Source organism: Magallana gigas, chromosome 9 (assembly GCF_963853765.1).
Source record: "Magallana gigas chromosome 9, xbMagGiga1.1, whole genome shotgun sequence".
NCBI lineage: Eukaryota > Metazoa > Mollusca > Bivalvia > Ostreida > Ostreidae > Magallana > Magallana gigas.
Window position 1 is genome coordinate 38,274,333 of NC_088861.1, and position 288,358 is coordinate 38,562,690.

At 33.1% G+C, this 288,358-nt stretch overlaps 14 protein-coding genes and 4 long non-coding RNA genes across 24 annotated transcripts; 9 read left to right on the forward strand and 9 right to left on the reverse strand.

The window, feature by feature from the left end:
• Positions 1-23,031: 23,031 nt before the first annotated feature.
• LOC105320267 (vitelline membrane outer layer protein 1) lies at positions 23,032-24,660 on the forward strand. Its single transcript, XM_011418134.4, has 4 exons — positions 23,032-23,141; positions 23,222-23,370; positions 23,668-23,868; positions 24,377-24,660. Exons 1-4 carry the CDS (start codon positions 23,135-23,137, stop codon positions 24,623-24,625), a joined length of 606 nt encoding a protein of 201 aa, XP_011416436.3. The 5' UTR covers positions 23,032-23,134; the 3' UTR covers positions 24,626-24,660.
• Positions 24,661-26,768: 2,108 nt separating this feature from the next.
• Positions 26,769-69,037, reverse strand: LOC105320268 (diacylglycerol lipase-alpha). Of its 4 annotated transcripts, none has more exons than XM_011418135.4 (19): positions 68,771-69,037; positions 56,892-57,112; positions 51,826-51,927; positions 50,849-51,017; positions 47,589-47,651; positions 46,058-46,102; positions 43,583-43,667; positions 40,533-40,667; positions 37,921-38,123; positions 36,961-37,093; positions 36,452-36,535; positions 36,228-36,305; positions 34,204-34,278; positions 33,746-33,888; positions 33,431-33,499; positions 31,685-31,757; positions 30,738-30,934; positions 29,674-29,815; positions 26,769-29,008 (listed from the first exon to the last, which is right to left on the reverse strand). In XM_011418135.4, exons 1-19 carry the CDS (start codon positions 68,863-68,865, stop codon positions 27,806-27,808), a joined length of 3,315 nt encoding a protein of 1,104 aa, XP_011416437.4. In that variant the 5' UTR covers positions 68,866-69,037; the 3' UTR covers positions 26,769-27,805. The 4 variants fall into 4 exon arrangements, with proteins under 4 accessions (XP_011416437.4, XP_034332238.2, XP_011416439.4 ...); XM_034476347.2 differs by lacking the exon at positions 47,589-47,651 and adding an exon at positions 49,488-49,520; XM_011418137.4 differs by lacking the exon at positions 47,589-47,651 and having other exon boundaries at positions 26,770-29,008.
• A 5,186-nt stretch (positions 69,038-74,223) lies between these two features.
• On the forward strand, positions 74,224-84,246 carry LOC105320807 (general transcription and DNA repair factor IIH helicase/translocase subunit XPB). Its single transcript, XM_066070861.1, has 21 exons — positions 74,224-74,309; positions 74,511-74,588; positions 74,905-75,029; positions 75,529-75,609; positions 75,826-75,981; positions 76,273-76,347; positions 77,095-77,202; positions 77,398-77,588; positions 77,766-77,837; positions 78,155-78,261; positions 78,992-79,095; positions 79,585-79,657; positions 80,133-80,252; positions 80,939-81,141; positions 81,453-81,518; positions 81,681-81,817; positions 81,901-81,997; positions 82,377-82,494; positions 82,830-82,978; positions 83,464-83,577; positions 83,812-84,246. The coding sequence occupies exons 1-21, from the start codon at positions 74,273-74,275 to the stop codon at positions 83,944-83,946; spliced, it is 2,346 nt and encodes a 781-aa protein (XP_065926933.1). The 5' UTR covers positions 74,224-74,272; the 3' UTR covers positions 83,947-84,246.
• Positions 84,247-85,343: 1,097 nt separating this feature from the next.
• LOC105320795 (uncharacterized) lies at positions 85,344-90,545 on the reverse strand. Its single transcript, XM_011418867.4, has 2 exons — positions 88,469-90,545; positions 85,344-88,205 (listed from the first exon to the last, which is right to left on the reverse strand). The coding sequence occupies exon 1, from the start codon at positions 90,322-90,324 to the stop codon at positions 88,504-88,506; it is 1,821 nt and encodes a 606-aa protein (XP_011417169.3). The 5' UTR covers positions 90,325-90,545; the 3' UTR covers positions 85,344-88,205; positions 88,469-88,503.
• Positions 90,546-90,911: 366 nt separating this feature from the next.
• Positions 90,912-106,547, forward strand: LOC105320796 (CCR4-NOT transcription complex subunit 2). 3 transcript variants are annotated; one of them, XM_066070893.1, is made up of 18 exons: positions 90,918-91,051; positions 91,501-91,644; positions 92,524-92,559; positions 94,700-94,793; positions 95,329-95,421; positions 95,850-95,910; positions 96,092-96,272; positions 96,497-96,580; positions 96,798-96,904; positions 97,144-97,263; positions 97,584-97,670; positions 98,082-98,122; positions 98,234-98,342; positions 98,802-98,961; positions 99,384-99,445; positions 104,733-104,782; positions 105,255-105,355; positions 105,861-106,547. In XM_066070893.1, exons 2-18 carry the CDS (start codon positions 91,571-91,573, stop codon positions 106,084-106,086), a joined length of 1,686 nt encoding a protein of 561 aa, XP_065926965.1. In that variant the 5' UTR covers positions 90,918-91,051; positions 91,501-91,570; the 3' UTR covers positions 106,087-106,547. The 3 variants fall into 3 exon arrangements, with proteins under 3 accessions (XP_065926967.1, XP_065926965.1, XP_065926966.1); XM_066070894.1 differs by having other exon boundaries at positions 97,144-97,248; XM_066070895.1 differs by lacking the exon at positions 92,524-92,559 and having other exon boundaries at positions 90,912-91,051.
• A 5,132-nt stretch (positions 106,548-111,679) lies between these two features.
• Positions 111,680-114,875, reverse strand: LOC105320808 (cholecystokinin receptor type A-like). Its single transcript, XM_066071751.1, has one exon. The coding sequence runs from the start codon at positions 114,643-114,645 to the stop codon at positions 113,419-113,421; it is 1,227 nt and encodes a 408-aa protein (XP_065927823.1). The 5' UTR covers positions 114,646-114,875; the 3' UTR covers positions 111,680-113,418.
• A 4,803-nt stretch (positions 114,876-119,678) lies between these two features.
• LOC117691466 (uncharacterized) lies at positions 119,679-121,774 on the reverse strand. Its single transcript, XR_010709493.1, has 3 exons — positions 121,598-121,774; positions 120,130-120,262; positions 119,679-119,921 (listed from the first exon to the last, which is right to left on the reverse strand). It is a non-coding gene; the product is annotated as an uncharacterized lncRNA (long non-coding RNA).
• A 2,317-nt stretch (positions 121,775-124,091) lies between these two features.
• LOC105320798 (trichohyalin) lies at positions 124,092-139,628 on the forward strand. Of its 2 annotated transcripts, XM_011418873.4 has the most exons (10): positions 124,092-124,244; positions 124,787-125,828; positions 129,532-129,543; positions 130,879-131,101; positions 133,765-134,160; positions 134,377-135,183; positions 135,481-135,750; positions 136,013-136,202; positions 136,591-136,930; positions 137,361-139,628. In XM_011418873.4, the coding sequence occupies exons 2-10, from the start codon at positions 124,836-124,838 to the stop codon at positions 137,583-137,585; spliced, it is 3,456 nt and encodes a 1,151-aa protein (XP_011417175.3). In that variant the 5' UTR covers positions 124,092-124,244; positions 124,787-124,835; the 3' UTR covers positions 137,586-139,628. The 2 variants fall into 2 exon arrangements, with proteins under 2 accessions (XP_011417175.3, XP_011417176.3); XM_011418874.4 differs by lacking the exon at positions 129,532-129,543.
• A 515-nt stretch (positions 139,629-140,143) lies between these two features.
• Positions 140,144-149,684, reverse strand: LOC105320809 (hypothetical protein). The gene is made up of 7 exons (XM_011418886.4): positions 149,564-149,684; positions 148,718-148,889; positions 148,407-148,508; positions 146,579-146,727; positions 146,004-146,305; positions 144,946-145,086; positions 140,144-144,236 (listed from the first exon to the last, which is right to left on the reverse strand). Exons 2-7 carry the CDS (start codon positions 148,856-148,858, stop codon positions 142,381-142,383), a joined length of 2,691 nt encoding a protein of 896 aa, XP_011417188.4. The 5' UTR covers positions 148,859-148,889; positions 149,564-149,684; the 3' UTR covers positions 140,144-142,380.
• Positions 149,646-155,071, forward strand: LOC105320800 (tryptophan--tRNA ligase, mitochondrial). The gene is made up of 7 exons (XM_066071017.1): positions 149,646-149,778; positions 149,999-150,180; positions 151,937-152,018; positions 152,207-152,287; positions 153,035-153,114; positions 153,462-153,580; positions 153,807-155,071. The coding sequence occupies exons 1-7, from the start codon at positions 149,677-149,679 to the stop codon at positions 154,253-154,255; spliced, it is 1,095 nt and encodes a 364-aa protein (XP_065927089.1). The 5' UTR covers positions 149,646-149,676; the 3' UTR covers positions 154,256-155,071.
• A 1,071-nt stretch (positions 155,072-156,142) lies between these two features.
• On the reverse strand, positions 156,143-157,938 carry LOC117691465 (uncharacterized). The gene is made up of 5 exons (XM_066071748.1): positions 157,807-157,938; positions 157,567-157,663; positions 157,271-157,402; positions 157,071-157,135; positions 156,143-156,564 (listed from the first exon to the last, which is right to left on the reverse strand). The coding sequence occupies exons 1-5, from the start codon at positions 157,891-157,893 to the stop codon at positions 156,355-156,357; spliced, it is 591 nt and encodes a 196-aa protein (XP_065927820.1). The 5' UTR covers positions 157,894-157,938; the 3' UTR covers positions 156,143-156,354.
• Positions 157,939-160,937: 2,999 nt separating this feature from the next.
• LOC136271541 (uncharacterized) lies at positions 160,938-163,925 on the reverse strand. Its single transcript, XM_066071754.1, has 2 exons — positions 163,761-163,925; positions 160,938-163,254 (listed from the first exon to the last, which is right to left on the reverse strand). Exons 1-2 carry the CDS (start codon positions 163,773-163,775, stop codon positions 161,434-161,436), a joined length of 1,836 nt encoding a protein of 611 aa, XP_065927826.1. The 5' UTR covers positions 163,776-163,925; the 3' UTR covers positions 160,938-161,433.
• Positions 163,926-169,214: 5,289 nt separating this feature from the next.
• LOC117691464 (uncharacterized) lies at positions 169,215-171,662 on the forward strand. Its single transcript, XM_034477588.2, has 5 exons — positions 169,215-169,374; positions 169,518-169,614; positions 169,730-169,861; positions 170,774-170,838; positions 171,209-171,662. The coding sequence occupies exons 1-5, from the start codon at positions 169,288-169,290 to the stop codon at positions 171,428-171,430; spliced, it is 603 nt and encodes a 200-aa protein (XP_034333479.2). The 5' UTR covers positions 169,215-169,287; the 3' UTR covers positions 171,431-171,662.
• Positions 171,663-172,664: 1,002 nt separating this feature from the next.
• On the reverse strand, positions 172,665-178,326 carry LOC105320801 (ficolin-2-like). The gene is made up of 6 exons (XM_034476361.2): positions 177,888-178,326; positions 176,727-176,811; positions 176,231-176,349; positions 175,060-175,156; positions 174,676-174,840; positions 172,665-174,264 (listed from the first exon to the last, which is right to left on the reverse strand). Exons 1-6 carry the CDS (start codon positions 178,224-178,226, stop codon positions 174,035-174,037), a joined length of 1,035 nt encoding a protein of 344 aa, XP_034332252.2. The 5' UTR covers positions 178,227-178,326; the 3' UTR covers positions 172,665-174,034.
• Positions 178,327-195,485: 17,159 nt separating this feature from the next.
• On the forward strand, positions 195,486-198,242 carry LOC117692013 (uncharacterized). The gene is made up of 4 exons (XR_010709863.1): positions 195,486-195,851; positions 196,515-196,594; positions 196,905-196,989; positions 197,895-198,242. It is a non-coding gene; the product is annotated as an uncharacterized lncRNA (long non-coding RNA).
• Positions 198,243-218,974: 20,732 nt separating this feature from the next.
• LOC136271905 (uncharacterized) lies at positions 218,975-220,104 on the reverse strand. The gene is made up of 3 exons (XM_066072485.1): positions 219,919-220,104; positions 219,333-219,455; positions 218,975-219,172 (listed from the first exon to the last, which is right to left on the reverse strand). Exons 1-3 carry the CDS (start codon positions 220,102-220,104, stop codon positions 218,975-218,977), a joined length of 507 nt encoding a protein of 168 aa, XP_065928557.1.
• Positions 220,105-260,194: 40,090 nt separating this feature from the next.
• On the forward strand, positions 260,195-266,031 carry LOC136271305 (uncharacterized). The gene is made up of 4 exons (XR_010709220.1): positions 260,195-260,291; positions 262,044-262,272; positions 262,755-262,874; positions 265,909-266,031. It is a non-coding gene; the product is annotated as an uncharacterized lncRNA (long non-coding RNA).
• Positions 266,032-266,310: 279 nt separating this feature from the next.
• On the forward strand, positions 266,311-267,309 carry LOC136271363 (uncharacterized). Its single transcript, XR_010709297.1, has 3 exons — positions 266,311-266,444; positions 266,808-266,847; positions 266,942-267,309. It is a non-coding gene; the product is annotated as an uncharacterized lncRNA (long non-coding RNA).
• Positions 267,310-288,358: the final 21,049 nt, after the last annotated feature.

The window sequence follows — 288,358 nt, forward strand, 5'->3', positions numbered from 1 at the left end:
AAGCTGAAGTTAGTAGGCACTGACAGCAGCCATTACGCCAGTAGATATTAATTCTCCTTTAAATCCATTCATTACTTTCCAAATGAAAGCTGAATACTATGGTACTATAGTAAATGACAAACACATTATGTGGAATTAGCAACGACACGCTGCAGCTATTTAATATTTGGCATGATAAATGTACACATACATATATATGGAATAAAGATTTATTCATCTTAATATAACAATTCAGAAAATTTAAACTTTCCGCTGTACGTGTCGTCCTAAACTGGTATTTAACACCTGAGCAATTCTTTATATAGCCTTGCTGATAAACCGGTTCTTAAAAACTAGATGACACAAACAGGTATTCGAATGAAAACCTTATATTTCCAGATAATTAATTTATTATTATACCAAGTAGAATTGATTTCTGTCTAATTCGTCCCTCATGGATGGAATTTAAAGTTTGTTTCACTTCTCTATATTAATTGTCATAGCGGGGCCCTTCCTGACTCGTCAGTTTTCTAGTTTGTTGAGTTATAAGCGAGTTACAGAGCTAACAGTTCTTCGCTATGTAAACAAAGCTTTTGTTTACATTTTGAATGTTGACGTGAAAATTCCAGTTTTAGACATCAAATGAATGTGTTAATCGTTAGGAACTGTTTATTTATGCTTAAAATTAATAAGAAGATAGACAAATCAGTGAGCCCTGTATCTTGCTTAAAACTCATCGACTGGCACCCAAATTTCATTTGATCTTAATAAATCATTCCAAAAGCACTGTAAATAATAAAAACAGAAAAAAAATTTGATCAAAATCGTGACCATGCACTTTATTTACTGTAGATATGTTACTCTATTTAAAAAATCGAGGTAGAAATTACGACATGTTAACTCGAATTTTTCCATAGGACAGACTACAAATCGCTAGATCTTAAGCTACGTTTCAAATTCATTATGAAAATGCGTAATGTATGTCATTGAATAAAGAGAGTATTATTAAAGTTAAAAACATTTATGGTGTGTTTTGTTTTCGCTAGTTATGGGAGGAAGTGTACAATCACGTAAATGTAAACATCCTCCCATGGATACACCCTAGAGCGTGCATGGGGATAGGATTTACAAAATATTTTAATACAAAGAGGTTTTACGAAGATAACTATTTGGTCCCTTAAATTACTTGTATATTCTAAAAAATGCATTTTCCCCATAGCATTTTATTTCGCAAGGGGATTCTACGCTCTGCGGTGCTCTTGTTTAGACATGTACCGAAAAAAATCTGCCGTAAGCAAGTGATTACTGATACGCAAAGATCTTGAAGAAAAAGTAGAGTAATATTCTGTATTTGCTACTATAGTGATTTTACTAGTTACACTAGGCAAAACAAATGAATAATGTTTATGAACAGAACCTGTCTTTCGTATAATTGATACCATATTAAACGTTTCTTTAAAATCTCTAAAATCAATAAGAAATTCTGCGCGAAAATGTTATCGAATTAATGATCAAATGATTTTTTTCTGGCCAATGTTACATCTTCCAATGCTGATATATACATGTATTCGATACCTATTTGTTGGCCGTCGTCGAAGCACTAACGATACTTTTAGTCGAAAGTAAAAATCAAATTACTTTGCATTGACAAATGTTATTATTTAAAGAGCAACACCATTTACACTTTTTTTAATTAAAAAAACAATGTCTTAAAACTCTGTTCTAGTATTCTCGTTTCGTTCTCATTATTTAAGCAATTTTAAAACGTTTAGTGGTCTTAAGCGATGATAATAAATATATTTAAAATGCAGCAGGTACAACTAAAGATAATACTCATGAAAATTACAAGTATCATACTTATAGGGTTGTTTATTTAAAAACTGTATGCATATTTTTGTACATGTGCAGATAGTTGTGGTTAAAAATATGGTTCTGTGACTATATATCATTTGTTTTCTCTTCTTTCAGAAAAGCTATTTTAATACAATCCTTTCTTTGAACGCTTGCACGTCAACGTGCAGCGGATTCTTATTCCTTTTCTCTGTTACCTACTTTATTATGTAGTTCCTTCTTCACCCCTGCGAATGTGTTAGGAATGTTTACTTCATCGTTGCTAAGTATGTAATAAATCCAGAGGTGCTCGAATGAAAGTTCACGAGACTTCCCCGAGATTTGTTCAGTTCCTGTGAAATTTCGATCGGAAGTATAAGTATTCGAATAACAGTCTCAAATTACGTAAGTACTGGTCGTTTTTCATATTATATCCTACTTTAATTTATGTTAAAGTATGAAAATCTTTTAAGATATATGCCTCATTTCATCATCTAGCGGTTATTTAAACTAAGCGATGATATTCAGAAAAGAGTTGTTGATCGTGTTCAACCACTTTACACGTGTTTGAAAATGTAAACATTATGTTGCTTAATAAAATCATAGCCATGTGTAATGTTTTTGACATTCAATTCCATGATTTAAAAAAAAGAACAGGTGTCTGTTTTTTATCTAAACTAGTGTACCTTTTTCAAAAAACATTCTGCATAAAATAGTATAGTCTGTTTCACTATTACTATGTCAGGCGCGGATTGAAAATTAATCCTTAGAGGGTATCGCTGTTAACTGTTGCAACAGCAGAAAAAAAAACCTATACTTTCTGTTATCGCATTTGTTTCTTGTACTCATGTTATCCACCAATGAATGAATATTAAGTTTAAAATCAATAAACGTCTAAATTTTATGTGTGACCACAAGTACCTAGACTGTACGAAATAGACTATAAACAGGCGGCACTGTTTTTACTACGAAACTGAAAGGGTTAAATAATAACATGTGGTCTCGACAATAACATTTGCATGTGTGTTGCTGTTCTGTTGTTCTTTGCCTTCCACTTTGTTGTCAAAAAGAACGTATTAAAGCTTATTTGTTTTGTTTTTGTAGAAAAGAATTACTAGAAGAGTTGATTTAATTTCAAAGAAACTTTTCTTTAAAACGTTTCCTTATTTATATTTGTGAAACGCATTCTATGTTCAGTTTTAATGAAATATTATACTCGAATTAAAAACAAATCTATGCTACTAGTAGGCTTATATAATAAATATTTGTTGATCTCAACTTTTTTGAATGACATTTTTACGATCAATAGGTATTTGCTTTTCTTTTCTCCTGTGTAAACAATTTAACGATAACTCATAATAATGTAAGGTTCTTTAAAAATCGATCAGGGTTTTCTGCAAATCCTATAAAAACGATACAATATTTTAAACACGTACATGAACATCATTTTTAGCCGGGCTCTGGCATAAGCAGAGTCCTGGCTGTAGGCAGACAAATGGCCAATGTTACTATAAATACACAAGTAAACAAAAAACCAAACAGCGTCAAAGTAAAAGCTTCCGCTATACCAGAAAGTTACACAAATAGCCACGTTTTGTCAAAAATGTTGGCATTTTGTTTCTTTCTTCTTTTTTTTTTTTTTTGAGAGAATAGTCTTTTTTAGTTTTCTTATTAATAACATGTTTTAAGGTATACCTTTACTCTGAATGACAAAAAATTCCACCGATGATTATGAAAAACCATCTATTGTATGTTAAAGACCTATCATGGTAGTGCTATTTTTCACTTTCAAAAAAGCAGGCCAATGACCTACTTTTTGAGATAATGGCCATGGAATTTTTTTTGAAATTTTAAGAAAAGTCCCTGAAAATTTTACAGGATGTTTGAAGTTTTCTTAATTGTGAAAATAAGACAAACTGCTGATTTTTTTTAAAAATGAAATACAGTGAATGAATGGCAGTGACACTAAACAGACTCAAAGCATTAAGTTTTCATTCACAATTTTTATGAATATTCCGGTTTGGATTTTCTCTATCAGTTTTCAAATTCCTACCCTTTTTTGATTCAATTTTACAAAATAAATGAATGATGATGATACTAAAACATTTACAGCAATAAAATAGGTATATTGACCTTACTCTGCAAGCATAAAAGTTATATGAGGTCAATGATCAAAATTTTGAGATATGGTGTCTATTATCGTTTTAAAGCATTTTTCAATATTTTTGTAGTGTGTTGCCATTCGAATATCTAAACAAAAAGTGAGATAAAACCAACAGAAATACGCAAAATTTTGTTGACTAACAGATAAAATCTTAACTTTGAATAATACAGTACTACCAAATATATTTTAATGAAAAACAAAATCTGAAAATTTAAGTCCGAATTTCCTCTGTTTTGCTGAAAGTCCAACTTTGTTTGAGCCTAATTCCATAATATAGTAGAAATATCGAATTGTTTGTCAATAATAATTCATTTTATGAATACATTTAGTGTTTAGAACAAATTTTATGACATTTAACTTTATAACAATCCGAATTTGAGAACTCAAACCCGCAGTAAACAAAATCCTGAAAAACAAGACTATGCATTTTGGACACATACAATGCGCATGAATTTCCATGAACTACTTTGCTGCGCGTAGAAGAAATGGGGATTGAGTATATAAGGTTTGTTGCAAAATTCAACTTTCAAGGTAGCAAATGTTGAACTTTTTTCTACTAGACAGACATATTTTTGTTTATAGCCGCTTACAAAATTTGGTCGCTAATTGACGCTTTGCGACATTAAAAGCATGAGAGAGAGAGTGTGAGAGATTTTAAGTATTTACTACTTAAAAGCATGAGAGATAGAGAGAGAGAGAGTGAGAGAATTTAAGTATTTACTACACAATATGCATTAAGACAAACCGAAAGAGCCTGGCTTTCAGTACCTCAGTACTTTGATTACATAATTGTTAAGTAAGTTTGTCATTTATCAGGTAAAACAAATTAATACCGAGGAAATGGTTATATTTTCTCTTGGCATTGATTAAATAAAGGATATATGGATTTACAGAAAACTTACTTCGTGCAAAAAATGTCACCTGTCATATGTATACGGCACGTGTCTAATAAGGCTTAAAAAGCAGAATTTATGAATTATCCGAAAAATTGTATTTTATCTGTCCGCGTTGAGTTCTCTAATGCATATTGGTTTACAACACGTATATTAACATGATTCATATTCCTATCAAAGAAAACAATATCTTCAGGAAACAGCAGTTATTTACCTACAAACATAAATAATCCCCGTCTTTCGCATTAATCCTTGAAGCCTAGGTCTATTGACAAGTGTCTTAAGTTCAAGGTTTCCATTCTATTCCATTTTTATCGAGCAGTAACCTTGAGCTCTATCGCCATTCTTATTTAATAGCAAGACAATGTCCTGATGCCATTTCGTGCATATTTTCTTCAGTGAGACTATATATGCGCCAATAAGTAAAAAAAATATCACCGCATACAGTGACTGGTTAAATATCATAAAACTAGTGCAAAGGTACTAACGCCCTCGGAAGGTCGACTGACTAGCGAGTTTCCGCCAACCCCCTGACAGTTTTTACATAACTTTCCCCCATAAAACATGGTTAGTGTAAACAACTTCTCCCACGCATCGTGTTTTCTCCGAGCCGGCAGATATTCCCCTGATTTGTGACATATCTGTACATCTTCATCTAAAACGAGTTACGTGTCTTGCATACCCCTTGCATTTCATTCATATAAATAACATTTCTTTCATTTTCAAACTCCGCAATAGAGTAACTTCCTTAAGTTTGTTTAGCTATCAAATGTAAATCCTACGTTTAACGTCTTCATCAAAATGCACATCATTTGAGGGAAGACGAGCAGATTTCAAGAATTATGTTAAAATAAAGCCATAACCGTAAGCCGTTTTATGATATCCTCCGTCTTATATAAAGGCTTGGTAATTGAGTTTAAGATTTAAAATTCTGTTTATGTCTCAGATATAATCCAGTTTAAAAAAGAGTGCAAGTTTAATTGACGAAAAACGTGGAATAAACCTTGACACGATCATTTTCAAAACGGAATTTAAACTTTTTACAGCCATCTTTAACATTCAAGTCAGAATAACTGTAAGTGCTTTTTATTACCATATAATGAATATTTATTTAAAGCAACACGAGCTGAATTTTTAACGTCGAAGATTTTGTTGCAAAACTGTTAATTTTCATTACAACAATAACATTATTTGGTTCAAAATTACGATTAAAGTTGATTTTTGCATTAGAATAATAATTTAAGAAATAACCGCAGCTTAGATTGTTTTCAATATTGATATTCTTGTACATGTTTATGTATATTTATCATGCAGTGACCTGAGTAGTGTGTAATATACACACATATTCTATCAGAAAAGACATTCTTCCTCAATGGATGTTTTATAAAATTGAATAACAATTTAATTGTGGTTTACGTCTTTTTGAATACGCGTTTAAAAAGACTTAGATCAGTTATTTTGAGCATGGACATACTCTAAAGAACATGGCATGGTTAAGATAGAAATAGAGATAGAAAGTGTTAAGATTATTTTTAGTGTGTTTAAAGATGTACAATATTTCCAAATAACCTCTCCCTACAAAAAAACAACATTGCTATCAAAAACGCTTAAATTAAAGTGTAAATGAGGACAAATTCTGTGGGCTGCAATAGATGATATGAAAGGTATGTCAATTGTCCAGGTTTTGGGAGAGCAATTATATTTATGAATAGACTCGTCTCCTAAGAACCTAAAGCCAAACATATTTGTGTAATGATTAGAACCTTATTAATTATACGCCCACAATTGTCTAATGGGAACTTGGACGTGCCTGTTTAGGGATTCAAATTCTAGCTTGATAAAAACCATAAAAATCAAGTACCACATGCACAATTTCGAAATGCCGAAGAAGTAGTGGACAAAATAAAAAAAAATCAAGTTGTTTATATTCAGGGTTTAAAACCGGTTAACTTAAATTTAATGCTGATATGGTAAAACTCACTGAAATCCTACCAATATTTACACCTAAACATTTCACGTTATGCTTTATCAATAAATAAAAACAAACGACTGTGAGATATGAGTTTTTTTTCTTAACATTGAGCTAAAGAGCATTTAATGTCAAAAGAGAACAGTTTATTGAACTTCGTTACAAGTGCGTAAAGGTTATGTGATATAAACCTACCTAGGAGATCAAAAGTAACTCGGGCAACTCAATATTTCGGTTTTAAAAATCTGAACATGCATACTTCAAACAAATCAAATAAATTTGAATTTATATGTACACTTTTTAGACCACAGGAAAAGTGTTTTAATACAATGGTTTTAGCAGAACTATTCATTTAGATCACCTGAGTCACTCAGGTAATCTATCGCAACTGGTCTTTGTCCGTCGTCGTGCGTCTGCACGTCGTCTGTTGTAATAATTTTATATGTTTAACTTTTTCTTTAAAATTACAAATCTAATTTATGACTATTTTTTGTCATCTGAAGCATCTCTAGGATAAGAGGAATCTATATTATGACATTTGTGACCTTATCAAACCCGGGGTCTTATAGGCTGGGCCAAATGTCGCAAAAGAGGCCAAACTATGTAAATCGTTCTATCCTCCCACATATGTGAAACCAAAATGCAAGGTATTGATGTCGATGACACCCTCTACCAAAATTATGAAATGCATTGCTTCTAGACCCTAGGGCGGGACCATATACATTGAGAAAAACAAAATGGGATATGATTCTTTTGTTTAAGCTCCTGATTATGTAATAAACGGTAAATACATGACACTCAGAGATGTTACTTCGACTTCTTTTAATGCACTTCGCTCCTCTGGCGTCGCATATATGAGCGTGATTTATTTACGATAAAAGGCATCGGATCTATAAAGTATTTACCTATACCTTACATTGTGAAATGCTTACTACTAAATTTGTATATCATGTTTAAATCAAAGACAAAATATATTGAACTTCTACTAATTTTTCATTTTTTATCAGTATTGAGGTTGTAAGTATGACATTGTTGAAGACATATTTATGTTTAAAACAAGTTAACGCTTGTTTATTTCGTACTACGCGTCACTAAATTAAAACTTTAAAGTGTCCATTGATACTCTTTAAATGATAAACGTTAAATTCTTAAAGAACATATGAGAATATTTGCAAAATGTAAATAATATTACACAAAGTACATGTATCTTTGCTACTTTTCTTATTTGAAAAAAAGTTTGTATATTAATTCTGTGAAAAACGTGCTTAGGAACATTTTAATTTGATATGAAGCTTATATTGGGAAAGCAAAAATAACAGATTCCTGCTGTAATTTGTTGAGGCATAAACAAAATGTCCACTAGAAGTTTTCAAACTTGTAGGAGACCTGAGGACTGAGCAATGAAGGATCATCGACTATAATCATATACACACATAATGAAAGAAACTAATTACCATGGTATTTACTCATTAACAAATGCTCTCATAATTTAAAAAACGCATTTAGCCGATAGTATTAATGTATTAATGACAAAGATTCATTTCCAGTACATTTATTTTATATCAAAAAACTTTGCAACAACAAAGAAAGTGTTGTAATGTAATTTTTTTAAACATACTTAAAATGAATATTCTCTTTTAATTACTTTGTATCTAAGTTTTCTCCAGTTAAGCTAGTCTAGTAAGCAATATGTTTTTCCATTCCTATTTAAATCCAGGGGGTCGTAACGAAAATATTCATAACTTGTTAGCCAACAGCAAAACTGTTTGTGTGTTTTGAATACAAATTTTAATTATGAGTCATATTTTCAAGAAATCTGCATTAAGATTCATTTCCAGCCAGGTTTAAAAGCATAATCATTTTCAAATTTTCAAGCTCATTAACATTATAGAAAAATCGTGTTCATTTGTCTGTTTAATTCAGAAGTAAAGCATCATATATGGATTATTCCTCTGTTTGTTCAAGAAACTACAAGTAAGTTACGTCTTTACTTAACCTTTAAATTTCAAATATAACCCCTTTAGATTTTTTAAATAAAAATGAAATTGTAAATTAGTTCCCTCTATCATTAACTGGATGTATTGTTTATGGTTTTTGAAGGTTGTAGGGTATTGTTTGTTATTGTAGGAGACAAAAATGTCCAAGAAATTAAATTAGAAGGAACGTAAACAAATATTATCGTATTATTTTTAAATTGAAACGATAACTTCTTGCTAAAAAGGACAAGTTCTTTTAAAAGTGATCAATGAAAATATTTAACACGAATTAAAGAACCACAAATAGATTAAAATAATCTGTTATTGAATTAAAAATTTGTCTATATTGTTATGAGATACTAAAATTCTAGGATGATATTGAATAAATATCATTAAAAAAATGTGATAGGGGAACATGTTTACGTACATGTGTATAATTTGTTTTGTTTGTTTATTTTTAGAAAACACTGACCAATATAACTATACAAAGAATATTTAACACTAAAACAGTTACTAGTGAAACTCGACACGAAAGATATATCCACCGGCATACAGTTGATTTATGTAGATTGTACAGAACTTCTAGAATTTGTATATTTTTAATTTAATTACTAAATACATATAATTGTGCATACGAATAATGTTTTTGACATGAAAAACTACATCAATGTAAATCATAACACTAAATAAACACAGTGTGTATAGATACGTTTGATGTGATTTTTCGATTTGTTTGGTGTTTATGTTGCTATTTTTTTTAAATATAGAGTGTAGTAGCGCTTTTAGAATGTTCATAGTGAATTTTCCTTTTTATTTAAGATTTTTCTCTTCTTTTAGTATAACAAAAGCCTTATTAATATTTCAATTAAAAGTGTTCAGAAAATGATGACTTACTTTTGTTGTGTTTTATGTGTTTAATATTGTATTGAATCTTTCAAATATTTCTTCAATGATCCATATTATCTCTAAAATATTTCTATGATACCTTTTCTGTAATACGTTTTTTTTAAGATACGTTGATACGTTATTTTTTAATTAATATTCTCCATGTCCGTAAAAGATATTTATCACTTTTGTTGATAAATTTAAACCCTCATTTTGGTATGTTTCCATCCCTCTATATTATAGATATATATATTTACTGTTGTGTTCTTTTTGTTATCTTCCGTCTTTAATGTATTTTACAGTTGATCTATATCATATAAATTCATCTTCCTAAAAAATTTTTACGGTTGATGAAATCCGTATCTTCGAATAAAAAATTTATAATGGCAAAATTGTGTGAACTAAAAGATATTTTTCCTAGTTTTTTTAATTATCAAGTTTTCTCTTGCATTAAGCGATTTTGTGAAAAAAATATAATTCAACTTGTAACACAATGACTTTGGATTTAAATCATTTTTAAAAATGGACGTAATTTTTATCTTAAAACAGGCGAAAGCGACATGATCACTTACTATTTTAGTTATCCTTTAACCAATATAACGGTTGAATTCTAGTGGATAAAAATCTTAATGAAACGTTGTGGGCTGTACCTTTTTTTTGACTGACAGGGCAGATAATGTAAGCACCACGTGACCGTTACATGTAACAGGTAAGTGTCACAAATCGTCATTACCTGGATTTCTTACCTGACAGAATATACTCTCCTCTGGTCAAGAAAGTGCACACACTCTCATAACTCTTGCACATCAAAGTGAAATAAAACAGTAGTGTGTCAATGTAATATTTATCTTACGTGAGAATGGAATATTTAACATAAATGTTGTTTATATACGTTGTGGTAATTTGAGTCTACTTTGATTCGACGGTAATTATTACTAAAACTAAATCATATCTTAACTTTTACTGCGAATGTTCCTTCATATGAATATTTTCATACCTCTTTCAAACTAAAATGCCCCTGAATTGAAATCTATTAAGAAGCTGTTTTGGATAAAATTGGATCCAACAACTGATATATTTGATTGCACCAAAATTGCAATAGTATCGTCAAAATGCATTCTATGATTTATCATGTTATATGCACGTTTTATGAATATTAATTATTCAATGACAATTTTTAATATTGATATTCTTAAGGATAAATTACAACATGATAAAACAAACACTACACGTAAAAGCATTTGTCAAGGTTCAGACTTTTTCCTCCTTTTGATAATTTATTTAACGTTATACTTAATCTTTTATTAAATTTTATTAGCTTACCAATATACTTTATTATATTATTAATTACCAACTTTTTTCTGCATAAAACTCTTATCAACGATTTCGTTATTAAAATTGTTGTCACATTTGATAAAATCGTGATCGAAATAATTTGATTCGTAATAAATTAAATTCTTTGTTAATAGTTTTGACATCTTATTTGTCATTAAGTGTTGAAAGACAATATTTCATTGCTACACGTACAGTCGTGACTGATTAAACCCTGACCCCGGTAATAATTGTCTCTGAAATATAAGGTATAGTAGATATAACACAGTAATCACACGCTGCTAACAAATTAATGAACAAAATGGTTTTCTTAAGCAATTTAACTAGTTTTGAAATCACGATAAAAATAGATACGACAATTTGTCTTTTAAAAAGTCACATTTTTTTCAAGAATCATTTAAATGCAACTTTTTTTGTTCTTATATTTCACCTATCTAAATTGGACAGTTATTGCTATTGTATTATTAAATACCCTCAGTCGAACGACTATGTAAATCATTATTACTTTCATTAGTTGCAAATTAAAGGGTGTTTGGTCAAAAATATCCTGAATCAATGTTCAATTATAACATTATGTGCAGTTTTGATTATTAAAATGTTACCGTAATTTCGTTGTTCGGAGACATGGAGTCTATAGATTAATGATATTCGTTTCTCATTGAGTTTTTGTATTTCGATTATTTATCTATCAAACTTGTACGCATTTCGAGATCACTGCTCTGTATAGTTGTATATATGTGTTGTTTGTTTTGTCTCGAGACAAAAACAAACTTGTGGTTTTCCTTATGGAAGAAATATATCGTTTTCTTTATATCATGTTATCTAGAATTCTATTCCCGAGACGGAAATCGACCCTTAGTCTGACCGGTCCTCTGCCAGTCTGTTTTCTTTTTTCAGAAACAACCTAAATAAATCATGTAACTTGTTTACAGAATATTTTGCATTCCATAGTATGCTTCATTTGAAAACTGATAAACATCGTTTGTTGTGGTAGCTTTGTTTTGTAACTGTTTTGGACCTCTAACCCCTGTTTTGATAAGTCTGGTTACGTTTGACAAAACAAGTTGAAATATTCACGTTTACTTCAAGATGTATTCTTATCCATGGACACACTGCTGAAAACTCTTTGTATAGGAATATCTCTATATATATATGTATTGTTTGTTTGGTTTGAAGACAAAAACAAATACAAGATTTTCCATATCAAAGGAAGACATCGTTTCCTGTGTATTGTGTCATAATTAGTTTTAATTAACAATTGGCAATCAATTACTTTTTTTCAAAAACATAAAAAAAATGAAAAATCAATAAAAAAAAAAGATTAAATGATTAAATAAGAGCTAGAAAGTAAGTGCGGGCGCATGCATGGTCCATTGAATCGCTTCTTACTTTGTGGGCAGGGCATAGGTAGTCTAGCGTCGTATAAGTATTCTACAACATTTGTTTAGCAGTTCTTGGTTCACAATGTTCTCTGACAAATCATCTCGACAGTATGTGTTGTCCTGTGTCTTTCTTTTAATTTGTGTTCAGCATGGATTTTCGTGTGAAGACTCTGTTTTTATGAACTCTTTGAGCATTATATCGGAATGCAGAAGTCAGATGCATGATATTTTGCATATAATGTGCCGGCTACCAAGTATGTTGGATGTTTTCGGCCTACGTAAGTTTTTAATACATGTTTATTTTCAAATAACAGAATTAAAACAATTAGAACAGAAAGATACTTTTCTCCTTTTATGCATATATGTAACATAGTTTGAAATATTTTAACCCGTTTCAGTTTAAAGGTGAATTGTTAAACTTCAAAATGTTTGTTTCTTGAAATGTCTAATGCAACGATCAAGTTTTTTTCTTGTTGGGCAAGTCTCTTTTGCAATTCATATGCTTTTGTTAGTGTTTACAATTTTTGTAAATGAATTTTTAAAAATGTTTAAAAACCTCTGAAGTTAAAAGGAAATCACCAACTGTTACTTTTATTTGAACTTCATCTTATGTGATTGCTGGAATTGTGTTCATAATGTAATGCTAAAATAAATAAATAAATTGCTGAATTTTCATTCTCCGTTTTACACGATCGTTTAACTCTTTTCAATATTAAATGACATATTTGATTTATAAATACGCGCTTTGATAAAAAAGAAATATGCAATGGATTAAATTTAGAATATTTGTCTTTAAAACCGTAAAGGATGAAAACAGTTATTCGTTAATATATATGGAAATTAATCTTTGTAAATTATTCATTGAATGTTTTACACGCTGCATATTTTTTTTAAGAGTAATCAATAACGGTAATTCCTTAATGTCTTCAAATCTAAATTCAACTTCTAAAATTTTGTTTTCTATAACTATATAAAAATACAGAAGACAATTATGAAATAGAAAAATATAGCCTTCTAAATAAAAACCATATCATTTTGATTGATTATTATTTGGGTTATTATTCTTTTCCAAAATGAAAACATATAGTTAAAAATGGCAAATTCCTTTTTTTCACCGTTTTGATATTTTGCGTAAGCAAGCGTAACATTTAAATCAATAGAAAGAAAGAGACGTCAATGGCTTTCCATTAAATTGAAACTTTTTAATTTTACAACCATGATATATGATCATAAATCAATATTTATATACGTAGACTATATTCTTATCTTGTCTACCTCCCTTATACGGGTTTTTAAACTGTTTTGTGGACCGTTTTTTATGTGCAACTTACATGCTACATATTTATACGTAATTACCTTTTAGTTATACTCGATTTCTGCAAAATTACTCACTTAATTACTTTCTTTTTTAGTGTAAAAACAAATAGAAACATCAATTTAAAACAGCATCGCGTTAGCCAAAATAAACTTTCGAAATTAATCATGCATATATCGTCCTATTCTTTCATTAAAAATGTGTCTCCTATATCTTGAATTCAAGAGAAGACTTTATACATATAATTACGGCAATGAACTTTAAAAATCGTATTTTTTACTGATCAATGGTCATTAACTAATGATGAGCCAAAATGTTCAAATACTGCCAGTTGCGTAGAGCAAATGTGCTATTAACAACTCCCACTTTTTTCTCATTTGAATCCTAGGATGAAACTTGAAAATTAGGTCCTTTTCGTTGCACTTCTTAAAGGACCCTCTTCTCAATCAGGGGACGATTATTAACAATATATCATTCAAAAACGTCTAAATTATTATTTTAATTAACGATCATTTTACTCTTCAGAAGACTTTCAGTTACAGAGCATCATGAATACTGATAACGAATTTAAGAATTGGACCAAAATGTGTATCAAAATACATTTAATCAATGAAAACAAATAAAGTAAAAAAGTATATTACATGTTTCAAATGTTAAATTACTTATAATTCTTTAAAAATATATGAAAATAAAACCACGTTCTGCATGTTTTATATTAAAGACCAACTACATGTAACTACACGTCCCAAAGAGAAAATAACAATATATTGCAAGTTAGTTCGCAATAATAGCCAGTTTAAAAGCAAAACTTGCTGAGGTGACTTTTTGTTAACTGTTATACTTTGAGTAACAGTAACAATACATAAATTCACATTTCCGATTATATTCTTTCTTTCGAATATATAGATATATTTCATAACAGTTATTAAGTTGCATAATAGATAAGTAGGATATTCTTTTTTAATGTATTTTTATATTTTAATGCTTATATAATCAATGCAAAAAAATTGCAGACGAAGGCATATTTTAATATTCAATTCTCATATTTTATATGAGTTTCAGATGATGATACATACAAGTCATGTTTGATCTACTTGTATTTTTGACACAATTAAGAGGCAACGTTTTGTATAGACTACGAATTACAATGTTTATGACATGACCCACAATTTATTACAGCGACAATGTTTATTACTTGAAATGATTAATGATACACTTCGTAGTTTATTAGATGGCCTTGACTTAAAATAGGTAGAATACGTCTTATTTAAATTCTAATCAATACACCTTTAAGGAAGAGCCCTGTATTAGGCCAGGCCTAGTTAATACTTTGACGGAAAAGGGGACTTTAAAAAACTCATGCGAATAATATATTGCCATCAAATATTGTATTTTGTTATCAAGATATCAGATTTATAAAGACCAAGAGTTTATTTTATCCTTCTTGTATCCAAGATTAAAGTGTGTCGATATAAACGATAACATATTTCTAAAAGTGAAATTATTGATGTATTTGTCTAACATTTCTTAGGCTTGTCATTTAATGTCGTCTAAAAACCATTACACATGAGCAAGCTATATCACTCGTTCTTTGATTTTTTTTTTTAATAAATACAACGTTGCTATTATGCTGTTAAAAAATTAAGACAACTCGAGGGATAAAAAATGACACGTGTGTTAAAGTCGATTTCTTCAGTTGTATTCTATATATATCTAAATGTTTACATTGTACTGGACAAGGTCATCTTGATTTAGGCTCAACTGTTTGTTCTGCCTACCAAAACGTTTCACCATCATCAGTTTCTTACCATAAATGTATAAGTGTCACTGTTAATGAACCACATTGTTAAATTTAGATGTTATGAAGTTCCTATTCAAGATAAGTAATTGTAACAAGCAATAGCTCACGACTGACACTACTGTTGTTCTTACGTTGCCTTTCTCCTATATGTCATATTTCATTTACGAGTCATTTATGTAAACAACTCCAATGGAAGGTGATGTTTCCTAAGAAAACGCACGTCCTTTATTTTCCCATATGTATGGTTTCTATTTTCCAAGTGAAAAAAGTTTAAAATCCGCTTGGTATATTCTTCTTCTCAAAAAAGGGATTAAAAATTACTTTCATATTTATTAAAATTCAAACCTTTGATTTTTACTATTAATTAGGAAAGGCTTGTAAATTTAAATGGTGTTTCTTGACCTTTGCTATTTATACCATAGAAAAATAGATATAAATCGATGTGTGAGAAAAAATATAAATAAATCTAGTAAACCCAAAATGGGTTACCCTTTCTGTGTTTGAAATGAATCTTGATAAACGTATATAATATAATTGTTCGATTAAGAGTAAGATAATACCTATATGTAATATACATAAATGGTATTTTTTCATTATTTCTGAAGAAACCCGATCGTCTTCATATTGCCACTTACAAAGCAACATTACTTTCAAACAGCTAAAATTAATTGTTATGCATTCCTTCCACTTTCAAACTGGCCTTTAAAACGTACAAAACAGCAGTATCCATTTTCAATCTAACACCTAAAATAAAAGAAAGTTAACTTTGTTAAAATTTGCCTTAATTCATACTTTTGGAGGTTACCATGCCTAGAGATTTTTCATCAGAATTCCGTGCTTTAGTTATTACGGAAGTGCGACTACACTGACTATAGTTAACCTTCCTTCTTACGGCAAGCCTCGGCTGATTCCGTCAATGAAGTACGAATCAGTCGAGGGGGTGTCGAGTGAACCTTCCTCATATACCTGTATGCTGTTTTTCTATTTATTGTACTGAATTCTAATTTACAACTTTTTAGAAGAAGGCTCGATAAACACTCTTAAAATTGAAGGATATTTTTAGTATTAGTATAGAGATGATAATTATTCGTTATTTTCTTTTTTCCCAGGTGATTCATCTGCCATCCATGCAAGACAACCATTGACAATGGATGATTTAGTCTGTGAATGCTGTTTCAAAGCTTGCTTTCCCAGTGATTTCAACAGATATTGCCATTTAGCAAAGTGATATCATTAATTTCAAAGACAGAATTGTATGAAGCAGCCGGTTATTTGTTCGACATATTTTATAAATGTTATAGCTTGAGACGGTGACTATTTGTTCTTTGTTTTGGATATGTTAAGTTTTACAAGAAAAAATAAAAAATATATGTATTTCGGGTTTTTTATTTCATAGATATAAAGAGCTCTTTAAAATGCAAAATTAGCCTCAAAATGCACATAACCATCAAGCTCTCGTAACTACGATACAATTCACATTGTATAAAAGGATGACTGCACTTCAAGACATGCGACATTGGCCAGAAAATAAACTTTAAAAGAAGATTTTTTCTTTCAATTGCAGAAATGGTCAACATCTAAACTGCAACTTTAAGTCATTGCGTTAAACAAAAGTATGTTATTACCAAGTATTTACCAATTTATTTTCATAGGCGGGGGGTCATCAGGATTCCTTCCATCTCCATACGACAATGAGGACGCCCACTTTTATATTGACTTCATACATAGTCAGCGCATTTTTGTCTATTGTTCTCTGTTTAACAGTTGTTGTATATTTGCATTATCAAAGTTATGTCAAACGGAGATTAATAAACCGACATGCGCTCATGGTTTAAATGAGAAAAAAACTGCTTCCTCTTACTTTCACTTTCCCTGTTGTAACAAAGGGCTGATGGACGTTGAATATTATAATATAACCACGTGATTACCCACCTCAGGTAACTGTGAAAACAAAATTCTATCACGTGACGTGTAAGGTAGCATGTTATATGCTAACTAGGACAATGTTTTCGAACACGTTAAGTTGTCAAGCATTGATTTAAAGTATTGTGTACTTACATACGTATGGTATTATTGTTGAAACCATAGTAAATAGTATATTTGTACCATATAGAATAGATTGGGGTATGGTGAAAGAGTGATTACATAGATTTATACATGGAATTGTTATTCATGCTTGCCTAATTTTAGTACAATCCCGATAATCATAAATGTCAGCTCCACCCCTCATGCATATTAATATCAAGGGCAGATAAGTGAAAATTCTCCCTTTTTCGAAAGTTGTAAGGAGAAAAACATAGAAGGAGCTTATTGTATCACAGTCTAAAATCTTAATCGATGTTGGAAATTAACTAGACTCGTTAAAAAATTTAACAAAAGTGATATTAGGTTTAGAAATAAACGCAACAGAAGCGACCGAAAGGGGCCCAAAACCTGGCGCTAAGTGCAGTCATCCTTTACACATCTTGTACTGTAAAAAATACAGAGCTGTACCAAAAATGTCATACAGAAACGTTCCAATGGTATCATTTGAATGCAAAAATAAAAAGTCAGTAGAAATATATCACTAGCTATAAATCAAAATAAGCCAAAGAAATGTAAAAAATAAATAAATAATAAATAATAAAAATAAAAATAAAATACATGTGCATTTATTGTTTATCATGCCAAATATACAATTCTGTAGTTTAAGTTTAATATTGGTTAGGGTTTACTTGTTTTTTTTAATACAATGTATCACATATTTGAATACTTATTTCATGTGTATGAGGTGATTGCATCATGCATCCGACACTCTTGGAATCTTCTTCTTGATCACGCATCAATTATAGTCCAAATATAAATAAATCTTGTTTTAAAATTTACAGGTTTTCCGCTTCTTCAATTTTTTTTTCAAAATTAGTGGATTTGCTTATAACATATAAAATAAAGCAAAATAAAAATAGTAATGAATTTACTTACCAAGCATTGAACAACTATACAGTTAAAATTAAACATAACAATATTATCTTATTTTCTTGCAAAATTCAGAAGTTCGGAGGAATAAATTTATTTAGATTTGTTTTTAAGTAAATCCTTGAATTAGGAATTAATTTTAGACTACTGTTTCTATTTGAAGAAACGCCTATTTATCAGTGATGGGTCCTTTATCGTGCCTGCACCTACAGAAATCTTACATTTAAAATGCTGTATCTGTATCGGATTTTTTAAGTGATCGGAGGAGAAATTTTTATATCAATTATTTTATACCCCCCCCCCCCCCCGCAAAGAACGTTTTTGGGGATATACGGGAATCATCATGTCCAACCGTTCCTTCTGTTCGTCCGTCCTTCTGTCTATGGAAATTCGTGAACGGTCCATATATTTTATGCAGGAACACTGGAAGTTTTTACTTCACAAACACAATATTATGATTTGAGAGTGTGTCATGATCTTGACAAAAATCAGCTATTTGTCACATTTTTAATAACTAACTGGGATTTTGGACTGACAATTGATAATATTTGTAAAACTGCATTCGCCATGGCATAAACCTTATAGACTAACCACAGTAAAACCAAAGCAGAAGCAGGATATGATTGATCTGAGGACTTCCTGCGTCGACATCCGCAAGTTACCATTAGAAAACCAGAGTGACTCTCAGTAGCAGTGGCTTTGATGTTTAATAAGCTCGTCGTGAGGTCCTATAGTCAAATGTTAGAGAATACAATGACAAGTTTAAGATTTTTTGACAAAGGTCTCAAATTTGATGAGACTGAAATAAACAACGTGTCGTCTACATTCTAAGCAAAGACCTAGTACTAAGTGGAACCCGAGATATCCACAGGAAGGGTTCGAAAAGAAAATGTCACGGCAGTTATCTGTGCAAGTGTATCTGGAGCATACATCCGGTTCATACATCCCCCATGACTATTTTGAAGTGAAAGCGCTTGAACAGGGGTTTAGTTGCTAAAGCACCAAAGGGAGCACTATTTGCTACCAGCAAAAAATTTATTCATAGACAGATAGCTTTTTGAGTAGTATTTTTAAGAACTATCTCTCTTTTCATTGACTAGTTCTACTGATACACGTAATGGAAAGGCACTCATCTCATATCAGCTAGGAAATAATTCAGATGGACAAGGAAAACGAGATAAAGATTCTCTGCCTACCACCCTATAAAAAAAAATAATATTATATGCAACAATTAAACCGATTCATATTTCCCTTTTGCATGGGACACTACTTAGATACGTATTCAAACGTACTAATCAAGCTTATATTCCTGTGGCCAAACAAAATTGTCTATATTCCTTGTGATTGAAATATTAAAACAAGTATTTAAAACTGGATACACTGGGTATGATTTGCGAAAGAGAATGTGCTAATAAAGTATCGACCAGATTAAATTAGTCAGAACAAATAAGGAAACATTATATGTAACACGAAGGACATTTTATTTAACATAAATAACAATTAAAAAAAAATTGAGATGACATCAATGTCGTTAATACACTGATTTGTAATATAATTACACAAAAGACAGTGTTATGATTCCGTCTGATATTCCATAATGATACTATATTGCGGAAAGCCACAAATCTTTAACGTAAAGAAAAAAGATATAATTGAGAACAGGTGCGTTAAAGATGCAAAAATTTACTAAAAAATTCATTTTAAAAATAAGTTTTCAAAACACAGGTGTTGTAAATTAAATAAAACAAAGTCCACCCATTCAATCATGATATGCAATTCATTTTTTACGTATAAAAACAGTTTGGTTGAACAAACTTTTAAAATGAAGGCGGAAATTCAAATAGGCAGATGGACTGAAACACATCCCATGAAAACACGTATGCACGTCTACTATCTAATCTCATTTCACAATTAACGACTTCCTGAAATTGTTTTTGACGACACCTGTTTTAACTTAGAGATAAATAATTGCACTGCTATCGTTATAAATTACTCCTAATTGATTTATCACAATTTTTGTTTAGTAATTTGAATAAACCCATTCGATGTCATAACTATCACCATAATATATAAATTTTACCCTTTTATCGTGTTTTGCAAAACTCATAAGCGTAACTCGTATGAAATATAGAACTAATTTTTGCCTCCGATATGAGATAGGTGACTGCAATAAGCAATGGTCATTTATAAGGTTGCTCAATCCAAAACAGGTATCTCACCTTTTTGGGGGGAAGGGGGGGGGGGGGCGGAATATTTGAAATGTTATGTAAAATGTAAAAACAAAATAGGTTAATTGAAAATAAATCGATAAAAAAAACTATTAAAGGCTAAAAGGGCTATACATTCAATAATCATTTTCCACATCTAATATAAGCTAAAAACAATTAATTTGTTACAGAAATAAGTTTGCATTTAAAAATGATAATTAGCGATTTTTATAACAATAGTGATATTAATATAGTTTTGAATAAAGCCAATATTGTCTAAATAGCAAATTATATTTCACTTTTAAAATCTGCCCGACATTTGATATTTATCGTTTCAATTAAAATAAAATTAAAATTGAAGACATTTTTATGTACGGTTTGATATGTCCCGGGAAAATATTTTTACCGTTTTTTAGTATTTGCATAACAATGGATTTTCTTGGCCGTATATAATTAGAAATAGGTCAACAAAGCTGAAACAGTTAATTTTATTACATTAATTACATGTACATCTGTAACATAATTTTATTAAAATTTCATACAATTAAATAAGTAACATTTGTCATAAAATCTTAACAAAACAGATACGATCATTTAATTTCAATGTCAAAGTTAAAAAACTGAAGTGCCTCTTAACCTGTAAGGAACAAAGGATTACAATAGTAATTGCTAACTACAGTTCGATAAAATCATTAAATATTAAAAAGTCATCACGATCAAACATCTTTAAACACTAAAAACTGTATTTGGGGTATTATCGACTAATTTATTTAAAGAAAATTATGAAAATTGCGATAAAATGTTTTGAACATTAAAAAAAATTCCTTTGAAAAAAGCGTAGTTGAGAAGAGACAAAACGTTGAACACATGACTGTTGTTTATCACATGACAACCATTATAGAATATGTAAACAAGTGAAAAGCTGTCAATGTGACAGCAAACCGGGTCTTCTTTTATGTGAACTGTATCCATAATCCATGCCATCCCTGAATTGATAAACACTACCTATTGTATCCAATGAAATGGAGTACACTATATGCAATATTTTGCAAAAAAATGACTAAGTTTAAAAAAATGGTATTTTTTCATAAATTATCAGAAATCAAAATCCTAGCAATATGCACACCTCTAATATATGTACAACTGATTTGCAAAAGAACAACTTCCTATCTTGAAAACTATAGGAGGAGTTATCCGTACAATGAGGGTACCCTAAATTCAATATTTTGCCAAAAAATGACTAAGTTCAAAAGCTGGAATTCTTTTCATAAATTATCAGAAATCAAAATCAATTCGTACAATAAGGGTACCCTTTTGGCAGCCGCCCGCCCGCCATTTTCACCAATTCAATAACCGAGTTGAGAAAGTCAAGTTGTTTGAATCATTTACAAAGTATATAATTTATTGATATGTAAAGACAACATTTCAGTTTCGATTTGTACCACAAAAACCTAAATTTACTGAAACCATTTTATAGTTGGCTGACATATTCTGATTAGTTGTATTAAAAAAAATCCTTACAAAACGTACAAAAATTGCGGGAATTTTAACGTGTTTAATTTTAGAAATGAAGATATATAAAATCATAATTGGTTAATATAATCAAAATTATACTCTTATAAATATTGTTTATCATTAATAAATAAATCTTAAGAATATATTACTTTTCTGATGATTCAAAACAAAAATTGTTTTACAAAAATAAATAAATTCATAAATATGTGTAGGGGTGATTCCTATTGTAGTATCTCTGCTGAATGCTTAGAAAGTGGCCATGACATTTTTATATGTTTAAGAGATCATGCTAAGGTTAATATATGAACTTTTAAAGAGCATTCCATTAGCAGGTTCCTCCTAAATTATAGGTGATACTTTGAGCTTCATGATGGATTGTCACAAAATTATTTATTAAATCTAACTAATTTGATAACGCAGTTATTGTAAATGTTAAGTCAAGTATAATTCCAAATATATAATCTTTAACAATAGAATACTTATCTTTATTTTGATACAGATTTCTTTTTCACACAGAGCTAGATTTTTAAGTTTACAAATATCCAGCCCTCTCATTATAAATTGTTTATGTACACTATTTTATCCTCAAGTTGCCATCAAAATTACAGCTACTATTAATGTTAAAAACTTGTGTATTGTGAAAATCTGTTGTGAAATTTTATACATTTAATCAATTTGTTAGTTTGAATCTATTGCTACAATTGATCATTTATTTTGTCAATTATGGTAACAAATGTTTTGAAGTATAAACGTGTAGCTATTTTTCATTTTTCAATAGAAGTCACATGTGGATTGCGATGAACACTACTGATTTTGGTGTACGAGTAAAATAAAACTGTTTCCTTAATCTGAAAATCAGTGATGAAAAATTACACCATATGAAGTATAAAAGTGTTGATAGTTAATAAAAGCAAGTAAAACATCAACCAAAATGCAAGGTATGAGAGTTAAAGCAATAATTTTATATGCATTTTTCATTATGATCATTTTTGTTATTAATACATGAGAACCTTCATAGGTGGATTTTTACTACTGATTGCATCTCTTTGTGTGGGGGAAGGACGGGAAATTACAAAATCCCTGTCTGTCCAAGGCGGGAACTGGGGTACCTGGGGACAGGTGGTATACTGTCCTGAAGGGAGTTTTGCCGATGGTTACAAGATGAAGGTATTATGTTGATATTTACAGCGTATATTGGCACACATTAAATGGTTTTTTACTTTTGAAATAGGGCATATAGTGTAAAACTATTGCTGGTTGAGCATTGGTTTTAAGTTAAGTCTATTTCTTAAGAAAACTAATTAAAACATGTAGCAGGATATAAATAGGATAATGGTAAAATTATTTTTTTACTTTTATATATGATCAAATTCAAAGGAATATATTTCATTATTAACAAAACTTCCTGAAATAACACGGTAAGCATTCATTATATTAAACATACCATTTAATTTTAATATTCAGATTGAACCACCACAAGGCTTTAGAGATGACACGTCGCTCAACAGAGTATCACTATCTTGTAGAGATGGAACCACCTTAGAGGCTTCTGGTGACGTTGCACCCCACCCACACACAAAATCCTTCGGAACCTGGGGTCCAATGACGTCCTGTCAGAGAGGGCACTTTATTACATCCTTTGCTCTTCAGGTTGAGAGACCACAGGTGAAACACAGGTTATGGCATTTTGTTTACTGTAAATCGATCAAAAGTCTTTTGGTTGAGCAAGAGTCGCGACAATTCTATCTAGTCATTAACATTTCACTTCTTGTAAGAGACGAATACACTAACCTGACTCTGATAAAAAAAGAAGAAGACCTTTCTCAGTGTGATCTAAGGCAATAAATAATTTCAACAACCCCCCCCCCCCCAAAAAAAAAAACTTGCTTATTGTCAGATCCTGATTATTTGTTCAACTCCACATCACTAAACATGTATCTAACAATTGAATAAATTGTCAGTTACATGGTTTGATTTTCTACAAATGTTGTTTTTATTAAGACCTTTTTTTTAATTTAGGTTTTTTGCAAACATACCTATAATTAACCCTTGTGTTCGTCTTAAACATGTTCTTAGGTCAAATGAGAAACAAAGGGTCTTTCAAAAAATTTGCTCAAATTTGTATCTACTTAATTCATTTAATTCTCATCACGGCACTTTAATTTTTCCTTAGGGATCGGATGACGATACCGCTGCCAATTTCGTTAAGTTCACGTGTCGAAACATAACCAATGGCGAGTCTTACGTCATGATGCAGCAGCCGGGGGCTGGGTACTGGGGAACATATGGACCGTGGAGCGAGTCCTGTCCCCTGGGGTCAGCTGTTTGTGGAATTCAACAGAAGGTAGAGCAATATCAGTCAATTTTGGGAGACGACACTGAACTCAACAACTTGAAATTCTACTGTTGTAAACACATTTAACAACTTTCCAAGAAATTAAATGTATGAGACTAGGAGACTTTGGTTTTTTTAAAAAACAATCGTCGTCGTCCGTCTTCTTTTTCATCCTACTAAATAATAGTGTATTCTTCTAACGTTTGTTTATTAAATTCTTTTCAAATCATCGTCCAGTTCACATATTTTAATCATTCCAATGATATTCCACTTAGAATATAATAATAACATAAATACAATTAATGTATATGTATAAAAATATGTATAAACACATGCGTCGTTCTGTTAAATTAGACAGAATGATAAGTTTTGTGTAGGTTTTCCTTTAAATTTTTTAAAAATGTAAAATTTTCGTAAGGGACACGCGCACTTTGGCACATTGTTTGTGTCCTTGGGGGAAATTTATATAATTTTTTATGATGCTATATTGTGGACCTAACCAACATTTTTCAATTTCAGAAACAGCGTCCGTTAAAATGAAACCTTTAATATATCAAAAACAAACATTTACGTAACTTGTCTAAATATACCGTGATAAAATTACGCACAAAAGATCCTTGACATTTAGCTCAAGTAACTTACAGAACTCTCTAGTATTAAACTATATTTATATATATGAACTGCAAAAACATGCCTCAGTGTGACTTATTAATGTGATTAAATTTTAATTAAAGCCGACATAATGTGGGAAATATATTTCTACAGATTAATTACATGAAATAAGATTTATGGAATGTGATTTACTAGGCCAGATTGATCAAAAAGTGTTATGAATTAATATGATGTAAAGAAGATTTACAAACAAAATTATCTTAAGATTCTTCTTTAGAAACAAACTACGGGAAACCTTAAAGCAATCTGAGCTGAAAATTTCATTTTTGAAATTTTTGAATTTTTTTTTTTACGAAAATGTTATTTTCTACTAAATTAACAAAAAACATCATGGTTTTTTTTAATTTCTGTTAGCTTTATTTTTGTGGGAAAAGCCGTTAAGAAGCCTTAATTGAAGCAAAATTGATTTACTGTCGTCCTGTACAAAATTTTAAATGCTATATATTCCTTATAAAAGAAATCTTTCTTCTGACAAAAATTAATAAAATCTTATTTATCACAAAATTTAAGTTACATGCAGACTTAGCATACTAGCAGTTTTTAGAGCAAACTAAAATTGTAAAAAAAAAATACAGCTCATATTGCTTTAACCTTAAAAAGAACCGAAAACGGTTTTTAATTATATTTGCTAAAAAGCAACAAATTTTGACCAAGGTTTTGGTGTTTCATTATTAAACAATTAATGATGCTATGAAAAACGAGCGAAACTTAAGATAATTTCAGACAATTTGAATCCCCTCGAAAACAACTGTCAACCACCGCTTCGCGTCGGTTGACAATGGTTTTTTTCGGGATGTCAATTTCAACTGTTACCCTCACGAACAGGCACTTCTTATATAAAGGTTTCACGTTACATGAATTTAAATACTGTTTTTAAAAACCCACAAAGACTGGAACATATTATATTTGTCTTCGAGAAATATCGTACCTTGTACAGTAAAATACCTAAATAACAACAAATACCACAAAATGATGCATTTACTTCGATTGATGGTAATAATGTTGAGATACTTTAACCAAATTTAGGGGATAAATCAGGTTTAAGAGAATCAATATTTTTTTTAAAATGGTGTTACTTTAACAGCTGCGTTCAATAGCAATACAAAATTCAGGTTAATGGCCTGATTTATTTAATTTGATGGAAGCATATTTCTATTCTTAATTCATATTCATAAGATACAGGTAGTAAACTTGCAATTACCAGCCTGGCTCATTCCGTTATTTTAGGGCACTAATTATTGATATGTGAATAACAATAACACTCCACAGTTCACAAAAATAAATATCACATTTTATGGGTAATTAAAATATTTGATGCTTTAAAATAAAATAACTAGGTCTGCCTTAAAATACCTGAACTTTAATCACCAAGTTTGGTTATTAATTTGTTGATACTATCTTGATTTTTTTTAAAAATTGGTTTTCTTATAAAATCAAAGGAAACATGAAGTAAACTGATGTAACAAAATAAGCAAATTTTTCGTCAAAATGTTAAAATTCAATAAACACTGTCGACAAAATAAGAAAAAACAGCATTTTAGCATGATTTTTATTTGATATATGAATGAGAAATTAACAACTTCTTAATTCTCAAATAATACATCTTATGTATGCGTATAAAAAAAAAATGATATTCAAGTATAGATAAAACTCGGGTAAAATAAACAGACTCAACAAATTAAAGGGTTTTTTATAAATAAATGTGATGTTAAAAACATAAGATTGCACTAAATAACTCCAATGGCACCATAATATAATTCATATAAATTAACATTAAGTACAAATAGTTTAAGGTAAAACGAAATGAACATCTGATAAAACGTCTTTAAGTACCAATGATATGAACGGATTAATACAGAAAAACAACTTTTCATGATATAACCCATACAAGTATACATGTCATTTCCTCTTGACCGACATCACTACATTAATCGTTTTATGTAATTTACCAAGTAACAGACTGACATCGCTACATACTTATTTTTATGATTTTTTACAGCAGAGGTGTAAATTTTTATATCAGATACAAAATTCATATGTAATGTATTGAATGAACTAAAGTCTACTTAAAAACCATGCATACATTAACCAATTAATTTTTCAAGTATCAGTTTCAAAAACAAAATAAAAAGCAAAAGCGTGGACAAATATTTTTATTCATTACATAAAACTAAATCAAAAGGTTTTAAGTTTTTATGCAATCTAACAGTGGATTGGGACCTTTAAATAAGGAAATATATCATAGCTGTCCGTGATAACGGGCATCATAGTTTGTTAAGTACGAACTCATTGACTGCCTTTTATTCACAATTGTATAAAGGAGTATAGCTATGTTATAATTAAACATTTATGAAGTGAAATATCAACGGATTAAATTTCTATAAAGATGTTTTTTGGGGGGAAATTAATGTGTTCAAAGCTAGTAGTCACAATATTCATATCTGTAGTTGGCTTTTAAAAGCAGTACCTGCTGCTTAACTGACAGAGAATGCACAGTTTTAAAAACAAATTTAAAAAAACCTAGTTTTAAAAAAAATTTGTGTTTGATGATTTAAAATACTTTCGAACTTGTGTAATAACTTATGAAATACTGCATCAAACATCACTTTCCTCCAGTGGCAGATCAAAAACGTCATCTGACTGCACAGAGGACAAGGGCTTCTCGGAATCAGAGGAGGGGGATGTTAATGCACTTAAAATTTCAGCCGAATTAGAGCGCATTGGACAAGTGACTTCATCCTCCTCCAAGGAATCGAGCGACTCTCGAATGGGGAGCATGTTTGATGAATGATAAACTTTCGCAGAATCTTGTAAATGTGCTATGTCCCCTTGCTCTTGAGACCGTTTCATGACGAATTTGTCAGAAAGTGTTTGTATATGAGATTCTGATTGTGATGTTTTTAACGTTTCCTCTGACTTAGTACAGGGATCTTTATACTGGCATGTAGACTGAATCCGATGAATTGTTTTTTGCATTGGGTCAAACTCCTCGTGAACAGTTAATGATTCTGGTATGGACTCGTTGCTGTGTAAGACTTCTTCTAACGGGGGATGGTACGCCCCAACACCATGAGGATAACCAATGTCTGCAGCCGTATAATAATAATTGGGATCTTCGTATTCCGCTTGTAACGTATCTTCTGGTGAATGTCGTTCAGGATATCTAACAGAAAGTAGAGCCGCACTCTCTTTTTCTTCATCGTTTGGTACAACTACAACCTCCGCTGGACATTCCACCTCTGAATTAGTTTTGATTAGAGGTGGATTCCATTCAACAACGGCACGCGTTTTCACAACATTTCCATTACACTTTAACGGAAGCTCTGCAGAGTTTCGAATATCCTCATCTAGGCTCTGTTTCTTTAATTCAGGAGACTGTTCAATTGTTTCTAATGTTGGTGGACTTTGTAGGGATAACCTACAGTTGTCTCGACACTTGTCAAGATCACTCATTTGACTTATAGAGTTCAAGACACTAGACCTTTCCGAAATCGTATCAGGGCTAGCCAGAGGAGCTTCTACCGGATCCTTGCTTTTTAGATCCAGAATCAACTTGGGTTTTTTCTTTGAACTATTCAAAACTAGTTGTCCATCTGGGCCTATAGATATGTCATTTTCTTCTTCTGTCTTTTCGTACAGGTATCTAGGGAGGGTTTCCACTTCAATGTTCACATCTTCCTGTTTTAATGTCCCTCCTTTTAATGTATCTCCAGAGGGAGAACGTTCGTCTAGAAACGCCTGTCTCTCTTCTTCTGACAATACTCTTTCAGGCTTTGGTGGAGCAACATTTACCAAAACCTGCATTACAGAAAACAATGTTTTATTCAAGTCGTTTATTTCGTTAAATTCATCTGTGTATTCTATGCTGTTTGTGTTGCAGATCCTCATTCATCAATAGACCAATCAAAACTTGTGTAGAGTGTCTTTTAAACAAGTTATTCATATTATATATTTCAGGAGCATATACAATCAAATTACAAATGAAAATGTACATTAATGCACTAAATGACTTCAAAAAAATTGGAAAGACCAATTATTACACTTCGTTTCAAAGATTTTATCTAGCCATTGAAGTACGTTTTAATGTGATTAAAAATTAATGAATATATATCTATTTTAACTTGAGCATTCGTCTTGTGTACTCTAACCATCAATATGCAAAATAGTCAATGTAAATTATCTTATTTAGAATTCTATAGGTAAAAATATTCTTTAATTTATAATATACCATGTAAAAGGATGCCTTTATTATTAAAATATATATCATTATCTTATTACAAAGAATAGTAAAAATTATTTTTTTAAAATGCAATGCATTGTAAAAAAAATATTTTAAAAATTCTTCATATCTGACATTGATGAATAAAAAAATCATTTTGAAATAAATTCCGATATGAGCAACAAGTTTTCTGAAACGGTTAACATAATGCTAAAAAAAAATGAAATCTGAAAGAAAGAATTACCTTTTCTAAGGCTTCAAGAACATAATCCGGCATATGGTCATTTATCATGGAGGGTGATACAAGCACTTCATCAAAGGCGCTGTTATTGGCCCAAATCGCCTGATATACTGGCTGACGACTCTGGCAGCAACCGAGTGATTTCCTTAATACAAAAACAACGTCGTTCAAAAGAAAGAGTAACCAATTGAAAGTACAACATAAGAAAACACAAAGGAGGCATGTATTTCAAAATTTATCGTTATCTACTTTTTTGTTATTTATAACTCGAATTGCACTTTCTATATCACAAAAAATGTTTAAAAAACCGAAAACAACAACACGTGACGGTGAAATATTTAACGAAACTAGCATTACTTATTTTAAACTTTATTACATATAGTGGAAAAATTGTACCCTTGTTTCGTTTTGAAATTTAATTTTTCTAATTTTTTGTTTTATGGTTTACATATAAATTTAACCAAGTTAAATGTATAAGAAATTAGACACAGGATAAAAATTAACATATAAAATTGAAAGTATAATTAAATAATTCTTTTTTAGAATTGATCTTCATAACAACCTTTCATAATCCTACAACTGGTATGACATCCATACATATTTCATATCAACATATCAGTAATCAATTATTCTTGACATTCATTTAAGTTGACAATGAACTCATAAAAGGCAAAAATGGAAATCACGTTTCTTTTTAACTTAAATCATCACTAGAATTAACTAGAATTCAGGGTCATTTTTGTTCAACTGTGAAATAATCCAGCATATGTAAAATGCTGCTCTCAAAGCGAAATGTTTAATTTGGATTTTAATCAGTATTAACTGATATAATGTCTAAAGTAATGTCATGGACAAACTGCCTTTGTCGTTTTAGCTATACTAAAACAGAATACTTCTCTATTTGTTTTTAATCCATATATCCTTTAAGCATATCCCTTTTTGATACTATTAAATCTACTGGGGTTAATTATTTAGCCCCTTAATTTCTTTAATATTATCTAAACCTATGGGCCATGTTAGTGTTAAAACAGAATCGCGAAAAACACAAAGATATGATTAGGACATGCCTTTTTCCGGAGGGGTGGCTTCTGACGATATGTATTATTTTCCCTGGCGGATAGAGTGGAGTGTGGGCAGAGAGGGCAATGTCGTCGTCCGAGGGATGGGCCCGGATATCCCGTTCCATCTCCACCCTCACCTCGTCTAGGTTCATCTTCCTGGCCTCTGCATTTCCACAACACACTCCTCGAGCAATTATTTTCCACTGAAATTTGATTTAGTTATAGACTTGCAATCTGTGAAGTTTTAAATCTTGAAGTAAATTGTATTGTAGATATGTCATTGTTCTACTATGGTTAGTATGATGATAGAAGTAACAACATTCGTTTTACAAAGAATTAGTTGTTGAAACCTGCGTGTAAATGCACCAATCCTTCTGCAATGTCGTGGTTTGTTAAATATTTAAAATATTTTGTTCTATTTGTAGTTATAACAGTGACAAGTAAATTGCACTTGTTGTCCAAATACAAAGAGTTACTCATCATTAAAAAATCCACAAGATGCATGTTTCTGCTGAATCGTACACAAATTTCGTGCACAAAGTGTACTGTCACTTGAAAATACGGGAATGTTGCAATGGACGAGATATCCTATTAATGACAGATCTCGTGACAGAAACGTGTTCATCAAAACTCATCTAGGTACAAACATTCTACAGAACTGTATTCAAAAGAAGAATACACGGGCTTCCAGGCTCCAGATATGCTAATACCAACACAACTATAGCTGGTAAAAAGGAATTAGGTCATATTTAAAGTGCGTATTTTGAACAAATCACGTTCCCATTAACTTTCCAAGGTTCTTTTTTTATTACAAAAGATAGCTTTTGTGGTTACCAAAGAACCTAATAAGTTAATTTATTTATACTCCATTCGCACAAAAGCCTTTTGTCAGACTGACCAAATAATGATGAACTCATTGTCAAAAATGGGAAACGCTTAAGAAATCAAACTACCTTCGGCTCCTTGCTGTTTTTGATGACGTTGATTAAATCAGCTCTAAGTACTTCTAATTGAGAGAGACCAATTCTGTGAAGATTTCAAAATAATACATTAGAGCCATTAGTTTAACATCTTGTTAAAAATTTAAACAAAAATGACAAATATAAAAATGGTGCAAAATTTAAGGTAAACCATCCAAGTATGTCTGCACTAATAATAATTTACTTAAAATATACTTTTTAATTGTAGATTTTTATTGTTATGGCAACAGAGATCAAAATATATAAATGTAACGTATTTGATGTTTTTTGTAAATATCATATTTATCATCTTAAATTATTGTCATAACTTTAATATTGTGAGAAATGATGACAGTGTTGATAAAAATATTGCAACAATAGTTTAAAAAAATTTAATCGCTTAATAATCATCTTTAGTTTGAATTCTATAAAACATAAAGTTCAATTCAAATCAAATTAAACCAAGATGATGATTGGCTGTCAGAATTAATTTACATTTTGTTATTTACCAAGTTTCTTTCAAACTTTGTTTGTTGAGTTGCCACTTTTCAATAAATTCATCTATACCTTATGATTAAAGCTATGTACACGCCATAATTTGCGTCAATTTTGAATGACGTGGAAAATACATATGTTTGATTACTTATAAAAGTTACCTTTCAAACCTCAATTCGATCACGTAACAATGATATTAAATTTTAAACAATATAAAATATCTATATTCCTGCCAGGGAAGTAATGCCTCCAATTAAATACCAATGAATCGCGTGATATTGACAGCTAATTGTAGACTTCTATAAACAGATGGGTGGAGGTTCAAAACCTTCGTAATTGCTATAGTTTCAGGAAATGAAATAATTTTTTTCAGTAAAACATAAATTGGTACTATATATGAGTATGAATAAAAGAAAACAAAAACACAAGAGTTTGTGAGCATTTGAGACACCCCTGAAACAAAGACGTATCTGTTTTCCTCTAGCTGGCTATTGTTGGTTGTGAGTGCTATCCTAGGCTATTTAAACATGCAAAAGTACGGGTATCGTGAATGATAAAATATTACATTGAAGTATAGATGAATATACTTCAATCAACAACAGTTAAGTATCAACAAAATCGTGACGGATATGTAAATTAACAAACAATAACGGTCATCTGCTTTTCTGCGAACATGCGTAATGAGGTCGGTTTCGCTCTTCTTTAATAAATATTCGTGTTCAGGCATTATTTTGATAAATAAAATTGAATTCACCATTGTAATTTACAGAATAAAGGAAACTTTTATAAGCAAACAAACATATGCGTTTTCACCTTAATTCAAAATTGACGCTAATTATGGCGTGTGTAGCTTTAAAAATTATGTTCTTTTCTGATTTATAATGCTTATGTGTATCTTTAATATAATAATCCCATTTGAGTCTTAAATCTTTTGACTGAAAATTTGTAAAAGCAGCATTTTGAATACATTACATTTTAAATTAAAGGATTTAGATATTGATGTCTTGTGTATGTAAAGAATTAGAAAAAATTCACGTATGAAATATGTATTATTGTAAAGGTTTTTTTTATGAAACATAATTCCTTATAAATACGGGATGAAAAATAATTCAAACCAATCAAACAAGAAATATAACAGTACTATGCACTAAACTTAGACAAAATCCTTAAAGTCACTTTTTGGGATAAATTTAAATTTAAGACAAACATACAGTGTCTAAAGGAATATCAATTACAGACACGTACCGTGGCACTACGTCTTTCCCAACAACAATGGACGTGATGAAAGACTTTGTTTCTTGTACACAAGCCTCACTACAATACAACGATCATAATAAAATTAAATAAAATGTATAAAATACGGAATGCAAACGGTTTTTATTTCAATTTGTCTTGTTTTCAAACAAAAGGATGACATCGTACATTTTTCTTGCAAAGAAATAGAAAATGTACAATAAATATGTTAGAGGATATAAGGCTTCAACTATTTTGTGTACTTTACAATACACATTTTCAATGGTGAGCAAGTACAGAAATAATTAAATGCTATGCCATTTTTACCTTAAAAGTCCGCCTGGAGGGGAGAATGCGTAGCAATGAAGGTTTGGGAACTCCTGGCGAAGGAGGATGGCCAATATGGCTGCCGTTCCCGCCCCCAGAGAATGTCCAACGGATACTAGATCATAGGTCTCGTCCACCCCGTCCTAAATAGTGGATCAGTGTCACCCAAACAAGCAGGTTATTGTACATTTAATTCACCAGGCCTCAAGACCATAAACTAATTTACAATATAATATGTAATCTACTGTGGTTTCATCAATATTCGTTGAATGCTATTTTTCGTGGATTTCGTTATAAAGTTATCCACGAAATTAAGTCTTCACTGAAGTGCAATTTCTATTAAAACCTTGTATTGATAGGGTCATTGGCCACGAATTTACGAATCCTTGAAACTGTGATTTTCACTTATTGTTGAACTCAATTTCCTTCACTACATATAAAAATACAATTATACATACCTTTGCAAAGGCATTTGTTAACAAGCCATCTTCCTTTAGCTTATCTCTTATATACACTGCTGCCTGGACCATTCCCTGATACAAATAAATAATAAAAATACTTTATATATATTCTATTTATTACTAAATATAAGCTAAAAGATAGGGCTTATCCTACCAACGTCATTATAATCACTTTTTATGAACGCAGTTTGTCTATAATCTATTATTACTAGATTATTGCACAACATATTTTAAATGCTAAGGATCGAATATTATTTATATGCAAATAAAGCATTATTTCTTAACAGACTTAAGTTGGAATTTAACTAAATCCATAAAACAATCTGAACAAATATATGGACAAAACGGGGGGAAAACGGAAAATTCTCACAGAAAGCTGAGAACATAATACTAGTATTGTGTGAACTATCTACACACTCAGATATATATCTACACAGATATACATTTCACAACAAGGAAACAAACTGAAATCTTGTGTGAAAATTGATGAGCATTGTTCTTATTGCTGTCATTTTGTCCTTGCTCTAGGTGAATTTCGCTCGAACGCTGCTCTTGTTCCGAGATTTACAACAGTTTTTATTCCTCGATGCTCTCAAAACCAACACTAAATCTTAAGGATTTATTTAAATTGCTATCTGAATGCAAATCAATATCATAAACAAATAGATTGCACATTTCATTTCTCTAAACAGAATATAATTTTGCCGACCTAAACAAAACAAAAGCTCAACTCACTTCATATAACATATCAAATTCTTTGCTCCTTATTGCTTTAGAAAAACAATTAAAATAAGTTATTACAATGAGGAATATATCAAATATTGTCAGACAAACAAGCAAAATGAATTTTTTTTACGAGTTTTCAGAACAAAACATCCTTTGACTGAACCATTTCTTTCAGTGATATTGTGGTCAAAAGATGTGAATGAACAACAAACACGTAAAACTCGACAAAAACTTTAACCAATAAGAATAAGAGCACTTTGTGGAATCCACTGCTTCATTCAATCTAAACTCGGTTCACCGCAAAGCATCGCTTCCAAAAATCTGTCTTTGTGTTAAGATGTAAACAACATTATCATAATAGGTTCTGTCAGAAGGTGTGATGCCTCGAACCGCAGAGTTTAGTAGGAGTACTTCCTCGGTCTGTGGCAGTCATTCATAAAATATATTTTGACTTTTCACTCACGAAGTTATCTAGTCAAGAACTTCGTACTTATGAAAGGTGAACATTCGAAATAAGGAAATATTCAAGTTGTTATTGATATGCACTGGACATAAGAAGATCAAAAGTAACCGGTGAAACATCGAGAAAAAGTTACTAGTAACAGTATTTGCATTAAATAAAATATTGATGTTTTAAATTTTATTGAAGAACGGGTTGCGTGATAAGCACCAGGCCATGTCAAAAGACCCCTTAGAGTTTAGGCAAAGGAGTCGCCCTTTGGAAAATATGAGCATGTGTCTTATTTTGGGCGTTTTGACGATTTTTCCTCCTCCTCTGTCGTCTGGCGCATTTTCTATTAATTATGACGATTACTTATCGTTCTCCTGCCTACTACGCGGAACACTACATTTTAACACTTAAAAAGGAATTATGAAAAATAAAAGTTCGGGGAAATGATTTCTTGGATCGCAAATAAATAATTTGTGATTTTTTATTCAAAACTAAAATGACTCGACTGATTTATCCACCAGGTACTGTTGTTTTTTTTCGAAAGGATTTTTAAACATATACATCTCCAGTGTGTGAGACTATTCAGGAGAGAATGTGTAAAAATAGGTGTAAGCAGAATACAGTCTTAAATCACTGGTTACATTTTTTTCAAAATGACACGTAATATGCCATTTTGATTCAACTTCGTACACAAAAAACAGAGCTTTATTGAATTATCATATTACATAAAACTTTTAATTGCAAGTTTCAACACAAGTGCATTTTGTGCAGGTGTCCTGAATTCCACTTACTACAAAAACTAAACAACGCTTCATTCCCTTGAAGAAAATATAATCATACGTACCTTATGACCGACCCACGTTTCTATGGGTGGATTCAACGGAAGGATTTCAGCATCAGCTTTAAGATCTGTTAGCACGTCCTATGAAAAGGACAATTATATTTTTGATTTTACTTCTTTTTGAATAATTTTATGACCAGCTTTGGTGGCCTTTAAAAGCGATATAAAAATCACACGTGAAAAAAAATTTGACCCAGTGATTAACGAAACATCTTAACTTGGGTTACCTGTAAGGAGGTTGTCCCACGAACACAGATAACAACTTTCTTGTATTTGTGATCAATGGCAACATAGAATGGCGTTTCTCCAATCTATCATAGTAAATAGGTATACTGTTCAGAAACATTTTATTAAAGTGATAAAAACATTTTCATATTTGAAATCTGATGGGGTTTTTTTTCAATAAATGGGTTTCATGCTCAAAGGGAAGTAATTCATTACCACATCATTCATTTGTAAATCATACCGTCAAGCATTTTTTACATCATTATGTAAAATGATTCGATAATTTTAAACTTTCAAATAAATAAATTCTTAAATATCCGTACATGTTCATGATGATTTGTACGTGATCAATCGGTGTTTAACAATAAAAAGTTAAATTTAAGATATGTAAATCTGAAAAAAAAATCATTTTTCTGTAGATATAACTATAAGTAGAGTAAAACAAAAAAAATATTTTAAACAGTAACCGATGAACAGAAAGAAAATATAGAAAATGTAGCTATTAACGTACATCCACATGATATGTTGCATACACGATGTCACATTCCCTGAGTTGACTTAGTTTGAGCAGAGCAACAAAGTTGCACTGGCAACAGTTATCTTGAACATACTCCGATAGCGGCTTGTTAATGCAACAGCAACATCTGAAACACAGAATGAGATGACATTTTGAAAATATAAAACTTATTCCTAATACCTATAATTATATATGTGTCTCCGTGTGAGCGAACTATTAACGACGAAATATGTGTACTAGTCAGACTCTGTAATCAATATACCAATACATCTTAAATAACAGGTATTCACTGCAATAAGATAATGCTTGCAATAATCACTGGAAAACATTAAGAAAATTCTAGTCTGTTTGCATACGAACTTTAAGTTACTTGCAGTCAAGTTAACACTCTTTGATAACTAGTAAATAATAAATACTTTTGAATTCAAATTTTATGTCAAATCCAACACTTTAGAATATGGACCATATTCTATAATATACACATGTAGATAAATATTAGCTTCCTGTTACATTTTGTGGCATTGAAAATTCAAAATAAACACCGATCTTGTCGTTGAGGACTTAACGCATTACTAAGACCATTCCTTAAATTGTATTGATACTGTTTCATTAAAGAAACTTCGAAAAAAATAAATAAAATTTAATTGTCCAGTGAAATGCTAGAACGCTAGAACACAGCTCTGAGAAATATATAACTTCTGTGGAATCATATTTATTTGTATGGGTTCATGGGTAGCCAAAACTTTCCTGGTTCTTGGGGACGAAATTTCAGTAGTAGCAAGTTCAGGATAATTGTGATAAATATTAAACAAATGCTTGTATGTACGTTCGAGGGGATTTAAATTCGTGCGCAATGATTACCTACGAAAGCCACAAACATTTGCCCCAACAAACAATGATGGTTTCACAGAAGCCATTTATCTACCTATTGCTTTAGCAAGATATCATTTTCACCTTAGCTTTGGAAGAATTCCGCAGCAGTTAGCATCAGTTTTCATCATAACAACCGCGGGCCATCCATATGCCGCTAAAGCGAGGCGCATGTAATGGATCACCTTGCGGTACTCCGCTAATACGTCGGGCTGACTGAGCTGTAGAAAGGAGGTCTCTGGCGTGATAGGGGTCCCCGACAGGTACTCGTATACGTCATTGTTTTCCTAAAACAGGAAAAAAATATGTATGCAACATCTCTCTCACTGTATTAAGGCATGTTTTATTAAATAACACTCTTAAAACTCTAAAAAATAAAAAAAAAGATCATGAATAATCAACTGAAGTATGATACATATTAACCATGAAAACAACAAATATGAAATGAAAATGACAGGAAATTAATAAATGTGCAATAATTATAATGATTCATTTTGCTATCAAAAATCACAATTTATTTATATGAGTGTCTAAGTTGTATCAAGAGACATTTCACGGTTATATAAATGAATAATATATATCTAAATAGTTAACACTGTAAAATTTAAAGGTACAAAATATTAAAGTACAGTATAAAAATATCGCATTTATTACGAATATTTTACAAAATTGCGTAATACTAAATTGATGTACATTTCACTTGTCATAAGTTTTCTTTTCGATTATCATAATCTGAAGTATAAAGTAGTTCGTGTTAAATAGATTGACCTGTGTTGAATTATTCTGTCAACATGAAACGTATTGCAAAATTCAAATATAACAAAGTTCTTAAACAGATACAGATAGAGGCGTTCACCTCGGTACAAAAATCATCCATGTCCTGTTCTAAATACGAATAGCCTGTCATTATTTTCATCATTTATGACAGCTTAAGTCTATTATGCTAGATAAATGTAAATAGGGGGCAGTTCAAACAGAATTTACAGGTATTATTTTAGGTACAGGCTATCCAAGATCAATTTCATTAGACATGAACTCAAATCAGAGAAGTGTAGATCATGCTCCGAATGTTTTGGATTGTGAAATTTAAATCCATCATTTTAGTGAATATTGTGATACCGCGTATATTTTTATCATAGATGTTGTAGGTCCTGTGAAATATTCTCGTGTAAAAACAAAACTTGTTAATGAATAATACAACGGTGAAAGAAGACTGGTAGTCAATATATTACCCATCGGATATATTCTAAACATTTAGATGTGATTTACTTTTAAATTAAAGTGAATTCGCAAATTCCGGGTCGTCTCCAAATCCGGGTCACTCGTGTATATTTCATGTCACCTTGTTTAAATTGAAGCATAAAAAACTTAATAGATACATTGATCACGAACTATAGGCCTTTCTGTCTTTGATCATTAAACGATAATCGAAAATTAACATTTACAGACCCTCCGAGAAACGAATTTAGAAATAAAGCGCTTTCGAGATGGAGATTTTCACACATCTTTGACATGTTATTTCCATTATTTACGCTGCAGCGTGGTTGATGTGAAAGTTAATGGATGAAAAATATTGCACATGAATTCAGTTATATGTCAACAATTATTCAGAAGGATAACTGCTCAAATAAATTAACACCAATTAATCAATCTGAAGATTTTTTCCCCAATTGAGGATTACTATACCTGAAACATATTTTTCTGCGGATTTACGATAACACTAATTAATAATCAAGGAAAGTTCCTTTTAAAAATCCGGAAATCATCTGGATTTTTTGGATTTTGCAATCTTGAGCATTGGCCTTACATTCCCGCTAAATCATGGGAGGCTCTTTAGTTTATGTTTCTACAATATCACATTTGCATGAATTAATTCAGAAACGATATTACAAATACATGTTAATTTTCATTGAAAATTTGTCATATATTCTGTTCATCAAAGGAAATACGGGAGATAATTCTAACTCAGTGCATTTAATATGAACAATTCTGAGAGTTTCGAATGTCTGAAAAAAGATCTTTTACTGGTATATTGAACCTATGTAAACAAAAAGAGGGCACGAGCCTTGTTTATAGATAAAGAATTGTGAGCTTTGTATCTTGCTTTTAATTTTACGAATGACTCTAAAATTTTATTTGATCATTAGAAATGCATTTCTAAAGCGTTGTAAATAATAAAAACATAAAAATAGAATTTGACCAAATCGTGACCATGATCCTTAATATGAATTTAATTTTAAGATGAGATATTTTCAGCCTCAAAATGGTTTGTTATGAATAATTTAACTGTTATTTTCAAGGCAGCTTCATTAATTTTTCTGCAATTTTTTACTACGGGTCAATGGGAGGCATTTTAACTCTGCATATGGCCTGTCCCGAGACACAGTTAGATTAATCTAACTAAGCAGAGTGTAGTGAAATTAATAGCATTATCATTATTGTAGGCTTAAAGCTTGGTTATGTAAATGTCAGCAATACGGTGTGTTGATGTATCTTTTTCGTAAATGTCCGATATCCTAAGCAATGTCAATCCGTGCACACACGGGTCAAAGTCTAGTAGCATAAACTTTAAATAGAACAGCTTTGCAAAATATCAAAGAAACAGTCTGACGTGACCCGGAATTGGCGACTTCACTGTATTACATATTTGGCTGGGAAAATTTATAGATTTTACCATTAAAGTGTTTACAACTCACCTGAGAAACCACGTGCCTCATGCGCAGACTCTGGTAATGCCTCAGTAGGACAAACCCGGCTATGACGTCAGAAGGTACAACATCTAAATCCCGGAAAAATTCCGTAAACAGCTTCGCAATCTCAGCAATGGTATTCTAAAAGAGCAATATATTACAAAATATACGTATATATTGACATTTACTAAATTACCCACGGTGTAATTGGCACATAGTTAATAAGGAAAAAAGATCAATTACTGATTTGCAGCTCTCTTTATTATAAAAACTGAATTCAAATGTTAGATTTCCAAGTTCTCCAGAAAAATTCTCTCTTTTGTCGATTGACGAATAAAAACTTCATTTCAAAACACATATCTAATAAGTATAATGATACTTTAGAACAGCTATGTTAATCTTATTTCTTCAAATGCATACATTAATTATAGATCGTTACTTGTAAAATCACTTTTAGGGTACTTTGTTTAAGTTGAAGTCATATATTCAAAGCATATGCGCGGATTCCTGCGCGGAGGTACGAAATCTTGAATTATGACCGTCGTCCTTAAAGCAATTTTCATGGAACAACACACAATTTTTAATACAAGTCATTATAAGTGCATTTTGCCAGGCCAAAAATAAAATACGTTGTTATTTGGAATAAACACATGTGTTCAAAAATAAGGGCAACAACACAATTCAAAACACTTCAATATGAAAATTCTATATAACGCGTGATCTGATTAGTCCTAGAAATCACGTGACAGGGCAAACAAAATCTCATGTCTCTCGGGATACAAATATTATATTCCACCTCTTTGAAAGCATCGGTATTGTTCAAATAACCAAGATGAACATACGATGTTAACAAATATTATAGCATCTAAAGCACCATATAATTTCAATTTTTTTCTTGAATCAGAAAAGCAATTGAACTATCTATGACTGGAATGAGAGAAAGAAAACATAATAAAATAGCATAGAAAATTTAACATACGGGACATTTTATGGTTTTAAAAAGTGAAAAACTATCAAAACTAGACGTTTGTATAATTGTATGTTGTTCGGTATAATAGAAATTCATTCCATAAATGTTCAGGAAATATGAACTTATCCCCCCCCCCCCCCCCAAAAAAAAAAAAAACATAATCGAGCGATGCCCTCGGGAAATACGATTTTTCTTTGGGAAATAAATCCTTCACCGTCATGCAATAAATGTATAATGACGATCCTAAAGTAGCTTTCGATGAAAAAAACATTATTAGAAGAAAAATGATTAAATGACTCCTTGTATACCAATATAGCATTGAAACACTACCCTGTAAGAGGATTGTTATGGCAAGAAAGAGGAACGGCAATATACTAGATCAGATTCTTTAATAAAGTAATGTGGACTTGTTTTTAGGTTTCTTTGTTTAATCTGAATGAATGTTACCACCACTGAGAAAAGGATTCTGCATAAATCATGTACCTACGTTTTTCCCATGAAAATTTCACAATCACATTTGAAAAATCCTGTTTATTTATAATGTTTCTACATGTAATATAGGAAATTACTTTGAGGTTTTTTTCCTTCAGTACTATATTGTATAATGTAACATAATTTTCATTTTTTTCAATCTATCAAATAGTGAATATTTTTTTCTATTACACGTACAAGCACGTTATATACTAGGGAGACAACAGGGATACATTGCACGTTAACTCCTACCGCACTACAGTTGAAATTAACGCCAGGGAAATCTAATTTCATAGAATTTATTCCCGCAGAACATGCCTCTCTGTTGAGAAACCGCTGATGTGTGCTAGATTTTATCCTACCGCTCAATCTAAACAGTCTCCAAGTGTAAATGAATGGTTTTAGAGGGTGACAATTTGGAAGGGAGATGACAGACCCCGGTAATAAGATATTGCTGTCGTTTGACCAAACAAAAGTCGTACACGAGAGGTTTGGGTGATGATGCGACAAGTTGTAAGTTTAATACCGTGTATTGTGTTAATGACCCTTGAACAGCTTACAAATTGAAATGATGGGGTTTAAATAAAAGCAACGTCGGTTCTTTATGCATGGTTATATAGAAAATGATCAATGAAAACTGCATTACAAGGGAATCAAGCAACTTGACAAATTAAAGGAAAGTGGGAACAAAACGTTAGCTCCCTAAATGCTATCTCTGCCACCTATAAAATGTAATATGTGAGTTTCAAAATTATATCGCTAATGAATATTCCATTAAAAAGCCTCTTTAAGCATATTTTAAAATGAGAAACGCTCAGTTTCTTTATTTTATGATCGCTTTGCGTTTCTTTTGCTTCATTTTCATATCCCTCGACGAAGCCTCGCTGGAGAAATCGTAGAAATGAAGACTAATGATACACACGACCCGCCATCATCAATTTTCAAGGGTTTCGAGCGACTCTCCGCTCCAATCAATCAAACGGCGATGGAATATCGTTAAGGTGACATCAACAACCGAACGATTACTTGTGGTGGCGTAGGATTTGTCAAAAACAGACCATGATAAATACCGACGTCAAATACTTAACGCAGTACATGTACTTCGTTGACCAGTGAGCTATCGGAGAATCCAGTGCAGTCCATGGATAATTTGAGAACATCTATTCGTGTTGAGAGGCTTCGTCTACCACGTTTGAGAACTGTGATGTCGAACAATTCAATAGCAGTCAGATCAATTTGGAATGATTTCTTTCATAAACCATTAATGGAATGTACTGTTAACCTTTCTTCATATTTTTTTTAACACATCATTCTTTTATTTGCTTTTTTGCAATTAATTATCTTGCTTTTGCTTTAAATGCAATAAATAGACAAAATTTATTTCCAACACTGTTCAGATCTAATAATGGCATAGCCAATGACAGAATGGTTCAACCGCCGCCGATTCGCTTAATTCCGCTGCTTACTGAGTTTTACAACATTAAATATTACCTGCTCTTTCCAGCATTATGATAAATTAGTTTTAAAAAAATTATAATGTGAAACAAGACTCCACATCCTAGAAAGCGTCTACAATGACTGATGCTATAAGTTTGCTCGTGCTATGACTAGATACCCTGTTGTTGTTTTTCCGCTCAACACAGCAGCATAGAATGTTAAACCTCCTATCCCAGCTCTCCTCGTACGCTCGTATTGTTTTCCTACAAAAAGAACATCGATATTAACTGTCATTTTCACGACCACTGGGGAAATAAGAGACACGTATACTGGTGTGACTGTAGACAGGCGCCTTTGGTAGAGTGTAAGGACGCTCAACAAGACTGATGTTTAACTGGGAATTCACACCGATGGTTGATAAGAAGTTTCTTTACTGGCCATTATTTGATCATAAGTTCAATAGAAGACCATAACAACAGTCACGGATTGCTAGTAAAATTACTCTTTCGCCCCACCCATCCACTCTCATCTCTAAAACGCTGCTTGTAAATATGAACTGGGTTATATGTGTCACCTGAGATGTGTGCAAAAAAGTTAAAATGAATTTGTCAGAGCCCTGGAGTTCTATATTCACAAAAATTTTAATATTTGGACTAACTAAACCAATTCCACCTTCTTCCCAACCATTTCCTGCCCAGTTTCTTAGCAAAGGGTTAACAAAAATTACGATATTCAAAACGCATATCCATTTCTGAACTTTAATAGTTTATAAAACGAATATTTTTTTAATAAAATACTTTATGAGCAAAATACAGAGCTTTTTTATGTCATCAGCACTTAGCCATACTTCTGATAATATGGATTAAACATGTAAATACTAACTGCATATTTTTGTATACAGCCGATCGTTTTTCTACATGAATATGACATTAAAGCTCAAATCGAGGCTTTGTTCCCTGAAGATAGAAAAAAGATGGACTATGAGGATTCTACTGTTAAAGGTCATCAGGTATCAACATAAATACACCGATATATTTCACGGTCAAACAAAGATTAAATATTTTAGGTTTCATGAGAAATTATTCAATACCGTCTAAATGATAATGGCACTGTGAATATTTTTCACTTAAATTTGATGTTATGCTACTCCATCTTTTCAATATCTTTATTGCTTTTGATGCTGAATATTAACATATTTCATGAGCAATTGAAATAAATAGGCAAGATCTGGTCAAATGAAAACTGAAAAAAAAAGATATTGAACATTAAACTTTGTATTAAATTGGTAAAGACGTATAATATAATGAAAATAAATAACCGTTACTTTTTAATAATAAAAGATATTGTTATGATTTGGATTTTTGTATTCACTCCATCCAGAAAATTCATGACAGAAATAAGTATGAGATTATAACTTTCAAACATGACTTATATAACGACCGGTATAATGACGGCATGACACCATGAACACCTACCCTGTTAGTAGGAGACTACAAGAATAGCTATGTGGGGTTAATTTACAGAGATCAGGGATAAAAAACATATGTTTAACTGATTAGTATCGTTACCATCATCTTAAGCTTCGGAGGGTTTTTTTTTTACATGATGCGTTAATCAAAGATTTACCTTACACATTTTCATTCAATATTGGATTTTTATCGCTGTAGAACTGTAACTTTCCATATATGTTTTGAGGGTTTTGGAAAACTGACCAAAGCTCTAAGACAGTTAACGTTTCCGTACATATGTCGATAAAACGCCTGAAAGGAGGTGCATTTTCAGATATCTTTTTGGATTTTTTTTTAACTTTGTATTTTAAGGATAATTTGACACCCACCCCCCCCCCCTTTAAAAATAAAACAAACCCCCTGCTTACAGTAAGTTTCTGGTCTGACTTCTAAATATTCTTACATTATACGTCTTATTTAAAAAATGAGTTACAATTTACGCGATCACCGAATATTCGACGTTTGAATGCATCGGTTTTTAACATATCAGCATACTGCATACGGGGAATTATTCGCTAGAGTTTTATTTTCGCCCTTTCGTCCTCGTTGTCAGCGGGAGAATTTAAGAATGAGAAAATCATATATATATATGACATTGATATTCTCCCATTCCTAAATTCGCCCGCTGACAACGAGGACGAAAGGGGCAAAAATAGAAAAGTAGCAAATAATTCCCTGTATAGAGTATCGTCTGGGCGATTAAAGATTCATTTGTGGACTGTACAATGTCAAGAATTCCTGATTAAAAATACAAGTTAGTTTTATAAAGCGCTGTAGCAAGTCAAACAAACTGAACTTCAGATCACGCACAAAAAGTGATGTCCGTCTATAGCTATATACAAACATTGTCTTACTGCATTTAATACATTTTATAGCATGACGTCGACAATCAATTGATATCACCATAAATTCTTGTAGAAATGATAGTTTGTCATTTGGCAAGATCATTTTAGATTCCGGAAGTCACGTTTGCGCATGATCTGTTAATGTAGGTTAATGGGTTATTACAATATTGCAAAAAGCCAGTGGATAGGGAATACTAGTCTATAGTTTATAGTCCAGTTAATGTATGGTTTACGTAGTAATCTATTGAAAGCAAATATAAGGCGAAAATAAAATACAAAATAAAACTTAAAACACAGTACCTGTGGGTATTGAGATAGGCTGAAAACAATCGAAGGAGACTACTCCTAAATAATGAAAGAAATAATGCATGGTCAGCTATGTTATTTGAAGAACAAATAAGAAAAGAATATCCGTTCAAACACTGAATCATTGCTGTAACAGAGTTTATTCATTTAATTACAAATATTTTTCTCAATATATTTCATGATTATATTAACACAAAAAAACGGGATTTCTCTTTTCTTATTGAGAAAACTAATCAATCGTATTAATTGGAAAATTGAATCTAAAACGAGAAGAACGAAAATAGAACCCATTCCTTTCCGTGATTGGAGTCGCCATGCACCTCAATGCAAGAACTGCCAAACATACTATTGACATAGGATGCAAAGCATTTCGTCTATGTACACAGCTGTTTTGCTTAGATTGGCAATTCTTTTGCTCAAACAAAAACATAGCTTAAGTACAGGCATTTTGGTGAGTGCTTCATTCCTCTTATTACACAATGGCGATCAAACATGTGTTTGAGGTGAGGCTGAGTGGGTGTCGGCCTCTAGTCATGCATGATAGTAGAATATACATATTGAAACAAAGCAAGTCTGCATTCAGCAAGCATATGCATATTGGGCCCAAAGTTGTAAATTTACAATTCAAACAACATTTCACTGTTTCGTTACTTACTAGTACCCAAGCATCAGATAGTTTATTTGTTCCTTGACAGGAACTGATGTATATAAATAACCAATATATCTAAAACCATCAATAATGTACACAGTGTACATTTGACATAACCAAAATAATGACATAATTTATTTGAAACTCTTGAAAATATTTATATTTTTCTTTGAAAATAACCAAGTTAAAACAAAAAAACAAATGAAGGTCTTCTTAAATAAAAAAAAATGCTCTGTTCAATATTGCACTTTTCCAATTCCTCAAAGTTTATGGAGTTTTAATACAAATTCAAAAAGTCAATAAAAAATTGGTTCCTTCATTACTTCTTGATTAAATCCCTGATTCAGGTATCAAATTGTTCATTTTTTATGATTATCAAACTATTATAGATAAATTGATTCGTATATTTTGTAAGCTCATTATAAAATATTCTAGCATCATGTTTGTGTTGTTATTTCTCTAGTAGTTCATACACATCCCCTAAGTTTGGCTTCATAACTTAAGCTAAAGCAAGATTTTGAGGTTTGTGTTGTGGTTCCTAATCGTCAGAGTGAGATTCATCCGGGACATGAATGCTAATTATGCACAGAATTCTCCAGGGTACATTAAATTATCTAACATCATCAGAAATAATAATTAGATGATTAACAACTGTAGTTAATCTGTTAAGAAAACTGTGCATTCCAGTAATTATTACAAGCATACATATATTAAGATATATGCAATACTTGCATTAAATTCATTCTCTCTCTCTCTCTCTCTCTCTCTCTCTCTCTCTCTCACTCTCTCTGTATGTCTGTGTTAAATGCATGCTACACTTGTGATCAGGCAAATCAATATTAATTTGTTCAGTGTATTAAGAACACATCCATCTACCTTCTTGGAGGAGAGGGTACCCATAAAAACAAAGGCAAGATTATCTCTAGAATTCCTGCATTGCTGAAAAGTAACACATCACCGGAATAAACAGGATTTCTCTGTTATACAGCTGTTTCTCCCCTAACATCGTAATTTACAATCTAAATGATGTGACATCTTTGACTTATGAAATACAGCAACTTCTACTTCCACACTTTCATAATGGAAAAGGATTAAGGACAAGGGATTATTATTTTTCCCTAGAAAATGTGATGATCATTGATTCTATTATGCCAACAACTTTCACAATTTCCTATCAAAGGTTCTGATGAAATGGGAATTTGCTACTGCAAACAAATCAAATAAATGATGTCCACTACAGCAGTTTCAATGACTTTTTGATTCAGTTTAATAAATTACTTTGTTCATGTAAAAAAAATCACACGTCTGAACATTACCTCAGCCTGTCATGGCCACAACAAATACTTTGCTGAACGTGTCTCAGAATGCAAGATTGGTCCGTAAGAGGTAACCAGCTGTTTTCCGATTTCACAAATGAATAGCTTACAGCTACACAATATGGAATCTAATCATTGAAAGGTCCATCCCATTGATGGAAGTATTAGTAAAGATCAATAATAAGATCATGTAGAGATCTCAAAGATGAATGTGTTTTAAAAAGGACATTTGCATGGATATGTTCTATCAAATATTACTGGAGGTTTTGTACAGATACTCTTAATCTTATAAGACTCAATGCATAGGACAGTTCTAACTATTCTTGAGATATACTCTCAGATTCTCTGTTTCATGTTGTTTAAAGTCATATTCAGAACATGCCCTACTATTCCAGCATCATCAAAACTTGAAAAGGCTCTAATTATTAATAGAGAACCTACACTGTAGAACACATGAAGCCATTGAACAATGGAGGAATAATCATCATGCCATGTATCTTGATTTATCAATATGTTTAACAAGGTGACCACGATAGATGTGAAGAACTCCAGTGGATATAGAAGCAAGTTTATTAAAAATTTGTCACAATATATCTCCTTGTCACCCGTACGCTACTGCTGTTATTCTACTTTCATGAGTCTTAATGGAAGCACTGTGATTTCAGGGCTTTCAGGTTTATTAATCTCCAAAACTTAATTAACTCACATCTAAAGGACAGTTCACCAATAGGATTTGATGTTAGCATTAAGCTTTGGAAGATTCTGAAACAATGTAAGAAAGTATACGGTTTTTACAGGGACAAGCTATATCAAAACCAAGAAAGATTTAAAGACGCCACACCTGGATTTCAATGCAGATGGTGTAATTGATCATTTACCAAAACTGAGTATTTACTATAGAGTAAGAAAAAAATACAAAGACATGCGAAAATTTTAACACTACTGAAAAGTTGAATCAACACTTTCCAAAAGTTATGTCCCTTGGCTAACATCTATGAGAATAAACCATAGGATTCTTACCATAACCAATGTAATTTTGGGTTTTGTAATTTTGTCATTTAACTTTGAGGGTCTATTTTCATCTTGAATTTTGGTTGTCCCCAGATACGGCTAAAATACAATGAATTCATTGCATAGAACTCAAATGTTTTGTAGCATAAAGAAGCAGATTATTGGATGGATCTGGTGTTCATTGAGTTTGGATTGACCCCGTAAAGGAGTCTTAACTATTTATTTTTTGAAAAGTGATGATTGGTTTAATATATAGATCAATTGAAAGAAAATATTTAAGAGTTTAAAAGTCTTACTGTACCAACTTAGTCATTAACCAAATGTAGTTGAAACATACATGTGAATTTTAAAACAAAAGCAAATGATAGATGAAGTTTCTTTAATAAATTTGAAAATAAAACCAATCCATACTGAGAGAGGATTCAAACAACGGAATTATACAGAATACCTCTGTAGCTGCTGAATCCTTGTGATTTGTTTACTATGCATAAATAATGCAACAGAATGTTTATAGTCATTAGTCAATAATAAATATGGTTCATAAAACTTTAAATAACCAGACAGTAATAGTTCTCGGTACATATTTCTAATTTTGAATAAGCTCTAAATAACACAGAATTTATCAGTGCCAAGTTCATGTAAGTTATTTATATATTATACCATGTATTTTTGAAATAGGGAAGTTACAAGTATATATTGGAAAATTAGCATTTGCCCTTCATCTTAGTGCAGTATAGCCAAGTCTGAAGCAAGCACTAGCTGAACATCTTCTTAATGATTTATTTGGACACAGACCTACTTTATAACTCCAATCTTTTTGTCAAGTTTAGATCTAAAAATCAAATTAAGTATACTTTTTTTTAGATATTCCTTAAATATAACCCAAGTTTCTGTGATTGGTTCAAGCCAAAAACTGTTATTGGTGTATAAATGATTACACTAAATACAAATATGGTATACAACTGTAGTACTATGATAGAATTTTTTCTTAGGTACCTAAATTACAGATTTCCTCCTTTCCCCAACTTCAAAATGAAATATTAATTAAAAATCAGATATTGAAGAATGGTCTATCTTGCCAGCTTTTGATCTCTTAATGAATTTATAACAACATTGTTCATGTTGTAAAAAACTGTATAATATATGATAAAATCAGTATTTTTAAAAAACTTTCAATCTTCTAATGGCTCTAGATGCCCAAACATTTTCAGACTGAGAAATGTTGCACAATCTCATGAGATTTCAGGTTTCGTGTCTATGTTTATTATCCATTATCAAGCTCTTTTACTAATTCTTAAACAATCTTCATTCTGTAATTGACAGTATAAAAATCCAATGTAATTGTGTACTGCATCGGTAAACATTACATATGGAATTTGGATATTACCATATTATATCTTTTTATCTGATTTTTTAATATTGTTTGTTCTGAATTTGTTTTGGATGTATCCAAACTTCGTGTGCATATGTGGTTTTTTTTGGTTTTTTTTACTTTTTTATTTTTATTATTATCTAGTATGGCTACTGATATAACATATTAATAATGATCATAAGGAGACTCATTGTCTCAATAACCATGATAATAAAATTGAATAATATATAAGCCAAATCTCTCCTATATAAGAAGCTCAAATAATATTCTCTATGATGATTACATTACTAATATATATAGGATAATATCTAATGACAATGACTGAATTCAAATGGTTCTCATAACACCCTTCTTTCCAAGAGGACTTGCACAAATGAAGACTATATATGTACAGACTGTAACAATTTCCCTCTCTGTGGTCTCACTCAATCACGTACCTCTGTCTCCAGTTCCGCCGGCCACTGGGTCGCTTGTTGCGTTTCTGCCTCTCTTTCAGACTTTCTTGGAATCGCTTCATCTTGACCCACTTACCCCCGGCGTGGTCGTAAGTACACCAGACCATGATTCCTATCACCAGCAGTATCAACCAGTTACAGATGTTCATTGCTGATCAAAAAAAATATATTCACATAAAATACAAATACTGTAAACTGGACTTTTTATCAATGTCAAATACAAATACTGTAAACTGGTCTTTTTATCAATGTCTAATACAAATACTGTAAACTGGACTTTTTATCAATGTTTAATACAAATACTGTAAACTGGACTTTTTATCAATATCTAATACAAATACGGTAAACTGGACTTTTTATCAATGTCTAATACAAATACGGTAAACTGGACTTTTTATCAATGTCTAATACAAATACTGTAAACTGGACTTTTTATCAATGTCTAATACAAATACTGTAAACTGGTCTTTTTTCTATGTCTAATACAAATACTGTAAACTGGACTTTTTATCAATGTCTAATACAAATACAGTAAAAATTGAATTTCCTTTTATTTCTTAAAAAAAGACAATAGGTATTATTTGGTTATAATGCCAAAGGGCAAGTCTATAATTTAATGGGAAGATTTGGTTAAAATACAAAAGCCATCTATAATGAATGTCCAAATATGGAGAAGTATCAAAGGTCAAATAAGTACTGGCTCCTCCATCGATTCTTTATTGATATGAAATCACAAATAAAATGTAACGAAAACACTGATTAAAAAGATTGTTGTGTTTCAAGAGAACTGTTCATAAGATAACTTAGTTTTCAAATATTAACCCTATTTTGAATTTGCCTACTGTCAATGAAGGCAAATGGGTCATACATTAAAGCGGAACAAAAGTTCCCCTGTATATACTAATGGAAAACCATGTCATTTCCCCATGAAGTCCATAGAATTTTTCTGTTTTCATTACCCAGTGTGACTTTCTTCTGGACCTCTGCAGGACAACTGAGGTAGTGATTGGCCAGCCAGACCACACCCACTATCTGCCATGACAGTTCAAACAGGAGGACAGCTACAATACAAAGGTTAAATCCCACAATTAATCAAGTCATGTTTAATTTAAATTAATATAAAATACATTGTTACTGTCTTGAAATATAAGAAATATTTGTGTGAGGGTTAAGAAACATTTTGCTCTAATATTCACAATCTACATCCCCAATTTAAACCTGAAAGTCAACAAATGTTGATACATTTCTGCAGTTGAAACTACATGTATGATGCCATGATGTAAATGATGCAATATAGATGATGTCACAATGCATTTGAATAAAGATTTCAATGCACCAGGCAGTATATTCAGCTTTTGGTTGATTATAGATTTAGTTTATTGGGTTATCTTCATTCAGTAAATGAAAGGTATAGTTGCAGAATAAAATTCCTTCATTTTGATAAAATTACTTCTTATTTCCCTTAAATATTGTAACAAAATGAAAAACTTTTGCCTGATACTACTGAAAAGAAGCATTGCACAGAGTGCATTTTAGCTAATATCAATTTCAAAAAAACTTTTTTGAAAAGTTTTTTTTGTCAATAATCAAGCATCTGTATACTGTGCATGTAACATATGTTTATCTTTATTGATGATTACAAATGCTGATTTCAGTCCGAAAGGACTGACTTATTGTTCGGAAGTAAAAAGAAATATTGCATTAATATATCATATCTCCACCTTTAATATAAGCACAGCTAGAACATAGGTAAACGTGATACTGTAGGTATATATCATCCCCATCTCTTTTACAATCTCTCTCCCCAAAATCAATTTATTACTACAATAAAACCTTCACAGAATCTGAGGCATGCCTGCTAAAACAATAGGTTTATAATTCTCGATTGGAATTTATCAGAATAAAGCGGCTATAAAAACCCAGACTAATTGCTTTTTACCCCCTAAAATAATCAATTTCCTTCAGATATAAGATTTCATAATACAAAAAGACCAGAGACAAGGGCATTATCAACAGTGCAATCATATTGAGCATAAACCCGCACAAAATCCAATACACTAAAAAAATTCCCCCCACACACAATACACAACTTCCTATAGTGGCCCAACACTCCAGTTTCATTGCTTTTGAGACAGTATTTTTTCTCTCGAGTTCATACAGTTTCTGTTCTATGTATGTACACCTAAATGACAGGCAAGAAATCAATTCCAGTCCTTTCCTGTTTCACACAGTAGCATTACCTCTGGTGGTTTTACAGAATTAATCTTACAAGGAAACAATTCTCTCTGTTTAATTAACCCACCCTAATTACAGCATAGTGTGTCAATGATATCAATTAGTGTTGTACTACATACTTCATTCATTCAAGGATTTCTTGTACAATTACATAATATGTTTACATCTGCATACATGAGATTTGATTAGTACAATTGTATTAATTCAAAGTACATGTTACTATGTACACTAAATTATTACAGGCATATATATGTACATTGCACACATATATTATGTGATACATCTTTAACTTACTATTCAAAGATCTAAATCAGATCTAAGTTTACTGGTACAATGGGAATGTAATTATCTGTACAAGTATGATCACATATCAATAGACAAATACAGTTGAACTTAGATATCTCGAACACCGTTATCTCGTATACAATGGATATGTCAAAGGGATTTGTAAGTCCAAACCACTTATTTTTAACGTAATTTATCCTCTTTATCTCAAACTCATGGATATCTAGAAGTTTTTTAAATAGTTTCAACTAATTCGAGATAACGAATTTTGACTGTAAATGAGAATTATAAAGAAACATATTCCCATCTAAAGGTCAATCTTCTTACATATATGTATATTTGATTCGATTCAGAGTTTTTTTCATAAGTTTTCTAAATATTTCTACATGTACAATGTGATCAACATTAATTATTACCGTATTAAAGTGTCTATGCATTATTTATTATGATGTGTTACATAAGGAATAAGGAATCATTCTTTGAGTATTATGAGGTGATAATTTCGGTCGGGGCGTGATCAAATCCAATAAAGCCCGAAGGGCTTTATGATAGATTTGATCACGCCCCGACCGAAATTATCACCTCATAATATTCAAAGAATGATTCCTTATTACTTATATTTATATAATCTTAGGCCATCGTACGATTAAATATTTAAATATAAATAAACAAACCCCACTGGCGCCTCGATTTGGCGTCGTTTGTATGATGAGTTATATAGTACAAAATCGATACGTAGTGTTATCACAGGCAAAGACACTGGATAATGTAAATATTTGAAATTAATGGTCATTCGTAAGGCTTTATGATCTATGCATGCACAATACCAGTATGTACACTATTTATGCAAAATACCATAAACACTATTACTGCAAAATACCATAAACACTATTACTGCAAAATACCATAAACACTATTACTGCAAAATACCATAAACACTATTACTGCATTGCTAGAATTTGCAAGGTTGAGCACATGGCTCAGTGGTCATGGGCGTTAGGCCAGTAATCGAAAGGTCGCTGGTTCAAACCTTGCTATGGTCACTTGATGTTGTGTGTTATGCATTTGGACAAAGGCACCTTATCTACATTGTCTCAGTCCATCAAGCTGAAATTCGATACCGGCTTATGCTGAGGGTTAACCTGCGATGGACTGGTGTCCCATCCAGGGGGAGTCAATGACTCTCATCCGCTAAGCACCACGGAAACCGGGGATAAGTACCAACCTTATGCGCCTTCATGGCATGGAGAAGGATTTGACGTAACGAGGCCGAGTACAGTTGAAGTACGCACGCTTTCGCGCAGCGTTTTATTTGCATATTGACGTCATTTGTTTGCTGGGTTGACGCCATGGCATTATAATTTCAACTTCAGATATTCAACGAAATTTGTTGAAAATAGCTCGTTTGAGGCGTTAAATTTATATTATATTGTAGAATAAACATACATGTCTTGAAGTATAAGCTATATTTGCGCTTGTGTCAAAAACATGAAGAGGATTCAGCAAGCTAGCTGTCACATTTTCTTGCCCCAACTAAATACTGTGGTTTCAATGATATTCAAGGGTATCAATTTTTGTGGATAAAGTGAAAATCACACTTTCAAGGGTATGTAAATTCGTAGCCAATGACCCCATCAATACAAAATGTTAATAGAAATTGCATTTCAATGAACATTTAATTTCATGGATCAACTTAAAAACGAAATCCACGAAAATTGGTATTCAACGAATATTGTTGAAACCACAGTATAGCATGTATTTAAAGACAGTAACCATGTATACTGTATATATGACCCTAAATATGTGATTTTATATATATTTTTATTACTTAAACATGTTTGAATGCTTTAATAACACTGCAAAGGTCACCATTTTTGCCTTTGTCAAATAAAAATTAGCCATTATCCGACAACTTCCGAGAAACTGGGCATACAAATAAAACTTTGAAAAGACCCCTGGAACAAACCAGGAGGTAAAAGGGGTTTTTTTATTTGATAATTTGATGTCTTCTAGCAATAACCTTCATATGTATAACAGGAAAAAAAATCCCTAGGGCAGAAGTTTAAAAAAATTGTGCAAAATTGATACATTTCAATCAAAATCCCATAAGGGTCCTATGTTAAAAATTAACAAACTTTGAGATGACCCCCTAAACAAATGATGTGTCATTTTTTTTTGTTTTAAAATAATATCATTTCAGTAGAAATACGTGTAAGAAATTTCATTAAAAAATCTACGACAAATTAGACCCGGCCTCGTTAACTTAACTAAAATTTGCAAGACACTATATATAAGAGATAAACATGTAAGGCTGGGTACAGGACTGGTAATTTAAAATTCATTATGACTGTCTGAGACCTTGTTATATGACTCATAAATCAAACAACTCTTCTCATGTAAAGACCATAAATGTAACAAGATTATATATATTTAATGAACTATTTGTAAAAGTCAATGAATTTCAAACCCTGGAAGACAATGAACTTTGACTCTTGAATAATTAATAATTATAGAAATGGGCCTCTTCTTTGTCCATATGCAGTGACTTTAAACAGATGGGTGAATTATTTTCTATTTTCTGATTTGCCAACTGGGTTAAATCAATAAGAGAGCTGCAACAGTCAGCAGCTGTTGTAGTATGCTGAGATATAAATCTGTACTGCTGGATACAGGGAGTGTAAGATAGTGTCACATGATGAGATCTCACACCTAGTCCTTACTGTGGTGTCTCACTAACCCATCACTGCAGGCCCTGCAGCGCATGGCATAGATTGAAAAGATTCTCTCTCTCTCTCTCTCTCTCTCTCTCTCTCTCTCTCTCTCTCTCTCTCTCTCTCTCTCTCTCTCTCTCTCTCTCTCTCTCTCTCTCTCTCTCTCTCTGCAATTGAAGTAGGAAAGTTCTGATGATCTAAAAAAAAATTACAGTGTACTACATACAGTATATACAAATTTCTGCCAAGATTTAATTTTATTTACTTCATAAAATTATCTGTTTTCAGGATAATAAAAAAATCCAGGTCACCAAACATGTTCTGATTCTATTATAGTAAGCCGATAAACATTATAGCTTGTATGCTACTACACTTTAATAGCAACATTTTAGTACTAAGACATCTGTGGTTATAAATGCAAATTGTTCAGCAATTTCAGCAAGTCACAAAATAGTTCAATATTAACTTAAATCACCATTTTGTTCAAAGCTATTGCATTCCTGGGGGGTAAATGCACTAAGCAATAAACAAGTGTGTACAATTTATGCAGTAGAATATCAAAAGATCCACCCATTAATGTGCAATACTCTCATGACATGCATATTTCTAATATCTAAACTATAAAAGTTTCATCCTATGGTCTCTGAATTCATTCTGCACTCTGCACATTACATGGTGCAAATCACTGTTTATATCATGTGGAAAGAGTAAAATATTCTCAAATGCTAAGGAAATAATCCTTATTGATTTTGCTCATTCAAAAATGGTTGTATTTGATTTTGTGTGAACCTTACCGAGCCTGATGTACAATATGTACTGCACGCTAACTCTGGGCGTCGTCTCCAAGATGGTTCCTCTTAGGCTGACCCAGAAAAGGACCGTTTCTAAAATTAGCCCCACTGCCAGGGAGACCACATATCCAAGGTCGAAGGACCACAGAGACACTCTGGCAATGAAACATGTATCCCCGTAGTCCGAGGCGGTGACGCCCATCGTTATGGACAGGATGGTTAGCCTGAAAAACAACAGAGAAAACAGTTGGACTGGTGGCTCACTACAACCATTGACAATTAGTTCTCAGATGTCTTCATGTATAACAGTTGCTAAAAGGCCTATATACATATGTAAAGGGCAAAAGACAAGAAATTCAGTTCTTCTGAACTGTGAATAATACCGTAAAAGAGCTGGGTGTTCACTGTCATTTTTTAGACTTTTGTAAACACCTTACAGGGAGGACCTCTAGATAAAAATTTGGAAAAACATTTAAATTTCGAGGCCAAAGCATTTGGGATTTTTCTTCATTTAAAGTTGCTGTTAAAATCATATTTTTAAAAAATCAATTGGTGGATGTGTTGGATAGTTTGTTGCCCATCAGGCCTACTGAATGATACCCGTGTATCATCAGAATACAAGGTCATTCACACTCATAACACTTCCAATCAAATAGCCATCAAATTACTGGCTACTGAACTTGCATGCTTTGATATTCAAATCCAATCTCTCTTAGAAATAATGTGGTGAATGTAGTTCCAATGGCAAGAAACTGTAGGTTCATGTTCTAGCATTTCATAATATTGTTACACATAATCTACTGTAGATTCCTAATTAAACACGAGGAACTCATATCCGCGTAAAATCGCGAGAAGCACCCTTTGCAGATTGAAAAATCTCGCCATTATTTTTTTTAAAGTTGAGAACTATAAGAAATAAGGATAAAAGTTCCGCGTTCGCAATTTTATATTCTCACGATTTGATACAAAACAGCGGGATCGCGGAATTAAGTACTCGCGAAATATAAGGAATTTACAGTATACCTGGTCCAATATATATCAGAAAAAATTAAAACAAGACGTTAGGGGCCACATTGCTCACATTAGTTAGCAAAACAGCTATAACTCTAATCAAATCACCTTTAAGGAACTAAATACTAGTAAACATCTGGACAATTCAGTAGAGTAGGCAGTTAAAGAGTTGTTAAAAAGATTTTGAAATGTTCTCCATAAATAAATCTGTAAAAAAAATTGAGCCCCTTTTGTTGTTTGAGTTTAAAGAAGATTTTTTCTCTATTTTAATATCCCTACATAAAAATTCAACTTCCCTTTACTGCCCTACCCCATATCTGAGAATCATGATTTGAACAAAGTCGAATCTATAGACTACCTGAGGATGCTTTTACACAAGTTTCTGAGCTTTTCTGGCCAAATTATTTTTGTTAAGAGGATTTTAAGAACCATTCCAATAATTATTTGGAAAATCTAAATTATGAAATGAAGGGTGCTGCCCTTCATTTGAACAAACTTGAATCCCCTTCACCCATGGATGCCTTGATCCAAGTTTGGTTTAAATTGGCCCTGTAGTTCTAGAGAGATGTCGAAAATGTGAAAAGTTAACAACAATGACGATGATTACAATGATGACAAAAGACAAATTTTGATCAAAAAAATTTCCATGAGTCAGCTTAGGTATGTTAAAAACGATGGATATAAGCTGATTTTGGTAAGATTATGAAAGATTCATATATATACATGACTGTATAACAAAGAAAATTGCTAGTTTGAAATTCTGCATGATTCTATGTATAGAAACAATTTCAGGAAAAATCCAACACTTTGGAGTTGTGGTAGCTAACTCAAAACATATCTTTTAATTAAATTAAAAAATGACATTCAATTTTTCTCTCCATAAATTGCATCATATCATACTATTATTGGATGCATGTGTATAAGGTACAAAGTAGGAAAAGGAGTTCCTCATTGTAATTCTTCTATCTAAGCCTGCTTTTGGCTTCTATCTGGTATCTAATTGAATGTACTTAACATGCAACAGTAAATGTCTTATTGCCATGCCCCTTAACCTCAATTACACGAACTGTCACTGTGCATTTATAGGATCTCACAAAAAAGTCATCATTCTGACAAACACACGCCGGTGCATCTGCCGTTAGCATCTATTGCACCACATTATCCAGGACATCTCTTTGGGGGAAAGTCTAGAAATCTGCCCATCGTACTCCCAAACGGTCAAGCGAGAAATGACAGTAGTGGGTTCATAATTGGTAACAGACCATATTGTTTTGAGACTTTCCCAGATTATTACTCTGCCAAATCGGATCAATATTTGAAGACAATGAAATTAACATGCGGGATCAGAGTCCCGAACATTTTCTGCCAGAATCGTTTTATCAGCTGAATAAACTTGGGATTTAAAGCGATCAATACAAATCCAGTACCCCAGGAAGCTGGAGAGAAACCGTGTGGTCTATGTGATGTAGACTGGAATCGTCAGCATCAGACGTCTGCAGTCTGACAATGGCTCTTGTTTGTTCTGGACCGCTGTATTAACTTGAGTGCAATAGTGCATCATACAAGCTTTCAGATTGCCGGAACATCTAAAGTGACATTGGTTCACATCCTACACACAATGATGAATGCATCAAAGCTCACTTAGAGCTTGCTCAATACCATTAACAATTATCATTTGTTTGCTGAAAGAGTTCAAAAACACATATTAAATAAAAGCCATATTTGAGCAATTATAAACCCAGTTCAAAAACCAATCTATCATATTAATAGATTATTACATGGAGTAATAGACTAAATTTACGACACCTTAATTAAATCAATATAATATGATTTAAAACCACTAAAAACAAGACAACCATAGACTTTTTTCCTCCATTAAGTTTATGAATATAAAATAAGACCATGAAGAGCACAGTTACATGTGTTGTATACTTGTATACCCTGTCTGAACTATGAATTTGTGACACAAACTTGACACTTAATAACTGGCTGTATCAGATTCAGACTCACAGAAATGATATTTCATGGCCTCAGGGATACAACAGCTTCACATGACAATGCTGGGGTAGGATTTCCATTCAGAACACGGGTGTGAAGCTGGGGACCATTGCTCAACAGACCAGAGCCAGTCGCCTGAGCTGTAATATCTAAAACCTTGCTGCTTGTTACATGTCATTGCCACTGATTTCTTGTTCTTTCCTGTGAGTTTAGGTTATCTGGTTAAATTTCTGTAATAATCTGGAGTTTAAATTTTGAAAAGCTGGAAATGTTGGAATTGTTACCAATTTGAAAAGAAAATACAGGCAATAATAAAATTTCCCGTTATCGTTCAAAGAAAATCAAATATTCTATTCTCTTACAATCTCTGTGCGGTGACCTATTGATCTGCAGAAAATAATTATAATCATGACAAAAGTGCATTTTTTTATTTTTAAAAGACCATGCTAATATTTGTCTATTTTCTTCTGTAATCATGGAAGAACACGAAATGCTAGCTATAATCAAATGATATTAGCATATTTCTTCTGATCAATATTGTGTCTGATAGCAATTGATGCTCTACTGTTATATAATATATTTCAACCAAGGCAAGATATACATTGAGAATAGAGAGATCTGCTTGATCATTGAAAAGTGTGTCTTTCTACAATCATAATTTAAATAAATTCAGTTTAAATGTTATCACAAAATAACATATATATTATGCGTTATACAAGGTTGTTGTCTATGAATTAAGAGGTGCAACAATACATATACTAGCGTGAAGTTTAATCAGTTTACAAGTGAAGTATGCAAATCAATCATAAATTAGTTTCATATATCTTGGTATGTAAACCTGCATGTTAAATTACCGGTACATATTTATCTCATTTAATTAAATATCACAATTTTTAGCATTTCCCAATCAGTTAGGATTGATTCATCTAATGGGAACCATGATAATGATTTAATTGTATGATTTATGAAAAATATAGTGTTTCAAAATTTGTTGAGGATGTAATTAAAATTTATGGGCGCGAAGAGGATCCATTGAGAGTTCTTATGCAGTTCCATTGTAAAACAAACTTCTGTTTGCACAGTGGTTAAACTGCCTTAAATTTTTAGGTTTGCACTAGGGTAAAACTGCCAAAAACTTCAAGAACTATATAACATATAGCAGTGTGAGCCTCTTACAGACTCTTGGAACTACAAGAAAGAATAACAATGGATAAGCCTTGGTTGATGTTAGAAAGAATAAACTCTGATTGTTCTCAAAGTGGAGGCCTGGATTATAAGGCATCTGCTTTGTGGTAAATGTAAATTACAACAAGAATCTGAGTGGAGCAGGGTTCCCAATAACTTTCAAGGAAGCTGGGGGAAAGCAAAATATGTAGGTGGCAACTTGTCGTGTGTTAAAGAATGGGGGGGGGGGGGGGGGTTACTAATCCAAGGGTGTGCATGTTACCCAGAGAGTTTCCATTGGTTATACTTGTCCTGTCTTGATATCTGTGCTTGACAGTTGAATGTGATGTCTATTCACTGAACAAAACATAGGTCTTGAAGATTTTTTTCATCATTTAAGATTTACAATTAAAGTGGAATAACACCTGGAAAAAGTCACTCAACAGTAAATTATTTGATTATGAAAGATATAATGATAAATAAACTATACTTAAGTCAAATAAGCAAAAAATTTGCAGACTGGGGATAAAAAATGAATATCTAAAAAATTCAATTCAGTAAGTAACAATAAAAGCCCCTTCGGGATTCGAACTCGGGATGTACGGATCACAAGCCCGACACTTTATCCACTCGGCTATGGAGTAATTTATAGTTACGTTAATGTCGATGAAATCCTTTTAATAAAACAAAATAGCGTTTTGATCAGAGGACAACCATTTTGTGACGATGTGTTATTCCACCTTAAAGTACTGGTCAATAAGGCCACAAGTCTGCCAAAAGAAGTGCCAATGAAACCCACCTTCAACCATTCAATCAGACATACCGGTAAATACAACAACATGTACACACCTAACCAGACAAAATAACTTTAAAATGAAAACAACCAACCAGACACCATACCTACAACATGTACAGAACTAAACAGACATCATAACTAAAACATGAACACAACTAACCTGACATCATAACTACAACATCTATACACAACCAGACATCATAACTACAACATCTATACACAACCAGACATCATAACTACAACATCTATACACAACCAGACATCATAACTACAACATCTATACACAACCAGACATCATAACTACAACATGTACACATAACCAGATTTCATAACTCCTGACAACTGCCCCTCCCAAACCCCTATCTGATGACCGTGTTTGACTCAACAGTACCAAGTCCAGGGGTGTAAACAAAATTTCAAAGCTGAACAAAAACAATGTTCAGTAATACCGGTAATTCATTTAAACAAAAAAAGATGAATTTGCAAATAACTATTTTCCAAAAACAAAAAATTATGATGCTTTGAATGTTCATGAAAATATCTTTTTTTCGGGTACTTTTTTATAATTTTATTAGGAGAAGGTCAACAAGCATTTCTTTAAAGGAGATTGATCCTAGCCAGTCCACCAACATTATACCCAAACAATCAAGTCCACCAACATTTTACCCCAACCATCCAGTCCACCAACATTATACCCCAACTATCCAGTCCACCAACATTATACCCCAACCATCCAGTTCACCAACATTATACCCCAACCATCCAGTTCACCAACATTATACCCCAACCATCCAGTCCACCAACATTATACCCCGACCATCCAGACACCAACATTATACCCCAACTATCCAGTCCACCAACATTATACCCCAACCATCCAGTCCACCAACATTATACCCCAACCATCCAGTCCACCAACATTATACCCCAACCATCCAGTCCACCAACATTATACCCCAACCATCCAGTCCACCAACATTATACCCCAACCATCCAGTCCACCAACATTTTACCCCAACCATCCAGTCCACCAACATTATACCCCGACCATCCAGACACCAACATTATACCCCAACCATCCAGTTCACCAACATTATACCCCAACCATCCAGTCCACCAACATCATACCCCAACCATCCAGTCTACCAACATTTTACCCCAAACATCCAGTCCACCAACATTTTACCCCAACCATCCAGTCTACCAACATTTTACCCCAACTATCCAGTCCACCAACATTATACCCCGACCATCCAGACACCAACATTATACCCCGACCATCCAGACACCAACATTATACCCCAACCATCCAGTCCACCAACATTATACCCCGACCATCCAGACACCAACATTATACCCCGACCATCCAGACACCAACATTATACCCCAACCATCCAGTCCACCAACATTATACCCCAACCATCCAGACACCATATCTGTACCATCAACCAATTGTCCAATAACTGATCAGGAACTCATCGATTTGACAAAGTTAAAGACTCACAATGGACACATTTAACTGAAGAAAAAAAAATCAATTATAAAATTACTAGATATTATCGTTTTCTTATCAAAGAAGAGATTTTTGGTTGACTGACTTGCTATTTCATCGTTGACTGGTTACTCGTAACAGAACACTTTCAATCAATACCAATAAAACATTTCATAAAGTCGCACTTAATCAAAATATCAATATTCATTGACATTTCTGAGCTGAGCTAACAAATTCATTCCAGCGAATCCTGTCTGCAGCAATGGCAGATAATATTATCATTAATATAACCCATAATGATCCAAAAAACTGTCATTTCCCCAAAATCATATTATTGGGATAATAAATAAGCAATCAAATCACAGGGCTAATTAATACACACTGCTTCAAGTGAGACATGTTATTACGGGCAATTAACAAAATCAGGACACTTTACATTCTTACTGTGCTAAACAGTAGGATATGTAATTAACAGTAATTGATAGCAGAAGGGAACATAATGGAATAAGTAATATATAGTTCTATCATTATCATTTCTATGTCACTGATGTAGTTTGCTTGTTTAGTGTCTTGTTTTTATATTTGGGAAGGGGGGGGGGGGGGGGGGGGGCAGGGCAGTCATTAAGTGGGTCAGTCTAGTATTAAGATTTATTGAATGCATAACAAGAAAAATTACTCAGACCCTGGGTAGAGCCTTTTAAAAAATAATGGCTGATATGTCTAAGCATCACTAGAGGTGAAATTCTTTGAATTGATACTGGATGGACAGAGCAAATTAGAATGAAATTTATTATCTTACATATTGATCTTGCTTTCTGGGCTTTATATTAATAATTTTGGGTGATCCCTTTTCATGTTGTAATTGACCGGTAAGGGCCAAAGCAATTGCGTCCCACGTTATAGGGGCATCCCTGCGGAAATTTCGGATGATCAGACCAGAAAACACAATTTCAGCTTGGGACCCGAGGTCCAATATTTACATAACTCACACTGCTGTCCGACACAGCGGCAATCCAGGCCGCACTTAGTCAATATATAATTTAATCATACTTTGGCAACGGGAATGAAAAGTAATTTCAACAGACAGCAAACTCCCCCTCCTCTCGGAATTTCCTGATTTTCAAGTAACGAGGAATATAAAGTATTTTGAATTGCTAAAGGACTCTGGCTAATGGATTCTTTGCCTTTTCATCTTAAATTCAGTAAAATCCCTGTCTATACCATGGTTTTCATTAGATTTTGTTCACAAGAATTACCTTAAAAAAACATCTGAATAGAAAAGACTTGATCCATCAAAAGATTTCCTTTCAATCGTTTTAAACTATCTAATGTCTTAGAACTGAACATTACATTTTCAAAATGAACTGATTATTTATTCAACAGGCATAAAAATTATGCAGTTATCTGTTAGTTTGGGGAGAGGTGAGGGGTTGGTATATGAACATTCTGTTTTATGAATGTAATATAAATATAGTGACAAAGTGACAATGTATTTATACCTCCTGCAAAATGTTACATACATCTATATGTGTGTATATATATATATATATATATATATATATATATATATATATATATATATATATATATATATATATATATATATATGTGTGTCATTGTATACACTTGTAAATTTTGCTAATTATAAAAATTAATTGATAGTGGTACAAAATTGATATTGGATGCGGAAAACTTAACAAAAATGGCATATTATTTTTACTTTTGCAGGCATAATTTAAATGATACAGATATTGATATTAACAACTTCCTTCATTTACTTTAACATGTATAATTCAATGATGCTGATATTAGCAGAACTAATTACATGTATAGACAACTTCCTACATTTAAATATATCTATATTGTAATTCATTGAGACATGATTCAGGTACTATGTAGATTATGTAGATTTGACACGCTGAACTTGATGCAGTTAGGCCTAAAAAAAGAAGTTGTGTGTTTCGGGTAACCCGACCTAACCTACAAAAATGGCCCGATCCTACCATTTTTATCTTATTTCCAATAAAAAAATACGTTTTTAAATATGAAACAAACAAACACTTTTAGGATTCATGCAAATAAATTATGATAAAATAAAAAAAATCCCTACCTAACTAACCTAATTTTTTTATCAGTGTTACCCTAAACACACAATTATTTTTTTTAGGCCTTACATAGCTTCCTGCATGGAGTAACAAATCAGTGTAAATGAAGCGTACAGTGAATGCCTTGCAGACTTGGGGCTGATCCAAATGAAATATATGCATCTTATAAAACAGTAGCACAAACTCAGTACTGCAGGTAATAGAAACAGCCCCCCCCCCCCCAACAGCAGTCACAGAGAAAATGAATGTCATTTGAATATATATAGAATTTAAAATATATATTATAATTTTCTCACTGCCTGGGTCTTTGGTGATATCATATATATTTCTTTTACAAGGAATTCCATGTACATCAATACATGTACATTGTGTACATCAATACATGTACATCATGTACATCAATACATGTACATTGTGTACATCAATATATGCACATCATGTACATCAATACATGTACATTGTGTACATCAACACATGTACATCATGTACATCAATACATGTACATTGTGTACATCAACACATGTACATCATGTACATCAACACATGTACATCATGTACATCAACACATGCACATTATGTACATCAACAACATATACATTGTGTACATCAACACATGTACATTGTGTACATCAATACATGTACATCATGTACATCAATACATGTACATTGTGTACATCAATACATGCACATCGTGTACATCAATACATGAACATTGTGTACATCAATACATGTACATTGTGTACATCAACTCATGTACATCAATACATGTACATTGTGTACATCAATACATGTACATCAACTCATGTACATCAATACATGTACATTGTGTACATCAATACATGTACATCATGTAAATCAATACATGTACATCATGTAATTTAATCAATACATGTACATTGTGTACATCAACTCATGTACATCAATACATGTACATCATGTAAATCAATACAGGTGCATCAATAGATGTACCTGTATTTTACCTGTACAGACTTTTAGGGAGTGCCTTTTCTTTGGTATTTTTTCAATTCATTTAATATATTTCTATTTTTACATTCTTCAAAAGCTGACCAGAAATAAAAAAAAAAAATTTAAAATGGAATTTGAATAACGAAGAGGAAAATTGTCTTGCCTCATGAAATTAGCAGCCTTTACAATACACCTGTGTTTGTTCATCAGACATTCTACAACAAAGGAATAATTAGCTGCAGGAACCTTCACAGTAAATCTAATACCCAGGAGATAAAAGAAGGGAATGTTCTCTACACACAAAGGCTGGAATAAGAAAAGATTCCTGATTATCTGGAAATATCAGGCCATTGTTTAATTCCTATCGCTCCCTCTTGTTTACTCAAACAGATTTTTCTGGCACTGGCCTCCAAATACACTTATTAGCCAGGTTGCAGATGAGGTGTTAACACTATTCCATTCAACCTATGAGTAGATTTCTGACAATCACTAATTTGAGGAATTTTTGTAATTGGAGTACCGGTAAATTTTGGTTTTTTTTCAAACACTTCATTAATAAAATTAATTGAATACATTTTAGTGACTTCAAAAATTCAAAGTACCTGTCGTATTAAATTCCTTTATCATTTATAAAACTAATAAGGCTATACTTAAAAAGTGAAAACCAGTATCATTCTAGGACAGAATATATATCATATGAGGATCAAAGAGTAAGTTAAGGAATCTGGCAATCAAGGCAGCCAAAATTTTATTTAGTACCAAACGTTCATAGAGGGCAAAGATCTGACAGAGATTAAAGCCCCCCCCCCTTGAAGAGCTCTACCATAATCCTAGTTCCTAGCAATCTTATCACAGATAGTGTGAAAAAAAATATTAGTATTAATACTGGTCCTTTTAAGTTTGCCTTTTAAAAACATAGCTCTTGTGTTCTTGGGCCAGTAAGTGTAATATTGAATAAACATGAGTTATGAGAATTTTAAAATCACAAGACTGATTAATATCTATTTGTGTTTACTAAGTTTTCAATGCTATTAATGGACATCAGGAGGCAATGTACCGGTATTATAATTCCTATGATCAGAATTCACTTCTCCAGTTGCAAAATGAAAACAATTAAAGCCTCTGCAAATGGATTAACTCCCTTCTCCATCCACTAATCATCACTGTGCAATATTTAAAATACCGGTATATACCGTACACGGTTTTTTAATCAATTGATTTTAACAAGCATTTCCTTTTTGACAGGCTAAATAATTACACAACCTCTCTCTCTCTCTCTCTCTCTCTCTCTCTCTCTCTCTCTCTCTCTCTCTCTCTCTCTCTCTCAAAAATGTCAAATCCCCAAGATAATAAAGTGGAATTCTCATGTTAACTAGATCTATAGTGTCAACTATCTCTTAAATGAAAGAAGAAAATTAAAATTGATATATAAACGCATGAATAAATATATGATTAGCATGATTATGAGCATAAAACATACATGTACTAATTTAACCACATACACATTTAAATGGTTGTTGAAACTATACCAAAGTTTTATCACTATTTCTGATTCTGAAACTCAAAATTAAAGTGAAAGTGTTCACCGTAAATAACCTTACATCAGTGACAACAAGACAATATTATTTTTTAATGTTTAAAAACAGCATCCTGTCAGAAGGATTTATAATGAATCATTGATCCCACACAATAATATAGGACTATATTGCTTTTTCGTTTGCTGATATGGTAAGGCGGTTTGTTTAATTTATAATGAGTTACACTCTAATGTATCATGGTTTGTCAGTTTCTGGCATTCAAGTGCATACAGAATTTGTTTATTGTTGTCGGGTTGCTATTGTTACCTGTGCAGTTTTTATTTGCAGTTCATGAATTTTTACAAAAAAAAACTTTCCCCTTCAATACATTTTAATACAGGGACTGCAGAGCTTTCCCTTCATCCATCATTTTTCATTTATCAGTTAGAAATCTAGGATGTGTGTGCAAAGAAATTTATGGTACACAAAACACTAATGAATTTTACTTTAATATTTAATATTAAAGTTTGGAATATTTACTTTAAAAAAACAGGTCCGAAATTGTAATATATATAGTTTAAAAGGTAATTGAGAAGTTTATCCCCATATTCCACCATTGAAAATCGGATCGAACAAGTAAGTATAACTTGCATCATCAAGATCCGCCACTGTGATTAAATAAACATGAACATGTGTGTTGTATTAGTGGCACTTAGAACCAAAACCTATAATCTGAAAACTACCCAACTGTGCCCATTGTTCAAATGCTTTAAAAATATTTTTTCATGTCTATTGCACACCAAAAATACAAAATGAAAAGCAAAAACCCTCACCATATCCCATGCAGTATCATCAACGTCAATGCTGGCAGAACGAAATCGTCTGACCCAGCCGACCATCTTCGTTTGAATACAACGATTCCCGGCATTTTAATTCCAGAGATAAAACACAAACCATTTGTACGTCCAAAATTCCACGAACGAAATTCAATCCTCACACACCCGACAAAATAAAAGTAGATTCTCCGCGCTCCATCATTCGTGTGTTTTCCCGGCCAAGTCAACAGACGATGTTTGTTTACTGAAGCGAAACGCGGTTATACTAATGACCACAAGGGTGGGAAAAGAAAGGATTTTTTTTTCATATTTCTTAGAGCGTGCATAAACGTAAGTTTATCACGAAATAATTATGATTAATTCATTAAAATGTAAAATTTTCAACATATGCGAATGTTAACAGCTGAATAAAATATATTGAAGGGGCGGGTTCAAACATCAGTCCGCGCCGACTGCCTGATAAAATAAAAACTACATGCATTGATATTGATATATGAAAATAAGGAAATGAGGAGTGAAATTGAAGTTATATATACTACCCCCCCCCCCCCCCCCCCCCCCCCACGGATTAGGATTTTGAAGATTTGGAAAAGTTTAAATTTCCCCCTTCTTTTTTTTTGCTTAATTGTCAAGATTTTTTGGATGAGTCTGCCCCCTCCCCCCACTTTCAAAAACGATGCTACGTGCCTGCATTATGAATGTATTTTCATCAACAAAGTATTTTCTCCTCTGTTAATTAGAAGAAACTATCAGTTTAAGTCCATTAAAAATCAAACCAAATTGGATATACATTTAAAGTGTTTTTAACTTGTCTAATTACTTGTGATTTGTCCGAGTATGAATAGTAGACGGAATCACGAAAGTGTAAATAAATCTCCGCGAATATGAGAATCCCACATTTGTCAAACCCGTTTTCAACATATTGATATAAACATTTGATACCTGGATTTAATTATTATATAGTGACCCTTCAATTTATGTCGACAAACTTAACAGGTCGTGATAAAAAAATTGTTTAATATTTTGTCAGTGAAAAGACCCACTGTACACATGCAGTAACAATAAAAAATGTTTCTTCCTCTTTATAGATCTATATAAATCTATTTTGGTGTAAATTCACGCAACAAATCGAAATTTCCGTGTATAATGTGTGCATGATATGAATGTTGCATTGTTTTGTTGTTAACCGCTGAAAATGTGTCACAAGAAGTGACAAGAAAATTTGATCTGAAGTTTTCATTTTATGATCAAGATCTATACAGTGTCCATTATTTACTAGAGATTGACCATAAAGTAAAAAGTTTAGATCAAATAAAATATTTCATTGAAAATATCAGTTTTAAACACAATCTTTGATCACGTTTGTTTTATTCATGTCCAATACATATTTCTGGTTCGATATCGTCAACATCGCGATGTATACAATATTGATACGACATCGATTTTACATTGTCAACATTGCCGATATTTCTTTGCTGTTAACATCGTCGACATTGTTGACATCGCAACGTCGACAATGTTGAACCGATATCGAGTTTACATCGTTAACATTGCCAATATTTCTTTGCCGTTTACATCGTCGATATCGCAGCGTTGACGATGTTGAACCGATATCGAGTTTACATCGTAAACATTGCCAATATTTCTTTGCCGTTTACATCGTCGACATTGTCGACATCGCAACGTTGACGATGTTGAACCGATATCGAGTTTACATCGTTAACATTGCCAATATATCTTTGCCGTTTACATCGTCGACATTGTCGACATCGCAATGTCGATGATGTTGAACCATTATTGAATTTACATTGTCTACATTGCGAGTAGAAATATACAATGTAAGACATATAGAATATCAATATGTTGATCATCATTGCGATATTGACAATGTCGACGATGTAAACAGGATATAAGAGGTACGATGTAGAAGCGATGTTGACTCGATGTCGATCAACATTGCAATGTCGACGATGTAAACAGGAAAGAAGGCACACGATGTAGACACGATGTTGACGATGTAAACAGGTTCAAAAAATACAATGTAGACACGATGTTAACTCGATGTCGATCAACAATGCGATGTCGACTCGATGTTGGTCAACATTGCCATATCGACAATGTTGACGATGTAAACATGATATAAGAGGTACGATGTAGACACGATGTCGACAATATAAACAGGAAAGAATGCACACGATGTAGACATAATGTCGACTTGATGTTAGTCAATATTACGATATCGACAATGTCGACGATGTAAACAGGATGTAAGAGGTACGATGTAGGCACAATGTCTACACGATGTCGATCAACATTGCAATGTCGACAATGTTAACAGAAAGAAGGAACACGATGTCGACTCGATGTTGGTCAACATTGCGTATCTACAATGTCGACGATGTAAACAGGATATAAGAGGTACGATGTAGACACAATGTCTACACGATGTCAATCAACATTACGATGTCGACGATGTCGACGGTGTAAACAGGATATAGGAGGTAGGTACGATGTAGACACGAAGTCTACACAATGTTGATCAACACTGCAATGTCGACGGTGTAAACAGAAAAGAAGGCACACGATGTATACACTATATCGACTCGATGTCGATCAACATTGCGCTATCGACGATGTCAACGATGTAAACAGAATATAAGAGGTACGATGTAGACACGATGTCGACCCGATATCGATCAACATTGCGATGTCGACGATGTAAACAGGAAACAAGACACACGATGTGGACACAATGTCGACTCGATGTTGGTCAACATTGCGATATCGAAAATGTACAGAGGATATATATGGTACGCCGCAAATGCAAATTTAATTATTATACTTATATGATATTAACACAATGTCTACTCGATATTGGCCAACATTGCGATGTCGACAATATTGATAAAACATCGTGCATTGGACATACCTCGTTTGTTTATGTACGTAACGTTCATGATTAAACCCTATTTAAGCAATCTATCGTTATCATGCACTTTTAATTTCAATAAAATGCATAACATTCAAGTCAAAATTAGAATTAGTAGAAAGTATATTAGATGTACAAATATTCACAAACAGTGTACAGTGACTTCTCTCATGAATATCCTTTATTTAATAACACGTGACCTGTGTGACTCGGGTGATTATTAAAAATGTTAAAAAGAAAAAAGGCTTGTTGGCCGAGGCCATTTTTATACTACATTGTATAATTCTCTTAAACAGATGAGTTCTAAATAAGGGTATGGGAAAGCATTTAAATTTGAAAGTGAAAATAAAAATTGTTTAATTTTCATCTCAGTCTCTGTCACATCGTCCTATCACTGGTATAAAGCCAGAGTCCGGAAATCGTTGAAGCGTCCATGCTATTGCATACACATCAAAAGCCCTTGACTTTGAAGTGCAAAGTGAAGACAATATTTCCCTACAACAACCGTACAAGTAACAAACAACTAAAAAGTGTGTTAGAGGAAGATGATACTTAGTTTTAGACCAAAACAGATAATACATATATTCATCAATCAATCAAATAAAACATTTTTCATGAATAAAGCAGATGGGAATTTTTAAAAACTCATTCAATTAGACAGATTTATTTTTTTAATAATATTTTATTCAATATAAATTATATTGAATGGGAGAAAGCAGCAGGCACAGCCTTCTCCCTAAATCAAAGAGGTCAAAATGAAAATAATTAATTAAAGAAATGATATAAATGAAGAAAAAAAATTCAACAAATTCATGACTCATTTTTTATGAGTTATGTACTGGGCATCGCCGGAAACGAGTGGTCATGCAGTCTTATATACACCCACTGATGCCACGATCGTCGTTCAGCTCGGTTCCTTATATATCGTTCTCCTGAATAATTAATGCCTTATTAATTCTGATTGGCTCCTTCAAACTTAGGTGAATGAAATCTCACAAATGGTGGAAATCAATGATTGTACTGATTGTACAGCATCCAAAATCCAAGAATTTTGCTTTGCTTTTGGTGGACTGAGAATAATTAGTATTCGTGGAAAAGAGCAAAGATCTTTCCATGAGTGTGTCCAGTCAGTTAGCGTTCAAGAGATTGACTATAGTGGGTTTCTAGCGAACTTAGTCAATTCTCCTTATATGGCAACCAAGCTCCTATCTATTCCTTAAGTTTGGAACAACAGCAGCGTGCCTTATAATTGTTATTCACGATCTTATACTTTTACATGATTATGATTTAATGTACAGTTCTTAATTTAGTTAAGTCGATGCCAACAAATTTTAACGGCCGGGAAATTCTCTAAAAACAATTTTGTAAATATTGAACGCCTACAATAAATAGATATGGCCAGATATTAGTCCTAACTTTTACACCATTTCATTTGTAACCAGTAACAACCTGGCACTGTTTCCTGGTGACAAAACTAACATAACCTATGACAAAGCTGTTTATTTTCTTTCCGCTTGGTTTTATTTCACCTTTTTCTGTTTCTGCTGGGGTTCTTATTTTATTTGGTTACAATGGTTACAGCTATATTATCTTTGTGACATAGGGTAATAGTGGTGACAGTCATTTTCATGATTTACATTGGTCTTTTTTTATTTGGTTACATTGGTTACAATGGTTACCCTAACCCTAAACTAACCCTAAACCCTAACCCTAAACTAACCCTATAACCCCTAACCCTAATTCTAAACTAACCCTAACCTCTAACCCTGAAGTATGACCCTAACCCAAACCTAACCCTATTTCGTAATCAATGTTATCAGTAGCCACGGTAACCTGTCACAAGTATATCAAAGTTTGAAAATCAATCATAATCAAACATTGTTACCGATGTAACCAGTGTTACTGGTTACAAATAGAAAGTGGTAAAAGTCAGGACTAATTTCTGGCCATATTAAACAATAAAGAATTGCTAATTTCAATATTCACTTTGCTCTTTTTGGATAAGAAATATCTAACTAGGTCCACGGGTATAAACTCGAGAAAATATATATTAAATGAAACATATATGCACATATGTATGTATGTATGTATGTATGGATATATCATATTGTTGTTATTGAATAACTGATACCTCTATACACAAAGGCACGTAGCATCGTTAGCCCCCCCCCCCCCCCAAAAAAAAAGCAACTTCTCAAAATCATAAAAATCCTAATCTGTTGGGTGGTGGTGGTGGGGGGGGGAGGGTAGGGCATAGTGTAACCATAAAATCATATAACATCGATTTCACTGTTAATTTCCCTCTTTCAATTGCTCCAAAATAAGAGGGGGCAACTCCATCTTTATTTATTTTTAATATGTAAATTCTAAGAAAAATTGTTTGGTGCGAGAAAAAGTGCCGTGGGGGGGGGGGGGGGGGGGGGGGGGGGCTACGCCCCTGTACAAGAAAACCTTTCTTTTTTTTTCTTTTTTTTAAATATAGAATGTAGATCGAGGTCGATATTTGGTTTAAAAAAACGTCGGGCACGTTATACTAAAATGAAAAACTGAAAACACCGCGAGCTCCGCGGATGATGGGAAAGAAAGACAAGAGAGATAGGGCCAGGGGTAACCTTATATGTTAAACTCTCTGAGTACTGTTAAGTAATTAGTTTGAATATTATCAGAAAGCATGGTGAATTTAATGTGAAACATCATTAGATCCTTATGGTCATTCACTTGTATTTGAATTAGAACAAGTTTAAGGGAACTGAATAATTAGGCCTATAGTAACCCATTTCATTGGTCTTTTATCGTGGTTTGTTTTAGAAGAAAGAAGGGCAGCAAAGAGAGTCAAAATTGAGGAAGATGAAGACGAAGAAACAACAGAGACAGAACCAACCACAGGTAAAACCTCTCGTCCACAGGTAATATATTACCATGTACAGCTGATCATACAGGTATTGTCTTGCAAGACACAGGTAATATCTCATTATCCACATATTTAACATCAACTGTCAACAAGTAATATAACACAAGAAATATAAAGGCTAATTATAAAGAATTGGAATTCTCATAAAGTAATAAATATAAACTGATTAGATATTACAAGTATTCCTTCTTCATCACTTTAAACTTCCCAGATATTAATAAAATATCAACTTTCAAATTGAATCAGGAAGATATTAACAATTTTTTAACTATCAGTTTTTCTGTTTTGTAGAGGAAATCCCGGATGCTGCGACTCGCTCTGTGGATGACACAGGGAAGGAGGATGAATTTGGTGCCAAAGATTACAGAACAGAACTAGCTCTGAAACCAGACCACAACTCCAGACCACTGTTTGTGGTAAGTCTAAAAAATATCCTTCATGTCGGTACAACTTGTAAGCTGTGTCAGACCTAATGTTTGATATGGTTAATATTCTTTATAAGTTTAATTGTTGTCATTATCATTATCATGAATTTGCACATTTAATTTGAATTGTAAATATGTGAAAAAAACAACAATGCATATTTAAGATATCATTTTTCATGATAATTAAGTTAGTAAGTGATGCCGACTGAGTATGTTTCATATACTGTAAACCGACTTTTATTCAGGTGTGAGAAATTTCTGCAAGGTTTGCGAGAGCCTTGTTATCGCAAATATTTCACATCAAAAACTAGTCCTTGTCATATAAATGTTATAACAACATGGTTCTAGATAAGGCTTGGGCCAAACATTAGTCATCACAAACCAGTTTATCAGATTTAAATCGTGAAATAAAGTCGTTGCGAATTAAAGTTGGTTTACAGTGTAAGGGATTTCAGTGCTGAATATTTATAAGATTGATTATTGTCAACAGGCTCCTAATGGTCACATATTTCTGGAGTCCTTTTCACCTGTCTACAAACATGCACATGATTTCTTAATTGCCATCTCAGAGGTAAGAGAATGTAACACAACCAATATTAACTGTTGGTTTGTAAAGCATGTGAAGCAACAATTGAGTAGTGAAGCCTGAGTAGCTCTTCTTGCTCTATTATGATTTATACATAATTAATAAACGATCAGAGATTAACAACTAATTCTCTTGTGTCTTCTCTACTACTCAATGGAAGCAAATGAAAAAAGTTGTCCTATTATTAATGACACATTACAGCCGGTGTGTCGCCCCGAATTTATCCACGAGTACAAGCTGACGGCCTACTCGCTGTATGCCGCCGTTTCTGTCGGCCTGGAGACCAATGACATCATTGAGTACCTGAGACGTCTGTGTAAAACATCACTACCCAAGGGTATCGAGGAGTTCATCAAGGTACATGTACTGTAATCTCTGGTACACCAGCAGTTAATCTGAATGTAATACTGGTAACTAATTTCTGTATTTTACTCTACTGCAAAAAAGATTAGATTTTTTGGCTTCTTTCAGGTAATGTTTTCAATCATCTAGGTTTATTATTCACAATTCAAACAAATTCTCTGAAATTATGTAACTTAGAAATGAGATTGGTCATTCCATTTAAGACTTCCTGAGTAAAGTAAAGTATTTTCAGATAAACCATTATTTTAATAAACCAATCAATAGATTGACCCCATCTTTTGACAGCTGTGTACATTGAGTTATGGTAAGGTGAAACTGGTTCTGAAGCACAACAAATACTACGTTGAGAGTCAGCACGCGGTAAGTATAAAGGTGGTAGTGGTCAGTCAGGGTGATAGTGGTCAGTCAGGATAGTAGTGGTAAAGTCAGGGTGGTAGTGGTAAAGTCAGGGTGAAAGTGGTCAGTCAGGGTGGTAGTGGTTGGTCAGGGTAGTAGTGGTCAGTCCGGGTGGTACAGGTGAATGTGGCTAAGTCAGGGTGGTAATCAGGCTGAAAGTGGTAAAGTCAGGGTGGTAATCAGAATGGTAGTGGTCGGTCAGGGCAGTAATGGTCAGTCAGGGTGGTAGAGGTCAGTCAGGGTAGGAGTTGGCAGTCAGGATGGTAGGGGTAAAGTCGGAATGAAAGTGGTCAGTCGTGGTGGTAGTGGTAAAGTTAGGGTGAAAGTGGTAAAGTTTAGGTGGTAATCAGGGTGAACGTGGTCAGTCAGAATGGTAATCAGGGTGGTAGTGGTATAGTCAGGATGGTAATCAGGATGAAAGTAGTCTGTCTGGGTGGTAATCAGGGTGGTAGGTGGAAGTGGTAAAGTCAGGGTGAAAGTGGTTAGTCAGGGTGGTAATCAGGGTGATGGTGGGCAGGCAGGGGGGTAGTGGGCAGGTAGGGTTGTAATAGTAGGTCAGAGTGGTAGCGTAAAGTCAGGGTGGTAGTGATAAGTTAAGGCAATATTTGTTTTATATAAGTCAGTTTTTGTTTTATTATCTTATATGTTGTACAGATGAACATGTGTTGAAGATGTGTGGGTGATGTCAGACTTTAGATTTATGTTCTGTAGGATGTGATCCAGGTTCTGCTCAAGGACCCAGTCATACAGGAATGTAGATTCCGTCCCGAGGAAACAGAGCTCCTCACTGGACAGGTGTCCTCAAAGTCTGCATTACAGGTAAGTTATTATTTAGGTGTCCTCAAAGTCTGCATTACAGGTAAGTTATTACTCAGGTGTTCTCTTCTATCCTACGGGTAAGCTAGTAAAATAGTGTCCTTGTAATCTTCCAGTGATTTGCAAATGGTTGTTATAAAAGACTGCTTTTGAGATTACTGTAAATGTAAGAGTTTATGATTTTGCTTCCTTTGACAGTTGTCAAAACCCGGCCCTAGTACCACCACAGAGGGTGAGCCCAAACAGGAGGGGGAGGCGACTGGGGAGGAAGTGCCGGACGATATCTATGCATACTACGACAAGATGGACAAAGAGGAAGATGAGGAGGAGGACACCAAAACCGTGTCATTCGAGGTCAAACAGGAGAAAATTGAGGTCATACAGAAAAGGTCAGGGGTCAAATTTTTCCTTTTTTCTTTAGATTAAAAAGTAAAATGCTTGTAATTGCAACAAGGTATGTAAGTCTTTCAATGGTAAATGCTGCAGTGAATTTAATACATTATCGTTATGAATGTTTAATTTTGTGGTTTTCTGGATTTTATTTTTTGGATTTTGTATACTTCTAGATGTATAGAGTTGGAGTATCCATTGTTGGCCGAATATGACTTCAAAAATGACACAGTCAACCCTGACATCAAGTTAGTCTCCTTTTTTGCTGATAAAAATTAAGACAATTCTAAGGAATCATTTTTATTCTTGGGTGGCAATGTTCGTGGGTAGCAAAAATGTTCCTGGTTCATTGGAACGAAGATTGGGAAGGGTTACTCACAAAAGCCATAAACATTGGTTCCACACAAACAATGATGATTTCACTGTATTGTGGATATGTTAATAAAATTGTGTTTGATTGGATGTGAGAATATGATTAATCAGAAGAAATATACATGAATGGTGTCAGTCAGAGGGATAGGAAAAAAAGAGGAAATTTATATATTTACATGTGTTGACCTTTCAGCATTGATCTGAAGCCGTCCACCGTACTGAGACCGTACCAGGAGAAGAGTCTGAGGAAGATGTTTGGGAATGGCAGAGCTCGCTCCGGGGTCATTGTTCTTCCCTGCGGTGAGTTCTTGTAACACTATTGATTTACCTTATATCCAAATTTATTTGCTTGTCACAAATTTGCAAAAATGGGGGAAATCTGCAACATTTTTTTATCTGCGACTGTCATTTTTTGCGATTTAAAAAGTTTCTTATAGATAATGAAATAGGATATAAATTCAGCATATTCAATTACGGGGTATTTGCGATTTAATAGAGGTCACGAAAAAAGCAAAAATTAGATCATTGCGAAATTACTGGTACCTGATATACTGTATGAATATTTGAAGAATTCTTGTTTTCTATTGAAAAATATAAATTATTTTAAGTTCATTAGTTTTAGTTTTGTCATCTCAATGATTGTGCTTTTAAAAGAAAAATTCAAAAGAATGTGAAAAAAATTGCTCTGAATTAAACATTATACACTGTTTTGCTTAGTATGAAGTCATAAAAATGATATAGTGATTGATGTTGATTAAAAAAATAAATAACAACTGTCTGTACACTGCAAAACCCATATACAGTAAAACATGATTATAGCGAACACGCTTATAATGAATTGACGCTTACAGCAAAGTGATATTCATTCCCCGTGGCTTTATTATATGTTGTAAACTTGACTAACATAATGAGTTACGTTTATAACATAGCAAAATCGCCCATCCCTGGCACTTAGCTATTAGCTTGTTTTACTACAGATGTGTATTGGTTCTTTTAGAGGGCTTATCATTGATTCCTATTGTTGATACAGGTGCGGGTAAGACACTGGTGGGGGTAACTGCGGCCTGTACGGTCAGGAAACGGGCCATCTGTCTGGCCACCTCAGGTGTGGCCGTGGAGCAGTGGAAGCAACAGGTAAACTGCTCAGATGTGAATATCCTTAACAGCTCAGGTGCAATAGTGCCAAAGTATTAGAACCATTTCAACAAGACCTTAGACTTTAGGTAGGACGTAACCAGCTATTTTTTTAATCAGAAAAGATAAAAATGAAGCTAGTTCTAAGTAAAATGTGCATAGATTGTGTATAGTCTTAGTCCAAAAGGCTGACAAATCTTGTTTACTTCAAAGAGCCAAGGCTGATAGGCCAGCAATGAAGTAGACAGGTCTAAGTTACATTGCTGTTTGACACAACTACCCAAAGTCTAAGCTCCTGTTTAAATAGTTCTAAAGTGACTGTACAATTTGAGAATTTTAGAGTGTTGGCTAAGTGGGAAGAAACTGTGCCTTACAATGTTAATTAATATAATGTTTTACAGAAAATAAGCTCATAGTAATGAAAATGGAGCTAATTGTTTGTTTATAAAGCTAGTTTTGTAAAATTTTCAATTTTTTGTTTGTTTATAGTTTAAGATGTGGTCCACTGCAGATGACAGCATTATCTGCAGATTTACATCTGATGCTAAGGACAAACCTATAGGCAAGTACATGTACCTCTTTGTATCCAACCTCATATCAAATTATAGTAAGATGAAATAATTTGCAGTTGTGTTGAAATGAATTACATCTGCAACCTTTTAAGGGGGATGTGCGGCCATCTTGTACATTTGAGAATAAAATTATGCATATTTTTTTAACTAGCTTGTTTCTGCCCAAAACTGACTTAAAATGTTGTCAACAGTTAAAAAAAGAAGCACTAAGTATAATGTTCAACATGTTTTTTGTATGCAAATTATGCATACAATAGCAGAACATTCCCTTTTCTTATCAATTAGAACTGAACAAGTACAGAATTAAATTCAAGATTTAAATATCTAACAAAATATGAAAGGAGGTCATTGATGTTCACTCTACAACCATTTGTTGAGAAAAAAGTCAAATCTTGCTTACTTAAGTTGTATCTTTGTCTCAAAAGAGGGTACCCTGTTCTTAAAATGTGTCTGTTCTGTTATCAGGGTCATCCATTTTGATCAGCACATACTCTATGTTGGCTCATTCAACCAAACGTTCATGGGAGGCAGAGAAAGTCATGGAGTGGATGCAGAGTCAGGAATGGGGGATCATGATTCTTGACGGTAAGAGTCTGGGCTGCGTTTTACAAAAGAACTTACGACTTACATGTACGACCAAATTAATGAGTGCTAATTAATCACAAACTAATCAATGTTTTATTCTCATGGCTGTAGAATATTATTATGGACATCAGAGTAGTTGTATAAATAGAGTTCTGTCTAAGTTTTGTTCTTTGAATATCATTTCATGAGACTGAAAATATTTATGACTTTGTCGTAAGTTCTTTTGTAGAACACAGCCCTGTACTGCATGTGTTCTTCTTTTGTATAGAAATCTTATTTTCTCAATTTTTTCGTATACATACTAAATTAATTTATCTTAATTTTCCTATAATCTTGTGATTATAATAGTAAGGAGAACTAATGTAACTGTAAAATTGTTGTGTGGATGAAATTTTTTGTAAATACACATGTACCACAAAAACGCTAAATTGGTTAATCTGATAAGTATTGCCTGACAAACAGACTATCAGATTAAGCTGAACCCTCTGTATTATCAATGCATTATTAATGCCATTAAGATTTTTTTCAAAAAGGACTGCAATACAATATGAAAGCAGTCTCTATTTCTGCAATAACCCCTAGGATATGAAGTTGTTACATAGATGTTGCAAAATCATCTTGCAAAAAACACCCACATTTACAGTAATTTGATAATTTTAAACTTTACCATGTTCTGTGTAACACAGAGGTACAGACCATACCAGCCAAGATGTTTAGGCGGGTCCTGACCATTGTAAATGCCCACTGTAAGCTGGGACTGACCGCCACACTGGTGCGAGAGGACGACAAGATCGCTGACCTTAATTTCCTGATTGGTCCAAAGCTGTACGAGGCGAATTGGATGGAGCTACAGAACAACGGTTATATTGCCAGGGTGCAGTGTGCAGAGGTAGGAGGAATTGTTTTAGTTCTTTATAAAACATGCAAAATGAGATTTCATAGGAAAGAAAGCTATGATCATAACCTCAATTCCTATAAAGAAAAATCATCAGATTATGTATTAACCCCCCCCCCCCCCCCTTTTTCAGTACCTGTAGATAAAAGATGTGCAGTCATCTCAAATTAATGATCGTATCTCAAGATAAAAACCTTTCTGTAGGAAATTTTTGTTCGAAATTGTCACCATCTAAACTGATGTCTGTTTATAAGGTTCTCTTCAAATATCTTTAATAGTATTCAAATGTTATTTGTGATTGACAGGTCTGGTGTCCAATGGCTCCAGAGTTTTACAGGGAATACCTCAATACAAAGTCTCAGAAAAAACTGGTGAGAAATTCAAATTTTTGAATCAGTTTTATATTTTAACAGTTTCATCTCAATGTTTTCATTGAAAACAAAGAATTTGAAGTAAAGGACATTAACTATGTATATAAATATATGTTTGTTTTTTAAGGTTTGTACAACAGTGAATCTTTTCTGTAATTTCAGTTGTTGGCCGTTGTGAATCCTAACAAGTTCCGAGCTTGTCAGTTTCTGATACGATATCACGAACGACGCAACGATAAAATCATCGTGTTTTCTGACAATGTGTTTGCCTTGAAAAGCTATGCGATCAAACTAAACAAGTAAGTTATGTAGCAATGTCTTTGCTGGTATCTGTGAGATTTTCTTTAGGACAAATCAGCATGACATTTATCTTTTCATGCAGGCCATACTTGTATGGACCGACTTCTCAAGGGGAGAGAATGCAGATCTTGCAGAACTTTGTCCATAATCCTAAAGTCAACACCATCTTTGTCTCCAAGGTATCTCAAGCATGTAAACACAGAAATGAAACATTGTATTTTTTCACACTCTCAGATTTTTAGAATTCACATATACTTGTAGATGCAATAAACTTAGTTCTTTAAGCAAGCCTCTTTTTAATTTGTGCATATAAACTAAGTTTTTAAAAATGATTTCGTCTTAACATGTTAATTTCTGCGTTAAGCTAAGTAGATGTTATAGAAAAATATGTCAGTGCACAATGACCAGTTCAAAATAGAACTATTTTTACAAGAGCTTGGACTTTGGGTAGTTGTGTCAAACAGCAATGTGACGTAGACTTGTCTATTTCATTGTCCACTCAGTCATAGCTCTGTCAAATCAAGGGGTCCAGTGTATATTTGACTGCACTAATTACAGGTGGCTGACACCTCCTTTGATCTCCCCGAGGCCAATGTCCTGATCCAGATATCTGCCCATGGAGGATCTCGCAGACAAGAGGCTCAAAGGATGGGTCGAATTCTCAGGGCAAAGAAAGGTACTGTATATGTGTACCGGTAATAGGACAGACAGAACAAAATACTAGTAACTGGTTGTGATGAAAGTAGAAAATAGAATCTGGAGTAAACTGTGTATTTTAAATCCATTTATAATTGCAGCTGACTTTTACAAGAAAGCTTCTGCAGTGAAAAGGAAAATGCTTAAACTTAATATGCAATTAAGAAAAATAACATCTTTTCACAGTTAATAAAATATTGCCTGCCCTTGACAAAGTGATAAGTGTAATCAGGGTTAAAGACATTTATGATACACAAAACATGAATTATTGGAAGATATTTGTATACTGAATGAATTGGTGCTTGCTTTTGACAGGAGCTGTAGCTGAGGAATACAATGCCTTCTTTTACTCGCTGGTTTCACAGGACACGATGGAGATGCACTTCTCCCTAAAGAGACAGAGGTTTCTGGTGAATCAGGGCTACGCCTACAAAGTCATCACAAAGCTGGCCGGGATGGAGGAGGTAGGACACAGTGTCTACTGTAGACTCCTAATTAAATACGAGGAATAAAGAGTAGCCCTCGCCGATTTTAAAATCTCGCCTTTTTTTTTTAGTGTAGAGTGTCATAAGAGATAAGATTCCACCTTCGCGATTTTTTATTCTCGCATTTTGATACAAAATAAGGAGACTGCGAAATTAAGTACTCAATCTACAGTATCAAAAGTCATAATCTGTGTTGAATGTTGTCTATACATGTATGTGTGATAGTCTGCTTGTGTTGTCAATAAGTTGAGATAAAAAACTATAGATAACTTAACAATTTTGAGATTAAATTAGCTGAAACTTTGAGAATCAATAGATATATTTTTTTTTATTTGAAGAAGACAGATGGCATTATACAGAGAGTTATATACATGATTTTATCTATAAACCGTTAGGTACTTTTTACAGGGAGTAATTTTTAGGACTATTTCGCTTTATGCATGAGTTCTGTTCTTGTTGTGTAGGAGGCCCTGGGATACAGCACCAAGGAGGAGCAGGCCAAGCTGTTACAGGCAGTGTGTGCCGCCACTGAGCAGGACGCGGAGGAGGAGAGGGTCATAGGGGAGGGAGGATTTCTGGTAACAGCCAATCTAGGGGGTTAAAAGTAACAGCCAAACCAGGGGGTAACTGTTAAAAGTAACAACCTAACCGGGGGGTAATAGTAACAGCCAAAGCAGAGGTTAAACAGTAACAGACAAGCCAGGGGGTTGTTAGTAACAACTGATTCAGGCAGTTTCTCTTTATGTGAAATTTACCTCAATATCTGTAAAGATTTCAATGTAATCTCCATTTTTTGGGCTTTCTTCTTTCAGGTGAGCAGGAAGGTTGGCAGTATGAGTTCTATGTCTGGAGCAGACGACAACCTCTACATGGAATTCCGCGGGAAGAAAGGGATGGTGGCCAGTGGGCACGCTCATCCACTGTTTAAACGGTTCCGAAAAATCTGAAGAAACAGCCTCGAATTGAAAGGCTACATTCATAGACAATTCAGTGGATTTTGAAGACATTAGTGTGAACTTAAAGGATACAACTTTTAGGCTGAATCAGGTCCTCAAAATGATGAAAATTCTGTTGTTGTATCAGGTAGTTCTATGAAAGAACAGATTCAATATCAGTGTTGCTGTCTCTGCCATTGGAATGAGGAATCATTGTTTGAATGATAATCTTTTATCATAGTTGTGAATGTACATGTACATGAACTTTGTACTTGTTGAAAAAAAAATTCAATAAATTGGTGTCAAAATGTTCATGATTTGTCTCAAGAGTCTGCAAAATTAATGTACATTTTTAATTTGTTTTTAAGACTCACTGTATTTCGTTAGAGCGTATTGGTGTAATTGACATTTGTATTCAAAATGAAATCTACAGAATCACCTGTTAACTGATATGGCTGTGTTATGTTAGTCCTCTGTGGTCATTTGTTTTGGTCTGATATTTTGGAGGTTCATTATGAGAAGTATGGATATTTATATTGATTTTGATAATAATAATAATAATTGGTAACTTTTTTTCCTTGATCACAAAAAAGTAATTATTCTTTATATAAAACATAAACAACACATGGAATATTTTATTAAACTGTTTATTTTTAGATAACAGAAATTTGATAAACAATGGTTAAAAGGTTTATGAAACATTCAGAAGATCACAGTTGTAGAAAAAGTACAAAACAGGAACAGATTATATAAAGGAAAAATGTGTAAAAATATGGCACCTGAACATTCATGTGAATGCGTAACAATATAGCCTAAGCATATACTTAACAAAAATACAATTTATCACTCAGACTAAAAAATTGTCTGACCAAGAACACCTCTTTATGATTGCTTTATGATTGCAACAAACCGCAATGAGAATCTATCACAGCGATGGTAAATCTACTCTGGATAAAACATGCTAAATACCATCATCATCATCATCATCATCACCATTATTATCATCAATATTGTTTTCATCATCAGTACCGACCATTATCATCATCATTTTCATCATCATCTATAATCATCAATATCAACCAATATCATCATCAATCACCATCATCATCATCAATATCTTACTGTTTAAACAGCCTTCGTCACCATCATCATCAATAAAATAGTCAACAACACAGGCCTCCTAACATCTACATCTAGATTACAACTCCACCACCATTATTTACCCTGATACTAGTGCCTAACACCTCACGTATCCTCCACTCACCAGACTCTGGCTCAAAGCCATTAACATTAATTTTTTTGGTACGTTTTTAAAATATTTTGTAAATTTTTTGGAGATTTTTGTGTATCTTGAAATTTTTTTGGTCTTTTTTTTTTACATAACACATTCACTCTTTCATTATTACAAAGTTTAAGCCACATTCATACTCTTAATATTTTTTAGATTTTTTGGAGATTTTTGTTTATCTTAAATTTTTTTTGGTATTTTTTTTTTTGAACGACACATGAAAAATGAGGTACAACAGTTCTCAAGCCCTAATGACATGCTCTCAGCAGCCGCTGAATAATTCTACATTCTATAAAAAAAAAAATCCCCGTGTTTCACACCTGTGTTTGCAGCAGCCGCTCACAAAACACGTCAACCTTATCATTTATGATAACTCAACGAAACACGGGTGCATTTTCTCTGTACCTATGAAGCAGAGCAAAATAGTAATTAAAATAGTGTCGTTAGTTGAAAAAATAATAAACAAACTAAACACACATTTATGAAAATTAACTTTCACACAAAAACTTTTCTCTCAGCAGCCGCTTAATATTTCTCTGTTCTATGAAAAAAAATCCCCGTGTTTCACGCCTGTGTTTGCAGCAGCCGCTCACAAAACACGTCAAACTTGTCTTTCATAAAAAAAACAAACGAAACACGGGTACATACCTCTGTACTAACTTAAAAAAAAAATAAAACACAACAACAACAAAAACACACACTCGAAAAGTAAAATTAAAGTTTTCCTTTTTTTTTTTTTTTTGCATTTTGACAAAAATTGAAAATTTTTGTTTATCTTGTATATTTTTTTGGTATTTTTTAAAAAACAATTCACATATCTTCTCACGTTTACGTACACATTAACATTTAGGCTACATTCATTCATTACCTTTGATATTTTATAATTTTTTAGAGATTTTTGTGTATCTTAAATTTTTTTTTTTTTTTAGATTTTTTTTAACGACACATATTATAAACTCTCAATACATTCCCTCAGCAGCCGCTGAATAAATTTTCACTCTTAAAAAATTCTCCATTTTTCACACCTGTGTTTGCAGCAGCCGCTCACAAAACACGACAAACTTGTCTTTCATTAAAAAACCCTCAAACATTTTCTTGAAAAATGGGGTACACCAAGTCTCAAACTTAAAAATAAGGCTTTCTCTCAGCAGCCGCTGAATAAATTTCCATTCTTAAAAAATCCCCGTGTTTCACACCTGTGTTTGCAGCAGCCGCTCACAAAACACGTCAAACTTTTCTTTCATAAAAAACCTAACGAAACACGGGTTCATACCTCTGTACCCTTACTCCATATCAAAAAAATAAATATTCAAACAACAAAAACACATGAACATGAACATAATTAAATGAGGGGAGGGTGGTCATTTCAGCAGCCGCTGAATAATTAAAACACGTATCCAATGAAACAATCTTTTACAACCGCCTTTGTCTGCAGCAGCCGCTGACAAGACATTAAAGCTGATTGGTTTCAATACATAAACAAATAGTAAACATACGCACACCCTCCCCTTCCGTATAAAAAACCTAACGAAACACGGGTACATACCTCTGTGGTAACTTAAAAAAACTAAAACAACAACAAACACACACACGAAAAGTAAAATAAAAATTTTCTCCTTCACATACAAAAAAAATTACAACTTTTTTTTGGCATTTTCACAAAAATTGGAAATTTTTGTTTATCTTGTATATTTTTTTGGTATTTTTTTTTAAAAACAATTCACATATATTCTCACGTTTACTCACACATTATCATTTAAGCCACATTCATTCATTACCTTTGATATTTTATAATTTTTTGGAGATTTTTGTGTATCTTAAATTTTTTTTTTTTTTTTTAGATTTTTTTTAACGACACATAACAAATTTAAAATTTTTAAACTCTCAATACATTCCCTCAGCAGCCGCTGAATAAATTTCCATTCTTAAAAAAGTCCCCATGTTTCACACCTGTGTTTGCAGCAGCCGCTCACAAAACACGACAAACTTGTCTTTCATAAAAACCCTAACGAAACAAGGGACATCTATATCTAAAAAAACCCCACAACATTGAGAAAAAAGTGTCGTACGGTATAAAAGTTAATAAACAAAAAGACATATGTAACATTTTCTTGAAAAATAGGGTACACCAAGTCTCGAACTTGAAAATAAGACTTTCTCTCAGCAGCCGCTGAATAAATTTCCATTCTTAAAAAATCCGCGTGTTTCACACCTGTGTTTGCAGCAGCCGCTCACAAAACACGTCAAAATTGTCTTTCATAAAAAACCCAACGAAACACGGGTTCATACCTCTGTACCCTTACTCCATATCAAAAAAAGAATATTCAAACAACAAAAACACATGAACATAATAAGGGGGAGGGGTATTCATTTCAGCAGCCGCTGAATAATTTAAACACGTATCCAATGGAACAATCTTTTACAACCGCCTTTGTCTGCAGCAGCCGCTGACAAGACATCAAAGCTGATTGGTTTCAATACTTAAAACAAATAGTAAACATAAGCACACCCCTCCCCTTCTGTGACAATACAATCAGAACGGAAAATTTCTTATGTAAAAAATTTTGAATATCAAAAAGAGACGCTTTTACAATAAAGGTTAATATACAAATATATAGCTGTATAAAATCTAAAATGTCCGAAAAATAATGGTTGCAAATGTACTCGTGAACAATAAAAATATAAACATTTTGAAAAAATACAGAATTGCAAACATGCAACATCATATCACCATAAATATCAGGGTAGAAAAGGCATATCAAAAATTAAACGTTAAAAAAATCATATAGCTCCAAAGTAAATACATATAGAGATAACTATCAAAAACAATATTTGTACGGATAAAAAGTTGTTGAGTTGACATACAATTCTTGTTGAGTAGCATGGCTGATGGGCCGAATTTCGGAAAATTACTTCTTATTTTGAGACTGCTCTCTGGAATCTAAATATAGTTGTGTTGGTGTTTGATGTTGATGATTCAATCCTGAAAATAAAGATTCGGTGAAAAAATTATGATAAACACATAATATAGTTGTTTCAAACAAACTTTAAATATATCAATGTTATCAACAGCGTTCTTTACATCCCAAATACTATAGTATACAATATACCGGGTATTTAATACTACCCTCAAGTACATCACAAATATAAACCTAATCGTTTTCGTAACAATTTTGTTCATTACTCCATATGTCCTTAAGAAACGAAAAAGAAAGTTATATATATACGTAGTGAAGATAACTCTACCTGATCGTAATCCAATCGTAATCCAAGTCGTTATCCTAGTCGTAGCCCCTGTCCCGATCGCGGCGCTTCTTATCCCGGTCCCTGTCCAGGCGCTTCTGCTCGTACTCCATGGAGGGACGATTTACCTCATTGTCACGGGAAGGACGCCTCGGTTCCTTGACCCTGGCGGGACGGGCCAGATATTCCACCCGCTTTATCCTCATGGCGATGGTGGCGGGTGAGTGCCTCTGACTCGGGACATCTGAGCGACCTGGTACACCGCCCCTCTCCGGGCGCCGCATGTCCCCGTCTTGGTGCCTCAGGTTCATTCCCCCGCTGAGGTTCCTCTGATCAATGCTGTCTGGGCGAGTTCCCCCTCTGTCCCTCTCTGGGCGCCAGCGACCGTCGCTCTCTCGGTTTCTTCGCTCCTCTTTTGCCTCCTGGTACTGAATGAACTTGTCCAGGGCATCTTGCTCGGGGAGTCTAAGCCTGGGCACGGTCAGCTGGGGGCGCAGGGTGTAGCTTCTCTGGGGAGGCTCAGCTGTGGCCTCGTTGCTATCACTGGTCCCGATGGATCGTACTCCGCGCGCAGCCTTGGGCCTCTTACTGATGTTGTACGGCTTCTCGCTTGGCTGACTCTGCTGAAGGTCAGTCTCCATCAGCTTGTCAACAGATTTGTTGAACTTCTTTACACGGGTTCGCAGTTGGCTGTAGGCCAGAGCGCCGGATGTGCTGGGATCGTCCTCGACGGCAGCGCGAGCCCCTCGGGCCGCGCTTGGGCGGACGTTCAAGTCGCGGGTGTCGATGACGTATGTAGGGCGGTACGCTGGCTTGTTTTCAGCCTCCAGGAGCACCTTCTCCATCTCTTTAGCGGTATCCTGTTTGGATCGGCCGAACATTTTTGGAGGAGGAGGAGGGCTAGGGGAGGAGATGCCACCAACAGCTCCAAGAGCTTCCTTTGGAGTGTCAGCATAGCTGGTGGAAGGGTTGCCACTGCCGCGTGCCATTCCGGAATCGCACACATTGCCCTCAGAGGCGATGCCTGTGTTGCGCTTCTTTGCAGTCTCCTGTGAGCTCAGTGTTGCGGAGAAGTTGCTTGCGCTTTTCTTAGCCAACTCGATGACTTTGCTTCTTATTTCGGCCACACGTGCCTCGGCCTTTGGTGGCTCCTCGGGAATGTCTTCCTGAACACTTCCAGGCAGGCTCATCTCAATGCTCATGCCGGCGTATGAGGGCTTCAGCCTGTGTGGGGTAGCAACACGGTGGTAAATATTCTGGAAATCCTCTCTGGATTCAGCATACTGGGGAACTGGCGTGGCAATGTGGGGCCTGCATATGGAGCCATCCTCGAAGCTGCTGTTGACCGACGGCACGTTTCCCCTCGCTGTCCAAGTTGCGGTAGAAAAGCCAGAGTTGACCGAGACTGACTGCAGAGTATGGTCCGACTCGTCATCGCTGACACTGGTCAAGCTTGGCTGTTTCTGGGCTCTGGATCTGGACCGGTCCATCATGTCAATCATCTCTGTGACTGACACGTCTGAATAGCTGTCCATTGGGACCGGTGTCTCCTCGCAGCGGAGCGAATAGCTATACTCGTCATCGTCCCGGGTCCTCACCACAAATGTGAGCTCATCTACCTCCTCTCCCAGGGAATCAGTATCACATTCGGGGGGAATGGCAGATGGTGGGGGTGGCGGGGGTGGCGGTGGAATGGCAGATGCTGGTGGTGGCGGTGGTTCCACGAGTTCCTGTTCACTATTCTCCCTCACCCTGCGTCTTCTCTTGGATATGAACCCGGATATTCTCTCTCTAACTGATTTTCTTTTTCGACGAATCTCCACAATGGAGGCTGCCTCTCTAGACTGGATGCAGCCCATTGTGGACTGAATCAGTTTTTCCTCTAGATAATTGGTCTGATTCGGTTGAAACACAATGAAAAACTTCTAATCAGCAAGTTATCCCACTAGAAAATTGGGCTCAGTGGTTGAAACACAGTAAAACTTCGCTTTGTTTCAGCAATGATGCGACCGTTTCCCTTATCTTTTCTCTACTTGTGACGATTTACATTATGACGTCACTATGGAAATTACGCCATCCTGGTTACTTATGAATATTCATTATCAAGTAAAGCTATATTAAATATGTGTATTTTCGAATTCAAAAAATAAATCCTATATCAAGTCACCCTTTATTATTCACAGTCGTGTTTTGATTTCAGTTTCATGTAAGTTTGTTTGTTTTGGGTTTTTTTTACGTCTTTTACATGTATTCTCTGGTGTAACATTAACTTTAAAGCTTTTCATTTTTCAATATTTTCGTATCTTCAAAAAAGAATTTATATTAAAGACTTTTCAGCTAAACAGTAAACTAAAAATTCGTCTATAAATTTGATGTTTTTGTGTTTATTTAAAAGTCTTCATGATTTTCCGGCTCCACGACCACAAGTTCGGTTTTAAATATTATGAAATACATTTTTGCCTTCACGCAGAGAAGAGTTCCGCTGTATGATAAAGAGAAAAGACGGTTTAAAATTGTGTTTTATTTCAATTTTATATTGTGTAGATTTCGCGATGTAGTTCCAACTAGGACTTCTGCTTTCACAAGGTAGTTGAGATTTAATGAATGGTGCACGTTGTTTGGTTCGATTGCTTTTCAGAGTGTTTTATTTTCTATGGAAGGTCAAGGACTCTAATAATGTAAAACCTAATGTTACGCATATTTTTGACAAATATTGAAATTAAAACCCGACATTTTAGACCAATGTGGGTTTTATACTTTATTGTTAATGAACTAGGAAAAATTAAAGATATTTAAAGTTAATGCGTAGTTAGTTTATGATTTTATTTTTGCTGAAAGTGTAAATGTAGTCCAGAGAAATCGGCAACAATTGTTGGTTTCCAGTTTATGTTTTGCATTTGTAAACACTAAATGAAATAAGATATTTATGATGCTATTCTTTAAATATAATCTGCTCTTTCATAAGCTTTCTCATACAAGGCATAAACACCTTGTAAGTTGATAAAGGTTTCAATTAAAAATGTGTGTCATTACAGTTGTACAGACTTCATCATATGTTGGAGAAATCACCAGCACTTCTTGGATAACGGCCATTAACGGTTATTAATGATACCAGACGAGCAGGCCATGGCTTTTCGTAATCCCCTGGAAAACTCAAACATGTCCTCCGGAATAGGACAGTAAGTATTAAACAGTTTTCATTGTTTTATTGTGGAATTTCTGATCCCTGGGCCTAACAAGAAGTCCCAGGGTCTTATTCTATTTAAAGTGCAATCTCTCACATGACAACAGAGATGACTCTCACTGAGAAAAAATTACTTCAGAATTTTTTGTCACGTTGAACACAGTTATTTGGAATTTAAAGCAAATAAATAATCTTTAGTTACCAGGTACTTTCTCGTGCCACAATGTAATGTGGCAATCATTTACATTTGGGATATTGCACTTTTTTTCTAAATCTCCTTCTGCATTTCAGTAATAATTATTTATTAGTACTCCACTCTTCTTTCTGTTTATGATTTTGCACAAGTCTGTCACAATATCAATTTAAAAAAAAACCAAAGTTTGAACTAGTGTGTATTTATATATACATGTATAGATATTTTTTTCTTTATTAATTACAGATTTTTTTTCATCCAATTCTCCAAAATTTCAAATTTTTCAACTTTCATTTCAATGAACATGATGAATTTATCATACATTTATATATTGAATACCAGTTACTGTAGCAAAAAACAACACTTTGTCAAGCTTTTCTAGGAAACACTATTTCTGAAAGTCCATGCATTTACCAAGTATTTTAAATTTATGGACTTCTCAAACCTAAAAACAACAACATGAAATTGCAAAAAGAAAGTATTTCACCAAAAAAGAAACACACAAACTGGAAATAAACAAGCAAACCTATAAGCCAAATTCAAGCAATTCAAGTTTTAAATTTTTTTCTGAATTTTATATACCATATATAGAAATTGCATTCTCATTTATATTCTGACAAATGTTCCAGATAACAATCTGATTCTAAAGTAATGGTTTATGAATTATGATTTGTCATTTAGAAGATTTATGACTGACCAGTTATCATGGAATACCCAGTAAGTATAGAGACCAACCCGTACTGTTTGAAACTGTCACAGTCACCATAGCTACCATGGTTACCAGAGCGACCTAATTTTCAAGTCCGTTTTTTTTTTTTTAAATAAGCTGGTAGATAATATTAAGATTGGACAAAAAATTTCTCTTTGTCTAGTTTATATTTTTTTTAAATGCATGTTGTTTTAGCTTAAATTTCATTTCGTTTAAAATGTTTGTGGTACTTTAGATATATTCTTTGTGAATTCAGCAATGTCTTGTACAATTTAAAAGTACTTGAAATCTAAACAACAAAAGAGTAAATTTAGATTTAGCTAGATTATCAATTTCGAGAGAGAGAGAGAGAGAGAGAGAGAGATTCTTGTTCAGGAATGAGTCATAATATATCTACTCTTGCACGGTATTACATTTATGATAAAGATGCTTGAATAAAAATCTGTGACAACTTCAAACTCGGAATTAGGCAAGAAATTTCCAGCTTTTCCCGGTGGATTTTTGCAAACCAAGGCACCATGTATCCATCATATTCATTGCATGCACATTGGTTTATGTTTCATTTTACATTATTGTATTATGATGCAAGGGGGCATTACCCAGAAAGTTAGAAATCATTTTGCACAGTACTCTCCCTTGTCTTTCCTATGTCATGACTTTTCACGTTGAGTTTCGTCTCTTGATTCCATATTTTAGCTGTTGTTATGCTCTAGATTTCTAATATGCAGGTATTAATTTGATTCTGTAGTATATTGTATGCAAATATATGTATGTACATGTATCATTGATTTTATTAATCTTTTTCAAATTCAGTATTCTATTTTACGAATGATGAGTGTATGTCTAGTGCATGTTTAGGCTAGGGTTTGGTAATGTAATACTAAGTATGTCTTGTTCCCTCTTTTCATTTCGTTATTGTCTTTGTTTGTTTATTAATTTTATGGGGGGGGGGTGTTGGTCTGTTGGAGGGTCTCAATCACGCTGCATGATTTTCAAAGTACAAGAATCATTAGCTTTTTTGGCGGAAAGCCATTTCTGCTAAATCAAGTACATTGCTAATTGCTGTTCATATATGTATAAGAATAGGCAAACTACGAAATATGCTTATCAAATCCATGCTAACTTGTTGAAAAATTATTTTCCACCAATTATCGTACATGCTAATTATAATACAGTGTTTACAGTATTTTGACGAGGCAGATCTTCTTTGATCTTTTTCCTATTATTTACTCTTAATTTGCCTCATGTAAGGAACCTAATTGAAGACCTGGTTTTGACTAGTTTATATTAAGCTGTTACAATCTGTTGTCCCAGAAATAGTGCCCTGGCCATTGCAGAGTAAAATTGAGTTCCATGATTTATTTAACTAATGGTAAAACAGCTGTTTCAATCTTGTTTGAAACAACAAACTAAAAACTGAATGCAATCTTAAATTAACTTAAGATGTCTGACTTAAATCATTGAATATAAAATAAAATGCCTCCAGTAGATACTGTACTTAGTCTAGAATCATGTTTGCATGGTAGATTTTGTTAAGGTGGTATGGGACACCTCCAAAATAAACAATGAAATAAAGTATAATTTTATAGATTTTCTCGTTCCCAAAATGGTTACCTAATGGCGTAGGGCAATAGGTTAGAGGGTTAACAACAAATTTATAAGTCAACAGCTGAATCCTGCTGGAACTCTTGTAATTTTTACCTTTCCAAAAAATTTTAAAACAATTTTTTTTGGGGGGGGGGTGTCAAATTTTGTAAAATTTTAAAATTCTAAAAGTATCTTGATTTTAATGTGTTTTTATTCATGAAATTACATCCCAACGAGAAAAAAAAACTGCAATCCACAAAAATTGGCTCCCCTGAATTTAAAGGATTCCATGGTACCGGTATATGAAAGAAAATAAGTGCTACCATCAACTGAATATTTGTTTCAGGATTTTATAGTAATTGAATATATGTGTATGTGATGGGGTAAGTTTACAATGTAAATGTTTGGGCTGGTACAGGTATATACAGGTGAAAGAAAATATTAAGTTTTTAATCAGCTTATTATAGATGTTTATTTCAGGAAGTTTTAGCAATTGAATTTACATGTACTTATAGATAGGGGTAACTGTTAAATTACTGTTAAACATATGTTTGTTTTCAGGTACGGCTTAGGCCGCAAGGGGACGGGAGAGCTTTCCCCAGGGTCCAGGAAAATCCTCGGACAACAAATGCCCCCGGGACAAGCCAAACAGAATGTGAGTACATGTGTACTGGGATTAAGAGATTTTGATTTATCCTTGATATTTTTATAAGCATGTAGAGATACCAGTACTGAAGTATTAACATCTTGAAATATTGTCATCAGGAACTACTCTTCTTTTCTGACTTAAATTGTTGATATTTTTTGTTTCTTAATATTGATTATCTTGCATCCATGAATGAGTACCTGTAAGCATAACTCTTTCGATTTTGATTATCAGATGAAAACATATATTATTAATAATGTGATCAAACATGCCACTGCCGTTAGCATGCATTATCGTGGTTGCAAAGGTGATATTTCCTCCACAGAAGTATCAGCTCAGTTAGCATATGTAAGAATGACTAGGGGTTACGAGGATGTGAAATATCTGCCTCTGTGTGCATTGAAAGTTTTAAGTGTTTCTATTGTATGTTGATTGTATGTTATTATTTTATGATGTTGCTGATGGCATTTTAAAGTAACTAAAAATAAATTCAGTGTTATGATGTAGACATTGTGTATAATAATATATTCTTGAATTTTCACAGATTCTGAATCTGAACTTGGATGACGACGGTGAACTAGATCTTGGACAGGGTGCCTTGTCCAATTCTGGCAAAGTTTTCCGCCCAGATAGAGATGTAATTACAGCTATAAGTACATGTAGATAGGGTTTAAAAGTCTATGTTTAATCCATCAATTTAAAGGACCTTTTACTGCAATAGGTTTTTCAGTATCATGTCAGCTTAATGTGTTTAATATTTATTGATTATTCTTTCCGTGCATGATATTTTAAATATTGGAGATACCAAGCAGGATGAAAAAAAAGTTCTACTTCATAGTTTAAAAATTATGATTTTGTTTAATTAATCATGCACAAACGATTTATTACCTATCTGGCCAGTGGGTAATTTAATTTGACATATATTGATTTAGAATTGGCAGTTTACCATACTCCAGCTTACCGTTTATATAAAAAAAAACAATATGATATCCGATCAGATGCATGTTGTGAAAACTCAAGTCATTGAAAGTGAATTTGATGCATATATTCCCCTCTTTATATCAGATGATGTCACAGTCTCCATCCCAGCTGTCAGGGTTTGGGGCATCTAACTTTTACACACAAGGTATTTTACCTACAAGTATTTATATTAATAATTTATTGCCAAATCATAACAATTTCAATTTATCAAATATGTGTATTTACATTACATGGGAAATAACTCTTCTATGACTGCTTAGATAAATTTTTGTGTGAATATTTCTGTGTATTGATGCTTTTGTTCATTGTGTTTGTATTTTTTGTAGGTTTTATGTCAGGAGGTAATACAGGATTAGGGACCAATGCCAGCTTGGCCGGGAACTTCGCTGCCCTACCCCAGAGAGGGGCTGTGTCAGGGCCCCAGTTCAGGGGCAATAACTCCACCCCCACCAGTATGAACCTCCCCTATAACCTACAGACACCTCAGCAGCAACCCTCGCCCAGCAGGTAAGGGCACAGAATCAAAACAATGTAATGATGGGGTTATTTATTGTTCCTGAATTACCTGGCAGGTAATTTGCTTTAAGCCAAGTACAGTTAAATTTTGGTATCCGGAACGCCGCTATCTTGTATTTTCATTAATTATGGTGGTGTGATACAAGGGTAAGGTTAAAAAAAAATAGAGAAGTATGACTTACATATGTAAAATGATGCCTTAATTGACTTTTCAGAAACATGATATCTGCGATAGGCGGGCAGAGAAATGTCATATCCCAGAATCAGACAAGTCAGTCCATGTCCAAGTTACCGAACAGGTACGCTTACTGATGCTGCTACTGAAAATTCCAGCTAAAGTATCAATAGAATTGACATATAAGTATGCTTACTGCAGATGCTAATGACATACCAGTAATCCAGCTATGGTATTGATAGAATTGACATATCAGTACACTTACTGACATAATCCATGGTACCCATGAACATATTGCAAATATATGTTTTTTGATTGAATGTTTTTGACTTGTATTGCAGTGGTCCTATGTCCAGTATTAACAACAACTTTGTGTTTGGACAGAGTAGGCCGGGCAAGTACTCCACTGTCTACAACAACAACCCCGATCAAAAGTTCTATAATATGTGTAAGTAACTCTCACACCTTATACTCTCATTTCAAAATGGAACAAACATTTTATATAAACATATGTAAGTGACTCTCACGTCTTTTTCAACTTATCATCAGCTCCTTAAAATTTTTGATAACTAATTATTCTGCATCTTTTGTTTGTGGACTGTTTCTACTTTCTGTTTGTAATGTAAGACTTGATACAAGTGTTATAAGGACAGTCTGTACTTTCTTTTTCTACTTTCTGTTTGGCAGTATTTGGTCAAGATGCTGACCAGCCCGGTCTAGACTTGTCCGAGTTCCCCTCCCTGGGGAACAGAAATCTGCCCTCTACCCCCATCTCCTCTGTGAGGAACTATGGTCAGTATAACTTAGGTAGGGAGATCAATCAAAAGGCACACGTCAATGTAACTCTGGAGTCATTTGTATTCTGAGGGAACAGTTTGAGTTGATTTTACTGAATTTTACACAGATTAAAAATGTAATTTGTGTACAGGTGATTTTTGTTCAATATTCAAATTAAAAAATTATGGATAAACTTAATGGAACATAAATTTTGGGAAAGCTGTAGGGTTTCGATAAATACCGGTTCCACTCAAAATGTTGTGACTCCACAAGTTTGCATTTCAATGAAATTTGAAAATTTACTTTCTTGTGATTGATATTTGTGAGGTATTTGGCTGTACATATTTCAGTTGGGATGGTGAGTAAACCTGTGGCAGAGACCGCCCCCGAGTTTCAGATTCAGCAGGAGGACTTCCCGGCTCTCCCTGGGGCTCAGAGTGAGTCACAGAGAGAGAGAGAGAGAGAGAGAGAGAGAGAGAGAGAGAGAGAGAGAGAGAGAGTATATAATGGGGAGAGAAATATTGGAGAGAGAAAATTATCAAAGAAATACAGTCACATTAAGAGAGTGAATGAGTGACTGACTTGAGATATGAAGGAAAAGTCAGATTAATAAAGTCAGAAAAGTAGTTTTATATATAAAGATAATCGGACTGACAGAGGAAGGGTGTTTTTGAATAGAGTGAAAAATAAAGTGTGAATAGCTTGGAAGAGAGACTATTTGAAGGGGTAGAAGCTAAGAGTTTGAAATATTTGCCATCCATTAATGTTATACCAATAGTGTAACTTAGTAACTTCAATGAGTGTTTTGACATTGAGTGAGTTGTTTATATTTATCTTCTATTTTGTAGATCCACCCTCAAGTATATCAAATGACGCAGCGAGAAAAACAGTAAGTGCTAAACACACTAAAAATCTTATTATTTCTTTTGTAAAAATACATTTATAAGCATCAATTGCCACCTAAAAATGGGTACTATATAGTATACAATTTTAATTTTAGCCAACAAGTGCTTCTTCGTCAACAACAAATGAACAAATTTTGAAAGATGGAAAGTTTCCTGGAGAAAAAGGGAATCAGGCCAAGAGGGGGATACAGACGCACGCTGATGGTCAGTGGACATTGTGTTACATGACTGCATCTACTCAGTCTCAATATTATACATGTGTATTTTCAATTAAGTTCAGATTTTAAGGAACAGTTAAGTTATCTTTCTTGCTGTAAGCTATTGTATAGTCAATGAAATGAACATGACATTGTTTAAAAATTAAAAAAAATACCATGTTTAGAAAAATTTGGAGAGAAGGTGGCACATTAAATATGTGGGATCTCAAATGTTTTTATCAATTTAGAATGTTAACTTTTTATAATGTTAAATCAGTTTGCTATATCCGTAAATTTGTTATTTCCAAGTTCATTATTATAATAAAATTAATTTTTCTGGGGACTCCACAAAACTTTGCATTATCCCTTAATTTGTCATATCCATTTCATACTTAACAAGTTTTACTGTAGCAATATCCATTTCATATTTTTACAGTAGCAGCTTTAATATTTCTATCATTTACAGGCATGGTATCCAATATTCCATCGGGAATGGTGACGGACCAGTTTGGAATAGCTGGCCTGTTGACCTTTATTAGAGCAGCCAATGAAAACGACCATAATCTCATCGCATTAGCTCCGGGGATAGATCTCACAACGCTAGGCTTAAATCTCAACTCTCCTGAGTAAGTACACTTAAGAACTTCCTGTATATTTCTCCTGATAGATTAAAAGTTTTAAATAAAGATATAAAATCCCTTTAAAAAATGCTTAATTAAGTTCATCAATGGTTCCTCTTCTATTTAATGGACACTGACAGAGTGGTACCAGAGACTAGGTTTAACACGTGTTAGTCTGAAGATATTGATACATGTTAAACATCTTTTCTTATTATTTGGTTTAAATTGATGATTAATTTATCTTAGTTTATAATTTATAAACATGTAAAGATTTTATATCTACATGTACTGGTATATTCTTTTTGAAAGAAGAGAAAGTCTCATTATAGAAATGTTTATGCACTATTTTTCACTTTCCTCGATTGTGTAGAGATTTAATTTATAAAATTTGTAGATCTGTGCTTAAGTAAAATGTTGCAATATTTCAGAAACTTGTACAGTACCTTTCAATCACCGTGGGTTGATTTACCATGTCGACCTCAAGATATAGGTAAATATTTTATTCCATTCTACCCACCGAGAATAATGGACCCTCTCATTTTGTGCTATACATGTCTATATGTATGCTTGTACAAAGAATGGTCCATTATTTTAAGTGTGGGTGTATTACATCATTTACTTATGCAAAGAAGTCTCTTTCTGTCATGCATTATAACCAAGCAACTACTAGTTTTTGAAATATAAATGGAAAAGTAGTTTGAAAATAAAATTTAATGCTTAATTATACAAATCATGTTAATTTATTCAGAACACAGAGAGGCTAAAACTTGTTTCTGTTCCTTGTATATAACATGGTTGTTGTGGGTTTGTTATTCACAGTTCCTTGTATATAACATGGTTGTTGTGGGTTTGTTATTCACCGTAATCTGTACAACATGTCTCAGTCTCCACTGGCAGATTAGCCCTGCTGGTCTCAAGACATAATTCTGCACTGACTCGCCTACCTCCTAGGTTTACTTAAACTCTATGATAAATTAAAAAACTATTTTTGGTAAGGATGAGATGGAAGGGGTGGGGCTCTTGGTTTAGGTCTGTTAGACTCGAGGTATACCTTACACACAGACTCTCTCCTCTGATGTCTCTTATATGTATATTATTTTATTATACGTTCATGTTAAAGACTGAAATCTGATTGGTTTATACTCAGTTGATAATCCATTCTACATTGTATTACCCTCAGCGTTAGCAACACACTTGGCCACGGGTAACACAACGAATTTTTACATGCGCGTACGGTTCGCCAGAGAATTCACGTCATTTCTATATAACAGCAGTAATAATTTCTTTAAAATTAAGACATTCAGTATAATAAAATAAATGGTGCCTGTTTGGCATAGAATGATGTATTAACATGATTACCAGACGACAAATTGTACTAATTTTTGTTACAAAATATCTTGCTTTTTAAATCAGTTCTACTATTAAACTTAAATTTGATATTCAGCCAATGATGAGAAACTTTTGAACTTTAAAAGTTTTATATAATGTTTGCTGAGAGGTTATTGCAAAGTACTAAGGGATATGATGAGATTCGCTAAGACACTCTGTGCTATGCTCTTTCCCATGCTTTGTTAATTATTGAACACGGACATCATTATATAATGATGATTAATTCAATTTTTTAAGATGATTATAACATATGCAGATAAAGATTTTCAATAGACTTTTGAGAAATATAGACTTAGAATTGAATTACTTCCTCTTAGTTTAATTATGATATTGATTCACAAAAATGTAGACTCTAAAATAGCATTGTTCCCCCTTGGAACAGAGCATTAAACTGCAAATACCGGTAGTTAAAATGTACACATGCTCTAGTTTTGAGTAAAAAGGATGGCGCTGTGGGAAATTTTTCCTATAAGGCCTATAAAAAAATTTTGTGTGTTTAGGGTAACACTGATGAAAAAATTAGGTTAGGTAGGTAGGGATTTATTTTTATTTTATCATATTTTTTTTGCATGAATTCTAACAATGTTTGTTTGTGTCATATTTAAAAACAGATTTTTTAATAGAAATAATATTAAATTCAAAATAAGATAAAAACAGACATCTAAAAATGTTAGGATAGGGGCATTTTTGTAGGTTAGGTAGGTTTTTGCTCCAGTTTTACATGTTTCCTTCCTTGCTGTAGACTTCAATAAAAAAAATAATAACAGCCTACATCAGATGTAGCCCATATTGAGATGTTTAATATAGATATGGTTTTGAGCATGTGTCACTACAAAAGATTCTGTTTTGATAACAGATTGGTCTTCTCAATGACACCGTCAAATAATTGCATTAGTGCACTGAAAGAAAATAATTATTGATTTCATCAAGGATGTTAAATTGGTTTAGATAACCAATGAGGAAGTTACATTTTTTAATTATTGACTGTGTGAATTTGGAAAATGTTTGATAAAATGAGTTCATTGATGAAGGATAGCTAATTATTTCCTTAATTACTTCATATACATGTATCGCATTTGTGATCAATGGATCATCTGTATATATCAGTCATGATGGGTTTTTTTAGTTTGATTTGTCTATTATAGCTGTATATTCGTACACGAACTACCTGTTAATTAGAATAGTCACTTAATAATTATTTTTTTGGGGGGGGGGGGGGGGGGGGTTTCAGCAAAAGACCTAAAAGAGCATCTGATACCTTAAAGATATTGAAAAAAAGAAATCATAACCTGCAGTGTATTTAATTACAATCAAATTTACAATGCAAGTAGATATTTGAATTTTAATTATGTTAAAGTTTCAAAATAAGAGTACAATTTTTCAATGTAATTCTACCTTCATTATATTTGTGTTCTAAAAATCTGGGGAATAGTTTCATCATAATTAATAGTACACTGAATGAAAGAAAATAAATACAAGGAAATGTATTTGACAGCTTGTAAGTTTCAGAAATTGCTTGCCTTTATTTTACAGACAAAGTCAGAGCCCCATATTGTTTAAAATTTGTGTGGGTTACTTAACTTTAATTATCATAAATCTACATGTATTCTTTCTAAGGTTTCTTTTTTCCAATGGAAGACCTTATAGTGATTGTAATGTTCCTTCTTATTTTTGTTTTCATTTTTTCCCCTGATTTCTCGGATATTGCTGGATAGGTTTTCTTGAAATTTTCAGAAACGATAGAGAATGATAATATCTCAAGGGTTTTTTTCAAGTGGGTTGTTTCCTGTCCCGTAACAAAAAGCTAGTGACATCAAGATCTCAAAAACGATAAAGAATTTAGCATCCAGACTTTGTAGGATGATAGACCCATATTTGTAGATGTGTTTAAACTATTTTGTTTTTTAAGTCGTAAACTCTGGTCGTCACCGGAAGAACTTCAAAAATTATTTTTTTTATGTTTTTAATTTATTTTACATGAAATGAATAAACAAGTATAAATCTTCACATATGTCATCTATGTGATGTTGATTACCATAAATAAAAACATTCTGCTATCAGTGAGATATCTCAATTATCTCAGGTAGCTTTTTTTAAAAGAAATTTTGTACCCACGAGATCTCAGAAACTGTAAGTGACCGAGACATGAAACTTACTTGGCTGATAGACATTGAAGAAGTATTTAACGGTTTCATTTTTGTCGACTGTCACTTCCAGTCCACACCGGAAGAGAACAAACAAATCGAGCTGTTTATAAGTTAAGATTTTTTCTTTGAGTATTTTATTTAGTCTGATGAGCAGTTATGTGTCTTAGGTAAATGTACTAAAATTACCTCTTGAAATGTCTTTCATCATATCTGTTTGTCCGTTTTGGTCCCGAGACCTTTTCACAAGGAGACCTCAAAACTGACGAAAACTGAACAAATAAACATTGAGGAAAGACAAAATAATATATGAAGATAAGTTTTCCATGTTCTGTTTGATCTGGTGTAACTTCCGGTCATCACATTAAGTAAAATTGTCTTTTTGTTTTGTTTTACATAAAAATAATTACTGGAAAATTCCTTCACAGTAAATATTATATCCAGGGAATGCAATTTTTTTTTTATAAGATTTAATTTAATACATGAGAAACAGAAGACCTTTTTTGGTGCTTTTAAGAAGAGTCTAGTTTTTATTATTATTTTTTTTTTTTGGTCCACACGAACCAATTATATGTTGACATTAAGAACAAAAATTTCCTTGTGGGAAATATATTGATAGAAGTCAATGTGACCAGAAATCAGTTGTCATCCAAATAAAAACCAGGTCATCTATTTGAGTGGCGGTTCATGCATCACACTTCCTACCTAATACACATTCTGGGAAGACCTTGCTTTCTTCCTTGTTAAAATTTCACTCTTTAAGTGCATGCATACTTAAATTTTTATTTATTGATATTAGCTTTTAGAATAAGCAGAAAAGAAAGAAAAAAGTTTTTAATAACAGTTGTAAAAGGATATGTATTGAAATGCTTTGTAAAAGTGAGCTATTAAATATCCTTTATTTACCCAATGTAGTTAATGGCAATATTTCTATATAGTACATGTAATAAAAGTAATTTCGGTATAAAGGCATACATTCATTAAACTAAATAGGCTGCTGATGCTTTTAGATTCTGAACAGAAGTTGTTTCTTTATATTAAAAAAAAATATTTTGTTAACATTGTTTCTAAACTTGCAATAGGAAAATAGCTGAGTTTGAAACAAAGGTTATGGTATGCTTAATACACAGGTACTGTAGATTCCTTATTTTAAGCAAGTACTTAATTCCATGATTCAGCCATTTTCCATCAAATTGCAAGAACATAAAATCGTGTATGCCAAATTTTTATCAAAGTTTCATGTAATTTACATAAGTCCGAAAAATAAAAGAGAGATTTTAAAATTTGCAATAAATTCCACTCACAATTTCATGCAGATATTAATTTCTCGTGTTTTTAAAAATAGGAATCGACAGTACATCAAAAAATCTTAGCGTAAGATGGTTTTTAATCAAGGTCATTTTGAATCGGTAAAGGACAAATTTGAAATGTTTGAACCTACATGTAAAGTAATATGCTTCAGCACACAAATGTTTTACAAATACAAAAAGTAAACTTGAATTTGATGACATGTCTAAAGAATTTATATAATATTTAGCGAACTTAGCTCGCCCTTGGTATTTCGTTATACTGTGGAATCATTAAAATTCGTGGGAGCCAATTTTCGTTGATTGCTTCAATTTTACAGGTTCATGGGGACGTGATTTCGTGTATTCTCTGATAGTTACAAAAGGAAATATGACTTTACAGTCCTAATTTATTTATTTGTGGAGGATTTTAATTCGTGGGTGTGAGGTACCCATGAATTCCACGAAAATTGAGCTACCATGAAATCTGATGATTTCACAGTAATTGATGAAGTTTTAGGTTTACATTAAGTCGTCGTGAGAGACTGCCACATAAGTGTTGTACAGATGCTGTATGACAGCCATCCTCTTACTGTCTGTGTTGACCTTTGTTTGAAATTCATTTCTATATGCAGTGCCTATAATTTTTTTTTTCTATTATATATAGCAAAATTCTTAAGATTAATCATCTGTTAACAATTATTATGTACATGTATACATGTAACTAAAAACTATAATTATTTGCTGAACTAAGTAAATGAGCCAAATTTTAATTTATATTTAATATACAGCTTGGTGAGTAGTTAAATAACATTGTGTATCATTAATTTACCAGGGGTATTCATAATCTAATGCTGAAATGAATATTTAATTAAAGTTATTGGAGATAAATTTACAGAATATTTTTCAGCATGCACAATATTAAGCACATAGTCATATATTTTTCTCTTTTTCACAGATTACCATGTCCCAACAGAGTACCTTACTAATATATTCCTCAGAGACAAGGTTTGCCATTTGAATTTCTTTTCAGTGATGCATTTCATTAAACAGATACTGTAGAAGCATATATTTTCGTTGGGTCAAAATTTTGTTGTTTTTAAACCAATTAAGATTTTTTGGCATTCAATTTCGTCATATCGTAATCTCTTTGTATTCATTAATACTTGGTTTAAAAATTCGTCATGGATTTAATTTTGATGATTTATATTGCCAATGAAAATAACGAATCAAATGAAATCTTCAACGAATATTTTTGCTTCTACAGTAATTTACATGCAAGATTGAATTTTCCAACGTTTATTAGCAGTTATGTTTTACTGTTTAGAGGTACCGGGTAAATCTAACACTTTCAGAAAGTACCGGTAATCATGTATTGTAATTGTGATAAGCCATTTGATTTTAATTCAGATAATAGTGATGTGTTCAAAGCTGGTTCCTATGACAATGAAGTATTAAACTCTTGTGTTTATTTTCACAGCTGGCGCCAATCAAACTGAATCGCTATGGAGAGGATGTGCTCTTCTTTCTGTTTTACATGAATGGCAATGACTTCATTCAGCTAGCAGCCGCTGCAGAACTGTAAGTCCTATAAGTTAGTGTAAATCCTCAACGTCCATGATATCAATTGTTCACAGTGTGTTTACTGTTAACCGTCATGGTCGATACATGTATTTACCCTTCATCACAAATCACAAAGTTTTTTCAATTTGAGCTCCATTTGTTCCAGTTTATATCAACCACATCCCCCCACTTTTTTTTAATAGTGAATTTTTTCTCTAAATTCATTTTCTGGGGTGCTGTAATTGTGTTGATTTGCACTGAATCCTTTATCTTGCATTGTAAGGGGTGGGTAGTTGTGGCCTTTTCTAGACTAATACATCAATCTCCTTAAGGTGAAATACTCTGTACAAGGAGTCAAAATACTTATATATTTTTTTTAATTATCTTGATTATTTTATTGTGAAAAACATGATATTTGAAGGCACATGTGATGGGTAATTTAATAACAATTCAGCGTCTTTAAAAAGACAATGAGGATTTATTTTGTTTTTGAATATAAGCTGTATCCCTTGTTTCCACACAGGTACACGAGAGACTGGCGGTACCATAAGGAAGAGAGGGTGTGGATCACGCGGGCCCCGGGGGTGGAGCCCACCCACAAATCAGCCATGTACGAGCGTGGCATGTATTACTTCTTTGATGTACAGAACTGGAGGAGGGTGCCAAAGGAATTCCATCTGGAGTACGATAAGTTAGAGGAGCGACCAACCCTACCCAACACAATGCACCATAATGCCAGCCAGCAGTAGGTCATGTGACAGGAAGCCAACCTTATCATGTGACAGGAAGTGAACTTTGACCCATGTGGACAACAGAACAGTAGAGTGAAATGGAAACCAGATTTCAAGAGGACTTAGTTTTGTAGGGGAGGGAGATTTAAATTTTTTACTGATTGAAAATATTTGCAGCTTTATTGTTAAATTTTCTATTTTTGATTCAGACGAACAAATCAAATTCCTTTGAGCCCTTTTTCAAGGGCTTCACACAAGTTGAATTGTTTTCTTGTTATCATTCGGTGTCTAAGAACTGGTTTAACTGGAACACAATTATTCAATATATACATGTAATATGATTATAGGGTTACAAATGGGGTAGGGTTTGTTTTTGTGCTTTACAGTATGAGCTGACTGTTGTGTCCATGGCTCGGCATTCTGCCACTGGTTAAGTGCAATCTGCATCATTGTAAATAAAACATTGTCATTGTTAAGTAGCCACGTCTTCTGTCATCTTTCCATTAAACCATGAGTTTAAATAAGCAAAATCACTTGAATTTTTAAAATTTTAAGATTTTTTGGGAGTTGATTTTAATCAACTCTTCTAAGCAGTTACTCTGGCAAACCGAAAGTGAAACAGTGTTTGGACCGAAGCACAAATCATCACCGCTGACAGGACTTAGTGCATGAAAATAATAGAAAAATTCGATGTAATGTATGCTGAAGCATTGTTTTTCAAGATAACTTATCTATAAACACTTTGAAAATAGTCAGATTTTACATGTATATAATACGAACAATTTAGATATTTTTGTAGTCTCATGTGTTCCTACACCAGAGTGTAATAAAGTCTCGTTCAACCAGACGCTCGGCCGTCTCCGTAAATCTCCGACAAGCAGATAAGCTCTCTTGCTTGTCGGAGATTAACGGAGACAACCGAGCGTCTGGTTGAACGAGACTAGAGTTCGATACCAATAGTGCTTGGATCCATACGATTTTTAGAATTGTTTCGATTACTAATACATAGTTTGAAATCTATCTTTAAATATTACACAACAAGATTCATATGGGGTTTCTCGAAATTCTTGTCGGAAAAGTCTAACAATTCACATAATAAAAAAGTGCGTAATTCAAATACAGACTAGAAACTAATTGCCATGCAAGATTAGTTGATTTTAAAATAAATGATAATCGATAAAATCAACGCCCCTCAGTACTTTAGTACTTTGATTAACTTTTTAATTAGAGGAAGAATGAAGTTACGCCATCCTGATTTTTACCCCATAACATTTACCACGAAACGATTACTGCTCTCGGAATACCAGGTTAAAATGCGTTCTAGCAATTTTATTTTTACATAAACTAATTATGTATATATACATACAGTTTATGATACATGTAGTCCGTAGGAAGTGCCCATTTTCTGCTTAACATTTCTGTATTTATAAACTCTTGTTTCCATACAAAATGCATTTATAAGAATGGAAAGTCAAAAATAGATGTAATTCACATGTATTAATTCTGTTTACGGTAGAAAAACACTCTTATTGGGTCTGGTTAAAAGACAGAGCAAAAAATAAAAAAAAATATACCGGCTATTACATGACATACATGTACGACATGAAAGTACCAGGATGATAATGTTAAAAAATTGTGCGAGGTTTTCCGAGATAGATAAAAGATTTTTCACTATAAAACTCTAGAAATGTGTTTTTAATCTTGTTAATTAAAAAATATAAAAAGACATTTCGGCCATGTCAAAGAGGATTTTTTTTTTTTACCTTATAACGATTTCTAGTGTTTATCAGTGATGGATACATGTATTTACATATGAAAATCGACAAAAAGTGACGGAAACGATAACTTGGAACAAACTATGATAAGATCAAAGGAATTTTAAATTGTCAATACTTATAGATGGAGAAACACGTATTGCACCGTGTAAACCGTACCACATCTCGAGTGCAATTTGATTTCCTATATGAGTGGGTCTTATATTTTCTAAAAGTCAGTTGGAGAAATTTTCTATTTTACAGTTGGCATTAGTTATGGGCGGCGGAAAGGGTTAAAAAGACGTTTATGCAAAACGAACTAACATACTACATGTAAATTACACCGATGCAAAACAAAATCTAGCGTTTATTTAGTGCATTACTGTTGGTTTTGCATCGGTGATCGTTTGTTTTGCATCAGTGTCTGTTGGTTTTGTTTTAAGCTGGTCTGTTTCGTATTTTATTTTTTTGTTCGTTTTGCATAAATGTCTTTTTTTTTACCATTTCCGCCGCCCATACAGTAAGTACTTTCGTTAAAATAGAATTGGATGGTCCCCTGCCCTAAAATCCGATTTTATCAGATAATTATTTGGCTACTTTTAACATGAATGAATAAATGAATAAATGAATGAATGAAGGAAATCAATGAAATATTAATTCTTTCCTGAATGATTGTTTGGATCTGATATATACATGTACTAATATAATCTTCAAGTTAAAGTGCATGTAGATATACATATATATAATTCAAAATAAACAGCTGAGCACAAGTGTATATCACTAGACAAAAGTCGGATTTTCTGGTACAACCTATACTTAGTACATATATAGGTGTTGGCCGTATGGTACTTAGACGGTCAAATTGGATCTATACACACTAGTACAGTGCATATACTTTTTAATTGTACTTCAACGAATGTCTTGAGATACCGGGATAGGAAGTTGACTTTTTGTACTCTGAGCCACCCATTAACCACTATATTGATTCATTCAAAAATTATTTTTAACCTGATTTTCCATGGGAAAAACCTACTCATTGAAATGGGGAAAATGGCAGGCAGGCGGGCGGCTGCCAAAATGGTACCCCTTTTGTACTGATAAATCCTCCTACAGTTTTCAGAATAGAAAGTTTTTTTTTGTTTTTTGCAGAGCAATTGTACATACATTAGAGATGTGCATATTAAATGCACTTGGATTTTGATTTTTGTTACTTTTTGCGAAAATAACCAGCTGTTGAATTTAGTCATTTTTCGCAGAATACATGCACAGTGTCATGTTGTGAATTTTGAATTTACCGGGTGGCAGTAAAGTTGTCATGTTGTGAATTTTGTATTTACTGCCACCCGGTAAATTCAAAATTCACAACATGACAACAGTACCGATCAGACTCATCCTAACACAAGAGTAAACCCCAACTAAACCCTGGGTTTACTTTTGGGGATTATACTTGGGGTTTACTCTGGGTTTACTTTTTGAAAATTTGGGCCCACTCGTGGTTAACTTTGGGTTTACTTGGAAATTGCTATTGAAGTCAAATTTATGCATTGAAGTGTGAAGCAGACCTGTTTTCTTCTATCTTACCACCCCACTGCCTGAAATTCTTGCCTCTTGTATATTCCTATTACACAGTTAGCGTCTGCTTTCAGGGGTATACTTCTGACCGGGTTTACTCTCTGTGTCCACTCTGGGTTTACTTTGGGTTTACCCTGGGTCCACTCTAGTAAACCCAAAGTAAACCCCGAAAGTAAACCCAGTGTTTAGTTGGGGTTTACTTTCTGTTAGCTTGGGTCTGATCGGTACTGCATGTGCATATAATGTACATCTATTGTACGGATAAATTCTTATACAGTTTTCAAGATAGGACAATTTTTTTCTGCATTTATATTGCAATTGGTCGTTTATCTGAAATGTGCAAATTACTTTGATTTTGATTTCTGATTATTTGTGCCAAAATACCAGATGTTGAACTTAACCCTAACCCTAACCCAAACCCAGCCCTAACCCTAGTCTGTCCCAAGATAATTTTGCAGCACATTTGGACGATTTTAAATAAAATACACATACCCGTGAAAGAAGCGCAATTGAAATAGTTGAAAGGGACAATTTTCAAGATAATTTCATTGACACATTATCATCTTTCACTCGGAAAAATTCACAGGAACGAAATCAGATTCCTCACGGAGATTTATAATGGGGAATGTTTACATCTTTTCTCCATTGCGAATACACTCGGAATACATCGCACAATTTTTCTACGTGATCATCCGGGCTTGCTGCAATACAAAATCCCCGTAGACATCACATATGTTAGCATTGTATCAGAGACATAAATAACATAAATGTTATTTATGTCTCTGATTGTATTGAAACCTGATAAGCTATCAGGGGCGTTTCGACTGAGAAATCTTGGAAATTTTTCATACTTTTGAATGAACATCGTTTGAACCCTGGGGTATTTATAAATATCAAGCAATTAAGCAAAATGTGATTCGAGGATATCTTGAGACAGAGTATAAGTCATTTTCTCGCAGAATATTGCATATAGAGTACCCCATTTCTCTTGATAGGTTGTGTTTATTATTTTAGGATACAGTTCACACAAAAATTACAGGTTTCCTGTCACATTGACAGCTTTTTTGTTGTTGTTTTCGCATGTGTCGGCCGTCTGGAATCTCGATTAGATTCACTGCCAGTTTCTTTCATGTCATGTCATTCGAAACACCCCCCTCCCCCACACACACACATACACATTTCTCAAGAGATGCTTCATGTTTATGAGACAGTTACATTTAAATATTATCACAACAATAATACTGGTTTGTTTCCGCATTCATAACTTATTTAAAGTAATACAAGTACATGTGTACTTAAAAAAATCCATCAACAACTTCATAGTTTGATAGCTCTCAGGAAAACGTATTCACTATATAAACTATAACAAATGTAAACCAAAATTTATAATTTAATTGCTTCTTTTAAAAAAGCCATCCAAAATATTTAAGATATTAAGTGGGCTGGATGGCTGTGGTCATTTTATAGATTAAATTAATCTCCTTTAGAAGGAGAGCTGAAAGATAAAGTGTTTAAATATTACAAATATTCTTTACTAAATGATAGTTTATATATGAAAAAATCAAATTTTTAGTAGATCTTATGGGTAATTTATTGACCATCCAGCCCCATTAAAATTAAATTAAATTAAAAAAATAAAAAAAAATAAAAAAAAAAATTGCCGGAGTCATGCAAGTGTATACATACTTATATATAGCATACTTATAAATACATGCAGCTATACAGGCTCTACATGAACCATGGAGTTTTAATTAAAACACGATCAGATAGCGTGATCTTTGAAAGTCATTTTGCCATTATCATTCAAAATGTGTATTCTTTCAACATTTTTATTTCACGGAGAGTTGACGCAGAGCTATATTTCAAAGCAGTTTTAAAATTATTATAATTCAAAATTTAATACATTGGTTATATCTCTAATATCGATTTTTTTTTTGTTGGTATTCAAGGACCTTTCTTATGAAATGAATACTAACATTTTATTTAAAGCAACAATCAGATACCAAATATTGATATTCTTTTTGAGCACCAGTTGAATATCAAATTTTGAATACAGTATCCATGCAGACCATTGCGAAATGCCTAATGTAAAACAAATGCTCCCAATCTAGTATTCAAAAGTTCGTACTAGAATTTCGATGGGTCAGCTATAAACTCAGTCTTCCAGATAAAGTCAGTCCCTTGAAGATTTACTTGACTGATGATCCAGTTTTGTAATTTCGATTACTTGGATTAGAGGCCACAGCGTTCCCGTTTAACAAAATTAACAGACTCGGTTTAAAAAAACTGTCTTTAATTCATAACCATTGCTACTATAGTAGATTCCTAACATACAAATCAACAATAAAATGAACTCATTCATAACAAATAAATTTTATATATGTACTGTGCATGAATAAGTATATATTTTCATTCACCGGGAATTTTTTCCTATATTTCTAAAAATCGATCTTTGCAACTCGGAAGAAAACATGTATCTCAAATGAAATTCATAAGAAATTTAGTTATAAGCTGTAGTATTAGATGAAACATGTATATGGTAAAATTGGTTTAAACTGGGAAAAATAACATCCAGCATATATACTGCATGGCATTACCAATGTAGGAAATGCATTAAATGCGAACACTTGCTCCCCATTATGTAACATACATATTGATACACTAGTCCTAGACATGTACATTCACCCACGTCATATCAGATATGAATATGTAAAAAAAAAAATCAACAATGAAAGGCTTTCTCTTTGATTCATTGGTATCTATTTGAAGGTTGCAATAATTCCTGGAATAACTCGTGTCAAACTGCAGGAGGGGAGTAACGCGTATAGAACTATAGTTACATCCACCATTTTAGTATAATTCCTCTATTTTTTGCGGAAACTGATTGTAATTTATAACTCTGTGGAAACTTGCTTGACAGGACTGAAATCAACACACAATTATCCCTTGAAACATTCAGCAACCTAAGAAAAATCACGGAATGCACGAAATAATCATGATGATGTAAGACTCAAATTCCCAAAGAAGACGATTTGGCTTTTCCTTTTAGCTAACCTACTGATGTACATTAACAGTACTAGTATTTTTCTTACTTTTTACGATTAATTTATCAATTTGAAAAAAGAAAGATGTAAATATAAACAATAAAATGCTTCCTTTGATTATATATTCGTGTGGGTCATGGAGCCGAGTTGGCGATCAATGAAGAAAAAAATACATAACCCACGTTAGCGGGTTATGTATTTTTTCATATCCCGCATGAATCACCAAAGAAAGCATTATATTGTTTAAATGAGCCAAGATTGAAAGCATCTAACCGTTTAAATAAAAGTTAAAATAACAGTGCCTCTCTATGTTTTTGTGTGTTGCTGAGGATATAATGTTCCTGTCTTAAAATCTTTTGTCCATCATGCAGAGTATTCGGAAACTCAGAAACGGAAATTATTTTTTAAGAAGAGCAACCGTTGCATGAAACAGCAACTCACACACGTGAACACAGATACTGGTGTGTTTGGCTTCAGAACAATGTCACGTTTTACGTACATGATATGTTCATGTATATATGAATACAATTTTAGGAAAATTGAAACAAATGGACAGTCAGACAGACAGACAGACCGATTCTGTCATGCGCTTTACTAGAGACGTTGTTGTTACCTACACATCTACCAGGTACGGATCCAGATCCGGAGGGGGGAGGGGGTCCGAAAGATAATTGTGTTTGCCAGAGGGGGTCCGAGGCATATTTGCGATAAATATACTATATGTAAGTTTAATAAATTTTAATTTTCGGGGGGGGGGGGGGCCTCTGAACCACCCACGCACCCGACCCCCCTCTAGATCTGCACTTGCCTTCACATTACAATTCACTCATGATTATAAGATGATGAGGAAATAAATACTTGAAGAGTATCTCCGATATCAATGACCTTGGCTTTATGTTAATCTTAAGTGGTACGTGTAAATGCATTAAACTAAAAAATACATGCATGGGATATTTAGCTAGTTTGAAAAAGAGCTAAGATCACCGAGAACAGCATATTTGTTTTGGTTTAACAATGATGCTAGCACAAATGGCCTTGACCTCTTTTCTAAAGGTCAAATCGAAATATCCATAGATGAAAGGGTTTACAATGTTATTAATGAGATGTATTCGTGGTAGAGACAAAACTAAATTAAACACCTCAAAGCTCGAATCACTAATAAAATATCTCCGAAATCTATTGTTCTCAAAGTACGTGTACAGAAATACGAAAGTCGGGAGGTTGGTGATCGCGTACACTATCACGACAACCAAAAACATGATGGTAAACCGGTTTTTTGCATTATTCCATGCTTTGTGTTGTCGTCCACGATGTTTGCGAACCTGTGTTAGATCAGTCAAATTTCGGGAGGTAACCTCACTGGACTCCACGATGTCGGTACTGTGGACGCCGCTTTCGTCGTTAGATTCGTTGTTGGCTGTGTTCGTTCCTCGATCGTCCGACAGTCCCGCCGTTCGCGATATTGTGCGTGATAATTTGTTCTGTCTGTACTTCTCGTAGATTATCTTACCCATTGGCACGTACAGTACTATCATGGCCACCATGTTTCCAAACTGCACAACGAACAGAGCACTGTAATAAATCTTCCACCAAATAGTGTTATCTTTAGCAGTGGCACATTGGTGGTACGGTAGGACCTTGTTATGCAAATGTGGAGGAAGATCGATGACGTCAGCAAACTCTGTCGTGTTCGTTCGACCCTGACGAACACCAGAAAAGTACAAAAATGGCGCACATGAGATAATAGAAACAACGGTGATGATTATAAGTGCGGCTCGCTTCCAATATAGCGTCATCTGTGGATGGTGTGGACGACAGATCTTAAGGTACCTGTTGACTGATATGACGAGCAACATAAGTACCGACACAGAATTGGTGGACCAAGCCGCAAAAGTCGACAGTCGACACCCGACGTCAGATGTGAAAATCAGTCGATGAAAATCAAAGTAGAGAAAGACGAAGCTTCCGACAGCGCACGCAATGAGGTCGGCCACCGCCAGATGGGGCATGAAATAACGACCTTTGAGTTGCTTACTCTTGCGTTTGAATAATTTCCAATAAGCGGCCAGGACGAAAATGTTTCCGATCGTTCCAATAACTATAATGGCGATGGTCACGGCGGATGTCTGGGCGCTTCTTTTGGCAAATAAACTGTTAAGTTCCAACACAAGCTCATATGAATAGCTCGAACGGTTCCTAGCACTCATGTTGTCGAACAAAGTCGAATGTATAATAGAACTGATCAAACCTGAATTTTATTGCGGCTGCTTTTTCCCGTGAGTGAATTTGTAGTGAGTACATTTTATGTGTTTCATTTCCTCATAAACCTAGAATCATATACAGGGCCAGAATAATCTTCCGTGTCGCTGAGATACTGAAACAGATTGGTGCACGGGGTACTCGCGTGCATTGCACGTGTCATAGCGGAACTACATCCGGGTTTATAAAGAAACTCACGCCATCTGTAACAATGATATCTTATATGGTTATCAATTCTTTATTGTGTATTGAAGTTTTAAACGTACACGTATTGTTTTGGGCTTCGAATGAAAATAACTGAGTTCTTTTCTCGGCAATTTTGATCTGTAAGTAAGACTCTGTTCCTCAGGTGTTCAGTCGGTGACCCTGGCTAACAGGTGATATCTCTTTGGATTTTGTAGATCAAATTATTGTTTTGAATAGAAGTACTAGTACTTGGAACACCATGTACTTGAGGAAACAAAGTCATGTTTCTTCTATAACTAATCCATTATTTATTATATGTAAAAAAAATGATTGTTTAATCAAAAATTTAATAGTTAATAACCATCTCAGTAGGCGTTAGTTTTTATAATAATAAATCTTTAGTTGTTGACTAGGCACGGGACAATTAATGCCTTAATTTTGACCTTGATGTAGGGAGAGGGCTAAAATGGGCTGTGCCTGCTGCCTAATCCCATTCAATATATTATATTGAAGAAAATAATTTGTTTAAATCAAATCAATGCCTTAATTAACTTAAACATGGAGAAGGTCACATTTGATTTGCCTAAGATGATATGTAGCTCAATTATGTGAAAGCGTCACAAGGAAAAGGAAAAGCTAAGACATTTGCTAACGAATTTTTAGTTAGGCCTAATTTACTTTTCGATTTATTTTAAATCAAATACCGGAACATTTAGTAAACATCATCAGAAGTTTTTAAAATCTTTTTTTTTTTGAGATTTAAGATAAGGTATTCAACAGTAGAATACAAAAGGACCCACAGTTTCTAATAAATTAACGAGTACTCGACTATCGCTCGACTAAAACCCACCGACTTATCGACTAAACCCATCGACTTACGACTAAACCCACCGACTTATCGACTAAACCCACCGACTTATCGACTAAACCCACCGACTTATCGAATAAACCCACCGACTTATCGACTAAGCCAACCGACTACTCAACAAAGCCAACCGAGTGAAATTGAATTCCTTAGTTTAATATCCAACTATGATCTTACTTAATATTTTTCACACTGAATGCATATGGATTTGACTTATTTTTAAAAATAGAATTCGAAGAAAAAATGCGAGAACTCGTTATACGTATTTGACACAAACAGGGATATTGCAGTGAATCGTGGTATGCATGCATGGACAGATTTTTGTATATAGATATATTTTTATTAATATATTAAGGAAATGCATACAAAACATTTAACCTACATGTAATAAGTTCTACGAAACAGATCTAAATAAGACAGTGACAACCAGTACAAAATAAATACCGGGATCAGTCATTACCATGACAGTTGGGTGGTCCACACATAACCCATTACATCCAATTAAAAAAATAGTGATGATATTCCTAGTCCCCAGCTAATATTTAGTAAGGAAGAAATTAGCCGAATTCGATTGTTTTTATACGTATATATAATTATTTCTGTTCATAGCACATGCGACAAAATTAGAATTGCCCATTAATACTGGGGTTAGGGGTTGGTGGGGGGAGGGTGAGGGGGGCATTTGCATTGCTTTGTGGTAGGTTATATGGATCATGCAATTAACGTGTGTTTATTTTTTCTTTCCATTAAAAAGGTGTTAATAAGCATAACAATTTATAGGAGGATAACATGAACGGGAAAAGCATATCCCCTCCCCCTCTCCCACACGCCTACATTACTCTAGATTACAACGTTATGTAATTTTTTCTGCAATGATCGTTACCTCATAACCTGCATGAATCATCAACCAATTTTCGACCAATCGCTAAACGGGGCGTGTGATTTCAGTCTTGTCAGTTTGTATTGAGCTATGAAAAAACAAGTTTCCGTAAGAAATAGAGGGAATCCTACTCAGTAGATATTAAAATATAAATACAAATCTCGTTTTCAGTTCTTTGTGAACCATTCATTCACAGTCCTGACCAAACAGATTCCAATGCACTGTACATGTATCTCTGCTCGATTGCAGCGCACTTGGAATCATGGCTGTCTTTATTATCACCCAATTTGCGGTTTTTTTTTTTTCAAATGCGACATTGTCGAATTTTTCGTCAATTTTAGCTGCAGATATGTGGTTCTACGGAAAAATTCAAGCGGACATCACAGGTTGTCTATAAGACCTCATAAATCTAATATTTTAAGACCTTCATCTGTAATAATAGTTCCAAATTGATTGCTCTCCTAGTGACAGTTTTGTCAAGTGGAAATTCTTGCTTTGACGTTGTTCGTTATTGATCGATGTTGTGCTATTTAAGAAATGAACTCAATGTCTACCCAAGTTATACTCGTATAACCTGGGTTGGGGCAATTTACGCTTTTTAATCCGCGAAGCGGATTATAAAAAAGCGTAAATTGCTCCAACCCAGGTTATACTACCCAAGTTATACTCGTATAACCTGGGTTGGGGCAATTTACGCTTTTTAATCCGCGAAGCGGATTATAAAAAAGCGTAAATTGCTCCAACCCAGGTTATACGAGTATAACTTGGGTAGATATTGAGTTCATTCCTTATAATTTAATTTTTTGTAATTTGCTGTACAAATTAAGTCCGTTTTGCTTTTTAAAATGATATTAATCTGTTCAAAATTCAAACGTAACGTCAAGCGGATAAGTACGTTTTTGACGTTGGTTCATTAGGACGCGTCTTGTGACGTGCAAACCAGGTTATACCAATTTAATTAAATTTGTCTATCACATCAAATGCCGCGTTACAACCAGAATTAAATTATATTAGTATAAACACTAGCTTTACATGCCTATATCCAGGATTTGCTTTCAGCAATGCTTGAATTGAACAAAATCCACCGCCACGGCATATAACGTGCCCAAATATGGAGAAGTGACAAAGGTCAAATATCTCCTGACTCTTTATTTTACAAGCTGATTGATAATGCGCATTTTACTTTTACAGACTTTATATGAATAATACTAATGAATTGTAATAAATAGACCATATCAATATAATTTCTTGTTCGTCGGACATCAAATGAAAAAATGTATACGAGCGGAAAAGCGATTAAATAATAAAATTCAATTTTTACTTAGGCGAAATTTTTAGGCGGTAAATAAATCAATTTGTACGGACGGTTATTTTTTCTCTACTTGTTTCTGATTTATAAATCAACACTATTTAGAAATTTATTTCTTTACGTTTTTAACTTCGTTTATTTCCGTTAGTATTCGTATTATCTGGTTTACTTCAATACTGGTTATTTCATGCACGAGCGCTTTCGCTCTCAGTATAAATAGATTTCCCGGGGAGTATTCGATTAATGCGACGTTCGTTACAAAGCAGCATAGGCTGTCTTTGGTTTTCCCTACCCGCCCTGACCCAAATATGTTTTTTGAGATTAACTAATATTTTGTGTTGCCATTTATTTGTATGTCGAATGGATATTAAAAATGCGATTTGTAACGAACGCACCAATCCTAAAAAATCTGGTTTTGTTTTTCAACAAATTAGTCAAGAAAATATTTATTTTCGGAGTGAAACGAGGGAGAAAATAATACGAAAAATAGAGCGGAAATAGAACAGAAAAAAGCACAGAATTTTCTGGATGCGGGAAATTAATTATAATATTATTTGTATGGTTTTATTTTTTTATTTAAATACGAGCGCGTGAGGTCCGCCGAACAAGAAATTATATTGCATGCATGGTATGGCCACACAGTTTATATTAATTCTATGCAGGATTCAAAGATTGGTAGAGGGCCGGGGCCACGCGCACATTCACAAATTTTCTGTACATTTTATAGTTAACATGAATAGACTTGGGAATAAAACGCAAAAAGACACTAAATTGGTTGCTTGGGTTAACTGTTGCCGTGGTAACCAAGGCTATAGATGAAAAAGAAAATTGGAAATGAAATGAAAGTGCAAATGATAAAATAGCGTGTGCAATTGCAATCTTAATAACTACTTTGAAGCCGTATAACAAGATTTTGCTTATTAATCTCATCTATATAATAATTTTTATGTTATGTGGAAAAATCAGTTACCCCGAGTAAAGACAAATAAATGTGATCATATAGTTGATACATCATACTGGGTGAACACTTAAAACTTTGGTTCAGTGTATTCCACCTCAAATTGTTGCCACAATTCATCTTAAATAAGCTTTAAAGCCATTTTGACATTTGTTACCATTAAACAGGACCACGGAGCAATAAATAAATGGCGTTAAGCTTTTTCTCTTATCAAAGCCTATCAAACTGTAAAATATGAAGAAATCTGGTGACTATGCATGGCCACTGAGTTTTCATTATCACACAGAACTGATCCAAAAAACACAATAAAATTCCTTTCTTCTATAAAAGAAATAAATGGCATAACCTGCTGACACCGGGAATTATTATTATTAAATGTTTTTGCAATGCAGCAACTGTAATACTCGTACAAAACCTAAATCATACTCGTACAAAACCTAAATCAAATCACATATTTGTATCATGTTAAGAGGGCTGGCTGGACGGTCGGGCCTCATGGCAATGTTTAATTAATACTTCACATCACAGAGAGAGAGAGAGAGAGAGAGAGAGAGAGAGGGAGGGAGGGAGGGGGGAGGCTTATATATTCAGAATGGTAGCTCTTTATAAAGTTACGTAGACATTCAAACTTGTAAGTTAAATTATTGATTTTTTTTTCTTCCCTAAATAATAGTTTTAGCTTATCAAATTTTGAAAACTTGAAGGTAGATCTGATGGCTGACCTCTCAGTCTCCTTTAGTTAAAACATAAACATTTGCTTTATGTAAAATGTTAAGTCTCTGATATTAAACACAAATCTTTATTGTTGCATTCTATTTTATGTACACAAATGCCAGATTCAACATAGCACAAATATCATGAGCACAATTCTCACTTTATTTGTTTACAGTAAAACATTGCAGTAATCAATCAGACTCAACACAGTAACTATGCCGCTTCTGGTTTTAGCAGTCCCAATTCATCTGGTGGAATTCCCAGCTCTTCGTCTGTAAAGTCATACCATTTAGGTACTACAAAATGTCCGCCCTGTAAATCAAAAATAGAGAGAAAATGGTCAGTAATTTACATGCTATAAATTGACTCAAAGCTCTGTCTTTGACATTACCGGGTATTCATAATTGGTCAATAATTCATGTCAAATTAGAAGAGAATGCACAGAAATGCAAACACATGAATTAAAAAAACAAAAAAACAATAAGGCCTAAAGGTATAGTTTTTATACAGTTGCACTAACCGTCCAGTGGTCGTAATGGGCAATCATGAAATATGATATTCTGGTATATGCCAAGAGCATTCCTATGGTACCAAAAAAAAGCACTATATCATTTGGTGGGGACCTCCCACGGAAAACCTTGTATGTTCTTTCACTGAAAAAAGAGATGCACAATAGCTTTTTAGTAAATTCAGTAAAGCATTTTGCAGTGTATGACTCTACACTGCTGATAATAGTACACAAGAAATTCATGTTTAAAAACAGAATTACTGTTTATTACTTAAATACACATCATATACAACCCCTAACGCAGGGGAGTCAACAAAAAGTATGGGGGAGTCGATTAACTCCTCTTCTGAAATGGACAAAATTTAGGTCTTGCCTTTTGTAGGTATTTGATACTATTTATAACTAGAGTTTCCAAAAAATATATTCAGCACAGAAGAAAGCAATAGTTGGACTTTATGTTGGTCATCAGTCCGAGTGCACTTTGAGTCTATAGTCTGTCCCAAGATATTCATGCTGCACATTTGGACGATTTTTAATAAAAATACACTTACCTGTGAAAGAAGTGCAATTGAAATAGTTGAAAGGGATATTTTCCAAGATAATTTCATTGACACATTATCATCTTTCACTCGGAAAAATTCACAGGAACGAAAACAGATTCCTTACGGAGATTTATAATGGGGAATGTTTACATTTTTGTCCATTCGGAATACACTCGGAATACATTGCGCAATATTTCAACGTTATCATCCGGGCTTGCTGCAATACAAAATCTCCGTAGACTTAACATTTTTTAGCATTGTATTGAAACCTGATAAGCTAACAGGGGCGTTTTGACTGAGAAATCTTGGAAATTTTTCATACTTTTGAATGAAGATCATTTGAATCCTGAGGTATTTATAAATATCAAACAATTAATCCAAACGTGAATCCAAAATATCTTGGGATAGAGTATAGTACTCAGAAACACTTTGAAACTATTTGATAGATTTCAAATTCACCGTAATCAAGTGGTCAAAATATGCAAAAAATAGAAAAATCTTATTTATGGGAAAACTTGCTAAAGTCTTCCAAAAGTTGTTGCATTTGATATATATTATATATACATTTATCTAAAAAGTCTAAATAATATCAAATTTTGCTGATCATGTTGATGACATTAATAACACAAGCTGGAACAGTCTGAATTTAACAGTTAAATCCCAGTTAAAAGTTTCATCTTCATTAGGTTTAACTTGAATTTCCTCAGAATAGTGCAATAGTCAGATAGTGAACACATTCACTAGAGCCAATATATTTTCAAAGGGATAAAAACATGTAGTCTAAAATTTATCTTTTGAAAGAGATAATGACAGCACATAATTTTTCCATCCAAATTTAAATGCAAACAGCTTGTTTTCTGTAAAATAACGAGCAATATTCAAAAAGTGGATAAAAGTTATACCGTAATGTGTGTTATAAAATTCAATGGGACACATACCTTGCAGGGATTCCACGAGGATGACCACCGAATCGTGAGGCGGACGTGTGAATTTTTCTGTGGGAACATCGTGCTAGCTGGGCAGCGCCAGGCGCCAGCAGCCGCGATAAAATCATTGTATTTTTACCGTCTTTTTGATGTCCCCACAACCCAAAGTGAAGGACACCTTTCTTGAATGAGAACCAGTTTATTATGGACAAAATTTTTATTTTCGGATAAAATTGAAAAATATATTTTAGTGCATGTTATGATCAAATTAATCAAGTGGGACGGGACCCTGTCCGATGAGGCCAATTTTCTGCTACTTTATATATATATATATATATATCATGTGAAGTTAATAATTTTTCAACTTTAACTGTCGAATCCACTCCGCGTCTAGTATACGTGCATTGAATTGTTCACTGAACTATATGCTGCCAATATCCAACGATGTCGTGTCGTCAAATGCCAGACTTTAAAAAAAAAAAGGGGGGGGGGGGTCTCAAACAATTTCATTGGAATTAAACTTTTAAATTTGTCAAATGATATTTTGGATTACATGTCATTTTTGGTCTATACACTGATGTATATGTATATGATACATGTATATATGCACTTAATAAATCTTGTAAGTGTTCACTCTGACAAATAGAATTATTTGAAAATAAAATAAAATATGAAATTTTCTACATTTTGCAACCGACAAGACTCCTCAACAATGGCACAGAAAAATGAAACAACACTGAATGAAATCAATTACCCGTAAGTCGCCATGACAAAACCTAAAAACAAGAATTTTTCAGTAAGTGTTCTTCATTTCAATGCCAACTTATTACGACATTTGTCTTTAGTCTAGTTTGAAATGAAATCAGGATCGCTACATCGTGCATAACAACTCGAGAGTTAGATGGAAATCATGCGGACATCTCGACGACAAGACAAAGGAATGTGTTTATTTTAAATGGTCAGTATATATACATATTGAGTGAACACTTACAGCTTTGGTTCAGTCTATAATGCGTTGCAATTCCTGCCCAATTTTCCACACAGCTGTTATGGAGGTTAAAAAATATCGAACGGACGATCATCCTAATTTTTTTTTCAGTTCGGGAGCAACGGCTACAGACCAGATACTGTTATAACAAAATTTAAAGTCACAGAAAATGACATGATTCTCTCGGATGCAATGATGCAACTATATAGTACTCCACTACTCCTACATGTAAGAGTCCTGCAAGGCAGTGTAGTCCTATGGTCATTAACCTGATACACACGGGTCAGTTTTCACAATACCCTGAAATTAATTGTAAAATTGTTACACTGAAAAAGTAACAGATTTTTTTTTATATGTATAGAAAACATGTTTTTCAAAGATACATTAATTGTAACACTTATATACACATGGTACAGGTCAGCCGAACAGGAAACTACTAGTGCTATGCTAACTACTTAGTAGGTACATGAGAATATGTACAGGCATGATCGATTCAGGCTCCAGGATTATGAAGCAATCTAACACTTAATTAAAAAATTGTACTAATGTCTTAATGTCTCTTGATTGAAAAAAACCAGAAATGCCTTTAAAAGTGCCTTGATATAAAATTGTTAAATACAAATTTCAATCGTCATTTTATGATAAACAGTCATTTAATGACTGACTTAAATTTTGACTTATGTCTGAAATTGCTTCATGATCCTGTCTTCATTCGGTATCTATTAAGATAAGATGATTAGAGGAATACATACAATCAAAACAGATCGAATCAAACTTATAATTAAGACGCTTCTGAGGAACTCGACTCACGCATACACATATACGTATGTACATATTAAGCTCAATGTGTGTCGCAGTTTATTGCACTTCAGTTTCCGCACACTGGAAAGTAGAATTTGCCCTCTTATTTAAAATACATGTATCATTAATTACGGGACATATGGTATTCTTCCCATGTACACTGTAACTACATGTATATTGTGTATCTAACGACAATTGTCGTGTTCGATAAAAAAATAAATCGCGTAACGTTTTGGTTCAAATTTGTATTTTGCCTTTAACCAGGACACAACCAAAATGAAATGATATTCTGGTTGTCTACTTAGCTATATCTATACAAAGACCCTTCATAAATTAAGTTATGGGTATTTAAGAAATTAACACAAGAGATGCCTTAATTAAATGTAAGATAGGTCAAATCTTTATTGAAAAGAAAATTAAAAAAAATCAATAATTTATCACCAATTGATTAAAATGAAAAGAAATCATTAATCTTTTTAAAACTGAATTAAGATGTAAGAATTAACATCAACTGAAACATAATTATGTGTTTTGATGATGCAAGCTTAAAAGAGCGTGGCGGGAACGACAACTCTGGTTAGTCCGTTCCATTTCCAATTTTATCCGTCTAATTCTTTAAAAACAGTTTTTTTCTTTTTAAAAGAATATTTGTGGTTGCTTATAATTATATATTCCCAATCTGATGATGCAAAATGAATCTAAATATTTTATTAGCCCTACAAGCATATGATTAAATTTGTTTCGTGACAAGTTCGAAACTTCGGTTTATTTACCAATTAATCAAAACATGGCTTCCTTGGCAACAGCAGGTGCTTTGTAAACTGAGATGTGATATCTTTTGGACTGAAATGGACCTATTCACTTTCTGAGGTAGAATCTTCTTGTTTTTTGGTGTCACATGTAATTTGTTGACTCTTCTTTCCGATGCCAAAGAATGTTGTATTCAGGAAAGTGAAATGTTGTTAATAGTTGAGAAATGCCGACCATGCTCAAACACTTTGCACTATTTTCATGTTATCAAAAAAGCACAGATTACAGTGTCTTTTTTAGGATAGAGATAGTAAATGTGTAAACAAAATTATAAATGCTATTCTACTGTGTGTTTATAATTAAGGCATTAATTGTTAATGTTATACTATAATCAAATTAAAGGTTGCCTAGCTGAAACTGTTAACTGTTTAATTTGAAAACTTGATTAACGGGTTTATATTATAGTCTTTGTACATGAGATTCCCATTTTACAAAACTTTACTTTTAATGAATTTGAAATTGGATGAAAAGATTTGTCAGTTATTAGTTAAGTATCCCGATATTTAATTTATTTCTCTCACAGATGGGAAATGTATATTGTATATATAACTTAAATGGTTTGTGTTATTATTCTGTAAATGACTTTTTTTTATGTATTTCAGTGAGGGAAATATATCAACAGATTTGAATCTTTTACTTGTCAAAACAAAAATGGCAGTTCCTCTGATTCCAAAAATCAAGGGCATTCCCACTATATTTGGTGAGGTTTTGGAGAGAAATGTCACATTTTGTATTGACACATCAGGGAGCATGTACAAGGGACTGGATGTGGTGAAAGAGCATTTGGTAGAAACCTTGTTAAAGCAGGCCAATAAGCCCAACTGTATGTTCAACATCATAGAGTTTAACTCTGAAGTCACCCAGTGGGCTGATAAGATGGTGAAATGTACACCAGAAACTGTGGCAGTGGCTGCCACATGGGTGAAAAAACTTAGTGCTAAGACTGGAACCAACACACAAGGTGCTCTATTGACCGCGCTCTCTGACAGAAACTGTGAAGCCGTATATATAGTAACAGACGGTCTCCCAGATCAGCATCCTCAAGACATTTTAGATCAAGTCGGATTGGCTGGACACAACCGTCCGATCCATTGTATATACTTGTGTTCGGAGGATAACACGGATCAGGTGTCCATCGAGTTTCTGGAGGATTTAGCCGTGGAGTCGTTCGGATCTTTTCACATAATTACTCTCACTGTTCACGGATGTGTGGAACGCATCACACCCATCTACCGCGCGGATCACGCTCACGAGAGAATCATTAGAACCATGAACGGAACTATCCATAACTCCACCAAAAACTGTGGAGTATCCACCACACTTTTAGTTGACCCAGAGGAGAGCCTTCGCCTCACCCCCAGGGTGTCCCTTCTTGGCCATCCCCACCCTGTACCTGATCCCCTGGGGTACCCATACTGGGACACGTGGAAAAACTGGTTTTTCCACCCCTATAGGTATTACTATCCACATGGGTGGAGTCGATACAGACCTGCTCGTGGATGGCTGAAGGCTCAGGACCAGATGATGAGTTCCATGGAGAATTCCTCGGTCTCTCCGGCTGCCGGAGCACTGCTGATCGGAAAGAAAGTTTTAGCCAGGAGGATTGATGATGGATACTTCTACATTGGAACTGTCCAAAGCCAGGTATTAATCTTGTAGATTTATCCAAAGTTTGTGTTGTCTTGTTACAGTAGCATTTTATTTGTGTATGACTTACACAAGCGTTAAACAATTACTTTTTTTATCTACCCTTTACTATGATGAAAATATCTAACAAGATTATTTATCCATTAGATATGAGATATAATTTACAAGATTATTATAATTCCAAACAGATTCGTTTCTATTACCCTTTTTTTGAACTGATATGAAGTAAATAGAGAGAGCTGAAATTCAGATAAATGCATATATCCGCACTCTTCTGATAGGTAACTTCCAAGTACCAACACAGCTCTGGTTTCCCTGATCTCCTCGAGTCTTTTTATCTCAAGTATTCCCAGAGTTTTAAATATACTCTGTACATGAGAACCAGGCTTATTAAAGATTTATGTTTAAACCACTGTAGACGGTCATAAAATCAATTATTCAACTCTCTGTAGACCTGGATTTATCACAAATTACCTTGATAACATGCTAGGGATATATATCATACCAAGCATCAGTCAAGTACTATTAACTGATCTATTGTTTCAGTAATTTTGTGATTATTTTCCAAACAGATACATGTATCGTTGTATCAATCCATATTTAATTACTGGTACTTTTAAGTTTTGCTTGGGCTTGCTCTATAAAGATACATTACACACATTTCATTGTGTATCTATAGTTACTGTCACAAAATGTCTTTCTCTGGTGTAGTCATAGTCAACTGAATATAGAAAAAAATGTATAATATCATTTTTTTTACTTTAATGTAATCAGTATCAAACTCTTGCCTTTTTAGCTCACCTGAGCCAAAGGCTCAAGTGAGCTTTTCTGATCACAATTTGTCCGTTGTCTGTCGTTGTCGTCGTTGTCGTTGTCGTCGTTGTCGTTGTTAACTTTTCACATTTTCATCTTCTTCTCAAGAACCACTGGACAGATTTCAACCAAATTTGGCACAAAGCACCACTAGGTGAAGGGGATTCAAGTTTGTTCAAATGAAGTGCCACGCCCTTTTTAAAGGGGAGATAATTGAGAATTATTAAAAATTTGTTGGTATTTTTCAAAAATCTTCTTCTCAAAAACTATTCAGCCGGAAAAGCTTAAACTTGTGTGGAGGCATCCTCAGGTAGTGTAGATTCACGTTTGTTCAAATCATGGTCCCCGGGGGTAGGGAGGGGCCACAAGAGGGGGATCAAGTTTTACATAGGAATATATAGAGAAAATATTTAAAAATCTTCTTCTCAAAAACTATCAGGCCAGAAAAGCTCAAATTAAAATGGGAGCATCCTCAGGTAGTGTAGATTCAAAATTGTTCAAATCATGGTCCCCGGGGGTAGGGTGGGGCCACAATTGGGGGATCAAGTTTTACATAGGAATATATAGAGAAAATCTTTAAGAATCTTCTTCTCAAAAACTATCAGGCCAGAAAAGCTCAAATTAAATTGGAAGCATGCTCAGGAAATGTAGATTTAAGTTTGTTCAAATCATGGTCCCCGGGGGTAGGATGGGGCCACAATTGGGGGATCAAATTTTACATAGGAATATATAGAGAAAATATTTAAAAATCTTCTTCTCAAAAACTACTAAGCCAGGAAAGCTCAACTTTGAGTGGAAGCATCCGCAGGTAGTGTAGATTCAAGTTTGTTTAAATCATGGTCCCCAGGGGTATGGTGGGGCCACAATAGGGGGATCATGTTTTAAATAGGAATATATAGAGAAAATCTTTTAAAATCCTCTTCTCAAAAACTATTTGGCCAGATAAGCTCAAATTAAAATGGAAGCATCCTCAGGTAGTGTAGATTTAAGTCTGTTCAAATGATGATCCCCGGGGGTAGGGTGGGGCCACAATTGGGGGATCAGGTTTTACATAGGAATATATATAGAGAAAATCTTTAAAAATCTTATTCTCAAAATCTATTAGGTCAGATAAGCTCAAATTAAAATGGAAGCATCTTCAGGTAGTGTAGATTCACGTTTCTTCAAATCATAGTCCCCGGGGGTAGGGTGGGGCCACAATTGGGGGATCAATTTTTACATAAGAGTATGTAGAGAAATCTTTAAAAAAAAATCTTTTAATAACTATTTGGCCAAGAAATCTCAAATTTGTAACCATCCTCAGATAATGTAGATTCAAGTTTGTTCAAATCATGGTCCCTGGGGGTAGGGCGGGGCCATAATGGGGGATACCTTTTTATATATAGAGAAAATCTTTAAAAGTCTTCTTCTCAAAAGTATTAGGCCAGGAAAGCCCAAATTTGAGTGGAGGCATCCCCAGATCATATAGATTCAAGTTTGTTTAAATAATAGTCCAGGGGTAGGGTGAGGCCACAATGGGGGATGAAATTTTACTTAAGAATATATAGAGAAAATATTTCAAAATCTTCTTTTTAAAGACTATTTGGCCAGAAAAGCTTAAACTTGTGTAGAGGCATCCTCGGGTAGTGTAATTTCAAGATTGCAAAATCACTAGTGGTAGGGCGGGACCGTGATGGCGGTTTGAATTTTTACATAGGAATATATAGAAAAAATCTTTAAAAATATTCTGGGAAAGTTTTTGGTCCAAAACTCAGTACTTAATGTGAAAGCACAGGTTATGAGATTAAAGGTAGAATGAAGTTTGATGAAACCATGATTCCCTAGAGAATAGTGGGGCCACGAAATATGGGGGGGGGGGGGGGGGTATATAGGAATAGAGAAAAATCTTAGAGGTATAACAACAAAAGGGGCTTGGTATTTACCAAAAAATAAGAGGTGGATAAAAATTGGCAGATTTTCAAAATTTGTTTAGCAAGCTCTACTGTACTCAGTTGTCAAGATATTTTGATACTGTAATGCTAATTTGATCAGAATTAAGGCAATTGTTGCTCAGGTGAGCGATGTGGCCCCTGGGCCTCTTGTTATATCATGTGAGAGAGAGAGAGAGAGAGAGAGAGAGAGAGAGAGAGAGAGAGAGAGAGAGAGAGAGAGAAATTAATCTTATTCATGTATTTTCAGTCTGCTAATCTAAATTTTAGAATGTTTATAATTCTATTACTCAGTTTGATCATTTTTTAGTTTGCTTGTTAAATTAATATCTCTGTCTCTATAAACAAGGTAAAAGAGTATAGTTCCCAGGCACAGATTTTGAGCCATTGATTTCCATTAATGTAATACAGTTATGCTGGAGAATTCCAATAGATTTCTGACAGGGTCACTGCAGGATCCGTCAAAATGTAATCAAGTTGATTACTTCAGTTAATTAAGCTTGTAATAAAGTAATTTTGAACTGAGTTATATCTAATGACAGAATTGTAGCAACTGTCTCAGGAATCTGGGTGGAATTGATAAGCTTGAAGTCTGGAAATTTTGTGTTAAAAATATCCTTTATGGAGAATTATTCTTGAGAATGAAGCTTATTTCATCACTGGGTACTAATATTTTATGAATACAGATGCCAGAAGTTTGCATGGCTGTCATTGACATTCTCAGAGCCTTTAACAAAAACTGATAAAAGTGGCGATATTGTACATTACCAATATACCACAGGTTTCTGAAAGATAAATGTGGAAATGAGCTAGCTTAATGGTATGGTTATCCCTGCAGATACGCCTGCAAATGATTGAAATAAGGCCCATGCATATTGATATATATCTAGTAATATTCTAACAATACCAGAAACAGAAATTAATGTTATGAAATATCACTTTGATGTATTTTTTTGCAGAAAGGAGACTATGTAAGTTTTAAACACTCAGGATTTGGGATCTATTAACGCAGTAGTCTCCCTTTGTAAAGCTTTCCCGTTCTATACATTGTGTATTGTCTGTTATATTCCATCTCTCTTAGATGATTGACTGCCCTAACGGGAGTGCATGATGCTCATAATTATCAGTTTCTGGGTAATATACAAGTACTATGCTCTATTTATGAATCAATCATGTCGTAACAACTATACATGTATCCAAAATTGCACAAACATATATACAATGTATTTGATCATTAAGTTCTGACATTAATTATAATGAAAATTGGTTTTTAATAAACAGGATAACCCTAAATGACCAGAATAATAAGAATTTTTGAACTAATTAAAAGTTAAAGAACAGAAATATTTCATACAGAAAAATGGACACTGTTCATTCTTGCATGCTATATCATAATTATACCATATCTTCCCATTTTTTGTATCACAAAGTTTGTGGACTTGGATAACTACCTTTTTTAAACTGGATATTATAATTTCTGGGTATTGTATTTTTTGCAAATTTAGATAATTGCAAAAATATTCAGATATAAAGCAACTATCACTTTACATTCATATATAATCTGAGAAAATCAAACATTTGTCCCCATTACTATTCAATAACTTATATTTATAATAATTATCTAATTGAGCATTTTAGAAATGTAAAATAATCTGCAGTAACAAACATTTGCATTTTATGCATGCACTCTTAATATTTATAGTATACTGTAGGAACAATTTGTTCATAACTCCGTGAAAATAATTAAATTATATATTATGCTAGGAGTACTAAAGGTTTCAACTTGTATTTAAAACACTTAGTTGTCACAGTAGCAGAGACTAAAAAGTAATTATACTGGATAAAAATATTTCAATTTTACAGATTTGAAATGAAAGATGTTTTACAGTAACATTAAACATTAAATATGATGATTTACATATATTGTGCAATAGAATACTGCATATGAACCAATTTTTATTTGTGAAAACTATATTTTGCCATTAATCAGTGTTAAACTGCTTTGCAGGGACTTATTTTTTTCAGCTGACCTAATAAACAAATCTCGAGCAAATACAATACTTACAATGTAGTCTAGGGAGAGTTAATGGATGCAAATTTTGTAAGAGGCAAAAATATTTACGACTACCTGATTAAAAATTCTCACAAAGCTTAGTAAGCAAAATTTTCTTGCATGAAAATAAAGGTTTGTGTGCTGAGTATGTAAGAACAACAGTTCTGGAATATGCCCGCCGGCCCTCAATATAAAATATATTGCAGCACATTTAGATGATTTCTAAAGAGATTTCTTACTGTTCTTTTTTCAGATTTTATCCGACAAGTTTCTGGTGGCATTCGGTCCATGTAAACATGGGAAATATAATGAAACCAAGTACCAGGACACGTTTATATTCGACATCATCGATTACGAGGATGCCAAGCGGCACACAATACAGACGGGGGACAGAGTCCTGGCCACCTGGGAGCCCGAGGGGGAGAGGTTCTGCCCCGGGGTAGTCATTGAGGGGCAGGAGAAAAGACAGGTGGATGGTAAGCAACTTTATGTTGGTCCTTGTTCATTAAACATTTTATTGATACTCCTTGTCTCTCTTTCCCTCTGGGGGCCTCTTTACCTCTGTCACTCTATAACCTGGCTTTATATCTCTCTTTCCCTCCGGGGGCCTCTTTACCTCTGTCACTCTATAACCTGGCTTTATATCTCTCTTTCCCTCCGGGGGCCTCTTTACCTCTGTCACTCTATAACCTGGCTTTATATCTCTCTTTACCTCCGGGGGCCTTTTTACTTCTGTCACTCTATAACCTGGCTTTATATCTCTCTTTCCCTCCGGGGGCCTCTTTACCTCTGTCACTCTATAACCTGGCTTTATATCTCTCTTTCCCTCCGGGGGCCTCTTTACCTCTGTCACTCTATAACCTGGCTTTATATCTCTCTTTCCCTCCGGGGGCCTCTTTACCTCTGTCACTCTATAACCTGGCTTTATATCTCTCTTTCCCTCCGGGGGCCTCTTTACCTCTGTCACTCTCTATAACCTGGCTTTATATCTCTCTTTCCCTCCGGGGGCCTCTTTACCTCTGTCACTCTCTATAACCTGGCTTTATATCTCTCTTTCTCTATGTCTGTCCCTCTCTCTTTCTGTCTCTTTTTCTATGTCCATCTGTGTATCTGTTTTTCTCCTATTTGCTCTCTCTCTCTCTCTCTCTCTCTCTCTCTCTCTCTCTCTCTCTCTTTCTCTCTCTCTTTTCTCTCTCTCTCTCTTGCTCTTTTATCTCTCTCTCTTAACCTCTCTCTCTCTCTGAAGTAGTCTCCATTTTCTTTTTTAGAACTCAGAACAATAAGAAATACTTGCTTTTAAACTGATTGTCAATGAAATTTTATGACCTTACCCTATTCTTTAAACAGAAAGAAAATTATCTTTAGAGTATCAAATTGCCTTCTCTACTTCAAAGTTTTTACAATGAATTTAAGTAGAGAGTAGAAGGGGCCAACAACAAGGCAAAATGAGTTTTTAACAAGTATTCAAGTGAAATTTCTTCCATTGAAACTTACAACTTCTGGAGGATAAAAAAATCTCTTTTCTTTACCATTTTTTAGAAGAAATAATGGACATTGATTTTGAGATGTTCTGTCGGGAAAAGAAAATCAAACTGAATATTTACTTATAGTGTTTTCATGTCAGCTTGTACATAAGCCGTTTCATTGGTCAATATTTGCAGATATCTGGCATATATTTGTTTAGTAGGCTATGTGCTTACTTTCGACGGACTGTTTTTAGCGACATAATTCAAACATCCAGACCTAGTTACAGTCTAAGACTTTTTTTTACTGACAAGAGTACAAAAAATTCTTTGATCTTTATCTATATTTTTTAGAAAATTTTTAAGTGGTTTTTTTCTTTAATGTCTTTGTGTGCTTTTAAGCTCTTGCAAACTTTTCTGAGATAACGAGCAATATATGTTGCTATTTATAATGTCTTCATGTGCATTATGCTAGCAATTGCAGTTGACAACCATAATTGATTACGAGTTATAGTTGGGGGTGTATTAGTAACACAGATAATGCAATGAGATATCAATGTCCTGGTTCATGATGTTAATTAAGAACCGTTTAATTAAGATCTTTCAATATCTGTCAAAATTCCCCCGTCTCTATATAAGTCCGTATAAAGACCACTTGTTATTTGTCTATCAACAAACTGGTTCCTTCGTGTGAAGATTTTTATCAATGTTTAAACTTCCAAAAAACATCTCAACATGGCTTGACAAGAGCCTATTCCAAAAAGAAAAAAAAAGATTTTTTTCTAGACTAACACAATTTAAATTCTCGGTAGGATATCAAAAAATATTTTAAAATCTTGTCTCTGCTAAGCTCTGGAAATATTTCATTTGCTCAGGTGCGCAAATGATTCTATGCTGCAAAATGGTGAAATCCATTAAAAGCAGGTTGTCAATAGATTCTATTTTGTTTTTTTACCTTTTATCATCTTCTTTCCTTTCATGTTAGCTCAGTTAAACATTGAACCCGCCAAACCTGTTTGGCCACAGAGCTGAAAATTCTTCTATAAATGGATTATTGATTTTGATTTTGTTAACAATAATTCTCTTTTTCCTCTTAGTATATACGTGTGCACTGTCATCACAAGGCTTTTGCTAATATTTTAACTTCTGTATAGGCAGGTTAAATAAAGAAATATACAGTGAGAATGTTATATTTAATACTATGAGAAAGAATAAATCAGGCCTTTATATCAATGTTTTAATTGTCAAACAACTTGCTTGTACAGAATTGTTTGTCAGTATCAACATTAATTTAGATTTATGAAAGGAACTGTTTATTTTGGCATTTAAAATAGGTGTAGATGGTGTATGCATTCTATTTGGCTTCCACTCATTGAATATTCTTAATATGAAATAAATTTTTTAATCAAATTATCTTTGAATAAGTGTATTCAGAATGTATATGAAGAAAAATAGCAGTCTCTGAAAAATTAACAATTACTGTAGTCTTCAACTTTGTGAAAAGACAGACATGTGACCATTGCATGTACTGCTATACCTAGCATAGGAGATAGCATTTTGTCAAGAACATTCTTCTTGATTTGAACCCAAAACACAGATGTCCCGTGAAATTCAGAAGTTGATCACCCAAACAAGATTGAGAAGAAATAACACTTAGTCAAATGTCTCTTTTACAGGACCCGATGATAGGCAAATCACAGTCACATTCGCCAATGGCAAAACAGAAAAGGTTCCAATGGATGTTGCCATATGGACCCCTGAACAAGTTTATGAACGACTAACCCTTGAACTGAAGATGCCAAAGGAAGCTAGGCTCTCACTCCAAAACCAGGAACCACACTACCCTAAAGAAAACCTGGAGGGGTACCCCACATCAGGGCCCAATGCTGACCCCCCTGAATACCCCCCACCCAACCCATTCCATTTCCAGAATGACCCAGTTTTCATGGATTGTTTCCCTTGGGGAAATGGCTACGTTCAGGCCTATCCACAGATTCAGAGGCCGCCCAATGAATCCATGCTACAAACTAGGTCGTCGGTCAAGAGCGAAGAAATAAATAAACTTATCCCAGGTACTAAAATCAAGATTTATTTTTTTGTTTTCCATCACAACTAAATTTTTCAAAAAATTTGATAAATTTAGGACTAAATGCATGACTGAAAATTTAACTTCTATTAAAATTCACTTGCATCCCATTCATTTGCAGCAGCATGCTATAGAAGAAATGTTTATAAAAACAGATGTCTTAAAATGTTGATTTTTTGGATTTTTTCTCCCTGTCTTGTAGGCACCAACATTACGCAAAAAGAGCTGGATGACAGAGTCGTGTCACAGTTGGTTGAACACAAGCTTCTTCTGGACGAGAGACAGACAGAAAAAGACAACAAGGAGGTAGAGAGGGAAGAGGAGCTGAGGAGAAGGGAGGAAGAGAGAAGGGAGGAGGAGCTGAGGAGAAGAGAGGAGGAGAGAAGGGAGAGACAGACACGAATGAGGATGATGGAGGAAGAAATGAGGCGAAGAGAAATAAACACGTGTCTCAGGCAGGAGGTGGATTTACGAAGAGAAGAGGAAGAGAGGATGGCTCAGAAAGTTAAAGAAGAGTATGAAAAGCAGAAGGTGGAAGCAGAAGAGGAATACAGAAGGAAAAAAGAGGAGGAGGTCAGAAGGATGAATGAAGCTGAGGAGGAATACAGAAGGAAGAAGGAAGAGGAGATTAGAGGGATGAAGGAAGCTGAGGAGTTTTTGAGAATGAGGCAGGAAGGAAGTGCAACAGTAGAACAAAAGAAGGAAGTAGAGATCTCAAATGACAGGGAAGTGGAAATCTGGTCACAGGAAAAGGAAGATTTGGAGAGATCTGCCCTGGAAGAAAGGCAGAGAACATTGGAGAGAGAAAGGGACAGACACCGAGCACGGCTGCATGAAATAGAAAAGGAGATCGAGATGGAGAGGATGAGGCTGCTGAGGAAGAGAGACAAACAGGAGGAGAATCTGCTGAGAAAGTCAGTGACTTTTGAGGACCAACTTAATGAATACGACCTTGAAATAGATAACAGCAGGGTACAGTTCGGGTCACGACCTCTGTCTGATGATGAAGGTTAGTTGGATGAAGGTTGTTTTATTAATCTGAAACGTACCTGAAACATTGTACAGTTAGTTTTTGCTTGATTCTGATATATTGCAGAAAATTAATTCTAATAGTAAACAGTGGAACTTTTTAGTAGCAGATGTAAAAAGAGTGAGAAAAGATATTATTAAATATATATTGCCGTTTAATTTAGGTTTTTAAGATTAACCTTCATTTATAGCAACTGTATAGAATGCACACTCATAAGAACCTCTTTGTTTGTAAGAGTTGTGCTATTGAATTTTTAAATCAATTTTTTTTCTTCAGAAAAATATAGGGAGGAGTTCAACTTTGACAAATTTTACAAAGAAAATGGCTACAGATGCAATAGATCAGCCTTTGCTCCACCCAAAAAACTGGCCAACTTCATGAGACGAAGACCGAGATCAGCCGAGTCAAGAAAACCCGAGTGGAAGAAATACTGGTCAACGAACAGCATCCCTGACATCATAGAACCACCCAACCATGGAGCGTTCCGGGAGACCGCACTCCAAGCTCCACTGGAGGCCAGGGATCTCCGCAGATATCCCTACGCTTGTGAGTGTTTCCAGACATTTGAAAGTTCCTTTTTTAACCTCCATATTTACCACTGTCATTATTGGAAATCTTAAATGTCAAACTACAGGATTTTGATGTAAATATTTAATATACAACTTTAAAAATTTTACTATATCATATTTTGCTGCAATGCATGCTTCAATATCTGTAGCTAAATACAGTTACACATGCTCAACTTTTCAAATCAATTGTCTGTCATATTCATTACTAGTTTGCTTTAATTTTTCCAAATTTTCCTTAGGTGAGTGGACATCTCCTGCATATAAGTATGTAGATCCATTTGCCAAAAGTAAATGTACCTCCACAGTAGAACAGTTAATGAGGACACCTAAGCCCCCAGAGGGAGGATATCAGCCAGCCCCTCCTGTGGAAATCAGAGGGGCGCGACCAATGTCAGCCGACTCTAAAGAGGCCGCCAGGCGGGAATTCAGGTGAGCTTATATTTCTCAACTTTTTGTAACTAATATTGGTGGAAGTTAATTCGTAGTTAAAAAGCATGTTAATATTCACCTGCGAACTTACAAACCAATTTCATTTTCTGAGAGACGCTTAATTAAAGTTTAACATGGATTTGTATAATTCATTATAACTTGTTAATTTGTACACTGTAGTTTACATTTTTATGAGAACCTACATTAACTCTTTTGTTTCACTACATAAATACATTTATACTTACTGAAATCTACTGAGAAGAAAAGTTGTGATGAATCTTATCCAGTAATGCTTTTTTGTAATTACTTAATATCCCATTTTTTACATAACACTATGGTTACTTCAGCAGAAAATTGTGAAAAATGGCTTTTTCTCTCTTTGAATTAGGAGAGTGAAAGTAGCTCAAAGAAACACGAAATGGAACGAACGTCTCCGAAATGAACAGTTGATGAAAGAAGTCATGCAGGACAACCACAGGGAGAGGATCATAGCACAAATGGAGCGCGACCAACAGCGACTAATGAAAGAGCAGCAAACCGTGGAGCAAGCACAAAAAGCCAAGAAATATATCTCTGCGGAACTCCGTGCTAAAATGGAAAAACGAGAACTTGAGAACAAGAAAAAGGAACAGAACCGGATTGAAGCGATGCGCCAGAGACGAGAACGGCGCGAGGCGGAGACAGCGAAGAAACAGGCGGAGGAGGAAAAGATTGCCGAGATGAGAAAGGTCAGTGTGAAAGGTCAAATACCTGGTCTTTTTTACAAAGATGAGAGAGGCACAGATCCAATTAATGTTTGCTTAAAAATTATTAAATATCCATGAGTTTACAAAGTTAATGAATGTAAACTATGTACTAAGCACATAGAACAGTACAGATGATTACATTAATTTAAAGTTATATAAATATATCTTTTAAATTTAAAAGATCTTGGAGTTTGATATATTTGTTCATTATTATAAATTTTGAAATGAGAGTTGAGATTTGTAACTAAAATATATATATACATATCTAAACAGGCAACCAGAGTTCATAGTGTTATTATGTGGCGGTTTAAACTTGTAACTATATACATGTACTTATCTACACAGAAGGCTAGGCCTGAGGTCTGGAATTGAGAGTTGAAAAGTAATTTTATTCATGTATCTATCTACACAGGAGGCCAGAGTTCAGAGGTCACAGCAGCGGTGGGACGGGGTACACAGTCGTCTCCAGCAGGAGGAGGCCGAGAACCAGACCCAGGGGGAGAGGGTCCGCAACGCAAAGATCAACCGCATCCACCACTACCAGCAGCTCGAGGAGGAGGGGCAACAGCGCAAAGACGTCCGCATCAAAGTCAGCGACCAGCACCTGGCGTTATTAAGGTCACAGGTGTTACCTTGAGGGGGTGTGTCTGTGAAAACTAGGTCACCTGGATTTTTAATGATTATTAAAACTTTTAGATAAACATTTAGGTACGGTAACTTATAGAATTTTTTTTATTTCTGAGTGTTTTGTTGAAATTGTTTCAATTGAAAGAACAAGTTAGAAGAATTTGAAGCATTTGTGTCGAATATTAGATTTGGTTCTTGTATTATGGAGGAGTTATGTTGTAATGATTTTAAAAATGCAATTTCATTTGATCTGTTTCTTTGCTCAATGCTTTTGGGATAATAACATGGTTATGGTATCTCAAAACATCAAAACATTCTCAATCAAAATTCCTAATATGAAAAATCTAAAACATTAGTTTGAAATAGCCATATTTTTTCAGCAATTCTGAGAAATCTTTACCTTCATGTTCAATATATTTTGATTGACTGTATTTCGTAATACTGGTTCTATTTAAAACATACATTACATTTAATTTTTATTCAATATTTAATTTAAAATTGTCCTGTTTAAATTATTCCCAAAATATTAACATAGTTCAAAGACTATTGTGAATATTTTATGTAAATATTCATTTCTTAAAGCTGCTTTTAGAATGTGTGCGTTTATGAATTTCAAATTAACAAAAGAATTTTGTAATTAATATTTGGAACTAGATTAGAATGAGGATTTGGGGGTACTTATATATACCAGTACCGATACATATGTACATGTTTTATATTGATTTGTAGAAGCTGTTTTTACTTGTGTATGCAATAAGCTAGTCTTTTAAACTAATGGATTTTGAAGACAGAAAACTTGGATTTATCTTTGTGTTTTTTATGTATATAAACAGATAAATCAATTACTCCTGTTAGATTATCATGAAAGTCATAATTTGTTTATTTATTTTATATATTATTATGAGTAATGTTACTAAGAAAAAACTATACTTTATTGATTTGAAAGTTAGAAATTAATTGTAAAATTAATTAAAAAATCTCCATAAATGAATCAAAACTACTGGTAATGTCGCATTTCAAGGGGCATAACTCAAGCAAGACATCAAAATTATGATTTCTGCGTAAGATGGATTTTAAATGCTTCATCATTTTATTATAGGTGTATGCTAAAAAGTAGTGTTCTCAGTATTATTGTATTTGCTCAATCTTTAAAGAGAATGATATAAAAAAATCTTTTGAAAAATTGAATTAGCCCAGAATGCTAACAGTCTACAATAATCTTGATTCATATCTTTCAATGAACGCATTGACTACATATGTATTCTATTTTGCATACATGGCTGAGGCCTATTTGTAATAATTTTACAATGTTGTTTAATCAAGTCTTTGATTATTTTTCAAAATATTATAACATTCTGGTATAAAAGAGGAGAGTGGACATGGATGTATATGTTTTAACAAATCAACGAATGAGAACGCCAGGTGCAGATATTTGACCACCAAACAACACGATTGTTTTGTTACTTGTTCAGTTAATGTCCGTTCTGTTAGTACCAATAATATGGGATACATATATTACTGCATTCCCATTTCTCTGTTTTGCTACAGAATGGTTGTGATGCCCACCATTAAGACTTAAATTATCTAGCTCCTATTTTGAATTCAATTCTTATTTTAACAGAAAAATTGTTTGATATATAGTTGTTTATAACATCAATCAAACCTGAGTGAACAATTCAACATCTTTGTAAAGCTGCTTTAATTAGGATCAGATATACATGTATAATACTGTAAAAGGGGTTTCCTTTTCAGAAAGTTGAAAACGAATGATTTTATAAAACCTGGTCTTCTGTCCAAATCATCAAATGACAGGGCTAAACTTGTTGATGCTCCAACACAGTTTCATTTTCCCTGTGTGTTTGTCCGTCTGTCTGTAGGCATTGTGTTCTGTTGACGACTGTGATAACCCATATATTATTTTTGTTGTTGCTTTTTTCTCTGTATATTAAGTCGGGAGGTCGATCATGGTAGTTTGTTTGCAATGTGATGTATTAATACTTTGCTTATGATAGTTGTTACAGAGAGGAGGAATAAAGTCTAAGGTAGAAACAATTCCCGTGTTTGTGATTCTTAATTTGAAGTTTCTATCAGTGACAGGGATAAAGCCCTAGCCTTTAAATAGATAATAGGAAAAACCATAATCTTAGGAGCTTTACTAGATTTACCGATTTTTTTATTGCCTGAAAATTAAAAGTAAAATAATGCTCATTGTAAATTCATACCGGTGGTGTCTACACAGCATTATCAATGAACGATGAAACCAAGTGATCAGTTAAAGCTGAGCAAATTAAGTTTTGTGGATTGTAAATTTTTAAATGGTCCCTTAATCATGCATTAAGACTAGCATTAAGAATGACTCATAATTTATTTGGTATTTTCAATTAAGTACAAACAAAACCCATGATCATGAGAATTAAGCCCCAACAAATTATATTGACTCTCAATTACTGATTGATGCAGTATTAAATGCATCCCTTAATTGTTATTTTAATCAATAAATTACTATTTAATATAAGAGTACATTATGTGTATTGATTAAGACAATAAAAAATATCAAAAACGCAAAGATATCATTAGATGTAATTTTATTTGGAGCTGAATCAATAACAAAATAAAGTAATGGATAACAAAAAATGCAGAGGAAAAAACAATGGAATGAAAAGCTGCGACTCCATGGAAAACTCGGGTTGAGGGACCATCAACCCAAATTTCCTGTGTAGCTACAGCTCTGAAGCTATGGAATGATATATGTTATATTATGGGCATTCCACCCAAACTCAACTTAAATCTCAAACAACAAAACTTGACAATGTGCACATGTTATTTGTAACTGGGCATGAAAAATATTAAATAAATGTCATTGGGCACCAAATAAAAGCCCTAGCTAACTTAGAGTTACTGTCTTAATTATTTTCAGAAAGAAAATTTCACAAATGAAATTATTGTATAAGTTGTATCAACGATTTAAAAAAAAAACAATATCTGCATTATCGGTAATTTACATAATAAACCTTTCTTGTAATACATTTTTAAAACCTCATGTACATTTTAAAAGAACGCAATGAAACCAAATGCCCCTTTTTTATACAATATAAATGATACATGCATTACAGTTCATGTATATCCATAGTATGGATTCCATACACATAAAATGCCCCAGTAAGAAATAAGTACAATACACTATCACTTAATGAACAAACTCACTTTTTATCATGGCTATAATAACGATTATGATATATAATAATATAATTAACCCCCACTGTGGATTTCAAAAGAAATTTCAATACCATTGGGAAAAAATCGTTTAAAATCAATAAAAATCAAAATAAAATCTTTATGAATGTTATATAGATATTTTTTTGCAATACAGGAATTTTTTTTCTATATCTAGTAAAATAAACAAAACAGAAAAGAATTTTAAAAATGCATGCACATACATTTTACAGGCATATAAGGACCAGGAAATACATATAGCTACCAGTTAGTTCATCGTACAATATTATGAGTACCGATATATATCTTTTCATGCATACTAAAAGTTAATGATATTTTCTTTAGTACTGATATTTGTTGTAAATCTTTTTCAGACGCTCCAATACAAATTAATTTTCAAATGTAAAAAATCTGTTCCCTACTAGATATGTTCATATTATACATGTGATTTAATCATATTGACATAAATTATCATTCTAAAAGACTTCATGTCTTGTATACAATTCATCTATAACTTCACTGGTTAGATGAGACAGACCAAATACCCGGAAATGTTAAATGAAAAAATTGAACAATTAATTGAACAAGAAAATCTGTAAATCAAGCAAAAAAAGTAATTACTGATAACAATTTTTTTCTTCACATATAAAATATTTCTGTCTCGATCATGATGTTAAATGTAAAAAAATGAACATAATAAATTGGCAATAAAACATGTGTAACTAAAAACGAATTTACATACATGTTTACAATGTACATGTATACACACAACTTTATTACATTGACATGGAAAACTGAACACAGATTAAGTGGCATTGTTTCTTCATTTACAAAACATGCTTCCTACATGTATCACCCCAAATTCATCATCACAGTTAAATTTAAACATGATAATTGATTCATGTTAATCAAATCCTGCAAAATATCTATTTGAAAAAAAAAAAATAATCTCATTAAAATTAAATTGAGTGAGAAATTATTAATAATGTAATGTCAAAAACAACTTTTCAATATGCATGGAATTTATTTCTATAGCTTTTTATATAATAAATAGACTTACAAGATTCACCAAAATGGCTTATTTTTTTCTATATAATTATATATAAACTTAATTAAAACCTTTTGCCGCCCCCCTCCAACAACAAAAAAATTGAAAATTTTAACACGATTTCTGCCCACAGATATCCAAGTAAGTGACGTAAAAAAATACAAAAAAATCAAGCTGATTAAAAAAGTTAATGAATTCGAATAGTTAATAAAACTTACTATTTTAAAATTCTTGAAACTCACAAAGAAAACTTGTTTTTTGTGATGCAACATTTTATAAAATTAAAGCATGACAAATGAAAATTCAACTAAAATTTTTTAATTCAAAATTCAAAAAACTTTATTCTGAGCGATAATCAAGTATGAAATGAAAATAAAATATCTTAATTATATCTTTCCCATATCCTCTGGATAGAACACCTATACTGGTAATCAATTCAGAAAAAAAAATTGTCTATCTCTACTAGCACAAAACTTTCATTAAAAAATTGCATGTCATTTCATGCAAACAAAATCACTTTCTCAATAATCATCTGTACACTATATCACTCGTCGTCACTGTCGATGATGATAATGGCGTCAGTCTCAGTCTGATTACCAAGCCCCACCCACTGTCTCTCCTCCTTCACCTGAACGTTTGGAACACTAGGGTTCTCTCCCCTAACATCCCCATCAAAGCAGGGATTTCCTGTCCCTGAGTAGTTCCCCTGCTTTGAACTACCACAGTGACTGCTTGTTCCGTTGTTACTGTCGAGTATTTGAGGATTTCCTTGCAGATTTATTTGATCAACATTTGGCTTGATGTCCATACTTCTTTCTCTAACAGAACCCTTCCTTCCTTCCCCTATCGTAAGAACTTGATTAGAATTGGAGAAAATGATTTTACAGTCCAAGGAATCACTGGTCAGGCTAGTTAACTGGTTAATCAATGACCTTAACGTCTCCTGAGTGTTTGTAGTTGTGGAAGAAGAACTGGATGTGGACCCTGTTGGTTTGTCACTCTGAGTGGAGGCAGTAGCAATATCATTATGCTTCACATTTTGTACATCTGTGGAGTCTGGGGATGGCCCTTTTTCTTGCCCCCTAACTCCCTTGCCCTGAATCTGTCTTGAAGAATGGCTCCCACTCTTAGCATTTTCCCAATGGACAACTGAGGGTGATTCCTGACTGTTATTCCCTTTATTCCTGCTTGGTTCGACAACTCCCGAACTTTTGTCCATTCCAGCCTCTTTCAGAGAAGTTTCCATTCCATCTATCTCCCTCTCATTCACCTCAATATCTGGTAATTGTAGTTGTTCCTCCTCAAGAACTACATGTACCACTTTCTTACTGGCTGTGGTATTGTTTACTTCACTTGCACCTTTACTCACATTTCCAGTTTCAGCCTCATCACTTTTCTTCTCAGAGTTTCCCTGTCCTTCATTCATATTCTGTGTTTTGTCATCTGTCTCCATTTCCTTATTATCAAAAAGCCGTTCTTCTTGGTCTGTCAGAGATTTAACATCTGTGATCCGTATTCCTAACATATCATCTTGTGGAGATGGGTAACTGGATGCAGACTCCACATTCTCCAGATTTTTAGAGGATGAATCTATGGATCCACGAACTTCTGGCATTTCATGTTGCTTATCTTTTTTTGGTGAAGACAAGGACTTAACAACACTGTCAGATAGTCTTCGAATGTCAATTCTTGGCAACCGAACAGTAGGGGATTTCACAACAGGAGGATTATCTTCTGCATCATCCTCTGAGGAGTTCACATCAGAATACAATACATATTTCTCACTTTTACAAGACAAGTTTGATTGTGAGATCGTTCTTGGAGATTTTCTTTTGGCATTTCTCCCTGCACTTGAACACACTTTTGTTTTTGAACCAGTTTGTTGAGGTTCCAAGGACCTTGAGGCTGTCATCCCACCATCCTGTGCAAGGCTAGAAGAGGTTGAGGAGGAATCACTCTCGGATTCACTATCACTACCACTCTGGAAGCTTTGATTTCTGTTGTAAAAGATTTTCTTTCCCGAAGAAAAAGTCCTTCCTTTGAACAAGACACTAAAACCTCTTGAAGACCCTGACTGCTCTTTATTACTTCCAGAAAACCTAGATTTTTGTGCATAACTTCCAGATTTTTGGACGTAATTTTTCATGGCCGCCGAATATGGAGTGTAGGAAGTTGTTCTTTTCTTCAGCAAACTTTGTGTTTTCCCATCAGTCTTAGAAGTTTTCTCATTTGGTCGAATAAAAGGCATGAATTTGGGTTTGCTCCTCAAACGCTTGTCAGGAATAATGGCACTTTCCTCCATTCCATACAGAATCATCTTGGAAGAATTGCTCAAATTTTTCTTTACTTCTTTCTTTTTTTCAACTTTTTTCTCTGTTTTCTTCTTGGCCTTTTGTTTTTCTAGAAACAAAATTGAATATTAAATAGCTTCACAGGAAAAACCTGTTAATGTACAATATAAAGCAATATTTATTTATTTATTCAGTCTTTGAATAATTCATTTACACTCAGTCAGTTAAAAGGCTATAATGATATACAATCATACATATTTCACTTTCTAATCATATTTTTACTACCCTACCATTTCAATTTATATATAGTCAGTTCGTTAAAAAACTTCATGAAAATGAATTACTACTGTAAAAGTGGTTATTTACACTGGTGGTACTGGTGGTTAATTATGATTTTTTTTTCATTTAGACAAACAATACCTGTGGGTATAAATACTCGGATGCATGATTTACAACACTAAAGTTTTGATTTATTTTACCATACACCAGCTTTAAGGTGTATTTATACAGGTTTTAAGCTTACTGCACTATTAGTTTAAATTTACCCCCTCATGTAAATAACCACATTAAATTTACAGTATGCTTCATTTAATTCAGCACATCAGTCATGATTTGAGTTGCTTATTTTTACATTTTAATTTTTCATAATTTAAAATGTTCACAATCCTCAACTGTGACATTTCTAGTGTTCAACTGAAATTCAGACGTGATTTATCGAGCTACAAACTACATACAACAAGTCTAGAGTAAAAAATGTAAAAATCAAATTTTCTACTATAAATAGTGACTATGCCTCCCCCTATAACATGTATCCATACCTCGTTTACGTGGTAACTGGGGATTTTCAAAGGAATTCATGTCCAATTTGTTCATCCACATAAACAAGTTGACATATAATGGTCGCTTTAAGGAGACTCGAGAGAGAATGTTTCTAATAGCAGACTTGGCATAACCAAGTTCTAAAGAAAGAACACAAAAATTACTCACCAGAGAGGCAAAGACTGCAGTTTGTAAAATATATCTATATAATAACCTTTGATACAAAAATATTCATTCAAAAGAATTATAAGTACATTGCATGTGTATTCATATAAATGCATGCACCTATTCTGAGATATAATATACTGTAAATGTACTACATTTGGCTGTGTATACTATTTAGCGCTTTTGATGGAATGCGGCTCCTGCTAAAATCAAGCGCAACACTAAATGCCATGCATAAATGTATAAGAGTAGTCACATTCAGGAATACGCTAATTCAAATCCACGCCAACTAATTCAAAAACTAAATTCCACCAAGTATCTTAATACAAGCCAAATATAATATGTTTACACTGTATATCAGCTAGCTAAATATTGTTTCTCCTTTAGGGATAAAGAATCTGCTAATCTGTATTCTGCATTTATTTAAAAAATGACATGTGGACTAGAGAGCTTTAAATCAATTTTTAAGGAAACATTTAACCCAAATTCAAACAATTGTAAATAAAATTTTATTGGTGAGCAAGAAAATTTTCTGTGGTTACTCAGAAAATTGTTAGCACCATGAATTTGTCTCTAGCAAAATTGTTATGTCATTTTTTTCCCCCTGCTAGCCTTTCACTTTCTTAAACTTGAAAATTCTTGTTGTATACATTAAGTTTACAATTGTGAAAAACATTTGTTGCAAAAAAAATTGTTTTAGTATCAGTCTGCTTTGCTATGGAATGTGCTTTGTTGTTTGAGAAAAGTTAAGGAATTTGAAAGTCAAAATAACTTCAGAATAAAAGTTTATAACCTTTATCAATTTGTTGCTTCTGGGACCTAACTCATGATGGACAAATACAACTTAAACACACAGGTACCTATGTCAAAATACAAGATATAAAATGTATACCTGTAATTTTCTCGGTCCCTGAGATCTGGGACGGTTCACCAGACAGAATGGACTGAACTTTGGTGTTGTCCTTCAGAATCTCCGCGATTTTCCACTGTTTTTTCGGCAGCCATTTTCCCTCTGCGTCCCGGAAGTGATGGTGTGGAAGCTTTTTCAAAATTTCTGCCCGTGACACCGCGGGTTTACTGCTCGACTCAGCAGATTTACTGCTCGACACCACAGGTTTACTGCTCTCTGCTTTAGATTTCAGAGCCTGTATATTTGTTGATCTGTTATCCAAAGGCTTGGATTCCTTTTCGAATCTGCAAAAAACACATTTAAATCAAAAGTTTTTTAAAAATTATTTTATTCATTTATTTTAAACAATCAGGAAATTTTAATTTTGGAAATTTTTTATTTTGATTTGAAGGTGAGTTGATTTGTGTATCTAGGTACACTTAATTAAGTAATTTTAACTTCAGTTGGTACATTTCTCTTATTGAATCAAAATGAAGAGCAAATCAGAAAAAAATCAAACTAAAAATATTCAACAAGGGTTAGATGTTTATTGTTAAAGGGAGGTAACTCTTCTGTACCTGTCAGAGAGAATTTTGTACACTGGTTTAATGGCAGCAATAGCTTTGGCAATATTCTCTGGTTCTCCACGCGTCAGGTGAAAGAGCAAGGGAAAGAACTGTTGTTTGATGGAGCGAACTTCCTTAACACCTTCATACGTCACCTGAACCTGTCAAAATAAATAAAAATAGAGATGTTTGTAAAACATTTATGCATTCATCCCTTAGACCTCTGTGAAGAAAATGAAAGGAAACTGCAAATAATTGGAATTTTTCTAAGTCCAAGGGGCATAAATCTGTCAAAATTTGTTTGATCCCACTACAAATCGAACTTGACTTAGATATTCTTGTGATAAATAAATCCAATTTTCATTTCAGTATATACAACCTCTGCGAGAAAATGAATGGAAACTACAAATAACTGGAATTTTTCTAAGTCCAAGGAACATATATCTACCTAAAAATTGTTCGATCGTAATCCAAATCATACTTGATCTAGATATTCTTATGATAAATCGAATTTCATATCAGTATGTGCAATCTCTGCAAAGAAAATGAATGGAAAAAATGTTTGTGAAGTAGAAAGTAAAAGCAAGCACTGTTATAAAAATTTTATTAATTTTTAAAAATCAACAGCATAGTTTTATTATTTTAAAGAAACTGATATTTGGAGATCTTCATTAGTTAGGCACAATTTCATAAACACTGATCAAGGCACAGTAAAAACGTTAACGAAGGCACATCTATAAATTATATCATAATTTATTCATGATCAAACAGTTCACAGTCACTTGTATGTATTTCTTGGTAATGTCTCCGAGTCTTTTTATTATGTTGATTGCGAAAAAAAACCACACTGTTTTTTATTGTATTTGAATTTACTGTCACATTATAATAAAATTTTCATCATTACAAGCTGACAGCAACGATTGTTTAGGATCTAAAATCTTATCAATTTTATCATTGATTCTGTTTGTTCATGCTTACATGTACACCTTTCTAGATCATACTTAAAAATAGCAGAATAGATTAGACACCAATAGATTTTTTCAAATTTTATAAAAAAAAAAAGACGATGCATTGATCATTTAACAAAAAAATCATATACTGTCTGATAATGAATGCAAACCAATATAAGTAATAACTGGTGTGTAAAAATAATGTTTATGTGTATGAATTATGTAAGTGATACGTCTGTTCATTTACAATAGCAATGTTAGTCATACCTGAACAAGTAATCAAACTGTGAACAGTTTTCTTTTAAAAATAAACAGCTACATCAAAATACTGGACAAAAAATTACGGAATAAAATTAGTTTTCTCACTCAATAGTGTACAAACAATTTATAACTGTATGTAGTACCACTAAATAAATACTTCTTTCCTGTTTCTGTACAAACATTGTATATATAATTGTATATAGAAACATCCATACATCTTTCCTTTTTCCCTTCAAGTTATTTTTCTAAAAATTTTGTGTGGATATAACTTAATCCTCTTATCCTAATAACATGATTAACAGCTTAAAGTGATGTTACTACATGTAGATATATCACTTAATCTTAAGCTATCCTTTTTAAGATGGTTCATCAAATATTTACAGGTAAGCAAAGATATACACAAACTTCCTCCTGATTTATTTATACATGTAGTACTAAATCAAAGTACTTAAAAAATCTCTTTCAAATGCTGATACAAAAAATTAAAAAACAAAACCAAATAATGCATCATATGTGCAATGTTTTCTGATAAGAGAAATTGCACTTTTATTAATACAAACTGCTCATTCCTACACTCACTGAAAATTCTAAATACAAGTACGTCATTATGATGACTTTTTCTGACTTACTTCTAAAGAAGCATCGAGTGGCCATGTAGTTCCATGGTGGAAATTCTGGTCCGGGATGAAGTCGTCGGACTCATCAGAATCACTGACCTCGATGGGCTCCTCCTAACAATTCAAATACAAGATATCATCACATAAAGATATATATTATAGTATTTAAAAATTATTTGAAATAAAATAGAACCTAGAACTTTATCTTGCAGTCTAGTGCTGTCTGATAAATAAAACATCCTTCAATAATTTTTAATTCAAAATGAAATTATAGTCACCCAGTTTAAAAGAACCATGTATTAGAGGGAACAATATAATCATACCTGATTGAGTTTCTTCCTCTTGGGGGTATCAGGAGATGAGTCCCGATTTTTTCTCTTTTGTGACCGGGTATTTTTGGTGGGTGTGCTTCTGGAATGGCCCTGCTGTCTTGATCGAGCCACTGTTGTCTTCGTGCGGGCCATTTACATGAAGTGAGTGACATTAATCCATGAACTACAAAAAAATCTCATTAAGATCGATTGCAGCTTGAAATTAGTATCTAATGAGTTACATGTACATGATTTAAGTACATTATCTTAACTCTAAATAATACGACTTTTTCATCTAAAAAAGCGTCTGTTGTGTACATCAATTTCATTGAAATAGAAACTCCTTTTCACCAGAGATATAAACCTCTCACCTTAAAAATTTGAAATACAAATAAATGAGTTTGTCTAATATAATAGTGACCCACTTATCACTGTTTGAAATCTGAACAAGTTTTCTTCCCTTCCACAGGTGAATGATTTTTTTTCTATCAGCTGGCATTTAAAGCCCATAGCGAAAGATTCCCTCTCTATATCATGTATATAGACAAGGGTTTTCCAGAATGGGTTCTATGCACAATACGTGAAACGAATCGGATAGAGATCAAAGGGGGTGAGGTTTTATCAACAACAAAGCTAAAAACTACACCTTCTCCAACATGACCAAGGCAAGAACAAAAAAATACATTTCTTGTTTTAACGTTACGTATTGTGCATAAGAGTGTGAAGATTTACAGCCATTCGCTATTTTACTGGCAGTCATGAGAAACGATTATCATTCGATAGAGATATATTAAATAATACAGAAATCTGTCATAAAGTGTAACAGCTACAGACAATATGTCAAACTTCTTTTTTTACCTTTTCGAATTCAGCACCTCAAAAGTGAAAGTACACATGCGTCCTGGTCATACAAACGTTTATCGAAATATTGACATAAACAAAGCGTTTTTAAGACACTGGTAATTTACATCATGGCACTACGAAAAGTTCCTTCAGTATTAATCAAAAGGAGTTTGTTTTGTAGGGAAAATGTTTGGTCCAGGAGAATGACAACCAAACGACGCCACAGAGAGGTACACGCATAATCAAGGCTGTCAGCTTCCTATTCAGTTAATCTGCATCTGTTTGATTACTGTAGTATTAAATTCTAAGGACAATATATGTCATCTGTTGCATGTAAATAGTAGTTAAACAGTGACTGAACATAGCGTATATTTCCCTTCCCTCTGAAAGACTTTACCTAATACATATCATCTAGATTTTGTTCATGCTCCTCTACTTTTGTTGTGATAGGTGATTCCTGAGGATGAGGTGCGAGTGTTCTCAGGTATACAACCTACGGGAATTCCTCACCTGGGTAACTACCTGGGCGTCATTAAGCTGTGGGTCAAGCTCCAGGAACAGTACCAGGATGTGATGTACAGTGTGGTGGATCTGCATGCTATAACTGTCAGACAAGACCCAAAGGAGCTCAGGTAATTATACCTACAAGGGGTTAAGGTATTATAGACAGGGCCCTAAAGAGCTGAGGTAATTATACCAGGCCTATAAAGGGATAAGGTACTTATAGACAGGGCCTAAAGGAGGTAATTAAGGTAATTCAAAACTGGACTTAAGGGAGCTAATTAGGTACTTGTTGCCAGAACCTAGAGGAGGGAGTTATGGTAATTATAGACAGGAACTAACTTTAAGTACTTGTCAAGAGAACCTAAAGGAGTTAAGGTACATGTACATTGTAAATAAAAGGAGTGAAGAAATTATAATGGGATAGGAGCAATAGTTTAGCCTAAGGAACAGACCAGGATTTGACCCAGGCCCCCTGCAACTGTAGTCAGGTGCTCTACCATCTGAGCTATCTAGTGCTGGTGTCATTCAATTAATATTTTGAATCCAGTGAAATAATGAACCAGGATTCATAATGTTGTTGCAAAATATTGAACCCCCCATAAAATAATGACCCTCTGGTTTAATATATTATGGCCGCGATATATTGATCCCCCACTCTGATTTTCATTTGTCCTTAGATTAGGCTTTTAAAATATTATGGCCGCAATAAATGCATTATCAAATTCCTTTTAAAGAGGGGGTTCAACATTATAAAGGCCGCGATATGGAGGGGGGGGGGGGATGAATATATTGAAGCCATGATGTATTGAACTTGGGTTCAATATGTTATAGGGGAATAATATCTCACAGTGAAATATCGAACAGGGGTTCATAACATTCAATTTGCTTGATATTTTGAATCTTAAAAAAGATCAGGAAAATATGTTCTTTCATTTGGTGGCTATAAATTATTATACATGTAGTAAAAAAAGGCAACACGTTCATTTGCATTTACCGTTCAGGTTGATATTATACAATTATTGCTGTTTTTGAGGTCAATACGATGATTTAGCTACCCTCAAAGGACAATATTCACCGAGCCGGTGATCGAAAAAACAGCAATTATTATTTTATCATATGATTCAGCAATGAATTGATACAGACATATATTAAATTGAGCAATATCAAGTAATGTGTTAGTTTGAAGCCATTGCCGAACAAATTGAGAAACGCAATGTTTCATTGGACGATCTATTTTTAGTCCAATGTAGAGAAAATCAAATGTTATATTGACCTCCTAGGTCAAGTGTAGATGAATATAACGTTTTCTTTTTTCGAGATAGTTAGATTTGAGCCAATCAGAGAGCTAGGATTGAATCAATCATTATGATATGATAAACCATTTTATTTTTCTACCTTGGAAATAACCTGCTGATATTCAATGTCTTAGAATTTATTCATGCATACTTTTATTTTTAAAACAACAATCTGCAAGGCGGCTAGGTGGCCATACCTTTTTTTCACAATCTTATGGTATCAAAATATTATACGACAACAGTACATGTATTTGAATCAAACTGACCATCACATGCTTATAAAAATTGAGAGGACATTAAGGTACTTATCATGCTTATAGACATGTTCAAAGTACCTTATAAGGTAGGACTCAAAGAAGTTATGGTTCAAATGTACATGATGTATGAATATGATTTATTATCCAAATATTACAAAACCACCTTTGTTTTATTCATGTTTAAATTATCTACAAGGTTAACTTGATACATGATTGTATATCAATTTGTCGTGCAAAATGAGCATCATCACAGATATCATGGTACGGTTAATAGGAAAAATATGGTAATGTTTTAATATTACTCAAGAGTAAAACTCCACTTACCTTTTCAGAGAGAATATCTACAAGATGGTTGCATGTTTACTGGCCTGTGGAATCGACCCAGAGAAATCAGTTCTGTTTTTACAATCTCAGGTAAGCTTTTTGTGAATAAACAGTCAGAATACATCTGGACAAGAAACCAAGAACCTGACAATTTTCTAGTAAATCATAATTGGTTTATTGTTGGCTTAGGCCATAGATTGTTGTAAGTTTTAAACTTTTTTTGACAAGGTGTTACAGAGCAGTGAATGAGGTTTAATGGCCGTCTTCTTTGACTGTAGGTGAGGCAGCATGCAGAGCTGTGTTGGATTCTGAGCTGTATCACGACTAACGCAAGGCTTGGGCTACTTCCCCAATGGAAGGTCAGTCGGTTATAGTTATTCTTAATGTACAATTTAAATAGGGGTGAATAGGGATCACCTAATGGTACAAAGTGATACAAAGTGAATGGAATTTCTCTGCTTGAAGCTGTTACAGGTAAAACAGGTGAAAACCACGCCCCCTCCTTTAATTAGCTTTCTGTCTACATTTGTATATATGTGTCACCTTATTCTTTTGATTTACCTATTGAATTCAAACCTTACTTTTAATAAAATTCCTTTTGTACGAGCTTGTTTTTAAAAAAAGATAGATGATCCAGCTGTGATTGTGCGATGAGTTAAAGTGTACGTATATTAAACAATAAATTAAATCTTAATACATAGGTGTTGTAAGCTAATTTCCCCCGTGAATGTCGTTTCTTTGCTCAAATTTTTCTGTATGATAGACTCGAGCTGAATTGACCATTGAAATATTATCTTTCACTGGGCTTCGACGTAAAATTTTCCTGTTGGAAGGTTGTAACAGTTTCTCCGTTTATAACAATATGGGCTTTTCCATTAAAGAAAGGAAATATTTGACCCCATTTTAATTTTGGCCCTTTTGCCCTCATTTTCAGCAGGCAAATTTAAGATTGGGCAAATTCTAATAACTGGAATTGCTGTACCTTTCTTCAAACACAACTGTGTTTAAGTGAATTCAAGACAGGGCTAAACTGTTTGCAAGTGAAAAAGGGTGAAAATTACTTGGGTCAAAAATAACCCTGTATACAGTATATGTTGTTGTTTCAGGAGAAGTCTAACACTAAATCCCCCAGTGTGGGTCTGTACACCTACCCCATCCTACAGGCAGCTGACATCCTCCTGTACAAGTCAGTGTTTCTGTTACATGTACATGTATTATAGCTTGTGTAATTCAGTTTTTTCTTCTTCTTTACCGATTTATTATATATTATAACTAAAGGTTAATATTATGCTCCCTTTATATGGTCTTTAAATTGTTCTCAATTTCTTTTTGAGAGATACCTTAATTTTAGGTTCACTTGTTATTTATAATCTTTAATATAGGATTATGTTTTTGGTTAACTTTTATCAACAACATCACTGTGGCAGAAAAGTGTTTTTTTTTTTATCAAGATAGGAAATTAAATGTTTTAATTAGATGAAACATTATTAAATGAAACATTCAGTTATAACATTTTACCTTCTACTGTTACAGATCGACCCACATTCCAATTGGAGAGGACCAAAGGCAGCATCTCGACCTGTGTGAAGATCTAGCCATCTCATTCAATAATAAATTCGGGAAAGTTTTCAGAGTACCACAAGTTTTATTCAGTAAGTTTTCTAGAGCCCTTCGCTAATACATGGTCAGTCTGTAAATGCTAACTTTGCGATTTTAATTATCTCAAAGTTTAATGAATAAAATAAATTAAATCTTATGCTCCTATATTCATTAATGCAATGTATATGAAATCATCATTTTATAATAAATTGCCTGTAAGTGTGATTCAGTTTTAATGTAAAAGTCATGCACTTGTATAATTATATATTTTTTTAATAGGCAATACAGCCCGAATTAAAAGTCTACGCTTTCCTGAAAACAAGATGAGTAAATCTGACCAGAGTTCTAAAGGACGTATAGACTTAACAGACTCTAACGATGACATTGTGTCCAAAATTAAATCGGCAGTCACTGATTTCACCTCTCACATTTCTCACGACAAGGAAAACCGACCAGGTGTGACCAATTTGATAGACATTCATGCTGCTTGCACAGGGGAAACTCCCCAGGATATCTGTGAAACTTATTCCTCATTAACAACAGCAGAGTATAAGATGCTTCTTGCAGACATTGTGATAAGTGAAATTCAACCAATCAGAGAGAGGATTCTCTGGTTGCTTAGTGACAAGCCACATCTTCAGAATGTTTTATATCAAGGTCAAGAAGTTGCTTCAGTGATAGCTGAGGACACACTAAAAGATGTCAAAAAGCTGATAGGGTTTATATGATAAGGTTGGGGGTATTAGTTTTCATTTTTTAAACCAGTATGTCAAATAAATTCTTCGGTTTTATTGCAAAGCGAGTTTTATTTGTACAGTACAGAGGTTTGCTCCAGCATTCCCACAATGATTTACCATCTACATAATTAGCATGAACGGCTGATAAAAGTTTGACAAAAAAGTTTTGATAATTAGTAAGTTATGTAGTATCTTGGATAAAAAAAAATAAGTTGGTGATTTGTTCACAAACTCCTTTAGACTGAACACTTAAATATTCCTGGTTTGCATCCTGTTATTCTGTAGTATAAATCATATTGTAAGTTGGGGGAGGGGAAATTTATTCTTTCTGTGTCCTTTAATCCGTGTGGCTATGAACACTTCTTTTTAGGCATGCACTTTAAGGAATTGATTTTTACCTGTATGTATATGTAGATCAAACTTAAATTTAAAAGAACATTTTTAAAAGTACATTAGGCTAATATGATCAGGTGTAAATAATACATACCATGTATTATTTAATTCATTTATACATGTTTCTAAAAGTTCTGAAACCGCTTGTACACTTTTTTTTTCTGTCATGAACCTCGTAACCCCTTTTCATGGAATTCATGCAGGTTAACCAAATGAAAACAACTTCAAACCGTTGATGTGTTTTGTGTGACGCTTTTGAATGCTGGAGAAAACGTACCCAGGAGAAAACGTACCCAGGAGAAAACGTACCCAATTTATAGGGTACGTTTTCTCCAGGAGAAAACGTACCCGGGTACGTTTTCTCCAAGAGAAAACGTACCCTATGAAAATAATAAATAATGGTTTTCATAGATATTCTTAAATGAAAGAAAATAAAATATACCATGAATATTTGTATCATTTGTTGCTGTTGTTTTTAAATGCATAGTCACCATGGTCACGTACTTAAATTAAGACAATAATTTGTAACATATCATACACGAACATGGCCTGAGCAGTTTAATTAGTCGACAATTAATCCACCATAAACGAAACCGTTAAATAATACGTTTTTATTGCAATCTCATTTGGAGAACTAAATAATGAGTATCTCAAGAAGTCGATATCGCGGGGTTTTTTTCACCATTTTTTTTGAAAATTATCTATAAAACAAGGTTGCTTAATATAACCAAGTCCAAGTCTTTTAAATATTTGTTTGATTCATATATATGGAAACTAATACGAGATGTAACATTGAACAGTCAATTTGCTTCCGACGCCACTGATATGTATAATGTGTGGAGGGTGAATATTTCTACCTCCTGCACGGGGAGGCATTACATAATATTACATAATCATAACTGCTCAAGTATTTTATTGATTATCACTATAATTAAAATCAGGGGATCTCGCACAGAGAAACTCAAATCGGTAAGGCTAACGGTATATGGATAATTAGAAGAAGTAGACTGAAAACACTTTATGACAGCTAGGTCATTATTTCGCACTAAAATAAAAGTTGCTACAATTATTATAAAGATATCATTCATAAAATAAATATATTTCTATACATATATGCATTAAAATATGCATTAAAGTAGAATTTGAAAATTATTTAATATGTCCAACCCCTTTAAAATTATAAAGTATTAAATTCATATATCTATAAAATTCTTACATTTCTGTACATTTATTATGCAAAATAGTATTTAAAAACTATTAAGTAGTATAATTATGATTTTCATAGGGTACGTTTTCTCTTGGAGAAAACGTACCTGGGTACGTTTTCTCCTGGAGAAAACGTACCCTAGAAATTGGGTACGTTTTCTCCTGGGTACGTTTTCTCCTGATACCACGCTTTTGAGGTAGTTTTAAGCATATTGTCTGTTAAAAATCTATCCATGTATGATAAACCGCTGAAATAACAACAGAACAAAGTTTTAGAGGAATAATAAATTAAGGTTTATTTAACTGTGACTAAAACGCCACAGTTTAGTGACTAAAACGCCACAAAATGTTTACACAATTTGGTGACTAAAACGCCACCTAAGGTGACTAAAACGCCACTAAAGTATCGATAGTCTGGTGACTAAAACGCCACAATTTGATAGTGTAAGCAGTGACTAAAACGCCAAAAGGTCTTGGTTGGAGACCAGTCTTCATTGGCCGTCCGAGAACTTCAACATGAAGAAATCCTTCGGATCGCCTGACCCAGACACATTCCTCAGCGCCATCGCGATTCTCTCGTACATCCTTGGTCTCCTAAACCAGAAGGGGGTGACTGCTACCGGTGTCACGTGGTTATATTTCATCTGGTTCCCTGTCCTTGTTTCACTGAGTTTCTGGAGATGGCGTTGAAATCGTTTGATCTACAAGATGGAGATAAATATGATACCAATTTTGTTGAGTGATATAGGCATACTGTATACAAAAAAATATTCGCCCCAGGCAGTTTTAAAGTCGTCGGTGAATTTTAAAAACAATTAACTCCTTATTAAACTTCTATGTTAATAATAAGATTATATATCACCTATAATTGGGGCGATTTATATTTATTGACAAAAACCAATATTGACACTTTAGCTGTCAATGACATATCTTTGACAGGAAAATTTGTAAGAACATAGAGATTAGGCATTTATCTTATGATGATCTCAAATTCAGTCTAGTAAGTCACTCGAGTTAGCACATGTGAAAAACAAAATATTTTTACTAAAGCTATAGATTCTCGATATAAATAAAATCGTCTGAAGTTTACAAATATAGTTTTGAAATCACAATGGTAAATTTCGAGAGAAAGACTAAATATATGATGAATTGATAATTTAATGGGGTAAATAGATAGAGAAGCATTGTAAAGGAATACTTTACATACGTTGAATATTGTCTCCTCGCTGTCATGGAGAATCCTCTCGTATTTCTCAGCGGCCTTTTCCAATCCTGATTAAAGCAATTAAAAAAAAACATGTTTTTATAAATCCATTCCTCATATAACCATTTAAAAAATGTAGACAGTTTAGCTAGGATAGAGACATATCGACTATAGTCTTTTACAATGTTTGTACGTAGTCGTACCATTGTTGACCAGGGACAGGAGATGCTGCCCCCACATTCTCTGGAGGGTGGTCAAGTCCGTCTCTGTCACCGTGTTTTTCTTCAACGCCTCCATGAAGAGAAATGCAAACAGGATGTACTTCCTTTGTTGATCTGAAACCAATCAATCGAACCCTCAATCAAACAATCGATCAGACGATCAAACAATCAATAGAACTGTCAATCAAACAATCAATCAATCAATCAATCGATGACGTGAGTGATGATTTTGAGTTACCGAGGTATCAGATTATAAGAGATATAATAGATATACGAACCAGCAACTTCTTTATTCTTGGAATAAGAAAATCCACCAAGCTGACCGATGTTCTCTTTTCCGTACAAAAAGATTAAAATCTGAAGGATGTGTTTTCTCTGCAAATAAGATGACAATAGCAACGTTATATTTAATTAACGTTATATAAAAAGACATCACTCTTTTATTGGTTGTCTATAGAACAATGTCTAGTGATTGCTGAGACATAATCTGTATTTGTAATGTTGAATGTTCTACTAACCACGGGCGTCATTGTCCGTGTGTTTGTGGAGGACAAGTAGTCCACCAACAGTTCGCGCAAACGAGCCTCGAACCCTGCTTTCTCCATCTTGATCAGCAATTGAATCCTTGCAATTGATTTTGCCGATAAGAGCGTGTGTTTATCTGTCGATTGACAACGATAATAGTTCGCAACGTTTGTGACGTCATGATATTATGATGCGTTACATGACGACGTCACGAGAAAAATAAAACAAAAAAATCTCGGTATGTTTCCGAAATTAGTTCAGTACGCAGTTTCTAACTTTCAGTTAGTTATTTCAACCCTTTGAATTTTAGATCGTAGTAGAGACGTGTGTTCATGGGTTACACTATTTACAAATATTCAAGAGAATATATTAAACCGACGTATTTAAAAAAAGAGTCGTTACATATAAACACAAAAAACTGAGTTAAAAGAAAGTCCCCACAAACAAAATTCAAGCAGAATATAATATTGGTCAAACATTAACAGCATTCTAAAATTATATCCAGGCGATTTATGAAGTTAAGCCCGTTTGCCCAACTGATCATGACTTGTGAAGTAAAAAATTTAAAATTAGACATAATTATAGGTAAAACCTTTAAACTCTAGACTGATCTCAGTCTGTATAATTATTTCATTTACTTATAAGTCTCTATGTTGTTTTTATTTTCTTGCAAAGCTCACTGTGTTTCAAAAAGTTCAATATTTGTTCTCTATAAACATACTTAAATCTGATCAAACATACATGTAGATGATTGACATCATTAAAAGTTATTAATGAGAGATATCCTTGGATACTGCATTCTGGGACTTGAGCAGCTAACTCTACATAATCATATGAATTATTTATTGTTCATATCCATGGTACTATTAAACCAAAGTTATTGATGGTTATCATCTGTAATACATAAAATCTCAATTTATAGTAAGAACAATTACTGATTATCTCAGAAATATGGGACGTCGATGAAGAAAATATGATCGTGCATCTTTCAATTTGCCGACGTATCTCTTGGAGACTGAGGTAATTGAAGAGTTAAGGACAGACGCGACGTTCCTCAGCTTTAGATATTTTTTCTTGATAGATGAATTCTTTTTGATTTGCAATTAAACCTGTTTATACTCAAAATTTCAGAAGATATTGTTTGTGTAGGGGCTACACAATATCAACGAAACATATACATGTACTGTAAGTCAAATTTTATTCGCGGGGACTTAATTTAGCGATCTACAGATGGTAAACTGTTTCCCGGCGAGATATTTTGGCGACCGACCGACCATTGCAGACGATCAAAAAGAATTGTACATAAAAAGTATTAGACGCAAGATCTGAGAAAAACCGAGAATGATGAATAATAAAAAAAAATCTCGTTATACGTCGAACATAACAAAAATTCACAAAAATACAGAGAAACTGGAAAAGATAATATTCTGTTTTCAGCCTACATATTTTATCCTTAAGTGGTTATGATAATATTCATTTTTTAAACTCTAATTTTTTTTTATCTGCAACCATATTTTACAAAGAAGATTTCTACTTCATGCAACACCGAACTCTTCCGATTTTATGATAATCGTACAAACTCACGGTTTTCTTGTCTTGTTATTTGTACAAATTGACTTGGATTTGACCGTAATCCCTATTGTTTATGCGTATTTTATTTTTCTTTTCAAAGATATATTCTTGGTAACTTTATTACTCTTTTCGATGTATTTTCTACAAATATCCATATACATATACCCAAACGCATGACTAATCTTGGCCTTATTGGTTACCTACAGGACAGAACTAGCTTATTGAAATTAAAGCTGACATGAATTCATAAATACGCATTATTTCCCTTTTATCTCCGACTAACGCCATATTAGTTGTCGATTTCTATTGTTCTGCTCATCGCTACACCCCCTATATAAGGCCGAGAGCCCTCGTCATGCTTCACTGCATTCAGGAATTTCATACACCCGAACACATTACCTTGGACGAAAAGACTGTAAAAACGCGTTTTGAACAAAAATATTATGACAACCACTTAACTGGCAAGATATATCCAATAAACGACGAAACAAGACAGACTGAAATCCAGGCGCAGATACTTCAAAAATTCCTCGATTATTGTAGACCGTTTTCTTGTGTATGTTATAACATAGCACATGCGCAAACCACACACTGTGGCAGATCGAGCAATGTCAATTATCGCATGGATTTTATAAACGGGGAGTTTTTGTAGGAACGGATGGAAACGTTGTTACTTTCTTGGCTTTAGTATCATTTAGCTACTATCATTTAGCTACTGTGTTGGATGTAGTGTCGCCGGGGTTTTCAAGAAGATGCAGACGTTATGCACTCTGTATGAACGACACACGTGTTCGATGTGCATGCGAAGTAAGGCAGCACTGTCTGTGCAAAATAATACGGATACTTTAGACATCCTTTCAAAGAATAAATATATTTTGTATTTCAATTATTGTTGTTTCCTTTATTCTTTATTACTACATTTTACTACAATGTGTTGTTCATGCATTTAGAAGTCAGTGCAACGTGAATGCCTCGATAGGAAAGCAACCGACCGTAACTTTCTCAACCGGTATATATACTACTACCCCAGGCAGTGGCAGTAGAGGAGCGATCGAAACTAATCTGGCGACCAAATGCTTTTATGAATTCATGTCAGCTTTAAGTAGAACGATCGTAAGAATGGTTCATGCGCGGGCATGTTAAGCCTTCCCGATGCAATCGGCAATCCTCGGCTGATTCCGCTACGTTCCATACTATTGTCGAGTGCGCGAGACATCCGAGTAGTTCCGAGTGTTCCCGATGCGATATGTAGAAAGTCACTTGTCTGTACTTCATACGATATGACGTCATAATTAACTTTGACGTCACGATCTGCATTCCTGTCGATAGTTCTCAGGGAATTAAGAAATGAAGATAATAATTTTTCTATTGATCGACGTATCAAAGAAAAAATTGACCGGAAAACTTCATCAATGCGCGTAGCGCTTTGATGAAAAAGTTTTCCGGTCAATTTTTTCTTTGATACGTCGATCAATAGAAAAATTATTATCTTCATTTCTTATCATTTATCCTCGTGTGCCCAGTAGTCGTGCGCTTAAATTATAATCTGATTTATTGAGCGGTTAAATTAAATTAAGGATTATTTGTCAAGATAATTAAACTTACTGAACTGTATTCTGATTTTCTGTGTATCTAAAATACATTAAAGTGCTTTAAACAGCTAATTATCGAGGCCGAAACGAAGCGAGGAATTATGGTCGCCATCTTTGTTTGGAACCAGTAGTCGTGCACCCGGATATGTAAGCAAAAATGAGGCCAAGAAAAGTAAATTTTGTGTAGTTGGTAACTTTTTCATTTTGATGTCACAAATAACATATCAAATATATTCTTAAATATCAACATATTCCAACAAATGCTATGAAAATTTAACAATAAGTTAAATAAATTATGTTTCATAATCTTGGTGAATTTCATCATTTCACAACTTATGATACAGTCATATACAGGTTAATTTGTATTTCAAGATAACAGATATTTGATACTATCTTAAGAATCACATTAATTTATCAAGACCAAGGTATACACAAATTTGAAACTTAAATTCTACTCTATTTACAGTGAGGGCATAGATAGTGATCCCCTATCCGGACTACTCTGATGTCAGTGCAGTAATTTAAGTGCACCCAATGTCTACATTTGTCACACTGTACCCACTTTACAAAAATAAGGGATGTGCTATTTCGAACAGCATGTGGGGTGAACATTTTACAGATACAACACAATTCTTCCTCCGAAATAGAGACGTCCTCAGAGTCTTCGGATAGGAAGTATTGCCTTGAAGATGTGTTGTCAATTGGCTGCACATTGGAGGGTCCAGGTTCCTGTGAATGACCTTTTGTTTGAGGAGATGTTTTCCTCTTCTTGTTTCCACACTTTGGACTTTTACCATTCTTCGTAGAGGTGGTAGAGAGTGTCTGATTTTTTATGTTTTTTCTTTGTTTTGGGGCTGCTGCTGCTGAAACATGTTCCATAATTTTCGCTGATACCTCCGGCTCAGTAATTGCTCTGCCTGATGTAATCTTGCTCAAGGTTTTGCGTTCTTTTTTGGCCTTTAATCCCTCTGATTTTATACGAACAAGCTCTCTAGTTCGCTCTGCAAAAAAATCCTGAATGTTGTTGTTTTCATCTGCATCCAAATCAGATTCGCTCTTGTCTTCTTCCTCGTTCCTTTGAGTCAATACCGAAGAAGGGGCAAGAGCTTCTGCTGGCACCACATCAGCATTAAAAGGATAAATTCCACACTTGCGGAAGGCAGACTGAAGATTTTGAGCTGATAAAGCTTTGCTGTATGCCTGGCATGCTAGGGCACAGATATCCTGTTTGGTGATTACTGTTGATGTTGCTCTCATCTTTTGGTGGCACAAATTGTTATAAATTTTCTGTAAAGGGCCATAGCAACCAACATCCATGGGCTGAAGAATATGACTAGTGTGCGCTGGCAAAACATGCAACACGATATTGTGTTCCTTTGCCCATTCAACAGCTGCAACTGAAACGTGAGACCTATGTCCATCTAATAGCAGCAGAACTGGTTCATCGAGTCCACCAGGAACATAATGAACAAAGTGGCTCTGTAAATACTGAAGAAATATAACAGAGTTTGACCATCCACTCTCTGTGACATCACCAGCTGCTCCAGGTGTTGAGCCTTCCATCAACTCGGACCTCATCCGCATACCAGGAAAGACAAAATATGGTGGAATGGCAACCCCAGAGGCACTACCACATCCCAGAATGGTAACCGTAGAGGATTTTCCTGTTGTTACAGCTTGTGGCGTGTCTCCAGTGCCGGATACCACATGAGGAGGTGCATGGTTGAGTGTGATCCCCTTCTCGTCCACATTAAAAATTCTATGGGGCTTATCAAATAAGTTGTACTTTGTGAGGATCGACGACAGTTCAACAAAGTATCGTTGTACATTTCCTGGATTCGATGATTTTGCGCGTTGATACTCCAATGCCCGTGGCTTAACAACCTTCAGATCTGGCCAACGCTTCATGAACCCTCTAAACCATTTTAATGTGAGAGGTTTCTGCTGCTTGGTTCTCTTGTGTAGCTGAATGGCATAGTCAGATGCCATATTGGTCACCTCTTTTCGGGTATACCCATAACCAAATGAGGCCATTGCTTTCAAATGCGAAACAAGCATAGCCTCCTCTTCTTGTCCAAGCAATGGTGCTGGCCCCATAGTTACCTTCTCCAGGTCTACCTTCCCTTTGACTCGGTCGCGAAGAGTTTGGGTTGGGACATTATACTGCTTTGCAGCTTTGCGAACACTTGTCCCTTTTTCTTTGACAGCTAGATATGCATTTATGAGTCGAGTTGGACTGTACTGTCTGAATTTAATTTTGGGTTTTTTCTTTGGGATCTAAAAATATGAAAAGGGATCTTTAATTTGACTTTTTAATTTTTCTTCTTAATACAAAGGAACTATTCTATTCAATGAATAGAATATTGAACATTTCTTATAGATTTAAAATGTAAATTCATTCAAATAATTTCTTTTTTGTATAGTAAATAAAAATTCAAATATTTTTAAATTCAAATTAAAGGTATCAAAGTGTTTTTCCCTCAATTTAAATTATTGTTTTTAGCCCCTCTCTCAATTGAATTTATTCCTGCGTTATAATTACGTCTACAAAAAATATAAGGAATATGAACATTTTCATAACCCAACAATTAAAATGTTTGGCCTGTAGAAACAATCGATACACATTGTGACCTCTACATTTGGATATGCTAATTAGCCATGTGCCTTTCATGTCTGGAATGTACGCTTCAACCCAGTAAACATGCATTTTTATAAATAGTAAATTTGGTATTAACAAAATGGCGGATATTTTACATAAAATATATGTTTGTATAATTTCCTACCTGTTTATTCCGCATATTTAACTCTTCGTTTCTGTTTATACGCACTTGATATCAACCTTTCAAAATCAGCCGTTTATGACGTAATATTTTGGCACGTGACCAAATACGACAACAAACAAGATGGCGCACGACTACAGGGCACGCACGACTATAGGACCTTCAACCATAATAAAACATTTTCAAATAAAAAAATGTGAAGTGTCATTGATTAAAAATGTAAATAATGTAAATAATGTAAATGAAGCGGCGCGTATGAATACAAAACAACAACAGCAACAATATTCAAAATGGATTCGCCTTCAGCTGATGCAAAGCTACTGGGCTGAATTTAATGGATTAAACACAAATAGTGAGTTAAAATCTGAACCAGCTGAATTGAAAACGAAAGGAAAATACATGCGATAGCTTGTGATATCATTCACTGTGCAGAAAAACTCGTATTAAAACTAGATTTCATGTGAGATCGCTGGAATATGCAACTGGACATAACCATCCAAGGAAAAGCGATCGTGGACGAAAATAGCTGATATGTCGACAGAGAATAGTATGTATAAGCGACTTTTGTAAACTTTGTGGTTACTAGATAGCCAGTGATGCACTTAAATGGTATATCAGCCGCTTGGAATGCGCAGAAGGAGTTGATGCATCACTCATAGCTTTTCTTTACGACGCTTATTTTGATGACCGATCATCTACGTGTGTAAATGTAAAAATTATCGTTACCAAATTTGAACAGCAGTGTTACCGTGAAAGTTTATAGACCTATATGTTCGTTATAATATTCCTGGAAAAGGAACAGCCAGCCTCGCTGTAAATGTTGATTGATCTCAAGCAGACGAAATCGTGAGAAGATGCTTAATTTTCTATTCCGTGAATCAAACAAAGTGTTTTGTTTATTTTTGAAGGTTAAACTTTCAAGTTTTTATATTCACAAGTTTGCATTTTGTTTGCTGACAATAAAACAGACACAACTTTACATTTTGTTGACAGTGTTTATCTTGGAAATTCCCGTTCTATAAATAGTGTTAGATCAGAGCAGTTGAGAAAAGTAGATCCGGCTAAAATTTTATTGATGCAGGTATCAAAGAAATTTTTCAACCAATCAGAAGCGCCGATATCTCATCAAACGAATAAATATTAAATGATTGTATCTTAACGTTAAAAGTGAATTATATCAAACCAGTAATATGTTTTACGGTGCTACCGTTCTGGCGAGCGCAGCAAGAATTACACATACCTTGCATCATTGTCAACTTATAGTTTTATTTCGGTATCAACAAACGTCAAAGAATTTTTGCTCTACAATAAGTATGCCAAAGGTACTATAGTCTGTCCCAAGTTATTTTTGCTGCATATTTGAACGATTTTTAATAAAAATAAACATACCTGTGACTGAAGTGCAATTAAAATCGATGGAAGGGAAAATTCCCAAGATAACTTCATTCACACATTATCATTTTTCCCTCGTAAAAATTCACAGGAACGAAAACAGATTTCCTACGGAGATTTATGGTGGGGAATGTTGACATCTTTTCTCCATTCGGAAATACTCGGGACCCCTCGCGCAATTTTTCAACGTTATCATCCGGGCGTCTTCATCTCCTTGGCAATGGAAAAACCTCGTAGACTTTTTATTTTTAGCCGTGTACTGATACCCGACAAGCTAGAGGGGGCGTTTCAAAGGGGAAATCTTGGGATTTTTTCATTCTATTGAATGAACATCGCCTGAACCAAGAGGTATGGTGGCATAGATCTGCCACCACTTGTCAGATAATTATGTCGACTTGTCAGATGATTATGTCGACTTGTCAGATGATTATATCGACTTGTCAGATATTAATGTCAACTTCTCAGATCTTTATGTTAACATGTCAGAAAATAACCATATTGACTAGAAAATCAATATTTTGATGTTAAAGCTTGTTAGTGCCACTAACTGCCATTTACTTGGCATTATAATATCTGACAGGTCGACATAAAGATCTAACAAGTTATCATAATTATTTGACAAGCCGACATAAAGATCTGACAAGTTAACATAATTATCTGACAGAAAAAATATTATGGCCACTAGTTTAAAGAAAATTATCATTCATATTATAAGTCGACTTGTCAGATAATGATGTTGACTTGTCAGATGTTATGTCGTCTTGTCAAATAATTATGTCGACTTGTCAAATAATAATATCGACTTAAAAGATGATTATGTCGACTTGTCAGATCCTTATGTCGACTTGTCAGAAAATATTATTTCAAATGGATGGCACAAATTGGGCGTGGAAAGGTTAAAGTGTTGAATTCTTAAACACATGAATAAGTGACAAGTCGACTTAATTAACTGACAAGTGAACATAATTATCTGACAAGTCGACATTAAGATCTGACAAGTCGACATGATTATCTGACAAGTGGTGGCAGATCTATGTTGTATTGTATTTTGACTTTAGTTGAGGGGAAGCTTGGTTTGTGAGGGCAATGGACCTTAGTACTTGATTTCAGCCTCTATTGTCTGGCCTTAAAAGAAAACAAGTTGTATGTCGTTACAATTTTATTAATGAGAAACCGCAACTGAGGTTGTCAGGGCTCGCATGGCCATTTTATACCCCAGAACCGGTTTCCATGACGTTTCCACAACTTGTTAACTTTCTTAGTACCCATGTGACTTGACCGCATGTGGTCATCCTGTGATCACTGTTTCATAATCTTAATTAAAAGTTTACTCCTTTGCCAAATTTCCAAATTCTTACTTCATAACACCAATATCAGCATTGGCTTATAATAATAAACTTTATCGAAATTCAACATTTTTATCTTTATTCAAACAGTGATCACGTACATGAAATATTTGATGAATCAATTAATAATCCTAGTGCTTGGTCCCAATACTTAAATGTAATCAAAAATTAAGTAACATGTTGACCCTCTTTTTAATGCTGACTATCTAGAATACACAATTTGTAAACACGGATCAAGAATATTCCACTACTGACGTATAAGTTAGGTAACTTTTGACCTTGCACTAGATATAAGAAATAGGACCTTTAACATAAATGAATGCTATGAATATATAGTCAAATATAAAAATAATATAAAAATTCTATATTATCTATGCCACCATAAAGAGGTATTTATAAATATGGAATAATTTAAGAAAATATGCGGCAAAAATATCTTGGGACAGACTATAATTTTAATGGTTATGATACATACAGCGCAACACCCTACCCAGAGAGAGAGAGAGAGAGAGAGAGAGAGAGAGAGAGAGAGAGAGAGAGAGAGAGAGAGAGAGAGAGAGAGAGAGATAGAGAGAGAGAGAGCCCTGTACCTGTTTGTAGGTGTGTAATTTCCCACTTTTAAATTTAATTGTCTGACTATATGCAATATCTACATAATTTTTTACCTGTTTATTTTTTCATTTTATTCCTTTTTATTTAGTTCTAAATGTCCTATTGTTTATTCCCTCCCTACTCATATACTTACCTGCCTACTGTACATGCATGCACAATTAGCTTAAAATGGGTCGATATGACAGTAAAGTATGGCTTTTGCTAGTATATATATATAAAATCTCTATATAAAAAAAAAGATTAAAAACAAATCATATGTCAATAAGCAGATAAGGCAGGTATCGCAGTCTATACTGAAATAGCCAGTACACTCATTACAGATGTTTGATCCACCTCTAAATTTTTCGCGGGAAATATAGCGCGAGTGCACTGTGACGTCATCCATGACTTTGTTCGTCTTTGTTTACGTTTCTCGACTCAATACGAACGTATGGAAACATGCAACAAATCTTTTGAGTCTGGCCAAAGCATATGCGGTACTCAAAACGTGTCTTCAAACTTAAAGTGACCGTAAATTACGCGTTAAAAGTCGGCCATTTTTGGCATAGCACCACGGGTGAAAACATTAGAGAGCATTATGGGACGTAGACAAAAAATTTTGTTTGATGAACTGTAGGTTTAGCTCGTTCTTTTTCCCGCGCACACTGGTTCTTAGAGCTCGCTTCGCTCGCCGGCGCTGCGCGCCGGCGAGCTGCGCTCGCTATAATACCGCATGTTTCCTTTATACAGATGCTGCAGTTAATTCTAGACGTACAGAATTCATTCATATTAGAAACCAGTATCAAATAATCGGCAGTTTTAAAGCTTCGTTTTAAGTAAAAGACTATTTATAAACTAGTGGTTTGGAGACTCTCCCTGCTACGTGTAAACAACTGAATGAAGAAATTTTAATGCATGTAAAACCAGCTTGGCGCAGGTGAAAGATCAACACAATTTTAGAATATTTTACGTAAAATTGGTAGAGAATATAAGTACCAATGTGAATCGTGCTGCGGAAACCTACGGATTTACCCCAATTTTTTGTAAATCGCTTTTGATTAGTAAAAATGTGCATTATTTTGATGATTTTGTGGAATGTTTCAACAATATCTTCTGTAAACGAAATATCTATTTCTTTCCCAAGCAAGAACTTCAAAGTTTATGACTTAACAAAGGATTTTTCTTAAATATATCTATGATTTAATGTCATTAATCACCTGCGCCGATGCGTTTTAACTAGATCATTTGCAATATTAGGATTCGCCTGTCACGTGATTACGAAGTACATATGACGTCACAAAAATGCATCAAATATAATGTTTAACATCGATGTCAATAAATGTAACATAGATTTAAAGAAATATTCCCGGTAAAATTATTTTTGCCATGAATAAAATAATATCGTTTTCCAGCCGTATTTTAGCATCGGGACGCCTTAACAATGCTGCGTGGCCGTCCTCTGTCTTACATGAGGGAATCTGGTTTTCGGTTTCTACAAGAAGTCATTAATTACGAATATGAAATTTGAGAGTAAAAAATATTTAATGATATGTTGTACGCGACTTGGTTGTAATGCATTCACGAGCATATGAACGACAATAAGAGAAATAAATAGTAACAGCTTGTCTTACGTTCAGTTGCATGATAAAATAAACTTTTTGAAGCATGAATGTCTACAATATAATCATTATAAGATAGCGACTTTTATATTCTACGAACTCCATGGCCGATTTCTATCTAGGAAAAAAATTAAGGTTAAATCCCAGTCTTAAATGTAATAATTACTACGTCTTACATGTTGCATGCTTTTCCGTTTTTTTTATTGGAAGAATGGGGTTGGTGCCTTATATTAACGTTCCTTACGTCAGGCCGATTGACTGAAGGTAAATTTAATGTATATTTGTACTTTGTTTATTTGAAAACGATATCACTTCATTCACACTCAAATAACATGTACCTTACAGTCTCAAATCTTCATTGAACAGAGACACAACAACCCCCCCCCCCCCCCCCCCCTCCGGAAAATGAAATTCGGAAACTGCACGGAACAGCTTTCTTTTTTTATCCTCGTGACGTTGTCTTTTAACGCATCATAATATCATGACGTCACAAACGTTGCGAACTTTTATCGTTGTCAATCGACAGATAAACACACGCTCTTATCGGCAAAATCAATTGCAAGGATTCAAATACTGATCAAGATGGAGAAAGCAGGGTTCGAGGGTCGGTTGCGTTCACTGTTGGTGGACTACTTGTCCTCCACAAACACACGGACAATGACGCCTGTAGTTAGTAGAACATTCAACATTACAAATACAGTTTATGTCTCAGCAATCACTAGACATTGTTCTATAGACAATGATCAAAAGTGTGATGTTTTTATTTTATTTTATGTTAAATGTATGTTACTATTGTCAACTTTTTTTTGCAGAGAAAACACATCCTGCAGATTTTAATTTTTCTGAACGGAAAAGAGAACATCGGTCAGCTTGGTGGATTTTCTTATTCCAAGAATAAAGAAGTTGCTGGTTCGTATATCTATTACATCTCTAATAATCTGATACCTCGGTAAATCAAAATCCTCACTCACGTCGTTATCGATTGATTGATTGATTGATCGATTGTTTGATTGATTGATTTCAGATCAACAAAGGAAGTACATCCTGTTTGCGTTTCTCTTCATGGAGGCGTTGAAGAAAAACACAGTGACAGAGACGGACTTGACCACCCTCCAGAGGATGTGGGGGCAGCACCTCCTGTCCCTGGTCAACAATGGTACGATTACGTACATACATTGTTCAAGACTAGTTGATAAGTCTATATCCTAGCTAAACTGTCTATATGATAATATACAATTATTTAATGCTTGAGCAGTCAATAGAGTTCAAGTATTAAATAATTGTTTTATTACCTAATTCCTTTTTTACTTTTCGGGGTTTATAATTTGCATATTGCAGATGGTTTTCGTGCCATTATGCAATATACTAAGTTTTTTTTTTCATCTTTTACGTGCACAAAACCTGTTGCATGCATTACAACATCTCAATTTAATATAAGTTTACACAAAGAAGGGGAAGTCTTCAACCCATTAGATTTTAAATCCATGTAGTCTTTTACCTTATATGAGGCTTTAAAACTGTTGATTATTTGATACTCCATTTTGATAGCATTGAATTTGGTTTCACCAAGTACTAAAAACATCGTCTATGTAAAGGAATATACATTCCCTGAGAACTATCGAAAGGATGTAACATTAACATACCCGCGTTCTGAAATACGTTGCCGGTCCAATAGATCGCAGTCTATTGACCGGCGGTTCAATAGATCGAAATCTATTGACCGGCGGTCTAATAGATCGCAGTCTATTGACCGGCACTTCAAAATAGACGCAAATACTGTGGAATCATTAGATTTCGTGGGTACCTCTCATCCACGAATTAACATCCTCCACGAATTAATAAATTATGGTAATAAAGTCATATTTTCTTTGTAGGTTTTAGAGAATACACGAAATTACGTCCCCACGAACCTGTAAAATTTAAGCAATCCACGAAAATTGGCCCCCACGAAATTTAATGATTCCACAGTATTTAATTTGTAATATAACAACAAAATCCCTTTGATTAGGTAATAAACGGTTATATGAATTATGGATTTTTAAAATTTGTTTTTTAAATTGATATTTAGGAATGGAAAAGGCCGCTGAGAGATACGAGAGGATTCTCCATGACAGCGAGAAGACAATATTCAACGTATGTAATGTATAAATTCACAACGCTTCGTCATCTATTCACTCCATTAAATGGTCATTTCTCACGTTAAATTTATCTTTTTCTAATATTATCCTCTGCCGATTTGAATGTTTACTATTCTGTATGGTTTGGGAGAACAAATACATAAAAATAAATTTCAAGATTTCTAGATGAAGGCTTTAGTTTTCTTGATAATACATGTAGTATGCAAGGAAAGATAATGTTTATGTGAATATTTTTCATCACATAATTATGTACATTTTTAAGCATTCAGATTTTATAAATGTATTTGATTGATGTATCTTTTTCTAATGCCCTAGAAAGGATTTGAAGCATGTTGTTTAAGTATATTTTTTTCTTTGTATTTCAGATCAAACGATTTCAGCGCAGTCTCCAGAAAATCAGAAGTAATGACACCGGAACAAGGACCGGGACACAGACAAATCCTGATCACGTGACACCAGTAGTAGTCACCCCCTTCTCGTTTAGGAGACCAAGGATGTACGAGAGAATCGCGATGGCGCTGAGGAATGTGTCTGGGTCAGGCGATCCGAAGGATTTCTTCATGTTGAAGTTTTCGGACGGCCAATGAAAACCAAGACTTTGTGTGGCGTTTTAGTCACTGCATAGAGTACCAGGTTGGGGCGTTTTAGACTCTGCGGCTTCAGGATAATGTTAATTGTGGCGTTTTAGTCACCAGACTATTGAAACTTTAGTGGCGTTTTAGTCACTTTTGGTGGCGTTTTAGTCACCAAACTTTTTGTGGCGTTTTAGTCACCAAACTGTCTACACTGTGGCGTTTTAGTCACCAAACTGTCTACACTGTGGCGTTTTAGTCACAGTTAAATAAATCTTAAGTTATTAATCCTCAAAATTTTTGTTCTGTTGTAATTTCAGCAAATTATCATATAGATCTCTGACAATGTGCTTGAATCTGTCTCAAAAGCGTCATTTAGACACACAAACACATCAAGGAATCCTGTCTGATGTGACGTTTAGTCTCTCGCTATAGGACACTTTACTGTCGGGTATTAGTCACTAGACTGCCAAAAATTTATGTGGCGTTGTATTCACAAATAAATATTTTTTAATTAATTACACTTAAACATTCGTTCGGCTGTAATTAATTTTAAGCTTATCCCATACCTGCATCGACTGTTACAATTGTCTACATTGCTTGTGCAACAAACAACAGACATCGTATTTAATTAAAAAAAATCAAACCCAGTATTGATTTAATTTATATTTCAAACCAAATTGTATGTATAATTAAGCAAATTTCCTAATTCATGTAGGCTGTTATGACTAAATGATATACATCCATGTTACAAACAAATCATTAAGATAACTTGGATTTATGAGACACCGATATAATACATGTATGTCCTACCTCTTTATCATATTAAGAAAATAGTTGTAGTTAAAGAAGCGAAGAGTAATTAATGCATGTACGCGCGGCTTTGGGGGAGGGGGCCCGGACCCCCTGGAAATTACAAATTTACACAGGAAAATTAGAAAAAATAAGCTTTGGACCCTTCTCCGACAACCATATATCCCTAGCCCCCTTTTAAAAAAAAAACTGTGTCCGCGCATGAATGCCGGTATGTTTAAAAAAAAAAAAGATATACACTAAAGGTCATTGTGGATTCATGAATTTATAAATAAAACGGTAGAGTGGCGCGGAGCGAACATCTTCAAAGATAACTGTATTATATATGAAGCTCCTACTGGATTTCGCATTCTTCATGTTCTACTAAATAAAATATCATCACGTTAAAAAAAAAGAACTATTTGTAATGAGCAACACCATTTTAACAGTTCTCTGTTTATTGAACAAAACTAATCCACGAGTTCAGTATGTAAACATTGGGTTTCTTTCAATATTCATACGTCTCAATTAAATTTCTGTTTCCTAATGAGCCAAAGTCAAACAACTTTCATATTGAAAATACAATTCAATCGCTAACAATGTACCTATATCGATATCATAACCTTGTTATGGTTACATTGTTAACAGTATTTAAAAGCTTAACTCAATTAAGAGGCACAATTCAATACAGAACGTTCATTTTAAGATGCTAATAAAGAAAATCGATATTGATTTTGTATGCTTGCCATCCCTGAGGTCAAAATTCCCTCATAAAAAAGTAAGTTGTTGCAGTGCCAAATAAATCAAACAAATATCAAACACACAAATTTAAATAAAACGGTGGCAATGCATACAGTACATGGCCTCTCGAATCTATCTATGATGACTTTTTATTTGACTAGTATATACATTGTATACCCGAAGAAAATTTTGACCCCCTTTGCAAGAAGTAAATATTGAATTGACTTAAATGTTCTTGGCTCTCTTTTGTTCTACAAAAATATAAACAATTTTATTTTTCAAAGGAAATAAGTAAAATTTAAACACTTGATCAGGAGGTTTCAATCTAATTTTCGATTTTAAAGCTCCTCGAAATGAAATTATTATAAAGAGATGTCTGTAAAGGCAGAGAAAGAGGGGGAGGGGGGGGGGGTCTTTGTTTTTGGACAGCTTGTTTTCCTGATGCTTTATTGGGAAACTTGGATATAACTCAACCACACATACTATATGTTAATGTCTAATGGTACAAAAAAGGTATTAGGAAATATTATAGCATTTCTGCAAAAGGTACAAAATCTTGAGTTCAATTTTAAGGTACAAAGTATTTCGGTCTTTATTTCAAAAGTAATGCTAAAAGAAATTGTGTTAGGAAACAACCAAAACACATTAACAATTATTGATACAACTTTTTAATATGATTATCGAATGAGATAATATTATCGGTAATTGTAGAATTTTAAATGAATTAAAATTGCTAATCATGACCATAACTGTGCCTAAATGATAAATATTAGAGTTGTTCTTCTCTACTTGTAAAAGTATTCAAATGCAAGGAAATATTTGAAGTTCAATTGCAACTCCAGTACATTTCAATATTCAATTCGAATTTATCGACCTATATTTACAATACAGACAACCGTACAAATGAAATATCTTTTGACTTTTAGAAAAATATTTCTGAACTATACAATTTTGAAATGTCAACATAAATATATAAGTTCAAATAAATACTGTATTTGTCTAAATCACTCAAATAAGAAACCCTCAAAATCGTACTATTTTCGAGTTCAAACTTTTCAGTGAAGAAGTTAAAAAAAAATAATCCATCTAATGTCGAATAAGCATCCTCGCAACCTTCAGAGGTTTGTACGATTCCCAGCCATGCCAGCCCATGACGTTATATCCGCTAGATGCGTACGTCGCAGTTAATTTGATGCGCAGACAGCTCAAGTTCCACCAGGCCGTTAAATAGTCCACTGCGCAGTTTCCGGAATTGGTGTCATGATCAACGTCCTTTGCCGAAAATGGGGCGTTGTTATGATAAGACATACTGTCTCCTAATGGAAAAAAAAAATACAACAGTTGTTTAATTTCAAAAACATGAACACTTCAACCGAATATTGTTAAAGTACTTAAAGTTATCTATTATGAGGGCTGGATAATGTGGCTATTTTAAAACTGTATTGATAAGAGAGAAAAGCTCTGTATAAAATACCAAAATTTAAAAGTTAAAATACATGTAATTTTTCTTTACTTAATTAATGACTGTTTATAGCTAAACAAAATTATATCTAAACTTTTAATGCTTTTGAAGCTCTGTACTTTCTTGATTAGTTTGAAGAAAAAAGTTGACAAGGATGCCTATAAACTGTGTTTATTGACGTAAAAAAAATTATGGATGAAAATGAAAGACGGTAACACACACACATTTTATCCAGCACAATATTCTTCACGTGTAGAAGACCCACCTGCGGTGCCGGTGTAGCCAGACACCGTCATGAGGTAGTTAGTTGAGGCAGAGTCCACATTAAAACTGCTGTACTGTGCATAGCGAGTGTTCGAAATGTAATCCTCGAATTCAAACCTCAGAATGTTGTTACCCGCCGCCGTCAGCAAGTGGATATACTTATTTCCTGTAATAGGAAATAATAATGAAAACAAAAATGGATAAAAATTGTCATTCAATTTCCGTTAAATGGCATAAAATACAATTTACTTCATTGTACATAATTGTAAAATTGCTCTCTGGAAATCTCTCTCTCTCTCTCTCTCTCTCTCTCTCTCTCTCTCTCTCTCTCTCTCTCTCTCTCTCTCTCTCTCTCTCTCTCTCTCTCTCTCTCTCTCTCTCTCACCGATCCAGGTTTCAGTATATGGACTACCAAATCCGTTCTCGTACTCGCTGTAGGTTTTATAGAAGTCCACACTCCCATCGTTTCTATCCATGATCACCTACAGAACGAGAAATAATTCATACGTTTATGATAGTATATGATACTGACATTCTTTAATGGTAAAATGCTAAAAATGATTTCTTTTTCTATATTTCTTGTTAGATATTTTAAATTATTTAATGTTTCACTTAAATTGAAATTTCCCTCATCTATTGAACACTACGTTAACCTGTTTATTTATGAAAAAGGAACTCTGATATTGAAGGCCCCGCAATGATTAAATGTCATTCTCACATTTTGTCATTAGGTGGGCATACGCACCGATGTGTAAAACTAAATATTTATTGGTATTTTTCTTCCATTTGAATCGTTCTAATTAAGAAGTATTTAAAGAGCTCTTGATCGAAGTCGATTTTCATCAGAAGTCATTCTAAGGGAACGATAATTAGGAAATAATAAAAGTAAGTTAAGTGTCTAAAAATCATTTAAACGTCTTGGGACAATATTATTTGCATTACATTTAAGGAAAGCATTAATTATTAATGTTGAATACATATCGTTCTAGAAATTGTTTTCTGTGACCAACCTGGATACTGAAAAAAAATTTAAACAAAGGTATCTTAAAAATTGCACACAAATATGTTTTCCATGGGACAATGGTCCTGTGTATGTTTAACTAATGAATGATTCTACTGTCTCGGCAAACATCGTGTATTACCACATGTCATATTTACATTAAAAGTTTCAGGTGATGAAGTGAAACCAGGCTAATACCTACATATATGTAACAAAGTTTATCATTGGTATCAGAATATCGGCTCTTAACTTGGAGTGCAGCTCGCACTAATGGTACATGGAACAATTTTAACAAAACCTCAGACTTCCGGTAGGACGTAACTATATTTCTTGTGTCAAAACCATTCTCAAGTTTAAAATGACGCTGGTTTCAAGCAAAATTTGCACCGATTGCGTAGTCTTAACTCAAAAGCCAGACAAATCCTGATTTAAATGACACGAAATGCTGGCCACTCAGGCAGAGTGGCCAGCATTAAAATGGACAGACCTACGTCACATTGCTATATGACACAACTACCCAAAGTCCAAGCTCTTGTTAAAATGGTTCTAAACATACCGTGTATCCAAAACCGTCCTTCATGACGCACTGAACATCTAGTGGAGCGCCATCTAGTGTGATTGTATACACCCCGCTTACAGTAGTTGACATGGCAACGCAAGCGCAATCAGAACATCCTTAAAAAAATATATATATCGTTATTGAGAGGCGCAAAAGGCTTTCCTGACTTAGAAACTAAAACGTCTCCCTATTTCACATTTCATACGCGAATATATTCCATTAATAACTGATGAAACAATGAAACACCCCCCCCCCCCCCAAAAAAAAAAAAAAAAGATCCCAAAAATTTATATTAAAAATCATAACCAAAACCCCCATCCAGAAATCACAACCAAAACAAAATTACAGAACCAAACAAATGAAAAAAATTTCAAGGGCAGTTATATAGTTATATATGGGTTTTACATGTATATGTATGTATGTATGTATGTATATATGTATGTATGTATGTATGTATGTATGGGGAGTTGGTTGGGTATGTTACATAATTTACCTCCGTACGTCCCTGCCGACTGTCCGGGGACAGGGTTACACGCCCCTGTCACTCTGTCAAACACCCCCACATCACAGTTAGTGATCTGAATACAAAAACATTGTAAGAAAAAAACCTGACACAAAGTATCAAAAGAACGGCCGCATGTTAATTGTCCTTCTGCAATAAAAAGTAAGTCTGAAAGACGCGGATAAGAAACTTTTTGTGTCATTAATTGCATCAAATGGAAGATACTGTGACAGACATATTAACAAAGGGGTTGTACGCCTTTAATCTAATTAAATGTTTATGTACTTATTAAGTAAAGGCGAAAAATCCTTATGAATTCTAACTGCCTTAAAAATCTGTTTAAAGACGCATAAGAAACATCAAAAATATTTATTCACTCAAATAGATAGGAATTTATTGATTAATAATATATTTATATCGTGAAATTAATTGTTTTCATGTATAGTCTCGTTCAGTCATATGCGCCAAACGTCGAAGCTCAGAGAATTGGTAAAACTTATATCATCGTTATATTGTGTAAACAATATACTCTTATTCGCGTAGATTTATTTTCGCGATTCACTCGGTATATACAGACTCATGACAATATATTTTCGCGACAAATGACTCTTTCACAGTCTTGTTGGTATAAAAACCATACGTCAAAAACCGGTTCATGGCGAGAAATATTCGCAATGATCAGGCTCGCGCACAAATAAAAGGTTTGCCGTGTAGAACAGTAATATTCTTTTGAAGATTTCCATAAACTTCTGTTATCTGCGTACATGTAAGGCTGTTGCAGTGAACAGGTATTTCATTAAAAATAGACATGATTCAGATGTCAATTTTTTTTTAGGAGTTTTCAATTCGAGGAAAGGACAAAAGTCTCGAGAGAAAGTTGTTAAAGTTAAAGAAGTAATAAAGTTACACATAAATGTTCTGAGAAGTCGTAGAGATATGAATTCTGTTCTTTCTCTACATCTAGATCTTTTACGCATGTAGCCGTGCAAGTTTATAAGTAGAATTCGCGATTACCTCTCATCCACGAATTAATATCCACCACGTATTAGGGTTATAAATTCATATTACCTTTTGCATATATAAGGGCACACACGAAAATACGTCCCAACAAACATGTTTAATTTAATATCATATCAAAATTAAATATCTCACCAAATCGTAGTAATGGCAGATTTCATCGGCTTGAAATTCCAGAGAACCTTTGGAGGCCCCATTGGCCAAGCGGCAGGACTGACTTCCCCCTGATAGGGTGCAGACTTCGAATCCGTTACACTGCAGATCATACATACATTGTTTGGAACAAAATCCAGTCACGTCACCCAGCGTCGGCGCGGGGAGCTCCCTCAAAACATGGCTGGTGTTACCGTAAAAATGGTTGCCTGTATGGGTAAAGGTCTCCTTCAGAACAATCGGGGCAGCGAATGTTGGAGATAACGTTGCAATACTTGCAAGGACTGTAAATATTACTCTTTGGTTGAAAAACGCAGACATCTTATACTACTCTTTGCTCATAAGTTCGTTTGCCATGTGGGGTGAGCTTTCAATGTTTCCGATCAACTGAATCAATCGCAGAATCCAAACGGTAAACACTAAATTTAAATATTAACAACAACCCCTAGGAACTGTCAATGCTTATACCAAATATAGTTAGGTACACAGTATCCGAATCAATTAAAGAAACTCTTTTGTTTATATATAATTGTTCGAAGTGTACCGAAAATAACGGTGATATTTCTTTCAATTCAATTCAATTTATTTCACTCAAACCGTCAACATGACGGTACATATATTTATAAATATTTACAAATGTAGGTATAGAGTCAGAGGTACAGTACAAATTAGACAAACAAATATGAGAAAAAAGTACAAATGTTCAAGGAGGACAGACTGATTCAAAAATTTCATTTATAAATAGAGTTTTTTGAGTTTTTAAAGTTTAAAAGTAGATAATAATTCACAAAATTTAAAAGTGTTTGGTCTTTCACAAAATCTAGGTTCCAAGTAGTTTTGTCTAATACATAAAAGAGCATTACATTCTAATATAAAGTGCATTTCATCAGCTATTTGATTGTTATTACATAATGTGCAACATCTTTCATTTAGAGGAATGCCTAACCATCTACCAGTTTCTACAGGAAGTCGGTGATTCGACGTACGGAATTTAACAAATATTTTTCGAAGTTTTTATGGTAGAATACTCAAATATTTTTCATATCCAAAAGTAAATTTGAAAGTTTTATAAATGACCTTTTGAAGAATTTGCAATATCAGCCGACCATTTCTGCACAAACTGGTCTTTAAGCCTTTGCTTTACAGCATTTGTAATCCAATTAACATTTACAGTACATTGTTCATTCCAAATGTTTGAAAAACCACACTTATCAAAAATAGAATGTATACAATCAATCCATGGGTTTTTAGAAAAGTCATTATTACATTGACTCAATAAGTATTTGTAAAGTATATGAACAATTTTATTTTTATTTTGCCCAGTATTAAACCATTCTAGTATAGATATTAACAGATAACGGAAACCTTCCGGTTTCTTCATAAACCATGTATGATGGGGTACAGCTTTTTAAATTCAGTATATGTTTCAAAAATTTCAAATGAATACGTTCTATAATTTCTATGTTTTCAAAGTCCCATACTTCACATTCGTATAGTAATACCAGCATTACTACTTTATCGAAAAGGTCTAACTGACAATCGACAGGTAAATTAAATTGCCTTATTTTCCTAATGACCCCATACATAGCCTTCTGTGCCTGCTCTGAAAGACCCTGAACGTGAAAAAACAATTCCAAGGTATTTAAACTCTTTCACATTTTCAATTATTTCATTTCTAAAGTAAAATTCCCTTTTTATCATTGGACCTTTAGAAAATACCAATATTTTTGTCTTATTTATATTAACCGTTTACTTCCACTGCTCACAGTATTAATGAAACTCGTTCAGAGCATTTTGTAAATCATTAGGTGACTTTCAGTAAGAATTAAAGTGTCGTCAGCATAAAAAAGAATACATAGTTTAAAATACATAAACAGTTCATCCTCTAAAGGTTTCAAAATGCAAACAAATAATTGCAGCAACTCCTGGGACTCCTAAACGTATTGAAGCCTATTTCTAATTAACGCTAATGACTAATTAATACATGTATAAGGTACTTGGCATAAAGACATACAATGCTTGCTGAAAGATCATTACGTTTAGGGAACCATTTCGAAGATAACCCCGCGTTATATATAAATGTCGTCTATTTCTGCTCTGCCGAGTTTGGACGAAAAATAATTAGCTGTGACGTAGCGGTCAACCAATTTCGATGTTTGGACCTGCAGACGTTTATAATATAACATCGAAATTGTCAGAAATAATATTTGCTTTATTGGACTTTTTATCAGCAAGAATTATATAGAAGAATATTTATAGGATATAACAATCAATGATATATTGACTGGGGTTGGGGGCATGATTGATTCAGGGACGAAATATTGCCCGACGCGAATCGGAGGGCAATATGTTCGTCCCATGGGGGCTGAGTTAATCAATGTTTCCTGAAAATAAAGACATGTGTTTTGTTATATACGAACGATAAAAGATGTCAAGTTATTCCATATTAAATCTCCTTTTAATTAAGATACCTCACCACACCTACACTTATATTTTTTAAGACAATACGTCACAAGATGGCGATTTAAATGTTTTGTTAAACTGTAACAGTTTATATTGTTGATTTGATTTGAACATATTTTATCGCATTATATATTACAATGGGATTGTGCACAAGGTATAGAAACTTAATTCGCCCTCTCCCTACATGCTAAAAACAAATACAATATAATTGCAAATACGTCTCAGTTTGTACTTATACAATAATAAATTACACCAGTACGTAGATATTTATATGTAGTAATTTTAAGAAAGTTAATGATATCTATAATATCAGTAGTACATAAATAAAAATGAGAAAAATGTTATCAACAAAAATACATTTACTCAGATTTGTGATTATTCAAATTTGCCAGAACTTTAAATAAAAATTTGAGCAATTGAAATAACGATATTTATTTTCATCCACACTGAGTGAGTCGTCTCCTCAAAGTAAGAAACGAGAGTCAAGAATACGAATGTTGCCAAATCTAAGAAATTTATTAAAAAATTCTTCCCTAACAGTAGCATATATACGTAGGACAAGAGAAAAAGAAGCGATGTGCGTCTTCAATTGAAATTGATATGAACTTTCATGAATATCATTCCCTTATCTAAGCCATAAATATAAAAACTTATCAGCTGAGAGATAAGCCAAGATGATGTCATACATAAATTTTCTTCTGCTTGTTTATGTTTCTCGACAAGCTACGAAGTAATGGAGGCATGTAATAGCTTCTTGTTCTTATCTGCAACACTCATTTTTCTTGAGATATATGTATCTGTAGCTTAAGCTCGTTCTTTTTCCATGCACTGGTTATAGAAGCTCCCTGTGCCAGATACAAACCTACAGGTACCTTGATAATTGAATACCCCTTTCGTAGAAACTGTCATTCCAGTTTTAGAGATTTGAGTCATGCATTATTTATTCAAGTATTTCTTGTAAGTTGCAATGCAAAAGTAAACTGATTTAAAGACTATGGTTGATGCAATCAATCTCCACAATTCTTTTTATTTATCTTAATCTTAAGACTAATTTAAAGTTATCCAAAATATTCTCATACATATATGACCTAGTGATTTCATGTAATTTCCTGTATTTACTTCTAACACTGTAGGCCAAGGTGTTTACATACACTAAACATAATTATCCAAGTAACTTAGAAAACAATACATTTGTTCTCACCGCTGTGACCTGAGATCCATCCTTCATTCCTCGTTATTAGCAGTGGTTGTATGTTAATTAAAGGCCATGGTCATCACCTGTTCAGACGTGGATTCTCTCAGGGCACTCCTTGCCAACTAGAGATGTTGATATAAGTTGTAGAACTTGTTGGCAATTGTTGTAAAATAAAGTTATGTTCACTTAAAATATCTCTTCCTGGTTTTAAAATGAACTCAGTGTTTTAAAATATGTGCTGAAATTGAACAAAAAACTTACTCTGCTAAATTGCACAAATATTTTTGTATCAATTTTGACTTATGAAAAGTTGTTTGTGTCAGAGTCATTGCAGTTGACCATTGTTGCTCAGATGAATAGTTTGGCTCATCATCATATAATCAGAACATAATTTTAAGGCTTTTTAAACTGCAGACATTTTAGATACATGTATACATTTACATGTACCTGTTATTCAAAGTATACATAAGCGATGCCTTGTTGAGTTGAGCTGATCTCATAATCATAAGTTTATTTTTTGACTTAGAGTTATGGCATCTTATGTGGAAATGATTGGTAGCAAGAAAAGAAAACATGAAAAAGAAGAAGAACGTGATTCTTTGCCTCAAGGAGGAAAGTCTTTAAAGGTATTAGGTTTCATTCATATTTTATCTTGAAATAACCCTGTTGTGATCCGTCAGTTTATCCAACTATGATTGTGTTCATTCATCAGTTTTTCTTGACAGAGTGTCATCTACCTACCGTAGTTTGGAAAAATGTTAGATATTCATAGATCTATTAAAATTCTTATTTCAAAATCAAAATTAGTATAATCATGTCATTTTCGGAATATACTTTTACAGCAGAACTTCAATCTTGAAACAATGATATTGTTATGAAAAGTACTGTTGTTAAATTTTTGACCCTGACTATTTTCTTATCTTAACATGCTCAAGATGAAATAAAGAAAAAAATAACTTAATAATCCTTTGGCCGAGTAAATTTTTGACCTTGACTTTTTTGTATCTTATGGTCAGTCATCTGTAGAATGCTAATTATGCCCACGAATGTGCACAATGTTGAAAATTACTGATTAGTGATTGGGCCATTGGGGAAAAATTTGAAAAAAATTGTTATATCAAGATTTATGTATTTCGCATAAAACTGCTTTGGTTTTTTGCAAGTGAGCCAGTGGTGCCTAGGAAGCAATGTGGCCTATGGGCCTAATGTTTCTCCAGTGCTTGCATGTTAACAAAGCAGTTTAGATTATGTTTATTAAAACATTTGTGTTAATGATTAAAGGTTGAAGAAAGTCGAACAACATCAAAGCAAACCAGTAAGGACTCTACAAAAAGCAAATCATTTTTGCGGTCATCTTCCTCAAAAGAATGGTCAACTGAAAGCAGTGAAGAGGGAGAAGATGATAAAACAGACAAAAGTTATTCAGTAGGAAGTTCATCAGATAGTGAAGAAGGACTTTTGCCGACCAGTAAATGGCAGTACTTAAATTTGAAGGACACCAACATATTTTACAATGATAAACCTGAGCCTCTCAAAAAATTTATGCAGAATGTTAAAACTGATATTACGATGGAGTTTCCAAATTTTGAAAAAAAACTGTTGAAAAGTTTTGCCGTCTTACCACAGAGAATTTGCTCTTTACTTTCGACGTTAATTTTGATGCCGTCTGCAAGGACTTTGATACGATCTCCAAGCAGTTTCCTGGTCATAAACAATGTAAGATCATGGTGGAACAGTCTTTAATGGCAGATGTAAAAACTAACATAGAAAGGGCAGGAAGAGTGGACAAAGATTTGGATCACACCAGTCTGTAAGTAAAAATTATGTTGTCAAATATGACTTACATAACCGATGTAAAAAATAATTAGTAACTGTTACTGTAGAAGATTGCAGAAATATGGTTTGTTGATTTACCCCAAAAAGCATTTCAAATATTGAGTTTTCTTTTTTGCAGGTCTGTTTAACTATTACAACTTAGAAACAAACTTACGATGAACAATTTAAGTGGGTTGTTAGTCGGGGTCAAAATAATGTTGATTTTTTTTTAGCTGATTAAAATTTGTCATTTTTCTGTCAACATTTGTTTTGTTATATGAAGAAACAAACCAAAATTTAAGAAAGAAATTGAAAACAGATCGCCATAATATTTTCAGCTCAACATAGAATTCACAAATTCAATTTTGCGCAAAGTTTATTTCCAAAATATCCTCGGCATCAAACGGTCAGTGGTGATATTTCACCGCCCGTAAGAATTAAGTTACAGATGTTCTACCTGATTTTACTTCAAAGTAACTCGCAAATCCTTATATCCGTTATGATAGCAAACCGTCGTATTGCCAACCGTTTTTAATTACCATGACTGATTGCCTACTACATGTATGACATCACCTTGTTTTGGAGTCGCGAAGAGTTATTAAAGCTGACATGAATTCATAAAAGCATTTGGTCGCCATATTAGTTTCGATCGCTCCTCTACTGCCACTGGGGTATATATACCGGTTGAGAAAGTTACGGTCGGTTGCTTTCCAATCGAGGCATTCACGTTGCACGGACTTCTAAATGCATGAACTACACATTGTACATGTAGTAAAATGTAGTAATAAAGAATAAAGAAAACAACAATAAATGAAATACAAAATATATTTATTCTTTGAAAGGATGTCCAAGGTATCTGTATTACTTTGCACAGACAGTGCTGCCTTACTTCGCATGCACATCGAACACGTGTGTCGTTCATACAGAGTGCATAACGTCTGCATCTTCTTGAAAACACTGGCGACACTATATCCAACACAGTAGCTAAATGATAGTAAATCCAAAAAAGTAACAAAGTTTCTATCCGTTCCTGCAAAAGCTCCCCGTTTATAAAATCCATGCGATAATTGACATTGCTCGATCTGCCACAGTATGTGGTTTGCGCATGTGCGATGTTATAACATACACAGGAAAACGGTCTACAATTATCGAGGAATTTCGAAAGTATCTTGTTTCGTCGTTAATTGTATATATCTTGCAAGTGAAGTGGTTGTCATATTATTTTTGTTCAAAACGCGTTTTACAAGTCTTTTCGTCCAAGGTAACGTTTTCGGGTGTATGAAATTCCTGAATGCGGTGAAGCATGACGAGGGCTCTCGGCCTAATATAGGGGGTGTGTAGCGATTAGCAGAACAATAGAAATCGACAACTAATATCGCGGTAGTCGGAGATAAAAGGGAAGTAATGCGTATTTATGAATTCATGTCAGCTTTAACGTCACCGTTTACAAATCAACAAATCAGAAGCGATTAATTTAAATAGAGGGAATATTCTCCAGATATATATCGTCTCGGTGAACTTTGTAATCTGTGTTTACCTTTCTTCTTTTTCTGTAAAGGTTTGGCAGAAAATGGTTCCAAGCTGTTGAGAGATTTTTGGTCACATCAGTGTCATTATTCAAAAGGATTGCCTATTTGAACAGGAAGTAGATGATAATGTTAGGCGAGCAAAGAAGATCATCGCATTGAAAGTGAGAAAAAAGAACAGGTGCGAATAACGGTAGTGTATATATACAGATGCATTCATTCTAACAAGCTTATATTCTTCAGAAATTTCACATGAGAGGTTCTCGACAAGAAAAATTCTTCACTGTGCAAAGAAAAGAAGTAAATACTACTCGAATCATGTTTATATTTTATTTTGGTACCAATAAGTATTTTACATATAATTACAACATATTATAATTATTATTTACATGTATATATATATATATATATATATATATATATATATATATATATATATATATATATATATATATATAAAGAAAATTTAATTCAATAAAAAATATAACAAATAAAGCGTCACTGTTTGGTGCGATTATAATTATTATGGCGGGAAAATTGTTCATCCATTTAAAAGTTAATATTGTTTGTATTTATGACAAAGACGATGTCGATCAACAGACATATTTACGAATGTTGGATGAATATTCAAGATGTTATAGGACCTGCATCCCAATGGCCTATTTTAATTAGGAGATTGTTTTGGTCTAGACATTTAAACCACTGGGAGCAGATTTTAATTAGTACTTTCGTCTTCGTAAATGGACTGAATCCAGTGATATTTTTTTAAATGGATTTCATTAAAGAACCTGGCGAGAAACAGAGCAGTTTTAAGTCATTTTCGGGCTATCTTCAGGTTATAGCAATATACTTATAATGAAATTTTTAAAAGTTAATATTTATTAACACAGTATATAAAGTATTTAAATTTCTATATTTTAGACTGTTCAATGCAGGTAGAAATTATAACCTATATGCCTGGAACGTAAGCCAAAGAGAATACCAATACCTTGATGGGAGAAGGAGGCGGTTTATTCCGCATGATCAAAGAAAATAAATAAAAAGGGGAAATAAATGAGATAAATTACTTATAATTGCATGCTTTTCATTTACATATTAGTTAGTTGTTTATTTAAGGGTTGGATAGTAAGTAAATTATTACAATTATATGCTTGGAATGTAAAGCAGGTGGAAAATAAATACATTTATGGGATAATGCGGCACCTTCCGCGAGACAAAATATGAAAAATACGGGAAATAAGAAGTATATATACAATTGCATATTTTTCATTGAAATATTGGCGTCTTTTTTTAACAATGGGTGGATTTCAAGTTAAAAAGTTCAGCTCAGTGTGTTGTAATCGATATAAATTTTACAGAACTGAATAGTTTTCAAAATGCTTGTTTATATATAATTATATGTTTCACCATGGTATTTAACTCGTTCAAGACGCCCCATCCATTATATTGTTATATGAGCACGTATTCATGTAATTTAGATTTATTTAGATTAGTCCCACCCTGTCCCCTTCTGAAAGGCCATATTTTTAATAGTTCAAATTATAAATCTGGTTGTTTTCCAGTTTACATACCCTGTAATAAAATTTATTTTTCACAAGTCCCACCCCTTACCATTATAAATACCCGCAATATTTGCCATGGTCAGTTACCCATACTGACGCCATGTCGTCCAGGAGAAGTGGTGGCAGCTTTAGAGAAAGACTGATGACATTTTAGAAATTGAGCCGAAAGATTTCGCGAACCCCTGGAATTTTTTCATACTCTTCACAAGACCAGAAGGAGAAGAACAAGAATGGTGCAGAAATAATGGTCTATTAGCTACAGTCTTCCCCTGCCCTTACGATGGTTGTGACGGACAGATGTCTCCAAAGACGATGGTTAGGGCTCCTGGAGGCAGCATATACCGATGTTCTAAGAACAGAGACCACACAAGTTTTTCTCGGACATATTCCTTTTTTGAGAAAAACAATTTGCTTATTCAAGACATTATGCTATTCATTAAAAATTATTTAGCGAATGTAGCCTTTCCCAATGTGCCAGATTTTCTGAAATGTCGTACGACAGCTCATCTGTTAATTGGGCAAGTTTTATTAGAGAAATTTTTAAAGAATATTTCTACAGAAATTTGAGATTCAAGAAACTGCACGGAGTAATAGAGATAGACGAGTCTCTCTTCGGGAGGAGAGTCAAATTTCACAGCGGAAATCCCAATAGAGGATTAAAGGTAAATTAACATGCAATAATATTAACAATATATATTAGTATTTAACAATAAATAATAAGTAATAACAAATAAAATAGTTCACCTCACTACATATGAAAAATGGGATTAAATAATAAACAAATGTAATATGCATGCAAATTTAAAGTGCACAATCAAATAATGTGCATTATATACATGTGAAAAGCAACTTTGTATTTAAAAGCTATATAATAAAAAAAAAATTATAACAATTTAAATATTTTCAGATATGGATCTTTGGCATGGTGGAGCGTGACAGCAACACTCTTATTATCTATCCAGTTTGTGACCGTACTGAAGAAACCCTGCTTCCGATCATAGAACGTCATGTAGAGAAGGGTGCCACTATATACAGTGACGGATGGTCAGCATACTGTAAGTTAAACGAAGCGGGTTACGAGCACTTTACGGTTATTCACAAGTATTCCTTCAAGAAGACCTATGTAAACACAAAGACACAGGATATTGTGGAAGTTCATACAAATCGTATTGAAGGTGCTTGGAAACATGCCAAAGACCATTTTAGAAAATTGTCTGGAACCACGATAACCCAATTCGAAGGGCATCTGGCAGAAATTATGTGGCGTTCGGCAGAAAAGGGAAATGTGTACCAGGCATTCTTCGACTTCCTCCGTTCATTTTACACATTGACTGGACCTGCAGAATACAGTTATTCAACGCCCCTTTTCAACACTTGGGATGGCGTCCCACTCCCAGCAACCAATTCTCAATTCGATGAGTTGGAAATTCGCCCAGGTATTATCCATATGATATGCTTATAATTGTTTCCCCATTGTTTTGTATAATAACTGCATTTTTATTGCTATTTGTGTTTTCTTCTAAAGCATTTTTATCTGTGTATTTTTATTCATGCATTTTCAATCCCGCTTTAGTTTTTCACTACATTTTACATGTAACTCAAATAAGTCTGCCTGTTTCAATGCCCTGTTTAACTGTTCTGTTAATTCTGTTGTTTGACACTGTTACTTTCAAAATCACACATCACAAACCATTTACCTTTGATCAAACAAAAGAATTTAATATTAAAGTTTAGCAAATGGTGGTGCACTAGTGAAATATTTGAATATGTATTAATGATATTCTAGTAACATAAGATTTTAGACTTTTCATTTTTCGGAGATTTTTTTTATATTTGCAGATATATTTGTCTACCTGAAAATGACAAAAGAGCATTTTTACAGCATCAATCTAAACAAACCACACAGAGATAACTAAAAGGAAAGATTCACTACACAAAACCTTTTGACATGTTGAAACCAGAAGATAGAGCAGAGGTCTGTGAGTTTATGTATTGGCTTGGTTGCATCCAAAACCATGGCACTCCTTTGATAAAGGATATAGAACCAGATTCAAAAGTCAAAGAAGATGTAAGCTTATTCATTACAAAACTTCCTACCCAAAAAATTACTTGACCTACAACATGTACCAGAGGGTCAACGGCAACATCTTCAAAATAAATCTGAAAAAGGGCAACCAACTTATAGGTGAACAATACTTATAGGCGAGTATATACGGTGCTTGTAGTTTGTGTTCCCTACAATGAAATGTGTTGGCCCTATACTTCCAACACTCTGTCATGGAATGTATTCACATGAAAATTTCTTTAAAACAATGAAGGACACTTTGGCTTAGATTTTGTTTCTTTTTATAGAAATGCTTTTTAGGTCACTTGAGTCACTCAGGTGATGCACTATATATTAATCGTCCGTCATCGTGTGTTACATAAATGCGACGTTTCTTAACAATTTTACATTTTTAACTTCTTCTTGAAAACTAAAAGGCAAATTTTTTGGTGTTAAGCATTTTTATGGTAAGAAGAATCTAAATTGTAAAATTCATGGCTCTATCAGCCCCAGGGCACTATAGGTGGGGCCAGGGTAGATAGAGGCAATATGGCCATATAGTGAAAATGTGTTTTAAATCTTAAAAAATCTTTTCTCTACTCCCATATATATTTAAGAAAACTAAATGCATGGTTATGATGTCCATGAAATCTACTACTGAAATTGTGAAATTAATGACCACTGGGTCAGGGGTACAGACCCTAGGATGGGGCTTATTTTATTGTGAAAATGTATTAGATCTCAAAGGATCTTCTTCTTTACTCTCATACATGTTTGTATACATATTGCATGGTTATGATGTCCACAAAGTCCTCTACCTAAATGTGTAGGGTGTAGCCAATATGGACGAATAGTGAAAATGTATGGATTTAATAGTAGCTAAATATATAGTCATGGGAGATGAAGTGGTGCATTGTTGTGATGTTCATAGTGTTAACATTCTGATGTTATATCTAAATGATTCACTGCCCAGGCCATGGGGAAGAAGTTAAGGCTTTTTATTGGGGGTGGGGGGGGGGGGTGGGGGTTAAATATTGCCATTTTGCCATTAGCCCATATATTTTACATGTATTTTAACTTAGGGCAATTGCTGTGTGTCATACAATTTGAACTTCAGCTTGAAAACTGTATGGTAAATTGTTTACTTTGATATCCTGTACATTGTAAACTTGATGAAAAAAGCTGTAATATGCATTTGGTGTGCATAATGAATGAAACTGTGAATATAATAACAGAATGACCATTAAAGGCAGGTCTCTTATTACTAAATATTTTGGCCCCAGGAGCTTAAGTTTACATAATCTGAGATTCCTCTGACTCGTGAACACTCACCCCTTTTAATGAATGGATATTTTTCAAACATCAAACAATAATAGCAGGGTCTCAGATTAGGGTTAAAACTTCAAAATGAAACTTTAAATACAAACATGAGACTTTCTGACAAGTCAATCTGAGGGATATGGGACTTGGGTGACTGTCAAGGCCCTAGGGCCTCTTATTATTTCTACTTTTTGATAGTTTTCAGTGATGTTCTTAATTTGTGACAATGACACATCAATGCTTAGGTAGCTTTCATTTTTTGTTTTTATGATATGTGTGCAGATATTGGATTAAAAGCTTTAAACAGAAAAAAATATAGAGTTAAAGTCATCATTTCAATCTCCATTGTGGCCCAATTCAGACCTTTGGGACATTGCTCAAAACAATTTTGATTTATACACATTACATTCACAAAAAGTATCCTGCATTCAGCCATTGTTATTTGAAGATTCTTAAAAGAGATAAAAATGATCATTATATTAGTTATTTAGCTTATGAATCTCATGTAAGCATTTAGACTTGGAGTTTTTTTTCTTTAACGTTTTTTAGGGATTTCAAGTCAAAATTCCTGGAGTTGCATGTATGACAGCTGACACCAGTATCAACATCTTGACAGCTGACACCAGTATCAACATCTTGACAACCATCAGTTGGACACCTTTTGTTACCTTTGGTAAACAGATTGAATTGTTAAAGTTGTCTGAGCTGTTCTGTTGACATGTATGTCTGTCGACTTTGACAGATCTCTTCCAGTCTATAAACATACCAAAGGGAAACTAAAGTTCTTGTCATCTTTTGAATTTTACAAGACTTGTGTAATTAGCTACAATATTCAATCTTTAAAGTCCAAAAGTCTTTGATTTACCTAGAATCTAAGCTTTGGCCACTGATGTTAAGGTCAGAGTCCAATTTCAAGTTTCAAACTAAATCTTTTTTGTCTTCTTTACTGGGAATTAATTTGACTAGATGAAACACACTATACTAATTTTGTGTTTTGTGATTCATGAGGGATGTGAAGGTAACTACATTGTAAAATTATACTTACCCGCTATATTTTTTTTTTCTCCAGTGATCATTTCCTTCATAACCAGCATAAATCATCAAGCATTTTGTTGTTTGTATTTACATCTTTTTAAAGCAAATTAAGAAAATGATTGTGAAAAGTAAGTAAAATTCAGAAATTATTGTTAAAGTACATCAGTGTTTTAGCTAAAAGAAACAGCCTAATTGTCTCCTATGGGAGTTTAAGTCTGACATCATCATGATCATTTCGTGCAGTTCGTGATTGTTCTTAGGTCGCTGTAGGTTTCAACCAATCGATTAATGGGACGTGTAGATTTCAGTCTTGTTGTTTCAGTCGCTGTAGGTTTCGATCAATCGATAACCGGGACGTGTAGATTTCAGTCCTGTCAGTTTCATTTTTTTACCCATTCTACGTCCAACAGAAACCAAAAAACCGGTTGCGATTCGAAAAATGTGCAAAATTAATCTATACAATTTTCACTCTCCTAGGAATATCATGAGATAATTGAATATAGAATTACAAATTGTATTCAATAAGTATCTTCAAACAAAGTTGAATGAATCTCTTTAAGGTTCCTATCTTAGGATTAATTGTGCTTGATACGCTCGCACAAATCAACAAGTTACTGAAATACTCCCGATTACACAGTCGATTATAATTTCCAAAGAGTTATATCATGAATCGTCTTTGCCTAAAATTATCAGATTCTCACAACACTGCGAAAGCTCCATCCTTTTTACGCATGGTAAACACAACTTAAATATTGTGCATACTAAGCCTATATAGCACTGTACCCTTAATTATGATTTATTAAAAAATAATTATAGAGAACGGAAAAATTATTTAAATGCCACAGTAGAAATAATTTTTTCTTTTATTTCTACAACTACACCAGTTTCATGTTATACGTACATATTTTTTTTATTGTAAGGTGGTGAGTCATTGTGTACTGATATTAACAAACAACTATTTTCAATTGTTCAGTCGTATATTCATTTGAGAATTTGCTTGCAATTGCATCTTACGTTCTTATATTTGTTATTTTAATCATACATTTTTTCTGTCGGACAGTTTTAAGTCTTTATACATTTTTTTCGAAGACTATTAATTTGACTTGACAGGCGCGCAATAAAATAAACTACTGAATGAATCCCGATTACACAATCAAAGAGTTATAAAAAATGAATGATTCTTAGAAACAGACCAACTGAACACTGAGAAAAAAGGAAACAGTCGAAAAAAATCAATAATTTTGAATTAAAATGCATGAGCAGTTATTAGATAAAAATGGTAATTATATGGCACTAGATATTACCATAGAAGATAAAATGGTATATATGCCGTTTGAAATGAAAATTTTAAAGGAAAGACAAGATTGTTTTTTTCAATTAAGCTACAAAGTTATAAACGTTCTGCAAACGCATCTAAAAATATTCAAGATAATTTCTAATTAATTTATTTACTGACCGGGTCGGTCAGTTAACGCCCAATTCTGAAATATTCATAAGCACGTGATGTGACAAGCTAATTTTGGAACGTATACAAGATGTCGATGCAAATACGTATTCGGTCCGTTAGCAGTGAAATAACGCGCTCGATTAGAAAAGAGGAAAAAACACTTTGAAAGAGAACGTTGTAAAATGAAAATATATATTGGAGACCAGGAGTGTATAGTAGCCTCATAGGCCCCAGTGATGGAAAGTACGAGGACTACAGATGACTCCATGATAAGTGTACAGTAAGTGTATGAATATGAATACAACCTATTCTTAAATGTGATGCAAATAAAAACACCATGCATGTACTTTATTGTATTATTATTAGATAAAACTGATCAAATAATGTAATGCTTAGAATACCTGGTGAAAATATTTTTTGTATCCGCACACTTTTTAAAAACCCTGCATACAATAAATATAGGTTATCCTGCGAAGCCGTCCTATATAATATCACCCCACAAAAACCACAACATTATTAAAACATTGCGGAGATATCATTTCATCCATCGTTCCAGATCAACACATCCTATGTGATGTATCGACATTATCAGATATACATTAAACATGTATGAGACAGTTATAATATTTGGTTAAAATGATTAAGCGAATGACGAAGCAACGTCAGTCAATGTAATAAATGATATAATTAATATTCCAAAACATGTTTTTAACAAAAAATAAATTCAAGTGAAAATTGATGGAACATACGTATTCTTTCTGAAGGTAGCGTGCCTACAGCAGGTTGCATTTTGATGAATATTTTATACTTGTGTAAGAACGTTCCGTGATTTTTTATTTATAGTCTAATAAACTGTTGACGGTGGACTGTCTATAGATTAAAGTGGTTATTTTAATGAGTCTTCATTAAAAAAAAAATATGCATGCTAGTTAATTATTTTGTGCTTCGCAAATCAAAGCATTGTGCCAAAAATTAAGATGTCTGTAGCCGAGGTAGATGGATAAAGGTATAGGTAGATACTACCATAAATTAGATTGACACTGCCTTAAACTTTCCTGTGCTGTTATTCACTTTTTGATATTACATTCGATTGCATATCTAAGACAAAAGATGAGAGTTGATTTTTATCAATGACAAGAGTAATGCACCGCATTGGACAAATTGGTTGTAAACTTAGATGTTGATGAACCAATCTTTAGCGGTTAAAATGAACAAATATATATTCTGATTATTATTCTGTTTGTGTTAATTAATTAATCTAAAAATGTATTACTTGTTTGATTGTTGAAAACAGAAATTGCCCTAAAAAAGTCATAATCCCAGAATAAGGGGTAGGGGTGATTCCTGTTGTAGTATCTCCCTTGAATGCCAAGAAAGTGGCTAAATGTTATAAATTATAAAGCAAATATTAAGGTTGTTATATGAATTTTATTGAGGTCTTTTTTGTAAATCTGCCATTACATTTTTTTCAAATTTAGAATAAAAAACTACAAAATTTGAAGTCCTGATCTTAGCAAAATTTGGATAAAATTATGACTTTGCTGTGTAAATTGCCAATAATGTAAAGAATTTAGAAATTTGTTTCCGTTCTTAATCATTATTTGCAAATAAATTCCATTAAATAAATAAAATATTGCAGAAAATTAAAATTGTTAAAAAAATATCATAATGCCAGAAAAGGGGGACAATTCCAATCAAAATATATGTATCTCCCTTGCAAGGTAAAAGGAATGAGTTAGGAACTTTAATTTTTGAAGTATAGCATTTATACTTTCAGATAGTTTTATTTTTTGATAACCTAAGTTTAACATATTACATGCAACTTACAATATTTACGAAACGTATGAGCATATGTTTGAAGATTGCTCTTAAAAATAGTCTTTCGTCGTAGAATGCATCTAAAGAATACTTGGTAATACCGAACAGTGTTCAAAATCAAAAATGTACGAAGGAAAAATACAAAAAAGAGGCAGCACAGAAACTGTCCTCTACAAAAAAAAAAGAGGTAGAAGAATGTGTCATAGAGAAGTGCGCAATCTCTGATGACCGGTCACACCCGTCGTGTGCACTGTGATGTAATCAGAAAAACAGAGAAATCTGTAGATAATTAAGTGATTAATAGCGACCTTACAATAAGTATGAAAAACTTCAGTCTGCATTCAACCCAGCGATATTGATTTTTTTTGCTGACACGGTCGTTTCATTGACCATAGAATTTACAAAAAGATGGTTTCAATCGAAATTGTTGATAGTCATGTTTTATCAACTTGTTTTTCAGTAGCTTGCTTCGTTTTAGAAATTGTCATTGCGCATAGCATGCCCTTGCGTATCGAATCAACCAAGATACAAAACTTCATCTGAAAGTGATGAAAGTATATTGCTATATAAGTACGTTGCCAATAGAAAAATCAGTCATCACATAGAGTTTTGTTGTTCGGTTACCATACATGTCTTTTTCTAGTCAAATATCTAAATATGAAACAGATAATTCAGACTATATGGAATCTTTTATTTCAAGTTCACTGGGATATATGGAGTCGATGTAAGAATGGAAGTAAAAGTTGTTACTTGATAACACGTCGTCAATATATAAATATCGAGTAGAAGGCCACAACGAGTGATTTTTTTTCATGTACAAGTCTTTGAAAAAAATCCTGCTTCATACAAAAATAGAAATAGATTGGCTAACAATGGAGCGCAATTGTTTCCTATGGGAATTCCAACAGAATGTTAGAAGACCGGATTTCCAAACACCTGATAGGTGTGACAATCAGAATCGCAAGCTTCTTTTTCATCTTCAGAGTACTCATGAACGTAATCCGAATGGTTTTAACAAAATGTGTGTGCTTTTCTGGACGCCTGAATATCCAGAGTGTATATCGTGTACATATGTACTTAAACCACATAGCAATTGATTAAATTACAAGAAAGTCAAGATAATCTCCATTTTATACCTAATATAATTAATTTCATTGACTTTTGAGATTTTTTGAAATTTTTCGAAGCACATTTTCATGGAAAAAGTGCTATTAACCATTAAGTATTCATTTTGAGTCTTTTCTTTCAAATTGCCAATGCGAAAACTGTTCAACTTCCGTTGATGCGCGATTCTCAAGGCCTATCACTATAGATTTTTATATTGATCACATTACAATAACCCAGTGTGTCATGCGTTAAATCCTTGTTTTTATCCCAAAAGGTACGTGCGTAGCTTTACAAGATGAATAGTATGGTTCTAGTTTACCTGCTTTGGGCAATTTTTGGCTTGTTTCTGAAGAATTACGCTTATAAAAGAGAAGTGTTCTACCGTAGGAACGAACATCACCAAAACATGCTGCCTGAAAACGCAGACGTAAATCTGATTGGATTTTCGAACGCGAGCCTTGCTGAATGTTCCAAGCAATGTCTTATCTTTGGTGCAAATTGTCTAGGAATTTTTAATAACAAAGAAACTCAATCCTGTAAACTTTTGTATGATAACTTGGTAGAAGGATTAGTCTTTCAGACGCGGACTGATTGGAATTTTTTTTCAGCTAATCGTAAGTACCTTTTTTTTGCCAATATTGGTCATAATTTCCTATATATTCAAAATATGATTCAAAAGCTGCACAGAATTTAAATTTTTAAAGGCATTTTGAAGGTTGTTTTCCTCTCAATAATATTCCGAATTGACATTTTATTGGCTCTGGCTGGAGACTCATTAAAATTAATTTACAAAAATTGGTTCTTATATTTGATTGAAAATTGTTGATTTTAAACAACGGAAGTTTTAAAGAAATACGAATAACAGTTTTAAAACTGTCGGTTACAGAGGTATTAAAACATGTCCCTTTAATATCACTCGAGAAGTATGACAAAGCGCATGCAAAGCAGCAGGATAAGAAGCATAGTAAATATTTGACAGATACACCATGTCTTTTAATGTTATGACTTTTAACCACCAAATGTTAATATGTCCATCATTTCGGACCTCAATCTGTCTTATTCCGAATTGTCTATCAAAATTGGTGGAGGCTACTTAACTATAATTTCAAACGCGTGTGAAAATACTTCTTTAAAAAAAGTTTCTATCTATGCTTCTAAAAATTGCGGGCTTTGAGATATCATAATTTATTTACAAAAATCTGACTTTGATAATACATCTATGGTTTCTGAAGAGGTGGTCTGCTCTTTTACTTATTAACACAGTTTTTGCCTTTCAGCTTGTCAAATTGGATGGACTTATTATATGGAGAATTGCTATTACTTGAATCAAACAGGGACAACGTGGGAAAGTGCAAGGGTAGGAAATGTTTTATTAATTACATCACCAATAATATATAATGTATAATCGTTGATATGTAGGGCACATATCAAAACACTGTTGTGTAATTTGATATGTATTTTTGTTCATAATTTTTTTTCTACAAATTTTGTCACAGAAACCGTTCATTTTTTATATGTGGATCATGTTATACACATCGCCTTAGAACATTTCTATTTTTTTCTGTCATTTGATATACACTTTAACATATACTGAACAAGTATTTTCATTATATCATATAAGTATTTAAGTTTTATAAGTTTTTCATTTTTTCCCCTCTAATATACAGTCTCAATGCCTTACCTCTTCGTCCTATCTTGCTGAAATTGAATCCATTGAAGAGAATTCTTGGATTCTCGGAACTCTTGCACCAGGTAGGACAATCACAATTTTAAAGTACTATATATGACTTTTTTGTAATAATCTCTATATTTAATCTATCATTTGTAGTGCGATTGTTAGGTTTAAATCTAGAGGTATAAAGATTTCAACAAAAATGTTAATTTTTAATTAATTTCTGGCCACTTGATGTGAATACAATTATTATACTGAGATTTACAGGGTTTGGAGTTTTTTAACAAAATATTATCGTTTACGGTCAAGATCTAGAGGATGCAAAGTGCCTACAGCTTTATAAAATTCAATACAGGAATTCCTTCCGTGATGCTTCATAACAAAATTGTTTTTGATAGGGTGAATTGGGGCTCAATTTCTCAGTAAACACAATGTAAACTGTGATCTGCTATGAAATATAAAGGAAATAAGTAAACAATCTTTTTTTTTTACTAATAAGATGTATCTAGAAAGCCTACAGTCGCTAAAAAAAATCCTTTTTAGCTTTTTCTTCATCTTCAAAATAATGTCAAACTTAAAATACGCATCAGGATTACTTATCAATTGATTTTGAATGTCAAACATTTGTTTCAGTTTCTACATAATTCCGTTCAAGCCGTAAAACACGGTAAAAATTATCAATTGAAATCGATTATGGCGTCGTTATAGTTTTCGCATAAAAAATATCTTGGAATCATTTAGCTGATCTTGACCTTAAAGCTTTAAGAAGTTTACAATGTATACAATGAATTTAAAAATAGTACTTGCATATGTATTGATTTTCTATCAACATCAGATTTCAATTTTATGTGTAAAAAACTTGTTTTAAAGATAGTATGCCACAGGTTTTACTGAGACTTAGTGAATATTAGTTATGATTTCTGGTATACCAGTTACATGAAACATGGTCATGAAACGTCAACAATGATTATTCTTTTTCTTAAAGCTCAGTGTTTTGATAGTTGGTTCCAGTGTGTGTTTTGGATTGGTGGCAATGATCTGGATAACGAAGGGTCCTTTGTGTGGAGTAGCGACAACACAGCCCCGGATTTCTACAACTGGGCTCCAGTGGAGCCCAATAGTTACACTGACTCTGATGATTGTATTGTGGTCATATACCCATGGGGAGCATGGGCCGATTTTGGCTGTACTGCCAAAGTTCCATTTCTCTGCAAAAAAGCTCAATTCAGCCTATAACTGGAGTTATACGACGTGTTAACACTAGAACGTTTCTCTGTGGTTTATTTTTTTACATTAAATTTGAAGTATGTAAAATTCATACATTATTGGATAAATTAATTTTAATAGACGCATATTTTTAACGATTATTTTTTAAAGTTTTTTTTTTATTAAGGTCTTCCGTTTTCAACGGAAGACCTTATACTGATTCTGTTGGTAATTCTTTTTATTCTTTTTTTTCTTCTAGACGTTTTTTAAAACTCAAATATCTTGCTTGTTTGTTGTCCTATAAAGTTCAAATTTTCAGAGCTAATTGGTAGTTACTATTTTTCAATATCTAAGGAAAATTGTTGAAATCGACACTTCCGGTACCGAGTTATTCCCCTTTTCCCAAAAATATAGGCATTCTTGTGCACGCAAAGGCTCTGAAACCGCTCACAGCATGTGTTACAAAGTCACAAATCTTTAAAATAAAGAGTTTGAACGTTGTCCCCCGAGTTTTGTTTTTACAATTTTCCTCCTTTAAAGTTTCAAAAAATTCATTTGAATTTGTGTTTCAAAAAATGCTGATTTTTGGTTGTGTTTTTGTTATGTAGCTCTTTAGTTTAAAATTTTCTCTTAACACATATAGAACAAAATATGTGCAAAATATCAAGGACTTTCACTTGACACCATTGAAAAAGGGCTGGCCCCTTAAATTAGGGGTCTAGAGCCCTTAAAAGTCTTCGCTTTATAACTCAAAAATGGTTAATATTTCGCTATAGCTGTCGATAGAAAAGTTGTTCATTATTGTGTTATCAATGTCGTTACAAAATTATTTTGTACCGGTAATGCGTAATATGAGTGTAAAAAGCTTGTCTTGTTAACATGTACCTGTATTCATTTGGCAAGTAAGCGAATCGTCTTCGTGCGCATAACGTACATAAATTAACAGCTGAAAGTGTACCAGCATATACGAGATGCTTTGATTCATTTGAAAAAGTGTCTAAAAAGTATACGTGTACATGTTTTTCTTACAGCCTTTTTTTTGGAGTCACCTCTGTTTAGGTCCTATTGTGGACAACCGTTAAGAAAAACAAAAACGAGAAAATATAAAGGTTCTTTTTCTTGTCTAGTGAGATACATAAACTAGATTTAAAAAAAAAATAACTTCCATGAAATAGATTTGAGTCATTTTACTGCAAGCATTTCAAATCGAGTTGTGTGCGTCATTACATAACCCATCTCGCCCGCGGCCGAGAAAATCGATCGCCAAGGTCGCGGCTGGACTACCTAGCGGTCAGCGGTTATCTAATACACAAGAATCGCGTCTGTCATATGCATGTGATTTTATTAAAGGTCATATGAAACGATATCCTGGCCATATTGAGTTATATACGGGAATGAGTTCATAAGTGCCTATTTAATAAGACTGACATTGTTTTTTGGATATTTTATGCAAAATGTGAGCGCCACAGTCGATCAAAATTACTTAATCTAGAAAAGGAACATTGACTTACGCGGCTTACCTCCCTTGCTTATGACGTCAGTAAGACCCAATCGCCTTATAAAGCTGTGTTATGAATACAAATATCCATGTCATTTTGCAGCATTTTAAAAGAAAAAAAATACTATTTTATATAAAAACTTGTATAATTATACAATAATCAACCACGTCAGCATTTTTTCTCTCAAGAAATGAAATCGTGTGCGTTTTTATTTACATGTAATAGCGTGTACATAATGATATTCAGTTTCGAGACTGCACGGAGAATAAATGATTTTCTTCATAGATCCACATGCAAGTATAATATAATTTTAATATAAGCATATTTATATCTTTTATTTTGATCTTTTTAATGAAATTAACAAATTCAAAAATAAGTCTGATCGTTTTTTCCCATTTGCATGTCCATGCAATTCATTAAGATTTTTTTTCAAAACAACTTGTAGGCCTCATTGTGCCCCATTCGCTTCACGATTATATTGTTTGTTTCACTTTCAAATTCACAAATATGTTACCATTTAATTATTTTTAGTCTAAGAGAAATTTCTTCAAATGTTTTGTTTTTGAAACGTGTACTTGAATGTGCGGTGTTTTGATTTTAAAACGTGTATGTTCGGTGTTTACTCACAGATCCCTTTTATCTCACTTTCTTCCGCAATGTTTTCTTTCGGTTTTTTATCATTATTGATGCTTGTTCTTAATAAAATCTGTTGATTATCTTCACATTCGTTCACAACTTTTTTTATATAACAACCGATTTATTTTACCGATCCATTTCTAAATCATTAAATGCCATATTTCCGCGATCTAATTTATTAAAACGTTAATGCACGTGTACACAAAGTATTTTCTAAAGATATTGCGACATGTATATATCAATAAGTCAGAAATTTATATTATTTCGAAATAAAATTTAAGAATATTTTTTCGGCATTTTATAGCAGCTCTTAAATACAAACTATGTACACAATGTCTCAAACATTTTCATTCGCCTGCCTTATATACTTTTTTATGTGACACAATAAATCAAATCAATTTAAATGCTTTAATTCCCTTTAAATGTAGCTCAATCATTATACGTACCGAAGAAGAAAATGATGTTTCTATTTTAAAAGGATAAGGATAATTCATTAATCAGCTGTAAATGTTGGAGCATTTCTTTCGTTAAATTTCCACTCCAGGACGGGATCTTCATCATGATATTACTCTAGTGAGAAGCTGATATTAGATTTATTTATTAACGACCAATTAAAACTAAGTCATCTGTAGGCTACTACGAAATCAAATGATCTCATTTGAAAAGAAAGACACGTTCATATATGCAAAAATTACTAAAATTTAATCGATAAACTACTGTAAAATTACACTAGTTTTGATGCATTGTTTACATCGGTGGGTCTTTGTGACGTCATAAATCTACAAAATCAAGAACGATAAGCGGGCAAGAATTTTCTCAGGTGCTCAGTTTTCACGGTTATTTCTCAGTAATGCAAAGGCAAAAAAATCTTACATCATGTATTTTAACATTTGTTTATACCAAGCTTTATATTCATGAAAGAAAATCATAGTGTTAAAAATCGTTTCATATGACCTTTAAGCCGCAAACACAAGAATCGTACACAATGGCATTAAAGCTTACTCTTCTTAATTTGAATTAAACGATAGAGTGTCAATAAGAAATCGTTCTGTTTAATCATAAAAGCAATGCCATTCTCGAACTGAAGCAGTATCAGACAGATAGATCAACTGTGGGATTAAAGGGGGAAAAAACTTGTATTAATTAGAGTTTAGTCATCATACTGCAAACATTGTAAATCTTCCTGGATTCTGAGCTCTCTATGTGTGTTTTACCTTTACGTAAGTTATCCGATCCGTCATCTGCGGCCGAGGAAATCGGTCGCGGCTTCACTTCCTAGAGGTCAGCGGTTATCTAATAACAAGATATATATACAAGAACTGTTTCAATTTTATGTTCTTAAAGTTTGTTCACCTTCAATTTATTTAATTAAACATTAGAATGTGAATTGAGAAACCCCTCTAAAAATTGATAAAAGCTATATTGTTATAGCCAATTTAACATTATATACATTTTTCCGGATTGAGTTTGAATTTTAGAATATTCCGGATTTCCGGATTTGGTTTTGTTATTAGGATTTTTCGCGGGGAACGAGCAGTTTAGATTTTTTCCTAGTCCCTGTGCTGAACACCATTTACATTTACCATGTTTACTATGTTTGTTTCTACGAGAGAAAACTTCTAAGTTGGTAAGTTAACATGAAATCTGCTTGTGTATTGTTTTGTGCAGAAAGTTATGTATAAACGATAGATATAAATGTGTAAACAAAAGTGTTCAACTGTGAAGATGTATTTTTAGTAACATGTTAGAATGTTGGCACAAGGGATATATCTAGAATGTTATATAAATTTAAAGCTATAAGTATCATTGTAGCATGTTTCTATTGTATGATATATCGGAATTTAAGGTTTCATTGTTTGGATGCGATGTTTTGTGCACTCTACCATAGGCGTACATATATATTCATTTTGAATTGTGTAATTTGCTAGTAGTACGAGTTTCGTTATATTTGCTAATTTACTAGAGCCTATATATAAGTGAAAGTATTGTTTACAAGAACAGGGGCATATATATATATATTTACTAGAGAGATATTTGTCATATGCTAAGTGTGTTTTGTATGTTTATTCATAGCATCAAAACTTATGTATGTTTTCTTTGTTTTTCCAGTTAATCACATCATCACATCTAGTCACATCACGTGTCATTACATCAAGTCACGTCATCATGTCCTAAATCATCATTATAGTTATACAATGACTGAATAAAGATGTGCATTAACAACAAGTTGACTCTTCCTTGATGGTAGTCAGTACATATATTATTCCAAATCAGAAACATCATCAGACATAAATCAATAGTGAATTTGTAATTCTAAAATGTTTTAAAAACTATATATGTACTAATAATGTTATAGATAAACAACGAAAAACCACAAAGATTAAACCTTAAAATGATGATCACCCCTAGAACATAGCCAAGGAGATCCCGTGCGAGTGGACAAGTGATCCGCGGTAGCTTCGTGTTCTTCTACATGTACTTTATTACACGTGCATGTTTATTGATATTTTGTACGATTCCAACTATTTGTTTATTCGAGATTTTGATGCCGGTACATGTAAGATTGACTTGTGTTTCAATTTAAGATTTTTTTATTTACCCACGAATGTTTCCGCTAAATACTGCTGAGAGGTTTTATAGATATCGTAGAAAGTAGTTGACGTCTTCATAAGGTTGCACATAAAATGAGAGAGAGAGAGAGAGAGAGAGAGAGAGAGAGAGAGAGAGAGAGAGAGAGAGAGAGAGAGAGAGAGCGCTCAAAATTGGTAGCATTATTTAGCCAAATTTAGAAAATGAAACAGTCCCCAAGCGTTCAAGGCAGGATAAAAAAAATCAACTATCAAATTAACACATGCGGTGGTATAGCTCACATCTCAACAGATTATAAAATGTGTTGGACGCCTAGGTAATACATTCGAAGTGTTTTTCCGAGCTTGCCGGAAAGGCCCGAGAAGTTGCGATTGGCGGTAGAGGCTGACACGATAAAAGAATTGTCCAGAATTGAGGGATTTAGTGACTATTTTTAGAATGTTTAGTTTTGTTTAGATTTTATCGGTTTCATGATCACAGTGCAAGGGCTTTATTTTTTTTCAAAATGTGGCGAAGACCTGTTTTTGGCGACTACTTAACATGTGTACATTTTTCTCCTTAATGTATGTCACTTTCCCACCCGTGTGTTTATTCGGTCAGTCTATGCTCAGTCAATCCGCTCCACGTGCGACCGAAAATCTCGTGTCGCGTCAGCGCACTAAGCTCAGAATATTGCCCCCGGGCTGCAGATCAGCAATTGATAAATAATTGAGTAACATTTGGAAGGATGCTTTCACTGCAGCGGTCAATTGTTAAACAATAAGTGTCTAAATATTCGATGTCAATCAACCTCACATTAAAGGTGCGATATCGTAATCTGAGAATGTGGCTAAATAATTAACCTGTTGAACACGCTGAACTTCTATATATAGTTATGAACAAAATAAAATATATATTATCAGAGACATAAATAACTTAATAAGTTATTTATGTCTCTGGTTTTATAAGTTAACAGTTTTAAGTCAAAGATTAAATAAAATTTGTTCTCAGGATTAGAAGTAATGATATACGACTACATTAAGCAAGCAATAAAGTCGGTCGATCGTCCTTAAATCATCAGAGTACTGCAAGTGTCGACAGTTTCTTATTTCTTTGAAATAATTGTAGTAGTTCAATTGACTTGCAGACTATAATATAGCAACTTTCCTGCCTCCCAAAAATGTATGCATTTAATTGCGATAGATATTTATTCTTGGGGATTTTACTTATTGTTATATGCACATTGATAAAAAAATTCATTGAAGTTGTGTAGTATGAGGTTGTAATGCAGATTAATTGACCTAAAACTAAGCTGATATATTTTATTTTTAATCTAGCTTGTCAAAATGGGAGATTGTTAACTTGTAGCTTGTTAACTCTGAAAAAGTCTAGAACAGAAGAAATAAAGTCTTTATAGTTTTCGCTACATCTTCTTATTTATGTGTACGCGTACATAAAGCTATTTTAGATTTGTTTTACTGTATAAAAAAGTGTTGTTTTTCCTAACCTTAAATTTAAATCAATAGAAATTCAATATCTACATGTAACATCTCAATAGCTTTGATAGCTTACCGCTTGGAAATCATTTAGTGATGCAAATTGACAAATGCCCATGAAAAGACATTATTGGACCCCAAGGGTTTCTTATCCTTTCCGACGATGATGAGAAGAACTCAAATGTGCATACAAATCATACATTTACATGTATATTTATATGTGATATGATAGAAATAATTGAAAAATATAGGTCTTTTTTTGTGCCGCAAAAACGGGCGAAAACGATTTTTATACCCCACGAAAATAAATTGAGGAGGGCGGTAAATAAAAATCACCTTGTCCGTCCGTACGTCGTGTCCGGTCTATATCTTTCTGATGGAGAAACATTGGAAGTGTTCTTACTTCATACAAATATTACTCATTACCTGACGAAGCGTCATGACCTAAACCCAAGGTCATTTGGACAGGGTAATGGTCACTGGCAGGAAAAGTGCAAAATTTGTTTCCGGTCCACTTTGGAATTTCTTACTTCACACAAAGATTGCTTATGACCTGAGGGTGTGTAATCATTTGTCCCTAAGTCATTTAAGGAGAAACATTGGGAGTTTCTATTTCATGTAAAGATTCCTGATGACCGATGATGTGTCATGAACTTGACCCAGGGTCAGTTGCGCAAGTTCAAAGTCATATTAAACATGTGTTATATCTTGTATTAATGGAAATGAGTAAAAGCTAGAGTTTGACATAAAGATTACTTGTGACCTGTAAATATACCCTGCCTTGTCTGACTCACTAAAGAAAAAGAACCATCCATTATTCTCTAATAGAGAAATACGTGAGTAATGACTTCTTTCTTAGCGGGGATATCATTTGTGAGCTTGCTAACAGTACCTTTTAGATGGTCCAGTGGGAGCAATGCCCCCCTTTCTCTCAACAAAAATTTCCCTTAAGTTAACGCTTAGAAAATTGATTTTTGGGTCATTCCCCCCACCGCCACATCCACACTTTTATTATAATTAAATTAATTATATACATGTACATAAATGATGTACTTTTTAAAGTTATCCTAAACTTGAAGTAAGTTAAACGAAGAACTTGCCTGGTATGAAAATAATACTTTGAAATTGAGTCTCGTTTTCGATTTCTTGAACTTACTATTATCATATTGATAATTCAGTATCATTAAAAACCATTTCCCTTCTCCTTACACTCGCCAGGTTCTGATAGACCTGTATCAATAACAGACTTTCTCCACTTGACCTCCACATTTGCATACAATCTAAATAAACACCTACTTAGCAAACATATGCCTGTATCTGTTGAATGAGTGGTGCAATACTCAGTCTGGAGGTTACATAGAAAACAGGCATGAATCAATTTTTTTTGTCTCCATTTGAAGAGTTCCAATCAATTTTCCAAAGCTCTAATTGGTAAGAAGAAATGGTCGTGTAAAGATGACCTTTTATCAATACAGGGTCTGTCAGGCTCTGACAAGTGTCAGGAGAAGGGGGTGTTTTTATCAGACTGATGGACAATCCTTTCGCGACACGAAGTTGCGACGGAAGACCTACTCGTTGCTTTGCAACGAGCTCGGCTCTAGTTATCATAATTATTCACAAGAGTAAACAAATATACAAAAACTTCAATTATTAGCGTACCGACATCTTTTATAATTCCTTAATTTTTTTTATATTATTGCTACAAATAAATGTACAAGTTTTCATTGAGAATACATTTAAAAGTATCTAACTGGTTGTCTTAAAACATGTGTATTAATACATGTTTATATATATAAATATTTATACAATATAATTGTTTATGTAATATGTATGTAGAGATACATGTAAGTCGATAATCTATAGATATGCATAACTATGACTTACAATATTTGCGTCTAATATACATGTGCACACACACACAAAATTGTGTATAAAAATATGGAAAAAAACTGGTACAAAGTAAGCTATCTTAGTAAAAGGTAGAAATATATTAAGTAAATGGTAATGTAAATTTTTTAACAATTTATTTCATCCATAATAAAATCGAAACTCACTGGTTTCAAATTTGTTTTTAAACGTTTTGCATTTTGTGAGACATTATTTAAGGAAAACTAAGTAAAATTAAGTCTGATTTTTTACAGATTATATTTAGTAGATCAATGCAATATTTTAGAAGAAATGAAAACGAACTGGGTTGTAATTCCAATTTTATTTGCAAAAAGATCTTGTGTCTAATTTTGTAATTTATGTGACAATTAATTAATTACTTTGCAATGCTTTATAGTGAAAAAATAATAACAATGTGATGTATGAAGAGAGACAATCTCAATCGCAGTTGCAACTTACTGATTTTTTTTTACAACAAACATGAAAACAACCCCTACATTATACACGATCTTTGCATTTAACTTAAAAAAATAAAAGTGACTTCATCGTTGTTTTTCAATTTACATGATAAATCTATATGATTTGATATTATTGGCACATTTACCTTAAAAACGATTGTTTGAAGAAAAGATAATGAAATGTAAATTAGTTGTTTCTTTTCTTCAAATGCATACAATTTTAGAAATGTAATTCTGATGTAATGTAATTTTCTTGACAATATACTCGCCTGGTATATTGTAATTTCATACATGTAGTAAAATGAGAATTCATACCTTTCAACACTATCCAGTAATATCATATCTCTTTGCAAACACCAGCTTTTATAAATTAAACACTTAACATTTCTTAATTGTTTTTCTACTTTGCTGTGACTTTTTGAAAAACAAGTGAGTTTTTTTCTTGTTTTGTATTAAAAAGATAATATTTGAGATATTGTTTTTTGTTTTTTAAATTGTTTATAAACGTTTTGAAAAGTGATTCTAAATGCATGTTTGTAAATGATAATTAACATTTTTGATTCCTGAAGTTCATCAATCTAGGTCTTATAAAGGTTTGATACGACGTAAGCAAAAAGTGAGGATGTTGGTTTTAAATTTACAACGGTATTAGGTTGGTTTATACATTATCAATATATATACATTTTTTTATACCGCTTTACAAGTGATGATTTTAAGTTTACCAACAAAGCTGATATTTTCTGTTCTTTAAGAGTTAAAATTTTGCATATTTTACACTCGTAAAACTTTTAAATATATGTATCCTTTCATGCCATTCTTTTCAACTGGTCAATAAAATTAATGTTATAAATAAGAATTGAAAGTTTTATAAATATTTGCTACCTTTGCTAGTTCTTTTTGTGCTTAAAAAGGTTCAGAACAAAATACTTGATAGAGTTCATAAAGAAATATATATATACCTCCGATATGTCGTAGAACTACGACGTAAAACACGATATAATATGACTCTAGACGCTTTTGTGATCCCCGTAATTTTGCCATTCGTCGAACCTCCGTACCACATAAGATCTAGGGCGCTTCTGTGAAACGATGTCCAGCCTTAGTTTGACAAATAAGTGAACTGTACCTGATGGTATAATACTCCAACCTACAGATAAATCACAAAGGATTTCACTGCAATTACAAACTCCCTGACAATCTCTCTCATATTAGGAATAAGGAACTTTCGGTGTATTCAGGATATTGGTTTTAATTTCAATCGATTTACATCAAGATTTTATAATAATATTAAGCTTTAAAAAATGTCTTTTATTTTCAGCTTGCTTTATTTACATACTAATTAAATGTAATTATTAAAAGTAAACGAAGTTGTTTATCAGAGGAGTTATATTAAGTATATGTCTTCACCGCTTTAATTCATACCCCACCCCATCCCCCCAAAAATAATAACGTCATTATTGCATAATGTGCACGGTGGCATAGTATTATGAGAAATGTTTAGTTGCAAACATAGTCATTAAAAGTAAAACGCCTTATGTTGACGTCTAGAGTATATATACTAAAAAAACCCAACCCCCCCCCCCAAAAAAAAAAAAACCCCAAAAAAGTGAAAAAACAAAAACAAAATCAATATCAAAAACGTTTAAAGAATGATAATTGATTTACAATCCTTTTCTACAAAGCTTATCCTTATCCTTACGTTAACACTTTTGAAGTTTTTTATTTGATATCTTTGTATTAGGTTTGAAAGAAAACTTTTACTAATAATTTGGGTTACTTTTTGCAAGTACTGTTTAGAAATCTACAAGATAACAGAAAGAATATCTGCAATTTTATTTAATAGTTTTAATTCTTAATTTAAACATGTTGTATTTGTTCAATCACAAATGTCTGTAATATTTGGGGAAATACTTGAATGTTTTGCTTTATCATAAAAGAGAATCATTCTAGCAAGAATTGATTGTATATTACATGTACATATAAGGATATGTTTCGTTTTGGTTATATTATTACAAAGTAGGTGAACGAGAGGGAATACATATCTTATCTAGAATAAAAATAATTTCTTCAACCAGTGATATATAAATGTCATGAATATAACAATAAAGTTTGGATTACTAGCATGTTACCATTTCTAACAATTTCTAAGAATTCTAATGCAGATATTACTCTAATAACTTTAGACATTAGAAGGATTAGTCTTTTAGACGCGCATTGACTGGAAATTTTTTTCAGTTAATCGTAAGTATCCTTTTTTTGGAAATATTGGTCATAATTTCCTACATATTAAAAATATGTTCAAAAGCTGCACCGAATTTAAATTCTGTAAAGGCATTTTGAAGTTTCCCTTTTAATATAATTTCGAATTGACATTTAATTGGCCCTGGCTGAAGATTCATTAAAATTATTTGTCAAAAAAGGTTTTTATCTTTGATTGAAGATCTGAAATTTGTTAATAAAATCTATTTCCTAAAAAAATTGATACATATTGCAACTATATCCATAATTGCCCATTATTAAATTTTCGTAATGTATCATTTTCATAATTATAAAAATACCTTTTGGATAGTTTGAGTTCGAGTGAAAACACACACGTTTTTTGTTCATTCTAATTACTCCAATGTAATACACTGTACATTTATTTATTAAACAACGAAAGAAATATAAATAACAGTTTTAAAACTGTCAGTTACAGAGATATAAAATCATGTCCCTTTAATATCACTTCAGAAATATGACAAGGTGCATGCAAAGCAGCAGGTCAAGAATCATTGGTAAATATTTGACAGATACACCATGTCTTTTAATGTTATGACTTTTAACCATCAAATGTTAATATGACCGTCATTTCGGACATCAATCTGTCTTATTCCGAATGGTTTATCAAAATGGTGCAGTTGACGTAATTATAATTTCAAATGCGTGTGAAAATACTTCATTACAAAAAAAACCCCATTTCTATCTATCCTTCTAAAAATTGCTGGCTTTGAGATATCATTATTTATTTACAAAAATCTGACTTTGATAATACATCTATGGTTTCTAAAGAGCTGGTCTGCACTTTTATTTATAAACACAGTTTTTGCCTTTCAGCTTGTCAAATTGGATGGACTTACTATATGGAGAACTGCTATTACTTGAATCAAACAGGCACAACGTGGGAAAGTGCAAGGTTAGGTGATGTTTTATTAATAACTTCACCAATAATATGCGATGTACATGTATAATCGTTGATGAGTTGGGCACATATCAATGCACTGTTGTGTAATTTGATATGTATTTTTGTTCATAATGTTTTTGTCTACAAATTTTGTCACATATACCGTTCTTTCTCTATAATTATGTAGATCCTGCTATGCATATCACTTTAAAACATTTCTAAATTTTTTGTCACATATAATATACACTTAAAAATTTATAGAACGAATGTCATCATTTTATCGTATAAGTATTTAAGTTTTATAAGTTTTTCATTTTTTACTCTAATATAATGCCTTACTTCCTCGGCCCATCTGGCTGAAATTGAATCTATTGAAGAGAATCCTTGGATTATCGGAACTCTTGCACCAGGTTAGAAAATCTGATAATTAATAAGAAAAGAAACTTTAAAGTACTACGTTCTTATTAGTACCCGTTGCATATTTATCTTTTTAAACGCGATTAATAAGTTTAAATCTAGACATATAAAGATCTCTACAAAAATGTTTTCAAATGGTTTCTAACCACTTGATACGAATACAATTATTATACTGGGATTTACAGGGTTTGACGTTTTTTAACATAATTATTATCGATTAAAGTCAAGATATAGAAGATGAAAAGTGTTTTCAAAATTCAATGCAGGAATTCTTTCAATGATGCGCCATAACAATAGTTTTGTTTGATAGGGTGTACCGGGGCTTAATTCTGGTAAACACAATTCACAATTATGTTTGAAACCGTGATTTGCTATGAAATATAAAGGAAATAAGAAAAAAATTCGACGTTTTGTCTACATGTATTTTTAACTAATAATATGTATGTATCTAGAAAGCCTTCAGTCGCTCCAAAAAACATTATTATAATCTTTTTACTTCGTATTCAAAATAATGTAAAACTAAATATAGGTATCATGAATTCTAATCTATTGATTTAGAATGTCAAACAATTGTTTCATTTTCTGCATAACTTTTCTCAAGCTGTAAAATACGGTAACAAAATTATCAAATCAATTATGGTGTCGTAATAGTTCTCACATCAAAAAGCCACCCTGGAATCGTTTACTAGATCTTGACCTTTAAGATGATCTTGACCTTAAAAATGTGATATTTAAGAAGTTTACAATATATACAATGAATATATAAATAAAACATGCATAGTTATTGATTTTCTATCAGCATCAGATTTTAATTTTATTTGTAAAGAACTTGTTTTAGAAATAGTATGCCTTTTGTTGTCTATATAGTTTTTATTTAGGCACTGTGAATATTGTGAATATTAGTTATGCTTTCTGGTATACCAGTTACATGTAACATTGACATGAAACTTCAACAATTATTATTCTTTTTCTTAAAGGGGCATGGTCACGATTTTGGTCAAATTTTATTTTTCTGTTTTTATTATTTACAATGCTTAAGGAATTTGTTTTTAATGATCAAATGAAATTTGGGGACCAGTCGATGAGTTTTAAGCAAGATACAGGGTTCACCAATCTTCGTCATGTAAACAAGGCTCGTGCCCTATTTTTGTTTACATAGGTTTCATATACCAGTAAAAATCTTTCTCAAGCTGATTTGTCTATCGTCTTATTCATTTTAGGCATAAATAAACAAAATCGTGACCATGCCCCTTTAAGGTCTGCTGGGGTAATTTAAAGCTCAGTGTTTTGATAGTTGGTTCGAGTGTGTGTTTTGGATTGGTGGCAATGATCGTGATAACGAAGGGTCCTTTGCCTGGAGTAGCGGTAACAGAACCCTGGATTTCGACAACAGGTCTCCAGTAGAGCACAATAGTGATACAGTAAATGATAATTGTATCGTCATTATATACTCAGGAGGAAAATGGGCCGATTTTAACTGTATTGCCAAAGTTCCATTTCTCTGCAAAAGAGCTCAATCCAGTCTATAACTAGAGTTGTAGGACGTGTAAACACTAGAACATTTCTTTGGTTTTTTTTTTACATTGAATTTGAAGTATGTATGATTTATACTGTTATTGAATCAATTAACTTAAAAAAAACTTAGATTATTAACAATTGATTTATTTCATCTACATTAAATTGAAAACTTATTGGTTTCAAAATTTGACATTTTTAAAAAAATGTTTTGCATTTTGTACATACATTATTAAAAGGAAACGAAGTAAAATTACATCTAATTTTTTTTAAAGATTATAATTGTTCGATCAACAGGCATGGCTCTGTCACGGCGACCTCACACCGTTTCCACTGCGTGTTTACCAGAACGTAGATCCATGGTGCGACCTTTGTGCATGGTCAAAGTGCGAACCGTCGTATGGCGTTCTATAATCTTCTAGGCGATACCACCGTGACAAATAAAGTTGTCGTTGCGTTGTTAGCGTTGTGGTATTCTCAAACGGTTTTTTTTGTAGACATGTCTTTGAAGTTTTTGTTTTTTTACAAATTATTCAGAAATAAGTAATGTTCCAACTACAATTTACCTAATTTCATCAAAACAAAATCATTTTTTTATTATTCATTTACTAGTTATAAAGTTAAAATTTTAGATTGTTTCTCATATAATTATACAAACAAATGAGATGCATGGGGAAAGACAATTTCAATCGCAGTCGCAAATTATTATTATAAATGTTTTCAATAAACATAAAACTAACCTCTGAAGTACAAAGCTTTATCTACACTGTACTAATTATCGCAGTTTTATGAAATTTCATGTTATACACAATTTTTGTATAATGAGAAAACGTATTACTTTAAAGAAGTGAATGTGTTCAACATACATGATAGATATAATAAATTTGACATTATTGACATATTAACCCTAATAATATATTGTTTGAATAAAACATTTTTAAAGGTAAATTCGTTGTTTCTTTTTATTTCCTAAAAAAAATCCATGGGAATGAGTCAAATGAAAAGAGCTTTAGAAAAGAATTATTATACACTCATCTAGTATGTTATACTTTCGTACATGTAGTGAAATGAGATTTTCTACCTTAATGCTGCATTTCAACACTACACAATGATATTTTACCTCTAGCAAAGTCTATCTTTTTATCCTCATCCAGATAAGTTATATATTAAACAGTTAAAAATTATCCATTGTTTTTCCTCTTTGCTGTGACATTTAAAAAAAACCAGATGAATTTTTCAGGTTTTGTAATTAAAATTTGATATTCAAAATATTGTTTAAAGAATTTTTTTTTGAATTTTAGATAAGCATTATGAAAGGTACATCTAAATGCATCGTTGTAAATGTTAATTGCCTTTTTGATTCATGAAGTTCGTGCTTTAACAGTGAGGTTGAGACTTTGAAGTAACCTTATAACGTTAATCATATTTTTTTGTTCTAAAATTCATTTTTTTTTAAACTGTTGATGTTTTCTGTCCTTTGAAGTCTTCATCCAATTTCAGACTTGACAGCATTCATAAACACTGTACTATGCCTTTTTGATTCATGAAGTTCGTGCTTTAAAAGTGAGGTTGAGACTTTGAAGTAACCTTATAACGTTAATTATATTTTTTTGTTCTAAAATTCATTTTTTTTTTAAACTGTTGATGTTTTCTGTCCTTTGAAGTCTTCATCCAATTTCAGACTTGACAGCATTCATAAACACTGTACTATGCTGTTCATTACATAACTGATCTCACTTTGTCAGATTCCAAAGCTGCAGATGTCTATCTTTTTTGCAAAATCTGAAACAGGCTGTTGTAATGAATATAAATCTTAGAAGTATAGTATAAATGAATTAAAACCAGACCAACATTCCGATATACAAAAAGGTAGATCTTTCTTCCTTATCTCAACGCCTATACTGACATACACGTTAGAGTTTTAGTGTTTAAGACATGCTGACAAGGTGCACGCACAGATAGCTTTAGATGATCCAGAGAACCTGGTCTAATATGAAAAGGGAGAGTTTGTACTTTATCATTGTATAAGAGACACCTAATGGTAAAATACTCAAGATATTTCAACAGATCTCGTTGAGTTCCATATATGTTATGGTTTTATATAATCATACAGTAGTTTTTCAATAATTAACTTGCAAAGTATACGTGGTGTATAAATATTTGCATAAATATTTTGTTTTTTCTTGGACTTGAATGTCACACTTTCATATGTTTAAACATAACATGTGACTGCCGGATATATTTTAACTTCCGGCATGTACAAATTTATATTGGGCAATAGGACCGACGTATCGCATACTTGTCTCAACATTTGATTATAATATTAATTCAGAAATTTCATTCTTTATAAGCGTTTTTTTTGGGGGGGAGGTGGTCTTTTAAAATATGTAACTTTGTTGCATCTGGAGCACCGTAAAGATTTGCCCAATCGTGCTCGGAAGATAAAGAAGAACTTTCGGAAATAAAAAGATTAAAATGTGTAAGATTAGAATGAGAATTCTAGAGTTCGACTGTGTCAAATTCACCTCGCCGTCTATGAGATTGAACAACCTAATGTATTTCTGTAGATAATCAGTAACAAACTTAAAAAGTATTTTGTTCTCCTTGGGACAATTAAGTGAGCTTTAATTTATTTCACAAGAACGATGATTTAAAAAAAATCAATGTAATAGTTTTCAACTCAGTATTCAAATTTTCTTATATTTTTTTTGCACCTTAAAGAAGCTTGTTCACTTACAATGTGTTGTTCTTGTTTAAATTTTGACGTTTTTTCTTTTTCTTCCACAGAGGTTTAACCAAATCCCAACATTAACATTTAATTTTGCTCCAGACACTATTATGTGACGTCAAGTCGGCAACTACTCTAATTTAAAAGTAACTCCAAAGGTCAACTACTCCAAATATCTAAAAAAAAAAAAAAACCTACGGAACTTGGTTTTCTGTTAATTCATGTGATATTTCTCTTGAGTATGCGAGGCGTCGGCCAAATTGCCAAATGTTTATGCTAGATTAAAACCAATGAAAATGTGGCATTTCAGATATTTCAGAAAACAAGGACATATATCGGACTAATCAAACTCATAGAGTACTCGGCTTGGCCTCGCCGTCTATGGAATTGATCTACTCGATCTATTTTTTCATAAAAAAGCAGTAACATACCTAATAGTATTTTGCGACAAAATATATAATGTACATTTACAATGTATCTAATGTCAAAAGTACAGCCTGTGTTGTAGCACACGTATATGAATGTGTACAGTATGAATATTTTATTCTTCTAAAATTGTATTTGATAGTAGAAAAAAGTATCTTAGCGTTTAAACTAGTTTCCCTTCCCTTTTTTCAGAAATATAACGCTATTTCCAAAAAAAGTATCCTAAATAATAGAATTATTTTCCTCTTCTCTTTTTTAAAAAAGACGCCTAAGAATGGGATTCAAATGTCCTTAAAATTATGTAAAGTTTGGTTTGATTTTATGCATGTTTTGTTATACAGACAATCAATCAAATAATAAATGTGACCGGGTATATAATAAAGGTAAGGTGTTTAACATGTACAAAAAGGTGATTCTGTTAATAAATATAAACACATGTAAATATATGTACAATTTATACACAGTAATTCATTACGGTTAAAATAAACCTTTAAACTTTATTATGATCCTAGTTAACCTCATGTAGACACTAATAAATAAATTAATACAATAAATACCTTGTGCGAGGTGTTGGTGTACAAAATTGCCGGACCCACAGTGAAACAAAATCAAAAGTTACCGGGTTTTATTATGATAGAAATGATCTGATTCGATAATACTAGCCAATGGGAACAACGGTCAATGGAAAAGTAAAGAAAGTGTTCACCAACTCAATCCCACCCCTGCGAATGTATTGTCATTTAAATTTTAAATCACGTGGTTTTATTTGACCCTTTCAGTTTCGCAGTAAAAATCGTGTCTCTTGTTTATAGTCTATTTTAGACAATCTAGGTACTTGTAGTCAAATATCAATTCTAGAAGTTTATTGATTTTAAACTTTATCTTCATCAATTGGTGGGTAAAATGTGTCCTAGAAATAAATGTGACAAAAAATAGTTTTTTTTCTGCTGTTGCGACAATTAACATGCGTAGTAGACATCCCCCCCCAAAGAATTAATATTCGATCCGCACCTGACCTAGTAATAACACTAATAGTTAAACAGACTGTACTATTTTATGCAGAATGTTCCTTGAAAATGGCTCGACATAATAAGTTTTTATGCAAAACATTCACCTATTATTTTGTTAAAAACTTGGTATTGCACACAACAAGCATTAAACATGGCCATGATTTTATTAAGCAACCCAATGTTTATATTATCAACCACTCTACACGTAGTTGAACACAAACGATAACTCTGTTTCGAGTATCATCGTTTAATTAAAAAAAACCCGCTAGATGGTGAAATAAGACATACATCTTACGCGGGAATGTTAAGGCTTTAGAAATTCACTTGTCTGTACTTCATACGATATGACGTCATAATTAACTTTGACGTCACGATCTGCATTCCTGTCGATAGTTCTCAGGGAATGTATCTTAACGTTAAAAGTGAATTATATCAAACCAGTATAATACCGCATGTTTCCTTTATATAGATGCTGCAGTTAATTCTAGACGTACAGAATTCATTCATATTAAAAACCAGTATCAAATAATCGACAGTTTTAAAGCTTCGTTTTAAGTAAAAGACTTTTTATAAACTAGTTGTTTGGAGACTCTCCCTGCTACGTGTAAACAACTGAATGAAGAAATGTTAATGCATGTAAAACCAGCTTGGCGCAGGTGAATGATCAACACAATTTTAGAATATTTAACGTAAAATTTGTAGAGAATATAAGTACCAATGTGAATCGTGCTTGGAAAACCTACGGATTTACCCCAATTTTTTGTAAATCACTTTTGATTAGTAACAATGTGCATTATTTTGATGATTTTGTGGAATGTTTCAACAATATCTTCTATAAACGAAATATCTATTTCTTTCCCAAGCAAGGACTTTAAAGTTTATGACTTAAAGGATTTTTCTTAATAATGTGTATGATTTAATGTCATTAATCACCTGCGCCGATGCGTTTTAAATAGATCATTTGCAATATTAGGATTCGCCTGTCACGTGATTACGAAGTACATATGACGTCACAAAAATGCATCAAATATTAATGTTTAACATCGATGTCAATAAATGTAACATAGATTTTAAGAAATAATCCCGGTCAAAGTATTTTTGCGATTATTCAAATAATATTGTTTTCCAGTCGTACTTTAGCATTGGGACGCCTTAACATTGCTGCGTAAAAGATGTTGATGTTTTAACATAAACCAAAGTAGGATCGATATGATATGAAAATTGACCAGTACTTACGTATTTTGAGAATATTATCCGAACACTTATACCTCCGCTCGAAATTTCACAGGAACTGAACACATCACGGTGAAGTCTCGTGAACTTTCATTCGAGCACCTCTGGATTTATTACATACTTAGCAACGATATAGAAAACATTCCGAGCACATTCGCAGGGGTAAATCGACCTGCGCACAAGAACTAGCGTAACTTGATTCATAAATAGAATATCGTAAATTTGAAACCCTATGCATTTGAAAGTAACAAATTTTGTTGAATAATAAATAATTGATTAATTTTAAATCTGCTCACATAATCCCCTGCTTTGAATTTTATCGTCCTGATAAAAATAAAAATTTACACAAACTAATCAACATAATATGATATATAAATCAAATGTTCAATATACATATCACATTCACAGTCTGTGATTCTTAATCCCACATACTCGTCTGTTTATCACGCAATCGCAAACTCCGACGCAGAGATAGGGATGGATTAACGTCACATGCGGTGTAATTGTCACTGCTTATATATTTCGGCGGTACGCGTTTAATATCACGTCTATTAAGGGTACGCTGCTGCCCAGTGTCTGAAACAACTGTATACACACTGTCTTTGACTGTTTGAACACGGTATCCTGTTGTACTCCAAATGTCTTGAAGTTTGTGTCTTCCTGTAAAACCTCTGTTTCTTATGAAAACTTCGTCACCACACCAATCGGTGGATCCACCATTTTTGCGTCGAAGCGATCTTTCCTCTGTGATGCATTTCTCTCCAGGTTTCCTTTAGCATGCTGGAATAATTCACTACCATTCTTTCTGTGCTCTTGAATGAATTCATCATAATTCACATCACTATCCAAGACACAATCCGACACTGTTGACGACACAATAAGATCGACTGGAATTTTGGGTTTACGACCGAAAAATAAATAGAAAGGACTGTAACCAGAAATGGAATTTAGAGACAGATTGTACGCAAAAGTAACATCGGATAAATGATCTGGACAGAGTTTCTTCTTCTGTGGTGGTAGAGTTCTGAGTAAATCGTGAAGTGTGCAGTTAAAACGTTCTGTCTGTCCATTGCCTTCGGGATGGTTAGCTGTAGTTCTTGACTTTTGTATGTCGTAGATTCTGCAGAGTTGTTTAATAATAACCGACTCGAAGTTTCTTCCCTAATCGCTATAAATTCTATCCGGTACACCATAGTGATGAAACCACTGTTGAATCAAACATAACGCAACAGTAAAAGCTTTCTGATCATGGGTGGCCACTGCTTGTGTGAATTTGGTAAAAACATCTATCATCACAAGTACATTTTCCTTACCCTTCGATGGTTCCCATACTGTGAAATCAATAACTAGAATTTGCAGAGGTCGGTTTGCTGTTAAATGGTTTATAGCTAGTCTAATCTATAGGTTTTCCGATTTGGCTACACAACAACGTTCACAGTTCTTGCAATATTCTTTGATCTCACTAAACATTCCAGGCCAATAACATCGGTCTTTAATAACACTGAATGATCTTTCAATTCCCTTGTGACCAAGGTTGTCATGACACTGTTTAAGAATTTCCACTTTCAGTGAAGATGACAAAACGTACTGTTTTGTTTCTCCATTAACTGGATCACACACAGTTCTGTAAAGTATTCCGTTATCCATACTTAAACGGTTCCATTGCCTGAGAAGAATATTCACAACCTTTTCACAGTTTTTCCTTTCTTCTTTCTTTGGATATACCCCGTTTCCAGAACTTTAGAAACTGATGAATATTTTTGTCCTGAGACTGTAAGCGTTTCAGATCACTTTGACTGTAATGACGAAGAAAACATTGCATTTCATCACATATCACATCGGATGATTCTTGACACAATCTCTGTGGCACACACATGTTTTGGAATTTCAGACGACCAAAGGTTTCCTAGACTGATGGATGAGCTAAGTATTCCTTCTTCACTCACTGACTTACGTGAATGAGCATCTGCGTTCGAATTGTGTTTTCCACTGCGATATGTGATTTCATAGTTGAAGAGAGCCAACTGTGACACCCAGCATTGTTTGTATGACTCAATTTAGAAGACTGTAGATACACAAGCGGATTATTGTCGGTATAAACGGTAAAAGAAGAGTTCACTAAATAATCCCGGAATTTGTCGGTAATACTCCAATACAATGCTAAAAGTTCCAGACGTCACGAACTGTAATTCTGTACATTCCATTCGTTGGGACGAAGTGATCTGCTGGCGTACGCAATAACACGTAGTTGACCATGTTGGTGTTGCGACAGTGCCGCTCCGAGACCGTTGAGACTTGCATCGCCGACTTCAAGCACAAAAGGTTTTGTGTAATCAGCATATCCTAGAATTGGTGCACTGCTAAGTAATTCTTTTAATAACACAAATGATTTTTCACATTTACTATTCCACTTTTACAGAACAGCTTCGAAGATGCATTCGGAAACTGTCTGATTAAATTGTACAATGGCGCAGCAAAAGACTGAATAAATCGTCTATAATATGACGCTAATCCAAGAAATGAACGTAACTGTTTTGGTGTTGACGGTGTTGCCCAGTCACTCACAGCTTGCACTTTTTTGAGGATCTGTGTTAATTCCATGGTTTGATATTATGTGCCCAAGGTACTTTACTTCCTCTTTAAAAAAAATCACAATTAAATGGTTTTATTTTCAGTCCATGCTGACGAAGTTTTCCAAAAACACTACTTCCAATCTCTGAATTTGTTTTTCTACAGTCCGTGAAAACACAATAATATCATCTAAGAATACCAGGAGTATCTGGAAAACTTCATCACGGAAACTGTGCTGCATAAGTCTCTGAAAGGTGGCGGGGGCGTTACACAGACCGAGCGGCATTGTGTTAAATTCGTATAGTCCAAATGGGGTTGTAAATGCGGTCTTTTGTTTGTCGTTTTCTTCTACTGCAACTTGGTTATATCCTGAAGTCAAATCCATGGTCGAGAAATAACGGGAACCACACAGTGTATCAAATGATTCTTCAACACGGGGGAGAGGATCTGCGTCTTTGATTGTCTTAGAGTTTAACCTCCGATAATCGACGCACAGACGTAATTCACCAAGGCATTCTTCTTGCGAACGATTACAGTTGGTGATCCATACGCACTGGTACTTTCTCTTATAATATCCCTATGTAAGAGCTCTCTAATATGTTGTTTAACTTCCTCAAATTGCGTCGGGGGAATGTGTCGATACGGTAGATTGACCGGTACTCCGCCCGTCAGCATTATTCTGTGTTTTACTGTATCTGTAAATCCTGTGTCTAAATCCCACTTTGAAAATACGTCATGATATCTGTGAAATAGTGTTTCTATGTTTCGTTTTTTTGGTCTGTCGCGTCAACTTTGTCCAAGTTTACAGGAATACGGAACTCCGGATCACAGGAACGTTCGGTAGTAGATTCTGTCACATAACACTGCACAAATATTTCCTGTACTGTGCTACAATTGGAAAATTGCACAGGGTCACTAATTTTATTGATAACTTCTCCTTTTGATAATATAGCAATGCGTGTTCGAGGTGAAATCCAGACATCAGAATCAGTTATGTTCGCTAGCCACAAATAGAAATGGCCCTTGATTACTTGAACGAATGTCCGGACTACAACAATGCTGTCACTCAGGTGCTCACTATGCGACAATTGTTCTGCTCGGCTGAGAATCGGCGGCCCGGTAGCGTTGATCACGATCACAGATCTTGCGGGGACACTAACGGGATGTCGTGCAGACACTTTAGCAAAACAATACACATTTCTGTTCTCTTGATCACACACACGGAAAGCTGACTTAATTTTCGAATTGCAGGATATTTCAGACACTTTCTCGTGATAATAATTTCCATGTTTTTGAATAAATATGTCTCTGCACTGTCCAATAATGTTCATTCCTAAAATTCCCGGGATATTGTGTTGACGTTTTCGAGTCATTCCATCTTCTGTCTCTTTAATTATTAGGATACCGCGATCTTCTATAAGGTTCCCCATACATTCAACATCGGCCTCTATGTATCCGATATAAGGGATTGAAATTTCATTTGCTGCTTTTAAATTCAATTTCAAATTCTTTATATTCTTACATAGTGCTTCGATGTTGTTTATATAAAACCTTTCTGTTATTGTAGTCACCATAGACCCAGTGTCTAGTAAACAGTTAATTCTACTCCAAACAATGTAATTTTAACTGTAGGGCTTTGACCATTAATACGATTGGCACAGGTGGAGTCCTCTTTATTTCCTACTGATGTCGGACTCTGCTCATCAGCAGGATCTATTTTTGACGCGAATACGTGTTCGGCCTGTTGGCAGTGAATAAACGCGCTCGGTGAGAAAAGAAGAAAGAAACACTTTGAAAGAGAACGTTGTAAAATGAAAATCTATATTGGAGACCACTTTAAGAGGTGGACAAGTGTTAAAAAGTTCATATTTAACTATGAGCAGCAGTGTGTTTTGTTTGATACGATATTTACTCATTAAAGAAAATATGCTTATGAGTATGGTACGATATTCATCGTCTGAATATAACAAGACTTGTATAGCTATCACTCAAATACTTAATATATTGTATATGTTTTGAGTCGAAAGGTCCTAGAAGGGATACTTTTGACGTTCTATTATATAATAATTTTATATATGTTGCCAAATGTATGATCCTGATTGTAAAATTGCAAAAGAGCTTCCAACAATTGCTATCGACACCGATACGCAACCGTCCTCATAAAATGCAGATTACAATGTCTGATATTTTTCTTTGAACAGTACACCAACCTGTTTAAATGAATTCAAATAGCTGTAAAAACCTCCCTGCTGCTTTTCTCAATTACTATTCCCGCGCAAATGTGCAGATCCACTTCAAACGTTAATCGTTGTTCACGGTTTGTTTTTGTCATTTTTCATGAATATGCATAGGAAAGTCGCCGTTATATATTTTCAGTTTATTGCAAGTACCTCGTTAATTTTCATCAAAAAGTTGCATTTTCCATAAACGTCTTGTTCATATATCTAATCATGCTGAAAAAAATTGTGTCTGGTTTTCAGCATCACAAAAATGCCGTTAAAATCAGCATATATACAGTACCGATGAGACCCAACCTAACAGAAAGAAAAGCCCAACCAAACCCTGGGTTTACTTTCCGGGTTTACTCTGGGTTTACTTCGGGTTTACTAGAGTAGACCCAGAGTAAACCCAAAGTAAACCCAGAGTAAACCCAAAAGTAAACCAAGAGTGGACACAGAGAGTAAACCCAGTCAGAAGTATATCCCTGAAAGTAGACGCTAACTGTGTATTCGGAATATACAAAGGGCAGGAATTACAGGCAGTAGGGTGGTAAGATAAAATACTAGTCTGCTTCACACTTCAGTGCATACAGATGACCTTAAATGCAATTTCAAAGTAAACCCATAGTATACCCCGAGTAAACCCAAAGTAAACCCCGAGTGGACCCAAATTTTCAAATCGTAAACCCAGAGTAAACCCCCCCCCCCCAAAAAAAAAAACTTAAAAAGTAAACCCGGGGTTAAGTTGGGGTTTACTCTGGTGTTAGGTTGGGTCTAATCGGTACTGTACCTTTTAAAAACTTTAGGACGTTGTTTACCCAGGGTTTGCGTTCTCAAATTCGGATTGTTATTAAGTTCAATGTCATGAGTAAAATTTGTTCTAAACACTAAAAGTATTCATGAAATGATTTATCATTGACAAACCATTCGATATTTTTACTATATTATGGAATTAGGCTCAAACAAAGTTGGACTTTTAGCAAAACAGAGGAAATTCGGACTAATATTTTCAGTTTTTATTTTTCACTGAAATATTTTTGGTAGTACTGTAATATTCAAAAACATTTTCTGTTAGTCAACATAATTTTGCATATTTCTGTTGATTTTATCTCACTTTTTTGTTTAGATATTCGAATGGCACACACTACAAAAATATTGAAAAATGCTTAAAAACGATAAAAGACCCCAGATCTGAAAATTTTGATCATTGACGTCGTATATTTTTTATGCCTGCAGAGTAAGGTCAATATACTTAGTTTAATGCTATAAATGTTTTAGTATTATCATCATTCATTTTTTTGTAAAATTGAATAAAAAAAGGGTAGAAAACTGATAGAGGAAAATCGGACTGGAATATTCTTAACAATTGTGAATAAAAACTTAATGCTTTGTGTCTGTTTAGTGTCAGTGCGATTTATAAAGTAGATTTCAGTTTTAAAAGAGTTTAGCAATTTGTATTATTTTAACAATTAAGAAAACTTCATTCATACTGTAAAATTTTTAGGGACTTTTTTCAAATTTTCAAAAAAAAATTCAATGGCATTTATTTAAAAAAGTAGGTCATTGACCTACTTTTTTGGAAGTGAAAAATAGCACTACCAAGATAGGTCTTTAACACACAAAAGAAGGTTTTTCATTATCATCAGTGGAATTTTTTTTTCATTCTGAGGAAACGTATACCTTTATTTTAGTGCATTCAAAAGTCGAAATAAGGAATCACCAATGATACTATAAATAGCACAAGTTCAAAAGTAAACAAAAACCGAGCAGCATCAAAGTGAAAGTCCGCTATACCAAATATACCAAATAGAGAATTTCGGTCGGGGCGTGATCAAATCTATCATACAGCCCTTCGGGCTTTATTGGATTTGATCACGCCCCGACCAAAATTATCACCTCATAATACTCAAAGAATGATTCCTTATTACTTATATTTATAAAATTTTAAACCATCGTACGATTAAATATTTAAATATAAATAAGCAAACCCCGCTGGCGCCTCAATTTGTCTTTATGAGTTATATAGTACAAAATCGATACGTAGTGTTATCACAGGCAAAGACACTGGAAAATGTAAATATTAAATAATCAAAGTACTAAAGTAGAACTGAAAGCCAGGCTCTTTTGATGTGTCAGTATTTTGTAGTAAAAACTGGCAATCTCTCTCTCTCTCTCTCTCTCTCTCTCTCTCTCTCTCTCTCTCTCTCTCTCTCTCTCTCTCATGCTTTTAATGTCGGACATGCGCAAGAGAGCGACTGGTATTTTTGGTTAGCGGGTATGAATATAAATATATCTGTCTAGTAGAAAAGAAAATCAACAATTGCATTGAAATTCGAAACAATCGTTATAAAATCAACCTCCTTCCCCTCATTACTTCTATGTGCAGCCAAACATCATGCTTTTAAAAAGTAGTTCACCGAAATTCATGCGCATTGTATATGTGCCCAAAACACGTAATCAATAAGAAAGGAAAAAATTTCAATGCTAAATATATTCGCAAACAAATAAAAAAACCAATGGATTTGACAAATCATGGCTCTCTGTGCTATTTATAGTATCATTGGTGATTTGCATGCCTACAGCCCGGCTAAAAAATAGACTTATGGTGAACTCAAAATGATTGATATAGAGTGCTATACAAGAGCATTTCTTTTTTTTCATTTCGTAGGTCGGCCCTATATTATACACATGATGAATGACCATCTTTAAGTCCTCCTTAAAGATAGCTTAAAGGTGTTTAAAGGTAGCTTAAAGACGATCTTTAAGCCACCTTTAAGCTACCTTTAAGCTATATGTATTGCTTAAAGGTGGCTTAAAGAAAGCGTAAAGATGGCTTAAAGGCAGCTTAAAGACTATCTTTAAGCCACCTTTAAGCCACCTTTAAGGACAACTGATAGGTCCTTAATGTCCAAACTTCTTTAAGCCACCTTTAAGCCACCTTTAAGCTACCTTTAAGCCACCTTTAAGCCATTAAAAAAATATACATACTAAGATTCAACGCCTTTAGAAACCCTGACGTGCACCTGGGCACACGGCACACCTGTTGTGTATATCTTGTATATTCTGTGTTAGTTCCAGGGGTTTTCTTAAGTTGGACAAACAATAGACTTTAATTAGATATACACAAACATGCACCTGGGCACACGACACAACTGTTGTGTATATCTTGTATATTCTGTGTTAGTTCCAGGGGTTTTCTTAAGTTGGACAAACAATAGACTCTAATTAGATATACACAAACGAACAAAACTATGTCTAGACAAACAAAGCAGTAATATCCTGCCCGATATAACAAAGGCAGTTGAGAGTCTTTTCATCTTTTACATGTATCTAGCAGATCTAGAGTTAGAAATAATGAAAATTGGAAAAAAAATACAAACCTTAAACCGATTAACAAATTAAATCATGCATTTTTGGTTCATTATCTTTATTTTGTTTAATAACCGGATGAACTGAGAGAGAGAGAGAGAGAGAGAGAGAGAGATTTTTTTCACCGATTAATTCATAATAGGAAACAAACATACTTTAATTAGTTTTATGCACATATTAGGATACAGAGACTGCGCTCATCCCTACAATAATTTTGAAACCCCCAAAAAATTATAAAGAATTTTATAACGGCAATCTGTGTCCATCGGAGCGGTGCTGATGATAGCGATCTGTGTTTAATGGAGCGACGATTAAAACCGCCTGGAACCCCCCCCCCCCTTCCTTGGAAATTATATTATCACTCGGATGACCCCCTCCCATCTCTATAAAAGAGCTTTTGCATTTAATATATGTTTTTATTGTTCAGCTTGATCAATATTGACTTAAAGGCCACTTAAAGACAGTGTAAAGGCAGTGTAAAGAGAGCGTAAATGCCACTTAAAGATGCTTAAAGGTGGCTTAAAGAAGTTTGGACATTAAGGACCTATAAGCACTTGCTTAAAGGTGACTTAAAGGCGGCTTAAAGGTTGTATAGCCTTTAAGCTCCTTTAAGTCACCTTTAAGCCACTTTTAAGGACTTGCTTAAAGATGGTTTTTCGTCCTGTGATATGCAATGTCGTAACAGTTGTGGGAACTGGCAGCTTCGGTGATGCAACACAGGTTAGTGAGGTTTCAACATACCAAATTCTTATATTCAGCATTCAGCATTTATGTGCAGAAAATATGTTCTATTTGCTTTACATCATTTTAACTTTGATACCTGTGTTAATAAAACTTAGTAAATCATTTTGTCTGTAATTTATTTTAAGCATATCAGAGGAGATATACTGTAAACCTATATTGAGCGCGTACGATATTTGGCGAAAAATACGTTTTCAACAAGATAGCGTGGATTTGAATTGCCGAAGCCGATCACTGTTGTGTCCATATAAGGCATCCGGCAAATGCTTCCACGTGCGCACACATTCCGCTTGCAGAAGTAGTTCTTATAAAAACTTGAATTTCGGTTTAGTATTTATGTAACAATTTACTCAGTTTTATTTCAATTCATTAACCTTAAGAGATGCAAACATACATAAAATACAGTTCGACCAATGCACATTTTTTCTCACGCGTAAGAATTTGAAGAGCCCTACTCAGTATTCTGAATAATGTAAGATACATTAACATTTAATAACTAAGTTAAAAATATAAAACTAGACACGGAGTTTACGAACGGTTTTCCCCAAATTTATTTGAAAATAAAATTTGTTAACAGGTCTATAATGATGAAATTATGGTGTACAGATTCAAAATATTTTATATTTTGTAAAAATACAGTACTTTTTTAATTATTTGGCATCAAACTGATCATGTTGATTGCTTCTAGCTATCAAGATATCATTATTGCTGATCATTCATTTAAAAGGAATACTTGTTTATTTTTGAATTTGCTCATTCTAATACATACATAAAAGGAATTTAGCGATGTACTTGATTTAGCGGAAGCCGCTTTCTGCCAAAAAAGCTTAAAATAATACAAAGCCAAATGTAATACGTTTACAGTATTGAATGCCATGAATGGCGAGGAGAAACACAAACTGGCACTGTCAGGAGTGTATGGTAGCAGCACAGGCCCCAGTGATGGAAAGTACGAGGGTTACAGATGTCTCCATCATAAGTGTACAATCAGTGTATAAATATGAAAACAACCGATTCTTAAATGTGATGCAAATAAAAACTTCATACTTTATTTTATTATTATTAAGGTCAGACGACACGTTCCTCGAGCATCTTTTTTGTATCTCCACGTTATAAAGAGTTCCAGTACATTATCAGATATACATTAAACATGTATGAAACAGTAATAATATTTGGTTAAAGTAATTAAGCAAATGACGAAGCAACGTCAGTCGATGTAATAAATGATATAATTAATATTCCAAAACATGTTTTTAAGAAAAAAACTCTCTCTGAAAATTGATAACCATTAGGAAACCCATGGGATATACATATTCTTTTTGAAAGTAGCGTGCCTACAGCAGGTTGCATTTTGATGAATATTTTATACTTGTGTTTGAACGTTCCGTGATTTATTACTTATAGTCTAATAAACTGTTGACGGTGGAATGCTCAAAGTGGTTATTAGTCCCCTACTGGTTTTCACCGGAGAGACTATAGCTTTCCTCTGCGTCCGTCAGTCCGTCCGTCCGTCTGTCTGTCTGTCCGTCCTTCTGTCTGTCCCACTTCAGTTTTCCACACTTTTTTTCTATATGCGTTTGCGGAATAATATGAAATTTGCTGAACAGCTTCAAAATGTCGAACTACAGATCAAGTTTACACTTTTGTAGCGTCTGGTTGACATATTTTCGAGAAAATTATTTTTTTTATATTCCAATGTTTTAATGTTCGGGTTCGTTATTGCTTATGCAATAATCTCAGAATGCTTGTTACAATCGGGTTCGTTATAGGGTTGGTCTGTTGATTTGGGTTACAGAAGACGGTAAGAAATGATATTCTGCATAACAGTGCATTGTTTTCACAAATTTCTACAAACCGTTAGGGGTTGTATTGCCTATGCATTACTCTTAAAATGCTTGTTTTAATGAGTCGTCATTTAAAAAAATGATATGCATGCTAGTTAATTATTTTGTGCTTTGCAAATCAAAGCATTGAGCCAAAAATTAAGATGTCCGTAGGTGGACGGATACAGGTATAGGTAGATACTACCATGAATTAGATTGACACCACTTTGAACTTTCCTGTGTTGTTGTTCACTTCTTGATACCACATTCGATCGCATATCTATAACAAAAGATGAGAGTTGATTTTTATCAATGACAGGAGTAATGCACCGCATTGGATAAATCTTCGTAAACTTAGATGTTGATGAACCGATCATTAGCGGTTAATATGAACAAATATATATTCTGATTATTATTCTGTTTGTGTTACTTAATAAATCTAAAGAATGTATTACTTTTTAGATTGTTAAAAACAGAAATTGTAAAAAAAGTCACAATCACAGAATAAAGGGTAGGGGTGATTCCTATTAGAGTATCTCCCTTGAATGCCAAGAAACTGGCCATGAAAATTTTAATAAGTTATAAAGCAGATATTAAGGTTAATATATGAATTATATTGAGAGTTATTTTTTATCTGCCATTACATTTTTTTCAAATTTACAATCAAAAACTACAAAATTTGATGCCCTGATTTTAGCAATATTTGATAAAATTATGACTTTGTGTGTAAAAATGCCAAAGATATAAATAAAAAATGTTTCTGTTCGTAATTATTATTTGCAAATAAATTCAATCAAATAAATTAAATATTGCAAAAAATTGCAATTGTCAAAAAAACTTCATAATACCTGAAAGGGGGGACAATTGCAATCAAAATATATACCTTGCAAAATAAAAAAAAAGTAGTAATGAAGTGAGATTTGCTGCAGAGGAAATGTAAATGTGTTTAAGAAAATCATTGACAAATAATTTTACACTGCAACGCCTTGTTCCCCTATATATGCTTTAACTCCATATATGTCTTAAAAACGTTCTTTCAAACTGCGTCAATAAAGCAATCGATATACATGTAAGAGTTTATTTTGTCGGACGGCAGAGAGTTCTAGGATTTAAACACGATATCATTAGATATATCAATGAATAAACAATAAAGCGATCGTGTTTGAAAATCGTATTTCTTCTAACGAGATTTAATGAAATGCATTGCTTAACTGAATGATTTTAGAATGTTTTAACAACCTCAGCTGATTCCATAAGTGCGATTATTTGTTTGTCTTTGTCCATAAAACGTTGTGTGTTCTTTATGTAAGTAACATATTGCTTATAAAGACAATGCTTGTACCTCTGTTCTTGATAACAAATAGAACAAGACTATAACAAAAATGCATGTAGCTCTAGAATAAAACCCATATAAACTTTTACATTTTGGTGTCAAAAACAATTGTAATGTGTAAATTTAGATCAAGTTTTACCCGATAGATATTTAGATGACTGCTTCCAAGTTCACGCATTATATATCTTGCATTAAAAAATAATATGTAATGTCTACGGTTTGTGATTATCTAAGCTATTTCACATGACATCGATTCCGGGATGAATTGGGAACTCTAACTTTTTAAAGTCGTACACTTAATACTTTCAGATAGTTTGATTTTTTTTATCCTAAGTTACATGTTATTTAAAATATATACGAAACGTATGAGATTTTTAGCATAATATATCTTAGAGTTTCAAGATTTCTCTTAAAAATAGTCGTTCATCGTTGAATGCACCTCAAGAATACTATGAAATGTGGTAACAACGAACAGTGTTCAAAATAAAAAAAAATCCGAAGGAATAATACAAAACAGGGGCAGCACAGAAACGGACGTCTACAAAAATAAGATGTAGGAGCAAATGTCATAGAGAAGTGTGCATCCTCTGCTGACCGGTAACACCCGTCGTGTGCACTGTGATGTTATCGGAAAAACAGAGAAATCCGTAGATAATTAGGTAATTAGTGGCGACCTTACAATAAATATGAAAAGCTTCAGTTAGCATTCGACCCAGCGATAGATTGTTTGTGGTGACATGGTCGTTTTATTAACCATAGAATTTACAAAAAGATGATTTCAATCGAAATTGTTGATAGTCATGTTTTATCAACTTGTTTTTAAGTAGCTTGATTCGTTTTAAAAAGTGTCCATGCGTAGAGCATGCCCTTGCGTATCGAATCAACCGAGATACAAAAACTTCATATGCAAGTGATGAAGGTATGTTGCTACATAAGTAGGTTGACGATATATAATTTGAAGTCATCAAGTTATCGTAAGATTTTTTGCTAGGTTTCCATACATGTCTTTTTCTAGTAAAATATCTAAATATGAAACAGATGATTCGAAATGCGGAATCTTTTATTTCAAGTTAACTGGGATATATGGAGTCGATGCAAGAATGGAAATAAAAATTGTAATTGATAACACGTCGTCGTTATACTTAAATGTCGAGTAAAAGGCCACAACATGTGATTTCTTTTTTTTAATGTACTAGTCTTTGAATAAAATCCTGCTTCGTATGAAATTGAAATATATTTGCTAACAATGGAGCGCAATTGTTACCTATGGGAATTCCATTTTCATGGTAAAAGTGCTTTTAAACCATTAATTATTCATTTTGAGACTTTTCTTTCAAATTGCCAATGCGAAAACTGTTCAACTTCCGTTGATGCGCGATTCTCAAGCCTATCATTATAGATTTTTATATTGATCACATTACAATAACCCAGTGTGCCATGCGTTAAATCCTTGTTTTTATCTCAAAAGGTACGTGCGTAGCTTCACAAGATGAATAGTATGGTTTTAGTATACATGCTTTGGGCATTTTTTGGCTTGTTTCTGGCGAATCACGCTTATAAAAGAGAAATGTTCTACCGTAGGAACGAACATCACGAAAACACGCTGCCTGAAAACGCAGACGTAAATCTGATTGGATTTTCGAACGCGAGCATTGCTGAATGTTCCAAGCAATGTCTTATCTTTGGTGCAAATTGTCTAGGAGTTTTTAATAACAAAGAAACTCAACTCTGTAAACTTTTGTATGATAACTTGGTAGAAGGATTAGTCTTTCAGACGCGGACTGACTGGAATTTTTTTTCAGTTAATCGTAAGTACCTTTTTTTTGCCAATATTGGTCATAATTTCCTATATATTCAAAATATGTTTCAAAAGCTGCACAGAATTTAAATTTTTAAAGGCATTTTGAAGGTTGTTTTCCTCTCAATAATATTCTGAATTGACATTTTATTGGCTCTGGCTGGAGACTCATTAAAATTAATTTACAAAAATTGGTTCTTATATTTGATTGAAAATTGTTGATTTTAAACAACGGAAGTTTTAAAGAAATATGAATAACAGTTTTAAAACTGTCGGTTACAGAGGTATTAAAACATGTCCCTTTAATATCACTCGAGAAGTATGACAAAGCGCATGCAAAGCAGCAGGATAAGAAACATAGTAAATATTTGACAGATACACCATGTTTTTTAATGTTATGACTTTTAACCACCAAATGTTAATATGTCCATCATTTCGGACCTCAATCTGTCTTATTCCGAATTGTCTCTATCAAAATTGGTGGAGGCTACGTAACTGTAATTTGAAACGCGTGTGAAAATAGTTCTTTAAAAAAAGTTTCTATCTATGCTTCTAAAAATTGCGGGCTTTGAGATATCATAATTTATTTACAAAAATCTGAGTTTGATAATACATCTATGGTTTCTGAAGAGCTGGTCTGCTCTTTTATCTATTAACACAGTTTTTGCCTTTCAGCTTGTCAAATTGGATGGACTTACTGTATGGAAAATTGCTATTACTTGAATCAAACAGGGACAACGTGGGGAAGTGCAAGGGTAGGAATTTTTTTTATTAATTACATCACCATTAGTATGCGATGTACATGTATAATCGTTGTTGTGTATGGCACATATCAAAGCACTGTTGTGTAATTTGATATGTATTTTTGTTCATAATTTTTTTCTACAAATTGTGTCACAGAAACCGTTCATTTTTTTATATGTGGATCATGTTATGCACATCACCTTAGAACATTTCTATTTTTTTCTGTCATTTGATATACACTTTAACATATACTGAACAAGTATTTTCATTATATCATATGAGTATTTAAGTTTTACAAGTTTTTCATTTTTTTTCTCTAATATACAGTCTCAATGCCTTACCTCTTCGTCACATCTTGCTGAAATTGAATCTATTGAAGAGAATTCTTGGATTCTAGGAAGTCTTGCACCAGGTGGGAAAATCTGATAATCAATAAGATAAAAAAACAAATTTTAAAGTACTATTCATATGACTTTTTTTTTATAATAATCTCTATATTTAATCTATCCGTTTTAGTGCAATTGTTAGGTCTAAATCTAGACGTATAAAGATCTCAACAAAAATGTTAATTTTTAATTGATTTCTGGCCACTTGATGTGAATACAATTATTATACTGAGATTTACAGGGTTTGAAGTTTTTAAACATAATGTTATCGATTACGGTCAAGATCTAGAGGATGAAAAGTGCCTACAGCTTTATAAAATTCAATACAGGAATTCCTTCCGTGTTGCTTCATAACACAGTTGTTTTTGATAGGGTGTATCGGGGCTCAATTTCTCAGTTAACACAATGTAAACTGTGATTTGCTATGAAATATAAAGGAAATAAGTAAAAACTCTTTTGTTTTACTAATAAGGTGTATCTAGAAAGCTTACAGTCGCTAAAAAATCCTTTTTAGCTTTTTCTTCATCTTTAAAATAATGTCAAACTGAAAATAGGTATCAGGATTACTTATCAATTGATTAAGAATGTCAAACATTTGTTTCAGTCTCTACATAATTCCTTTCAAGCCGTAAAATACGGTAAAAATGATCAATTGAAATCGATTATGGCGTCGTAATAGTTTTCGCATAAAAAATACCTTGGAATCATTTAGCTGATCTTGACCTTTAAGATTTAAGAAGTAAAAATAATACTTGCATAGCATGGCATGTATACCAGTGACATGTAACATGGACATGAAACTTCAACAATGATTATTCTTTTTCTTAAAGCTCAGTGTTTTGATAGTTGGTTCCAGTGTGTGTTTTGGATTGGTGGCAATGATCTGGATAACGAAGGGTCCTTTGTGTGGAGTAGCGACAATACAGCCCTGGATTTCGACAACTGGTCTCCAGTGGAGCCCAATAGTTACACTGACTACGATGATTGTATTGTGGTCATATACCTAGGGGGAGCATGGGCCGATTTTGGCTGTACTGCCAAAGTTCCATTTCTCTGCAAAAAAGCTCAATCCAGTTTATAACTACAGTTATACGCGTACACAATAGAACATTTGTTTGTGTTTCATTTTTAACATTGAATTTGAAGTAAACTACATGTAAGTAAACAACATCTATTTTTTTTTACAGATCATAAATTCTTGATCAATACCATATCTTAGAAGTGATCAGAACGAACTGGGTTTTTAATTCCAGTTACTTGTCTGCATGATTGTACATTACATAGTGACTATACATGTACATATATTGGCACAAAAACAACATCTTAAGTACTGCGCTTTATAAACACTGTACTAACTAGAGCAGAGCTCGTGGCAAAGCCACGAGTAGGTCTTCCGTTGTTGCTGCGGGTTGAAAATATGTGTGATATGGTGTCAAACGATTATAATGACTAAACTTTCAGTTCTGCTTTTGTTATAAAAATGTGTTGTGATTGAAAGCCTGTATATAAGACGTGTTTTGAAAAAGAAAGGAAGAAAATGTTTTAGGAAAACTATTTGTCGAACACAGTTTGTGTAATCGTTTCAAAAGTTCTTTAAAAAATGAGATGTTTAATGGCGTGTTAAATTTTCAAAGGGTAGCAAGCATTGTTATAAACAGTATGTACTCATGATTCATATCAGGAATTGTATTTTTTTAAACCGAACCTGCCTACAAAACACGTAACCTTTTCTATTGGATAACTTCTTTATTGAAATCTTTCTAAATTTTTGAAGACTATGTGCAAGTTGTAGAATTATTACGTGCTGACAAAATTTAGTAATTAGTCAAGATTGATGGCTTCCCTGAACTTTTCTACAGGGAAATGTGTGTCGTCCGATATTATTTAATGATACGAGTAGACTTGGACATTCAAAATAATATATAATCAGCTAAAGAAAAAGATCAGCGGGAGAATTTATGCAAAAGCGAGCATCTAAATTTTACACCAGATGTTGCTGTTTCATAGAGACACCGCTATGTAACGTGAATTAAATAACCTTATTAACAGAAATGAATATTACTTTTCTCGACAATGTAATAATATGCAAAATCTTTATTTTTATGTCAGTGGGTTGACTGAATAAATTGAAAAAAAAACTTCAATTGCGCTTGCGTAAATTGGAATTCTGGGAAGGAATTAGACAGTCCGTGTAAGAGAAATTCGAAGAAGTTATGAAACTGGTCAGTTTCTAGATCAAACTGCGCATTGATGTATTAAAGGACTATCATGGGTATCGTCTGTACCCGCGGTCCGGAATCTGTATATGCAGTCATACATTGTATGTACATCGATACACCTTAACCTCCCCACCTACAGCCATACAAATTAGGGTGAAACTTTCATATACACATGCATAGTATTATAGTTCTGGAAACTATTTATCTTGTATTTTAATATATTGGGTATTCATTGTTCAGCTAAAATTAGTATTCCACTGGCTGTAGCTAACCTTGTAAGTAAGTTGAGTTGCATTACAACCTCATAATACACAACTTCAATTAAAAGTTGTTTTTTTTAAATCAATTTTCATACAATTAGCAATAAATAAAATCCTCAATAACTCACATCTATCTCACTTAAGTGTAACTTTGAGAAGCGCATATATATCTGGGAGGCAGATATGTCGCTATATTATAGTCTGCAATTCAAGTGAATTATCATGGTCTTTAAAAGAAATAAGAAATCTGTCGACACTTGCAGTACTTTGATGATTTCTATGGCGATCGACTGCATTGCATAATGTAGTCATACTTCCCAAGAACAAAATTTCCTTTGACTTCAAACTTTTGATTATAATACATGATGAATTATTCTGTTCATAACTATAGAAGTTTAGCGTGTTTAACAGGTTAATTTATTAGCCACATTCTCAGGTTACGATTTTACATCTTCAATGTGAAGATGATTGACTTCGAATAATAGTCTTTTTGTTTATAAAAGCACCCTTCCAACTGTTACTCAATTACATATGTTCTGAGAATCTTCAGTCGCACGTGGCGATTGAATTAACACAGACTGACCGAATTAACAAACGGGTGGGAAAATGAAACACGTTGAGGAGAAAATGTTACACATAAGAAAAAGTCACCAAAAATGATTTTCGACAGTTCTGGGGATCTTTTCGGCAATTTAAAAAAAAATCCAGCGCGAGCACTTGTTAGCGGGGCGGGAGGAGGGGGGACGCAGCAATGAGTTCGCTTCCACACTAAAACGAACAACCATGTAGAAAAGACTACAGAGCGATTAATATGTGACCGATAGAACCTAATCTTAAGTTGTTTAAAACTCATGTGAATATTCTTTAAAATAATCATCAAATGCCTCAATTCTGGACAATTCAGGACATTATTTTATCGTGCTAGCACCTACCGAAAACATGTAACATGGAACTTTGATTATAATTTGATTTGATTTTTAAACTACCTTGTACGCTATCGTATAATTAAATCAATGCTTAATCAACTGTACAAGTAAAATAAATTTATCTTTTTATCTTAAACCTATATAATAGTTGAAAACACAATAAAATATAGTTCTGTCCGTGCAAAATATGAAACATGAACGCGTGATAAGGTACGTATAGAAGAACACGAGCCGACCGCGGATCACTTGTGCACTCGCGCTGGATCTCCTCGGCCATGTGCGAGGGATGATCATCATTTAATATTTGTGGGGGGGGGGGGGGGGGGGTTAAATTTTTTTAGATATACAAACCAACCATTAATTTATGTCTGACGATGTTTCCGATTTGGAGTAATATCGTTCATTAATATTCACTTACACTCAAATTTTAAAAAAAATAAATACTGGATGAACAAACTTTTATAACATAAATTTAAAACAGTTCTTGTATTTACGGCTATATAAACTCAAACACGTTCATATTCATCTAAGTGTGCGTCGCGGTGTGCGAAACTTGTGTATTAGATAACCGCTAACCGCTAGATAGTGCAGCCGTGGCTGATCTCCTCGACCGTGGATGAAGGATAGTTTACGTAAAGTTACAACGCACAGACACGCACAGCTCAGAACCCAGGAAGATTTGAAAATTTGCAGTATAATGACCATATTCTATCAAATAGAAGTTCTTTATTTTAAACTTGAAACCCACAATTGATCTATGTCTGATATTGCTTTAGATTGAAAATGACATAGCTTTTATTAATTAACTGAACGATTTCTGAAATGACACCTAATCGTTTAGTCCATAAGCTTTTATGTGTAATCAAAACTAAAACAATTCTTGAGTTTGCGGCTAAATAAACTCATATTTGAGAGACGCAACTCTCGTGTATTAAATAACCGCTGACCGCTAGCTAGGTAGCCCAGCCGCGACCGTGGTTACCGATTTTCTCGGCCGCGGGCGAGGGAGAGTTTCGTTAACTTGGCAAAATTGCCGCGGGTACTGGTCAACACGTATTACTTTTTACCCTCATATTATGCAATATCCGAACACAAAAACAGTTTTATGAGATCAATAAAGTCACAAACAACATTTTTTGCAGCGACGCCCATATCGAAAAATTTACCGTTTTAGAGTTATGAGGCAAATACTTTTAAGGGATCTAGACCCCTCATTTTAGGAGCTAGCCCCCTTTTTATGGTATCAAATGAAAGCTCTTAATATTCTGCACCACTTTTATTCTATATGTGACAAGAAAAAAATTACAACTAAAAAGTTATTGAGCAAAGATATAAGCAAAATTTAACATTTTTTGAAACCTAAATTTCGATCTAATTTTTTAAGAAGTAAACGTGGGTTAATCAAACATGTAAAACTAGGAGGACAACGTTCAAGATGTCTACATTAAAGATTTGTAAATTAAAACTACTTGCTACGGATCAACTCGGAGCCTTTGCAGGTACACGAGACCCACTAAAAAAATATTCAAAGGGGAATAACTCAAACCGGAAGTAGCGATTTCACAATCTTTTGTGCTATAGTAAGCTATTGTCATTTCCAATAAACCCTGAAAATTTGAATAAAATCTAACGACAAACAAGCGAGATATTACAGTTTAAAGAAACGTCTAGAAGAAAAAGAAGAAGAACTAGAGCAAAGCTCGTTGCAAAGCAACGAGTGGGTCTTCCGTTAATGTCGAAAGTAAAGTTGGAAGTTCCTGTAAGAAGCAGAGCTCTCAAACCAATAACAAGAGTAACTAAAAAAAAAGATAAAAATAATCGAAGTATTCCTGGTACGACTTAACAAAATCCGAATGATTTTAAGTACGACTTAACAAAAACCTTTCCGATTTCAAGAACGACTTAACCAAAAAAAATCCGAATGTGTTCAAGTACGACTTAACAATTATTTTTGGTACGAGTTAATTTTACTTTGAACATTACGCTATTTTTTAAACCAAGGACGCGGAATGAAAATTTCCGGAAAAATCAATATTTAAACCCCAATAACTTTGTAATGCATCGTCCGATTTTCAAACAGATTTCAGTTTTGAACTCAGCATGGAAATTACTGTAAGATGCGTACGTAAAAATTTTAAAATTGAGAAACATGAAAATTCAAAAAAATTGGTTTTGCTTCCGGTTTCGACCGGAAGTGTCCGAATTGAGTTTCCAGCCTTATGTCATAAGTAAAACGGTAGTTCTACCTACTCTGTAAATCTCAAAGCTTTATCTTAAATCGAAAATGAGAAAAGCTCCGGACAAAATCACTTTTTAAAACGTGAAAAACGTCAATATCTGACGAATTTGATGACGTCATCAAATACTTTTTTCATATCATAGAGATCTTTTAGATATACATTAAACCTGTAAATTTCAAAACAATCGATGCAAGCGTTTTTGAAATATTTGAGTTGGAAAAAAAATAAAAAGAATAATAATAATAAGAACTAGAGCAAAGCTCGTTGCAAAGCAACAAGTTGGTCTTCCGTTAATATCGGAAGTAAAGCTGGAAGTTCCTGTATGAAGCAGAGTCCTTAAACCAATAACAAGAGTAACTACAATAAAAAGATGAAAAAAATCGAATAATTCCTTGTACGACTTAACAAAATACGAATGATTTTACGTACGACTTAACAAAAACCTTTTTGATTTCAAGAACGACTTAACAAAAAAATCCGAATGTGTTCAAGTACGACTTAGCGATTATTTTTGGTACGAGTTAATTTTACTTTGAACATTACGCTATTTTTTAAACCAAGGACGCGGAATCAAAATTTCCGGAAAAATCAATTTTTAACTCCCGATATCTCTGTAATGCATCGTCCGATTTTCAAACGGATTTCAGATTCGTGTTCAGCATAACTAACTCTACAAACCTCGTAAACATTTTAAACTAAAACGAAAAATTCGAAAATTCATACATTAAACCTGTAAATTTCAAAACAATCGATGCAAGCGTTTTTGAAATATTTGAGTTGGAAAAAAAATAAAAAGAATAATAATAATAAGAACTAGAGCAAAGCTCGTTGCAAAGCAACAAGTTGGTCTTCCGTTAATATCGGAAGTAAAGCTGGAAGTTCCTGTATGAAGCAGAGTCCTTAAACCAATAACAAGAGTAACTACAATAAAAAGATGAAAAAAATCGAATAATTCCTTGTACGACTTAACAAAATACGAATGATTTTACGTACGACTTAACAAAAACCTTTTTGATTTCAAGAACGACTTAACAAAAAAATCCGAATGTGTTCAAGTACGACTTAGCGATTATTTTTGGTACGAGTTAATTTTACTTTGAACATTACGCTATTTTTTAAACCAAGGACGCGGAATCAAAATTTCCGGAAAAATCAATTTTTAACTCCCGATATCTCTGTAATGCATCGTCCGATTTTCAAACGGATTTCAGATTCGTGTTCAGCATAACTAACTCTACAAACCTCGTAAACATTTTAAACTAAAACGAAAAATTCGAAAATTCGAAAATTTTAAAACACTTCCGGTTTAGACCGGAAGTGACGGAAACTAATTTCCAGTCTTATGTCCAAATAAAAACGATCATTGCTTCAACACAGAAAATTCCAAGTCTTTATCTTGAACCGTTTTTGAAAAACGCCCTGGACAAAATTACTTTTTTAAAATTTAAAAATTGACGTAACGTAAAAACAGAAGTGACGTTGTAGTTGAAAATTTTAAAACTTTGAGGCACAATAATGCTTCATAATCCCTGAAAGTTTCATGTAAATCTGTTGAAAACTTTTCGAGATATTAAGCTTTGAAAAAGTCAGAAAAATAAAGAAAAAGAAAAATAATAATAATGAAAAAGAAACAATAGAATAACAAAAGGGTCTTCCGTTGAAAACGGAAGACCCTAAAAATAATAATGAAGAATTTCCAACAGAAACAGTACAAGGTCTTCCGTTGGAAACGGAAGACCTTAATTATCGTATTATTATAAAATGTCACATTATAGACGAATTTTGCATACATCAGAAAAAATATTGCCTACCAATAAAAGTGACTTCGTCGTTGTTTTTCAATAAAGATGACAAATCGAATGATTTTTTTTATTATTGGTAATATACCTTAATAATGATTGTTTGAAGATTATTAAAGGTAAACTCGTTGTTTCTTTCTTTCTATTTTCTCAAAAAATCCATATGAAGGAGTCAAATGCATACAACTTTAGAAATCAAATTCTGATATTCACTTTTCTTGTCAATATACTCGTCTAGTACAATGTAGTTTCGTACATGTAGTAAAATGTGATCTTCTACCTTTGCATTTCAACATAACCCAGTGACATCCTACCTCTTTGCAAAGTTTAGCGTTTTATCATGATCCGATAAGGTTGTATATTAAAAAGTTAAAAATTCTTAATTATTTTGCTACTTTTCTGCGACATTTAGAAAAACAGGTGAATTTTCAGTTTCTTGTAATGAAAAGATATTTGAAGTACATGTATGTTTACTGGGGCTTTTCTTGTTGAATTTTTAATAAACGTTATGTAAAGTATATCTATTTGATTGTTTGTAGATGTTTTTATTGCCATTTTTGATTCATAAAGTTTGTGAATTTATGTCTTAAAAAATTTGATACTAAATGCACAAAAAAAAATGAGGACGACAGTTTGAAATAAATTTATAACATTTAATCTAAATGTTTTAAATACATGTATGGTCATTTCAATTTTATTTGTTGATGTTTTCTGTCCTTTGAAATCAATCTTTATCCAGTATCAGACTTGACAGCCTTCCTTTCCTTATTTCTCTTTTACAGATGTCAAATGGCCTAGAACTCTCCAAAACTATTTTACATTTTGGTTTATTACAGATTTAAACAAAACAAAAATTGCCATGAGGTTACTCTGACATGATTTCTTGTGCTAGTACCTTTCACAGTATTTTTATTTTCACGGGTAATAGAATTCCAAAAAAAAAATAAGTAATGAAAATGTAATTATACATTAACAATAAGTCTTTTTGAAACCATGTTGTTAGTGTCTTAGTCCTGTTGAATGCTCTATGAGAAATATATTTAAAGTATTTTGTCGAAAATAATATGCACTGGTGTATTATGCGCATCTTACATTTTTGGGCCTGAGAATCCGAGAGAAAAACGTAATCTGTGCGACTTTATAATTAATTAATCCTAAGAATGAACTGTTTTATTAAAATATCGATCCCAGACAACATGGGTGTACAAGAAATTTTACTAACGAGATAATAATTGACAATTAGCGCACTTGTTCACACCAATGGCTTCGAACGGGCCAGAGGGTTGGTAAAAGATAAATGTGAAACGAACCTTTGGTTATAATTAATTGTTGAATAAACATAAATTGTCTTTAATCATATACGAAATTCATGCTTTTTTATTTTCAATTGATTTTAAAGATACCATGATTACGATAAGCAAGTGGAAACTTAGGACCCATTCATGATATATTTATTAATAGCATCTGTAATGGCGACATACGAGGACACATTTGTATATTCACGGTGGCTTAATGTTCACGGAAAACTGTCTGATCGCCAACGTAGTGAAATTAAAAACGGTTAATGTTTTCCACGTTAAAAGTATGTAGAGGTAATGTTAAAAAGCATTTTGTAAGTCAGCTCTATCGTTTATACATTCCTAAGGCAATGAACCACTTGACAAATATACCAGCGACGCCGATAACGCGTCCTGTCCATTTCAGTATCTTGAACTTTGACCATTGCTGACAGGGTTGGGGTCACTAACTTCGAAATGTAATTACTTTCAACTACATCATCAATTTTGTCAATTACTTGCAATTACAATTACATTGATTTTTTCAAATGTAATTAATTACTTTCAATTACTTTGACAAATGTAATTAAATACATTTCAATTACTTTTGATATCTTAAGAATATATACATGTAGAAACAGCACTGGGACACACAAAACTGTTTTTTGGTAATGTCTTTAATGGTTTGCTTTCATTTTTATCTTTATTTATAGATTTTGCTTTAAAACAATATATAAACATTATAATGGGTACTATACATGTATTCAGTTTGTCATTGGGTTCATGTTTGGTTCTGAACAAGATTTTTCATACTAAACTTTTAGTCAATACTACATTTGTTCTTGGGTATGAGAGGGCTTCAAGCCAAAACAAATTAGATCTTTTCTAGAGTGTCATGTTGAATAAACACATCAAACATAATGAGGCACTTAATTAGTGTATAAACACAAGCCTTGATAAGAACCTCGTAAGTTGTAAGAACTTGTGTTCGAATCATTTGTATATGTTTATGCAATAAAATATATTCAAACTAAACACAATCCCTTTTAAAACAGGTATGCAACCATACACCATTTCCATTCAAATCAATTATCTTAGAAAGGTATAAAAAGACTTTCACATATTTACACCATCATAATCTGTCTCCATTTAAATATAGAAGACTTCAAAGTTGATAAAAATACTCTCCGTATAGGAACATTACAAATGTCTCACGGTTGTATTTGGAAAAGGGAGCCGTTTGATTTAGCCTCCATTTGATTGCATCGATTGTAAACTTTTAATAGAGTGATTAGTTGAAAAAATGTTTATAGTTTAATTTATGATTTGCCGTAACTTTTTTCAAATTTTTATTTCCTTACTTTTAGCAAAGGTCAAAATAAAATTATCAACCTGCCTTGACGGTGGGGACGAATCTTAATAAGGGGAAAAATGATGCGGTTAAAAATAAAAGTTTGCAGCTTGCATTGCTATTTAATCTTGAAGAATCGTATCAAAACTATACACCATTTTTATAAACTATACGCGGGTAGGTTAAGGCAACTCAGAGTTTAATGACCGTCAAAATTATGATCAATTTAAAAACTGTTCATTTTCATAAAAACAGTGCTGAATATGAAAACCAAGTGAATGTGTTCCCAAAGATATCATTTTTCTACTTCGGAATCGACTCGATCTTTGAGGCTGCCGAGCCGTGGTATCACGTGACAGTTAAAAATAGATCATTTTTTCACCTTAACAAAAAATGAAAAAGTGTAACACTACCCCGAAGTTTATTTGTATGTTTGCTTCTATAATTCGATCGGCAAATAGTTCATGTTTATTGGTATTACTGCTAGAATCCTATTGTTAATCGCATAAAAAAGATATTGTAAATATTTATCGAAAACCCTCAAACTTCTATAATTTTATTGAAATTTTACGTATTTTTCATTTAAAACAACGAAGCGCAGGATTCTAGCAGCACTTTTCAAGTAGTTTAGGTCATACGCCGTTGATATTTACCAAAGTCATCTTTCAAAATATCCGGGGTAGTGTTACACTTTTGCATTGCTATTTAATCTTGAGGAATCGTATCAAAACTACACACCATTTTTATAAACTATATATAGCAAAGTCTTTTTACTTAATTCAAATGCTTTCGCTGAGACCGTTTTAAAACTAAAAAAGGTCAAGTTCATAACTTCAAACTTATATGATAAAATGTAAACAACTTTATTGTGACAAGTATGAGGGTTTTTTATGTTTGAATCCAAAAATAATGTCACTTTATTTATCATGATTTGTTTTTATAAACTTCTAAAAATGGAATAAAATGCAACAAAAGTAAAAAAAAATAGAACTTTTTCCATGTAAACGAAAACATCTTACTTGAAACCTTTACAAGTCCATCGATATCATGAAAAACTTCATATCATATATATCATTATATATGGCAAAGTGTATATGGTGTTTCTAAAACACAATCTAAAAAATGTGTTGTGGACTTATTTTTTGTGGAAATTGATACAATGCTTGTATTATGTAACTGTTTCATGGTAAATTACAAAACCCCGCAAAATAAATAAACCGAGGTGAATCACATAAATTTTGACATTATATCTGTAATAAATGGTAGCTGGTGTTACGCCACAGTGGAAATCTTGAGTTATCTTCCTGTTACAGCAAACCTCGCCTTTACAATATTTACATGTATATCATTGTGAATATAACAATCCGTTGGAGGGTCAGATACACTTTACTAAGATAAACTTTTGCACACGCTCTTAATAAGATTTCCCGCGACATATAATTAGTATATCACTTCATCTTGATAACGGTATTATTATATCAAACCAATTGATCACCTTGGTTATTGGTGTATACAATGTATGTCGCTGCAAAAACAACTTTACATCGTAATTCAAAGTATTCAGAATGTCTTAGAGAAGAAGATCCTTATGTGATGTTTAGATATGGTTTATTATAAAACCCGGGTGCATTCTACGTTCTCTTTAAATTTTAAACTGCAATTTTGTGCGGAAAAGATTTCAATTGCTGTTCAGTCAACATACGGTAAAACGTGCACCGTAGCTAATGCCTGTCCGTTGCTTACGCAATCAGCCCGGCTAAAAGGAGGTCAAAATCTTGCATTCATACGAAAATACAAAAAGCAAGGTCAAATTATGGCATCGGGTTTTTGTGCTATTTTAGAACCTGTATAACTCATACATGTACCCAAGAGGTATATGTGCTCCAGGCTCTGAAAAGGTAAAGCCAAGTCGACAAATACGAAACTAGTCTAATATACGTATTTTCATACATTTATGTTAAGTTAAAATTAAATGATCAGAGGTTAATATATATACTGTTTGCCATACCATGAAAGTCCATTAAATAACTAAGTAATCTAAATTGCAGTTAGCTTTGAAAGTATACATTTTTAAAATAACGAAATATGCACATGCCTTTTATAACTTTATGTTAAACTAAAGATTTAGATTAAACGCTATTTATCATGTACATATGTGTATTCATATGTGTATCAAATTCATCACCTGTTATAAAACTTAAAAAATTATAAAACCCCCTCAACCCCTCTCCTCACCTCAACAGAAAATATTGTAGTACGCGGGTAGGTTAAGGCAACTCCGAGTTAAACGACCGTTGATATTTAAATCAATTTAAAAATTGCTAATTTTTATGAAAACAGTGCTGAAAGTTATTATCAAGTGAATGTATTCGTTTTCTACTTCGGAATCGAGTAGATCTTTAAAGCTGTCGTGACATGGTATCACGTGACAGTTAAAAATAGATAGATTTTTACCTAACAAAAATTAAAAAGTGTAACACTACCCCGAAGCTCATTTGAATATATGATACAATTATTCGATCGGCAATTAGTTCATGTTTATTAGTATTACCGCTAGAATCCAATTGTTAATCGCATAAAATTAATGTTGTAATTATTTTTCGTATAGACCTTCTCCCTCGACATTTTCAATTTCATTGAAAATACTATGTATTTTTTTTTTATTTACAACAACAAAGCACAGGATTCGAGCATTACTTTTCAAGTACTAGTAGTTTAGGTCATATGCTTTTGATATTTGCCGAATCCAACTTTCATAATATTCGAGATAGGGATACACTTTTGCCTTTTTTGTACAAACTGACAGAGGAAAGGCCGGTCAAGGCACATACATGTCTATCTGCTTACCTTAGAACACTCGCTAATAAAACAAAATATCCATGCCCGTATTGTCCTGATTATGGCTAAACTGACTATATCTTGTGTATCAGTATTAAATAAGTCATATTTCGGCATTGTTTACACTGCATTCCGAGGATTTGTCTCCCGACATTGATTTTCTCTACTAATCATGCATGTGCGTCATCATTGACAATTATACGTAATACAGAGAAATCGATGATATATTCAGTTAGAAAAGTTTTTAGTGACATTTCACGCCTGTAGTTTTTATAATTTAAACCAGAAAAAAGTAGAAATTGACATGTTTCTGATTAAATATGACATCATGGTGCTTATTGTGACGTCATATCGATCAGAGGAATTTTTATTTAATCGATCGCCGAAAGTTGCCTTATCATACCCGCGTATTTATAAATTGCATGAAGAGGGTTATAGATTTAGAACTCGGACTGAGGTAAAATTTTTGAGCTCCCATTTAAAACTTCAAAAGAATCTAAAAATCACTGGTTAGAGTTTCAAATATTACACAGAATAATTGCAACCGACTACTTTTAACGAATTTAAAACTACAGGACATTTTGTAAGCACATGTTGAAGGTATCTTGCAATTAAAAGTGGGGAAGCGACCAATGTGATTATAAATGGACTCAAAACTACATGTACTTTGCAATTAATGAATGAATATTTTTTTTCAGAGCGTCCTAAAATACAAGTATCAAAGTCACATAAAACCTTGTGATATGTTTTTATCTCTTACGTGTGGTGTGTACATGTATTACCCGTGTAATAAACGTTATCTTTATCAAATGGTGATGCTTTATCAAATATTCTTTCAGAACTATTTTAGGCAGTTTTTGCTTAGAAGATTTTAAAACGTTTTTCTAATATATTTCTACATTAAACTTTGAACCCATGCATCCTTGGGTCCCAGTTTTGCCCGGAGAGCACGATTTAACAATTAAAAATCCACACAACTTAAGAATGCATAGTAATCTCACAAATAATACCTTCATTACATGCATATGGGATTTTATCTCTCAGTTGATTCGGTACGCAAGAGCATGCTGTACGTATGAACAATTTCTAAAACGCAAGCTACTGACAAACAGGTTGATAAAACAAGATTATCAACAGTCTGATTGAAGTCATCATTTCGTAAGTTGTACGGTCGATCCAACGATCTTGTCAGTAAAAACCGTCATTCGTTAGGTCGGATGTTAATAATATTCATTGAAACGTCTACATATTTTTTGTTTTCCCTACTACGACAAAGAGCACACGGCGGGTGTGACCGGTTAACAGAGGATGCTCACTCCTCCATTATCCTTACTCTATTTTTTGTAGATGTCCGTATTTGCTCTGCTTCTGTTTTGCATTTTTCTTTTAGATTTTGGATTTTGGAACAGTTATCGTTGTCACCACATTTCTTGTGAACAAGATTTATAAGCATTTTCATATTTTTCCTCCTTGGGCTCCAGTATTGATCCAGGGATCACGGTTTAAACAACTGAGAATCTACACTAACTTAGGATGCTTGGCAATGCACAGTAATCTCACAAATTCTAACATTATAATCCTTGAGTAAAAATATTGCAAAACATTATTTAAATATATTTCTATGTTAAACTTTGAACCTGTCCTGGGGTCCCAGTATTGCCCGGAGGTCACAATTTCAATAGCTATTAATATCAAAGATATGATGGAGCTTGCATATATAACAAATTATAGTATTGTAGTTCTTGAGAACAATAATTTTAAACACTTTTCCCATGCATTTCTGTGTTAAACTTTGAACCCTTAAGGGGTCCCAGTATTTTTTTTCCTTTTTTTAATTGGGTTTTTCATTTCACAAAATATGTACATATATGACATAATAGGTGATTGGAACATTTATATAAACATATTACGTAGTCTTTATACTTATTCTACTTATTAATACAATTTTGTATATTTCATATGAAGTGAAGCTAATTTTGAGTGAAAGAGAGAGAGAGAGAGAGAGAGAGAGATTATGCAGGTGGATTACAATACAAGTATACTGAAAACAATTGAAATGATATGAGGGTTCACAGAGATCAAAAAACAAAAAACAGAAAAATTAAACTTATTGATATAACTACAATTTTTCACAGATATTCTGCCAATGGCTTTCGTATTCCTTATATTTATATCTTTTCAACAGAAAATATTTTTCAGTTAAGATTCTTTCTGTTATGACCTTTTTCAAAGCATGTATATTTGGTATCGGATTACTTTCATATTTACATGAAAAAATATATTGCTTCACAATAAGAGCTATCAGGTTAAAATTTTTATAATTTTCTTTATTTTTATATTTTCCAAAAAGAACTGATTGAATATCAGATGTAATCGAAATTTCAAACTGTGTAAAAATCCACTCTTCAACATCACACCACAATTCCTTTACTATATTACATTCGTAAAATAAATGACTAATACTTTCTTCATCTTTTATACAAGAGGTGCAAACAGCAGATTCTGCTTTTTTTTTTTATTAAAAAGATATTTATTTGTAGGGACAGTCCTATGAAGTATTTGATATTGCAGCCAATGTAGTTTAGATTCCTGTGTACACTTAAAAGGGAGTTCAAAAATTCTATTCCAAGAAGTTTGTGAATAGTTGTAACCATTTTCTCTCCATTTTGATATCGATGAACATATTTCTCTTCTTTGGTCTAATAGTATGCTGTACATGGGCCCCAGTATTGGTCCGGAGGCATGTTATTAACTATTTAGAAATAAATAACAAGCATTGTAATTCTTGAGATTATTTTAAGAAATACACTTTACCTTTGATTTCTTTAATTGGATAATGTAGATAATTAAAGAAGTGTGTCAAACTTGTAAGTCGTTGAAGCCATAAAGGTTAAATGTACGTTATATTGACCAGACATTGCATAACTTACAGTCAGCTAGAGGAGTATTGAATGTAAATAGTTGGGTTATATTTATAAGTTGGCCCAATCTCATACCAATTGATTTTCTGTGTATTTAAGCTCAAACTTAAAGCGTAAAGAGCCTTTGTATTGTATCTATTACATGTTTGAGACCAGGGTCGATCAAAGATATGCATAGTGTCTGACTTGTAAATATACATGTTGTAGGTTTGGAGCTAGCAATGGTTAGTATTGCAATAATCTAACCAAAATGTTGATGTCTTTATTTAAGGTGGTTCACTACAATCAAAAATTAGTTTATAACTTCAGCAGAAAATTACATGATTACAATATAATTCATATGACGTTTTTATAATAATCTCTATATTTAATTTATCCTTTTTAACGTGATTGTTAGGTTTAAATCTAGACGTATAAAGATCTAAACAAAAATGTTAATTTTTAATTGATTTTTGGCCACTTGATGTGAATACAATTATCATACTGAGATTTACAGGGTTTGAAGTTTTTTAACATAATATTATCGATTACAGTCAAGATCTAGAGGATGAAAAGTGCCTACAGCTTTATAAAATTCAATACAGGAATTCATTCAGTGATGCTTCATAACAAAATCGTTTTTGATAGGGTGTATCGGGGCTCAATTTCTCAGTAAACACAATGTAAACTATGATTTGCTACGAAATATAAAGGAAATTAGTAAAAAAAAAATTTTTTTTACTAATAAGATGTATCTAGAAAGCCTACAGTCGCTAAAAAATCCTTTTTAGCTTTTTCTTCATCTTCAAAATAATGTCAAACTAAATATAGGTATCAGGATTTCTTATCAATTGATTAAGAATGTGAAACATTTGTTTCAGTCTCTACATAATTCCTTTCAAGCCGTAAAATACGGTAACAAATTATCAATTGAAATCGATAATGGTGTCGTAATAGTTTTCGCATAAAAATTACCTTGGAATCATATAGCTGATCTTCACCTTTATGATTTAAGAAGTTTACAATGTATACAATGAATTTTTAAAATAATACTTGGATAGGTATTGATTTTCTATCAACATCAGATTTCAATTATATGTGTGAAAAACTTGTTTTAGAGATAGTATGCCTTTCGTCGTCTATACAGGTATTACTGAGACATTGTGAATATTAGTTATGCTTTCTGGTATACCAGTAACATTTAATATGGACATGAAACTTCAACAATGATTATTATTTTTCTTAAAGCTTTTTTTGATAGTTGGTTCGAGTTTGTGTTTTGGCACAATTCTTGCAATGTATTTGTAATCAACATTCAAGAGACTAATAGGTCTCCAGTTTTTAACAATCTTTTATCACCTTTCTTTTTGTATAGTCATGTAATTACACCCATTTTCATAGAATGTGACAATGTTTCTTTTTCTTCTATTTCTAAAAAAAGTTTGTACAATACATTTTTCAACTGTGTCAAAAACGTTTTATAAAATTCATCAGGACCAGGACTCTTATTGCTGGCCATTTCTTTTAAAGCTTGTACTATTTCTTTGACATCAATATTTTTATCACACAGTTCAACATCGCTTTCATCAAGTTTTGTATCGACTAATGACTACTAATTTTTACTTTCATATTCTATAGTTACACATAAATACAAATTGGAATAAACATTGTATTGCATATCTAAAATAGAGTCAGCATTTTTCTTAACTTCATCGTTTTCATCTAACAATTCTTTTACTGTGTTTGACTTGTCTGCTTTTTTCTAAATTCAAAAAATATTTCATACACTTATTTGATTCATTCGCCCACTGGGCCTTAGACCTTAGTATGGCACCTGAACATTTTTCATTTTCATATTCACAGAGATCAGTTTTAAGTTTTTTTTTTTATATTTTTCAATGTCTATACAATTACCATCAGCAATACTTTGTGACAATCTTTGCAATTTGTTCTGAATTCTATAATACTCCTTATTTCTTTCTTTAGCTCTATTTTTACTATATATTTGTGACAATTTTTTGATTTTATACTTCAAATTATCTCACCAAACTAAAATTGATTGTTCAAATAATATACATTTCTTTTCTTTTTCAATAAGCTCAAATTATCCCACCAAACTAAAATTGATTGTACAAATAATATACATTTCTTTTCTTTTTCAATAAGTTCTTGGACTGTGTTAAACATACATTTCATCATACAATAACAAATTGTTATGGATCCAAACACCTGGACCTCTTTCATAGACTTCTGAGTTAAAATTCATTACAATCATAGAGTGATCACTCATTGTTGTTTCCACATAAAATATGTTTCTCACATAAACACAAAGAATTTTTGTAATCAAAATAAAATCAATTCTTCTTTGTTCAAGCAACCCTTCTCTAATAACATTCCTAGAAAAAACCTTTTTCTTTCATTTCTTTGTCTCCATACATCAACCACACCATACTCAGTCATCATGCTTTGTCATGCTTTGTAACTCTGGTCATACTTATGTACTGTTTCACCACATCTATCTATCTCAGCAAGAGTATTATTAAAGTTTCCCATAATAATTAACTCTGTAGAACGTGGCATAACATTTGTAATATTTTTTAAAAACATTACCCTTTCTCTAACATCATTAGGCGCATATACATTTTATTATATCATACGTGTTGTCATCCGTGTATTTGTCATGCAAAAATCTACCATCAAATCCATTTACTATCTCAATATTTGTTTAATATCATTCCTAAATAAAAATGCTATTCCTTTGGATGAAACATTTACACTAATATGATAAATAACACCATTCCACAAATGTTTATAATTATCAATAAAATCATCTTTCCGGTGAGTTTCTTGCAATGCTACAATATCATATTTTCTTTCGTCAAATAAACTAAACTCCATTTTCATTTTATCAATGTTTACCAACCGTTACAGTTCCACGAGGTTATGAAGACCATTGCTTAAATGAAAAATGTAATGATTCGCTCCATTTTATTTGTTCTTTTTAAACTTGGTTTTGCTTTTATCTTTCGTTTCCTTTCTCTTCTTTTTTCCGGTTATCATCACTTCTGTACCGGTTCTGATTCCGAACTTTCTTTATTTCTGTCACTTGTACGCATTTCACTATCAATGATTTCTGAATTTTTATTTTCCGTTACTTTTTCTTCGGTCGGAATTTCATTTTGAGTTTGGTCTTCTTTTTCTCCCGTTTTCTCCTGATTTAATTCAACTGGGGCCTGTGTTTCTAGAACATCTTTTGTTTTTGTTTCCCCTTCAATTGCCTCTTAATTCGTCCTTGTGTACTTCATCGTTCTCCATATTCACCTCTTCAGATTGCTCTTCCCATTCACTTTTTTCATCGTCACCCGATTCGTTCCCATCCTGTTCACTCATGCGACACGAATAATTTTGTTCCCATTCACCGCAATCATCACATCTAACAGACTTGCATGTTCTTGCCTAGTGACCCTGGCCCTTGCATCTAAAACAGGCGAATTTTGGACACGCTCTAAAAAGATGATCACTTGCGTAACACAAAGAACACACTTTTAACTGACCATTATGAATACATCTGTAATAATCTTTCTGGAATTTCATAGTATAGGGCAGTGAGGTCATATTTTGAGGTAGTTTGATTTTTGCGTACCGAGTACCGTCTGCTATTGTTGTACCAGGATAGAATTCCTATTGATTGGGGACAAAAGTTCAACACCCATACATCCTAAAGACATTTCAATTTCTGCATCTTCGATATAAGCAGGCATGTGAATGAAACTAACGACGATCAAACTAGGTACCACTTCATGACATTCGAATGTTTCTTGACCTATTTTTATCCCCTCTAAGAGGTACTGTAAGGGGGTTCTCCCTTCTAATGTTTTTTCATAACAAGTATTCCTTTTAAAGGAATGATCAGCAATAATAATACATTGATAGCTAGAAGCAATCAACATGATCAGTTTGATGTAAAATAATTAAAAAAGTACTGTATTTTTACAAAATATAGAATATTTTGAATCTGCACACCATAATTCCATCATTATAAACCGTCAACAAATTCAATTTTGAAATAAATTTGGGGAAAGCCGTTCGTAAACTACTTGTCTAGTTTTATATTTTTAACGTAACTATTAAATGTTAATGTATCTTCTTCTTCTTCTTCTTCAGTATACTGAGTAGGGCTCTTCAAAGAGCATTAACACGTATACAAAGAAAGAGTTGTATTAAAATTATTTAATGCGACTGAAAAACATTGAATGCCATCATAACTTGCTATTGAGGTAGCATTATAACGTAACCTTGTTTATAAATCAAGCCGTCTTCCTAGCTACTATTATGCAACATCAATAGATCGAGGTCAGTTCATGGAGCATCTTCTTATGATTGAGGTCATTTCATCGAGGTCAGCTGCATTACTGAATGAATCTTTCGATCGAATTTCTTACGCGTGAGACAAAATGTGCATTCTTGAATTAACAGGTCGAACTGTATTTTATGTATGTTTGCATCTCTTAAGGTTAATAAATTGAAATAAAACTGAGTAAAATGTTATATAAATACTAAACTAAACTTCAAGTTTTTATAAGAACTACTTATGCAAGCGGAATGTGTGCGCAGGTAGAAGCATTTGCCGGATGTCTCATATGGACACAACAGTGATCGACCGAAGCCGATCACAAAAATTGCCCGATTTCGGTACACATGCGAGCAAACTACCAACACCACAGTTATCATGGACAAATTAGATAACTTCTTCAGGCTTCACTGAGGAATTATCTTTCACATTCACAAATAAAGCGTTTTCTTTACAATGTTTTCTGTTCACAGACAAATTCTGTGAATCGCCAAGATGGCGACCACTAGACGTGGCTGCCATCCCCGCTTGAAACTTACTTACACTTTGTAATGATTCACTACTATATATACAGTACCAGTAAAATAAATACAAGTATAAACATAAACTTTGTCTATAGAAGACACAGTTCGGTGGTTCACTTCTAATAGTAAACACGCTCGGTTGTATTCGATCAGCCAAAATATACGTGCTTACCTTGCCATTAGCAAACCGGAAGTCCTAAAGTAAATAAATATACAGCACAGGAAAACACCATAGTGGAGTTCTATCTTGGCCGGAATGGGCTTTGAACTCACGACCTCAATAATCTACGATCTTGACAGTGAGCGACCACGTCTATAACCAATCAGCCATCTAAGCATAATGCATTGTGCTCTAACCACTGAGCCATTTCTTTCACAACAAAGTGCGTTGTTTAAATTCTATTTGAGACGTTGGCCACGAATTTACGGACTTGTATTATTTTTATGAAACGTTCAATTGTTGGGCTAAAAAAATGACATTTTTAAAGTATAGTGGGTTAGTTTTCCACATTTTTTGTCGATTAAAATCGGATTAAATCCCATTAAACCGCATTTAGACTATGACAAAAATATGGAGCTCAGACCCATTCTCTAAAAGAAAAGGCATTGAAGTTATAAAAATGACACTATTTGGAAGTTTTGACACGCATACGCCAGTTCGAATCAACTTATTGCAAGTATTTGAAACATTGAAGGGCTACAAACCGATGTTAATACGTTAAATAAACATTGTTTTTAATAATTTAAAAAAAAGTATCAGATTTAATGATATTTTAATTTAGCAGTATCTAATCTTTCCTCATATGGGCATTTTACACGCCTTATTCACCCATCTTCTTAAAAAATGATATTTGAAATATTGTTTATTGAGGTTAAGCTCGTTAAATTTTAAATAAACGTTCTGAAAAGTAAATCAAAATGCATGTTTGTAAATGTTAATTGACATTTTTGATTCATGAACTTCGTGAAATTACGTCTTAAAAACGTTTTATACTACATAAACATAAAGTGAGGTAAGAGTTTAAAGTGACGAATTTTAATTGTCGCTTATAACGAGGATAGGTTGGTGAATACCTTATAAATATACATAAACTATATCTTTTGATCTGACAGATGATGACAGATGGTTTTACAGATGATAATTTCAAGTTTACCGACATTGTTTATGTCTTCTTTTCTTCCAAGTGTTTATTCAATATCAGGCTTGGCAGCCAAACATTGTGTACTATGCTGTCTATGACAAAATCCAAAATGGATATCACTCTGTACCAAAAAAGCATAAGCTACACGTAAGAAGAGTTTAACTAAAAATTTCTTTTTCTGAGAACAGCTTTTAGATTAACCCTTGTCACAGAATAAATGTGCCATATTTAAAAAACATGAAAAGCCAATATCGTTCACAAAATTGCTTTGATATTTTGTACCATGCATTTAAGAAGTATTTGAATATAATTATATTATCGACAAAATGTGCTGTGAAATGCTAGCAGCCAAGATTAGATAATAATTATGATATAGTATCATATTATTATAATAATAGACTCTGAGAGGTGTTAAAGACCCTGAAACGCACTACACACCAGCTGTACGTTTCTCACACGCTATACGGTTTGTACGATACGATACGTTTCTCGCACGGCACGGTACGCTTCTTGTACGATACGATGCGTTTTATATAAGCTTTCCATACGGTTTGTACGGTTTCTGTACGAAATGAATTTAATTCGATGATTATGATTTAAAAAAAACCCACCAAAACGCCTTATTCCAATTTTTTTCAAAGTATTTAGGATTGTCAAAGTTTAAATGAATAATTTATATCGTCAATAACAATTTAAAATATGGCCTTATAGCAAATACCTGTCGGATAACGTAGCTGTAAAACTTGCAGGAACGGACTATTTATACCAAATGTATTTACCTGTTAATCTATACCACACATAAAAATGATTTATTTCAATTTTCTGGAAAAAGCATTTTGATTACAAATACTAATCGGTTTTATATATCAGGACTTTTTTCATTCTTTTTTTTTTTGGATGAAAGGATAAACAATTAAAAAACTACTTTTAATAATCTATTTTTCACTTTACTCTTGTAGGGTTTTGTCTTGAAAACTCCTCTATATTTTTCTTAGAATTGGATAACATAAGGAATAAGGAATCATTCTTTGAGAATTATGAGGTGATAATTTTGGTCGGGTCGTTATCAAATCCAATAAAGCCCGAAGGGCTTTATGATAGATTTGATCACGCCCCGACCGAAATTATCACCTCATAATATTCAAAGAATGATTCCTTATTACTTATATTTATATGATTTTAGGCCATCGTACGATTAAATCTTTAAATATAAATAAGCAAACCCCGCTGGCGCCTCAATTTGGCGTCATTTGTATTATGGGATATATAGTACAAAATCGATACGTAGTGTTATCACAGACAAAGACACTGGATAATGTAAATATACGCAAATAATACAAGATAAGAATTCTGAAAAAGGAAGAATAACGAGTAATGTGCTATGTACAGTCAGTTTTAAAACAATTTCTGTTGTCACCTGAGCCGAAAAAAATTGCTAATGAACAAAAGCTACCATGTTTTCTCATTCACTTTTGTTTTACAATAATATTGTAAAAAACTAAAATTCCTTGTGTATATATAATTATAATTCCCCTTGGTTTACCCTTCCGGTTTATCCTTTGGAAAGCCCCTTGTTTTAATACTTTGACTCTTGTTTACCGTGGTAACATATCAATCCTGTGGGGAGCCCCTCACTGATGCCTTAAGTATGCACGGGTTGTACCCGGGAACGTCAGCCGATAGACGTGGTCGTCATCCCGTCTAGTGTTCAGGGGCCTGTTTTAGAAAAACATCAGGGTCTCTTTAGCCTTGTTTTGCTATTAAATTTCCCGTCCCTACAGAACGTCAATACCTGTCAAGGCACTGGCGTCGGAAGCAAATTGAAAGTGGGGGGGGGGGGGGGGGGGGGGGCTAGACTAATCCTCAGACATATTGAGAAAAAAGTAATTCCCAAAATCATGGAAATCCTAATCCGGGGGGGGGGGGGGGGGCTTGTATGCTTCTGTATCCAACTTCTCAATCTTTCAAGGTAAATTTAGGAACAATAATCTTTCCTGCGAGAAAAAGTGGGGGGCTGAACCCTCTATCATGCTATGTTTCTAATGGTTAGGTATACCTTTGCAAAAAAAGTGGGGGAAGGGGGGGGGGGCTAAGCCCCCCCCTAGCCCCCCCCCCCCCGGTTCCAACGCCTATGCAGGGAACGAGGGTTCTTGGGTGCTGAAATATTTCCGGTTCCTACATTTATGAGTAGCCGTTTCCATTTTCATGGGATATTTTATAGAGACCGCTGTTCTACAGTGAGTGTGTGAACTACGGCGGCCCTTTTGACACATCTAGCTCTAAAACTACTTATGAATTTATAACTGAGGGTGATCCTCGCAGTATCGTTAATGCAGATATATGCTATAACTTAACATTGTTAAAGTTTGATATTTATATAATTTTTGTCATTTAAAAACTTATATTCTGCATATTGAGTTTATTGAAAGAAACTTCCAATCGGCGTGGACCAGGCCATGGGTCATTTACATTACCAAAGAGAACTTTCGTCTAATGCAGCCTTGATAGACCCGTGCAGCATGTGAACATTCTACTTAGATCTGGTGGTTGCCGATATACCTGTACCTGACTGTAACCACGTGTTCACCTGAGGGTTTTTCAATACCACGTGCGCCGGAAATGGGCTGACCAAATAGACTTTTTCTTCATTCAGTTATTTCATTTGTATATTTCTGTTTGTTTGTTTGTTTTTTGGTTGTTTCTTGTTGAATTTTCTGTTGAATTTTTATTTCATTTTGTTATTAAATATTTTGTTAAAATTTTTATACTTGTTCTGTTGATTTATGTAACTTCATCAGGATGCTTAATCACACATCCTCACAAATATGAATATTTACATTCACTTACTTTCCCCCTATCAAATTGCATCGATTGATTTGAGTGAGATTTACGCATAACACAGAAGACCCAATCACCAAATCTGGAGCGTATGAGTACATTTAGTCTTCCCGTAGTATTTCTCGGTAAACGTGACTCACTCTCTTCACGATTTCAAATCGGATCACGACCTAATATCATACCTACACTGATTGATATTTCATTCGTGTAAATATTTTTTAACAGCTAAATGAATTCGATTGATTAATTTCTTAGTATACCAAAAGTAAATTCATAAAATTACATAATGGAAAGTAAAAATTATGTAACTATAATTTAAAACTCTGGGAACTATTTTTGTCAGCATAATACGGCTGTTCAAATGGCTCTTCCGTCAATTGCGCATTACTTGTTGAATAAGACAGAAAGTTTTAAAAATAAAATATATTTGTGGAATTGGAATAAATATGATAAAACGTAAATATAAGCAGTGAATCATTATTTTTGAAAGATGTAATCTCATAACTGCAACGGTGTGTGCAAACAAATTTTCATAACGCGCTAGCGCGCGTTATTCAATTTGTATGCACACACCGTTGCAGTTATGAGACCACATCTTTTAAAAAATAATGATTCAATGCTCAGATATCTATTTTCCCCGTTGAAATGAAATTTTTCGCAGAGAGAGAGAGAGAGAGAGAGAGAGAGAGAGTTTTCAGAGATACGTATTTTGTTTACCACGTATTGATTTGAGAATTCGAAAGGAACATTACATCAAATCGGATTACATTGTACATCACAGCGAGGTTATCTGTTGATCAATAAATAATTTCTACTAAGGTTTAATTGGGGTTAGCATTATAACAATTGGAAGTTTCCGTTATTTAAATACTTTACCATTTGAATAGACTTCATCTTAATTTCAATTAATGATGCCACAATTATAGTCACACTGTGTGAACAGAACTGCATTTAAATGTATAGGTGCGGTCAAATTTTCCATCAGATTTTCATTTGACTTGCTCAGGTTAGTCGATTGTTGAGGTAGTTACACGATACGATACTACAATTGATATTCGATTAAAACCTATTCTATAGCTTTGTTATACGGGAAAAAGTCATTGTGATGTCACGATTCTCACCAAAGACATAACGTGACGGCGGACAAAACGTGACTAAACAACGTCAATTAAAAATCTTGACGCACTTCAGGCCCCGGGGCCATAAAACTTAGACGAGATTATTTTTGATCTCAGTCTCACTTTTCCACTATATATTCCTTTTGTAAAAGTGAGACTGAGATCAAAAGTAAGGTCGTCTAAGTTTTATGGCCCCGGGGCCAGATTTTCAATTAACTTCGGACTTTCAACTTTCGATTTAGGTGGTCATACGGTACGATTTTAGTCGTAAGCGAATCGGATGAGAAAATCAGATAAAAATCGTATCGTCTGACCGCACCTTGTATGGCTGTCTCCCGACAGGACTGGAATTTTGCAGAAATGTTAATATGTCCTGTCGACTCATTAACATCAACATCCATTACATGTACTATTGTTTATACTATTGTATGAAATAGGAAAGAATACGAAATAAATATAAAATAAATATTTCATATTAGAAAGAATTTACGATGATTTATAACGATTGTCAATTGATTAATTAAATAGGCCATCATGTGATTGTATCTACATGCGCTTTACAATCTGATAACCCTACCTTAAATTGTTTATGTTATGTGTGTATAACGATAATAACGATAATAAATGCATGTAAAGTGGTATCTGATCTGTTCCTATAAATAATTAATAGAATAGTTTATATATATCTCTTCATCAGTTGGGTGTATGCAGTCATATTGGTTTGTTTAAACTCACAAATGCAGCTCTAATTCAAAGTTTGAGGCATCTGAATTTAAAGCAACAAAGAACTAGGACCTGTAGATGATTATTGAATTGATCGAAGGTATCTTTTTATTCTAATGCGTTTAGTGTCATATAATCTAAAAAGTCTTTCAACATATATATTTAGAATAAAAGACTTACTGTATACAATAAATTATGTATAACTGTGCAATTTTTTCTTTCAGCTTTTGTCCAACGGTTTTTATCAGTGATTAATTCAAGAGTTTATAAAATCATTATATCAATGAAAAATATTAAACTTTTAATTGCTTCCTTTTTTCAAAAAGACACCAGTAATAGTATCAAACTTTAATCAATGTTCATGATACCCCTATTTTTTGGTTTAAGACTAGCTGTATATGTAGCACGAGTTTTCGTTTGTATTTGTAAAATCATCTATCAAAATGAGTTGACAATAACACCCAAATACCTTGCTGCAACAAGTTAAGTTATTAAGTCTTATTTAACACTTATCTTTGGAGTTTATAACATGTTTATTTAATATATCTAGAAACTAAATTGAACATTGGAAGGTTATAATGGTGATAAGTAAAGCATATCGCTAGAGATTTAGCTATAGGGAGTAAGATATACCTTAATTAATGTACAATATAAATACAGTGTTGTTTTAAATATAAATCTAGCGAGACAAGAGGCTCACAGACTTCGACGGTTACAAGAATACCATAGTTTGTGAATTGACCAGTCAGAGTGACTCATGTTTGCATTTTTTAAAAGCTGATTTTGGGAGTCTGAACTTTAATTTTGACTCCTTTGACTGTTACCTCCGTTTTTTTTTTTTAAATTTACACTTACAATTAGATATCAAACTAACTCAAACGATCTAAAAAAAGCCCGAGCCACTGATCTATGGTTAGTGATTCTATGGACATAATATCAATTGCATTTAGGTGATCTCCATTTTACAGAATATAATATTACATATAATACATTTTCACTATGTAAGTGATCGTGAATGGCCATAAATATCTATAGTCACTTCCTTCTATTAGTGGCACCTCAAAGTAGCAAAAGAAGTTCCATATAATGAGCAAATTGTTCTAATGTTAACGCACGACACAGGCAAAATTGACAAAAACATATACAGAAGCATTACTTGAATAGCTGTAAGTTCTAACACAATTCTCGTATGTTAAACGCTTTAAAAGGTACGTTTTTCGAACGGTAGAATTCAAATCAGTTTCGATATTATGCGCTTGTCGCACAATACTTTCGTTATACATTTTCTTTTTTACAAAATACGAAAGGCTTCCTTATTAATACACTGAACGATACAGTATATAAGTTTTCAATACGGTTTTAACGCTCGCAATACAGTACTTGTATATTTTATTTCATAATATCTTTTTTATAGGCTATGTATGTGTAATTATATATCTTGTATTACTATGATATGATTACACCTGTTTAAAAATCGATACATATACCTGTATTTGATTCTCGATGAATGAGTTGCAATAAATTTTTAGTTTCTTAGGTGACCTTAATTGTTTTGCAGAGAACGTAAAAGAAACCTTCAGCGTCAGAAAAATGTTGCACGTCAATAACACACGTTTAACAACATATTCACTGATATATTGCTTTTTATTGCAGGTAAGTGTAAATGTTTTACCTATTGATTTTGTTAATAAAACTCTACAGAATATCCAAGATCACTTACATGAATACGTATACTAATGAACTTGAAATAAAGAAGAACAAATCGATAAAAAATATGTTATGTAAATTAAAAAAATATAAAAACTAAGTGTTATAAATATTTTTTACATACTTAGTAATAAATACAGGTTTTTTGCACATGTGATACAGATGACATCACAAAATCCGTATCGGCCTCCGGGGCTGATACAGGTTATCAGCCCTGCAGGGCTGATACGGATCCGTATCACACCCCTTGCGGAACTCCTCTGCCTTTTTTCACTTCGGCATTTTTGCATGTTTACAGACGAAAAATAAAACATTTTCAGTTACAGTCGACATTTTTAAGTGCAGTTGAAAACTTCAAATGCTAGCAAATGTTTTAAAGCAGTCAACTTTTAAAACCTGATGAAATTCCGTTCTGTAGCTTCATGTTTGTTATAACAAGAAAACTAACATTTTTATTTAATACATTACAGACTACTTTCAAATATTATTTAAATTCAATTTGTTCAAGTTGATGCCTTTTTACATAATTTATTACTAATTATGTAATAAATATAATAATAAATACCCTTTTTCCATATCACAACCTGTATAAGCCCTCGACAAACATCATCCCTCGGGCCTTCGGCCCTCGGGCTGATATTGGAGTCTTGGGCTAATACAGGCTGTGATATGGAAAAGGGTATGCATTATTCTCTATGTATTAAAAGAAACGAAGCATTTGTGCGTGTTTTTCTTTCAGCTTGCACGTAAAGCAGGGTATTTTATTTTTTACGTAAAACAAAACTATAACAGACAAAAAAATCCACAAAGCTTAATATTTGCACATAAATAAATATTTTATCAATTTATTAACAATGATTATGGTTACACCAAGTAAATAAATGAATTATTCTATTTTTGATGAATAAATTTATCCAATCGCAAAAAAACGATGCTTTTAACAAATAAGCCTGTAAAGGAGTTCCTGCTAACACCTTTTGATATTTTAAGAAATATGGGTCGATGTCCGTACACTTAAGTTAAATTTTACCTGATCAGCAATTATTGTGATTGTTATAATTTTTATTCATAACATAATTTTGTGTTTTCGATTAACTACCCGGATAATTTAATTTGAGTTGCATACGATAACATACCATATCATGTAAAAGTATGAAAAAAAGATTGCTCGTCGACAATGTACTACTATTTGTGGTATCGCCTTGCCTAAGATATATGAATGTTATGAGTGAAATCATATCAAACATTTTTTTCATAGTATCTGCTATATTTCTTTACAATACGTACAACGTTTAAATAACTTCATATCGAAAATTAAAAGTCTCTAAAAGAACACAAATTACCCCCCCCCCCCAAAGCTAGATATCGGCATTTATGAATACACCGAAAATTTAAATAGAACCATCGAAAGCATCGTTTCATAATGTCACAATTGCATGAAATTGTATTTGACAACGCCTTTGAACCTTTAACTGATTGTTGCGAATTATAAAAAGGACATGTTTTAATTGGTATTGATTAACTAATTACAATTTTATAGATTCTTTATCATGCCATCGAATTTATTAATTGTATTTCTATTGTTTTGTGCATGTGAATATGCTTTCTCTATTCAAAATATATCAAATACGCATATCTTTTTTTTTTTTTTTTTTTTTTTTTTTTTTACAATTTTGCTGCTTTTTAAAATTGTTTAAGACTTTGCAAGCAAGCAGTGACTCATGTGATGTATCAAGAACAACGGTACAAACTGTTGAAGATTGTCCAAGAAGTGAGGAGAGATGGAGGGAGGCAGCAGCAAGGAAAAACTGTGCATCATATGCTAGCCAATGCAGTGATCCCGAGAAGCTCGAGTATCACTGCGTCATCAACCCGTTTCTCAACCAGACACTAGAAGTATGCGCATATGCACAAAATATTGTGTTAGGTAAGCTATTTACGATCGACTTAATTTAAGCTGAGACAAATAGACAAATATTTGTTATTGTTATACTCTTAAAACCATAAATCGTACGCAAATTTAAACAATGACAAAACGAACATAGATAATATATATAGCATTCATTTCATTTGAAAAAAAATATTTATTTATTAGGATTTAAGAATTAGAAGAGTTTATTTAAGTTGATTGAAAGTTGTAACCTAAAGAGACCAGATGGTCAACAAATTCAAGGATTACCTAAAAAATTCAAACATAATGTTTTGTCAAAAACTATTATTTAGTACAGAAAAGTTTGTCCTAGTATTTTATTTCAATTGAATATCATGTTTTATCTTTAAACATACGACTTCAGCTAAAAGACGTTAAATTTGTCAAACATTGATCACATCCATCAAGACCATTAAATTAAAGAAATTCTATTGTATAAAATGTTTTTCATTCAAAGGTATTTCATTGTACTGATACAGGTTTCTGTGTGGAATACAGCGTCAGTGGAAATATGATTCAAGAAAGCGCTAATACATATTGTCCAGGTTTTAAAAAGAATCCATGCCCAACTTTTTATCGCTCCTCGGAGGCCTACAAATGTAAGTATTTTCTGTTATGAAAAAGTCAATTGCAGTTAATGCAAGTGATGATAAAGAAATTGAAGTATTTTTTGCTCGAAATATGTCTTTAATTATAAAAGAGTGTTATACGTGTATACTGCGTAATTTAGAGTTAAGGCTGAAGTTGCTTTCTCTGATCGATTTAGTGTCTTAATTTCACTGTAACTGTTACATACAAAATCGTGTAATTAAATGGCTGTCTTGATTGAGATCAAAAACGTTGATAATTTCCGTTTATATAAAAGTTAATGATTTAAAATTGAATCGTTCATTACTACTATCTCGTTCCATTATTGTGCGTGATAATTGAAAATAGCTTACGTAGTCTTTTTATTAGTAAAAATGAAATAAAACAACACTGTCCCAAAATTTCCAGAAAACAATAAACATATCACGTAAAGACCAAAAAAATCTGTTTAATTAAAGCTACTGCTAGAATCATATAAGGGGCATTTTATTAAGCGACACTCATTCAATTATTGTACTCCTGACAAACCAAATACCACCACCCACCCTCCGAGAGGCAGGTGTTCAATGGAATATTTAAGCCCGACCGCGTCAGAGCTCATGGATATTCATATATAGCTGGAACCTATATACACGCTTTTTTCACTTTTAATAAAGATGGCAATGTTAAGAAAAGAAAAGAAAAAACCCACCCCACCCCTTTTTAAAGTCATTACAATGACTATTGTATTCTGTGTTTTGTTTTTGGGTATTTTTTTGTTTTTGTTTTTTTGTTTGTTTATTTTTGATTTTTGTTTTTGTTTGCATAAAAACAAAAAGATACATTTCTATTTTTGAGGTCATTTACTTTTTTGTTCGTTTTTAATTCATAACAAACGAATGAGGTCAAATATCACTCGGAAGGCAGGTATAAAATATATGAATATTTATGAAGCGTGATGTAACACTCCTACCATGCAGAGAGTTGTGGAGTACGATTTTAAATTCTAGATCGTCCTCATACTTAAGGTATTCAGGTTTTAAAACGTTTTAATACTACATCATTAGATTGTTAGAAATTGTAATATTAATGTGTTATACGCTTTACTTTTAATAAATGTAAATACAAAATAATTTAATTGTAAAAGCTCGACTTCCTAAGAAATCAGTATTAAGTCAAATACGACCCATTCACCCCATCATTTAAAATCATAAAACCAACGTATTTCTCTAACCATTGGACGATTCAGAAACACTTGCGGGGTCCCATCTTTGAATTCAGTGAGAATGTAGGTTAGCTCTAGAAATAAAAAAGGATGAGGGATACATAGAAATATTACACTTTCAATTACTTATACTTATTATCTTATTTATTTGTTATATGCCAAAAACCTTTGAAAATGGAAATTTTTTATAATTCTCATTTTCATAGAGCAGCTATTGTCTGTCTAAAACACCGGCTTTAAAAAAATCTCTTTTCTTTTATGTCGTCAAAAATGCTTTGAAATATGATGATTTGGAATAATTGTGTACAAGGTTCATTTCATTTTTACGAAATATCGAAACCGTTACAAATAATCAAGACATACTGAAAATTAACAAAAGCATTGTTGCCTTAAAAAAAGAAATTAGTCAAGAATCAGCAATAAGTAATGAAAGAAACATGTTAAAGGGCGTTAGATGTAAACTTTAGAAAATTCTGTCTACTAAATACTAGCTTTAGAGATCAAGGGGTGTTCCTTTTGTAATGTAGGCCAGAACTTGGTTCTAAGGATTAAACTTTTTAACACAATTTCATGTTTACGAACCTTTCGTTGAGCAATCCTTCTGTTGAAATTAGATTTATTTGATGATGATATAGTTGCCGGTATTGTTTTGTCTCAAAAAACAAATAAGATTTTTTCGACGAACTTGGTTTTAGGCAGTTATCGTCAGTTATCCGTGTTGAGTTATTGGCAATTTTGATCTTGGTGAACAATATCATGGACTTGTTAGAAAACAACATTCTTGATGTTGTTTTTACCTGAGATAGTGGGCGGAGTTTAAAAAAAGGTGTGAGATATGTACAGATAACCCACACTTTTAACAATAGAAAACATACCCGGCTATGGTACAAAAGCATAATTATATTTCTGTCAGCGAATATCTAATAAAGATAACACTTGTTCCAATATTCTCTTGTTCAATTCTGATATCAAATTACCAAAAAATGTTATTAATAGCGCTTTGATTTCTTGTATTTTGAATCTGTTTAAAATGCTTTACAATGAAATATACATCAGCTATGGCGTCATTAATGTATAATCTATGTAATACAATCAAAGAGTATCTTGATATTACATTTATGGTAGTTCTTAGGTCGGCTACCGTGAAATTATGTCAGCTGTGTTCTGCAACGTTAATCTTTTTTTATGAATGTTGTAATGTGCTCAAGCTTTACAAAATAGGAAGCGACTGGCAGACCGTTGATCATCTGATATGAAAATATGAAAAATAATTGTTGTATTGTTGCTTAATTGCTTTAACTATTTTGTTACTTCATTGTATTTACATGTATCAGTCGCGAATGTCAATATTTGAAATAATGATCGTGATTGGATTTATTGTTTTTGCGTTATAAAATCAGCCTTTGTAATGCTTTATATGATATCTGTTGACGTACGTGATAACATGACAGAACTATACTTATGTTCAGATAAACATCAAAGAATAAAACTTTTTTCATGGAGTTAATTACATCACCAATTTGTGTTTTTTAGCTATCTAAACCATTCCATTTAGTAAATCTTGTTTTACATTTCACTCTGGTTATTCAAAAGAAACATACTGAAAACCCTGTCTACATGTTGTATTTTAATGTAAAGAATGAGTTAAATTATGTTGTTTTGAGTTTCCTATATTTCCATTATAACATAACTAAATCTGTACATAAATTGAGATAAGGATCATTGTAATCAAGAGAATACTTTTGTTCCATGCACATATTTATATCTTTACGTTGACAGGCATTGCTACCTGAAAATATCTGTTCATATATAGATATTGCAACTTTTTATTTTAAATCAAGATCCAGGTTGCTATAATTTGACTAAAAAAGCATTACTAGTAACAGAGGACCGAGAGTCAAGTGTAAAGTCAACCACTGTCATATACCAAGCAGGTGATATGTCTACAAAACGTAACGTGTAAGTAGACTGAACAAGATTATAAATTCAATAAAAACAGTCACTGTACCTTTTCGAAATCCTCCTAATATAAAAAAAATATGAAAAGGGAGATTAAGGATATGAAAATTATATCACCAATGAACAGATATTTATTAGATAAATGTTGCTTTAGACAGCTTCTTAAATTTTATGTAAAGGGGATTTCTTGTTCTTGAATTTAGTTAAATTTAATGGGATAAATTTAATATTTTGATGATTTTTTCACAATGTAAAAAAGTATCAATTTTCTTTTTTAGCTCAGGATATGAAGGCAATACACTCGTTATTTTATCATTGCTATTGAATGCGTTGACATTGGCAGTAGTAATTTTTGCAATTTGCGGTATTTACTATTGTGTTAGACAGTACAGACTTCAAACAAAACACCAAGAAAAAGGTAATACAGATTTTTTATTGTTAATTTATTGCCAAATGCATTCCATAATGGAAGAGTGATTGTATAATGATTATTTTTTTATTAAAAATTTCTAATATACGTATTAAAATAATAAACAGTAACGATTTATGCAGTTTGAACCCCCCCCCCCCCCACACACACACACACACATCTCTTAATTAAACTGTCTTCAAATAGAAATGTCCTCATATAAATCGTATCAAGTGTAAAGATGGCCATCATTTTAGTGGCAGTGTAAATTTTACCTGTTCTAAATCTGTCCACACACATATATACACACAGACAAGCGCGTTAATATGACTGTGTTTACAATCTTAAGATCTGTGTGTATTTTCATTTCAGTGGATTGCCTCCTATAAAGTTAACAGAAGGTACTGATTAGGTTTGTTTTGATTATGTACATTAACTTGTTCACTATAAGAAAGTTTTTCAGTTCCATAAAATAATTCTTTGTTATTTCTTTTTTTCTTTGACAGAATATCTATTTTGAGATCGTCAAAAAGATGCTTATATGTAGGAGACAGACAAGATTTAGGTTTCCCTCGAAATCATTTTAGGTCAAATGATATCTTTGAAGCAAAGAAAAGGGAAACTGAAAAGCGTAGATAACAAAGAATCTGAAGTGAATAAAAAAGTGAATACGATTTCATGTTCCTTTTAGTTAAAAAAAGAAACTGCTGTATTGGGGCGGGGGGATTTCTTTCTCAAGATGAAGTGCAACTTTGAAACTCCTTTCAATATGAAGAATCAGGATTATTCACTTTAAATACCGAGTTTGTCCGGAATTTCCGCTTTCAATAATTGGCTAGTCAATGAAATGTCATGTGTGGTAATAGTAGGTCAAATTTATTTATACAAAACTTTTACAATATCTTAATTAGAATATAATGTTTAAAAATCCGGGATGCCATATATATATATATATATATATATATATATATATATATATATATATATATATATATATATATATATTGTATATATATATATTAGTAAGGCTTGGTGTAATGTTAAATATAATAGTAATGCATTGCAATACATTGCATGTTTTCAAAGTACTGCTGATAATGTGTAATGCTACAAATTTAGCATTAGATGTAATGACAGTGTAATCTTTCCAAAATCTAGTGTAATGCTGGTATTACAGAGTATTACTTTGCTTTACTATTCTAAAAATCATGATGAATTGTATAAATGAAATTGTATCTGATTGAAAAAATTTTCAAAGGAGAAAGAATTTCAAATAATTCTTAAGATTAAGATATTCCATTGTGTTTTTATTTTTAAATTGTCAAGATTATTAGCTTTAATAACAACACAATTCAATAACATTTTAAGAGTGTTGCTATTAAGAGTTTAAAATCGTTTGGAAAGTTTGCTTTACAGTTAAATTATTTGTGCATTTACTATGAAGCATGTTTCAACAACATACAATGCCCTCAGGATTCAATCTAAGTATCAAAACAGCCTATTGTTTTAAGAAGTGCTAAAAACCCCACCCCCTTCTATTGACTGTGTTCAAACAGAATAAAGAACAAACATGCCCTTTAAAAGCAAAAATAAATACACTGTCCAAACATGATCTCTGTAACATAAAAAGCAACTTCTTATATTTGAAAATAATCATGCTCTCTCTCTCTCTCTCTCTCTCTCTCTCTCTCTCTCTCTCTCTCTCTCTCTCTCTCTCTCTCTCAGTTTCAACTGCTCCTGTAGAACGTTTATTCGATATAGCAAGTAAGATTTCAAACAGACATTATGGAACTTTGATGCTTATAAAGTGCAAGAGTAATCTTGAATACTGAATTAAATTTAAACCTGATTGTGCACAAACTAAACCTGTAGATATGAAAAAGTGTGTTTTATATTGAAACATTAAACATATTATTGAATTAATTTTTCAGAAAGTAATGGTAATGGTAATGCATTGCTTTACTCTTGTAATGGTAATGTAATGTATTACTCTAAGAAAATAAAGTAATGGTAATTTAAAGCTCAAATGCATTGGGTAATGGTAATATACCGTATTGTTTTACAATGTAATTCGCCCCATATATATATATATATATATATATATATATATATATATATATATATATATATATATATATATATATATATATTTGTGTGTGTGTGTAATTGTTTTAAAAATGATGTTAATAGTCAACATGTGTTAATAAGAAATCAATTGCATTGTCTGTTCGGTGTAATTTAAATAAATGTTGTGCTTATAAGCTTCTAAGCAAAGTCAGACATGCAACTGTAGATAATTTTTTAATTTTGTTTTGTTTTTTTTTTATTTTAAAATATTTTGTTTTAACAAATATTAAAATTTTCGTTCAAAAAACGATTTAAAGTATCAATGCTTGTGTCACAATATGGTGCTTTTTTACATGAAGATTGTGCTTTTTAATGTGAAGATGACCCAGTGCTTTATTATATGAACATGGTGATTTTTTTATCTGAAGACGGTGCTTTATTATATGAGGATGCCGCTTTTATAATATGAAGATGCTGCTTTTATTATATAACGATGATGCTTTATTATATGAGATTGGTGATTTTATTAGATGAAGATTGTCCTTTATTATATGAAGATTGTGCTTTATTATATAAAGATGGTGCTTTATCATACAAAGATGGTACTTTATTATATAAAAATGTTCCTTTTTTGTATGAAGATGGTAATTTTATAATATAATATGGAACGCCGGGACTGTCTTATTTGAGGATTAAACATTTGACGCAGTGTTCTCCTCATTTTATTTAGTAGTATATTCATTATATAAGATCTTGTTTACATTATATCGTATGCATTGTACATTATATACTGTAAATAAGTGAAAATGCACACGATATAATGTAAAAAATAATAGATATACTACCAAATATAATGAGGAGAACACTGCGTATAATGTTTATTCCTCATAAAAGACAGTCCCGGCGTTCCATAATATAAGATTATGCTTTTTTATCTGATGATGGTGTTTTGTTCATTTGATGGTGCTTTTTACTGTGAAGGTGAGCACTCAGAAATTTATATCTGAACATTGAGTTAAACATTTATTATCTCAAAAGTTATGAAACTAGAACAAAAAGTTATATAATTTAAATCCTTTTAATACACAATTGCTAGTTTCTTTTACTTTTTATCATTAGTATTTTAAGTTACGGGATGATCTGTACAACTTGATCTCAACTGACTTGACAAATACGATTAATAGAATATAATACAATATTTTATATAATAAATATAAATTTTATATATATTTTGATGTAATAAATAAATAATTTTTCCTTCCCCCGAAAACCCCCCCATAAAACCTTAAATAAAAATGAAGATTATAGGAAATATTTGGATCAACGACACTCATAGTAATCAAAAAGTCTCATTCGTAAGATAGAAAATAAGCTGTTTTACGGTTAGACGATTCGGAAGCCGTATGATATTAAGAGTGTTGCTTTTGTCTTGAAAAACCCACAAACATGCCGTTTTCTAGCTGTGTTTGTTAATCACTATTAGACAGGAAATGATCGCGACTTATACTAAATTTACACAAGAAAGGAAAACGGCAAACGCAATTTATTAATTTAACCTACCCGGATGCAGTTAACGTAGATTAAACAGAACAGTTTCAATATTTCTTCACATTTTAATAAGACTGAATAAAAAAAAATAATCCTACTGCCAAGCATATTTATAAATTTTTAAATAAGCTATGTCAATTTTATTGGATTGTAAGAATACATCGTCAAGTAACTAATTGAAAAAGCATTGATGAATGATTTTTAACACACGCTTTAAATTTAATATGTAAAAAATATATCGTATGGTATTTTATGTAGTTTCATTAAATAAAATGATATAGATTTACGTTTACTTGTTTAATATTTTTAAGTCGAAGGAGATACCTCGCGTTTCGGTCCGATACTTTTGTTCACCTGTAATTTATCGTCAAGACCGCGACGGTGTTGGTTTGCTGTACAACTCTACCGCGGGGGTACGCGGTTATACCTAATACACCTAGCGCTCTGTCTTAACCGTGTTGAATTTTGGACCGTGAGGATGCGTGGAACATACGCGATCCGCTAAAGTAACAAGTACAATGATTGAATAGAGACATATTTTGGTAGTTATTATTTCAATATTGACCAACAATTAATCTATATAAACACTATCTGTAATCAAATATGTTTTAGACTACAAAGATAAAAAAAACAAACTTCTTTACTTTCGAAATAAAGTATACATTTCTTATTTTTAATCATTGTTTTGTTTCTTTATAAATGTTAATTGTACTTTATTTGAATATTTAAATTGTGATGGCCGGCATTTCTAATAAAATTAATGTGATTGTAATTTCTGGAGTAGCATTGAGTTTGGCACTGCTCATCAGCATTAATATTATGTTTTGTTTATGTAAGTTACGTGTTTTATAATTCATTTTTATCATTTATCTATTCATACGAAAAGGAAACGTGAGTTTGATTGCTTTTTAACTGTTGAAAAAAATACTTTAAACTACCCCATGATATACATGCAGCGCATTTTCTTGAATTATTAGATATCAATTAATGCTTCTTGGTTCTAAGTACCTCAAAATACACATACCTGTCAAAATAGTACAAATAAAATTGATGAAGATAAAAAAATCCCAAGGTCTTTTCATTAAGGATGACATTTATTCAGAAAAAAAATCCTCTGATGATAGTGAAACACCATCTATTATGTGTCAGGGAGTATTAATTGAAGCGTTATTTTTCAATTTCAAAAAAGGAGGTCAATGTTTTATGCTAAAGGTCAGTACATATTTAACGAGGCCGAGTACAGAACGAGTACGCACGTTTTCGCGCAGCGTTTGATTTGTATTGTGACGTCATCTTTTTGCTTGGTTGACGCCATGGCATGATAGTTTCAACTGCAGATATTCAGCGAAATTTGTTGAAAATGGCTCGTTTAATGCGTAAAATTAATGTTATATTGTGGAATAAACATAACTGTCTAGAACTATAAGCTATATTTGGGCTCGGGTCGAAAACCTGAAGAGGGTTCAGCAGACCTAACCCTTTGTCACGTTTTCTGAACCCGCCTAAATATAGCTTAATTCATATATTTCAAGACAGTAACCATGTATTTTATATTGATGACCCTTAATATGTGATGTTATATATTTTTTTATTACTTAAATATGTCTGAATGCTTTAATAATACTATAAAGATCACCTTTTCCGCCTTTCTCAAATAAAAAATAGCCATTATCTGACAAATCTGGGAAATTGGGCATACAAAAATCAACTTTGATAAGACCCCTGGAACAAACCAGGAGGTAAAAGGTTTTTTTTATTTGACCATTTGATGCCTTTTAGCAATAACTTTAATATGTAGAACAGAAAAAGAAATCCCTAGGGCAGAAGTTTAAAAAATGTGCAAAATTGATACATTTCAAGCGAAATCCCATAGGGTCCTATGTTAAAGATTAACAAACTTTGAGATGACCCCCTAAACAAACGGTGTGGTAAATGTTTTATTTTTTAATCTTAAAATAATAATTATATAAATAGAAATTCAGGTAAAAAATATCATTAAAAAATCTAGGGCAGAACTAATTAGACCCGGCCTCGTTAAAGAAAACTTAATTAAAGTCCCTTAGGTTTTTAAACTATGATTGAGATTTTTTTTAATTGTAAAAATAATACAAAAAGTTTAACTCTTTTAAAAATAAAGTACAGCTTAATGATCAAAATTTTGAGATATGGTGTCAATTATTGTTTTTTTAGGATTATGTTTACTAAAAATGAAAAAAAATTCCAGTGATGATAATGAAAAACCATTTATTGTGCGTTTTAGACCTTTCATGATAGTGTTATTTTAAACTTTCAAAAAAGTAGGCCAATGATCCACTTTTTGAGTTACTGGCCATTGAATATTTTTAAAAATTTAAGAAAAATTCCTTACAGTTTTACACTAAGATTGAGAATTTTTAATTGTCAAAATAATACAAATTGCTAGACTCTATAACAAATAAATAGTTTATGAATGACAGAGACACCAAGTAGATACAAGGCATTGAGTTAAAATACACAGTTTTTTTAAATAGATATTTCTGTCCGAATTTCCTTTCAGTTTATAAATTCCTACCCACTTTTGATTAAGTTTTACAAAAAAAAAAACAAAAAAAAAAACAATAAAAGTCTGAAAAATTTCCTGTTTTGCAAACAAAGCACAACTTTGTTTGAGGCTAATTCCATAATATAGTAAAAATAACGAATGTTATGTCAGTAATAAATTCACTTCATAAATACATGTACTTTTTGTGTTTAAAACACATTTTACTCATGACATTGAACTTTAAAAGAATCCGAGTTTGAGAACTCAAACCCCGAGTAAACGACGTCCTTAATGGCCAGGACCAAGGTATAAATAGCATCCAATCACAAAATAAATGGGAAAATCAATTTCTTTGCAGCTTTCAGTTTCAATTCTTTGTGATGTAAAAAGGCTCGTGTCCTGGTTTTTTTTTTTACATGTTCATAGTTTAAATATACCAGTAAAAAATCTTTTTCTAGCTTATCTGTCTATCTTCTTATTTATCTTAAGCATACATAAACAGTTCCTTACGTTTAACACATTCATGTTAGGTATAAAACTGAAATTTCTCCTTCAACGTCAAAATGGAAACAAACGCTTTGTTTACATAGCGAAGGATTTCAAGCTCTGTAACTCGCTTATTACTCAATAAATAACACTAAAATTTCGGTCGGCTATTAAAATGCCTTGCTGGAGCATTGTAAATATTAAAATAACTAAATGTTTTTGACCAAAATCGTGACCATGCCCCTTTAACAGTTTTACAAACAAAAAAATATTAAAAGAGTATCAATCTTTTTAAGTTCTGTAGCAGCTCAAAATTTAAATTCTAAACTAGTGTTTGACATTAGAGGCGAAGATAACCAATATTTTTTTATTCCACCTTAAAATATTCACGAGTCCGCAATACAGATGCATAATGTCACATCCGTGGTAGCTAAATTGTCAATAATGCGAGTTAATGCAAAACTTCCTATTTTATTAATACATCTGGCTTATGTTTGATCTCTCAAATATTCCTCTGTCAAAATTTTACTATTCTTTCGTTGGTGTAAGCTACTTAACTCTGCACATTCCACTAGCCACCATAATTTTGTATGTCATGTACGAACAACATAAGCAGTGCTGACATTCTTCAATGTTCAGTCTCCCGAACCTGACTTATCACAAAGTCATTAAATGTGGGTCACTATCTTAAGAACGTTGTAATAAACACGGTATTGTTTTATCAACAGGAACTTCATTAAAATCCCAACTCAGTGTGTCAAAAGCTAACAAAATGTTTCTTCGCGACTTTTAGTTACATGTACTTCCAAAGCTTAAATATTCATTTCTCCCTGTTTATTGTGCTTTCCTTCAATTTCCCGCAATTTTTACTTGGATTAGTTCCCACCACTGGATGATTAATATGGGGGTAAATGAATGCCTGTAAAAGCAAATGAAAGTTTAAAAACCGTTGTATATGAGTTCTCAACACCCAGCAATTAATTAGTGTTCGTATTTTCTTCTCACATCCTAATGCCGATCTACTGGGATTTTATTCAGTTGAATAAAAAATATCTCTAGAGAATCTTTGATTATTGTTTTGTAAGCATTATCATTTTGGTGGGGGAACTACACTGGTGTACTAAATGGACTCAATGTGCTGAAGCGAGAGTCTAAGAAGGTCAGTCGTTAAAGTCGTGGACATGTGTAAAGGCGACCCGGGTTCAAGCCCCGAGTGCCGAAAATTCTTTATCAAATATTTTGCGGAGATGAACAATTTTGTCTCAAAAGTGAAGGGTATTATCTCATCTACTCAAAAGTTGAACGGAAGACCAACTCGCTGCTATTTATGTTTATATTGGGATATTTCAATACTTTTTAATAAATATCGAATGAATCCTGAGTTGTATATAAATATCAAATAATGATGCAAAATAGCATGGGATGTTATCTAGGGACATAGTGGACATAGTGGAAAGTGAAGAAAATACCATGATTGGTTTCTTTGAAACGGCCATTCTATCTTGTCAGATTTAGGATAGCGGCTTAAAATGAAAATCTATAGGGCATTTGTATGGCAAAAAAGAATGATAATGTTGTGCAAGGAGTTATACAATGTATGTTTGAATAGACAAAAATAATTCAAATATACATGTACACACTTTAGTAATACATAATTGTAATATTAATTTGATCGACAAAAATGGATGCACCTCATGCTTTGTAGCTCATAACCCAGTCCGACAATTCAGATAGATACATGTATATCTGTACAGATAGGATTATGTACTCCTCTGTTTGTAACTAAGTTTCCTTCAAAATGAGTACATTTTTAGCAGTAAATTAAACACACTAGAATGCAATTGCAGGAAAGAGTATATAAGTTTATATAATTATTATAAAGCAATAGACCAGATGTTGGTTTAAATTACTTTTTTGGTTAATATTACTTTTATTAATACGATTAGCAGTGATTGCCGCCATGTCTTGTAGGGCAGAGACCTCTCATCCCCAGAATGAGATGACGCAGGATACATCCGCAGAGTATCCAGGTACTGACATTCTACCTACACTAGCCATAAGTAACAATCAAAAGTCTCATGTGCAAAGTTACCATAATTACCTTGGGCACAATGTTTCGAATAACCTTAAGCTAAAAATAGCTAACGGCGAGTATGTTAACTTGGGGCTTTTAGTCGATAGCACTAATGAATCTGATTCTAATGACGATACAAAATACTTCTCTATGCAAGGTGGCAACATTACCTTGTCATCCAAATACAAACCCAAGGTTATTACAGATATTCAGGTATGGCATTTCTGGTTTATGCATCTATATATGTCCTAGCAAACCCTGAGTGCAGTACAGCTTTATTCAAATATATGCATACTATCAGGCTAGGGGCTAGTCGTGCAAAACCTCTCGGCTGGATAGATTATGACATACAATTCCGTTTGAAAAAAGAATGTAATCCAAATATGTTATTTGCTGTTGTTGACCAAGAGTTGTGGCTTTTATGTATGTACAGCCATCTGGCTGTTCAAGGGTCTGTGACACAAAACATCTCACTTAGATGTTATGAATTCAATTATAAAGGTCAATGCAACCAAACGTGAATGTCAATACAAGCATGAGTGAATTTTGTGTTCTTTAAATCACCCCTATATCAAATGCAGACGTGGTTCAGGTTCTGGCGCAGACTATGCTGTGCAAAGTCTTGTGGCGGCATTCTGGCTTACCAGTAGTGCTTAGGTCAACAATATTAATTGACAGTTATTTGCTTTTGTATATAATTATATTATGGACTAGGTGAGTAATCAGTTGAGCATCTGTTCCCAGGGCTCAAGCTTTTGCTTTGCTTGTTTGGTAGGGATGCCCTATAAGGCAAGAATTGATGCCTGGCTCCCACATTTTTAAGCAGCCATGGCCAATCATCGCCAAATAAAACTTAAAATAAAATACTGTGTAGTTGTTTTTCATTGGGCGATTCCCCAAACTTGTTTTGTTTTCTGTATTTCGTCTTTGATAATGGTAACCTAAGAACAAAACTTTATAATAAACGTGATGACTTCAGTTTTTCTATAGTCAACTTTCCTTACTTATGTAGCAATATATCTTCGTCACCTGCATATGGTGTTGTTTTCTCTCAGTTAATTTGATATGCACAGTATGAACAGTTTGTAAGGCGAGGCAAGCTACTGAAAAAAGTTGATAAAACAGTGCTGGTTGACAATTTGTTATTGTCATTTTTCATTTTCAATAAATTTCATCGTTTCATACTACATGGACGTTTACTGAATGAATGAATATACTTTATTTATTTCACAACGATTGATAAACAGTCTCTTCAACTTCTATTAATATAGCTCGTTGGCACGGATTTTAGCGCGAGAAAGTAATTTGTTATCTTGTTTTAAATACGAACTTTCTTCATTGTGGCATGTTAGCAAGTTACATTGTAAGTTGTAAACTTTGCATCTATAATGTAATATCGTTAACGTTCGAACCAAAATTCATTTGTATACCACGAGGCTAACAGTTCCTATTTACAGATCGACTTTCATCACAGTTGAAAGGCATTGATGCTATGTATCTAAATCAATAACACAATTTTTTTTCATTTTTTCTCTGGCAACCCATCGACAACAGTTGTACTAATTAGCATGTACTCTGTCCTTAGGCTAGGTGATAAATTGTCTATGTGGCCTTTTCAATACAAAAATAAAACAAAGTTATGCATTATCATAGTTCCGAAAATATATTTACTCGTGACCTGAAAAAAGGATACTATTCGATATATAATTATGCAAATCATACATTCCAAATCAAGCTAAAAACATACATGACTTTGAAAAAGGAAATATTGCCATATTTTAACAAAAGTGATACAATGTATATGCAAACTTAACCCACACTTGTTAAAGGAAAACAAATCTTATAACTCATATATCTCTTTATCAATTTTGTTAGAACATGATAAATATGCATTTCTCATTCGTCTCCCTACATCTTTTACCACAGAACATAGTAGAATGGCATCTTATAAATAATTACATATGCAGCTTTGTTTCATATATGATAGTGACCTTCCATCTAAACACTTTCATATTTAATTACTGACTTAAGGTTCAAAATGCAAATAAAACTAGTAGACTAATTGTTCTTGAACAATTAGAGGTCTTTCCACCTCATTGTTTTTTATGTTTGAAATTAGATTGCTTCAATAGAACAAAGTATGTTTTCTGCGTTACTTCATAAAAAAGTGTCAAACGATTAAGTTTGCAATTTTTTTTGCTTGACCTTGACCTTTGATCTTTATGTCATTTTCATCTAACGAGGTAGACGCTTCAATACCAAATGTTCCGATGTATCTATGATTATTGATTCAAAAGTTATTTGTGTTTTTTATTAAATGTTCGAAACTTACAGGTGCAATAACTGCTAACAAGTTATAAGCTGTCAATGTGACAGCAAACCGGGTTTTCTTTTATGTGAACTGTATCCATAATCCATGTCAACCCGTATCCAGTGAAATGGATAAGGTGAAAGGGTACCCTATATGCAATATTTTGCCTCAAGTTCAAAAGTTCAAAAGCTGGTATTTTTTCAAAAATTATCGGAAATCTAAATGCTAGCAATATGCACACCTCTAATATATGTACAATTGATCTGCAAAAGAACAACTTCCTATCTTGAAAACTGTAGGAGGAGTTATCCGTACAATGAGGGTACCCTATTTGCAATATTTTGCCAAAAAATGACTAAGTTCAAAAGCTGGTATTATTTTCATAAATTATCGGAAATCAAAATCCTAGCAATATGCACACCTCTGATATATGTACAATAACATTTTCCTATCTTACAAACTGTAGGAGAAGTTATCCGTACAATGAGGGTACCCTATATGCAATATTTTGGCAAAAAATGACTAAGTTCAAAAGCTGGTATTTTTTTCATAAATAATCAGAAATCAAAATCCTAGCAATATGCACACCTCTGATATATGTACAATTGATCTGCAAAAGAACAACTTCCTATCTTGAAAACTGTAGGAGGAGTTATCCGTACAATGAGGGTACCCTTTTATCAGCCGCCTGCCCGCCTGCCATTTTCACCATTTTAATAACCGGATTTTTCCGTTGGAAAACCCGGTTAAAAAGGGACTTTGGACCCTGTCGGTATGAATAGATTGAAGAAGCGCCTAAGTATATATTGAATACATTGATTCAATGATTCAAGTCTCTATCTCTAACGGTTAAAAAGGAAAAGCGATAATAAGCAATAGGGGCAATGACTCTCTAATTGTTACATGGTAAGGAGTAAAAGGGTAATATTTTGAAATGTCTTTAGATGTCTCATGAAAAAAAAAGTTTTTCTCTACCACCATAAACAAAAGATATCTTAAAACTCATTAATTAATGGATTTCTTAATGACCTTGACCTTTGACCTTTATGTCATTTTTTTCGGCCAAAGTAGACGCTTCTATTCCAAGTGGTCCGAGATCTCTATGACAAATAATAAAAAGGTTGGAAATGATTTTATAGAAATTTAAAAACTTTCAGGGACAATAACTGATAGAAGGGGGGCTCAGATCCTTTCGTTATGAATAGATTGAACAACCCTCTAATTGTTATGAGGACATTGGTAAACGTTTCAAGTCTCTATCTCTAATGGTTTCAGAGGAGTAGCGATAACAAGCTTTTTTTTACACAAGGGCAATAACTTTGTAAGTCCTGGGAGGTATCAAACAAAGGGTCATTTGGTACCATAACTTTTAATTCTCAATAAACATAAAGAAATCAAAGTACTGATAGTGCTGAAAGACGGGCTCTTGATAGTGTCCTGGATTTCCTCGAATATACTTCCAAAATTTATGAGTTTGAATTAGTTGTTACAATCTATGTTAATTCGGCTTTTTTGCAATTGTCTGGTATTTGTCTAAATTTTACTCAATCCCGGCCTTCATATTTCTAGAAAATTGACACAACGGTATATTTTGTAAAATAAGAACCAAAGGAAATTTTTTAAAAATTACTACTAACCGGGAAAATCAAACAACAATATCAAAGTAGATCTAATCATTAGATTAATTCAATTTTGTGATCCAAGGGAAAATCCACAAGTCGGACGGTATCCGTAATAAAGGTTTTATGAAAACCCCGAAAACTCTAAAACTTCTAAATTAACAAACAAAGGGAACATTTGTATACCGATAACAAACACAGGCACCTGACGTTACAAATATTTTTTTTACAATAAGATTCCACGAGCTTTGACAATAAAAAGATTTGTCACGGTTGCCATTTTGATTTTTAAGACCGACTTATCTGACACGATTTCCTTCATTTGCGATTCATGCAAAATTAATAGGTAAAAATGAATCCGTTCGCCATTTACTACTTTTAAGTAATTGTATTGTAATGCATTATTTTACAATGTAATTCACCCCAAGCCTGATTCCAACTAAGCCGGAAAACATGAACATTAACATTTAACTTGATTCTTCACTCAATAAGATTGTATATATTATATGATGTATAAGTCTTCCAAAATGTATGATCTATTATAGCTGATGTTTACAATGCATTGTTAAAAATTTAAATTCAGTTTAATCAACTAAAGAACCAACAAACGAGAAGGCAAATTCAGACTTGTTCTTATTTTCTTTGTACAAAATTCCTTCAGAGAAGGATAGCAGTCATACCGCAAGTAGACTGGAAGCCAATGAAACACCTATTTAATTTGTAAAACATCTGTGTATAACCTGTCCCGATTTTAACTTCGGCTTGCGCATGACGTTTGGTAGTATTCAGGTGAAAGATTGTCAAAATAAAATTCTCAATTTTTCAAAATTGGCACATTGCGTTTGGGAACTTTAATTTTGATTCCACCATCAACCTCTTCTATTGATTAATGAGCTCGTACACCAACTGAATCGTCAACGGCGCTGTGCATTCAGTTACGTAACTCATTCCACATTTGAACCCGAGCAAGAATATTTCAATCAATAAAACTATTAGTTTATTTTCTAAAAAGAACTTTGTTTATACACAGATGACTTAAAAAGATTTAATGTGTGTTTTTATGATACATATTTACTGAAATGCATGAAAACTTTCTGCACTAATTTCTTACGCGTAGACTCAATTCATGAGCTCTACGCGTGCCTTCCGGTTTGAGACTTCGGCTAACAGTAAACCAATAGACGGGGTCACGTGACCCCGTCTAAAAACTATTTCAATATCTCTTGAAACAAAAAAGCTGTCCCTGGAAAAAAAAGAGAAGAAAAAAATAAAAAACATAAGAAATACAAAAGCTCTTTCACCTGAAAGGTGGAAAGACCTAACAAGATTTTTCGTTTGATAATTGTTTTATTACAAAAGGCATAACATTTAAATCGAAACGTTTAATTTAAAAATATTATGCTTTATCATAAAGTTATGTAATTTCAATGTATATGTATGAGAGATTAACCGTTTATTAGGTCTTTCCAGTGAAAGACCTCTTGTTCTCTTTATGTTTTTTATTCTTCTTCTTCTTATTCTTTTTTCTATTTACCTCGGAGTCACCTTTTTGTCATTAGGGTTATCCAGACAATTCAAACTTTATGTAATTGCTCATTAAAAGTTATGGTACCAATTGACCCTGTCAAAAAACTCACAGAACTTAAAGAGTTATTGCCCTTTGAGAAGGAAATGCTTGTTATCGCTAATCCTCTGAAACCATAACATATAGAGACTTGGAACGTTTACCAATGTTTTAGTACAATAAGATGGTTTTTAAATCCACTCACACCGAAAGGATCTGAGGCCCCCTTTTTAGTAGTTATTGCCCCTGAAAGTATTTAAATTTCCATAAAATCACTTCCAACTTTTTTGTTACTTATCATAGAGACTTCGGATTACTTGGCCGAAGAAAATGACATAAAGGTCAAAGGTCAAGGTCATCTGGAAATTTATTTATTAACGAGTTTTTAGATCTCTTTTGTTTAGGGTGCTTAAGAAAAACTTTTTCATGGATGTAGTAGGACACCATAAGATATTTAATAGTAAAGCCCCTTGGTTAACACTTTTGAATAACTACAGAGTTATTGCCCCTTTTTCTACTAAACACTTGTTATCGCTACTCCATTGAAACCAAAGGAGATAGAGACTTGAAACTTTTACCAATGTCTTCAGTACAGTTAGAGAATTTTTCAATCTATTCATGCCAAACGGATCTGAGGCCCCCTTCTTGCAGTTATTGCCCCTGATAGCTGTGAACTTTGATAAAATCACTTCAAACTTTTTTACTATCTATCACAGATACTTCGGACCACTTGGAATAGGGGCGTTTTCCCTGACCAATCAAAATGACATTAAGGTCAAAGGTCAAGGTCATTTGGAAAGCTGCTAATTAATGAATTTTCATGTTTTGAAATACAGAATTATAGTAAGGGTTGCAAAAGCTTGCTGGATTCCGCAATAAGGTATTCAATTGGGTCAGCCAGGTATCACATAAAGTCCTGTGGTTACTCAGGTGGAACTTGTTTTTACAGTGAACCCATTCATTTTGTACAGAACACTCTCTTCCATTTGTTAGGTTGACTTTTTATATTATTGTGTAAAGAATATTTACTAGGCTCAGTTTTGTATATAGTAAGTCGGAAAAAAATCAGAAAAATAATTTAATAAATGTTTACGATATATACAACATGGAATTCTTAACGAAAAGGCTTGAAAATTTAAAATATCTCTTTAAAAATCATTTATCATTTTATGGCTCAGTGGTTTTCCCATTATAAAGTACAACATGTATTATAGGTAATAAATTTTTGTATACCTTATGGAGCAATATAGCAATTCATTAAAAATATTAAGGTGGAAAGACCTCTTATTGTTCGAGAACAATAAGCCTATTAGTTTTATGATGTTACATGTCTCGGACAAGTATGTTATTGTCGACATATCCAGTAATTAGGTATATTGCATAACACCTTTTGATGAGTTTTTGTTCTAATTATTACTTTTTTCATGCGGCAAAGTGGATTTTCCTTAAATATTTTATTCAAAATGTTGTGCAATTGCTGACATTGAAACTTTTTGAATAGCTTATTTATTATATTGTGGAGTGTAAATGTCAAGTAGACATCTTACACTATTGATACGGATACTAAAGCTTATAGTATGATAAAAAAAGTTAGAGCATTGATAAATTTTATCCAATTACGGGTAAAGAAACATCATTCATGTTCTCATACATTGAACATTGTTCCGGTATATTTTCACAAGTAGAAGTCACTGAAATGGATCGACGCCTTTTGTCAATTATGTACACAATTAGGTGAATAGTTAATAAAACGAATCCAATGCAACCTAGAGTTGTCATGAAGATGAAGATTTTGTTTCCATTTTCTAATAATTTTGGAACGGACATGTTCGATGAAAAATTCGTTTTCATATTGTGTAGTCTGACAGATTGGTTCCTTGACAGGTTGTTTTCATGAGCCATTGTTGTGCCTTTCAGAAGTAAGTACATTGTATATCATATATTTCAGAGCTTTGATTTATTAGCAAAATGTTAAAGGTACACACATCTGTTATTAATCTACATTGTAGTTATTTTTAAAAATACAATGTAAACGACGAAATGTTAAAAGCAGTTTGTTTTTAAATAAGATAAAACTTATATACTTTTGTGAGAAACAGAAAAGAAAGAACACTGAAAAGACAAACAAACATCAGTTAAAACAGTTTAAAGAAGGACTTTTGAATGGTGTTTGAATTATGAAAGCAGGATAAGTTCATTGAAGCATTGAATGCTTATATTTTGTTTTCATACTGATGTCTATTTGTATGAAATATTGTGTATCGCCGCTATAAAGGCATTATTTGCGCATATAGTCAGGGATATTAAACATACATGAAACATCCATATTAACGTGTTATTTAGTTAGCTTCCGCGACAAAAAATATAGTTTCAAAAACTTTGTGGAGAAAAATCCTTTTTTATTAAGGAGCAATATATATTAATGATTGTTTTTCAAAAGTACATATCAAATTGGTTATGTAAGATTGAAAGTTTCATTTTATCTAACAAAAATAAACATACTCAAAACACGTGAAGACGTTTCTATCTTTACTCATGAATTAGCAAAGTGTATTCATAGAAAATTGAACGTCGCAGATTTCCAATGCAAACATAAGGGGAAATATACACTGAATGTAAATATTCGATGATGTCAACCTTTATATTAAATAATGTCAAGACAATTTTTTCGTCCCTTCGTACTTTACAGTTATGCAATTTGACAGGTAAATAGTTAAATAAATGTTTAGTATTTAACAGTGATATTTTCTTCGACAAAATAACAATACCGAAAAAGATCACTTAGTTTTTTTTTCAATCAAAACTAATGCATAGGCACAAATTCAATAAAAAAATAAATTAAATTTAAAAAACACCGTAATCTTTGTTAAAATAAATCAAAAAAATTATTCACTTGGGTTTCAGAATGCATTTTGAAAATATAATTCTTTAAACATTTCACAAACACTCTCGCCTTTGTACGCATCTAATTGATATTCAGAATTAAGACGTATTTTTTCTTAAATTATATTTTTTTATTCATTTTTCTCATCATATGAAAAATAAAAGAAACTACACGATATCAATTGCATACCACTATAAAAAATATTCATGAGTTTTAGATAGTTCGAGGAAGTCAAGACCAAGCAATATCCATGTTAGTTTTAATAAATATTTCAACTCAGTAAGATTATATGACAGATATTTTGTAGTTTTATCATTTTATTTTAAAACGGGTAGCGGAAAAATGTCTAACTCAAAACATTGTAGCATTTTTAAAGTCTACAGGTTATAAATTAAATTGATGTTAAAGTATTAAGTTTAAAATAATAGTATAACAAATACATCGGGTTACTATTGCAAGCTGTGTAAAGAAAAAATCCAAGATTACAGAATTAATTAGCTACCATAGTTTTTAATACATGCTATTTTTCAATTTTATTCATATTATATTTGTTCAATTAAAAACTCATTCAAATTGGTGTTATGATATTAAAGTGGTTTGTTATTTATATCATAAAAGTGCTTCACTCAATAATCATAATTGATTGTTAGATCAAATTTTATTTACTACTATATGTACCTTCAAAAGAACATTACCTGATGTTTGAGATTTGCAACCTCTTGATGCATCACATTGATTCAAATTACAATCACAAATTTCCTGACATTTTCTTCCATATGTGGGAAAAGGACATTTAGCTGTACAATTCAATCCTGTGTACCCGTTCATGCAATCTATATTATCAAATAACAAGTAAACTCAATGTAAAAAAATATATATAGTAAGAACGCTTTTAACCCTAGTATAAATTGTAATCAATGTGACCATAAGTTTTATCTGTTGTGAAAAAATAATACATTATTTACGACTTACTTTCACAGGCCTTACTTGAGGAATTCCAAATATAACCAAAACAACATTTTTTGTAGTTCCTATAACATAAATAAAAACAGTTTTGCTCATTTGACTAATAAACACTGATAAGTCATGCAGTATATATCACAAAGCTTGAAAAGCCCATTCTGTTAAGAAAATGACTTTTCATAATTAAAAGAATAAGACTAACTCTTTACACGTCGGTATAGCATCATCAGCTCTACTGCAATTAAAAAACAAATACAATAGTAGTACAACGCTGCTCACAGCTATTCCACTCATCCCTGCAGTGCATGAAATACAAAATATTAACTGCCGTCACAATGTGGCATTAAAAATAAAACTTCCTTCTTTGTTTCCTTTTTTAAAATTCAGATTGCTTTGCCTGAAATGTGGGTTATAAATATAAATAATTTAGTTCTGGTTGTAACGCGCTTTATGGTTGGCTAATTTTTTTAAAAATATTTTATAAAAAAATGTTGGTATACTCTGTCCCGAGTTTTTGCTTCCAACACTTTTTGCTTGATATTTCAATAATAGTAAATACCTTTGTGCTCAAACTACTTTCATCCACTAGTATGAAAAATGTCCAGATTATCTGCTTTGAAACGCCCCCTCTACCGCTTCAGGTTTCAATACATATCCCAAAATTGAAAGTCTACGGAGATTTTGCATTGCATCAGCCATTAATAAGCCCGGATGATAACGTTTAAAAATGCGCGAGGTATCCCGAGTACTTCCGAATGGAGAAAAGATGTAAACATTCCCCATAATAAATCTCCGTAAGAAAATTGTTTTCGTTCCTGTGAAATTTTATGAGTGAGAAGGGATAATTGTTCAATGAATATATCTTAGATATATTCCCTTTCATCGATTTCAGTTGTATTTCTTTCACAGGTATGTGTATTTTTATTAATGATGGAAGCAATAGCTTGGTACAGACTATAGTAAGATTAACGTCAAAAACGTAACAATACGCCTGACGTTACGTTTGAATTTTGTACAATTTTACTTCAATTTAAAGGTACGTAAACGTACGAATCAAATTTACTAAAAAAGCCAAACATTACGTTTTGTTGACAAAACTTATTAACAGTACCATTTATCAAAGTTTGCCATACAAAAACTTTTTTCCCTACGTATGTTTTGTATCCGATGCATATAAAAGCTTTTCTGATTTTATTTGAGGGAATCAGGGGTCAACAAATTACAAATGAGATATAACTTAAAACTTTCAATATGAAATTTACTACATAGAGTATGATTTAGTGAACAAATGTCCCATGACATGCATTTTCCCATACATTTTAGTCTTTATATTTGATCGTTTTGTTATATTTATATAGAGAGCATTTCTTCGAAAGAAATTCATAATTCAATATATCGAGGAAGAAAAACAAGTAAATCACTAATCCTATAATATTGACCTTTGTATGTGGGTTACTCATGTACTGGTCTTCCTGTTTATTATAGCATTTCCTTTTAATTGGAGTTGTTATCTCCGTGCCAGTTTCAAGGTTCAATTACAGCAACAACTAAGTTTGAATTCAACACCACGGCATGTCCCAATTCGATAATATTTGTTGTTGACTTCTTATTTCTTATCATTATATATTATAACGGTTATTTGAGAGCTTATATTGCATAATTCGATTAGGATTTAATATTTGTAAGGTCAACTTATGAGTAAACTACGTGCATTATATATATATGTACGACAAGCGCCCCCCCCCCCCCCAAATTCTTCTTGCCGAAAACAATTTAAGATATCACAATACATTGTGTAAAATTTCTTATTTTAATTATTTTCATATACAATTTATAAAAAATGTTGAAAACAATTGTAAGTAATAAAATAAAATGTACTGACATAATTAATTAGAGAGACAATTTAACAGTTTAATATAAATTATGATTAATAAATGAAAGCCGTAAATTTAAATTAGAAAATAAACTAGAAGACTTTTCATACCTCAGTTAAATTTTCACATTTTTTAAAACCCTTTGAAATTGGGCAAAATTTAAAGAAATAATGCTTTAGACATGTCTAGAGCCAACCGAGAATATAATATTACATGTAACGTTATGTATCATGTGTATTCACTTTGCCTTAATTTGTTTTTATGAAGGACGGATTACAGTACATCCATTGCCCCCTCCCCCTTTCATCGAGCGATAAATTTCTTAGATATTATTTATAATCTAATATTTGACAGACCCATCGCTAGTACAACCTAAAAAGAAGTTAATAATTTTTTGACGCTAAACAAGCATAGACATATTTGATTTAAATGGCAATAATAAATATACGGCGTTGACATCTATATTTTATTCACATGTAGTAAATATAATCTTTTTTTAAAACATAGAGTTTAAGAGCCTAGTGGCATTTTTCTAAATATTTTTAAAAGAAACCTGTTCATAAAACCATCGTTGTGAGAAATATTCAACTCGTTCATAAAATAGTTATCGCAAACCTTGCGTTGTCCAAGTTATTAACATTACTAATATCACCGTGCAAAATTCACTGTTTAATTATAATTTTATTTTGGACTTTTCTTTTAAAATTCAACATCTGTTTCGTAATATTTTCTCACAGCTTATTTCTTACAAAGTTATTTATTTAGTCATTGACACTTTTCGGACTCTTTATGTGATTTCAAAGAGACAGAGTGTCATGTCTCAAGGACTGTTAATCTCTTAAAAGAACATTGTGCAATTATCAGTTTTTCATTTCTTGGACATCAAAGACTCATTGAGTTTATTTAATTACTATATATCTGTAAACCTTTCACTCAGCTTACTTATGTCATCACTTGTCAATTTATACTCATTGTTCAGATTCTTATAAATAGTTATGTACAATTGTCAATCGGTAGTCTGGAATACGGCGGCCAGCCTCGGCCACGTCCGACTCACCCAGAGTCTTGAGTCCGGAGGCCACTACTGGCCATATCCGACTTGTTTGTAAAATGTCTGTCTGTTAAAATGGTATAATGTTGCCATCGTTGAATCTCGTCCAATAAATACGGAATCCTTCATCACTTGGTTTATTTCTCTGGAACTGTATACTGGTGGACCTTCGGGAATACGGCAAACCTACCCTTCATTTTTACCTTACGGCCAACAGCGCGCCTCAACCTTATACTACTTATACCTTCGACGCCAACATTCCCTCACCCCGTCCGTACAGCACACGGCGGATATACAGCTCCAAACGAATTCCCTAGCACCGTAAAAATTACGCGGTCACAATTGGTGGATGAATCCTAAGGGTAACAACAACGCCCGGGGCTGCTGCATATATTTTGCAGTAGTCAGATCCTGGACCTCTTCAGCCAGCGAGTTTCCCCCATTGAACATCAACTCAGTCTTAACGTAACAACGATGGACAACAAAAGTTCCAGCCGCCATGAACTATGCAGACAGTTTTCTCTGTTCATCACCAGGAAACAACGGTCAACTGTAGAAACTTCAGCTGTCCTCAAACGTCCGTCACCGGTGGAACCTACCCTTCGTTTTTACCTTACGGCCCCCAGCGCGCCTCAACCTTATACTACTTATACCTTCGACGCCAACATTCCCTCACCCCGTCCGTACTGCACACGGCGGATATACAGCTCCAGACGAATTCCCTAGCACCGTAAAAACTACGCGGTCATACTAATTTAAATTTATCATCCTTAGAAAAGCGTTTTATGATCCGCGTGATTTGCCGAAGCCATATACACAATGTATACACAAATTAAGGACAATAGCCGTCTTTAAAGTTTCAAATTCAAAAATGTAGGGAAAATCATCGTCTTATTCAACTTCACAAAATATTTCACAATATGACTCCTAATTACTTATCGTCTATCATCCAATCACAAAA

Excerpts from the sequence above, each read along its gene's own strand:
- LOC105320796 (XM_066070893.1), top strand. The coding sequence starts at position 91,571 with ATGATACCAGACGAGCAGGCCATGGCTTTTCGTAATCCCCTGGAAAAC. Across the intron at positions 91,645-92,523 it reads ATGTCCTCCGGAATAGGACA|AAGATTTATGACTGACCAGT; the intron begins GTAAGTATTAAA and ends TTTGTCATTTAG. Across the intron at positions 104,783-105,254 it reads ATATATTCCTCAGAGACAAG|CTGGCGCCAATCAAACTGAA; the intron begins GTTTGCCATTTG and ends TTATTTTCACAG.
- LOC105320798 (XM_011418873.4), top strand. The coding sequence starts at position 124,836 with ATGGCAGTTCCTCTGATTCCAAAAATCAAGGGCATTCCCACTATATTT. Across the intron at positions 131,102-133,764 it reads GGAGAAAAGACAGGTGGATG|GACCCGATGATAGGCAAATC; the intron begins GTAAGCAACTTT and ends TCTCTTTTACAG. Across the intron at positions 135,184-135,480 it reads ACCTCTGTCTGATGATGAAG|AAAAATATAGGGAGGAGTTC; the intron begins GTTAGTTGGATG and ends TTTTTTCTTCAG.
- LOC105320795 (XM_011418867.4), bottom strand. The coding sequence starts at position 90,324 with ATGGGCTGCATCCAGTCTAGAGAGGCAGCCTCCATTGTGGAGATTCGT.
- LOC105320800 (XM_066071017.1), top strand. The coding sequence starts at position 149,677 with ATGGCACTACGAAAAGTTCCTTCAGTATTAATCAAAAGGAGTTTGTTT. Across the intron at positions 152,288-153,034 it reads GGCTACTTCCCCAATGGAAG|GAGAAGTCTAACACTAAATC; the intron begins GTCAGTCGGTTA and ends TTGTTGTTTCAG. Across the intron at positions 153,581-153,806 it reads AGTACCACAAGTTTTATTCA|GCAATACAGCCCGAATTAAA; the intron begins GTAAGTTTTCTA and ends TTTTTTTAATAG.
- LOC105320808 (XM_066071751.1), bottom strand. The coding sequence starts at position 114,645 with ATGAGTGCTAGGAACCGTTCGAGCTATTCATATGAGCTTGTGTTGGAA.
- LOC117691464 (XM_034477588.2), top strand. The coding sequence starts at position 169,288 with ATGGAGAAAGCAGGGTTCGAGGGTCGGTTGCGTTCACTGTTGGTGGAC. Across the intron at positions 169,615-169,729 it reads CAAGAATAAAGAAGTTGCTG|ATCAACAAAGGAAGTACATC; the intron begins GTTCGTATATCT and ends GATTGATTTCAG. Across the intron at positions 169,862-170,773 it reads CCTGTCCCTGGTCAACAATG|GAATGGAAAAGGCCGCTGAG; the intron begins GTACGATTACGT and ends ATTGATATTTAG.
- LOC136271905 (XM_066072485.1), bottom strand. The coding sequence starts at position 220,104 with ATGGATTTGACTTCAGGATATAACCAAGTTGCAGTAGAAGAAAACGAC. Across the intron at positions 219,456-219,918 it reads AAGTTTTCCAGATACTCCTG|TCGGCGATGCAAGTCTCAAC; the intron begins GTATTCTTAGAT and ends TTGTGCTTGAAG. Across the intron at positions 219,173-219,332 it reads ATGGAATGTACAGAATTACA|TTGGCTCTCTTCAACTATGA; the intron begins GTTCGTGACGTC and ends TGGGTGTCACAG.
- LOC117691465 (XM_066071748.1), bottom strand. The coding sequence starts at position 157,893 with ATGGAGAAAGCAGGGTTCGAGGCTCGTTTGCGCGAACTGTTGGTGGAC. Across the intron at positions 157,403-157,566 it reads CAAGAATAAAGAAGTTGCTG|ATCAACAAAGGAAGTACATC; the intron begins GTTCGTATATCT and ends GATTGGTTTCAG. Across the intron at positions 157,136-157,270 it reads CCTGTCCCTGGTCAACAATG|GATTGGAAAAGGCCGCTGAG; the intron begins GTACGACTACGT and ends TGCTTTAATCAG.
- LOC105320801 (XM_034476361.2), bottom strand. The coding sequence starts at position 178,226 with ATGTCTGCGTTTTTCAACCAAAGAGTAATATTTACAGTCCTTGCAAGT. Across the intron at positions 176,812-177,887 it reads TCTGCCATTACTACGATTTG|ATCACTAACTGTGATGTGGG; the intron begins GTGAGATATTTA and ends TTTTGTATTCAG. Across the intron at positions 175,157-176,230 it reads AGGACGGTTTTGGATACACG|GTGATCATGGATAGAAACGA; the intron begins GTATGTTTAGAA and ends CTCGTTCTGTAG.
- LOC105320809 (XM_011418886.4), bottom strand. The coding sequence starts at position 148,858 with ATGGCCCGCACGAAGACAACAGTGGCTCGATCAAGACAGCAGGGCCAT. Across the intron at positions 146,728-148,406 it reads CACTCGATGCTTCTTTAGAA|GTTCAGGTGACGTATGAAGG; the intron begins GTAAGTCAGAAA and ends TTATTTTGACAG. Across the intron at positions 144,237-144,945 it reads CCAGTTACCACGTAAACGAG|AAAAACAAAAGGCCAAGAAG; the intron begins GTATGGATACAT and ends TTTTGTTTCTAG.
- LOC105320268 (XM_011418135.4), bottom strand. The coding sequence starts at position 68,865 with ATGCCGGGAATCGTTGTATTCAAACGAAGATGGTCGGCTGGGTCAGAC. Across the intron at positions 47,652-50,848 it reads CGGCGGAACTGGAGACAGAG|CAATGCAGGAATTCTAGAGA; the intron begins GTACGTGATTGA and ends GTTACTTTTCAG. Across the intron at positions 30,935-31,684 it reads AAAACAGCAAGGAGCCGAAG|TGGAAAATAATTGCTCGAGG; the intron begins GTAGTTTGATTT and ends ATCAAATTTCAG.
- LOC105320807 (XM_066070861.1), top strand. The coding sequence starts at position 74,273 with ATGATGGGAAAGAAAGACAAGAGAGATAGGGCCAGGG. Across the intron at positions 81,998-82,376 it reads ACACCATCTTTGTCTCCAAG|GTGGCTGACACCTCCTTTGA; the intron begins GTATCTCAAGCA and ends CACTAATTACAG. Across the intron at positions 83,578-83,811 it reads TAGGGGAGGGAGGATTTCTG|GTGAGCAGGAAGGTTGGCAG; the intron begins GTAACAGCCAAT and ends TTCTTCTTTCAG.
- LOC105320267 (XM_011418134.4), top strand. Across the intron at positions 23,371-23,667 it reads CCGATGGTTACAAGATGAAG|ATTGAACCACCACAAGGCTT; the intron begins GTATTATGTTGA and ends TTTAATATTCAG. Across the intron at positions 23,869-24,376 it reads TTCAGGTTGAGAGACCACAG|GGATCGGATGACGATACCGC; the intron begins GTGAAACACAGG and ends ATTTTTCCTTAG.